General features: G+C 45.9%; 1 protein-coding gene, 2 long non-coding RNA genes and 1 other non-coding gene across 5 annotated transcripts; 2 read left to right on the top strand and 2 right to left on the bottom strand.

Moving 5' to 3' along the window:
- Nucleotides 1-20,819: 20,819 nt before the first annotated feature.
- Nucleotides 20,820-172,032, bottom strand: LIPC (lipase C, hepatic type). 2 transcript variants are annotated; one of them, XM_047738415.1, is made up of 10 exons: nt 172,014-172,032; nt 151,362-151,487; nt 50,655-50,842; nt 46,388-46,570; nt 45,681-45,798; nt 42,247-42,480; nt 38,994-39,239; nt 28,342-28,459; nt 26,603-26,821; nt 20,820-21,560 (listed from the first exon to the last, which is right to left on the bottom strand). In XM_047738415.1, exons 2-10 carry the CDS (start codon nt 151,444-151,446, stop codon nt 21,449-21,451), a joined length of 1,503 nt encoding a protein of 500 aa, XP_047594371.1. In that variant the 5' UTR covers nt 151,447-151,487; nt 172,014-172,032; the 3' UTR covers nt 20,820-21,448. The 2 variants fall into 2 exon arrangements, with proteins under 2 accessions (XP_047594371.1, XP_047594372.1); XM_047738416.1 differs by lacking the exon at nt 172,014-172,032 and having other exon boundaries at nt 151,362-151,555.
- Nucleotides 142,378-180,322, top strand: LOC125105203 (uncharacterized). Its single transcript, XR_007128837.1, has 4 exons — nt 142,378-142,508; nt 146,364-146,617; nt 147,651-147,752; nt 180,220-180,322. It is a non-coding gene; the product is annotated as an uncharacterized LOC125105203 (long non-coding RNA).
- LOC125105761 (U6 spliceosomal RNA) lies at nt 174,048-174,154 on the bottom strand. Its single transcript, XR_007129028.1, has one exon. It is a non-coding gene; the product is annotated as a U6 spliceosomal RNA (small nuclear RNA).
- A 2,011-nt stretch (nt 180,323-182,333) lies between the features above and the next one.
- LOC125105400 (uncharacterized) lies at nt 182,334-221,788 on the top strand. The gene is made up of 4 exons (XR_007128890.1): nt 182,334-182,397; nt 204,640-204,811; nt 221,285-221,540; nt 221,662-221,788. It is a non-coding gene; the product is annotated as an uncharacterized LOC125105400 (long non-coding RNA).
- The last annotated feature ends 22,699 nt before the right edge of the window (nt 221,789-244,487 follow it).

The following is a 244,487-nucleotide window of genomic DNA, read 5'->3' as shown; positions in this document are numbered from 1 at the left end:
AAAGAAGTACAACCCCAGACTAGTACCCTGCATAGAATAATCTGCCCCAAAATTTAAATCAAGACCAGTTGTAAATAAGTAGTATTTGTTAGAGTAAATATGCAGTAGTAACTTTGATTTATAAACATCAGAGTGTATATCTTGTTTAATTTTGTTTGTGAAGCCATTAATATTAATTAATTCAGATGATTGCAAATTTGTTGTTTTAAGAGTTGAATGCTTAAATTTGTTTAGAATATTTTCTCCACTCAGTTTTATAAATTCCAACAACAACTCACAAACAAAATCAATAAAATAAATTATTACGGTTTTTGGCATTAGTGTTCCCCATAGCTTCAGGCAAGAGCATACAGTTTTGGGAAGGACTTTTTAAAAGGCAGGACGACTTTATCTGGTCAGTCTTGTTTTCTGAGGCGTCTTCAGCACTTTGTGCTTTGGGTACTTCATTTTTGTCATATTCACAGGCTAGTGAAAACCAAAGGTTTCTTCAAACCGAGCAAACTACTTTTAAGTTCTTTCTCTCTCTGTGCGGCCGGTAAGTTTTAAGATGAATAATGATTATTATTTCTCCCAAGATGGGATTAGTATCCTTGGCAGTGGTGCGGTTGTGGGTGCTTGTGCTTGAGAAGGCTCTTAATTTCTGGTTAAGGATTTCTAATGGAAACTGTAAGAGGGTTGGTGTAGTGGATGCATTACAAAACTGGACAGCCCATCCTCAGAGGTACAAGAGGAGGTGATGTTCATTATCCAGAATTAAAAGGTCAGTGTCTCCCCAGACTGGAGAGCAAGCTGGATACAGTTTCAAAGCAGCTGCCAGGGACAGTTCATCCTTAAAGAAGTCTAACTTTGCAATAAATTGTTTCTTGAAAAAACAGTTTTGACTTCTAAGTAATAAATATGGTCAGTTTACCCCACAGAGCTCAGCTTCAGTTTCGGCATTTCTGGTTTTATGTTCTTGATTAAAAACAACTCCTATTTAAGTCTCTTGCTCCATTTATTACCAGTTTAGGTTTTCTGTTATTGTTCCTGTATCCAGCCCTTCATATTGTTAGGATACTAAATGTATCCTAACAAATGTATCCTTGTGTCCTATATTGTGATGTTATTTGTATGTTTAAGAAGTATACATATGTGCACTATTTTCAGTAGCTATTCATGTATTTTATATTTGATAAGCTCTTCAGAGTGTGTTTTCTCCCATAAAAAACAATGGGATGAGGCAAAATGAAGGGTTGAACAAAATATTTATAGTCTCTGCTCTTTCCTAAAATCTCCGCTACAGTCACAGTGACTGGGGAAAGCAAAGAGCATAATCCAGCAAGGATAAGGAATACTGAAGCAAAGACAACAAGAACACGGTATTTGAAGCTGGAAAGCAGGTGGAGTAGTATCTGACGTGGCAGGCCCAGGGAAGCCAAGTCCTAAGCCAGCCGTAGAAACGTGAGAATGACCCAGTGTACCCTGTTCAGATTTTGAGATATAGCCTCCAAGACATTTTTCTGTGCATGTAGTGAAAGGCATGATAGGAACACTTCTGTACCCACCTTTCTTATTTAATAATGTATTGATATAGTATCTACATCATTTTAATGACTACAGATGTTTCATTCTATGGATATACTTACTGTACATTTGTAAAATTTTCTTAAAATTAACCCACTCCCTTTTTAGATCATTTATTAAACAGCCCTACAAGAAAAATTCCTAAGACTAATAAAATAAATACCTAGAAGTGGAATTGTTGGGCTATAGGTTTTTTAGAGGTCATGGATAAAAATTATGATACTGTCTTTCAGAGAGATTGTACTAAGTTATACTCCTACCATTATCATATAAGAATACTTCCACCATTAGCATATTGTATGCTTTTTTCAAAGGAATCTCTATAGCCAGCACAGGCCTCTGAGATCAAGAATTGAATTCTTTACTGACTGAGCCAGCCAGGCACCCCAGTGTGTTATATATATGTATATATTTTTAAAGCTGAGAGCCCCATGCTTAAAAATTCACATATATGCAATCATATGAATTTATTAGAAACAGTAGAAAACTCTTGCTTAATTGACTTTATTAGCTTTGAACACAATTCAAGTGAAAGTCAAACATAGTGCCCCAGTTGTGGTCTCTAAATGCCATTTTTTTTTTAAGATTTTATTTATTTATTTAACAGACAGAGATAACAAGTAGGCAGAGAGGCAGAGAAAGAGGGAGGAGGAAGCAGGCTCCCTGCTGAGCAAAGAGCCCGATGTGGGACTCAATCCCAGGACCCTGGGATCATGACCCAAGCCGAAGGCAGTGGCTTTAACCCACTGAGCCACCCAGGCGCCCCTCTAAATGCCATTTTCTTGAAAGAAACCGGACTTCCTTGATTTAGATGGCTGATTCCAGATCCAGAGAGAGAAATATACAAGAAGAGCCTAAAAACCTCTCTGTCATACCAGAAAGCAAAAAGCCATTAGAAGTCTGTCAAAAAAAGATTGAGGAGGCACCTTGAAGAAGTTCCTACTGACCAAACTTGAGATAATTTTAGCATCAGTAAGGATAATATCTGCAAGAAATTGAAACTCATGTTTTGTTTTACTCTACAAGTTTACAAAATCATAGTTACCTTTGGAATATGCTCTAAAAGAAATATACCAGCTAAGATGTTAAAGAGGAAGGACAGGATATCACCATTTTAGCCCACAATAGTTAATGGATCTAGGCAAAGATCACCAGTATCTGCTGACCCCACAAAGAGACAGCAAACATTTTGTGCCTCTTAAAGGAAATACATGTACTACTTATGAAGCAGTTCTGCCAAAAGCCGAAGCTGATGCTGATTGAGCCTCCATAACTGATTGCCTCTTTACTAGAAATACAGAAAAGAAAGGAACATGTTAATTGACACCACAAGAGATTCAATCAGCAAAATCCAGACTCTGGAAAACTATAGGACCAATAGCCCTATTTGTTCAATAACCGAATTGCAAGAAAAAAAATTGGACTAAAAGAAACTGACGAGCTATATCTACCAATACAATTTATGGGCTTATTTGGATCTTGACTTGAATAAACATAAAAAAAAATGAGACCATTGGGGAAATCTAGAAATAACTGGACATTTGATGACTTCAAGGAGTTTACTGATTATTTTTAGGTGTGCTAATGGTGTTGTGGCTACATTTTTACAAGGACCCCTACTAGATACAAATTGAAATACTTAAAAATGAAATAATACAGCATTTAGGATCTGCTTAAAAATAATGGAGGGACTGGAGCTGGGTAGTGTGTGGGAATACAGATGAAACAAGGTTGACCATGAGCTGAGAGTTACTGAATCTGGGTGATGGGTACTTGGGAATTCATTATACAGGTACTATTTTTCTTTGTGTTTATATTAGAAATCTCCCATAATTTTTTAAAAGTATGAATCAAATTCATATAGAAACTCCTTGTTTTTATTTTAACAACCATTCATTATAATAGCCTATATTTACAATGATTTTTTTATAATGAGTTTTTTTTACTGGAATTCAACTTGAATCAGTCAAGCTAACATAATTAATTATATTCTGCTCCAGTTGCAATGAATGATTAATTGATTTCAACTGCTAGGGTAAATGCTTGAAGCTGTCAGTCATTCAGCAGTCAGCAAGCGGGCCATTCCATCCCTCTTTGTTCACTAGTTCTTGTTGGTCTTATTTATTCACATTTAACCTGTGTGTCCTGTAGCAGAAGAAACAGAATAAATAACTAGACTCTGCTCTTTCTTGTTGAAATGATAATGATCTCCAGAGGTAGAAATATATCTTTAAAAAGACACCCTGGAGTTGTTTGTTCTGAGTATAAAGAAATTAGAATAATTTGAGTGTAGGTTGTCTTATATAAAAAGTGATTGTGGTACATAAGTTTTTGAAATAATTTTGGGAAAGCAAATAATGAATTAAGCAATTCTTCATTCATTCTAAATGTATATTTTATTTTTTTCCTTTTGTCTTTTGGGCATGGGAGTTTTAGGCTTTGTATTTCTACCAAAAAAGTCCAGTCTTTATAAATAGAGGTGTCTATATGTTGTGATTAATTTTCACTTTGGTTTTGTGATTATAGTTAATTCTTATTTTCTGTAAGTCTCTATTAGCATCTCTGAATAAGTGAATAAGTGAATTGACCTTTTAACCATTCTTCCTGCCCCCCTCGTCCCCGCTTTCCTGAAGTCTTATCAGAGGATGCTTGGAATTCTTTGGCTCGGATGGTATGCGTAGACCAGCTTGCACACCCCAGTAACCTCAGTTACTCATTGGATGGATCATTAAGCACTTGGTTGTGCCAGCACATCTGCTGGATGAATAGGAATATCGTGGTGAACGTCACAATGTCCCTGCCCTCATGAAGCTTATGGTCTGATAGATTAGACAGATGTTAATCAAATAATCCTGTGGGTACATGTACCATTTCAAGCCCGATAAATGCTGGGAAGCAGACACTGCCAGTGATCAGGCTGATCAGGCAGGGGTGGGACCTGGTCCGGAAGGTCAGGAAGACTTCCCCAAGAAAGTGAGGCTTGAGCCCAAATCTGAAGGCTGAAGAAAGGGGTAAGTGGCTCAAATAGGGTTTTTAATAATGTTGAATGGTTCTATACTGGGTACGGATAGCTGATTTTTCTTCGGGGAAAGGTAATATTTTTTGCTCTTGATTTTATTATATGTAAACCTAGCCATTCAGATTCCCCTGTGTAGTTTTTAAGGATGGTTTTCATTTTGGTTTAGCACTGTATTCATTTACTGAAGAGCTGGCTTTCCCTTTGGCAGATGTGTCCTACTTGGTGGTGGTTCTTGGGGATGTTGGCTGGCCTAACAGTTTGGAGGTTGTGAAAGTCTCTTGGCTTTTCAGACCTTTTCCTCTGAACTGTGGCTGCCCATCAACTCAGGATCAGGACATCTAAGCTCGTAGCGTGCTTGGTGAGGTGACCCTCTGATGTGCTCTCTGGCACTCTGTACATGCTTCTGTCATAGTTCAGACCGCACTGCGGTGCTAACCCTGCTTCATCTAAGTCAAGCCCTGGAAAGGATCATTGATCCTCAATGGCTGCCTCAAATTCCCATCCACTTCCCAACCTCCTGCATGCTGTCCTCCCAGGCCCCTCTCTGTCCTCTCAGGGAGCTCACAGTCTAGTAGGAAAGAAGAACCCAGCAATGACAATGCTGAGCAATTTGTGCTATAAAATGTACAGATACAGGGTGCCTAGAGGCTCAGAGGACATGCAAATGCGAACTGCCGAGACTCCCCAGAGGAGACAGGCTTGAGCTGAGTTTCCGAGTTTTAGTAAAAGTTTACTCCAGCCTCCAGCTTGTCCAAACTTCTTGTCACAAGCTTTGAGCAGTGATGTAATTTCCTGGTGGTTCCTTGACTCTTCTCCTGCCCTGTCATACTTTCATGCCTGTGGGTATGTTTTTCCCTCTACCCGGATTGCTCCTTGACTCTTGGTTCTACTTTATTAGTCTCTGTGTCCTTGAACTTGATCTAGTAAGTGTTCCATAAACACTTAATATTTTGATAAAGGGTGTGTGCTTTGTAAATAGGCAATGAAGCTAATTTCACAAGATACGCACAAAAGTTAGTCTCATTACAACATATTACAGATAGCCATACTTCTTTTAACATCTCCGATTCTAAAATCCCCTGGCTGCATGACCTCCTCCCTTTACACCCAGGGAAAAATTTTCTTTCAAAATCTAACATGCATTTGTATTTATGGAGATTAAAATCTACCCACCACGTTTTGTGCAAATGGAAAAAACACAGCTTAGCTTTGGAGTATGTAAGCAACAAATTGTAGCTCCTGGCAGAGGGAGAGCTGGATTCAGAAAAGCTCGAATTAGAAATTAAATAGGGAGGCCCTTGCTTCTTCATGTGCGAACAAGTGTTTTCTTTAGCTGAATCATGGCATTTTTTATTTGACTATTTCATAACGAAAAGTGAAAGTTAAACATTCTGTAGGTGGTATTTTCCTGCCACAAACCTCCTGATCAACATTTTTCTATAAAGTTTTCCCACAAAATTCTAGTTATGTGGGTTTTTAGACAAATATTCAGGAAAAAAAACGTTGGGAGGGGGTATGGATCCCAGGGTCAAATGGAAATGCTGAGTTAAAATCAACCACGTTTTTGTTTGTTTTTATTTTCATTTACTGTTTTATTTTAAATGAGGTACCTTTTAGAACCTCCTCTGATCACTAAAAGGGTCTTAGAGCATGAGTGCTCCCAACTAGTTAACTCTTCTCCTTTTTCTCCCCTTGAAGAGTCTGTGCTCCACAGAAGCATTTTGGGGATGGCTGCCTTTGTAGGGTCTCCAGCCAGGGACATGTTCCACTCACATAAGGAGTTCTCACTGGGCTGGAGTTTCATGAATGCTACAAAGCACAATGCCGAGGGCCGTGGCGGGGATGACAGGTTGCAGAGACTCAGAAGACCTGTCCCCTCCTTTGCCCTAGAAGCCCCTCTGGCTTTCCACAGCATTCATTACAACAGCTGCCCGGGACCGTGGTCTCCAGCTTTGTTGCTTTTATACCCCATACTTAAAGGTCTTGAGTGCGTACTCCTGATAAGGACATATAAATGTATTGTTGCCCTATTAGGTATGTTGGAAAATATGCACAACTTTAAAGGACAAGGTTAAAAGTTAATGGACATTTTTCCACATTCCGATGAGTCATTTTGCACAGACCTGGGTGTATGAACAACCCACTTTGTAAACCTCTGGCTTTAGAGACAGAATCTACATATCTTTCAAATTACCTGTTACCCTCCCTGCATTCCTGGGTTAAGTATGCTATCCAGTGGAACACTGTAGCTGTTGAAGAATGCCGGTCATCTCTCCATATTTACTCGTAGAGATGTCTAAGAGAGTAAGTGGAAAAAACGAGTATTAATAAATACGTGTGGCCTGATTTCTTGTATGTAAACATTTTTAAGTTTGTAAAAATGTATAATTTATGTATAAAATGTTTAAATTGATACATTAAAAATGGTTTTTTCTGAGCACTGGAATTAAGGGTCTTGGGAAAGAAAGATTATATCTTTCCATATTGTTTGAATTTTTTATGAACTTGGATTCTTTTTATAATAAATAATTTTTAAAGCCACTAAATCCACTGTGATGTCGAATATGTTACTTTTTTTTTAAAAGTTTTATTATATAAGTCATTTCTACACCCTCCATGGGGCTCAAACTCATGACCCTGAGATCAAAAGTTGCTAGCTCTTCCGACTGAGCCAGCCAGGCACCCCCAATGCATTGTTAATGTTGCTTGTTGAAGTTGAGTGGTGGGAACATTGGGCTTTATTATACAATTTTAATTGTATGTATATTTGAATATTTCCATAATAAAAAATTAAAAAGAAATGAAAAGCAATGCATTGCAAAAAAAGAAAGTCTATGACAATAAACCACATAGTTAACAGGATTATCTTGGGGGTGGGAAAGAGAGTTGGGGAGTAGAGCTTCAGGTGCATTTTCCCGGATACATTCTATAAGCATGGATTGCTTTTATAATGGGAAAACACATAATTAAACACACACACACACACACACACACACACACATGGCAGAGCCCCCAATGGGAAGAGTTTCGGGTGTAGACAGGAGTTGAAGATACTTGTTTGGCTTCCCAGACACTTGCTAGTTTCTAAGGGAAAAGGCACAATGAATGTGCAAGCCAAGAGTGTTCAACGTATAGGGCTCAGCTGTTCCATGTTAAGATCTGGAGGCTTGTTTTATAATGGAATTTCTAATTCTTGAGCTTGTTATGTAATAATACAAAGGGGAAACTCCAAAGCACAGCCAAACACGCCTGCACAGTCCCAGCAGCAACACGGAGAGCACAGCTAGTGGTCTGCCATGAATGAATAGCACTGTTAGCTAGTTACCAGCCTCCAGGATATGAAAGACAGTAGCTATAAGTAGAGTACCTAATTATAGCTCTCCCATGGGGCTCAAGGGAATTAATATGTAAAGGACAATCTGTGTTGCTTACTGCCATGGTAGGTTGCATTCATTCCGTAAGGAAGGAAATGATGGTTCATTAACTGTGTGACCTTGTAAAAGTTAGTTAAGCTCTAGGTACCTCATCTGTGAAACAAGGATAACACTAGCCACCTCAGGGTACTTGATGAAGATTAAATGAGCATGTTTCTAAGGCACCTTGCATATGGTGAGTACTCAAATGCCAACTATTCTTGTTGTCATGTGAAAAAGTGCTTATTGGACTGAGAACATTTAGCTTGCAAGCAGGTGTTCCCTGATTTTAAGTATCTTCTCAAACAGCCTTGTGGTTAGGGCTGATTGGTCTTTGGTTAATCCCATTACCCTTGCCAAGTTTAGGAATGGGCGTGTAACCCAATCTGGCCAGTGAGATAGGAGGGGATTTCCACTTTTCTTTCTCTGGAAGTTGTCTACGTGTGCTGCCTGGAACTGGAGTAGCCAACCTGCTATCAGCCTGAGCAGGAAGCCAACATTGGGGATGAAGCCAACATCAAGGATGGTAGAGGAGAAGAAAGAGAAAAAAATGACTTCATCTTAATGACATTACTGAGCTGCTGAATCAGCCCTCCCTGAAGCCCACTCTACCTTGGGACTGAACTTTTTTGTAAGACTGAAAAAGAATTTTTTTTTTTTAAATTTAAACTTGTTCCGGTTAGCTTCCTAAAACATCCTAATTAATAGAAGCTGCACCAAAGGAGATGTGAGGTTAGAGTGGTGGCATTTGTTCAGTCATATTTATTGAGTACCTTGGAATGTAAAAATAAACAAGAAAAGAAGTTTCAAGCACGAGGAATGGGGGCTCTGGAAAGATAGCAGCTTGAACACATCCTGCCTCTTTTCTACTTGCAATCCAACCCATCTGGCTCTCCTGAGAAGAGCAGCTGCTGGGGCCTCCAGGAGGCAGACAAGGCCCCGAGTGTGGGTGAGGCTCTAGGCTCTGGCAGAATCCTGACAGAGAGAGAGAGGACTGGAACAGGGAGCCACAAGGAGGGGAGCAGGAGGAAGGTCCTTCTGAGTGTACCTGGTCTCCCTGGTTCCTGAAGAGCTGAACAGATGGACTGAGTTGCTTCCACCCCTGAGCTGGAGAGGTGAGAAGAGGAGGAAGGGCTTCCTCCTAATGCCTCACCAGATGACTGGCAGTCCATCTGCCGCTAAGCTTGGACCAGGGAGGCTGAGACTCCTTCTGGATCCTTCTACTGCTGTGGGAGTGCTGCCATTTAAGATATCCCAGGACACGGAGCAGAGCCCCAGGTTCTAAGGGAAAGGTTCCTAATGTGGCCCAGCAGCCTCAGGGAGAAGAATTACAAGCAGAATCCTCAGTACAGAAATAGCTGCTGGCATAGATAACTTGAACCAATAGAATAAGAAAAGTTGAGATTTAAGCGAGACACACACACACACACACACTCTCTCTCTCTCTCACACACACACACACACACACTGATTTTCTAAGACCAAAAATCATTTTGATGTAAAAATTTCAAGAGATGAACTGAAGGAGAAAGGTCACTGTTGATGTCTGAATTAGTCTCCTGGAAGATAAGAGAAAGACACAGCTAAAGGCACAGAGCAAAAATACACAGATATTAATTAAAAGATAGATAGAAATCCAGAAGGAGGGTGGGGGATGCGATAGAAGAGGCGATCGATAATATAAGAGAAGTTTCTTAGCTGAAGAGAAGCTCGTGTCTCACAGAATTCCAGGAAGGACTGATGATGAAAAGACTCCTAAGCATATTCTATCTTTGAGCTAAAAGAAAGAGAATAGTCTTATACATTCTCTAACAGAGAACAAGTTAGCCCTAAAGGGGAAAGAATCATCCTAGCACTGGACCGCTTAGACAACACTGGAAGCTACAGGGCGGAAAACTGCTGAGCAACCAAGGGGATTGTGTGGAAATCCACCAAGACAAACCTCTGTACCCTCAGTTCACTCAGCCCTGCAGATTAACCCGAGAATACGTACCACTTGCTTCTACCTAGCAAATAAATTCAGAGTCAAAGTCTCCAGAAGACTGGGGGAAGGGCAAGGAGAATATACAGTGGTAAAAGGGATCATCACCCAGATCTGGGTGTATCATCAACACCTGGGTACTCAGGGCACAGAGAAGCTCCTTCCTCAGATTGTTGAGAGTGTGGCTGGGCTCTCCACTCTGTAAGAGTATATTCTTTTTCCGGATTGATCACATCACCATCTGCCTTGACAACTCCTCTAAAAACAGTCTGGAACTAAAAATAATAAGCAAATCTCAGCAAATCTGGGCATCGGGGGTGGGTGGAAAGGAGGGAAGTGTTCCAAAGGTCTTATCTGGGGAGTGGCTGTGGAACTGGTGGGATAAGTGAAGGTATTCTAAAGTTTGGAGTGGAAGTAGTGGGGGAATAGAGTATTTTGGGGAGGGAAATATATGTCTGGTTTTCATATTGTGGTTAAAAAATACATATCTGATTATGAGCAATAGGAAGGATAGAGTAGCTGGAAAGAGAATGGAAATTCACAGGAGAAGTCTACTAACACGATGAGAAGGGGAAAATAAGATCAATTTGATCAAACTGCAAAAATAAATATAAGTAAAAGGAGGAAATAAAAAGTAAAATCAGACACCAAATAAATAAGATACCAGGAGTCGTCTAATCATTACGCTAAATGTGAATGGACTGGATTTTCCTGTTAGAAGTCAGAGACACTGATTGAGCTAAAAATATAAATAAGTCTGCTGTACACTATCTGAAAGGAAAATATCTGAAACAAAATTTTAAAGAAATAAAATGTAAAGAGAAGTTGAAAATGAAAGGATGGACAAAGATACCACACAAACATAATGACAAAGAAAATAGGAATGGGGAAATTAATAGCAGACAAGGAAGAATGTAAAGCAAAAGGCACTCTAAGAGGGATATTATGTAACAATATAAGGCACATAGGCAGAATTAACATTAGTAAACCTATGTATACTAAACAATGTAGAGGCAAAGACAGCTTGATGAAAGTTTTGTAGATTTCAAAACATGTTTTCAGAATCAGAATATACAAAATTCAGAATCAGAATACACAAATTCAGAATCAGAATACACAAAAAATAAAGATATAGAAGAACTGCCTAATACAATCATACATATACATATAAATATTCAGATAACCTTATGTCCCTTAAATTAAAAAAACCCGAATTTTTATATATTCATAGAACATTATAAAAATTGCTTGTGTGCTTGATCACAAAGAAAACCTTACCAAATTTAGAAGTGAGAAATTTTTGTAGCCACATTTAATAAAATTAGAAATAAATAATTTAGGTGTTCAGAATAGCCTATTTATAAATGAAGGAATACTTCCTGGCTAACTTTTGGAGCATAGAGGAAAATAGAGCTAAAACAGCAAACTAAGAAAGCATTTGGAAAGGGGAATGCTTTCTAGCAAAATCTGTACTCAGAGAAAAATTTATAAACTCATATACCATTACTATTAAAGAAGAATAAAAGTCCTTGTTTCTCTACACAACGAGTTCATGGAAAGAAGAAGATTAAGCAAAAGAAAATATGAAGGATGACTACAAACAGAGTTGGGACTTGGATCCATAAGTGAGGTGCCTAGGGCACAAAATTCCAGAAGACAAGGTCGTGCAAGGGCCAAGCCAGGCACTGGAGGCACCTCACTTTGAAGGAAGCACTCCCTCTCAAGGTCACGGAGCCAGGGGGGCTAGCACCTGAAGTCTTGCCTCTTAGGATTTCGTGTTGCAGATGCCTTTCCTGCCTCACTCCCGGCCTGGCCCTGACCATGAAGGTAAATAAATCTTCCTTCTTAGGGGGAAGAAAAAAGCACTGTCCTGTATTTCTTCTCCTTTCTTGTTTAAGTTAAATAAACTCGTAATAACCCACATACAATTTGTATTTGTTGTTGTCACCTTTTTTTTTTTTTTTAAAGATTTTATTTATTTATTTGACAGAGAGAGATCACAAGTAGACGGAGAGGCAGGCAGAGAGAGAGAGAGAGGGAAGCAGGCTTCTTGCTGAGCAGAGAGCCCGATGTGGGACTCGATCCCAGGACCCTGAGATCATGACCTGAGCGGAAGGCAGCAGCTTAACCCACTGAGCCACCCAGGTGCCCCTGTTGTTGTCACCTTTTAATTTTACTGATTTTATTCCAGCTTGGAAGAGAGTAGAGTCAGAGAGGTCTTTTTTTTTTTTTTCCAAGATTTAAAAAATTTATTTGAGAGAGAGAGAGAGAGCACGCATATGTGCTTGCTGGTGAGAGCAGGTTGAGAGGTGGAGGGAGAGGGAGAGAATCTGAGCAGACTCTGAGCTGAGGGTGGAAAACGGGGAGGGGGGGAGGCGTGGCTGCATCCCACTACCCCATGATCATGACCTGAGCTGAAACCAAAGGTTGGAGGCTTAACTGACTGAGTTAGAAGAGATCTTACAGACATAACTTATGTAGTCCTTTAGATGTTTTTTTTTCCCCCTAGAAACTTTTTTTTTTCTTTAGTACATTAGGTGTCTTACTTTACTTTATATTCCTACATTGATGGGCCTGTTTAATGGGTTTACCCAAGGCACTGTATGTCATTGCTAAAAAAGTAAGACTCATTATACCTCTTTCTCCATGAGAATTTCAGGATATAAGGTAGAAAACAAACAAGAAGGCTGTTCAGAGAGCATCAGCCATGGAATGAATGAACCTGCCAATCACCCAGGAATTGCAAGAACTTAGAATTACTCCAAATGATCTTCCTAAAAAGATAGTATTTAAACATAGTTCTTAAGAAGAGTACCTCTAGATCTTGGGAGAAATATTATCATTGTCCAGCACAGTTTCTCTTTATAGTAAACTAATTTAACTTTATAGTCTATTGGTTTCCCTTTTTTCTTTCCTTTGGTGGATTATATCTAAATTTAACGTTGGACAGAGCACTACATAGTGTTCCTGTGACTTAATCTTATTTTCCATGAAAAATGTGTGCATTTGCTCACTTAACCTCAGGCAGAATCATTTGAATTTCAGAGTTTAGTTTGGGATTTTTTCCTTTGCTTTAATGTTACGCTTTCATTTACTCCTGATTGTGATCATATATAACTTTGTACTTCTCTTGCTTGAAGGCATTTCACAAAAATAATTTTAATAAATGTTATATGCAGTAAACAAGTAAAAACTGAAAACCTAAGAATATTACATGCAAAAGCACAAGGACCAGATGGTTTGACAGCTGAGTTTTTCTCTAATTAAAAAAATAAAAAGATCATCACAATCTTATCTAAACCATTCAAGGCCATATATTAAAGATGTTGAATATCAAAGCATGAAAATGATAACAACCCCCCCCAAAAAAAGTAGATCAGTCTCACTCATGGAAACAAAGGCAAAATTCTTTTTTTTTTAAAAGATTTTTACTTTTTTATTTTATAGAGAGAGAGATGGGGGCATTGGGGCAGAGGGAGAGACACTCTTAAGCAGACTCCATGCTGAGCACAGAGCCTGACAGGGGGCTTGATCCCTGGATGCTGCAATCATGACCTGAGCTAAAACCCAGAGTTGGATGCCTAGCCGACTATGCCATCCAGGGGTCCCAAAAAAGACAAAATTCTAAATAAAATTTTAGCAAGTCAGGCCCAGCAGTGTTATAAAAAATGCATTGTAATCAAGGAGGGGTTAAGCCAAGAATGCACGTGTGGGCTGGTGTCAGGAAATTTGGGAGCATAATTTATTTTACAAATAAACTAAAGAAGAAAATCTTTATATTATTAAGGCATTTCCTAAATTTCTAATAAAAATAGAAAAAACCCACCTAAATACAATAAAATTTACTTGCCAAAACAAAATAAAAGATGTATTATAAAGGCAGAACATCAAACCTGTTAATTAATACCAATAATGAAACAACGGTCTCTGCTACTAGCATTTTTGGTTAACACTGTCTTGGAACTTCTGGCAAACCCAGTAAAGTGAGAAAAGATAAAACACTCACTCACTATATATTGTCTTTTGGGGGAGGAAGGGATTGTAAGTCGTGGCACGCTGAAATAAAGTTCTCAGACACCAATCTGAGTGGCCGGGCAGGGCTCCCTGTGCAAGGGAGAGTAGCAGCCGCTGAATCCTGCACAGAGCTGTTAGTTAGTTAGGGTTGGTTTCTTTCTTTCTTTTTTTTTTTTTCCATCAGAAAAGCAAAGACACATGCCTTCCACTTTGTGGGAAAGGAGTACAAAGGGATGGCAAGTATCTTGAAGCAGGCTTGCAAGTTTCCCTACTTGTAGGCACGCAGGGAGTCAGTCACGGGATAAGGGAGGGGCAGGATGTTTGGGCTGGCAGTTGCCAGGTGCCGAAAGGGGAGACTGAGGGTTACATTCTTTTTTGGCTCCCCACTGATGCTCTGACCCTGGGAATCATGGGCTCCTGCTCCTACTAGGCCCCTTAGGGCTTACAATGTACTTTCTAGGAGTAACTCCACAATTATACCATGAGATTCTGGTATAAAAAAAACCGAATGGAGTTAGTAAGATAGTTTGATAACGTGGACAAATACAGAATATATAAACAAAACCCAAAAGCCATTCTATATAGTAATGTATAATTCTATTCTCAATAATGACAAAAAATTAAAATTCTTAGGAATAAATAAAAGCTGTAAAAGCTTATTGAAGGACACAAAATAAGATTTGAGGGGCGCCTGTGTGACAGTTAGCTGAGCGACTGACTCTTGGTTTTGGCTCAGGTTGTGATCTCAAGGGTGTGGGACCAAGCCCCGCATCAGGCTCCCGACTAAGCATGGTGTCTGCTTGGGATTCTCTCTCCCGCCTCCTCTGCCCACCACCCCCCTCAAATAAATAAATAAATAGATCTTAAAAAAAAAAAAAGACTTGAACAAATGGTAAACACACAATGTTCCTGAACGAGAAGACCTCATATAACAGTTCAATTTTCCTTGTGTTAATTTCTGTATTTCATATGATTCTCAGAACATTACCAGTGATTTGGGGGGAACTGGATGAAATTACCATGAAATCCATGTTATAAAAAGAAATGTTAGGGGCGCCTGGGTGGCTCAGTGGGTTAAAGCCTCTGCCTTCGGCTCAGGTCATGATCCCAGGGTCCTGGGATTGAGCCCTGCATCGGGCTCTCTGCTCAGCGGGGAGCCTGCTTCCCTCTCTCTTTCTGCCTGCCTCTCTGCCTGCCTCTCTGCCTACTTGTGATCCATCTGTCAAATAAAGAAATAAAATCTTAAAAAAAAAAAAAAAAGAAATGTTAGACTTTTTTTTTACCTAAACAAAAAAATTCAACGACTGTATAACAAAGAATATGGTTATTCAAATCAATAGAGGATTAGGTTTGGAGAAATGTTTGCAAGGAAGCGGAAAGATAAAGGCTTAACATACTGCATAAAACATGTAGTTTCGACAAACTGATAAGAAGACCAGCATTCTAACAGCAAATGATATTTGAACATTTAACTCACAGAAAAGCAAATCCAGCAAACATCTGGAAAAATTCGCAAACTCAGTAGTAGGTAGGGAAATGTAGAGTAAAGTAACAATGAGGTCATCCCTCGTACTCACCAGACTGGCAAAAATGAAAATAAGCGATAGCTATGTCTGCCTGGAAGGAGGTGGGAAGAGAAATCCTGCATTGCCGGTGGAGCTGCAAATTATTTCAGTGTTTTGGGAAAGCAACAGGGCAACATCTATTCATTAAAAAAAAAAAAAATCATTTGCTCTAGCAATTCTACTGCTAGAAATACTTCCCTTAAATAGGATATGATGTTAAATGCAGCATTTTTCAGGGAGGGCAAAAGTTGAAAACAAAGTGAAGACCCTTTGGTATAAGATTAATTGAATGCATTAAAACAGCTCTATGCTTTAGAAAGAATATGCAGGGGTCAAAATAATGAAAGCTGTATCAACTGACCTAGGAAGATTTCAGGAGGTACTGTTGAGTCTGAAAATCAATTTGTTGAAAAGAATGTATAATATCGCATCCTTGTAAAACAGGGACATCTCCCTTCTGCATGAGAATCTGCATATATGTTTGCGTATATGACTACAGGCAAATTTCAGTTCACCTCTAGTTGTCAGCATGGGTCACAAGGCACAATCAAGAAGAGTCAGAAAATATGGTACTAATTTCTCTAGGGTGTATAATTCTACTTATATGGCAATGAGGAGAAGATCTGGATCTCCTGCCTTATAGGGATACTCATGATATATCATTACCTAAAAAATAAAAGCAAGTTGCAGAGTGATCGATAGACTATGATTCTATTTTGGTGAAAACAACAAACGGTCAAAATCCCGGGGGTGTATAAATGCTTCTGGATGTTCCTCCTCTGTACCCCAGCTCACTGGGGTAGGGCAGGAGGGGGACGCAGGGATGGGATTGTATACATCTCTGCCTTGTTTCACCTGTTGCTTTCATGCTTCTGTAAAACATCTTAAAAATGAGAAATTTAAAACAACCACATAAATAAAACCCAAGAACACATGAAGACTTCTGCCCCGAAGGGCTCCCAGTGTCCTGCAGCCTGTCCTCAGCTATGGGAGGCATGAATTTGGTCTCTGTGGCTTCCAGGAAAGAAACCGAGGAGGGAGAGGGGACCCCTGGGTGGCTCAGTCAGTTAAGTGGTTGCCTTGGACTCAGGTCATGATTCTAGTATCCTGGGATCGAGCCCTGCATCGGGCTCTCTGCTCAGTGGGAAGCCTGCTTCTCCCTCTGACTCTGCCTGCCACTCTGCCTATTTGTGCTCTCTGATGAATAAATAAATAAAATCTTTAAAAAAAAAAAAAGGAAAAGAAAAAAGAAACGGAGGAGGGGAAGTTACTGGCAGCCCTATTTTATCTCTGCAAAGGTAGGGCCCTCCCTTTTCACCACAGGCGCTCAGCCACAGGGCTGATGTTCTCCCCAGAGGAAGGTTTTGGATGAGGTTAGTGTTGTCCAAATGTTCGGAGGAGAAGAATTACCCAGAAAACTTGTAAAAATAAGCATCTCTGGGATCCCTCCTCATCCTGCTGAATTAAAATTTCCCCAGGAGGGGGTCTGGGAAGTTGTGTTTTCATTAGTGTGCAGGCGCTGCCTATCATCAGAGCAGGGGGGGCACCCTGGCCTGCATTCACGCTAGTCCTAGGGTGGCCTGGGGACCAGTGGCCGTGGCACCTGCAATGGCATCACTTGGGAGCTTGCCGGAAGTGCCAGATCTCAGGCTCCATGGCGGACTGAGTCAGAACTGGCCCTGGACAAGGTCCCCAGGCACAGGACAGTTTGAGAACCATTGTGCTAGATGACCTGTAGGGTCACTCCCAACACTAACTTATTTATCATGAAGAGAGCTCTCGGGTGTCTAGAAAATCCTTTTTGTGACAGACCTATATGAAAAGTAAAAATGTACTCAAGTAACACATAATGAACTGACTGAGGCAGAGGCTGAGCCTGGCTGGGAGGAGGCTAGCGGGCGGGAAGAGAGGGTGGTGTCCTTGGGTTGGGAAGGGAAGCCACCTCAACCCCAACCTGACTGTGTTTTTGAACCGGATGAGGAAGCGGTGAACTCTGTAGTGAATGGGTACAGTATTTGGAGTTTACAACGTATTCAGAAAGACTAGACATACCTCTAGAAAAGATGACCGACACTTGTTGGTTCAACACATATTTGCAAGATGGCAGCGCTGTGTCACAGTGGGCTGGCCATTCAGAATAAAGCAGCCAACAGCCAGAGTCTCTCCCTGACTTCACAGAGCTTCACATCCAGTGTGGGAGACAGACATGGGATAACTGGTCCCACAAATCACCGGGACGAGGCTGAGGTGGCAGAGGCACTAGCGCTGGGTGCCGAGTAAAAGAGGGGCTTCTGAAACACAGTTATTAAAATAAATAATATTTTAAGGCACTATTTTTAAAAGATCAAAATTAATGAAAAAACCTATGGTGAATAAAATATCACAATTTTATATAAAGACAGGATCAATGTTACTGATCTCTCCTTTTGTTCATGGCTCCGCAGGGCCTGGCCACAGACAATCCTACCAGAAGAATGAAAAGATGTGAAGAGTTATGGAGACCAGGGTGAGCTGATAGAAGCTTGTGGAAGGTGGGATCATCTTCCTTAAATTATCCCCAAGGCAGTCACACCAGGACTGGGAGGGAAGGCTATGAGGAAGTTGGGAGAAGTGCAGGGGGTGTGAGCCACAGAAAGAGAGGAGAAGGCCCAGAGGTGGGAGAGCTTTGCACTTTTGAGGGAGCTGAAAGGCGACCCATGTGTCTAGACCAACCATTCTCAAACTTTGGTTCTCAAACTCACTACATGTTAGAATCATCTGGAAAGCTTTTAAGTCTCCATGCCTAGGCCTTGCTCATACCAAGAAAATAAAAAATTTCTAGGATGGACACAGGGGTGGCTTTTGAAGTTTCCAAAGCAGTTCCTGTGTGTAGGCTGGGTTGAGACCTGGAGGACGGTGATGGGGGATCCGGGGCCAGAGGAGACTGACTGGAGGGAAGAATAGGGCTTGACTGGAGGCTTTGGAGGTCAGGGCAATAATCTGGGACTTTTTCCTTTGAAGGGATTTACACAGGACACTGATAGGATCTGACCTCTGCTCCCCTCCTTTCTTAAAGCTCACCCTGCTACTGTGATGAGAAGAGTAGATGCAACAGGAAGAGTAAGGAAGTTGTTATAAATGTCCAGCGGGGAGAGCAGCAGCAGCGGCTGGACTGATGGCAGCCTTGGTGCAGAAATGAGGACATGCTGAAGGATTTGGTGACTTTTTGATCGTGGGGCCCAGGGGAGAGGACACATTACAAACGACCCCACCCCCAGAGTCCAGCATCAGCAGTTGAGGGGTGGTGAGGACATTCAGGAATCACAGAGCAGGGGGTATGGAGACCCATGGGTTTGGGAGGGCAGGGGGGAGGTTCAGTGTGGAACATTCTGGGCTTATGAGATGTGGGGCAACTGCACAGTTGTATCACAGGGGAGAGCTCCACACTGAAGCGGACGTGCAGAGTCAATGAGAAAGCCAGCTGGGGTCGCCTAGGGAGAGAGAAGTGATGGAGCAGAGGAGGCCCAGCCTCCTGGAGAGCCGACCAGAAAGAGTGGAGAAGAGGACTAGGAGACCGAGGAAGACAGAGAGGAGAGAGCGGGAATGACTGACGACCAAGGGAGCGGCAGAGGGCTGCTGATCCCTGAGGGCTGGTCTGAGCTGGAAACAACTGGTGAGAATAATGGCCTGGATAGAGAAATGAGATGCAGTTCGGCAGGGAGGAGGGAATTGAGTGGAGAGGGGAAGAGGGAGGAGGTATAAGAAAAGGCAGACATGGGGAAAGGCTGGTGTATCCGGGGGCCATTCCTCACATTGTGGGATTGGAGCAGAAGTCTGTAGTATCCTATAAGGTTGGAAGGTAGATGGTGACTCCTGGGATTGCCTTCTTGTTTCTCACTCTTGCCTTTCTCTGTCTCCCCTCCATCTGACTTTCCTCCAATCAGGCTCTGTGTGTGGGTGTTTGTTGGGGAGGGTGACGGGGGCGGGGAGTGGCATTGCCCCAGGGCAGCTTGGCTGCTCGCTTTGCCCCCCCCTCCCCCAACTCCCCATGTACAACTTCGGTCAAAGCTTTCACAATATTTGCGGCAGCGTGATCAAGGTGAACGCTGAGGTCAGTCAGCTTTGCTGTGGAGGAGAGTGCATTCATTTCGGATGAATGGAGAGATTGTTTCCTTCTCCCTGACTTCAGGCACCTCAAAGAGCCCAGCTGCAGTGTAATCGGGGCTCCTCTGTCTCTTTCCTTGTGCTCTCTTAGAAGTAAAAGCACAAACAGGCTTTTGCCTGAAAGGCAGCATGCCAGTATTATCTTTCCTGAGTGGGCTCATAAATACAGATTCTTTGGAGAGAGGTGCGTACAATCAGTGCACGAGCCAGCATTTTGCATGTGCAATGAACAGATGTGGCTGCATTATTCAGTTTCCCTATTTGACTTCCCTCCCAAGATGTACTTCAGAAAATGGGATGTCGATGAACACATCTTCCCGAGTGAAAATAACCTATGCCAAGAGGAGTTTCAAATGTTCCAGTTAACCATTTGTCATGTGGTTGCTTATTGAGTTCTCTGCCCAAAATGTTATGACGCACTGTGTCACTTCAAGCTTTCCTCCTAGAGATGAAATAATTATTTTTTAAGATTTTGTTTGTTTATTTATTTCACACACACACACACACACACACACACACACACACACACACACACACACAGTATGAGCAGGGGGAGCAACAGAGGGAGAGGGTGAAGCAGGGAGCCGGATGCGGGGCTTGATCCCAGGACCCTGAGGTCATGACCTGAGCTGAGCCAAAGGCAGATGCTTAGCCCACTGAGCCACCCAGGGGACCCGAGCTGAAATAATTTCTAATTGTATTTTGTGTGAAATGACATTAATACGGAAACGCATCACACTATAGTAGAGAAATGTTGGTTTTAACTCTGCCCTTTATCTTCTTGGTGTTTTTTTTTTCTTTCCTATTGCAAAATGTGACATTCATACCCCAGCTGAATGTATAGCATTCGTGTGTACAGTTTAAGAAACAGTTATAGAAATGAACACCTGTGCTTGTGCCCACCCCCCCACCCCCCATGTAGGGCTTGGGTCATGGTCTCGGGTCATGGGATCGAGCCCCACATAGCCAAAGGCAGAGGCTTCAATCCACTGAGCCACCCAGGCACCTCTTTATTTTTTTTATTTTTTTTTATTTGAGAGACAGCCTGAGAGGGGAGAAGGTCAGAGGGAGAAGCAGACTCCCTGCAGAGCTGGGAGCCTAATGTGGGACCTGATCCGAGGACTCTGGAATTATGACCTGAGCTGAAGGCAGTTGCTCAACCAACTGAGCCACCCAGGAGCCCACCATTAGTAGTTTTAGGAGGATTCTACTTTTATTGGTTTGAAAATAATTGTATAATCTGTATGATGTCAGCTATTAGCTTAATTAGAATTTTTCTTCTTTTAGCGAGCTGAACTGTCTTAAAGCACGTGTATGTGGGGACATACGACCAGTGTGTAATTGGAATTTCATTTTATTGAAGCATGAGTTCTGTCATAAAGAAGTACCTTTCCAGCATGGTTCAAAAAACGGCTCAGAATAAACTAGGAATTTGACTTAACAGTAAAAGACATTGTAAATTGGAACAATGGATCTAAAATGGCTCTTATTTGTACTTATATTTGCATACATTACCATTTAATCAGAGATACACTGGGGAAAATTTTAGTTACACAAATATTTGAATACAGTTACATAATATAGTTTCTAAAAGCTGAGTTTAGCATAGTGAAACACACTCCCCTTTTAAACCTAAGCTTTGTTTAAACTTTATGCAAGATTGTTTATATAACTTGGGTTTCCAAATAAAGTAACCATTCCAGATGAGAAATAAGATCATTTATTCTTCACACTGGGTCTTCATTAAAGCTCATCTGATCTTTCTTTTCAACTTTGTAGAGTTTACGTCACATCTCACAAAGGTTTTCTCCTGGCTTGGGTGGAGCTGTAGGCCATCCGTGTTTTCTGAACAAAATGTCATTCTGAATAGAAAACAGAGCAAACACAGCATTAACTTTAAGATGGAGCTTACTGAAGTGTTTCATCCTTTGTAAATAAAAACTCAATTTATGTAATGCATGCTATTTTTAAAGAAATTGGATTCTTATGTGCACAAATATTTTCATAACTTCAGAGAAAAATAAAACCCAAGTCAGTGAAAGCAATCAGGGAAAGGCTGCTTCCCGGAGCTCTGCACTGGGGTGATTTCAGCTCTCGTAAGAACAGAAAGTCCTCGGGGCAGTTCCCCTTTTTTTTTCTCCCCAACCACGGCTCATCAAAGATTTGAGGGAAACTATTGTTCCTTTCACAGCATTGCCCCCACTCCAGGGTAAACATTCCCAGTTCCTTCAACCGTTCCTCACAAGGCAGGCCTCTCTCCCTAGCCTTCCTTCTTTGGACACGTTCCAGTTTGTCAGTGCTGCTCTTAAAGTCTCTGGGCACAAGGCCACTGTCACCAGCCTCTCTGCTGGACTCAGCCCGGCAAGCCCAGCCCTTTTCTTCTTATTGGTGCAGGCACTGTCCAGCTAAAGGGGACCTTGCTCTGTGTTCTGGTCTCTCTTGGAGACCAAGCCTTAGACTGCTTTGATGGTTTGTTAGCTTGGCCTGAGATGATGGTTTGTGTTGTTAACTTGCATCTTCTAGGAGAAAAATTATCAAAAGTCACGAAGAATTCTAGTTAATGGCTTCTTCTTCTTCTTTTTCCTTCTGGTATTACATCTAGGGTCACATCTTCACGAAATCAGACTTTAAAAAAAAAAATCAGACTTTTTAAACTAAAATAGTGTATAAGCCAGATGGAGAAAGACAAATACTGCAGGGTATCACTTACATGTGGAATCTGCCCCCCTACCAAAGTAAAATCCACAGGAACAGAGTAGAAAAGTGGTTCCTAGGAGCCAGGGGAGGGGAAGATAGGAAGACATTGCTAAAAGGATATGACCTTTCAGCTATAAGATGAATAAGGTCTGAAGATCTAATGTAAAACAGGGAGACTACAGTTGACAACACTGTGTTACATATCAGAGAGGTGATGGATGTGTTAGCTAACCGGGTGGTGGGATCCATTCACGTGTATACAGATACCAAATCACTACAATTGTACACTTTAAATATCTTAATCTTATTTCTCACTTATACCTCAGTAAAGTTAAAATTTAAAAAAGTGTTAACAAATAATTTGTGAATGCAATTTTGAAAAATTCAAATGGTAAAGAAATAAATGAAGTCAAATATTAAAGATCCTCTCTGCCCTCACCCTTTACCAATATCATTCCTCTCCACTTTCCTGGTTTAGTTTATGTCTCTCCAAACCTATTTCCTTTTTCCTTTCTTTCTTTCTTCCTCCCTCCCATTTTCCCTCCCTCCCTCCCTCCCTTCCTTCCTTCCTCTCTCTCTCCTTCCTCCCTGCCTCCCTCCCTCCTTCTCTCCATTTTTTCCTTTCCTTTTTTTTTTTTTTTTAAGATTTATTATTTATTTGAGGTAGGGAGGGGCAGAGGGAGAAAAGAGCAAGAGAATCTCAAGCAGACTCAATCTTAAGAGCTCCACACGGGGCTTGATCTCACAACCAGAGATCATGACCTGAGCTGAGATCAAGAGTCAGACACTGAACTGATTGAGCCATCCAGGCGCCCCACTCCAGACCTATTTCTGTGCATTTACACATACATCACTGTTCATATGTAAACAGAATCTTTAACAAAAGTGGGGTTATAATGTATGTCTTTTTCTGACATTTTTCATTGTCATCAAGTAATGGAATTGGAGACCTATTTGTCTCACTTCTTATGAATTTGTCTCATTCTTTTTTACCTCGTGCATCACATTCCGTTGTGTGGGTGTATCTCAATGCATTAGGGCCATTTTCCTACTGATGGACATTGAGGTTTCCCCTAATGGTTTGTTATTTATAGATGGTACCGCAACAAACATTTTTGTACCTCTTGTGGATATTTTGAGTATTTCTCCAGGATAGACACATAAAGTTAAAATTCTGGGTATTATGTATATTTAAAATTTTGATAGTGTAAGCTCATGAGACTGACGGCTTTGCCTATTCTGTTCCCTGCTGTATACCTGGGACCTACAACAGTGCCTGGTATAAGGTAGGTGCTCACGAAATATTAGTTGTTGAATGAAATTCTCCTGCAGAAACTCCATAATTTGCACTCCCACAAATAGTGTCCTGTCTATTCCACCACAATAGGTCCTCTCATCCCTGACCTTGTGCCCCTGGAAGAGAACAGCACCTCTCATCGAATTCCTTCGGTGGAGGCACAGAGTGAGTTACTTATAACCACTTTTGTGCCCTGGAGTTAGTGGAGAGATTAAGACTGTGAGGTTGCATATTTGCATCCTGGCTCTGGGATTGTGGTTTGTAGTGGGACTCCAAAATTGGTAGTTTGCTATTGGTCTCATAAGATACATATTATAAATTACATTTGTCCCTACAGAACCAGGTCTCTGCGAGGTGCCGTTAGTGTCCAAGGCTTCACAGGTGGTGAGCAGAAAGTGGAATTTGAGCTTAGGGTCAGCAGAGGCAGGCCATTGGATTCTGCCTGCCATATTGCTTTGCTCGCTGCCTTCTCTCTGGGCATACCGCCTGGCCTCCCCCTAGCCTGTTGTGGTGCAACACCCATGAACTGCTATCTTCCTTCTAGACCGTGCAATGCTAGTTCTTCACTTAGACGAAGCGTGGTCCATGTACCAGCAGCAGCCGTACTTGGGAGCCTGTTAGAGGCGTAGGATGTCAGGACCCACCCCACCTATGTTTTAATCGCATTTAAACACAATTCCCAGATGATTCCTGGGTACATGAAAGTTTGAGAAGTGCTGGGAGGGAGCATGTTATTAGTAAAATTAATGCATCTTATTTTCCCAATTATTAGGTCCTGGAATTTCTTTCTGCCAAGGGCCACACTCAGGTGTTTTTTTTTTTTTTTTTGTATCCCCCAATGGTACTTCATGCTGTGAAGGCACACAAGAGCCACTGAGCACTTATAACTTAAAAAGCTATAGGTCGGGTGCCTGGGTGGCTCAGTGGGTTAAAGCCTCTGCCTTCAGCTTGGGTCATGATCCTAGGGTCCTGGGATCGAGCCCCACGTCGGGCTCTCTGCTTAGCAGGGAGCCTGCTTCTTCCTCTCTCTCTGCCTGCCTCTCTGCCTGCTTGTGATCTCTGTCTGTCAAATAAATTAAAAAAAAAAAAAAAAAGCTATAGGTCCCACCACCCCTCCTCCTTTTTCAGCCTGTACCCCCTACAGCTCCAAGGAAGGGTCTGAAGCGCAGGTATGCAAATACCCAGGTCTGCAACTCTGGTGCTTTGGGCCAAGCAAAGTCAGATTCTTGGGGCCAAGATGAATGGAGGAAGGGACTGTTGGGAACAGTGCCTGGGCAGCAAAGAGGCAAGGCATCGGACAAACCCCGAGTCAGATCTGGGCATGGACAGTTACCAGCAATGCTCCCAAGCTGTGTCAGGTCTATGAGCCCCAGCTTCCGGATCTGCACCGCCAATAATACCTGTTTCCGAGCGTCACTGGGAAGGTTCCATGAGACTAACCCTCTCGACCTGCTTTGGTGGCCTCCCCGCGGTGGGAATTCTGGAAGCATCATTCCCTTCCCTCTGCTCTTTCCGTCCTCAGAACCATGTGGGTAAGCACCCGTGAGAAGGCTTTGGTGTGTTTTATATAGCCTTTCAGATCGACCCACAGAGAACTGTCACCGGGAACAGCCGCTAGGCCTGAGGAATGACCCTCGAGCTGAGGGAGTGCGGGGAGGGCTGGCTGTCAGAAGCAGAGCTCTTCGAATGGGCCAGAAAGTCATGCTAAGTGTCTAAGAGGAGAGAAGCAGTTTAATTTTCTCAAATTGATCGTGTGGAGAAATCTGTTGGCAAGTGGCAGAGTGTGCTCTTAGTAATTGCCAGGATTTTGTATCCCAGGGAGATAAAAACTCAGAGCGCTGTTGTATAAGGGACTCGGGGGCATAAATCTGCCACGGGCCGCTCCTGGCCATGAGGCCCGTGGGATGAGCTGGGGAGCGTAGTTCAGAGGTGAGAGGCCTGCTGTTTTCCATCTCTAGTGGGGGCAAGCCCCAGAGAGAAATGGGCTTCCCAACAAAGGAAGGTGGGAGAGGAGAGACGAGTTCCCTGGACATGAAGGGAGGCGGTGGGGGGGCGGGTCTGGGGAAGGGCAGAATTCTCCTCTCATGGAGAAGTGCAGAACTCTAGAGAAGCAGAGCTGCCATGGCAAAATGTGTCGGGCATCCCTTTGCTGACAGGACTTAAGGGGCAGCTGGACCACCCTTTCTTTCTTTTGTGTCTTACTCTGTCCCCAACCACTTATTGTCCCCGGGGACTTTGGGGCCAAGGGAGACCATTAAATCATTAAATTGCACAGAGCAGAGCTTCTTAAGTCTACTCCCTTGGTCCACGTCACAAGTTCTTAGGGCTTTTACTTATTAGCAAATGTGTGTCCTGGGTTCCTTCACAAACCACGGTGCATCAGAAGGTCTGCAGGTGTCTTTGGGAAACCCGCATATTTAATAAGCTCCCCAGGGGCTCTTTGGCACTCCAAGATTTGAAAGGTGCCCTCACAGAATGGGATTTCGAGACTGTGATCTGTTGAAAGCATTTCTCTGGGTGAGCAACAAAATGGAAATGTCTGTCTTGGTCCTTGCCACTCAAAGTACAGTCCTTGGACTGCGGTACCCACAGGCAACTCCTGATGATTCAGCTGAAGTCTGAAAAAGACTGGGCCAGTGAGGCCGTTCTCGAACTCCGAGGCAGGTAGCTCTGGACCACAGGCAGTGGAAAGAGGCTAGACCGGAAGTCAGAAGACCTGGGTGCAAAACCTGGTCCTTCCCCCTGTGGCTGTGTGAACTTGGAATGGCCATCTCACCTTTCTGACCATCCACGTGCCATCATGGGACGTGATTGTGGCTACTTTATGATATCAATGCAAGTGTTAACTGTGGAGGGGCTGAGACAAGGAGATGCCTGCTAGATGTTAGGGGAGGCTGCGTCAGTACTCACCGTTGCTGGGTTTCTCCCGCTTTGACTTTGATGGTCTTGACAACAAGGCCCGAGTAGAGAGGCCCTTGGCTCCATGGGATGATGGTTTGGACCGTGTTCCAGACATTGGTCCATACTGCGCCATTTTCCCACTTGAACTTGATCATGATGAGCTCACCGATATCCACATCCAAAGTGATGAGAAAGGAATAGGTTTTATTACTAGTAACTTCTTTATCCCTTGAAGATACAAAGGAAATCAGACTTAGTTTATTTGGAAGAGCCAAGTCATGTTGGGCACACTCAGGCTGTGTAGGGTTTGCCCGAATGACTTGGGAAGGTCTTTTCGGCTGCATTTTCCAAACTGGTATGGGACAGACTATCAGTAGGAACAGTAGCGGGTGAGCCAGACCATTAATACTGGGGAAACCATGTATTTTTTAGGTTAGCATAATTAAGAGGCTCTGACAGTTCTGCCATAATGAATCTGGTAACTCTCTTGAGCTCATGCTTCCGAGCTTCTGCTTTAACAAATTAGGAAAACTGCCCCTGAGAAGACAGTGGGGCTTTGGCAATGACCTCTGGGTAGTTCAGCTCCCTTGAGGTTTGATTAACACAGTAGAGCCACCCCACACTCTTATCTCCCCACTCATGCTTTTTTTCCTCCCCATAAAAATAGAAACAATGAAGTTTAACAGTAATAGAAAACCACATGGTAAAGGGAAGCACCAATTTGGAGCAAAATTTAAATGCAAATTCTTGGTTATCATTAGAAGCTTTAACTAGTCTGTAGGACATTAGCATGTCCCAACACTGACTGAGCAGGAGATGCCCTTCCCACCTTGGAACTATTCCCCAGGGGAGAACTGGGACAGTGCAGAGGTAACAGTGGATTTGGGGAAAGACAGGTGGGTGGAGGGTTCCTCCACAGCTTGTCATAGCTCTTCCTGTAGAATGTTGTAAGGAATTGCTTAGGAATCCCTCCACCCCGCTAGGGATGGAGCATCCTCGGGCTAGGGTCCCCTCTGCCTTTGGGGCCGAGCCCGGACTAATACTTGCTGAACGACGGAATCAATGTGATGACCGGAGACCCAAGGCTGGAGGAGGTCTTCTGGAAGCTGAGAACTGTCCCTGGGGCAGGTGGAAGGCTAGTGTCTCTTCCAAGGAAGAGGCCACAGTGAGGGTCGAGATGTGGAGAAAAAGCCTTATTTCTGGTCGTTGAGGCTGGGGAGTCTCTGAGGGAGGCATGAGGCCACTGTTCACATTGTGAGCAGGTGTGTAACGGGGCAGAGGACAGATGGGCAGGGCTGGCAGTGCAGGCTGACTGAGAAGGAAAATTTGTGCCAAGTTAAAAACCATTTGGTTTCTGGGTTATGGCTTTCAGAACTCACGGGAAAGGAGCTCAGGGCTGTCCTATGGACACCTGCTCCCGCCCTCCCTGCTCCTCCTGCCTGGTTCTTCTGCCCGCACAGTAGATGATGGACCTCGCCATCTCTGGCTTCCCTCTCTGCTCAGCTCATCTCACAACGAACCCATTGTAAACACAGGTCATTTCTCCATAATGCAGTCTGCGGGACCGGTTGAGGCTGAGGAGGGAAGACAAGGCGATGGGGTGGGGGGTGTCATCCCATCGGACAGGTGTTTGGGGCAGTCACGTGGGCTGTGTCTGGCCTGGCTCTTGAAAATTATGGGGTCCGCCTAGACCCTGTGAGAAAAAGTAGCACACCATCAGCATAGACGGCGCTGCACCTCATACTCACAGAGTGATGGTGATTTTCTGGTTTTCCTCTTTTGTTCCGAGAAGTGTCATAGTAAAAGTTGGTTCTACGGGTTTCTTAAGTTGGTTGCTGAACTGGATCTTGAACTGGTAATGATACACTAAAGAGAGAAGGTGGAGGGGGAGAGAGTGAGGGAAAGAGAATTTAAATAGGAAAAACAGGAATTTTTATAAATTAAAAATATCATATTTTTAAAATTTAAGAATGCAGAGGGAGAAGTCTGGATGGATAGACACCAACCCCCACCCCCCCCCCGGTGGAGGGATTATGAATACTTTAAAATTTTTTTCTTTTTCCTTCTCTGTATTTATTAAACATTTACAGAGGACATATGGTGTGTGTATAATATAATAATAAGTATTATCTAACAGAAGCAGGCAGAGTGGGAATATGGTATACCTAACATTCTCACCTGTTTCTGGGTGCAATCCTGTTGGACTGTTCCATGTGTTTGGCAAGAGTCCCCTTTCATAAATTGAAGGATATTATCGCTTTGAGGCACCGGACACAGGTAAGAGGACGCATTGCCATTTTCAATGTTTGCCTCTGTTTGATGGGGTCCATTTTGGGATGGACAGAGCTCTAGTTAAGAAGCATATGCTCTAGTGACCACATCTCTATATTCTGGAGCAGTTGCTGGGCACTAGCTCCGTGGGGTTCCACAAGGACATTTTCTGATGGAAATAAGACAACTCTAGTTCTAGCACTTGGATCTAAAATGTTTCTGTCTTATCATATGTTCAGAATGTCCTTTCACTGGGTTGCATAGGAGACGGTAATGTATTTTACTCTTCTTTACCTAAATACAGTCTATATTTAATTAATAAAAGCAAATTGCTTACTATCACACGGGTATGGTTAAACACTTCGTACTACCTCATCTCATTCACTCATCAGAAGAACCCTCGGAGGTCGGTATTGTCATCATCTCCATTTTATGAATAAGAAAATCGGGGCCCGAGAACAGAAGGGACTCGTTCAAGGTCACATAGCAGAGTCTGTCTCTTAGCCTGGGCCTATTGCTAAGCTTCCTAAGATGGCCTTGACTAACCTTGTGTTGTTACACCAACTGCCTATGGGGCTGTTGTTGGCAGTTACCCCACTTCATTCCAAAATGAACGGACTGCTTGTACTTCTGTCTCTTGCTGTCTCCATATTCTCTACATGCTTGTACTGTTTTAGCTCCAAGAGGGCCAAGAGGCTTCATATGGCATGCCAGTTCCACCCGATTGACCGGACTGCCCAGAGCCCCATGTGTAGATGGGTACTGAGGCTACACCCAGGCTCTTGGGGAGATTGGTGTCTTGGGCAGAGGGATTTTGGGGCTGCTTGCTGTGGATTTGCCTTTCCTGTTCTAGGTAATGATTCATCCACTAATTCTGATACAGTGACTTCCACCATGTAGGTGTCTAACCAGCTTGGTGGGATGAACGAACGGACAGTTGGCTTGGGAGTAACGTGATGTGTATTACTATGTAGCAAGATGGAAGCCACCTCTGAGTCCCCAAGACCTGAGTTTCAAGCTGTGTTGCAGGAGAATTCCCACCAGAAAGCACAGATCATGACACTAGCCACTTGTTCATCTATCCCATACCCCCGGCACGTGGAAATTCATCATCTTCGTGAGTCAGTCTCCTACCTACCAAATGCCGCACGGCCCTGGGAGGTTGGGAGCCTCACACGGACCCGGCAACAGCTGTTGTGGTGGCGTGTTGCCAGCACCCCAGCTGCAGTGTCCCAGGCTGCCTGGTTCTCTGGGATTCTAGGTTGTTTGCACTACCCTCCCCTTTGGCATAAACTGACCTTCTCATCTCGGTTTTGTGGTGGCCTTGCTTATGAGCCTAGGGTTATCTCTTGGGTTGACTCTGAAGCACCAGAGTTTCTTTTTGTATATTTATGTTCATGGCAAGAGCCAAACACGAACTGAGGACTTTTATAGGCCAGGAGTTTTCTGCTTTAGGTGGAAGCTAGCTTGGGCCTCACCTGGCCCTGAGCACAGTGCCCTGTGCCCAACAGGTGCTCAGATCCTTATAAATGGAATAAAGCAATTTGAGATGCTCAGGACTGTGAGGCTGAGGGTGAGAAACAAGAGAAGTGTAGTGGGCCCAGGTTCCAGAAAGGGTCCCTCCACCCTGGCTGGTAGTGATGGAGACAGGGACTCTGGCCTAACATCCCAGAAGCCTCTGAGAGGCTGTATACGCTTTGGGGGTGTATCAAGAGAACCCTGTCGCAGGCAGACAGTGTTGTAAGTTGAACAGAGGCAAAAGGAAAGGTCCTTCTGAAGACAAGGCTATAGGTGTGTGGGGTGGGGGTCAGATGTGGACAGGAGGGGGCGGGAGGACTGGCCTCGGGTAACCTCCTAACAAGGACACAGGCATCTTGCAGAGCACTCAAGGATCCCCCATAGCAACCAATTTTAATCCAATTTCATATGTATGAAGTGGAAGTCTACTGTGCTCAGGCCAGTGCTAAGAGCTGTTGGGGATAGAGGAGTTAAAGAGGATTATTAGCAGTACACATGATACCAACACTGGCTAATACTTATTTTGTTTACCTGTGCCAGGCACTTTGCACCTATTATCTCATTTAATCCTCACAACAGGTGATATAATCATCATCTCCTTTTAGAGAGGAGGAAACTGAAGCACAGAGAAGTTAGGTGACTTTCCCAGTATCACACAGCTTGGAAGTAGTGTAGCTGGGATATAAGTCCGGGCCACCAGGCTCTAGAACTTGAACTTTTAAGTGTTTGTACCTGGGACCATAGCTTTATATATCCTAAGGAAAAGGTTGAAATATGGACAGAGATTTAAGTCCAAGAGTGTCATAACAGAACTGTTTAACTGTATAACTAAAAATAAATCAGCAACACCTGAGATACTCACCTGTTGAAGAATGACTATGGACTGACTAATCAGGACAATAATGAGAACTACCACTTAGCTTTTTATCGTGTCCCCAACACTGAGCCAGTCACGTCACATAATTACCTCTTTTCTCTTTACAACAACTGCATAAGATGCCCGCTTTATCTTCCCTTCGCATCATTTTACAAATGCAGAAGCTGATGCTTGGGGAAAGTTAAGTAACTTGTCCATTGTTGTGCAGCTCAGAACGGGGGAAGCTGCAATTAGACTTGAGACTGCTGATTCCGAGTTCATATTCCCAACCATGTGATTTACTCTTATGAAGTCATTAAAAGATATTTTTGGAGCAATTTCAATCCTTCTGAAAAAAGTGCGGGGAAAAAAAGCCCCAAACAACAACCAGGATACAAAATTGCATTGCTAACATGAGACCAACTTTATAAAACAGAATACCCAGGAAGGGATTCATAAAATGTAACAGTGCTTATCCCTGGAGAGGAGAGAGGGGTCGTTTTTATCTTTCTTCACGCTTTCCTGCAAGTTCTGGGTTTTCTACAATATGCTTGTATTCTAATTGACTCTTGCTGGAAAAAGAAAAAGCTTTTAAAAGTATTAGAATAGAGAACAAGAGGGCCAAAAGCCACGGTGCTCCACTTAGAGGAGCTTGTAGCTGGGAAGCTAAGTCACTTCTGTGACTCTTGTCCCCTCTGTCTTCTTGTCTCGTGGGCTGGGCATCCATGTCCATGTCTTCTCTCCCCAGGGCAGTCTTGGTGTCATGCGAATGCTCCTGTCAGCACAAGTCCCAGCATGCAGCGGGCACCTAAGGGGTCTTTAGCGGTTCTTTTGTGTGAAGATAAGGCAGGACATGTGCTGCATTAAAGAACCTAACTGTGAATGGGGGTCGGCACTTGTGGAGATCCTAGGAGACACCAGCCTATACACGAAGTGTTCTGCCTCCATCATTTTTCGTCCTGGTAAGGAGACTAGATAAGGTGCAGGCCCTGTCGGTTTCCTTAGTTTCCTTAGTACTGCCCACCAACTGGAAGGAGTCCCACCCACGCTCTTGAGCTGGCCCTGGCCAGCAGAGTCCTGTTTTCTCCAGAGACCTAGGATGTCAGTTACTCTGCTGGACATCAGACAAGGAAGCAGAGATTTGGACACAGATCCAAGGTCACCCAGAGTGTTACAGGCAGAGCCAAATTTGAACCCAGGTGTCTGTCTGATTCTAAAATCCCCTTTCCACTGTCTCCTGAGGTCCTGGTTCTGCAAGCCGCATCTGCTCTTTGGAAGCAAATGGCAAACCCCCAGTCCCTGAGGAAAGGCAGCCGTCAAAACCTTCCTGGAAGGAAGCCACTGAGACGAAGTGCCTCGAGGGTCTCATCCTCTGACATCCATCCTGGGCTATGGCTGATGCAGATTCTTTCTGCCTGTCCCCTGAAGGCCTAGCCCCCGGGTGGGGATAAATGGCTCAGGTCCCTGCTCCAGAGATGGGTTTTTGTCTTCCTTTGTTCTCCACTCATGAGTAGGAGATGGATTCCCACGTCCGAGATGCCACAGTTGCACAATTCTGGGGGAAGGTGTAAAATCCAACGGTCGGCTTGCCAGCACCCCTTTAGCTTCCATCCTTTGAGTGAGAATTACCTGACCTCCTGCAGTATCTTCCTAGGGTGGAGTCTGTGCAGGAATTTGGAACCCCAAAGGTGAAGGAATGGCCAGGAGTCCGAGTCCACTGGCCTCCCAAGCACTCCTGAAGGATATGTGGGCTGTGGAGGGGCACAGGGGTGAGGGGATGAGGGCACCCTTGTGTCTGCGAGAGCCCAGCTGTAGAACTCGGCAGGTTGATGGCACTGGTGGTCCCAAATGACCTGCACTAGGGAAGTCACTTTTTTGGGGAGAAATCTTGAAATGGCATTATTTTTATAAATATAAAAGAGGCTTTCATACGGAGAACTAACTAGATGTTCCTATTTTGGATTTTTGTGTTTTTCTTTAAAAGAAAAAGAGACAATTTGCCTGTCATCCCCCACTCCCTGGCTCCTCCCCTTCCCCCCCAGACAATGATGCTGTTACAAAGATTAAGGAAAAAAGCAGGAGTCATTTTGTTCACTTTCCCTTATGACATGTTTAGTAAGGATTTTAAAAAATGATTTAGGAAAAATGCTTTTGATCCTGTGACTGTGGAGGGGATAGCCCAGTGCATTCCTCGGTTCGGGCAGGAGAAATTATTTTAGTTCTTAAAGATAGAGAGCGCGAAACAGTCCATTAACCCTGAATGAGATCAGGCAAATGCCACCTAGAGCAGAGATGGGGGGCCTCTGGAGATTCTCCTCAAATAGAGTCTTCCTGAGGTTCAGTACCCTAAAAGCCCCGGATTCTGATCTTATGTAAACCCCACTGGTGCCACTTAAGTTCTTTTTATAAGGCAGCCACAGTAGACATTGGCTTAGTGAAATTTATGAAAAGAGAAATTTTGTTTCTCCTTCTTTTTCTTCTCCTCTTCCTCCTCCTTCTTTTTGTTTCATGGGAAAAAAAAATGATTCCAGATCATTAGATATTGGCTCTGGGAGATATTGTGATTTTCTTTGCAAACATCAAAGAGGCCTTTTTCTTTCAGTGTATCGATTTTCTTTCATGAAGATGGGAGAAATGAGATCTCTTGTGTTGTCTTGCCACACCGAGGGCTGGTTCCTAGACATGAGATGCCTCTAACTCGAGAGGGAGGCTTCGGACCTGACACTGAGCCTGAAGATGGCCCCGTGAGGGCTTACCCCACCAGGGGACCAGCACCCAGGGAGGCTGGAGGAGGGAGGGCAGGCGCAGGTGTATTGGAAGCAGGTGTGTTGTGCAGCTCTGGGCTCATGTTGGTGGCTGCAGTTGGGTTTCACAGTACCATGAGACACCTCATAAAGTGCTTCAGAGTGAGTGTCTCCCAAATGCATGTGGGGTATTTTCAGTGGAAGACAGTCAAGGCCTCGAAGACTTGGGAAGAGTTTTTTGCCTCCCACTTACCTGCCTCTAAGAATTTAGATAGGGGCCTAGTCCAGGGAGACAGCTCCTGCCACAGAGAGCTGCAGAGTCTGGGTGATGAGGGTGGGAAGTGGCGGGGGGGGGGGGGGGGGGGGCTGGAGAGGGGGAGGGGCTTCAGGCCTGTGTGTTGATTCTGTTCTGTGTCGCATTGTCTCTGCATGGTGTGATGAACATTTGTTTCCCAAACCTTGGCTCTTCTCATCTTCCTGTGAATTAACTTCCTTCTCTCTGAAGCCCCATCCCCTTCTCTTTAGCTCAGGATGGCAGGTAGGCTTCAACTGCCTGACTTCTTTGAACCTCTCATGGCTCTGTGAGGCTCTAATACACATGAAATTAACATTTTCTCCTGTTGAGCTGTTTTATGTCAACTTAATTAATAGGCCAGCCAAAAGAAAGGGTAGAGGAAAAAATTTTCCTCCCCTACACCCTGATGTCGGGGGATTGGACTCCTGCCGCTTCTGTGAGCAGTTGCCTTTTCTGCTGGGGGTGAGATTGGGGGAGTGTGTGTGTATGTGTGTGTGTGGTAAGGAGTGTTGTGCTGACTGGCATCACGCTGCCTGCTGTTTGTGCCCATAGGTGCTTCATGTGGGAGGACAACAGGAGCCCTCAGCTCTACCACCTACCACCGTATGGTCGTGAGCCCTCATAGCCTCTTTGAAGCTCCATTTCCTCATGTGTAAAACGGGCATCAAGAGGACTCTAACAGGGGGGTCGTGAGAATGTGATGCGATGGGACAGCGTATATTAAAGTGCCCAGCTTCTAGAAGGTGTTAACCCAGGGACACCTTTTCCCTATGTGCTGAACTGACCAGGCACGGTTCTGAGCTGCACCCCCAGGGGTTGGTTTTAGCGGTTCGCGCCCATAGTCATCCACACACCATCACTCTGTGGCTGAAGAAACTGAGACCCGCATGGGTTTTGTCACTAGGTCAAGGTCAAATATGAGGTTGGCCCCAAAGCCAAATTCTGGACATGCCCTATTCCCAATCTCAAGCCTGTGCTGTCTCTACTACACCCAGTGCTTTTTCTGGACCTCTCCCTGGAAATTAGGGAAACCTTTCCTAAAGAAGTAGTGGAGAAAAGCCAAAGACAAACAGATTCCCCCAAGTTACAGTTTGGTTGGTTGCCTACCAACCAAAAGGAAAGAGTACTCAAGCAAGTTCCCCTAGGTGGGATGAGGCCCAGAGTGCAGAGGGAGAGAGAGGGAGAGGGAAGGAGGGGGGGAGGACCTGGTGTTGGTGATACAGTCAGGAGACCGCATGGAGTGGAAGAACAAGGGCCGTGAACCAGGGCAACCTGGGGTCAAACATTACATTTGCTGCTCACAGACTGTGAGACTTAGGGAAGTTGTAAACTCTCCAAGTCTCAATTTATTTATTGGAAAATCCACCAGCATCAGTCTCCACCCTGACGCATCTCAGTCTCTGTCCCTCTGTCTCTTGTTGCGAGGATTATACAATAAAGGAGCTAGTTTGTAACAATACACTCAGTGGGGAGCCTGGACAGAATAGGTCCCCATAAGTGTCACTTCCTTCCGCTCTGAGTGGCCTCATCCCACTGCTGGAGGATTAATTAGATAAGGTGTTCACTAAGCAGGTTTCTCTCAGGATGGATACGTTCCCTCTCTTCTCTTTTAAAAAACAGGCTCCCAGACTGGTGAAGGCTCTTCCTGGGACAGTGAAAATAGAAGTGGGCAATAACTGCCTTGTGCTACCGGCCCAGTGGGCACAGACTCTTTGATGGTTTCGTTGAAATATCTCTGGAGCCAGAGGAATGAGGACTAAGTTAGTCACCCTTTGTGGAGCTACAATTGGGAGGCCATGTTTAGCTTGCCCAGCCAGACCCGGCACTAAAATATATCATGCAATTAGATGTTCTTAAAAAATATGAATTATAGGTTCTCTGAAACCAGAGCTGGGCAAGTCTCTTCTTTTAAGAAACTGCAAGTATTCATCAAATGCCAGTGAAATGGGCTTGGAGGGCCCAAGTCAGAGATGATCATGATAGTGATGGGTGGAGAAAGGTGTAGTTATGGGGACCTAGATTAAAGGCCTTGTGCCAGTACCATCAACAGAACTTTCTGTGATGATGGAAGAGATCCATTTCTGTGCTCTCCAATATGGTAGCCACATATCTGAGCACTTGAAAGGTGGCTAGTTTGACTGGGGAAGCCAATGTTTGATTGCATGTAATTCCCAGTAATGTAACTAGCCACAGCCACCATACTGGGCGACGCAGCGTTATCCAGATTGCAACAACCCCCAAGCAGCTGTTCCCAAATGGGCAGAGTCTCACCCAGGGATAATTTCCAGCCATACCCAGGACAGCTTGACGTGACTCCTGGGGTGCTACTCCCCACTGGTGAGCAGATTAGGGTTTTGCTCACTGGAAGGACTGAAGCAGAATGGGGGAGAATTTGGAAGGCCCAGAGAAGAGGAGGGGGCAATGTGGGTCACAGCTCAGCCAGGGAACCTCTGTTAGGGGCTGAGATGGGTTCTGACCAGTTTCAGGCGGTCCTGACTCATAGGGCCAGGCTCATCAGAAGTATCTGGAACGAGATGAGTCATTGACAATAAAGACACCTGAGTGTTGTCTCCAAGGGTCTCCCTGCCTGTCTTCCTGGGATGGCGCTGAGCATTTACATGGGGGGCGGGCGCTGGTCTTCAGTGAGCCCCATGAAGTAGGGACTCTGACTACTCTGGCTCAATTTATGTTTGAAAAATAAATGACTGGATGGACACACTGTTTTTTTTGTAGCTGTTGGGGTGGACGGCGCTGGCCAAATGCAGTTCTCTGGTCCTCCTTCATAGGAAAGAGACCCCTATGAGTTCATACCAGTGGCTTGTGGTATTTGGGCATCTGGGTCGTTGACAAAAGGGAGGAACTCAGACTGTACCTCAGAGTGTACCTGTTGGTCTTTTTTTCCCCCTCTTCCTTCCCGACATGCTTGCCTGCCCCTTCTCCTCATCTCCAAGCCCCCAGCAGATGTCCTCCAGCTCTACCAAGCTCCTCAGTTCAGAATACTCCCAAGCCATGGAAGGTGAAAAGTAGTCTCCTTTCTTCCCAGCTGATCTCAAAACCTCCCCCTTCTTCTCTCCTCCCTCCCTCACCTCCACCAATAGACAAAGGGCAGGTTCCTGAAGTGGGGAGGAAATCAATCCCTCAACTAGTTTGGAGGTCTGGGTCTAAATGCTGACTCTGCCAAGAATTCACTCTGTGTCCCTGGGCAAATGATTTTCCCCAGCTGGGCCTGGGTGTCTGCGTCTGTGAAATGGCAGGGTAGAACAGCGTCTAGAAATGCTAACATTCCACGATTTAAAGCAGAGCCAGTGAAATGTGCTTTTCGGAGGGGCTTAATCACTCCAGGCAGCTTTGCCATTTAAAAGAGGAGCTGGTTAACCCAAATGAGTGTCTAATTGGCAGGCTGCCCGTGGGGGAGCTCCCTGAGCCGGGAGCCCTTCCAAATTCCCTCAGCTGATTTTGGACGGTACCTTCTCCTCCACCCCAAAGGGGCAGACGGCAGAGGGGACCCACTGGCCCCTCAGGCAGGAAGGATCCACCTTCACTGTGATGCTCTCAGAAGCGATTAGCCGCCCACAGCAGATTTCTGTCATTCCTGGGCTTTCAGGGAAGAGAAATCTGGCCAGGGAGCGCAAGTTCAAATAAACAGGAATCCTGTGCTTAAAAAACAAGTCGCCTGGGAACTTGAATTTGTGAGTGTGATAATAAAAGGAGCACAGACGGGAGTCGGATGCACCTGGTTGCTGGCCTCCTTCCAGACTGTGTGGCCGTGGGCGCGTCACTCTACCCAAGCCGCCCTTCCCTCCTCTTGAACATGAGATCATTACCCCCTGCCGACCTTGCTTGCCTGTTGTGGGGGCCGCAAAGAGGTGATGGCCGAGTCTGATGTTTTGTATAAAACGCTGTGCAAATGCAAAGCGAGGGTGACGACATGACCACCTTCTGCGGCTACAAATATTCCGGGCGGTAAGAATCGAACAGCGCAGCTCCCTCCGGCGCCCTGAGCATGCGCCGTGAGACAGCGAGCCGCTAAATCACCCGGGGCCGCTGAAAGGATTAGACAGAAATGTTAACGGCAGCAGATGCCAGCTTGTTCGCTCCTGGAGGACTCCGGCTTTGGGGGAGAAATCCTCCGCTGGCTTCGGCCCCCGAAGAGGCACAGCCCTGACCTCTGGTTCAACCCAGAGAGGGTCCGGGGCTCGGTTTCTGCCCGGAGGTTAAGGATCTGAGGAGGAAAGTTGGAAGCCAAACTTCATCTTTGGAGGGTCTCAATTAGACAGTGATACCCTGTTCGAGCAGTGGATCCAGATTTTAGAGGAAACGAGGAACCCCAAACGTAGCCCAGAGGCTCCTTTTTTCATGCAGGCTGTGAGCAGAGCTGGAAAGCCGTGGGTTCCAGCTGGGGTTTGAAGACGCCTCCAGGTCCCTGCTCAGTGAGAGACTTGGGTGATGGAGGGAACTGCTGCTCTGGGCCTTCCTGATCTAACATGCTAGGGGACCGTGAAAGTGGATGAAGAGAGGCTCACGCAAGGATCATTCCAGAAAGTATCAAGGTTTCCTCCCACCTGGTGCTTGGCAGCCAGGTGGACACACTCTTGGGAAAGGACAGAGAGAGAGGCTGCGCCGACGTCGCTGTCCAGAATCTGTGGTTTCAGGACCCCTGAGAAAGCAGAGGGAAGCCTGGGCGGAGCGGCTGCCCTGGGGGCCACCCGCACTCACCTTTGAAGGGGGACTGGGCGCGTGTGACGAGGAAGAGCCTCTTGTGCTTCTTGCCCTGCCGCTCCTGGCGGATGTGGTAGCCCATCGTGTTGCAGCGACCCTTCTGGCAGCTCAGGCACAGGCCCTGGCTGAAGCTGCCCATGTCGCTGCACTGGTAGGCCGTGCTCTGCCGGCTGGGGTGCAGCAGGGAGTCGATGAAGAGATGCACGGACCGCTCGTGGGAGCATTTTATGGTCTGAGTGATGGCTGGAACACAGGGCAAGAAGGACGTTATCACCCCTCCGTTTTCCAGAGAACCCTCCACTCCAAGGATCGTCCTGTGTGCAGGGCAGATGAGCGGCACGTTGGGAAGGAGGGGTGGGATTGTTGAGGCTGACCCCCCCCAGGGCCCCAGTGGGAAGGAATCGGAGAGTGGAAACTCCAAGAGTAGACCCCTCTCAGTCACGTGGTGTAGAGGCATCTCCCCAGGCGCCGTGGGTGTTTTAACTGGAAGCCTAAGTTCCTAAGAAAATACTGAATTATTTAAGAACACAGGGTAGTGTGATTTATTTAAAAAATATTTACGTCTTAAATGGCTAAAAATGTGCAAGTGCTGATGTCTTGAGTTGAATTAGCTGGAACAGGCTTGTGTGGGATGCCTCTTTGCTTAATCACGCTAGGTAAATGAGAGCCAAGGTACTCTTGGGGCTCAGTTAATGGTCTAGAGAAAGCTCAGGCCTCTCCTACAATGTCTGCCCTCTGTCCTTTTTTTTTTTTTTTTTTTTAAAGATTTTATTTATTTATCAGAGAGAGAGAGAGGGAGAGAGAGCGAGCACAGGCAGACAGAATGGCAGGCAGAGGCAGAGGGAGAAGCAGGCTCCCTGCCAAGCAAGGAGCCCGATGTGGGACTCGATCCCAGGATGCTGGGATCATGACCTGAGCCGAAGGCAGCTGCTTAACCAACTGAGCCACCCAGGCGTCCCTCTGCCCTCTGTCCTAAAGCTGCCATTGCCTCTGTCGGGTAACTGGCCTGTAAAACCAGCAAGGGGATTGGCTTCTAGAAGGATAATTCTAGTGACCAGGTCTACCTGGGCCTAACTCCAAACAGCAGGGTTAGGAAGTTTATCTATTGTGAATTTTTGACCTTTTTTTTTTTAAAACTTTCCAAATCTTAATCTAATCTTTAATAAATTATTCTCAAGGACATTGAAGAACCACCATAAGGTATGTAAATTACCTAACGTGAAGGTACAGCACAGGTAACTTTGCCAAAAGCTATTTCTCCCAGAGTCTGAAGCCTAAATGCCGAGATCCAACAGCTCGCTCTTGGTCTAGGGCTGCGCTTGTCGAGCACCGACTATAAGGCAGGTCCTATGCTGAGTGCTTTCATGCACGCGCTTCCTGAATCTCACCGCGGCCCCCTCAGGCAGCTGTTGTTAGGTGAGAAAGCTGAGCTTCAGAAGCGTTCACTGGGGGCACCTGGGTGGCTCAGTGGGTTAAAGCCTCTGCTTTTGGCTCAGGTCATGATCCCAGGGTCCTGGGATCGAGCCCCACATCGGGCTCTCTGCTCAGCGGGGAGCCTGCTTCCCCTTCTCCCCCTCTCTGCCTGCTTGTGATCTCTGCCAAATAAATAAATAAAATCTTTAAAAAAAAAAAAAAAGCGTTCACTAACTCATTCCAGCTCACCTAGGAGGGGTTGGGCTGGCAAAGCAGTCACCAGATTACATTCTGGGCAGATGCTTTGAGAGTACCACCCCAGAATGGGATTGCTTTTATTTTTTAAAAAGATTTTATTTATTTGTTTATTTATTTATTTGACGGAGAGAGAAATCACAAGTAGGCAGAGAGGCAGGCAGAGAGAGGGGAAGCAGGCTCCCCGCTGAGCAGAGAGCCCGATGCGGGACTCGATCCCAGGACCCTGAGACCACGACCTGAGCTGAAGGCAGAGGCTTAACCCACTGAGCCACCCAGGCACCCCTGGGATCGCTTTTTAAACTTAAAAGTGAAGAAAAGTGGGAAAAACCACACTAGAACTGGGCGAGCAAAATAAACGTACTCAGTTCCACCACTTGGAAGGTTAGCACAAAAAAGCAAATGGCACTAACAGAGATGTGTTTGTCAGGCAACTAGTTACTCAATACCAGGCCTGTGTGGAGCTCTGGGAGGGAGTGAATCTGGGAGGAGGGCTGGTTGGTTAGCCGGGATGGAACAGGCCTCCGTGGATGACTGGAGGGGCAATGACGTGAGGGGCATGTGAGGAATGAGGAGAGGAAGTTTGCAGAAGTTTCTCTCAGGCGTAGGTGGGTGGAAGGCTGGAAGTCCAGCCAAAATGAGATGATATTGAGTTTGAAGGTCATTCTGATACTGGAGAGGTGAAGGTGGTGATGTAATCACAGGAGAGCGTGTTCTCAGCTCGGTTTTGGATGATGGAGGTGAGAAGGAGGTACATGGGACGGGGCGGGGTGGGGGGCAGGGTCTCCGGTTGGCTTAGCATGAGTTGACATGTTTTCATCAGTATGATATTTTATAATAATGAGAGATTTAGAACACCCATGGAACGTATGATTTTTTGCTGAAAGGCATGTCCTTTAATCTTGTGCATGTGGTCAACATGCGTGTCAATATTTTAGTCTAGGATGTGGGAGAGAAGTGGGATCACAGCCCAAATAATGCCAAAATCCAGTTCCTGCCCCAAGATAAAGGAAACGACAAAGACATGTTTAGAACTGAACTTTGAATTGGAAGAATTTCAGTAAGGTCCTGCAGGACCAGCTGATTAAAGCTCCCAGGAGTGGAAGAGCTATTCCCACTCTGGGCAAACGAAGGATAAGAAGCTAAAGATCAGGATCTGTTAAGTGCATCCTTGTGTGGCCCAGAACAGAGGAAGCCTCCTGGGAGAGGAAGCTTCTGGAGAAGGAGAAATAACCGCAGGCATCAGGACTCCACTTTTAGAAGGGCCAGTACCCCTGGACAGACTTTGTTGGGAGGGGCTAAGAAGTAGGGATTCCTGGTGGTGCCCCCAGCTCATTGTCAGAGCGTGAGCTCCGAGGACCACTGCCAGTTAAGAGGAGGGCCTGCTGGAGGGACCCCAGCCCTTACCCACTCTCTCACAAGCTCTCCCTCTGAGTGGGCTTGGTGAGCATACACCCCGGATTCCGAACCCTTCCCAGAGTCCTACAGAGTTGGCGGTTCACTGGGTCTTGGGGGCCATATGTATGTAAGGGGGATGGGAGCCAGTGCAGGTTGGCTCTGTCCCCTGGGCCATCATACTCACCATTTAAGCCGTGCTTGGTAATATGTTTGTAGAGCTCTAGGAAGTGGCAGCCAGGCTGGAAGTAGCCCCCATTGGGGTAGAAGTCATAGTGTGCTATGGGCTGTTTGATGCCCACACTCAGGCCCATATGCTCCCGGGTGAAGGTGTGAATGGCGTCCACGAAATTGGCATCATCTGGTGAAAGACGGTCGCTGGGCGAAGATCCCTCAAACAAAGGGCCCGCGGCATCCAGTCCTAACAGGGAAAGCAAGGATAAGGGTTAGGTGGGAGCAAGGGGAAGAAAGCAGAAAGCTCCTTTTAGCTTTCTGATGTTATTACACATTCATGAGCTAGCAGGAAGAAAAAAATCCTCAGGGATAATCTTTCTCTAGAAAATCTTGCTATAACCTTTTCACAGTAAAATCACAGTAATTCATGGTGCCGAAAATTAGACACGGGCTGCACATTGTCTATGAGGAAAGAGGTCTGCAGGAACTATCCAGTGGTAGAAATAAGGTTATGAGGGAATGCTTGATTTATTTAAGCAAATCAATTTTAAGTACCTCTCAAGCTACTTTCAAGAGCATCTGTTTGCATACAAAAAGCCACTGTGCTTATTCTAAGTAGTTTTAACCTACCCATCAGAGAAGGAATTTATTTGCCTGTATGTTGTCCGTAAGTTCCCTAAACAAGCTGGCTCCTCTCCCACACCAATGTCCTCTCATTGGAATGTCCAAAACAGCCTTGGGACATGACTGTTTCCTGGTGAAAATGTTCTGAGCGAATAGGACTGCTCCGAGCTCTGGTGGAGTGACAGATGTGTGTGCGTGAGACTAGAGGCAGAGGCGAGACTAGAGCCTGGCTGGCTGGCGTCTACAAATACAAGGAGTATTTCTGCTCTCAAGGGTTTTCCTCTGTCTTTCGTCCTTCACCCTCTCTGGAAGACTCTTTGATGTCCCACATCAGCCCTGGCTTCCATCCCTGATAGGGGTGAAAGCATTGACAGGGGCGGCGAGCGCCTGTCTCCAGCTCTCATCTGTAGTTACAAATGAAAGATGTCTTGGTGTGATTTATATTCCATTCTTCATGGGGCTGAGGAGGAGATGACAGGAGTAATTAGCTGTCCCGCTGCTTCTGTCATGAGTGGGCCTGGCTAATAATGCCTGATGTGGCCCATGACACAAGACAGAGCGGAGAGGGTGCTGGGTCTGGTGCCGTCCCTTTGGGATTCTGACTCAGCCTTCTAGGAAGTTCCTCGGGGGTGGGCCTTCTGTGAAGGTCTGCTCACCCCCAGCCTATTGAGGGTTAAATCACAGAGTGATCACCCTTATAACCATAGTGATAACCATATAACCTTAATTGGATATCCATTCCTGGGGGGTGCACATACTGGCCCATGAACCAAGTCTCCCCAGTTCCCGGCAAGGTTAAAAAAAAAAAAAAAGAATGAGGAAGTGATGTCTCATAATGACGAATTTATTTCTTTCGTATAAATGTCTGCCATTATTTCTTATCTTTTTTTTTTTTTTAACATTAAAACCAACCTCTTCTTTGGTGAAGTAATGGTAATTGTAGATATTAACTGTCCAAAATGTTCTTACTTGATAAAATGGGGGTCATGGGACACCTGGGTGGTTCAGGTGGTTGAGCATCCAACTCTTGGTTTTGCCTCAGGTCATGATTTCATGGGTTGTGGGATGGAGCCCCTAGTTGGGCTCCATGTCCAGCGGGGAATCTGCTTGAGATTCTCTCTGTCCCTCTCCCCCTCTCCCCTCTCTCTATCTCTAATATAAATAAATAAATAAATAAATAAACAAATAAATCTTCTTTATAAAATGAAAAGTCACAACAACGTTATTCATCTTAAATTTCCTTTGAACTGTTTTAGCTTGTGAAGTGATGTTTAACTCATCTTGAAGGATGAGTAGGAGTTTGTTAGGTAGAGTGGGGCTGGGGGCATAAGTTGTGGTAAGATATTCCAGGCAAGGGGCATTGGGGTGCCTCAGTTGTTGAGTGTCCAACTTTGGCTTAGGTAATGATTTCGGGGTCCTGGGATTGAGCTTTGCATCAGGCTCCCCACTCAGCAAGGAGCCTGCCTCTCCCTCTCCCCCATCTCGTCCTCTCTTTCTGTCTCAAATAGATGGATAAAGTCTTTAAAAAAAAAAAAGATATTTCTGGTAAAGGGAAAAGGACATGTAAGGCCCAGAAGAACAGGAGTTCAAGAACAGGAAGTTCAGGGACGCCTGGGTGGCTCAGTGGGTTAAGCCGCTGCCTTCGGCTCAGGTCATGATCCCAGGTCCTGGGTTCGAGCCCCACATCGGGCTTTCTGCTCAGCAGGGAGCCTGCTTCCTCCTCTCTCTCTGCCTGCCTCTCTGCCTACTTGTGATTTCTCTCTGTCAAATAAATAAAAAAAAACAAAAAAATTAAAATTAAAAAAAAAGATCAGGAAGTTCATGAAGTAAAGAAAGACCTAGTGTCATAGAAGCTTGAGACTACAGGAAGACAGCCTTGAGAGGAGAGTCCCAGAACTCTGGAACACTACACTGAGAAGGGCTTTGGCTGGCTGGCTGGTTCCCTCCCTCCCTCCCTATCTCTTCCTTCTTTTCTTTCTCTCTTAAAAATATATTTATTTATTTTTAGAGAGAGAGAGAAAGAGGGAGAGCATGTGTGCAAGTCCCAGGGGGAGGGGCAGAGGGAAAAGGAGAGAAAATCTTAAGCAGACACTGCAGTGAGCACAGAGCCTGATGTGGGGCTTGATCTCATGACCCTGAGATCACAACCTGAGCCAAAACCAAGAGATGGATGCTTAACCAACTGCACCACCCAGATGTCCCTGGGCTTTCTGAGTTTTACACTGTGGCTATCTGTGCACCTTGGGGACTTGGCTGGGGAATAGCCCCCTCAGGTGTGATCTTCCAAACACAACTGTGAGGTAGCATCGGGGGATGAGGTTGGTGTCAAGGAAGCGTGGGAGGAAAGGCCTTCTTGCACATCTCCAGCTCTTACTGGGTATCTGGAGCCATTTCCAAGTCAGTGTGGAGCCCCCTCCTTCAAACCAAATGGGTCCCAGAGTAAGACCCATGTGTTCCACAAATGTGGAAACTGAGGCACAGACGTGGCTGATGTTACCACAAATTTTGGGCGTGATCCTTTAACTTGCTCATATTGGGCTTTTAAAACTATAAGTTGAAAATAAACTCTTTCCTGGTAAAAAGTGTTTAGAAAGTCTACTTTTCAGGTCCTCTTTCGCATGACTATGAGAGGCACCCATTGGAGGAAAGGCAATAGGAGTTGGGGCTGTGATTTACTCTGAATTCTTGAGGGACAGCAGTCTAGGACAGCAGTCATGCTTGCAGCAGTGTGAAGGAGGCTGGGTGCATTGTAATTCCAGGATTGTTAGGGAAGCGGGTCCTGCCCCACACCCCCATGCTGTCATTGGTTATGGGCACGGTTACCTGTAATTCTCCCAATCTTGTGCTTTCTGCCCATGTAACTGCCAGCAAATCCTGAGACATGGGCACCCAGGCTGTACCCAATTAGATGAACATTGCTCCGAGAAAACTGAGCAGATTCCTGGAAGACAGAGGCAAGATGGTTAGTGGGAGAGCTGCTGGACAGAAACCTTGTATGGGTCCAGCTCGTTCTCGGGGTCCCCCTTGTTCTTGGCCCCCGGTGGCAGAGGAGATGCTTAATTTAGCCTCCTGAGCCAGACTGGTTTCTCACCTTGCTGGCACCCACCTTTCAGACTCAGCTACCTGGGGCCCCGCCTGGTGATGTTGGTCCCCATCCCCACCCTGCCTGTCTTTACTAGGATATGAATGCCCTACATGGTGCTCCGGTTCATTTCTTAGGGTTTGATGGTACATGGGTGTGTTCAGATCCGCTAGCACATCCAAGGGAGTGAGGATGAAAGAGGTGGTGGATGGAGGAGGGGGAGGGAAGACAGTTCTGCAAAATAGGGGTTCAAGCATGACGTCTGAGGGAGCCCCAATGTCCCATCTCCACCTGTGCCATCCCATTCCTCCAAGCTTCGTGGAATGGTTCTCCTGTCTGGGATGCTTACGAGACTGGCTTAAGTCTCTCAGTCCCGGTGGGGAGAAAGGTGAGGAGGGGAGGGGAGGGGAGAGGGGAGGAGAGGAAGGGAGGTCAGGGTAGGCCTTGCCTCCAGCCACTGGATGAGAGCTGCCACCTCCTGGCCCACGAGGCGGGTATTGCGGACAGCCACGGTGTAGTGGTGGTAGGCCAGGGTGAGCCAGTCGGCCAGCCCCACGTTCACAGTCTGGGCCAGTTGAGACTTCAGGGCGGCGACCATCTGCCAGATCCAGTTTTCCAGGAAGCCGTCCAGCTGTGGGGGTGGGACACAAAGTCATCAGCTTAACCAGAAGGGGACCCAGGGTGGGGGGCACTGTACTAGTCTCATCTTTCTCTCTTTTTTTTCTTCCCCAACTCTTGGCTAATGAAGGCTGGGTCCTTCTTTCCAAAAGAAAGGGCTTAATGTGGGGTTTCTCGACCTTGGCACTATGGACATTTTAGGCCAGATACTTTCTGTCACGGGGCTGTTCGTGCACCATAGGCTATCTAGCGGCATGTCTGGTCTCCATGAAGCGGGTGTCAGCAGCACTCTCCCCCACAAGTTGTGAAAACCAAAAATGTCTCTGCGCTTTGCCACATGTCCCCTGGGGGCCACCCCTGGCCTCCAACCGAGAACCATTCTCGTAACATGCCCCTATTTTAAGAGTTTCTGAACCTTAAAATAATGGAAAAGTCTATGTAATCAGGAGCTGAAAGCTGACCTACCCTTTGAGGCTCAGCTCTAACCCCTCCCCGCTCCAGGAGGCCAGCTAGGCCACAGCTCCGAATCCCAGCTCCTTTGCTCTCCTCCTGCCCACTGCATCTGCTCGCTTTTGAGGGAACAAAGCCCCATGAGTTGGAACATAGCAGGAGCTCAATCCATGTGTATGGAGAATCTTTCTGTGTATGCCCTTTGTTCGAGAACCGACTTGCAGGGCACGCCTGATTCATGGAACGATGACATTGGTGTCTGCAGGGATGAATAGGAGCTCACTTACGGAAATAAGGACGGGCTGGTGACTGTGGGGCAGGGAGTCTAGGGGGGGTCCAGGCAGAAGGAAGCGCATGTGCAGAGGCCCCTCAAGAGAGGGCCCTAAGGGATGTCCGGCGGGGAGAAGAGTCTGGTGTGCCTCAAGACTGCTCTCCAGGCTGGAGAGCAATGCAGATGACATGGCAGGTCACTTGGGGTCAGAGGCACTGGCCACTGACCACTGACCACTTATGAACATGCACCCAGTGCCTTCCAGGTGGATAGAGCCCCTTGGATTCAAGTCTCGACTCTCCCAATTAGTTAGCTTTCATTAACCTTTCTGTGCACCACTTTCCCCATCTGGAAAGTGGGGCTAGCAGTAGTGGCCTTTCTCCAGGACTGCTGTGAAGAGATCATTCAGTCGCTAGGAAGCATTTAGAACAGCGCCCGGCATGCAACAAGCACTCAGTAAATGTTAGTGATGTGCAGTTACCTTCAGAGTTAGTGACCCAGTGAGGCAGCTGCTGCTGTTCCTCTCACTGGTGAGAGTAGTTCTAGGCCCTTCTGCATTTTCAGAATGAAGCGTTCATTCTGGAAAAGGACCCTGGTAATGGTCCTGTCTTCGTGGTCCATTTGTGAACAAGATACTGATTTAGTCATGAATTCAGCTCACAAATATTTTTGGAGCACCTACTGTGTAATGGCTACTGTTCAGCAGAAGAGGGAGAAGAACACTCCAGGCAGAAGGCACAGGCTGAGCCAAGGCCAAGAGGAGAGAAAGCACAGGGGAGTGGAAGGAGCTACCAACAGCTGGGGGTTGCTGGAGTTGAAGTGGGGGGCAGAGAGAGGTAAGGGGGAGACAGGGAGAGTCAGAGGAGGCAGGGAAGGTGAGGACAAAGTAGGGAAAGGTGAAGTGGGGAGTGGAGGAAGGTAGGGAGGGTGAGGAGGGGCAGAGAGGGTGAGGAGACAGGGAAAGGTGAGGGGAGCACAAGGTGTGAGTAGAGGCAAGGGGTGTCAGTGGAGGCAGGGAGGGTGAAGGGGTCAGGGTCTGAGGGGAGAGCATGGCGGGGGGGTGGTGGTGAGAGGGTGGGGAGAGCTAACTCCGTTGTGTGCAGACATCGGACTTGGTGCCTCTGCCTTCTAACTCTGCCGGTCCCCAAACCTGTCCTCTTGATACATTCCCTCCTTCCTGCCTTCTTTCTTTTTTCTTGTAAGGAAAGTCCATTTGGCTAAAGCAGTTGAGAAATGGGATACTCTTCTCTACCGTGACTGGCCTCCTTCTAACCCCTATCCTCCCCCAGGGTTCCCACAGGAGAGCTTTCCATGGCTGATCTTTAGTTTCCTTTAAAAGAGGTTTCATCTTCTTAGCGTTCTGCGCTCTGTGTCCTATTCTGTTTGTCTTAGAGAAACACGGATTGAGCTCCTAGGCCAGCGGGAGAGAGCCGCAGTGAGGATTGCAGGCCGAAGCCTGCTAGGAACGGGGCCCAATTGGACCCCTCTGACAAAGGGAGTCTTCGAGAGTGTGAGCTTGGAGTGTGAGGGTTCTGGGTTTGAATCTTTGTCCACTTTTGGCTGTGTGACTATGGTAGTTGCTCGACCTTTCTGAGCACACTTTCTTCTTCTAGGAGATACTAGCCCACCTTGGAGGAAGGCGTGGGGATTAAACGGGTTGACGTATAATGAAAAGGGCCTAACCTGTAGCAGGGCATCAGTCCATGTTAGGTCCCTTCTTTAGGGGCAGGAAAGACACCACCACCTTCACTGCTGACCCTGGGGTGTGTGGAATCCCCAACTTCCCTAGCTTGGGAGCCCTTTAAGTCCTAGGCGGAAGCTGCTAGCAGGCTACAGGTGTCTCTGTTTTCCCCCCAGCAGTGGCAAGCACCCCATCTCGTGGCTCTACCCCTGTGACATCATGTGGCTCCCCATTACAACATAAGACCAGGTGCGGGGCCTGTATTGTACATGGGAAGGCTATGAGCTGCACATAGCAGGCTTTCAGTGAATCAATGTTGAAAGAGTGGCAGGTAGGTAGATGGGCTTATTTAGCTTTCTACAGTAGGATAGATGAGGGTTTCAAGAGTGTTTTTCAAGTAGATGGCAGGGAAAGGTTTCCAAGTCATGAAATAGATCACCAAATCTCTGGAGGTTTCAAGTCGTGAACCAAGCTTCAAATTGTGGGTTGGTTGGGAGCCAGGGAGGCAGAATTTCCTCTTGGAGAAAAGTCCTTGCTTAGTTTCATTTCAATCATTGCCCACAATATTCTTTCTCCCCTTCGTCCAGGGTTTTTAGCATCCCTAAAAGGCTACACTTTCTCTAAGAGGCTACATGTCTCAGTCATCTTTCTATCTAGGTATGGCTCATGGATATAACTGGAAGCATTTTACAGATGCTTCTGGGTGGCTAACCTAAAAAACTATCTTTTATACCAAAAGACGTTGAACTGTACACTTTAAATGGATGGATGAGTTTAAATGGTATGTGAATTACATATCAATATAGCTGTTTTTAAAAAAACCATGTTCTGGGGCGCCTGGGTGGCTCAGTGGGTTAAGCCGCTGCCTTCGGCTCAGGTCATGATCCCAGGTCCTGGGTTCGAGCCCCACATCGGGCTTTCTGCTCAGCAGGGAGCCTGCTTCCTCCTCTCTCTCTGCCTGCCTCTCTGCTTACTTGTGATTTCTCTCTGTCAAATAAATAAATAAAATCTTTAAAAAAAATAAAATAAAATAACCATGTTCTTTGACTGTTGTGTATACCTTTTATTCATAGTGCTACCTGGAATAAAGATACGATGGCTGATGCTCTGGCTGCCATCTTGGACTATAAGGATAAAGGCGGTACTCAAAGAATGGCAGCGTAGTGGGAAATGAGCTGCGTCCCTGAGGACATCATTGACCAAAGTCATTTATCCAGTTTTGGATTACATATCTCTAGGCTATTGTGTGAAATGGAAACAAATTTGTTTCATTTGAACTATTGTCAATTAAGTTTCTGTTATTTGGAGCTGCATTTAAAGCTTATAGTTACAATATTTCATTGGGAGACTATGTCTTCTGGCTTCCTATCTCCTCTCGTGAAACAGGCAGATTTACCTGCATGGTCTGCAATCACTTTCGGCCCCTCATGTGCTGTGTGACCTCCTTGAGCCACATTTTATTATCTGAATAGTGGAGATAATTATACTTTCCCTATCCTGCTTATTCATGGGATTGAGATAATCAATGAGATCCTGTGTGGGGAAGTACTTGGAAAATTAGAATGTGCTTTACAAATATTATGCATGAAGCTGTTATCACTGGCTCTCTATCTTTTTATTAAAATTGGACACACGAGGGAGAAAAGCCGAAAATGTAAATGCAGAGAGAAAAAAAGGCATGTCAGCATTTCCTACCGACCACCCGTGGATTATCATCACCAGGGGCAGAGAGGAGTTGAAGCCGCACTGCTCTAATGTGTCCGGGTGATTCAGCCGAATCTGACAGCCTTTATCTGTTTCTTCTTTAAAAAGCAGGAATCTGGTCTCTGTCTCCTGCAGTGCTTCCTTTGTTTCAACCACTCTCGATCTTCTTCCAACTGGCTCTGGAATGTAAGATTGGAGACAATGCTTAGCCTGGCATCTGTTCCACCTCTGGCAGCTCTGGGATAGCCCAAGCTCCAGCTAGCGAGGTTACTGGGAGGTGCTGGAGGCAGGCACGAACCGTAGCTTTGGGGAACCTCAGAGGGCATGTGCAGCAGAATGGCCATTTCTCCCCTGGGAGATGATGAAGACTGACCTACGAGAACCCAGCACAGAGGCAGAGGGGGCTCAGGCCAAGAGCTGGGGACGATGCCCTCATCCTCCCTTCCAGCCCAGAGGCGGGCTCTCTGGGGGCAGAGGGACATACCAGCATTTTTGGGCAGTGAACTCAAGTGAGCCTAATTACTAAGGATCCCGATCATTCCTTCCTTCTGAGCATAAAGTCACTCAGGCTTCTCAAACAATAAGTCTTGGGCTTTTGGCTTCAGGGGACAGCAGGATAGAGAGATGACGAACCTACAAAGTGCAAGGGGAGGTATTAATGAAACCAATTTTCCTACCGAAAGGTTATTAATTTGAAAGGTTATTAATTTCCAGCAAAGGGCAATGATTTTTCACTATGATGACAGAATGAAATGCATCATATTTTATTAAAAGAAGATGTGAATGAGGATCTGAATAACTGCTCTGTGATTATTAAGAAAATGTCTTCTGCCTAGTTTGGCTTTCCCAAGCTTAGAGGCTGCCCAAGATTGTCCTCATCCCTGCCATGGGGCTCCCAGCTTATGCTCCCCGTTTTGCTGGCTGCACTCCTGGTCTTCTAAGTAAAAGCTGGGTGTCACCTTGCTCTCCTATACCAGCCTTCCCACCAGCCTTCCCAAGCTTCGGGTTCCTGATTATCCTAGAATATTGCTCAGGTGCACATTGTTTCTTGCTTGGTTGATTGCAACAGCCCCCTAAAATGTCTCTCTCTCTCTGTCTGGTCTTGACATCCTCCCTCATGCTGCAGCTCAAAGAAGCTTCCTAGAATGGGAATGACCATCAGATCCTTTAGTGACTTTGAGCTTCGTGATGTCGCAGCCAAAGCCACCACCCCAGTGATAACCCCTTATTCCTCAGCTCTTCCCCTCCTGCTCCCCACGGTCAACAGTTCCCCTACCTCGGCCTTCTCTTTCCCCTTCTTCTGTCTCTGTTGCTTCCTGGTGAGCCCTGGGCCATCCATTAAAATGGAACTCAGACATTACACCCTAGAGGAAGCCTTCTCATCTAGCCAGAGATCATTACTTCCTTTTGCCGCCAGTGCTATATTGGGTCCTTGCTTCTAATGTGCTTGTCATGGGGCCTGGTAATTAATTTGTTTAGGTGTGCACTGTTTTCTCCAGACTGTGAGCTCGTGGAGGGCAGTGCTGGTGGCGGGGGTGGGGGGGTGGTCAATAAATGCTTAGTCAGTGATGTATTTTTTGGCATCCAGGTCTCACATCAAAGGCAAAGATTTGATTTGTCAACCATTCATGCACTGGCATGAAGTAAATATAACTAATTTTCTTTTATTTAGTGACGGAATTAGCTATATCTTCCTTCGTTGTAGGATAGCTGACGCCAGTGTTGAGAAGATTATATATGAAAATGAAATGGGGATAGAAATAGTACCTGTCTCATGAAGTTGTTACAAAGATTAAATAAGATATTTGTAAAGAGCTCAGAACAATTCCCGACACGTAATTAGCACCTATGTAAGGCTCTGTTGTTAAAATAAGTGCTAGTTGGAGCATGTGGCATTTTGCATTTTTGATCTGTGAAATCCTTTCTTTCTGCGAAAATTTATCCCAGTTGCCCTCACAGGACCAATTCTGTCTTATGTGTATTTACTCTGGATTTAGCTGGGAGAGTAAGTTCTCACACTGGTGCCTAGGGCCTCAAGGCTGTTAGGGAGAGTGCTGTGGAAAAGCAGTTGTCATGTAGAAAGGCCCACAGAGAGCAGAAAGGAACTGGGCTCTCCCTGTTCTCCCTGGGGGCTTAGCTTTCTTTTAGCATGTAGAGGAGAGAGGAAGTTATGTTTCTATGTACATACATTCATTCATTCATTTCCTCCACAGAAACTTATGAAGCATATATTATTATATTATGTCTCTGGCTGGCTAGGTACTGTTTGGAGGTGCAGAGCACAACCATGGTCCAGTGGGAGAGGCAGATATGAGAACCAGTGTGGTTGCTGTGGGTGCTGCTGTGGAGGGAACGCCTAAATAGGGCCTAGAGAAGACACCAAGGGAAGATGGGGCATCAACTGAGTCTAGAAGGATGAAAGATTCTTGAGGAGCTCATGTCTAGGACAAACTTTTGAAGAAAGTGAGGCTCTGGTACCTCAAAAGAATCAGATTTAGTGGAGGACATGGGCCTCAAAGGGGCTGCTATGGGGAAGGGGGCCTAGAATTCTCTTGTGCAACTCCAGGAGCTAGAGACAGAATCAATGGGTGAGTGTGACATGGGAGAAAATCTTAGACTTTAAGAAGTTCACAAAGATTCATAGTGGAAGAAATTGGGACAAAGAGAAAATAAGGGCAGTAAAACAAAGACCGAAATGCTAACAGATGAGCGCCCCAGAGTCCACACGATGTGATCCTCCAATGTTGCTGAAGATGGGCCACAGCTTTTATTCTGAGCTCCTTATTGGCCAAGCCAGAGAGGGAAACAGGAGCTGTTGTAGGGTTCGTGGTGTCCAGTTGCTCACAGTTTCCTGGTCCGGAAGCCTGAGACGGTTTCCCTATGCGTTATTGTGAAAAGAGGCCACTGGGTGAAGCCTGGTCTTGAACACTATTCATACAAAGTATGTGGTAGCAAGTTTTATGTTGACTGTGAGTGCTCATGGAAGCGGCAGCCACAGTGCCAAACAGCATGTAAGTCACGGTGAGTGTGTGTGAGGCTCTTCACTACCATCTAGCAGTGGTCTCTGTGATGGACAAAGGGAGGCAGGGGTCACTTCAGGTCCCATGTTGGGTGGCAGGAAGGAATTGGGCTCCAGAGCCCAAGTGTCAGAGCCTCTGTGGGAGCAGTCTGGTTGCCCTTCACAGAACGCGGAGAATGGAGCATTCTCAGCCAAGCCATGGCGCCAGGGACACATGGCTGTTGCCCATACCCACATGTATACCAAAATCTTTCTTTCCCAGGCTTTAGCCCCACATGTAGCCAACTCTCTGAGCCCCTCTACCAGGGGATCCTTTTGGTACTGCAAACCCAGTGAGGCCAAATGGAATGGATTTTCTTTTTTCCCAACCCATTCTTCTTCCTTTCTCTCTACATTTCCTATTGTGATGCAAAACACCATCATTTGTCCATGCTGTTGCTCAAGCTAGAAAGTTTCCAGTAGTTCTGGAATAGTCTCTCTGTCCCCTTGGTGACCTTCAAGAGTCACCACATACTGAGGGATCAACCTCAGGATTATCTTTTCTGTTCCCTGCCACTGGCCTGGTCTAGAATCTCATGCACCTTTTTTTTTTTTTTTTTAAATAGCTTTTTAACTGTTTTATATTTTACTTGCAGAATTAATACACACTCTTGTATATGTATCTAGAATTTGAAAAATGCTGGAAATGAATAAAGAATCTCACTACTGAGACAGAAACACAAGTAATATTTGGAGTATTTCCTTCTAATCTCTTATTATGACATTCCATAGATATTTATTTGGAGTATCTAAAATTGAAATCATATTATGTGAATGGTTTCATATCCCTCTTTACCTGTCATGATAATTTTCTTACAGCATTACAAATTCTTCAAAAGCATGCTTTTGAAAAGTGGTATCATTTTTGTACTTACTCTGTTATTGTTGGACATGTGGTTGTTTTGGGTTTCTTTTTTTTCTATTACAACAACGCCCTGATGACCATCTTTATACATAAATCTTCATCTGGAAAATCTATGAGCATTTTCTTAGTACAGATTTTCGAAAGTAGAAACATTAGCTCCGTAGGTGTGATCTTGTGCGTATCTCTTTATGTATGCATATATGTCCAAATTGATTTTCTGCACTTTTTAAGCGAATATTTATTGAGCATTTTCTCTGTGCCAGGCACTTTTCCAATAGTCTTCTTTTTACTGACTCATTGAAACCTCACAGCAACTCTGTGAGCAAGTTGTGAGAAAACCCAATGATTCTGTTATGAGCGGTGCAGGCGTGGGGGTAGGGGTGGGGGAGGGTGGGATGTGTTCCAATCGTATTCCCGAGGAGTAGCTCCTTCTCTAGGGGTGTCTTCTACAATTGTTATTTTCTCAAGTCTTTAGAAGAGGTAAGGACCCACCAGCGATAAGAATCTGGGGATGAGGCTGTGGTTTTGAAAGGGGGACTATCAAAGGTAAAAGGTCGGTTCCTTGGAGGGAGACACCCCCTGTAACCTGGAAAGTGGCTTGACGTTTGAAGGAGGTTTGAGGTTGCCCTCTGCGTGACAGCAAGTTCCTGGGGCAACGAAACTTCCTCGAAATCAGTTGGAAGCAGAGGCTGGGTGCAGCCACTGCATTTCTGATATGAGATTCCTTGTGGCAAGTGATTTCTCCATTCCTAAGTCAGCCCCCAGGTTTGAGGATTCCTAATGTTTCATACAGGGACAAATTATTTCATTTTCTTTTGGGTAAGGACATCATTAGGTGGTGACTGCAGGGAGCTGAGCTGGCACAGGAGGGAACCAGGGATTCTGCTGTAGAAGGCCTCGATGGGAGTCAGTCATTCTGTCTTCTGCCTGTAATGCCTGGGTTGGGTGCTTCTGCTCTGTTCCTGTTTGTTGAACCCCTCCTGAGGCCGGTGCTGAGGACACGAGTGTGTAACACGGAAGCCACAGGTATTAATATGCCCCTCACATAGTGGTTTGTGAAATATCTTCATATTCATTATTTAAATTGCTAACCTGTGTGTGAGTGTGTGTGTGTGTGTGTGATTTGTTAACTTTGGAACGTCGCTAACAGGCACTCCTGAAAATAGTCCCAGACCTGAGACTGCTGAGAGGAGTCCTCTGGAAGATCACAATGTCATGATTACTCTGAACAGCCCCCCATTCCTCAGTCATGTAATGGAAGGAACCTATGAAATAAATGTAGCCACAGCTCTTCCCTGGCTCTTGTGGTCAGGCCTGCAATTTGTACATGCACAGCACTGACTTCAGAATTTCTAGGATGATGGCAGGATGGAAAAACTTAAATAAGAATGTAGTCATTGCTGGGCCTTTAGAAATTCAGCTCTTAGCTCTTGCTGATCTTTGGTGATAAGCAGATTCTGTCCAAGGCTGTAGTGAAGAATGCTTCTCTTGAATCTTGAATCTTTTTTTTTTTTTAAAGATTTTATTTATTTGTTTGACAGAGATCACAAGTAGAGAGGCAGGCAGAGAGAGAGAGGGAAGCAGGCTCCCCACTGAGCAGAGAGCCCGACGCGGGACTCGATCCCAGGACCCTGAGATCATGACCTGAGCCGAAGGCAGCGGCTTAACCCACTGAGCCACCTAGGCGCCCCTTGAATCTTGAATCTTGAATGAATCTTGAATTTTGCCTGTCACCATTTTGTTGTGAAATAAGATGATGAGGTAAGAATTGGAAGGACAGCTATTTTCACAAGTCATATTTATTCTGTTTTCTTTATCTACTTTGGCCTGATTTTGCTAGCCATCTTATAGCCTGAAACTACAATCATTTTCTCCTTGGAGATTCAGGGAAGTAATTAAAGGCTATGTTCTCTTGTTGGAGAGTTTTTTTTCTTCCAAGCTTTCTTTCTTTCTTTCTGTCTTTGCCCCAGTGTGGGGCCTGAACTCATGACCCTGAGATCAAGATCTGAGCTGAGATCAAGAGGCAGACACTTAACCAACTGAAGAACCCAGGCACCCTCCACCCCAAACTTTCCTCTTAGGCTGTGCTCCCCTGCAACTCTGGTAAGAATCAGAGTGAATTTTTTTTTTCTTTCAGAAAATCTGATTATGAAAGAGTGTGCCATTCAGAAAAGTTTTCCATGTGTACTGGAATCCTCTGGGGATAATGGTGCTTGCTTCCCTAAAGTGGTTCCAAGGTCATGCACACATTCTGCACTGAACAGGTTCAAGATAGGGTGACCAACTGTCTTGTCACACCAAGATGAGTTGGCTACTCTAGTTCAAGGGCAATGGGGTAAGTAAGTGGAGAGAGATAAGATGATAAAAATTGCCATCCCTGTTGGTGATTATGCTGAGAGTTTTTAATCCGACACCCAGTGTACGATATACCTTCCTGCCTGGTCTTTCCCCTGTAGCCCCCTGGCCTGACATGCTCTGCTGTTGTGTTTTATCTGCCTGGCTACCATCACTCTTTCTCCAAATCTAAATTTAGTCTTCATTTCCTCTGTGGAAATTTCTCCCAGTTTCCTCACTTGGTCACATCTCCCTATTATTTGTTCTCCTAGGTGATTTCACAGTTGTAATTTTTTATTCGAATAGACATGACATAAATATCTAGCTCCCCTATTTGGTGGTAAGCTCCACACAAGCAGAACCTAGGTCTGGTATTGCATTTATTAAAACTTCAATCAGTACAGCAGGGAGCTGTGGAGTGTGCTGGTCAGGTACCCAGACCAGGAGCCATGTGGCTGGCGTTCCAGGTTCATTTCTAGCTCTAACTACTCATGCGATCTTGGGCAAATTAACCTCTGTGTCTACATTTTCTATCATATCATCTGTAAGATGGAGATAGTAATAGTACTTACTACCTTAGAGAATTATGGTGAAGGTTTGATGCGTTAGTATTGATAAATTCTGTAATAGTGCCAGGCATGTAGTGTGTGCTATGTAAATGCTCACTACCATGACAGTTTGCCATAAAAAATTTGATGGAGGGATGACCATTATCCTGAAGTGGATCACCACCCTAAATTTAGAAACAAAAGTCATAAAAAGGTCTAGAAGAAAACAGGAGAAAATCTTAATGACATCAAGGATAGCAAGGATTTTTTTTTTTTTTTAGGACACTGAGAGCACCAATCATGAAGGAGAAATTAGAAAAATTAAATGCATCTGATCTTTGAAAGATTCTACTGAGTAAATGAAAAGCCAAGCCAGACTGGGAGAAAATATTCAAAATACGTATAACCGGCAAAGGACTTTTATCCAGAATATATAAATATATACTTACACCTCAAGTATAAAAAGACAACCCAATTATAAAATAGGCAAGAGATTTAAACAGCTACATCATATAAAAAGATATACAAATAGAACATAAGAACATGAAAAGATGCTCAACATCATTATTCAGGAAGGAAATGCAAATTTAAACCTCAACGAGATACCACCTCCCCCCCTCTGAAATGTCTAAAATGAAAAAGACTGCCAGCACCCAGGGCAGGTGAGGGTGTGGAAGAGCTAGAACTTTCCATGCACGGCTGGCAGGATTGCAAAACGCTGCAACCACTTTGCAGAATTATCTGGCAATTTCTTACAGAGGTTAATGTTCCACAGGCTCAGCAAGTCCACGCCTCGGAGGTTGCCCAAGAGGAATTCAAACATATGTCCACACAATGATGCAAGTGTTCACAGCAGCTTTATTCACAGTAGCCACAAACTATTAACAACCCAAATACCCATCAACTGGTAAATGAATAAAGACATACAGGAGATAGGCCACGGAATGCCACTCCACAGTAAAAGGGAACAAATTTCCAATACATGCAAACACGGAGCAGGCGTGCATCTAAAATGCATTACACTAAGTTCAAGGGGCCCAACTTAGAAGGTTGCATCCCAGGGATGCCTGGGTGGCTCAGTGGGTTAAAGCCTCTGCCTTCAGCTCAGGTCATGATCCCAGGGTCCTAGGATCAAGCCCTGCATCATCAGGCACTCTGCTCAACAGGGAGCCTGCTTCCCCTCTCGGCATACCTGGAAGGCCCTTCCAAGGTCCTCCAGGCCAGGCATGAGCAGTGGTGCGTGGGGAGGCCCTCCTTGGGAAAGCAAATCATCTGGCCAGGGGGTTAGGGATGAAAGGGACCCGGAGACTGTGCAGGGTCTTCGCATCCAGCCTGGTGACTGCCTGCTTTTCATTCTCTTTCTATGCATCATCAACAACTTGCATTTAGTGAGGAATAATTCATTTTCTTGCTCTTATTAAGTAAGGATCCGGATAACACCGGCAGTCTACTCTTCTAAGCCCTGGAGAGAATCAGTGCTACCACACCAAGCAGATAGAATTCCAGCGAAAAGTATAGAAACTTGACCTTTAGTTGTGTTGTGTGATACAATCTTCCTTTACAAGTTGATTGAATATAGCTCAGGGATGCCCTTTGCCCACCCCCCAACCATGACCAGGGACCTCTTATTGGTAATAATAATCGAGTCCATCTTCCTTATTTTACAAGTGAAACTGGGACCCAGACAGGCCAACTGATATGTACCAAACCAGTATCTAGTTAATGGCAGAATCAGAAAAACTCAGCTCCCCCAACATTTAAGCCAGTGTCTTCCTACTCTGCTGCAGGAGAGGAGTCCCAACCCGTATCCCTGCCAGGTTTTGGGGACTCTGTTCCTGTCCCTGGTGTAAAGCTCAGAGGGCTCACGTCCTGTTCCTCACAAAGGCTGATCCCTCCAAGTAAGGCCCCTGGATGTCAAGGAGGACGTGTGGCTTGAGTCAGGGAAAAGAGTTGCTGCGGCATCCTCTTGTCTATGGGAAGTTGTCCCAAACAACTGAGGTGACCAGAGTAAGAAAACTACAAGTCCCATGACCCCCCCTCCCCCCACCAACAAACACCTGTCATAGCTGTTGTTTGCCAGTCTCATCTTCAGACTAGAGGTCTTTGGGTTTTTCTGTTGTTGTTGTTCTTCTTCTTTTTTTTTTTTTTAAAGTAATATTTATGCCCAGTGTGGGACTTGAACCACAATCCCAAGAAGAAGAGTCACATTGTGCTCCAACTGAGCGGGCCAGGCACCCCTGGACTAGATGTCTTTTCCTTCTGCCACAGAGGTAGCACTGGAATTCTTACACAGCCCAGGGGCTGCGATGTTGGTGTCTGACTAAAGTCAGGCCAGGGGAAGCTACCCAGGAACTGGACAGTCACAGGTCTTTCCACAGCCCTTGGAATGGTGGGTCTTGGTTTAAAATCAGGTTGCCGTGCTATTTTAATAGGTTAACCGAATCATGTTCTTGTTGCAAAGTTTTATTTGGATGGATGATGACTGCCTAGCTCCCGACTTTGGTCTTCATTTCCCCTTATCCCTCTGTCTTTGACGTGACCTACACAATGGCCAAGTGATGGGAACAGAAGGAGGGGTAGGGGCAGAGGACCTTAACTCTAATTGTGGGGCTTAGGGCATTGTTGGATGGTATCCCAGTCAAGGGCTCTAGGAGTACTTGAGTCTTACCCCAGCCCAGAGCCCCCCACCTCACAGAGACAAGCACACTGGGACTGTCAGTGGGCGGGGATCCCGCATCTCTTCAGTGGAGACTCAGGCCGTCGGTCTCTTCGTCGGGCTCTGCCTCTGTGCACTACTAATGGCCATACAGGTGGTCTACTTCTGTGTTTACTCTGTGCATATCCTCTGCTAAGCCTTCTAATACCTTATCTTACTTTGTGCCTGCTGAGATCCGTCTTCTTCTCAGCTCCATGGAAAGGGCAGACTCACGATGGATTTTCCAAACAGACCTCTGGCCAGGAGTTTGAATGGAAAAAGAGAACACCAATCCTTCTGGTCTGCTTTGGCTTCCCAGTGGCACGGCGTCGGTGCTGCTGTTGAGGTGGGGGGGTACCCTGTTAACTCTAGTTTATTCATTCACTCTTCTCTTTATCATTTCCCAAGTGCCTACTCTGGGCCAGGCATTGTTCCACCAAGGAAAGTTGCTCTCAGCTCAGTTGTTGCTGGAGTATCAGGTGTTCTTCCCTATTCTTTCTTTCTTTCTTTTCTTTTTTTAAAAATTTGACAGAGAGAGAGAGAATGAGATCACAAGTAGGCAGAGCAGCAGGCAGAGAGAGAGGGGGAAGCAGGCTCTCCACCGAGCAGAGAGCCCAATGCGGGACTTGATCCCAAGACCCCGAGATCATGACCTGAGCCAAAGGCAGAGGCTTAACCCACTGAGCCACCCAGGCGCCCTAAATTTTTTTTATCTCTTTTTTTTTTTTTAAAGATTTTTATTTATTCATTTGACAGATAGAGATAACAAGTAGGCAGAGAGGCAGGCAGAGACAGAGAGGGGGGGAAGCAGACTCTCCGCCAAGCAGAGAGCCCGATGCGGGGCTCGATCCCAGGACCCTGGGATCATGACCTGAGCCAAAGGCAGAGGCTTAACCCACTGAGCCACCCAGGTGCCCCTTCTTCCCTATTCTTTATAAAAGGTATTTCTTGCTCAAAAGCAGGGCAAGAGCAGAAAACAAAATTCCAAAAAATATACTCACATTCTCATCATCCTAGTGGATTGACTTTTTATTTTCCCATGCTTCTATTCTGTATCCAGAAGCAAATACATTTTCCATGCAACCACACGGATATGATTGCTTTCTGCTTCTTTCATTTCACATTATGTAATAAACCTCTCTCCATATTCCTACAGTGTTCACACTCCTCATTTTTAAAGGCTGAGTAATATTCCATGGGGGGGATGTTTCATAATTTATATATCCATTCCCCTATCTGGGACAAGCAGTATGTTTCCAATTTTTTAACCTTTGTAAGCAGAGCTGCAGTGAACTCCATGCAGTGAGCTTTTCCTTTCAGAGAATTATTTCCACTAGGATGAACGACCTGGCGTGGGGTCACTTGTTTAAATGGTGAGATCATTTTTCTGACACGGGAGTTGAAGCAATTTTACAAGTAAGTCCCTCACAGGGTGTCAGCTGCAATTATTACCAACCCAGAGAACCCCATAAGACCTGGAATGTTCTCATTAAAGGCAATGATGGGGGAACTGGGGAGTGGGTGGAATCAGCGAGGCAGGGTGAGAGGCTGCTTATGTGGCTATCATTAACTTTTTGCTAGTAACTCAGAACACCTTATTTCATCCAGGCCTCATGACACCCCTATGAGTAGGTGCTATTCCAAAAGGAAACGTAGGTCTTGGAGTGGTAAGTGTCTTGACTAAGGTCACACAGGAGGTAGCTGAGAGAGGCCTCGTGCCGAGGGAATCTCCCTGGTGCTTCTGGAAGTTCGGCACCGGCTCAGACCCACCAGCCCCCTTTGCAAGGCCTTCAGTTCCACAGGACAGTTGCTGGCCATGAGGTTGTTCGAATCAGCCTTCGACTTGTGCTCTGTGGTCGAGAGAATGGTGGGGTTGAATTGCATTTACATGTCAACTTTGAAGAGGGTCCAGAGCCTAAAGTGGAGGCATTTCACATGAGGCAAACAACTGAACATGTTCTCGTTTGGGTCCATGGTATCTGTTTTTATAGACAACGTGGCGTTAGATGCTCAGAATTGTGTCCCTCATATCTGGCTCTTGGGTGTAACTTGTTGGCAGATGTCTACGAGGTCCTAGTTTCCTGTTCACTTATCCTTGTTGACCTTGAGCGAGTCATCAAACTTTCTGGGCCTCAGTTTCCTCATCTGGAAAATGAGGAGTTTGGAGCAGCCAGCTCTGAGGTCTCCATAGTAGTACAGTGAGACGTCCTTGGCTCTTTTAGTCAGTTGGACTGAGACTCTAGACCTGGCTTTTCTCCCTTTCCACATCTGGAAAACTGAGGGATTGGGAGAAGATCCTAGGGTCCTTCTGGGTCTAGGATGTGTGAGTCCAAAGACTGTCCCATCTCTGAGTTGCAACAAGTAAAAGATGGCAGAGAGAAAAGTATTTGTGAAGCCAGGTTTCAGAAGGAGAAGAGTCGGAGTAGTGCAACCTGGGGTTCCTGTCTCTGTTTCTCCCAGAGAGTCTCTCCTGTGCTGAAAGCTGACGCTTTGCCAAGGTAAATGGTTGCAGCACAAAGAAAGCACTAAGCATTAACTTGGCCAAACAACCCCAAGATTACTCTTTAAGGTAAAAATAAGCCATGGGTGGGGAATGTGAGCTGGAGAACGTGCAGGCGCTTGGGGGCCACCTACCTGATGACAAAATGAGCTGGACCCCAACCCTGAGCCTCCTTGGGGCTTCCCTGTGTTGTGGCTCAGGGCTGAGAGAGCCAGTCATTGGGTATGATCTTAGAGACTGACGAACTACCATTCTTTCATTTTACCGCACATCGAGTGAGCACTTACTATGTAGCAGGGCTGGCTTAACAGTGTAGATACAATCGTGAATAAGACAGCTATGTTTTCAAGAAACTCGTGGACTTCTGGTGGAAGTATGTAAGTAGACAGTGGTCGTACGGCTTGGTCAACATTTTGATGGTAGAAGAATAGAGGAGCTCTCTGCTCAGCTGTAGGGTGGCTGGCGTGAAGCAGGCAGAGGAATCCCGTGGGTAGGGAGTGTCACCCGTTCCCCAGCGCATCTTGGGGATTCTGATCAAAAGCTCGTTCCGTGGGGAAGAGAAGGACTAGGGAGTGTGGAAGGAGGACGGGCCCGTGTGTGGCCAGTGTGGTCACCTCTATGCTTATAGAACTTGAGGTTATGGCTGTGGCACGCACTTCAGGCCCTTCAGATTTTCTGAGACTGTCTCTCCTCTGAGACTCCCCAGGCCCTGGGGTCAGCATCACAGCTGTTCCCATCATCTGTGGGTTCACTTCCCGAGGAAGAAATAAGGAGTGGTTCAGAGACTGGCCCAAGGGGCTAAAAAAAAACCAAACCAGGCCCAGAATCCCATTTCTCTTCCTCTCCTCTGTACGTCTAGGTTCTGAGACTGCAAGACCATTTTGACCATTTTACCCTTGTTTCACTTTCTGTAAAATACTCTTCTGCACCCCAGTCTTCCCTTCACTGTGTGTGTCCGGGGGCACTGGTAACTGCTGCATATCAGACCCTGTCAGACCACTGACATGCACTCCAGCCATTGCTGGGGCACCACGGGAAACAAGGGTGGAGGCCGAGTAGCGCAGAGGGAGGGGCACAGTCTTTGGAGGCAGTTGGCCCTGTATTTGATTCTCTATCAGTTACTAGTTTGTGTCATCTTGAAAAGTCCGCTTCACCTGTGGGAGCTTCCCTTTCCTTCTCTTCAGTTGCCCCCCCTGAACCTCTGTGTCCTAGGGCTGTTGTGAGAATCAGATGAGACTTGCCGAAATGTTTACTATCGACATTCAATACACAGCTTCTCTTTCCTTTCAAAGCTTACCTCAGATCTCTTCTGTCTCATGACTTGACCCAACAGAGTTCCTTCCAGAAACTTGTTGGTATGTATTTGCGAGGATTTTTGCCAGCCTGTTTAGCACCTTTCTGTGAGTTCTGTTTACATCTTTTAGGCAGCACGTCACATGTGTTGGCAAGGATGCCGTGCTTTTGTGCCAAAAGGAGGCCCTTTTTTGGAGTGAGATAAGTGTGTAAAGGGCCTCCCACATGTTGGAATATGGCAAGTTCTCAATGAATAGAGGTGGTTATTGTGGTCCTGAACAGAAGTAGTAACTGGTGTTTGCTGTTACATTTTTCTCTTTGAAGGGTCCTTCCCCGCCCTGTGGGTAACACATCATGAACACACAGAATACCAGATAGGATAACTCTTCATGTCTAAGTGATATGGGATCACTTTCATTTCAAAAGGTTGAATGGACCTAAAGATCAGTGTTGGGAATCTGCAGGGTACGGTCCCTAGGAAAGCCCTAGGAGGACAGAGGTCTCACACTTGGCTTTTCTCTAACACACCTGCCTCAAATAGGTGCAATGGACATGCCCTACTGAGACTCTCCCACGAGGAGACTGTCCCTGTTTTGTTTGGGGAGTTAGCTGTGCTTGGTATTTTCTTTGGCTGGAAGCCTGTAGGTATAGGCTGGCCTCCTTGCAGGAGAGAGAATACAATACAGCAATAAAGCAAGGGAAGAGCCCCAGGAACAGAGAGCGGCTTGTCAATAATGGCCAAGGAGAAACCAGGAAAGAAAAAATAAAGAACTATGAGGGAAGGCTCTCCTTACTAGATAATAAAACCTACCATAAAAATTCAATAATGCCAACTGTGTGTACTGGTGCATGGACAGATAGACCAAAGAAGCAGAGCAGAGATCCAGAACACCTAAATATATAGAGGAATTCAATATTTGATAGCAGTTGCCTCTCAAATCAGTGTGGTAAAGATGGACTTTGAAATAAATAGTTTTGGGAGAATTGGCAAAAGATAGAAAGATAGAAAAGTTGGAATCATACCTCACACCATAGATCAGAAAAATTCCAAATGGATCAAATTTTTTTAAAAAACATTTTATTTATCCATTTGAGAGAGAGAGAGAGAGAGAGAGTGAGAAAGCATGAGAGGGGAGAAGGTCAGAGGGAGAAGCAGACTCCCCATGGAGTTGGGAGCCTGATGTGGGACTCGATCCCAGGACTCTGGGATCATGACCTGAACCAAAGGCAGTTGCTTAACCAACTGAGCCACCCAGGTGCCCAAATGGATCAAAAATTTTTTTTGTAGATTTTATTTATTTACTTGACAGACAGAGATTTCAAGTAGGCAGAGAGGCAGGCAGAGAGAGAGAGGAGGAAGCAGGTTCCCCGCTAAGCAGAGAGCCCGATGTGGGGCTCGATCCTAGGACCCTGTGGCTCATGACCACTGAGCCACCCAGGTGCCCAAATGGATCAAATTTTTAAATGAAATTATGGAAACCATAAAATGGCTAGGAGGAAATTTGGGCAAATGCCCTTATATAACCTTGTGAGCAAGGATCCTCTGTGACTCAAAGTTCAGAACCTGTAAAAAATTATGAAATTAGACTGCATTGTGTTAAACAAACAAAAACCTGAGCACAGCCAATTCAGTAAATAAAATAAGATAAAAATGCCACTAGCAAAGTGAAAATATGAATAACAAAAGGAGAATATAATTACAACTCATAACACAAAGGGCTTATCTCCCTGATAAATAAAGAGTGCCTAGAAATCAAGAAGAAAAAGACCAGAAAAATGGGCTGAGACCAGAAAGGAGCATTTCATAAAAAAAAAATATATATATATATATAACTTATTCTCAGTCTTAGTAAGAAGAAGAAAAATAGAAATTAAAATCATACTGAGGCACAGGTCTTTGCCGTTGGCTTGGTAAACGTTAAAGAACTTGATCACACACCTCAACGGCAAGGCTAGCAGGAATGCAAAACAGCGTAAGGATAGAGGGGCATTTGGTAACAACCGTGAAAGTTAAAAAGGCACTTGCTCTTTACCCAGCATTCCCTTCCTGGAAGTTTACCCTGTGGTTGTATGAACCCACAAATGGAATTAAGTTAATACAAGGTTGCTGTAGTATTGTCTATAGTTGTGAGATGCTAGAAACATCCCATACGTCCATCTGGAGACCAGATAACCAAACTGGGACACGGCCCTCACTGGAATACCATGCAGCTGTACTGAAGAAATACATGTACTGAGTGAGAAGATTATCTAGAATAGATTGCAACGTGACAAAAGTCAGGTAAAGAATGGCATCTAGAGTGATGATATCTTTTGTGGGAAAGTGGGAGATAGATAGATAAATTCACATTTGCTTTTATCTGCGTAAAGACACATTGGAAAGGCCCAGGAGCAATAAATAAAGAGGTGGTTACCCATAGTGGGAGGCAGGGAGAAGAAATGGATGAAGACATGAGGAGGGAGTCAAGACTTTGCAAATCTGTCCATTTTATATTCTTTTCATCCAAGCCATATGAATGTCTTACTTCTTCAAAAATCATCTTGAAATCACACAAGGAGCACAACTTCTTGTTTTCTATTTGCACCTGTATGAGGTACATTCATCTGGATGTTGTGCCTGTATCGCTGGACCCCTCCTAGGCCCCAGAAGGTTCTGGAAGCTGACCTCTCACTGCCTGATGGTGGCCCAAAGTTTCCGTTAGCCTCATCTATCTTCCTTGGCCTACCTCTCCACCAGGCTAGGCATGTGCCTCTCAGGCCTCTAACCATACCTTCGCTGACCTTGGCCCCAGGGGCCCTTGGCTCTAGCTATTGAATAGATAGGAAGGGAGGTCAGGCTCCCTTCCACGTGAGCTAAAAGAATGAAAGTGACCCCATGGGGAACTTCCCAAGTAGCCAGTTTCCTCTCTGGGAGAATGGAGTCTGGTGAATGGCAAAGTGCTAGGAGCCATGGGGAGCCAAGGTATGAGGAATTCTACAGAAGGAAGCCGGGCAGCCAGGGCTGGGTCGGGGCCCAGTGGCGCCCACTCACCAGATCAGCTTCAGAAGGGGTGGAGGGAGGGAGAGGAGAGCACACGGTTCTCCATCAGGAATCTTCTGCCCAGGGCCTCTCGGAGACTGGCACTTACTCAGCGGGCAGTTCATCTGGGCTGGTGCTCACGGAGCGCTGGGAGGGAGGATATTTTAGATGTGTCGAAAGTGATGAATGTTGGAGAGTGCCTTCGCCATCACTGGGAACTCACAGTTCATACTGGCAGCTGAGATGTGCCAGGCCCTTTGGAAGGAGTTGAACTCCAGAGGAAACTGGCAAGTCTTTAAAACGGCCGCCCCTACTCACCGTCCCAGGTGGCGGTGGCCATGAGGAGCACTCTCCACGTGGTCGGAGCATCATGAGGCCAGGGAAGGTGTGGCAGGATGTGGCAGGGCCCGAGGTCTTGGCACTGGGAAGTGGCATTCATTCAGGAGCAGGGGGCTATCAAACACGAGTGGGCACTGGGGGGCCTGTGGTAGGAGTCAGCACCGGGGCTGGGAGGCTGGTTGGTTAAGTGCTGCTGGCCAGGCCATAGTGGGGGCCGCAGCCCGAGCCAGTTGCCGGCTGGAGGCGAGCCCAGGCCTTGGCCCAGAGTGAGGCTGGAACAAGGCTCCAGTGTGTCTAGATTTGAAAACACCCCAGGGAATGTGTTAGTGGAATTCAGCATCTACCCCAGAGATAATGCATCCTAAGAGGAGGCTGCCTCCGTGTTCTGTTTCCAGTGTGGCCTTGTTTGGCACGTGGGGTCCCTCGTTCTCTGCTTCTGCAGGGAGGTGGCACACCCCAGGTCCATGGGAGCCAGGGGCAGGGGAGGCTGAAGTGGTGGCTGCTCTGGAGGAAGGAAGGTGGAATCACTCCCTGGGGGGCTGGGGTAGGGTGAGGAGGCTGCCGCAGGCCTGCGACAGGAGTGGAGAGGCGTGAGAAGTCTGGGTGGGAGCCCTGGGGTTCCAGCAGAGGCCACGGTGCAGGACCCAGCCCAGCCAGGATTCTGCAGAAGGACAGAAGGGGGCAGGGGGTAGGGGCTGGATGGAGAAGCTGGCCTCAGCTCCTCCTGCCCCTGGTGTTCTCACAACACCTCTCTTTCTGACCAAGTCCTTCGCTGTTTCCCCCAACCACTCCCGCCTGCCGCCAGGAGAGAAAGAGGAGAGTGCGGTCACAGTGGCCTTTGTCTTAGTCATCTGCAAGCCTTGAACTTCTTTCTGACCCGCTCAACTTGAGGGCCGCACTGGTCTCTCTGCCCTTCTCTGGTCCACATCCTCACACTCTGACACTCTGCCCCAGCCAGAGCCACTAGGGAGGTCCCCGCCTGCCTGCCCTCTCTTGCCTCTGTGACTTCACTCTTCCGGCTCCCTCCACCAGTTCTCTTTCCCCTTCCTACACCTCAGCCTTCAGCTTGAAGGAACAAGAATGCACCCTTCAGGAACCTTCCGTCAACTGGTTGGGCAAAGGGCGCCTTCTGTGTGCTCCCTGGGTCCCTGCGCAGATCCTGAGAAAGGGATTTTTTGTCTCTTTGCTGGCTTTGCAACTAGGCTTGATGGTGTGTCTTAGGCACCCATGGGGTCCCAGCCCCTGCATGAGGCTGGCACAGAGGTGGATTATTGGCTGGATGGAATTAACAGGGTCATTTCTTTTTCCTGCTCTTCCGAGGGAGAGATTTGTCACCATATGGAGAGGGAATGGAAGGGTAGAGGCAGGGACACTGCGTTGAGTCACTTCTAATAGCCACAGTCCCCTTCAGTGTTATGAGCTGGTGGACCACTAACACACTGATCCCTGCCTCTGTCTACTCTCTAGAATGAGCTGGAAAAAAGGTACTAGTAGATAAGAAGAAAGTTCCAGACATTCTTTGGAATCATGGGTGGTCCTTTGTCCTCATCTCCATGTCCTTCAGACCCTGATCCCATCTCCTTCCTCCCCCTTCCCTTCTTCTGTAATTCCTCATTTTCTTTCAAGCCTTATATTCAGTTCTTAAAAACTGCTTTTATGTAGGCTTTTGTGATCTGAAGCTGTTTGTTGAGACATTAATAGGGTGATGGGGAAAAATAATTTTGTGGTCAAATAAATTTGAGAAATTATATTAAGGAACATTAATCAGGATTCCTGTTGGCCAGACAGAGACATTAAGCCACTCCTTACTGTGCATTTAATCTGTAGCAGGAGGAAATGATATGCAGTGGTTCTCAAACACAATTACTTTGGAGCAGAGGGCCCCTGCCCCCCACATTCCTTTGTGTGGCCCTGCGTTTCTGGGACTAATATCCCATGGGGCACACTTGAGGAAATCCTGTTGGAGGACAGAGAGTTTTCCCATCATGTGTGCATCCTGGTAGCGCTGCGTTCTCTTGCCAGCCCTCTAGCAAGAGCTGCATTCACACTCGTGTGCGTGCGTGCGTGTGTGTGTGTGTGTGTGTGTCTTGAAGGCTAGCTGGACCCAGCTGCTCTAATGGAAGCAAGACCTTATGTGTGGGACACAAGCCTGGGCACTTAGAGACAGGCAAGATGTTGTAGGTGGTGACGCAGGAACGCGAGGAATGTGTGAAACCTGCTGCGATCATTGTTGTCATATCCTTGTTAGCCAGAGATGACCATTCTCTTGACTTTTTTGGTGTATTTCCTTACAGTCTTTTCCTATGCATATCTGTGGCATGCAGGGTTTTATTTATGGGTGTTCTTGAAGTGCAGAGAGTCTGTTGATTAAAATTTGTGGGATGAAGTGATCCGAAGGGGCACGTGCACCCGAATGTTTATAGCAGCAATGTCTACAATAGCCAAACTGTGGAAAGAACCTAGATGTCCATCAACAGACGAATGGATAAAGAAGAAGTGGTATATATACACAATGGAATACTATGCAGCCATCAAAAGAAATGAAATCTTGCCATTTGCGACGACGTGGATGGAACTAGAGGGTATCATGCTTAGCGAAATAAGTCAATCGGAGAAAGACAACTATCATATGATCTCCCTGATATGAGGGAGAGGAGATGCAACATGGGGGGTTAAGGGGGTAGGAGAAGAGTAAATGAAACAAGATGGGATTGGGAGGGAGACAAACCATAAGTGACTCTTAATCTCACAAAACAAACTGAGGGTTGATGGGGGGAGGGGGGTTGGGGGGGGTGGGGTTATGGACATTGGGGAGGGTATGTGCTATGGTGAGTGCTGTGAAGTATGTAAACCTGGCGATTCACAGACTTGTACCCCTGGGGATAAAAATATATTATATGTTTATAAAAAATAAAATTAAAAAAAATTTGTGGGATGAATAGAAATGGGGCCACCTTAGAACAGTATTTTAGCTGGCTGGGAAACGATCTTTAAAAAAAAAAACCCATAAGTTGAATGGTTTTCAAATTGTTCTCCTGGGATCCCAAGCCCATGGGATCTGGGGGCTGTTGTAGGGGTGGGGTAGGGAGGGATGCAGAAGTCAAGAGGGAAGGTTCCTGACTGCCCACCTCTGTTTCTATCCAAACAGCATTGCCTTCAGATTTCAACATTTTATCTTTTTTAAAGATTTTATTTATGTATTTGAGAGAGAGAGAGAGAGCGTGAGAGGGCAGAAGTTCAGAGGGAGAAATAGACTCCCTGTGGAGCTGGGAGCCTGATGTGGGACTCGATCCTGGGACTCTGGGATCATGACCTGAGCCGAAGGCAGTGGCGTAACCAACTGAGCCACCCAGGCGCCCCAGGTTTCAACATTTACTGCTTGAGATTTTGTTTGTAGGAGGGTTTCCATGGATGACATAGGTTTAATACCCACGGATCTAGACCAGTCACTTAACGGATTAAAACAAAACAAGAACTGTGGGGGCAGAAAACACGTGGAAATCCATTCCACATCTGGATACTGGATCTAGACCTCAGGTTTCCCAATACACCCCCGAACCCTCTTTCTACACGTTTTGCATGTGCTTGTTTCCTCCTGGCGTAGCTTCCAAAGGGAAGAATGAGAGGCGGCAAGGAGCATGTAGCAGCGAAGATACCGTGCTAACTCCACGGAGAAGCAGCTGGGGGAAAGGTTCAGAGCAATCCCATCTGCTTCTCGTTTCAGCCATCTCACCGTGGTCCTTCTTAGGCTGGGCCTTGAAATGTAAAGAAATGCATGCTCAGAGCAAGGGCTGCTTCTGCCAAGAATAACTCATAAGCAGACACAGTACAATACCCCAGTCTCCAGCGAAATGAACTGTTTAATCAAAACTGCTGTGTTCTGTAAATATGCAGTCTATTGATGAAGAGCTCTGCAAACAGGGGCAGCTCCTGAGCAAGCCTCCTGAGAGAATGCGGGACGAACTAAAGAAGACAGGGAATAATGGCAGACGTGCCTGTCTTGATCACTGGTGTGTGTGTGTGGCGGGGTTCCTGCAGAGGAGGGGGCCAGGTCGAGTTATCATATATGTACCATATGCAACATTCTGCGGTGGGCGGGGACAAAGGGGACAACAGAGGTATTCAGAAACACCTCTCTCAAATCTCAATTCCTTCTCAATTCTCAAATCCTTCACTTTGCCTGGCTGGTTGCAACTGTGGTCCTTTTTTTTTCTTTTTAAGATTTTATTTACTTTTTTGACAGAAAGAGAGAACACGAGCAAGGGGAGTGGCAGGCAGAAGGAGAAGGAGAATGGAGAAGCAGGCTCCCCACAGAGTTGGGGGGAGCCAGATGTGGGACTCAATCCCAGGACCCTGGGATCATCACCTGGGCCGAAGGCAGAGACTTAACCGACTGAGCCACCCAGGTGCCCAACTGTGGTCCTTTTGATTACGATGATGTTAATACTCATTGTGCGCTTCCTGGGCCCCACTCGATTCACTAATCCTCTCACAAGACACTGAGGCAGCCAAAGTCATCCTCAGGCACAGGCAGTTTGGTTCCAGAGTTGACCTTTTTTTTTTTTTTTAAGGTGATGAAGCTTATTTATTTATCTGAAGTATAACTTAGGCACGGTAAGTTGCGCAAACCCTGAATGTACGGCTTTGCGAGCTTCTACGCGTATTTATGACCAGTGTAGGCGCCGCCCAGAGCAAGTCAGGGAACACTTCTGTTCCCGGAAGTGTCCCCTAAACCTGTGTCCAGGGAGTACCACAAAGATGTAATTGCTCTCCTGGTTTCCCTCAGCAGACATTATTAGTATGGGCTCTTCTTCAACATCCGGTAGGTGGGTTCGTGCAGCGCGGGCTCTTTTGTGGGCAGCCCCTCTCCCTCAGTAGTCCGTGAGTTTCTTTCGTGTTGTTGCCTGTACAGAGCCTGCATCTTAGCCGCTGTGCTATACTGCCTTTTGTCAAGGGAACGAACTCTGTGTTGTCTTCTGGAAATGTCTCCTTGGAAAGTGGTTTGGGGTATGCAGCGTCGGCTGAGCCTGAAGGGTTCACCCGAAAAGGTTAGGTTCAGGACAGGGTCAAGAAGAGAAGCTTCTCTGAGCTGAGCAGTTGCAGTCCCTCACTGTTGAGTTCCCTGGTCCTAGGCTCACTGGCAGAAGCACAGGCTTGTCTTTTGCTTTCATGTTTCTCTTTTCACAGAATGACCTTCATCCTTGCCACCTCCTCAAACATGCTAGCAGCCTCCTCTGGCATTTAGGGCAGTGGTTTTCAATGGAGGGGCCATCTTGTCCCCCGCCCCCTGCCCCACTGGGGCTGTTTGAAAATATGGTAGCCAATTAGAGATATTTTTGCTCGGCAAGACTGGGGCAGAGGTTGTAACTGGCATCTAGTAGGTGGAGGCCAGGGATACCTCGAAATATCCCACAATGCTCAGGACAGCAACACCCCCCGCCCCCTTCCAAATCATACAGCTCAAAATGTAAATGGAGTTACTGTTGAGAAGCCTTGGTCTAAGGTCAACACTGAATCTGGAGGTGGTTCCCTTTTCTGATACGGGAAGAGAAGAAATAGGGCATAATGGAAAGAGCTCTTGACGCAGAGAAGAAAACCCCTAAAAGTTCAAGGCCCTCCTCTGCCAACCAACTAGCCATTTGACCTTGTTCAAATCACTTAACTTCTGCGAGGCTCACTTCCCTCGTCTTTTGCTGGGAAGCATGCTGCCCGCCTCTCCCACTTACAGACTTGTCAGGATCAAGTGAGAATGTCAATGAAATTGCCTTGAAATGCTTACATGTTATTATTTTATTTGACTGTGACAGCAAAGCAAGCATCTTACGGGTGTTTTTGTGTCTAATGTCAGTGCAAGAACATTTCCAGTGGGATTCCTGTTTCCCTGCGTTCAGTTTCCAGGGCCATAGCCTCATTCTCACACTTGGGTAGGGAAGGAGCTCCTCTACAAGGGTGCTTCCTGGAGCTGTGGGCAGGGCTTCAGACGTCCCTGCAGTCCTCTGAGGCGGTAGTTCTCGGCGCAGGTGCAGTCCTGAAATTCCTTTTCGAATTCTTGTGAGACCCCCGCAAAGGGGTTCATTTCAGAAAAACAAGGTATCTGTAGTGCTGGATCTTGGGTTCGATGTTGTCACACGAGAGGCGGAGGGCTACGGGCCATCGTAGGTGAGGATATGGAGTGTTATGACAATGTTTGATGGCGTATTGTTCGGCTTCAGTGTGTCATGGCATGGAGAGTAGACAGGGGTACAACACCCTGTGAGAAAGGGGTAGAGGTCCCATGCTGTGCAAAGCTCGTGCAAAAAAAGTTAGCTTTTATTAGAAACTTGTAGAATTTTACTGTGTGAGTCAATAAGAAAATGAAATGAGGCAGTAAAGAGTTCTATTCAGGGGCGCCTGGGTGGCTCAGTGGGTTAAAGCCTCTGCCTTTGGCTCAGGTCACGGTCTCAGGGTCCTGGGATCAAGCCCTACATCAGGCTCTCTGCTCAGCAGGGACCCTGCTTCCCCCTCTTTCTCTCTCTGCCTGCCTCTCTGCCTACTTGTGATCTCTGTCCCTCAAATAAATAAAATCTAAAAAAAAAATTAGAAAGAGTTCTATTCAAACACAACGTTGAAGGGAGACTCAGTGTGGTAAAGAATAGTGTGGAACGTGAGTAGCAGGCCGTCATATTGTAATTATTAATAATATAAGCAGTGGTTGTTTGGAATCTTGATGCCGAGTAAGGGACAGTCAGGGCTAGGTAGGGAGAGATAGGTAGGGGCTATGGGATCAGGCTCACAGAAATTCCAAAAATGCTGAGATGCCAGGAAACCAGAGATAAGGAACAAACCAGACCACCTTGCCCTAGGCATGTGTGGGGGGAGGTCTCTTTTCATGACAGTCACCTGTGACCAACACGGAATAACCAGACCCTAAAAAGAAGTAAGCCATTAGAGATGTTATTACCAGTTCTTACTCAAGCCAAGACATCACAAGAATGATAAGACCACAAGCTCCGTGGTCAGTTCTAAATTAGAAGACTGCCAGTAGAAGCCCACACTGGCAACCCCATAGGGATCCCTCTCACTCCTGAGAGCTTTTTCTGTATCTGCATTTTACTAGAACTCTACACTTTCCTCACTCTTTGTCTGTGAGATTTATCCTTCAACTCTGTGACACAAGGACCTCGCTCTCCTGCTTCAATACGAAGGTTGTGATGGGCTGAATCTTTTTAAGCAAGCCACCTCAAATTCTAGTTTTCAAAAGTTTGTAGCAAAGGACTTTTGCTTCCAGCCAAGACGGGAGAAGAATATTCAGATTTATCTTCTCACGTTAAACAACTGGGCAAAATATGTGAAACAACAGTTACCACACATTTGGTAATGATAAGCATAGGACAGTGAACTTGAGAAAGGGGAAGCAAAAGAGCAGGGCTCTCCCGTTGTCCCGGTTTGCCACCTGGGGAGCATTTCTAGCAGATAGGCCCCTCCTCGGGGTTTGGGAGACAGAGCTGGGCGTCTCACTCCGGGCAGCCTGAGCTTACAGAGAAGAGTGCGGGAGAGGAGAAAGCCCCAGAGGTCCGCAGAGGGGTCGCCTTGTGTTTTCAGCTGATGGAGATGAGCACAGACATGTGAAGTTGGGGAAAGGATGACCAGAAAGGAGAAAGGGAACAATCCGCAGGTACTCATGGGGCTGGGAAGAGTTTGTGCTCCCACCAGCAGAGTGAAAAAAAATCTTGTTAACATAGGACATTGGCTAGAATACTGAAAAAGTTACCACTCAGGGGATGCCTGGGTGGCTCAGTTAGTTAAGTGGCTCAGGTCATCATCCCAGGGTCCTGGGGTTGCATCCCGCATCTTCTCCCTCTGCCTGCTGCTCTCTCTCTGACCAAACAAACAAACAAACAAAGTGATAATTCAGGAACAGGGCAAATTACCCCTAGACTAGAGGTTGCTCTGGTTCCATTTTTTTTTTTTAAAGATTTTATTTATTTATTTGACAGAGATCACAAGTAGGCAGAGAGGCAGGCAGAGAGAGAGAGGAGGAAGCAGGCTCCCTGCGGAGCAGAGAGCCCGATGCGGGGCTCGATCCCAGGACCCTGGGATCATGACCTGAGCTGAAGGCAGAGGCTTTAACCCACTGAGCCACCAGCCCCTCTGGTTCCATTTTGTAAAAGCTTAAAAGCAAGCCTCAAAAGGATCAAATGATTCTCGAATAATTTAACCGCATCCCAGAACAACGCTGAAGAATATTTAAGAGATACAAGAACCAACCTATCCAGCACCAACAAGGTAAGATTCATGCTGTCTTGTATGTAATAGAAAATTACCAGGCATGCAAAGAAGCAGGAAAATATAACCTATAATGAAGAGAAAAATCAATGAACTGAAACCAACCTGGATATGACAGAGATGATAAAATCAGTAGACAAGAACATTAAAACAGTTGTCCTAACTGTATTCCATATGTTCAAGAAGGTAGAAGGAGATGTAAGCATGGTGGGAAGAAATATGGGAAATATAAAAAAAAAATCAAAATTGAACTTCCAGGTTGACAAATGATGTCTGAGACAAATGATACACTGGCCGGGCATTGCAGAAGAAAAGATTAGTGGACTTGAAGGCATAGCAATAGAAACTATCCAACACGAAACAGAGAAGAAAGACCGGAAATTAAACAACAGCGCATTGGGGAGCTGTGGGGTAATTTTTGACCGCCTTCTATTTGTGTAATTAGAGATTCCAAAGGGGACGAAAGAGAGGGGGACAGAAAAAAGTGTTTGAAGGAATAATGGCAGAAAAATGTATAAATTGAATGAAAACGATAAACATTTCCATCCAATAGCTCCAAGAAACTGGATGAACCCAAGCCGCAGGAAATATGATAAAGAGTTGGGACGCTTGGGTGGCTCGGTGGGTTAAGCATCTGCCCTTGGCTCAGGTCATGATCCCAGGGTGCTGGGTCTCACATCGGGCTCCTTGCTCAGCAGGGAGCCTGCTTCTCCCTCGGCTTGCTCTGCCTGTACTGCCTGCTGCTCTCCGTGCCTCTGTTCTCGCTCTCTGACAAAAAAATAAATAAATAATCTTAAAAAAAAAAAAAAAAGACCCCAAGGCAAAGCATTATCAGATTGCTTAAAACCAGTGGTAAAGAGGAAGTCTTAAAAGCTGCCAGAGTAAAAAGTCACATTGCAAAAAAAATTAAAAAAAAAACCAGTTAATAAAAACTCACTGTGCTGGAGGAAAAAAAAAAAAGTCACATCGCATACAAAGGAACAGAAGAATGTAACAGACCTCTCCTGCGGAAGCCAGAAGACAGTGGAGCAACATCGCTAAAAATCAAAGAGAGGTGTGTCTGCAACTCCACTGCCTCAGGGCAAATGTAAATAGGCAGATACTGGGAGGGAGTCTCCTCCCCAAGGCCAAGGTCAGTCTGAGTAGGAAAGTGAAGGCACTGAGGCAACACTAGGGAGGCAATAAAAGGAGCCGTGGTCACCGGGAGCTGGTGGGGATGGGGAAAGATGAAGTCATGAAACACAGGATTTTTAGGGCAGTGAATTACTCTGCAGGATACTATCATGGTGGATGCCTGTGTTATACACGTGTCAAAACCCAGAGAACGTTCAATGCCAAGAGCGGACCCTGATATAAACGATGGGCTTTGGGTGACGCTGCTGTTTTGTGTAGGTTCATTGATTGTAAGAAACATACCAGTTTGGAGGGGGATGTTGCTAGTGGAAGACATTATGCATATGTAGGGCCGGGGGGGGGGCATACGAGAACTCTCTTCCTCCTTCCCAACTCTGCTGTACCCTCAAAGTGCTCTAAAACATACTGTTTGTAGGGGCGCCCTGGTAGCTCAGTCGGTTAGGCATCCGACTCTTGATTTTGGCTCAGGTTGTGATCTCAGGGTGTGTGAGTTGGAGCCCCACATCTGGCTCTGGGTTGGGGATGGAGTCTGCTTAAAATTCTCTCTCTCTTTCCCTCCTCGCACCCGCTCTCTTTCAGAAAACAAAATAAAGTAAAAAGTTTATTAATTAAAAAAAAGTACTTCGACGGTCGGATGAAGATTACAGCCCCTCGCCCACACTTTTGAGAGCATATGGAGAAGAGAAAGTGTACTGAAAGTTTCATGATGATGCTAAGCTAGTCCAACAAAAAGAGGCCCAAATTCCAGAACACATTGAGTATAGGATTTTCCCTACAAAACGTGTTCCTTTTGCTCTGTATCCCCAGCTCAGAGAATGAATGAATTCCAGGCACCCTTGATTCTTACGTCTCTTGAACCCCACATCTAGCCGGTTCCGAAATCCCAGTGATTTTGTCTCCGAAATGCCTCTCAGTTTGCTTCTCTTGCTCCAGTTCTAATCCCGGCCCTCGGAACCTCTCACAAACTCGCTCTTCGACATTAGAGATGTCCTGCCATCCCTCTGGGTCCGGGTGTGGCTTTCTATAAGATAAGAAGATTGCCTAATGGCCTCCCGAGGTCCTTTCACTTCTAAAGTCTGGGTTTCAGTGATGTTTTAGGAGATGTGTATAGAGAGACCTCTTTTATTTCACACTAATGAAGCTAGGTTCTGATGTCGTTATATCTAGAGAGGAGCAAGTCATAAGTTATAAATGTGCCCTGCACAAAGTGTTTGCTGAATAAATAAAGGAGAGTTTAAAGCAAAATGAAAGCAAAACCAGGCAAACCCCCAGCCCAACTCAAATAATAAGACTGTACAGAACAGGCTTCCAGTTTGTGGTAGGTTGAATGATGACTCTTCCCCAAATAGGGCCATGCCCTAATCCCCAGAGGCTGTGAATCTTATCTTATATGGCAAAAAGGATTTTGCAGAAGTGATTAAGTCAAGGATTTGGAGATGGGGAGATTATCCTGGATTATCACACTGGATCCTTGTAAGAGAGAGGCTGCAGACTTGGAAGATGAGGGGCCACGAACGAAGGAACGTAGGCAGCCTTCAGAAACAGAAGGAGACAGGGAAATAGACAGCCCTGTCAATATCATGATTTTAGGACTTCCGACTTCTAGAACTGGAAGGTAATAACCTGAATTACTTGAAGCCGCTAAATTGGTAGTGATTGGTTACAGAAGCAAAAGGAAAGTAATGCACAGGCCTTGTTTCCCTATGAACTTCTTATATTTACTGGAAAGCCATTTAACCTTTTTGGGCCTCTGTTTTCCTTTCAGCCCAATGAGGTTAAAACTATCTCTCCTCCATGAGGCAAACGAGAAGTGAAATTGTACAATACTAGTTGAAATAACAGAAATTCTACTCATAATGCCAAGCCCACGGGTACTGATATTACTTCTAATATTGTGCAGATGCTTTCCCGACATCATTTCCTTCAAACTCCTCAACAATCTTAGGAAGGAGAGAAAGCAGAGATCATTCTCCACTTTAATAGATGGAAAACCAAGGCTGGGAAAGGTCGAGAAAACCTGCTCAGGCTCATACCACTAAAAGTGGGTGGGAATGTGGTCTCAGGTTTGTCTGTAGACAAACAAGGGCTCTAGCTCCTGTTGTTATCCTGGCGATTATACATTTTATGTAAATGGGGGCCATGATGATGAGGATGACGATAACTGTATCACTCTGTTACTCTTCTCTCCTCATTCCCCTTTCCTGTAATGACATCTGATTGCTCTGCTCATCTATCCCAGCTTGTCACCGGCTTGTCACAGAAGTGATTGAGAGGCTACTAATTCAGCATTACGACTTTCCGGCTGGGCGAGGTTGGCAAAGGCCTGGGAGATGTTTGTTTCTCTGAGAGCGAATGGCTCTGAGGTTTGGAAACGGGGACGACACTCCCACCATGCCCAAGAGAGACGCAGTTGCATATGGTGAGTACAGCGCTCAGCCATTCGGGTGAGGAGACAGGGCACAGATGGGGGCTGCCTCGGAGTGGCACAAAAGTGAACCATGGGGCCTTCCTGGAGGGGGCGGTGCGGTTTGAGCCCCTCACATTTTTCTTTTTATGAAACTGCTCATCACAGCCATCCTCTTTCCTCCTCATTCATTTACCTGCTTCCTCTTCCTTTTTCTTTTCCTCACCTTTGATTTTTTTTTAAACACTTCCCCCCATTGTTCTGAGATCTGTTTATTTTTAAGGGGTTGGCTTGGCTAATAGGAATCAGGGCCACAGGGGCTGACTCTGCGGGAGCTGTGCGGTTTGCTTTGAAGGTTGTTGAGAATATTTGGATTAATCACATTCATTCTAATATTTTCCCTCGTTTCTGATCATCAAAGAGCTCAGAAAGGTTTGAGCTGGTGCAGAATTTCTCCTAGTTTGTCCTTGGGAGCAAGTGTCTGGAACGGGGTCGATCTAAAAATGTTTTCTGAGTGAAGCCCTGTTAATGGGGCAGGCTGCAAATTCACATCAAGGGAGTGTCATCTTTCAAAACAGCTTCTTGGCAGAACGGAATGTGGAATTTTAGAAAAATCTGAATCGGCTGTGCTTCCATTAAATGAACTCCTTGATTCCAGGCTGTGCCAAGTGGAATCTGGGGGTTGCGGGCTGTGAAAAATTGACATCTTCAGTGGCATGATACCTCGCAAAGGTCAGACGTCCTTTGGGATGAAGCAGTCATCAGTTTGGAGTCCCACTCACCCCCCTCCACTTTTCTGTGCTTCTCTGTGTTTCCTTTTCTATGGACTTTTTTTTTTTTTCCTTTTTCCTTTTTTGAACTTTTGGTTGGTGTTTTTTTGCTTTGCTTAGTTGGATGGAGGTCCAAGATGGAATTTTGCAGTGGGGTCTGGAGACAGCTTGTGGACTGAGCCTCATTGCGATGGGCTCTCGTTTACGGCCGTGTCTCATCCCCACATTGACTGTAAGCTCTCTGAGGATGGGGACCACGATTTCATCTTCCAGCCCCTAGCCCGAGCCTGGTACTCTGCGCAGCTGACCCTCAGTCCATGTTTGGTAACTTACTTTGGGACATGTGCCTCTACTACAGCTCCAGCTACAAGACCAGGCGGCTCGAAGATACAATGGGACAGGTCCCAGACTCTATCTGCCTTCTTAACAGACTGTTGGATCTAGAGAAGTCACCCCCCTGGCCTTCGATCCTTGTGGCTTTTCCAGGCTGTGTGGCTCCTGATCCTTCATTCATCTTCCTTCCTGGCTTTTCCCCTGGCTCCAAGGCCCTGTCCTCATGTCCTCATTTTTCACATCATTCCCTGCTACTCCCTTAGATGGCCTTTTCGCCCTTAAAAAGCAAAATGAAAGTAATCAAAAAAGCCTAACCCAAGCATTCTTTTTTAAAAAATTATTTTTTAAAAGATTTATTTATTTTTAAAGATTGTATTTATTTATTTGACATACAGAGATCACAAGTAGGCAGAGAGGCAGACAAAGAGAGAGAGAGGAGGAAGCAGGCAGAGAGCCCAATGCGGGGCTCGATCTCAGGACCCTGAGATCATGACCCGAGCCTAAGGCAGAGGCTTTAACCCACTGAGCCACCCAGGCACCCCAAAGATTTATTTTTTTAAAGATTTTATTTATTTGACAGAGAGAGACACAGCGAGAGAGGAAACACAAGCAGGAGGACTAGGAGAGGGAAAGCAGGATTCCCGCCAACGAGGGAGCCCGATACGGGGCTCGATACCCGGACACTGGGACCATGACCCGAGGTGAAGGCAGATGCTTAACGACTGAGCCACCTAGGCGCCCCCAAACCTTCTTTAATTCATAAGGGAATTCACTGTAGGAAACTTAAAAAATAGAAAAAGATACCAGAAGTATAAAGAAAAGTAACTGAAATGACTTGTAATCCCATCATCAGAGATCACCACTGTGGTATGGTTTCATTCTAGTTTTTTATTTTATTTATTTATTTAAAGATTTTTATTTATTTTTTTGACAGAGATCACAAGTAGGCAGAGAGGCAGGCAGAGAGAGAGAGAGAGAGAAGTAGGCTCCCCGCTGAGCAGAGAGTCCGATGCGGGGCTTGATCCCTGGACCCTGAGATCATGACCTGAGCTGAAGGCAGAGGCTTAACCCACTGAGCTACCCAGGCGCCCCAAAGCTACTATTTCTTGAGTGCCAATGATGTCCCAGGGGTTTTAGTGATATCCTCTCATTCATTCTATTCATCTATTCATATATATAATATGTATATATATAATATATATAATATGAATATGAATTCATCTATTCATATATTTAATAGAACAAAAAGAATATACATGTATTAAGAAGTTATGTGCTAAGCTAGATACTAGGAATGAAACAGGAACTAAAATAGACAAGGTTAAGCCTTATGACCTTCTAACAGTGCTTTATATGAAGTAAGAATTCTATAAACTCTCGAGCATAGTGCCTGGCACATGGAGGGTTCCATTTTCTATTAGTCTACATGCCCGTGGATTAAAGAAGCATGTGTAAGTTTTTCTGTGGTCGGGACAGTGAGGAGACTCATGGCAACCTGTGGGACATCATCTCTCTCCATGGGAGTGATGCTGGGAAAGAGACAGTCTTCCCTACGAAAGCTGTTCTCTTTGCCACCGATGAGTTTGGGCTGGGGCCACAGAAGGTTCACAACCACGGTTCAGAGGGCGGCTCTTGCTCTGCTGTCTCTCTGCTTGGCTCGGTCCTCCCATTCTGTGGGCACATCTTTGTGCCTCTCTGCTGACTGGTGAATCAAAGGTGCCAGCAAGGACCCTGCTTAGGAAGCTGCAGGAGGTTCAGTGAGGAAGGCTGAGAGCCAGGCCCTTTGCAAAGTGATTTCCTTCTATCTCCCAGCGGCCTCTCACAGGAGGCTTTAGAACCCCACGTTAGAGGATGGAGGGTGCAAGCTCAGTGACTTGCTCATGTCCCCCAGCCAGTCAGTGGGAAAACATGGGTTTGAAATCAGGCCTGTCTGTCTCCCAGGGAATCCTAATGGTGAGCCTTCACAGCAGGGTACCCTATGGCTGGGGTAGGTGCTACCCAGCTCAATCTGTTTGGGATTGAGCACGGAAGTTGCCTGAGTTAGCCGGGAACTTCCTAGCTCCTTATTTCTCTTCTGATGCTCTTTGGGCCATTTTGCTACTTCTGTTCTCGGCCACAGAGGCCGAGTCCCCTTACATAAAACGTGCTATAAGAATAGTACACAGAGGGGCGCCTGGGTGGCTCAGGGGGTTAAGCCTCTGCCTTCGGCTCACGTCATGATCTCAGGGTCCTGGGATCGAGCCCCGCATCGGGCTCTCTGCTCTGCAGGAGACTGCTTCCTCCTCTCTCTCTCTCTGCCTGCCTTTCTGCTTACTTGTGATCCCCCTCTGCCAAATAAATAAATAAAATCTTAAAAAAAAAAAAGAATAGTACACAGAGTGGAGGGCCCGGCTTCGAGTACAAACTCTGCAGGGATATAAACAGCCCACATGCTATTCCACGCTAACGCTTGGGGAGGGTACACTAGTGTGTAGACTGAGAAGAGGTATGGAGAGACCTTATGATGAGATATGATGGACTGTAAGAGAAGGAGAGATCGAGTAACCACACAGACTGGTACAAAGGTAGAGAATGGTGGGAAAGAACAGTCCAGGCCCATTTAACTAGGAAGGCTTAGCAAATCAAAGTACAGGACAGCCAGCTATATATGAATTGCAGAAAAATAATGCACACTTTTTTCATATATGTATGTCCCATACAATATTTGGGACACACTTATATCTAATGTATTCACTATTTATCTGAAATTCCCATTTAATTGGCTGTCTTATATTTTATCTGGCAACCCCCAGTTTAACACTTCTCCTGGCTTTACTTTTGAGGTTGCATGACCTACTTAAGAACATGAAAGAGCCCCAAGTTGGGCTGTAGTCTTTGCTCTGACCAGTTGGGTGGTCTGGAGAAAGTCATTTGTCCTGCCCAAGCTTTCCTTTCTTTGCCTGTCAGTGGAGCTTAGTTTGTGCATCGTAGATGCTGTAAAAAGAATAGCATCACAAATAAAAGGATTAGCTATTGAAAGCAAGTCCTGGAAGGGCAATTGAGGTGTTTTAGAATGTAAGCAAACTAATATGGTGGCATGTTGGCAATGGGGAATTAACTAGTTTACTTAACGGTAGACTGGTGAATTTGAGGTTAACATGCTTCTAAACTCCTGGAAATCTCTTGACCCAAACTATCCACTGGTTTGAAGCGATTTATAGTATTTCTGAAAAATATATGGTTGTGAATAATGCCAAGATGAGGCATAGGACAATGTCAGAGAATAACACACTGAAGGTAAAGAGGGCAGAAAAGTGAGATTTATCTTATCTGAATTGGGTATTCATTCTCCTCCCTTCGTAATTATTTACTATTGAATTTTTTTGTGGGTGGCGAAGCCAATGAGTATTGCCTTTACTGGAATAATCAGACTATATTAGACCCTACATATTTATCAGGATGAAGTATTTTTATAATTTCCATAATATTTCTAAATTTTTCTATAATTTACTTGTATAAATATTTCTATAAATTTTAAACTTATCACAAATCTTTCTAAAAATATTTCATAAATATTTCTATAATTTTCCAATTACTTTTATTATGATGCTTGCTATATGTCAGGTTAGCTATGTGTAGGACTTGATTGTGGCATCATGATGTTGTTACAAGCTCCTAAGCATACCAGCACCTACAACCAGTGATAAAATCCTCCCAGAACACAGAACATTTTCCCACCTCAGGGCCTTTGCACTAGCCATACCCTTTGCGTGGAATGCTCTGTTGGCTCTTTGCAGGTCTGGCTTCTCCTCAGCTTCACCTTCACCTCAGGGAGGCCTTTCTTGACCTCTCTGTGTAAATCAAGTTGTTCTGTTATTCCCTATTAGAATTTCACCAATTGTTTCATAACATTTTTCAAGACCTGGAATAATTTTGTTTTGCTTACTCATTTATAACAGTATTTCATTGAGCCTAACATGCCATGGTTAGTATGATACACCACTGCTTTATATACTACAAAAAAGGAACAAAGAAGGCTACAAATTAAGCTCTGACACGAGGCCTTAATGATAGCCCTGTGTCATGCAAGGAATGGTCACAGTAGCCTCTCAATGCTTGAGACTTCTTTCATCTATTTTGCGGGTTTGGCAGTTTCCTTGGTTGGAGCCTAATGGACAATCCTTTTGCACATGGATCAGTAAAGCACTGTTCCAGATACTGTGATTTTCTTCCCATAAACCATTTGTTTGTTACTTTGTAAAAAATTATGGGATAGCTGTCATATCTCCAAGAATAAATGTCACATATATGCTTTCCCATTATCTCCATGCCTTTTTGCATGCAAATCATAGGTTAGTCTTTTCAAAAACATTTGAATTGGCAATAAAGCTTGACCCATGAAGTCCCAACGATACACAAAACTCAGTTGAATTGATGATAATATGAGCATTTCTGATCAATCTCACAGCCATGGCTTAGCCTCAGCATTTGTAAGGTATCCTCTAATTTCAAACACATTTTAAATAGGAAGAAATGCGTGCTTTAGAATTGATGAAATAAAGTATCTGTTTCCTCTACTGGGGAGCTGAGTTCTCCTCCATTGTGTCTGTCACTCTGTCCCCAGCACCAGCACAGTGTCGGTATACAGAAAGTACTAAATAAATGTGTCACCTGAATGGAGGAATTAATATAATCCCTGTATTTGTACATTTTTATTAACTGTGGGATCGATTGAAGTCTTATGGAAATAAAATAGTATATAAATAGCTTTTGCTGTTTTTAAAAACTCCTCTGTTCTGAATTCATGTAATTGGTCATACCAAGTGCAAGACTAAATTTTGACTGGCAAAGGTATGGTTGATTCCCATTGACAGAATTCTCATGATTGTAGTAGGAAGTACTTGCATATAGTGCTTTTCAAAAGCTTCCCAACACAGACGTGCTATCAGGTAGTAATGGGAGAGATTCCTGATCGCCAGGCCATACAGGCTGGGGCTGGATCCAGAAGACAAGGGCCCTGTGAATGACATGGCAAAGCAGAGCCCATGGAGGGCCCAGGCTTGCTGAAGAGCTGGTGGGCCATATTCTCGCTGTTATTCTTTAGAAAGGCATGAAAGAACTAGGGCTATGCCAGTGGTGATAAGAAGTGAATTTTGAAGGAGAATTAAAGATTTTATTTATTTATTTGACAGATCACAAGTAGGCAGAGAGACAGGCAGAAAGAGAGAGAGAGAGGAGGAAGCAGGCTCCTCGCTGAGCAGAGAGCCCGATGTGGGGCTGGATCCCAGAACCCTGGGATCAAGACCTGAGCTGAAGGCAGAGGCTTACCCCACTGAGCCACCCAGGCACCCCGAATTTTGAAGGAGATTATATGTATTTACTGAACACCTGCTAGGCTAGCATGTGCTCGTGTAATTCTCACTCAGGCCCTTGGGTTGTATGGCATCGCTTCCCTCTGCAGCTAGGGAAACTGACACTCAGAACAAATCACCTTCCTGTAGCTAGTGGGTGGCTTCTCTAGGATTCCAGTCTGAATCTTCCTGATTCTACAGTCGTGGCTTTCTCAATCACCCTTGGCTGACTCAGAAAACCCGAGATTTGTGGAATGTCCAGCAGGAGTTAGGGACATTCAGGAAGACTTGGGCTGGAATTAGAATGACAAGTGCGGCTCATCATTTGGCTGGAAGGCAAGGTGTTGAGTTCGATGGATTCTATGCTCTCTGAACCATTGGCTATAGACTGATGTATTTCCAGACAACACTGAGAACTTGCAGATTTGAGTAAATAGTGAAGAGAGGATTCTGACCATGTGCTCCCCCTCGCCCCCATTCCCCACATATCTTCTATATTGTACTTCATTTGGCTTGGTTTTGTTCATTATTCCTTTTGGCAGTTACCAAAAGAGTTATGGCCCGCGGTCTGCCTTGATTTAGGATGGGACACGAGTGCTCTGGGGGGTTGTAAAGGGAGGAGGACTGGCTGCCACTCGTACCCCAGAGAGAGTAGGGCTGAGAAGCCAGGCAGGAAGAAAGGAAGATGCGTAGAATGGTGAGAAAAAGTAGCAAGAGGGAAGAGTGAAAACCTCACAGTCCTTTCACCAAGGTAGGACACGTTGGTTGGTTCTTCACCCTAGACAAGATGCAAGAAGTAATGGGGAGAAAAAGGCATTGAAGAAGCCAGGACTGATGAGAACCTTTACAGAAACAACTTCAGTCTTAAAGTAGCTCCCTCAGCTGCCGGCACTGCATTTGGGAAAGAAAACAGCTTCATTTCAGAGCAAAGGGGATGCATGCAAACGTTCCCATATTAACACATTTACTTAGCTCAACACTAATAAAGAGGGTGGGGAGGCGCCCACAGGAAAGCAGGGAGCTAGGAAAGGCATTTTCTGTTTTATCAACGTGTGAGTGTTAAGATTCTTTCCACCCCCACAGGAACCACTGAGCCCTAGTAAAACTCCCAGCACGTGTGCTCAGGTCACTTGTCACGAAAGGAACCGGCGGGACTCACTACTGCTCTGGGGATGACGGGTCTCATGGACGTGAGGGTGGCAGTCTAGGTCTAGGTTTTAAAGTTACTGGTAAACTGCCCTTTCTGCATTCCAGAATTCCAGAAGCTGAAATTCATCCCAGGGACCACTACTTTCTCCTTATTTTAGGAGGGGTCGCTTTGGTGATCCTCTTTGGTTATCAAAGTGGAACAACTACCTGTACTTTCCTGGGAGGACGGGGAAGGCATAATTCAAAGAAGTAATTCAACCACAGATATGTCATGTGACTTGCAGACAGATGACAGACAGATCATACTCCAAGAACAGGGGTGATCCCATTTGTGTGTTTAGTAGTGAATTAAGTCAAGTCAAGGTAGTTTGGCTTACATTAGTTTCATTTTTTTTTTTTCAGAGACAAAAAAGAGAACATAGTTTTTGCTTTTGGTTAAGAAGGCACTTGAGGGGCACCTGGGTGGCTCAGTGGGTTAAAGCCTCCACCTTCAGCTCAGGTCATGATCCCAGGATTCTGGGATCGAGCCCTGCATCCGGCTCTCTGCTCAGCGGGGATCCTGCTTCCCTTCCTCTCTCTCTGCCTGCCTCTCTGCCTACTTGTGATCTCTGTCAAATAAATAAATAAAAATCTTAAAAAAAAAAAAAAGGCGGTACTTGAGAAGGTAAGAGAAAGGAGGAACTCCAAATAGTTTCACCATTATGAAAACCAGTTGTTTCTGAGTGGATCAATACAGGTAAATGTGTTGGTATTTGTCTGGTGGGCCCAACACACCCAGTGGTGTCTGCCTTCAGCAGGGGTCGGGGGTGGGGGAAGCCAGCAGGGCTTGGAGTCTAGCACAATTTGAGCCTGTGTCTCCAGGAAGAACACTACTGTTTTATCAGAGGGGGCCTCTTGACAGCTGGTAGCACCCGGAGAAAGAATATTGCCACCCGCATGGGTTTCTTAGAAGCTAAGAGTCTGGGTTTGGAACTGTGGGCAGTTGACTGGGAATGAAGGGTGAGTGGAGGGTGCCTGGGGCCCCTTTGCTGGGCCTTCTCCTCAGCCCCTGAGCTCGCAAGCAGGGCCCCTCCCCCCACCAGTGGCCATCCTGGAACAGCTGGCCGAGTGTCTTTTGTGGAAACGTGCCCTTTCAGTTGTGGCAGAGTTGAGCCAGTGTGCCACCCCCACGCAGGCCGGCTGTGGCTTCTATTTCTGGGTTCTGGCACTGCCGTGGTTTTAAAGATCAACGAAGGCAACAAAACAACGCCCTTGTCCCTAGCTACGCCGTGGGCGGTGTGGCCATCTCTTTGCTAAATGGTCTTTCCTGTCCTGGGCTAAGGAGGCCCAGGTGTAAGGCACAGGTTGTGGGGGAAGGAGTCCCACACAGGGGTTTGTGTGAGACAGAGCAGGGCAGACAGGGGCTGTAGAGGGGGCCAAGCGCAGCCGAGGCAGGGCGCATTCCGTGAGGACAGGAGTGCAGCCGAGGTGACTGCCATCCCCTCTAAGGAATTCCTTCCAGATTGGCTGCCTAAGGAGACTCCAAGCAGTTGGATTCCTCTCTCAGAGGCCCAGGGTGGTGGGGGTGGGGGCGGACCAAGGAGGAGCAGCCACCTCCGGCGAACGGGCCCTTGTGGGGCTGCATGGCGCTGGCTCCCGCAGAGCTGACCGGCGGCCCACAGCCCCAGGAATGCGATCTGAAGTCCCGGGAATGGAAGTGGATGCTCTGTGACGGGGGTGATGGTTTTGGCCTTGGACCGTTGGTTTGGGTGGGAACTGGCTGGAGAGCTGGAGAGTTAGCAACTTGAGCTCGTTCCTTGAAGACGGATGTAAGGGTGAGGGGACTGGCAACCACGTCACCTGAGGACCCGTTGAAGGGATATTTAGCCAAAGAAGAGAAAGGCTGGTATGAGCCTGGTGGAGTATGAAGGAAACACATTCGGTACCATAAGGGGAGGAACATTCTAGCAGCAGTGGATTGGGTCATGCAAACAGTCTACTGTTAGACTCATGGAATGCTTGTGCCGCCTCAGAGAGATCCCGGCCCACCAGGCTGCTGGCCCTACAACGGCTACTGAGCACTCCCTGTGCACCGAGCCCTGTTCTAAATGCCTTTTTTGGTACATTACATCACTTGGTCCTCTCAGCAGCCCTATGAAGTAGACCAGGCTTTTATTATCCCACTTTGAAAGAGGAAGACGTTGAGACTCAGGGATTGGATGAACCGCCTAAGGCCACCTGGCTGGTCAGGGGCAGGGTGGGAGGGGAGCGCATGGAGCAGAGGCTCCCGTCAGATTGGCACGTGGGTCTGTGTCTGCCCCCACCGGCCCCAGCCTGGCCTAGCACCCCAACAGCCTTCTTGTGGCTGCCCTGCCCGTTAGGACATTTCTCATGTGAGGACAGGTCTTCTCTTCCAGCATGGCACGTCAGGCTTCAGGTGCTGCAGAACGTTGGGGACCCTCTGATGCCTGGCGCCTGAACAATTCCCATTCTCTTTGCCTGAGTGGTTACTCCGGCTTCTATGGGGCTCAGGTTTTGAAGCCTCATGTGAGTGAAAATGTCTGACCACGTGAGCTCTGTTCTTCTGTGCTCGTGTCTCCGGTACCACTCAAGAACTGGGAGATCGTTTCTTTGCCACCAGAAGCATGACAGGCCTTATTATCTATCTATCTATCTATCTATCTATCTATCATCTACCATCTATCTATTTATTTATTTTCTGGGGTAGGAGAGGGGCAGAGGAGAGAATCTTCAAGCAGATTCCCTGCTGAGCGCAGAGCTCAACGTGGAGCTGGATCCCAGGTACTCTGAGATCACGACCTGAACCTAAATTAAGAGCCAGACGCTTCACTGACTGAGCCCCCTGGGCACCCTGCATGATAGGCCTTATCATACGGGGGCAGCTGGCCCCACTCTCTCCTGGTGTTGAGCTAACGAGGCCATGTGGTTCACAGGCACCTGGTAGTACTTAGAGAGCTGTTCCTCCCGCTGGGCTGCTTTCTGGTGATGAGGACACTGGTGTTTAATGGTGCCATGTTATTTCGGTCTTATTTCTGACAATGGCAGATATTTCCTTTCTTTTGATACATTTGAAATTACCAGGAGAAGGAGAAGAAGAGGAAGACAACCGAAATCTGTTCTTAACAACCAAAAAATTAGAAAATGAGTTGTTGAGAGCAGCGAGGAGAGATCAAGCAGGGGCCTCAAGGTTGACAGACATCGCAGTGGAGTCCCCAGACCTCACTTTGCTCTGCCTCACCTGGCTGCTCCCAAAAGCCCCCTTTGACATTGGGACGGGGTGTGGGGGCTTGCTCTCCTGAGATAGAACTGGAGTTAAGGGGAATTTCTTTGTAGCTTTGGCTTGAAGTCTTGCCTGCCTGAAACTCTGACACCATCTCTTTTCTGAGAGGTCCAAGGCTGGTCACAGGTATAAAAAAGAAAAAGTTAGAAGAGGCAGCTGTCATCGCTTTAGCCCTGCGGTTTCTGACACCAGCATATTTATTTTCCTCTGCCGTGAGAGTTTATTGCCCTAGATGGGGCTGGAATAACTTCACTATAAAGGAGACACTTAAGCCGGGGAGCCGGGGTTCCTGAGAAGCCCGGATGGAGCTCATTTTACTCTAAGATGCCATGGGGGCCGTACTCTGTGAGACAAGGATTTCAAATGGGGGTACGCAGTTCTGCGGTAAATGGGGTTTTCTAAGAAATCTTTTCCTTTTTTCCCCTTGAAAATTATGTACTGTCATATCTTCAAAGAGATCATGGGTTTGGTAGTGGGACTCTTTGGTTTTCTTATGAAAATGCCCACCCGAGGGAACAGGACTAGGGAGGGTGTGTGTGTGTAAAGTCTACCCTGGGTTCTGAGGGCTGTGTGTCCCCACAGAGTGGGTCTCCCCCGAGGAGAGTCACAGACGGGGCCTGATATGTGATCTCTCCATGGCTTCTGCATCTGCTGTCTGCTCTCAGAATCTTGTTCTGCGCTTGGATCCTAGCAGGTGCTGGGCCTCACAAAGGCAGGTGTCAGTGCCCTGTGCTCTTGGTGGGCAATGGGGGAGCTGAGCCCTGTCCTCACCCTGCTCTGGAATGAGCAGGTGGATGGGAAGTCTGACCTCCTGGTGACAAGAAACTCAGGGGTGGTGTTTGTTTGTATGGCAGGTAAGGAAGGTGGGCCCTGGGACCACAGCTGGGGCCCTTCCCATGCAGACAGAGCCCTCTTGGGGTTCTTCCAAAGATGCGTTGGTGTCCCCAGGGTCTCAGTTACCCTAGGGCCTGTGCTGCCCCTCAAGTCATATCACAAATGACCTCTCCTGACCGTCTGCCCTCCTCCTCCAGCCTCTGAATCACTAGCAGGCCAATCCCGTGACAGATTCTGACCAGAATTTAAGGAACACACCAAGTTCTCTTATTCCAGAAGGAAAATAAATTCCTGGTTCTACCACTTAATAGGCTGTGTGACTCTGGGCAAATTGGTTAACTTCTCTGAGCCTCAGTTCCTTCATTTTTGTTCCAGGATTAGCAACGTTGTCCTCATTCAACTGTGAGGATTAAAAGAGATTACCTCTCTGTAGTCATCGCTGATTAATTGTCTTCACCTCATAGAGTTGTTATAAAGATAAAAGTTGATGTTCACAAAGTAGCTATATAAATTATTGACGTTTGTAACTATCTTTAGTGCTGCCTGGCACGTATGATGGGGGTGTTTGTTCTAAAAAAATGAAAGACCAAGTAAAGTGTTGCATTACATCATGGGCTCATTGAATCTTTGCTGAATGATTAGAAAAGATTTACAGGCTGAGAGCTGCTCGGGGTCGTGGTAACTAGGTCTTACTCATCTTTCTGCACCCCCAAATCCAATATGCTGTCCGTGCATAGGAACAGCTCCAGACTTGCCTACTGAATACATCTAAGTGGTTGGATAAACATGTCTCACTTGTGTTGTACTTCTCTTCAGCACGGAAAGTCCGGTTTTAGAAAATTTCCTTCTGCTTTTGGAACGTTATACCCTAATGACCACACGTGAGTGACCTGGAACTGACTGCTTTGACATTTGTCACCACAAAGCAAGAGTGGTGGCAAGCTGAATGATAATGCTTTTGCAAAGGAGGGAGACATTTACATGGAGGTGAGCACAACATTTACAAATACAAGTATAGGAGATGTCCCGCAGCTTCTCTCTTTTGTTCCGCACTCGCTTCTCTCTTTTCATGGAATATATACTTGGCCCCTGTTACGTGCTTCTCTAGACGAGAAGGAGAACCCCCTGAGGAGACTCAGGGGAGCAGGTCTCAGGAAGTCGGAGACCTGGAGCCAGAAAGAGGCCTGCCTGGTAGTGCTCAGGTAATACGGGAGGGTAAGTCACTGCCTGCTGTCCAGGCATGTACGGCCAGGTGGGGAGGTGGGTACTGTGCATAAAGAGTGCCATGGGGCACAGCAATGTGCGGGACAGGTGTGGAGAGTTCTAAGGAACTTCAGGGGAGAGAAAGGGCCCAGGGGTTTCAGAATCAGGCTGGGACATCAGAGCAACAGCAGAGAAAAAGAATGAGAATGACATCGTGGTAAGTGAGCTCCTTCTTGCCACATTCCAGGAGCTGTCACTGACAAGGTCACTGTCACCATGACCCATGCGAGGCTCCAACTTACAGGCCTTGCCCTTCAGTTAAGGAGCCAGGCCTTAGGTCCAGACCTGCAGCGATGCCTCCCTCTCGGCCCACTCAGCTCCAGGATTTCATTAAATTCTAGCCTACCCAGGCATGGGGCTGAGCTGTGGTTTTACTCCCACCCTCTAACCCCAAGGTACATAAAAGCTACCAGGTTAATCTTGTCGTCCTCGGGTTTCCCTACCCAAGTTCAGGCTGCGGAAAATTCCAGAAGGATGGGAGAGCCAGCTGCCCCAAGATTGCCCTGATGTCTGTTCTCAGAATCACCGTGTTAGAGCCTGATGAACGGACTTCCGCTAAGAAAGAAAACTGGGGTTTGCTTATTCTGAAAAATCTCCGCACAGTCATTTCCTCATGAGGAAATTGGCTTCTGCAGAGAATTTTAAAAATGGCGTTGTAAAAACTGGTAAATATATTTGTGGCAATTTATTGTACCTTTCCTTCTTGGGATTAGACCCAATCAGATGCCACATTCCAGTTCAGCCCGTACCGATGGAAGTCCCAGTAAAAGCTGAGCTAATTAAGTTCCTTTCCTCCTTCCTCCCCATCCTGTCACCAACTATGATTTCTTTGTTCATTGACGCAGACGTTAAAAATAAGTTGAAAATGTTTCTAAATTCCTTGTCATTCTGGAAGAAGATCTGTCATCGCCAAAGAATTACTAGAGCATAGAATTTAAAAAAGAAACAAAAAACTTAAAGCATTAAAAAATAGTAAGAGCGCCCTTCAGGTGGTTATTTACTCTGGGACAGGATGGAGGCATTTGAATATGCTCATTCCGAACTGCCTCAAATCTTTTCCAGAACGTAGGTGTAAAGGGGGAAGCTGCTCCAGTGCTCTGGGGGAGATAGGAAAGAACCCGAGGAGGTGTGTGGCTCCAGAGATGCAGAAAAGGGCTACAGGAGGCATCTTGAGGTGGGATCCACACTGGCCCAGAGCTGGGGCCTAGACGAGAAGGAGAACCCCCTGAGGAGACTCAGGGGAGCAGGTCTCAGGAAGTCGGAGACCTGGAGCCAGAAAGAGGCCTGCCTGGGTGAATGCCAGGGTTTGGCGGCTCCCCAGCTTGGGGCCTGGAAGACCGGGCCAGTCGTAGCAGAGATAAGAAGTGTAACACCGGGGCGTGACAGTCCCGCATGTGAATCTGTGTTTGAGCCCACACATTAATGAAGACTTGACCCCTCTTGACTGTACCCCCAAAGAACCCCCTAGTTCCGTGAGCATTAGTTAGACAAGGAACTCGGTGTGGAATTCGAAGGGGCGAGGAAGAAAGACTTCATACAGCTGCCACTCAGTAGACTGCCCAAAGCGGGACCGGGTGTGTGTTTTTGTGGCATTTCTTTCTGTCCTGGGCTGCCACCAGCACCCTGGGTCTCTGTCCTTCTCTGAGCCAGCCTGGCCTCTCTTGTGCTGAGTTATTGTATCCTGCCCTCAAAAGGAGCATTCTCATGCTCCCGTTGCTCAGCAAAGCAAGGCGGCCATGAGGCCCACCCTCAGCGGGAGACAGTTAACGTGCAGCTCTCATCACCACGCTCTCTGGGGGCTCACCCTTCTCCTTGCGACAGCTTCCTTAAGTATCTCCCCCAACCACATATAGCTCTCCCTCTGAGGGTAGTTTTGGTCAGCACGTCTTTCTCTATTTCGGTATAGAAATGAACGTGGGTTTGGGTGGAAGGAACACAGCAACTGCTGGGCAGAGACAGCGTTTGAACCTGGGTGTTTGGACTCCCTGTCCAGTGCTCCGTCCACAGTATCAGATGCCGGGTGGAGGGAAGGGTCCTGGCTCAGGCTGCCAGGGGCTCCGTACCAAGCAGAAAGTTGGACCAGATCAGTGTTCTTAACTCTCTTTCCATTATTCCCCCCTAAGGAGTCTTTTTAGACATCTTTTCCCTGATTGCCCATCCATGAAGTTTTAACATCACCAGATCTGTTCCTGCACTGCGCTGTATATCTGGTTTGTAATAAAAAGAATAAGATTTCTGTGCCCCACTTCCCTAAGAACCACTTTTCACCCCGCTTTGAGAAGCATCACCCTTGTTGAGATCGCCTGGACTCTTCAGCGGTCCTCAGAGTGCGGTCCTCTGGCCAGCAGCAACTCCTGGGAATTTTTGGAAATGCCTGCCCTAGACTTAACTGAACCAGACACTCTGGGGGTGGGCCCAGCAGGTGGTGTTTTAATAAGTCGTCCACAGGATTCTGCCACACGCTGGAGTTTGAGAACCACTGGGCTGGCTGATCGAGGGCACCGCTGTTTTTTTTTTTTTTTTTTTTTCCCCTCGGTCCAGCACTAGAGGAAGCATGAATAGAGCCTGCCCAAGGGAAACGGAAATATTCACTGTCTTGTTAAACACTGATTCTTAATTAATTGTGATCGTGGTCAGGATCCATTTTTTTTTCATCCTCCAATCCTTTTTAAGATTTTGTGCAACGTGTGCAGGGCAGTGCGGGCAGGGAAGAGCCAGATCCTGCAGGACTTGAGCTTAGGGGTCCTGTTTAGGAAAAGGAATACAAAATCACCAATACCGGGTAGAGTTGAGGGCTTAGGGAGCCGCATGGGCATGTAAGGGGTCTTCACACCTAAGCTCCACGGGCTCCGTGCAGGTGGGCCCAGGGGAGGGCCAGGGGGTGGTGGCGGTATTGCGGGTCACACAGATGGCAGCCAAGGGCAGGCTGATCTACACAGCCCATGGGGTGATGGGGTGAGGCGTGCCAGGCACCTGCCGGGGAGGCATATAGGCGGGCGGGGCATGGAGTCGGGAGAGCGTCACCGTGGTGTGGGGTCTGGGAAGAACTCTGCGGGAGGCGTCGTTTGGCTTCTGGGAGAGGCACACGAGCAGAGAGGGGAGGGCTCCCTGGTCGAGTGCACTGGGGAGAATGATGGAGGGAGCCGGGGAGGAATGCACAAGCGTGTTTCTATCTGATGGTTCCACGGCATTCCCTAGGGGCTCACCCTGCCCTCCTGAAAACACAGAGAAACCACGTTCTCCTCTAGTTGCCAGCGGAGCCTTATTTGCCACAAGGGGCTGCAGCTGCATTTCCCGAGAAGGTCTCTGGGCGCAGAGACCCCGTCTCCTTGCCCACTAGCCACAGGCTGACTTCTCCGCCTTCTTCATCCATTCCTGAGAATGAGTGGCTGACAGATGGTCCCACCGTGGTTGGGGGTGGGGAGAGTGCATCACCCGCCAGGTCTGACAGGGGCGCCATTTGTCATTCGGCTGGGGGCAGAGGCATGAACTGTACTTGGATATTCGGATTTACGGCCCACTGGCCAGCCCTCCTCCGCAGCTCGGCGGCCTGGGAGCCAGAGCTGTCTATTATGTCTTCCTCAGTGGCAGCTGTAACTACTGCAATTTTCCCAGCGGACGCCTCTGAGGAACTAGTTATTTTTAAAAAGGGTAGTGCATTTGTCCCTCAGCAGCTCCATCACACCTATCAATCAGGACTTACTTTAATAGGGGGAAAATTTCTGTAGCAGAGCTGGGTTCTCTCCTTAATTCACTTTGTTAGAATTGGCCTAAATGATGCGGAGGCGTGATCAAGGTGTTCAGAGTTAGCCTTCTCTCTGGAAAAACATGCAAGAAGTCAATCGCCTTCTGTTTTATGAACAGAGGTCTTGATGTGTAGTGTTGGGCTTTCTTTGTGCACCAGAAAAGCCTGATATCTTTTCCCGTCATTCTCTCTTCTTTCTTTGACCCTTTCTTCCCCTCTCCCTTCTTCCCTCCCCTGTCCTTCCCTCCTTCTCATTCACGGAGCTTTCACTCCATGCCCCATACTTTGCTGGGCACTGGAACCAAGGATGAATGAGACAAGGTGTCCGACGGTAGGTGACTACACGTAAGCAAGCAGGAACAGAGCTCCTCAGAGGGAATTGGGGAGTCCCATAGGTTGGGATGGGTTTCTCCATCTCAGCACTACTGGCATTGGGGGCCGGGTGACTCTTTGCTAGGGAGCTGTGTTGTGTACTGTAGGGTGCTGAGCAGCACCCCAGGTCTCTACTCCGGGTGCCAGTAGCACCCTCTTCCCCGTGGTGACAATGAAAAATGTCTCCAGACAATGTGATGTGTCCCGGGGTGGGGGCAGTGAGGGGGAAAATCACTCCAGTTGAGGACCAGTGAGAACCACTGCCCTAGACCGGACTCCCAACAGGACAGAGCTCCTTTCCTGGTTCTGCTGAGCTATGTGATCAGAAGCAACCCGCTTACTCTCTTTGGGCTGCCCTTTTCTTACTTGCAAAATGAGAGTTGGCAGGGGCACCTGGGGGGCTCAGTTGGTTCTGCCTTGAGCTCTGGTCATGATCCCAGGGTACCAGGATCGTACTCCCTGCTCTGTGGGGACTCTGCTTCTCCCTCTGGTCCCCCACCCTGCTCTCATCCTTTCTCTCTCTCACTGTCTCTCTCTCTCTTTCTCTCAAAAAAAAAAATGATATTAAACAAGAGTTGGGAAAATACTCCTTCCAAATCCTACGAGTCTATGGAAGTCTGGGTTTATCTGTTATAACGTATTATATCACTTGCTCTGGAAAGGTAGGGATAAAGTTTATGTTTCACTATATACTTCAGTGCCAAGGACAGAAGCCTAATCCTTCCACTAATATTAAAGCTAATGAGCAAATACTTACAGATGCTCACTGTGTACAAAAGAAATAGGGCCTGTGATCAAGAAGTTTATATTCCTTGTGGAAAAAGATGTCAGTCCCAAGAGAGCCCACCCTGGGCTCAGCCTGCCTGTGTTTGATTCTGGTTCTGCTCACACAGGTCCTGGAGACCCTGAGCCTCAGTTTCCTCATCTGTTACAATGGAGATGGTGATAGTTATGATGTCAGTGCTACTGTGAAGATTTTTTTTTTAAAGATTTTATTTATTTATTTGACAGAAAGAGAGCACAGGTAGGCAGAGTGGCAGGCAGAGGGAGAGGGAGAAGCAGGCTCTCCTCTGAGCAGGGAGCCTGATGCGGGGTTCGATCCCAGGACCATGGGATCATGACCTGAGCCGAAGGCAGACACTTAATGGACTGAGCCACCCAGGCGCCCCAACTGCTGTGAAGATTTAAAGAGATAGAACAGTACCCAGCACATTGTGCTTAGAGAGCAGAAGGATGTCACTGCTGGGATTAGACTGTAAAAGACGGGGCCTTCTGTATCAGAGTCTCTCTCCTTCCCTCCAATCTCTGCTTTTGGCAGAAACCAGCTGCCACATCCTAGGCAGTTCTATGGTGAGGCCCCCACGGCAAGGAACTGAAACTTCTGCCCAACAGCTAGCCAGGAACTGAGCCTTGCCAATAACCTCCCTCCTCCCCCTTCCCAGAATGAGCTTGTAAGTGATTCTCCGGCCCCAGTTGAGTCTGGAGGTGACCGCAGCCCTTGTTGACTTGCAACCTTGTGAGAGGTCCTGAGCTCGGGTACAACCTCAGAAAGGACCACCCCACTCAGTCAGCCCCACACCAGCTGCTCCCAGATGTCTGGTTCTTAGTAACAGTGGCATTGTAAATGTTTGTTGTTTTCAGCTGCAAGATTTGGAGGTGATTTGTTATGTGGCAATTGATAACTAACATACCTCTGACAGAGAGAAGTAGGAGGACCTCGGCCAGAGCCCCTTTCCTCACTCTCAAAACCTCTTCTCCCCTGAGTTGTTCCAGTGAACAAAGTCCCATCACAGCTGATACATCTTTTTGGGTTAACCATGACCATATTCACAGGACTTTGGCCAGGAAAATGTCCTTTGGAGATGAAGTCACTACTTAAGGAGTATTATATATATATATATATATATATATATATATATATATATATAATTTTTATAGAGAGCCATTTATATGTGGCCCTATATTTTAAAAAAACAGAGACCCCTAGGGTCTAATGTATGCAAATTGGGCAAGACTGAAATACAGGTCAAGCATTTTGGAGTCTTTATTGCTTCTGTTTTTCTTAGTTCCGCACGTTGCCCCAATTTTGTGACATAAGTTTAATGGAATTAAATTTGAGCAGCTCAAAATAAGCCTACAATTATAGTGCCAAGTGGCATAGGACTGAGGCTGGATTCCCCGAGTGGGACTTTGGGCTCGTAGGGACTGTTTGGTTTGGGACAAGTAACTTAGCCTCTCTGGATTGTCCTCATCTGAAAAATAGAGCGATTGGTCCTACCTCACACCCTTGCAGGAGGTTTAGATTGAGATAATGCTTAGGACAGACCTGCTATATACGAAGGATAAAGTTTAGTTATTCAAGCTACAGTATATGTTTTTAGTCTAGCTCCCTCTATATTAAAGTAATATTAATCCCAGCAAGATGAGTTAATTGAAGGACTATTATTCGATTACAGTGATACACTATAAAGCTTCCATGGCCGCAGACAGAGAACATGGTTTAGGTCCCTCCCCCTTGTCTGACCTCCCCTACAGGCCCTTCACAACCAGCCGAGCAGACAGAGCCGAGGGTCTAGCGGGAGTTGGGGGCCAAGTGGAGCCCCGGCCATGCTATGAGAGTGGTTGTGCTTCAGGGTGGAGGGCTGGGGAGCGTCTTTCTGTGGATGGAATCTAGGCGGTACCTCTGTACTTGGCAGGCATGGTCCCTTTCTGGGCCGGGAAGGCTGAACAACAGGCGCTCTGTGGCTTGCTGGGACTGTGTTGCGCTATCTGTCTGGGTCAGAAATGCAGCTCAGTTGAGTGGGCCCCCAGCTCCGGGGCGTGTGTGACAGTGCAGGCTGAGAGGCTGCCCACTCTCTAGGTCTGTTGGCACCCCGGGAAGGGTCCCCCTGTGATCATGAGCCAGGCAGCGCTCCCAGCACTGTGAACCTCTCCCCGGAGCCAGAGCCCTCCTGTGTGACAGCCTGTGGTTAGTACTAGGAGGAAGGGGAGGGACCATGCTGGGCGCCCCTGGTCATGCAATCGCAGGTGCCCACCAGAGCCAGAACCTAATGCTTGTCCCTAGAGTGGTACCCCTCGCTGAACAACGGGGCCAGACCATGGAGTTGTTGGTGCCCGATGGCTGGCTACAGCCCTGTAACTGGTATTTCGCAGAGACATGGCTTGGGAATCCATCAGGACTTTGCTCTCTGGTGCAGGGGGGTGGGGCCAGAGGGACAGATTAAACTGACCTCGGCACCTCTTATGTTTCAGGTAGCCTGCTGGCGCTTCACATTCCTGTTGTCTCTTAAACCTCACAATAGAAGTGAGAGTGAAACTCCTCCCACTTTACAGGCCGGGAAACTGAGGTGTAAAGTGACTCGTCCCAGGTGACGCAGCTAGTAAGCAGTAGAGTTAGCATGAGACCCCAAGCCTGGCTCCGACCCACACCCCTGACCGCTCTCCGGCATTGCCTTGCTGCACTGGCCCCTGTTATTTCTCCCTTGCGTTTGTGGGGGTGGAGAGTCCTGTCATTTCTTGAAATGCCAGCTTCCGAGCTGCGGGTTTTGGACCTTTTCTGGGCTCTCGGGGCAGGGTTGGGTAGACAGGATGTGTGCCCTCCTGAAGCTGTGGCTGTCAGGAGCTAAGGACTGCGTCGCCCACCCTTCTGACAGGGCTCCTTTGACCTGATCTCAGGGGGTGCTTTTGTTTCTTCATGTGCAGATTTTAGGGAATAAATCTGAGAATGACTTTGAGGCTATAGGCTAGATATCCGTGAACTCCACTCCATCCAGCTGATTTAATGGGGCCCTCTTTTCTTTGCAGGTGAGCTGCGGGCAGGTTTCCACCTGGGTGTAATTAAACTCCTCTATGCTCCCTGCCTCTGGGCTCTCTGAGACCTGAAGGTTTTGTCAGTACTTCTCTCCTCCCTAATAACTGGTTGGCTGTCATTCATCAGAGCTGGAAGCCACCCGGGAACGCCTCTCCTTGCTCGCTCCTGCTCCCTGGTTGCTTTGGAAAGACAGATCAGGGCTCCACCCACTCCTGGACGTGGGTTCTGAGAGCCAGAGATGATGACGGGAGAAACTCTGTCTCCGTACTTCACTATGGTGTTTTAATTTATATTCGTTGGGAGAGTGGCCGATTGGAGGTTGTGAAGCTATCAGGGAAAAAACAGCTTCTAAAAATACAAGTGTTTCTAGTGTGATGGGCCTGATTTGGAAAGAGGGCGTCTTGCGTTGGCCCCTGCCCCAAGGTGAGAAGACAAGAGGGTAATGATCCCAGTGAGCGGCGCTGGCTCGCAGAGGAGCGGCAGGGCCAGACACTTGTGGTGCCTGTCCGCCCACTCCGTGACAAAGGGCCATTCGAGAGCCCTGTACGTAATAGTTCCGGATTAGCTGGAACGAGGGATGCTTTTTCAGAAAGTCAGCAGCCTCAATATGCTCTGTTTCTTTCCTGGGAGAAACTCTAGTTGTCTTCGTGGAGCTGGCCCAGCAGTGAGGTCTCTGCACTAGAAGCCGTGAGGTGGCCTCAGTGTCACTGGCACCTGTGCCCATCTCCTCCAGACCCCTCTCCCTGGCAGTGGTCCTGTGTTCCCCGCTGCCCCCCCCCCCCCGGGCCTGCCACCTTCCCGACCCTACCCATAGGTCAGTCCCGACCCCACCACTCATTTGGGCCTCTAGCAAGTTTCCCTAAACTTTTTCTGGCCCAAGTTCCCAGTTTTTAAAATGTATTGAATAATAATCCCTATCTCACATTCATTGGGGGTTTTAAAAAAAAAAGAGTGAAGTATTACCAAGGTCCTGGAAAATGACAAGGTGCCAGTGCATCTCATTTTTCTTTCTAATATAAGCAGGGAGGTCCCAGGCAGCACACCTGTTTAAGAGGGTGCTGGAATGGAGCACCAGGAGTTGAATTTCAGGCCATGGGGCAGATATTTTTGGACAGGTAAAACTTCCTGGTGCCATTCAGATTCTATGTCAATGTCCATCTCTTTGGCTTCTTTGTGGGTCAGCTCTATATTATCATAAAGTGGAGGAAGGCCAAGAGGGATCACAGGTGTTGCTTTTATAGTTTATAATGCTCCTTGGGAAGCACACTCAACGTTATAAAGTAGCTCTCAATGCTGCATTTGTAGGTGATGAAACCAGAGGTCAAGATTAAGCCCCTTTTCCAAGCTGTAGGTCTGGACTCCCCAGTCTTGGTTTCTCCTGCCAGCAAGATGTAGTAAGGGAGTTCATCCCTAGGTTGTCAGAAGATGCCAGGGTATGGCCCATATTAGACAGGGTCCCAGGTATTGCCAAAAGGAGGAATGAGGGGGAAGAAGTTTGCTCATCTCTAGAATTATTTTATTACAAGCCTGGATAATGAGAGGTCAAAAATCCTAGGATTTCTTCTGTCCTGGAACCTTGCTCTCTCCCCAGACCTGGCGCCTTTGTGCTAAAGCCTGGGCTTTACTCCTCTGACATATTTCAGAGGATGGGACAGGTCAGAGAGGCAGCTTCCAAAGCTTCCAGGCAGAGACAGGAAGGAAATGGAACTTGGGATTGTTTTCTTTCCAAGATGCCTACCTCTGAAAGCAAGGCATTCCCACAAGTTGCTGAGACAGAACGGATATGACCGGGACTACTCTAAGCAGCCAGGACTGTGCCCAGCATCTAACAGGGACTTAATAGTGGTTGGATGAGTGGCACAGATAAGGAAACTGGGGCTTTTGGTGGCCCCGTGTAAATTCAGTGGCCAACTGGCGTGTAGGCCCTGGTCTCAGAGAACCACCCAATTCTTGAGCTGGAAGGGGACTTGGGGATTGAGTAAGCCCAATTCCTTACTTTACTGATGAGGCAACTGAGACCTGGAGCTGCAAAGCAGCCTGCCCGGGGCCACACAGCTTCTCGGGGGCAGAGTTTGGTTTTCCTGACCTCCAGCCTCCTGGCCACATGCTCACAGTGTCCCTGACAGCAGGGTTTTATGATATGTCCATGGTGGACACAAGCTTACCTCAAACCCCACAAACACATCAGCTGAATTTCCTTAAAATAACTGTTATGATCGACTTAAGGTGTGAGAGGTACCGGGGTGTGGGGGTGTAGCGGAAAGAAAATCTTGCTAAACCCGCTAATTGCCGAGAAAAGTGCTTCTGAATGATGGTATGTGTTCTGGAAATGTGTACTGATCAGTCAGCCTGTTTGGGCTGTATTGTTTCTGGAGCAAGAACCATCAGATAGGAAATAACGTGACGGATAACCGAGAAACCAAAATGCAGTCAGTTTTAAGTGACAAATCTTCTGGAAGCTATTTATTAAGGGACTATCTGGAAATGCCCAGATTGATACTATGTAGTTTTCTCATTTTTAGAGGTTCCAAGTGCCCAACAAAAGCAATGCTGTTTGGGCACCTGGGTGGCTCAGTTGGTTGAGCAACTGCCTTCGGTTCAGGCTGTGATCCTAGAGTCCCGGGTTCGATTTCCTCATCAGGCTTCTACCTCCATGGGGAGTCTGCTTCTCCCTCTGACCTTCTCCCCTCTCACGTTCTCTCTCTCTCTCTCTCTCAAATAAATAAATAAATAAATAAATCTTAAAAAAAAAAAAAGCAGTGCTGTTCCCACTGCTAAGGAACGATGGCAAGTGTTTAGTGAGTACTTACTATGTCCTAGGCACTCTGTTATGCGTTGTGCAATCACCACCTTTACTCCTCACAACAACCCTAGAAAGTAGAGTCAACACCTGTAGCCCCATTGGCATGAGAGCAAACTGAGTTTCTGCAAGCCCAGCTGGGACTCGGACCCCAGGGTATTTGACTGGAAGGCCCCAAGTCTCACTCACGAGGGTTCTAAAGTCAGCATGTTATGTGTGGTTAGAACCGCCCTTGAAACTCTCGTAATCACTCAAACAGGATGGAGTTCAGCCAAAACAGGCGTATCTCATGCAGGAGATAGTGTGGGCTATTTCCAGACCACCACAAGAAAACCAGTATCACAATAAAGTGAGTCCAATGCATTTTTTTGTTTCCCAGAGCAAATAAAGTTACGTTTATATTATACTGTGGTCTGTTAAGCATGCGATAGAATTAAGTCTAAGAGGTACATACTTTAATTAAAAAATACTTTATGGCTAAAAAAGCCTAACCATCATCTGAGCCTTCAGGAAGCCATAATCCCTGACTACAGATCACCATAACAAATAGGATAATAATGAAAAATTTGAAATATTGCTAGAATTACACAAAGTGAACAAATGCTGTTGGAAAGATGGTGCGGACAGATTCATTCAATGCAGGGTTCCCACAAACATTTAGATTGTCAGAAACATAATCTCTGTGGAGTGCAATACAGTAAGTGCAATAAAACAGGGTATGTGTTTTTCCCAGCGGATCATCTGATGAAGGCCAGGTTGAATGAAAAATAAGTGACAGGGCGCCTGGGTGGCTCGTGGGTTAAAGCCTCTGCCTTTGGCTCAGGTCATGATCCCAGGGTCCTGGGATGGAGCCCCGCATCGGGCTCTCTGCTCCATGGAGAGCCTGCTTCCTCCTCTCTCTGCCTGCCTCCCTGCCTACTTGTGATCTCTCCCTGTCAAATAAATAAAATAAAATCTTTAAAAAAAAAAGAGAAGAAAAATAAGTGTCTTTGTACACTAGAATCACACTCCGGGCAACAAGATGCTCACACAAAGTGGGACACGCGGGAGGAAAGCACACCCCACCTTCCACCTCACACCCATGGCGGGTTCGTGCTCACCAAGAGGCCTGGTGAGGGGAACCCTCCCTGTGCTTATGATTCTTGTTGTTCTTTGTCTCCTGTGCTAGCTCGCTGTCTGGTTGTTTGCTTGCCAAGCACCTGTCGTTGATTCTTTCAAGTTCAATGCATCTAGGAAGGATTCCTCTCCATTATCCCCCAAGCTTCCAGCTGGCAAATGACACAAACAAACAAACAAACAAACACCAAGCAAAACCAGTTCTTTGGCTCTCGTGGGCCAGCCTTCAGTCTTCTGCAGGCCACACATTTTGCTCCTGTCCTTCTTTAGTGAGGTACCCTCTGGCTGCCGTGCTGCCCCCCTCTGACTGCTGGGTAGTGGGAGCGATCCGTTACCATGGGCACCCTGGCTCCGTGCTCCTCTCATCCACTCATCCCACTCATGCCCTGACTGCACTCAATGCCCAGATCTCCAGGGTCCGGGATCTCAAGGAGGCGTAGTAGCTACTGTGGAGGGGAGCACACAGGAGAGAACCAACGAGTACAACACAGTTGGACACTTGGGCTTGCAGCAGGCGGAGGCAATCCAGGCATCTAACTAGGGCAACCAGCTGTCTTGGTTTACATGGGACTGCCTGATTGAGTGCCACAAGTCCCATGAACCAGGAGATTCCTTAGGGCAAGCAAACTGGGACGGCGGTTCACCCTCACCCACCCTAAGGAGATGTGCAAGGGATGCTCCAGGTGAGACCAAGCCAATGTTTAGCACCTCTCTGGGCACATTAAAGAGAGAGGGGGAGCCAGGCTGGGGGACAGACACAAGCAAAGGGACAGTGGCACACAAGAGCGGCACAGTTAGAGTGGAGGGTCTGTGTCAAAGAGCGGCTGGAGAGGAAGCTGGGGGCTATCTGTTCCCTGGAACCTGTTTCTAGGAAGCACAGAGACACCCTGGCTGCCTGATGCTCGGGTGGTCCTCCCTGGGACAAAGTCTGGAGACATAAGGAGAAGCATGCTATATGGGGCACACCGGCTTTGGGTCCGGCAGTCCTCAGCCATGCTTCTTACTGAGGTCCCCCTACCTCCCACAGGACGGACTGCTCCTTGAGTCACATCTCTATTCTGCATGGGGAGTGACCTGAATGCCTCTGAGGAGAAGGGGCCCAGGCCAAGCTCACCTTTCCCTCAGGGTCACTGGGAAGGAGGCCTTGGGCATCTGTGGGCCCTCCCACCTACCCCCTGGGAGACTGGCTGACTCTGGACCTTCTCTGATCCGTCATCTGTCAACAGGGATGGCAATATCTCCTTCACAGGGATGTCGTGAGGCCCAGACAAGAGCATGTCTGCCCGGGTTCCTGGTCCAGGGCCCAGCACGTCATGTGTGTACAGAGGAACGACGTCTAAGCCGAATCTCTGAGGAGGACCGCTCAGAGGGAGAGGGTAAAGATACTCACAGGCCCAAAGACATGGAGCCCTGAGGGAATCTGTGAGCTGGGGGAGTGGTGAACGGTGTGGGGGGTGCACCCCGCCACCCCGCCCCACCTCCAGTGCTCCCTGACACCATGGATGTTCAGAATATTTAAAGCCATCACAGACACCTCCCTCCCCCCACCCTCATGATCGGTCACCATCTCCTGTCACAGCTACCTCCTCTTGAATCCCCTTTTACCGGTCCCCACACTTCCAAGGGACTGTCAGCTCTCTCCCGGCTGCTGCCTCCCCACGGGTCTCTTCCGCTCTGGCTCCTTCCAGCCCACTCCATGTGCCAGAGGCCAGCGTCATTGCTGGAGAACACAGAGCTGACACTCTCAGCCCCCTACTGACACCCTTTGCTAGACACCTACTGTTCTTGGGGAACCCCGCTACAAGACTATCCTTGGTGCTGAAACTTATGGTCTAGGACCACTTTTCAGCTGCTCCTTGAGCGACTTTCCTCCTCCATCTCCCCCCTCCTGCCACGTGGCTTTGCTCAATTCCTAGAACATATCTCACTTTTTTTCCACCCAGAACCTTGACTTGCAGCCCACTTCCTGTCCATTAGCCTCGTTAACTCCTAGTCATCATCTAGGTTTCAGGGTAAATGCCACTTCCTCACCGAGTCCTGTCGCACTCTCAGCTAGCGTGTTGCATCTGTGGCTGGTTTCGTTTAAGCACCTTTGAATTTGGGGGAGAAGAGGTTTTGAGAGGCCTCGTTCCCGATAGGAGCATGAACTTGGGAGCCAGTGTGCCTGGGCTCATAACTTGGCGCTGACATTGGCTGTGGGACCCGAGCAAGCTATTTACCCACATGGTGCCTCAGTTTCCCCACCAGAGCAAAGGGATAGTGATAGTATCCATCTTGTGAGTTGTTGTGAGGATTAAATAAGTTAATACTGCTAATGGCCTGCACGTCCTGTCCATAGTAAGTGCTCTACCAGCATTTGTTACATAGATAAAAGAACTGCCCCTGAGCGTTTTGCTCACACCCCAGGCGTGGCATATAGAACATTGTGTTTAGTCAGACATGCTCATCCCCTCTTCCTATCAAGCATAAAGTCTTTTTTTTTTAAGATTTTATTTATTTATTTGACAGACAGAGATCACTAGTAGGCAGAGAGGCAGGCAGAGAGAGGAGGAAGCAGGCTCCCCACTGAGCAGAGAGCCCGATGCGGGACTCGATCCCAGGACCCTGAGACCATGACCTGAGCCGAAGGCAGAGGCTTTAGCCCACTGAGCCACCCAGGTGCCCCAAGCATAAAGTCCTTTTGAAGGCAGGGAATATGGCCTAGGCCTCTCTCTGCATGCTGGTGCCCAGAAAAGTGCCCTGAGCACAGGGAATTATTGACAGATAGAGTTGGAAAGGGATAATGTGATGAAGAAGGGTTGAGATGTCAAGGATAGAACAGAATACCAAAGGCAGACCTACATACTTAACTCTACTTGTACCCATTAGAACAACAGGCCAACAAACAGGATCGCAGGGGATGATTCTCCCAGGTTCTAAGTGCCCTGCCCTCTCGGGTAGACCAACACCGCTGGTGGTTTCCCACAAAATTTCCATAGAAATTTTCTCAAACAGCTTGGCCTCAAGAAGAGAGTCCACATTGGGTACACATTTAAAAAACAGATAATAAAAACTTGAGGAATGATCCAGGGTGGCTGGGAAAGTCACTTTGAAAATGCCCTTTTTAAGTATGGAGAGAATTAAGATATTTGATTAATAGATAAATCTCCCAGAGAAGAAATTAGAAAACACTCACTTTTCTTGCTTCAATAGCACTTTTCACAGAGCTATTAAATTACCAATACTTAGTAGGAAAAAAAGAGTACTAATTAAAAAAATGATTTAGGACAACTTGCTAAAAGGTATTTTTACTCAATGAACATGGTATCGTTGGAGGCAGCTGGACTCTTGAACTCCCCAAATTTACCTAAAAAATAGATGGAGAACCATCTTTCTACTTTTTATCTGTGGTTTATTTTTGGGAATGACGTCTGTATGTTGAACAGTGATGTGGCAATGAGAGAGACTTGGTGAAGTGACACAGGTGATCCCTTTCTATCCTGACAACACTCTCCCCTCTGACCCTACTCATGTCTCTAGGGGTACGTGTGTGCATGCTCCTGGAAGCTTCTGCCAGGGGCAAAATCCCCTTCTCTCTTCAGGATCGTGGGTGTGATTCTAAATCATAGCACAAGGTGTCAATTGCTTATTTGCCAAATGTCAGAACAGAGCCTCCTGGAGGGGGACTGAGTCTTTGAAAAGCTCCCCTCCATGGCCACTTGACTGGTCTGTTCAACTTTTGTAACCAGTGGTCCCATCTTAATCTTTAGTAACCTGGCATTTGACAGAGGGAGAATTGTATCTGATACTCTCTATTGTTCGTGTGGTTTGCATTTCATTTCAGGAATGATAAAAGTGAATTAAAGATAATTAAATTATCGATTCCCTTCTCGAAGAATTTAGTGATTTGGTTGGTTAACTTTGAAGAATATAGGAAATACTTGTTCTATACCCACATCCTTTTATTTTATACCCACATCACTAGGGAGATAGTAGTTTAGGCTGGAAATCATACTATTACCCAGAAACACACCTCTACCCTCTCACTGAGAAAGGGCGCCCCTTTCTCCTGATGGGAGGTTATAAGGCTGGCCAGGTCTGAGAAATCATCCAGTGATCTGTGTGAGGCTCTGGGTGAGATTTAGTTGCTCAAGGAGGCCCAGTTAGTGATAGAGGCAGGTCTCAAGCATAGATTTCCTGACTTCTAATCCTGAGCTCCTGCAAAACTCCCCAAACCCAGGGTGAGGGACTGGTATTGATCTTTGGGATAATTTCATACCATGAAGTTTTTTGAGTTGCTATAGATGTTTGCCATGAATGTTGCCTCAGAAACATTAGATGTCTCCATCAGAGGGCTGGAGGGCACATTCCAGGGGTCCTGTGGTCTCCTGTTGTCCCCAGGAGCATGCGTGGGGCAGATAGGCCAGGCGAGGAGGGAAGCAATGCCCAGAGCTCGAGTGGCCCCAGCGGCTCCACACACCTGCTTAGGGACCTTCTTCTTCTTCTTTTTTTTTTTTTTAAGATTTTATTTATTTATTTGACAGAGATCACAAGTAGGCAGAGAGGCAGGCAGAGAGAGAGAGAGAGAGGGAAGCGGGCTCCCTGCTGAGCAGAGAGCCTGATGTGGGGCTCGATCCCAGGACCCTGAGATCATGACCGGAGCTGAAGGCAGAGGCTTTAACCCACTGAACCACCCAGGCGCCCCAAGGAACCTTCTTCTTTTCATGAGCTGTTTCTACCTATATGACCTAAGAGGTATATATGTATTCCTTGCCCAATCAATTATATGCCATGCTCTTTACCAAGAGCTGTAGGGATCATCAGGAATCAAAGACTTTGGACCTGCCCTTAAGAAGCTGGTAATCTAACTGGGTACCTAACAAATCCTTTATGAGAAGAGAAGCAATTCCACAGGGCCAGGAGCCAACATTCTGAATGAGGCTCATGGACAACAAATGTCTTGCAAGTTAGACCACTTCTAGCTGGGGTGCTCTTGGGAAGACTTCTCAGAGGGAGCAGATTTTGTTGCTAACTTTGGAGATCAAGTAAGATTTTTCTGGGCCAAAAGGAAGAAGGTGGGTGTTAGAGGTGAGGGATGGATTTTTAATTTCTAAACCGTAATTAGTTTGTGCTGATCACATGCCAGATATGGTGTGAGACACACAGTCATTCATTTGCTCAAGCAATATGTACTGCATGCCTGTTGTAGGCCGGGCAATGTCCTAGTAGTCTGGAGAACTTAGATTCCTGGCACTTTCCTATTTGTATGCCTCATTTTACAGACAAGCAAACTGAGGCTCTGGGGCTGGGAGGTAACTCGACCTGAGTCGGCGGGCTAGCGTGTGGGCAAACTGGGGGTTTGATGTCAGCGTTCTGATCCTCACTGTGGTGCTTTCCCTTGCTAACTGCTTCAGAGCCGAAGTACAAAAGGAGAAATACACAAGACACGTTTGAGAGACAAAATATAGGTCAGTCTATGAAAGACAAATTGGGCACCAGACCTGAGGTCTATTCAAGCCATCCAAACTGCATATCCTTGTAACGAAACAATTCTGTAAGAAAAGATGACATTTCTGTGGCCTGAAATTTCACGCCTTATGCAAGTGGTATTTATTTTTCCCTGCAAATTACAATCTGCATTGACATTATTAAGGAAATCACATGGACCCAGCAGAAAATGAAGAATCCAATTGATTATTTTTATTGCTATAGAAGTCCTTTGTAGGCAGGCTGGGAAGAGACCCAATTTCATTTGCTTGTAATATTGCAAACGCCGCTAATTGCCTGTCTTTGGTAAAGGATAGAGACAAAGGAACAATCAAAGGTATTTATTAGAATTTCTGTTTGGACAAATTAACTTTGCATTTCAGTGGCCTGCATCTCGGTGCAGAACACCAAAACTCCATGTGTTACTGAATGATAGTTGTGACATCACCTTTCCTGCTGTTTATACGGTTGTTTCTAGCAATGTCTATAAAGTACTATCGAATTGACTATTTTCAGATTGGATTTTTTTTTTTCCTGCAGAGGTTGAACTATCAGTCTATTGCCATTCAATTCAATTTAGTAGTTTTGACAGTTGGAATAACTACGTTGCATCTTAATATGTGTGTCTCATGCATAAATTACATTGTTCGCCAAGCAATAATGAACAGAGAAGCTGCCAGGAGACTGAAAATCAGTGCTCAAGAGAGATCTGGGTCTAGCAGGTTGGAAAATGTCCATCGAACATTTGAGAGTCCAATGGACTTCAACCCTGGGGCCATCAGAATGTGGGCCACATGGTTGGTACTTAATGGATCTTTATGGACACTACAGTCCATTAATGCTTATAAAACTTGGCCTGCCTCTCTAGTCTAATGTACATTTTCTCATCATCCATTCATTCATTTATTCATTCCTTCATTCCTGAGAACTCAGTGTTCCTGGAGGTATGAAATATTATGAGTGATATTTGTCCACTGAATTACAACTCTGTAAAGGTTACAAAGCAAATTCTCAGAACTTCTAGTACAGCAAGGTGGGAGGTGGTCTGTGGCACAAATGCCCCTGGGGAGATGGTGTGTTATAGGCTTAGAACTAGACTCTGATTTCAATTCTTGGCTCCCATGCTTACTAACTCTATGACGTTGGGCAATTTGAATGACGTCCCTAAGTCCTAGACTTCTCATCTGTGAGATTGGCAGAAATCACAGTAATACCTACATGGTAGGGTTCTGAGAGGAGTCAATGAAAGAGAGCTTGTAAAGTGCCAGGCACTCAGCTCAAGAGATGCAAGCTATGGGGCACCCAGGTGGCTCAGTTGGCTAAGCGTCTGCCTTCAGCTCAGGTCATGATGCCAGGGTCCTGGAATCGAGTCCCACATCAGGCTTCTTGCTCGGCGGGAAGCCTGTTTCTCCCTCTCCCTCTGCTACTCCCCTTGCTTGTGTGATCTCTCTCTCTCTCTCTCTCTGATAAAAAAAGAAAAGAAAAGAAAAGAAATGCAAGATATAATAATAATAATAATAATAATTACTATTCTTAGAGTTGAGTCATTACTTCTGGCTTGGAGGCAAGGTGGGTGGTGGAGGCTTTGGTGTGGGTCAGGCTTGGGAATGCTGAACTGTGGGCAGGAGGTGGGCCTTTTGGGGGCAGGAGCTGAAAGCTTGAGCCTGGGAAGGTGTGTGCGGGGTGGTTAGAGGTCCCCCTGAGAGGAGCCAAGGAAGATGAGATAGGGCTGGAGAATTAGGTGGACCAGGCCATGAAAGGACTTGTAGATCCCTGCACACTGGCATATGTTTAAATTTTTCTCCAAGAATCAGGCCAGTCCTCAGAGGTCAAGGAGAAGTGACCTGGTAAAAATCAGTTGCTTGAGGCCTGGCTCCCCTGGAGATCAAGTATTTTATCCTAAAAATGAAATTCATTTACTGCTCAGTCAGGCAATTTCCCAAATTAAAGCAAGCAGAAAACAGGCATTTTCTAACTTCTACCTCATCCGGCTCTGAAACTGAGTAGAAGGAGCTGGCGTGGCAGCCACGTGTTTTAGCTGACAACGAGGCATGAACAAACGATGGCGAATTTCCTTTTAACAAGATCTGCTATGATGCAAGACGAAATAAAGGATGTGAAACATCCATAATCCACCAGGGAAATGGGAGTGACTAGCCCCCACTTGGGTAGGCTGAGGATGGTCAGGATCCTTGGTCTTATCAGAGGCTGCTTGGCAGACTGGAAACGAGGGAGAGACTTGGGGTCAGGGAACCGGGGAGAAAGCCCCGTCTCAGTCCCCTGACAGCTATCTGACCTTGGACAGATCACCTAACCTCTAAGGCACATGCTTCTCCTCCTTAGTGTGTGGCCTGAAGGATTACAGAAGATGATGCCTGCAAAGCCCCTCACTGTGCCTGGTATACAGGAAGTATACGGGAAATTTTAGCCAAATCTATAGCAGAACCAGCTGATTCGAGAACAGTATTAAGTGGAATGGTTTCCTCTCCTCCTACCTCCCGGCTGCATCTTGGGGTGCTGTCCCCAGACATTCCCCCTAGAGCTCTGTCTGTGGGTTGTCATTTTGTCTGCGTGCCTTTCTTCCTCCTGAAATCTCACTAATCACGCAGGAAGTGGGTGGGTAATGGGCTTCTCTGTTGTTCCACTGGCCTCCCAGTGAGTCTCACTGTTTTGCTTTCCTCGCCACGGGGGCTTCTCACACCCTCTAATGACTGTTTTCCTTTCAGAAATGGCATATTTTTAGACGAAAGCATTTCCTGTGGCTCATCTCCCGACTCTGGCAGATCTCTGATTTCTCATCAGTTTTCCCTGCCTCTCTCTGGTCTCATAAAACCCACCCCAGCAGCTTGTGCGCAGCAAATGCAGGAACCACTTGCTCCCAGTAGCCTGAGCTACTGTGTTCAGGGGGTGGGGCAGGGGGCTGGGAGCAGGGGCCCGGGGTGGGGCAAGTCTGGGTTGAAATGTTGGGTCTCGGTAGCTGGGATGGCAGTGGACACTTTTGGCTGCTATCCAGCTCTCCTCTGACAATGCTGGAGGGTGGGGGTCATGACGGTGGTTTCAATGTGTCCCAAACCACTCACCCTTCTTAGTCAAACCCAAATTGAAATGATTCCCTTCACCTTTTATTAACAACAGACCCGGGTTTGAATTTTGGCTTCTCCATTGACTATTTCGGTGAGTGACTTAAATTCTCTAAGCCTCAGTTTCTTTATTTGGAAATGGGGATAATATCAGTTAGCCTCAAAAGGACCATTGTGAAGATTATAGTAAATACAGTATATAGGCAAAATGCTTAGCATCCATACCTGGCACTTAGTTTCTCTTATTTTTAATTTAAATAAATATAATAATTTAATTAAAATCGCATTTTGAATTGATAACATTTATAGTACTGTAATTTATTATTTAATTATAATGATTTGTGTTTGTGCTTTACTCCCCTCATTGACTGTAAGCGTCTTGAGGGAAGGGTCTAAATCATCTTCATCTTTGAATACAAAGGTCAGAGTGAGTATTTGGTACATGGTTGAGGGCCTCAGGAGTGTGACCCAACACTTTCTGGAGCCAAAGGGCTTCATTACATCTGTCAAGTGTGGGAAGCGCAGATCCTGTTGGGAAGGGGGGGTGGTTCTGTGTGGGGCCTGGAGGAAGGTAATGGGAGGAAGTACATGACCAGCCGCTGCCCCTGGGCACTCCAATGGGGAGATAGCAAGATCCAGCAGGAGAGGAGCTCAAGGGGCATTAGGGGAGGGAAAGGGCATGTGCTTGTGCTGGCTGGGGGAGTATTGCCCACAAGGACAGCTATCACTGGGTGAGGGGGAAAGATGGGTGGAGTACCTTCAGGTACCTGCCCTCTGTAGGGCTCTTTATACAATGAAGTTTGGATCGCCATATATTTCTGTTTGCTTTAGTTAATTTACTCAGTTGATTCTCATTTTTTGAAGCTCTGACTCTTGGTGTTTCTTTGAGCCAAACCTCCGCTTACGCCTAGACCACTGTGACTTGTGTGTGGCACTCAGATCGTCCCCTCCCCGCCCCCCACTGCTCCATGAGCATGACAGACATGGCTAATGGATCACAGCATTCTTCACACTGAGCCTGGTATCATGGCGGTCATCCCTGATGGAATGGAATTGCTCCTTGAGCTGAAAGCTACTTACCATCTTTGGTACAGACTCTTAGATCACTGCGTAAGGCCTGATGCCGCCATACATTTCAATAGCTTATAATTTTCCCCACAAAATGCTACTATGCTCCAATTCTTTCCACCTTTCTCTATGGAAGCCTCTTTCTTACTCATTACTAGAAAGATTGGAAAGTCTGAGCTGTTAGGAGGACGAAAGGCAGACAGAAAAAAGAACAAGTCTCCACCTTTAGCTACTCATATTTGGCAGGTGTTTGGAAAAATCTTAAACTTTGACTTTGGATAATGGGTTAAAATGAATTCTTTCTGTATTTTTGTTTTTAAAAATTTTGTATTAAGCAAGTATTTCTTTTTTTTTCTTTTTTCTTTTTTTAAAGATTTTATTTATTTGTCAGAGAGAGAGCACAAGGAGAGGGAGAAGCTGGCTCCCCATTGAGCAAGGAGCCCAATATGGGACTCAATTCCAGAACACGGAGATCATGACCTCAGCTGATGGCAGACACTTAACTGACTGAGCCACCCAGGCATCCCGCAAGTATTACTTTCTTAATAGAAAAAAATGCATTTTATAATAATGAATTTTGTAAGGATTTATTTTTAGTTATTTGAGAGAGAGAGGAGAGCGTGTGCGTGCATGTGAGTGACAGTGGGGGGGAGGGGCAGAGGAAGAGAATCCTCAAGCAGACTCCCTGCTGACTGGGGAGCCTAAGGTGGGGCTTGATTCCATGGCACATGAGACCATGACCTGAGCCAAAATCAATAGTCAGACATTCAACCGACTGAGCCACCCAGGTGCTATTATAATGCATTTTATTATTTTTAAAAAAATTTTTAAAGATTTTATTTATTTATTTGACACAGAGAGAAAGATCACAAGTAGGCAGAGAGGCAGGCAGAGAGAGAGGGGGAAACAGGCTCCCTGCTGAGCAGAGAGCCCCACGCGGGGCTCGATCACAGGACCCTGAGATCATGACCTGAGCTGAAGGCAGAGGCTTGACCCACTGACCCACCCAGGCGCCCCTATAATGCATTTTATTTTGAAGTTTACAAAACTTGCTCAGAACTTACCACTTTATATCCTTTTATACCTTTTGAACAATGGACCCTGTGAATACACTACGTCGTAAAAAATGAAGTCAATAAATTAAATGCTGGTCTTTGTGTTTGTACTTGTGAACACCCACTTTTATGAACAAATTTCCCATTTACAGAGTCTTCTGAAATTCAAAGAATATATTCCGTGAAGATAATGAGGATGAGGGAAAGTCGTCTAGCATTGTGAAGGATATACACACCTGGGGGTGATCGATTTAAAAAAAAAAAAAAAAAAATCCAGAACAGTTTTTAAAAGAATCTACGTGGAGGGGAAAGTACTTTGGGACAAAAGGAATTTGAACTTAGGCCCTAGTGTGCAAGGACCTTTTGAAATTTCATGCCTATTGTATTTACAATTTTGTATTATTTTTCTTAAAGTGAGCCTCCCCTTCTTATTCAAAGCTCTATGGGGCTTTGGGCCCCATGAAATCTGGCTGTGCCCATGTACAGAGGAACGTTTTTCTTGGTCTCTCCAGGGTTCAGTGTCCATCAGCCCTACAGCCTTGGGGAAGTGCTGGTGTGGGAGCACCTGCCTTTGTCTCTCTTCTTCTCTTGTCTCTTCCCCAGGAGATGTATTTATTAAAGGGAATACACAAGCCACATTTTTACTATCCATTTCTATGGATGGAGTCCTGCAAAGGTCAAGGTCTTCCTCTGCTCTTGGCTGTGAACGCAGTGGCCAGGACTTCTGGGCTAGCTAAGGCAACCCCAAGATTCTCAGCGTCCTTATCTAAGCCAGTTGGTCAGGCCCTTTTTTGGAGGCTGCTGACCTTCAGTTTCAGAAGGGCTGCAGCAGAAGGCCTCACTAGGGCCTCAGGCCCAAGCCACATCTTCCTGTCCCTTGTGAGGGTGAGAAATGTTGACACTGTGTTCTTTGTTAGGTCCCTAGTACCCTGTGTATGATGATTGTGACCCTGGAGGACCAGGGATCTTAGGATCCTTAATAGTCCAACATGCTCATAAAACTATTTGCCTTTATTCTAACTTCTAAGCTAGAAGAAAAATGAGAATTATAGTGAGTCAGTGTTGAGTGCTTATCATATCTTGTCACTATCTTTAGATAAAGCAGAATAACTCTGGGTGTGGACAGGGCAGCAAAGCTGAGGATAAGTAAATAACTCTGTGCAAATGCTAGCAGCTGTGCAAATAAGTGGGCAGAGGATCCAAGGTGTGCAGGAAGGGAAGAAACAATTTACTGGAAGTGGATTGTAAAGCACACAAACCTTAGTGAGGTAAACATATTTCCAGATTAGCCGAGTTCCATTGGGTGTGCAGAGGGTAGTTCCTAGCTGTCTTTATGACTCAACGCTTTATGACTGGGGTGGGCCTTTGTGTGTTTAAAAAACTCCCAGAAGATTCTAATGTGAGTCTGGGGTGAGAACCACTCCATAATTCAATGGTATCAGCGGGAATCAGTCAAAAAGAGGATACTGTCAGAGGGTTGGAAGGGTGAACTCGTGTTAGGGATCACACCAGGATATGTGGGCTTTTCTCCATCTCAGGAGTTAGATCAAGAGATGAATCATTATTCTGTAGAGCAGTGGTTCTCAAACTTGAAATTGCATCAGAGTCCAAGAGGGCCTGCTGAAACTCAGATTGCTGGGCCTCTGATTCATTAGGTCTGGGACTCAAAAGTAGACATGTCTGACAGGTTCCCAGGTGATGCTGATGCTGGGAGTCTGGGGACCACACTTTGGGAACCACTGTTGTGGAGAATGTAGGTCTTGGTTCTGAGAGGCATTGCTGGGGAAAAGGATAGAGTGTGAGCCTAGGGGTCCATGACTGCCACGGTTCATGTGCCTGCTGTGTGACATGGGGTAAGCCATGTGACCTTTATGGGCCCAATGTGTTCATCCATAATCTGGGGCTAAGATGAGCTGCTTTGCCTATTCCCCAGGGTTGAATGGGATAATCAAGAATAACTCTCATTGGGCCCTTACCAGGTGCTGAGCATTCTCCGTGCATCATTTCAGTTTACTTTCTCAACATTTCTATGAAGTAGGTCCTATCATTCTTATTTTACTGGTTCAGAGACTGGAGTTCAGGAAGCTTCATTACCTTGTCAAGGGCACTGTGTCAGAGGCAATTCCAGCTGACCCCAGAATCCACGCTCTCAACCATGGAGCCAACCCTGACCCTCGGTGGGAAACCCTGTGAACACTGAGACTTGCCAAACAATCTTTTTTCTAAGTGGTGAGCAGGATTTGATGTAAGGGATATCTAGTGGGTGAATCAGTCTAAATCACAGTGAGCAAACCCCAATTAAATCAAGTCTGGGCAGATAGGGAGGGCTCCAAAAGAAAACACGACAAAACACATCAATCACTCAGTTGCAATGTTTGAGAACAGGCCACTCAGATAAGACGAAGGCATTAATTAGGAGGAAAAAGGAGCAGAGCAAACAACAGGCAGCAAGACCAGAGGGCTCTTTCAAAGCCTGGTGGAAGCCCAGGAAAGCTGCCTCCCAGAAAACCTGGCAGCGGATCACAAATGCTGCAGCTGATTCATTAAGTCAAAGCGGCCATCTTGGGAAAAGGGTGGCTTTGAAAAGCAACAACAAGAAAAGAGGCTCGCGACAGGGGACCGGGAAAAGCCACCAAGTGGGACCCGATACGGGCAAATTAGAAATCGTGACCTCAGGAGCAAGTCGGGGTGCTCACAGAGATGAGCCCATAAGCAAAGGTTCTGTACCCCAACATAGGGGAGCCCCAGAGGCAAGCACCTTTTGGTCCCTGGCAATGAGAGAGCCCATGTTCAGGGATGGGTGAGACCGATGATCCCTGAATGCCACTCCCAACTCTCCATTCCAATGACCCTCTGTGAGTTGGGTTCAGGTTTCTTTGGTCTACCAGATTTCTTTCCCCAGGTAAGCAAGTCTTTGGGGGAAGAGTGCAATGAATGAAAAACATTTTGACTGTCAGAAAAAAAAACAAACAAAAAAACCCACAAAAAACTGAGGAAATTTCATGCCAAAGTTTACCAGGGAAAGGAGTTGTTATAACTATCACACATGGGTAGGAATGTTGTGAAACAAATACTTTTATTAAAAAACAAACAAACCGGGATTGTTGTGAGGGGTCAGGTAAGTCAGTGGGTGTCTGAAAAGCACTTTGAAAGTTGGAATTGTTATTCATTAGAATAAAGGCATCATAAAAAATTGGGATAATTTTCTGAATGAAGAGGTGTAAAAAGTGACTTTACTTAGTAATCGCAATAACATATAAGAGTTTCATATTATACAGAAAGAGAAAGAAGAAGGTCTGTGCATCCCAGGAGGTAAAATACTCAGCTGAAGATCATAATGAAATAGGGCCACGTGAATGGGCAGAAAAATAGATGACCTTCAGTGTGGAGAAGGTCACGACATGTTTGGCAATGAGTAACCTGACAACCTATAAATTGGTCGTCTGTGACCTAATGGGTATCAACCCAGACGAATTTCTATCTTTGTGGTCTGTTTCTCACCTATAATGCTAGTTTTGTCAAGATCACTAACAACGTATTTAACACTAGATCCTTAGAACTCAAGGAAGCTGTGGAAATAAGGTAGTCTGTTCATTAATTTTGTAGGTGAGAAAACTGAGACTTGTTAGGCAAGGTAGCTGGTCCAAGATCCTATAAGCGATGAGGGAATGCACTGTATGCAAGATGGAAGCCATTAATCTACCTTTCATGGAACTGAGGTGTCTGATAAAGGACATCTTGAAGAGCATGGGGGATTTCTAAAACCCTCTAGATTGATGAGGTGGAACGTTCACCAAGTGCTCCTTCAGAATGCCCCACTGCATTACTGTACAGGACAAGTCACTGAGATGGAGAGATAGCTCATGACTAGGAAGATTTTCCAAATAATCTTATATAAGTGATTCCTATTAATCACACAGATGGGACTTTACAGTGAAATCACAAATGAGTTTAGAACAAGCAAAATGATGATAGCCAAGCATCTGTTGATTTTGGGACAAAGTCTTCTTATCTTAGAACTGGAATTTCATCATCAGTGATGGGGCTTGATAGGACTTCCGAGGATATTTAGATTTCCATCAGAAGATCTCCCTCCTCTGTTCTTGTGTTAATTAGAAGTGGTGGCGGGGGGCACCCGGGGGACTTAGTCCGTTAAACTTCTGCCTTTGGCTCAGGTCATGAACCCAGGGCCCTGGGATTGAGCTTCACATTGGGCTTCCTGCTCAGTGGGGAGTGTGCTTCTCTCTCTGCCTGCCGCTCTCCCTGCTTGTGCTCTCTCACTCTATCTCCCTCTCACTGACAAAAAAATAAATAAAATCTTAAAAAAAACAAGTGATAGACACTGGGGTCTATGATTCTCTCTCTACTTTCCTGGGCACTATACCTAGATTGAACACACACCCGAGAGAATAGAAACGATGACAGAGGACAGAGAGCACTCTTCAGATGTGTTATTTGTGATGACTGACCTTTCAGACTAACCTGCTGGTCCCTGGACCCCCAGGACTTGTCTGAGCCTTCCCATGATAGCTGATTTCCAGGAGTGAGGATGCCTGGTCTAAGTTCTTTGCTCTCTCACTCCCTCTGACAGACAGATCACAAGTAGGCAGAGAGGCAGGCAGAGAGAGAGGGGAAAGCAGGCTCCCTGCTGAGCAGAGAGCCCGACGTGGGGCTCAATCCCAGGACCCTGAGGCCATGACCCGAGCCGAAGGCAGAGTCTTAACCCACTGAGCCACCCAGGCACCCCTAATGGATCACTTTAATTTCCCATTTAAAATCTTTTCCATTGTTCCCTTGGAATTTCATGGACTTCTCTCTAAATGTGATCTTTTAAATCTTAAGTCTTCATTAGGACAATGTAAGAGCACAGTCTGTGTCGGAAACCAAGTTTAAAAACTGTTGCAAATCCTAAGTACCAGTTGTAAGTAAAAATCAATCAATAAACACATCCTGCTCCAAAGAGCAAAGAGCTGAGGGTAGGGAGGCAGTAAACAACTTCTTCTGATTGGAAGGACAAGAGTGACACGGGCAAATGTAAGGTATATGCGACAGAGAATCTTTTTCTTTCTCTGGTCGCTGGAGGAGCCCCAAAGTCAAGTGATAGGCCTTCAATAATGGGGTTTTTCTTTACTCCGCTGCAAACCAGTACTAATATTGTTTATTTGACCTTCAAAGGTAAAGTAGAAGAAGGACCCTACCTGTTTTGATGCCTGATGAAGCCACAGAAAGTTCTAGAAAAACAAGAAACCTGGAAGGGTCTGACCCCAGGAAGCTTGCCTTCTTAGAAAAGTTGCCTTCTGCAGAAATGTGAGAGGACTCAAGGACGGGCTTAGTTTGAGGTGAATAACAGCTAAAACACAGCATTTCAGATGCTTAATGCTCACGTATCTTTAAATCTTGCTCTAAACAAAATGCTTTGTTTGTACTAGTTGTTTGTCATTATGTGCTCTTTTAGTGAGAAGTTCTGCGGGTGTCTCGTGATGTGGGAGAGCAGGCTGGGATCTGGTTCGGTTCACCATGTGGCTGGGGAGCTAGGCTCTCTCTCTCTCAGAGGCCGTTCGTTCACTCGGGCAGCGTCCGTGGCAGTACATGACGGGCGTCACCGGCCTGCGCAACAGCCACAACGAAGGCCACACCACTTCAAGGTGGAAAGTGACACACATACGGACAGGGATGAAAACTCAGGCAGCAAGTGTGTGCTCCTTGTGTCATGAGCTCTTTAACACAAAACTGTGCTTTTGGCAATTTCTCCCCCTCAAGTGAAAGCTTTGGATTTCAAATGGGGTTATTTGCCTTTCATCTGTGCCTTCTCTACAGTTCTATTTTCTGATCCATTACTTTCATCTCTGAAACCTGTCATTGTGACTCTCGTATCAATGGAACGATCGCTCCAAAAGCTTTTCACTCTTTGGGTCAGAAGCATTTAATATCAGGCCATTTAAATGATTGTGTTTGTATTGACCTCATATTTTGAGAGTCATGCGCGATGTCCTGGGAAATCAAATGTTCAGAGATGAATGAGTGCCTTTCTTTGATGTTTGTTCCCAGAGGAGCAAAGCAGGTGAGGGTCCCCGAGAGAGAGTGATGGGAAGCTGGAGAAGCTGGTGGGTAGGATAGGTACCCAGCGCCGGGTCCCTGAGGGAGAGGGCAAGGGGAGGGCTTGGAGAGAAGGGAGTGGAGGAGATGAGATGAATGCGGGTCAGCCTCCAGGAGGAGGAGGGAAGCTCTCCTGATGAGAGGAGGAGAGTGGCTGACCCTGGGTTGCTTGCAGGGGCTCTGAGCAGGGAAATGTAGCAGGTGCCGTAGCTTGAAGGTGAGCCGTGGGCAAGAAGTTGGGGTTGTTTGGGATGTCGCCTTATGGACACCCCACAGCAAGAGAGTGGGAAAGGAAAGAGAAGAGTGGATTCCGAAAGCTTGATTTGGTCTAGGACATAGACTCCTAGAGTGGCAAAAGCATTTTGGGGGAGGCTCCCATTTGAGGACTTCAACCAGCCAGTTGGAAGACTGATGGCACTTGCCCTGGGAGTGGCTCTCCAGGTTGTAGGAAGGCAGCCTCCCCTCAAAGGTACTGACCTCCTCATGGGTACAGACAGCTGCCTGCGAGGACAGGACAAAGTGCTAGATAGGTGGTAAAGTGACAGCGGGGCCGACCAGGAGAGCGGCATGTGCTCTAAGGGAGTGTCTCTTCATCCCCCCTCCATAGCGGAGTGGTTAGAAGCGGACACTGATGCACGGAGCTCAGGCCTCCCCAAGGCGGTCGGTGCCGGAGCTCCAAGTCCCACTCCCGTCTGTACCTCACCATCCTCTTTGCAAAGTCTAGTTTCCTCATCGGATGAATGCGGGCCCTGGGGTCATCGAGATGAAAGACAGATGGGGTTAGCACCTGTCCCGCCTGGTTAGTGCTCAGTAGGGGTTAGCCACAAGTAACAGTGTCAGAGAAGGGGGTCGATCAGAAGTCTCCTTGGGAAGGGGAGACCCGAGTCAGATCTCAGCAAATGGATGGAGCCTCAGACAAGGAAGCCCAGAGGAGTGAAGTGGGGGTGTCCACATTTTGAAGCAAGTGTTGTGAAGGAGTAAGAGGAAGATGGTTGGAGAGATGAATAATAAGGCAGAAAGGGGTTATTATTTGTTGGTTTAAACTCATCCTCAGGGGATGCCTGGGTGGCTCAGTCACTTAAGTGTCTGCCTTGGACTCAGGTCATGATCCTGGGGTCCTGGGATCGAGCCCCATGTCCGACTCCCAGCTCAGCAGGGAGTCTGGTTCTCACTCCCCCTACTCTTGTTCTCGCTCTCTCCCCCCACCTCAAATAAATAAATAAAATCTTAAAAAAAAAAGCTCATCCTCAGGTGAAGTAGTGTAATGAGGCTGGGGGTGGGCGTGGGGAATCTGAGTGCCCCTACTCCCACCCCCTGTGGACACTGGGATGAGCCACTGCAGGCCCTGAGGCAACATGGCCCCTAGGCATCCTGGAGAGAAAAGGTAAAGGATGTTGGGAAGGTGGTCAGGGCTGGGGCATTGCCTCTGTGTATGTGTGTGTGTGTGTGTGTGTGTGTGATGGTAGTGAGCGAAGATGGAGAGGGCTGTGGTAGGGCTGAGGGCGGATGTTTCTGGGCGAGTTCCTACCATGCTTCCACTGGGTGAGAAATGGATGACTTTCTTCTTGTCTCTCAGACACACAGGACGGCCTGGCACAGGGCCCGGCCAGATGTAGTACAAGGACAAGGAGTCTCCGGTTTGCTGGCCTCCGGGCTGCCACAGCCATCCCCTGCCCCTCAGCAGCCAGCTCTGTCTGTTTTGCTTGTGAGGAGGTGCTAGCCCAAGACACTTGGAAGCCCTCTTTCGTACCCTCGGTTCCCCCAGCGTCTGTGTGAGATGAGCCGGTGGTGGCTCCTGCTCAGGGCCCAGGAGGAACGGGTGCAGCCTGAGAGCCCGCCCTTTGCTCTTCAATGGTTAAAGCAACCTTCAGGCAGCAGAGGAAACAGCTCTTTGGCACCTATCAGCTGTGATGGGTAAGGGCCTTCTGTCCCTCCCTCCAACTACCCGCTGGAGTGTAGTGACAGCGCAGAGAGTTTTCTGTGGCCCAGAGAGTCACGGTGACGTGCCTTTTTACTCATCAGAGTCCACTCCCCTAGGAGATCAGTTTTTATCCTTTGAGGGGGCAGGACAGGTGCTAGCAACAAGTCTTGGGGGGCTGAGCCCCTTTCCGGAGGTCATGGAGTGCACTGAGACTGGAGACACTGCGGGGCCCTGGCAGCGCTCTGCTCAGAGCCAGTGGCTGTCGTCAGGACCCTGGGACAAATGACGCAGGTCGGTCCCCTCATCCCAGCGGTCCACAGGGACATGAGCATGGTAGTCTGGCAGGGGGGCTCCTGCAGCAGCATGTCCTCCGCCCCTGGGGAACTGGCCCCAGGCTTCCATTGTCTACAGCACTGTGGCCCTGGTGGGTCCCTGCAGGGAGGAAGGAGGGGGGGGGGGCCTCCCTGGACTCTGGCACAATGACTTCAAAAGCAGGGCTGAGGCAGCAGCATTCTGGGGTCACTTAGCAATACAGGATTAATTCCAGAACTTGTGCAAGTGCTAATGGGGACCAAGAATAACTCCACTGACCTGTCTTGGCAGGCAGGGCCCCGTGGGGGAGCAGGGCTGGGGTGGCCTCGAGGGGGTTCCGCGGGCCTGCTCCCTCTGTCTAAGCCTGCAGAGGCCAGGGCTCAGTGCGCAGCTTCCCTTCAGCGCTGCCTGGGGCAGGGTGGGGGTGGGGGGAGAATGATCTGGAGCCACCCCAGAGGCAGGGCCGGGCCCCTCCCACATAGGACCGGGAAGCCAAGAGCTGCTGCTTTGGAGAGAAAGCCAACTTGGTGGTTAGCCTGCCCGCCGAGCCTTACTTCCCAGGTGCTCGCCTGCCCGGGGAGGGTCCCGTCTCTCGTGCTAGAACTGATCTGTCTGGAGGTCTAGGACAGGGCAGGGAGGGGGCATTCATTTCTCTGGATTTCGTCTGGGGGGCAGTTAGGGAAGAAAGGTGTGTATGTATGTGTACGGGTGTGTGTGTGCGCACATTCAGCTGTAAGAGCGTGTGTGTCTAAACTGATGGATCGTAGACAAGGCAAAAAGGGGACCCCTGGTGCCCACTTTTCAGGGAGGATGCAGAAAGCCTTTATGGTAAATACTAAATGTCACCCTTTTTAGTGAGATAGGGTGGGGTCGGAGCCAGAGGACCCCTGTCCTGGACCCAGATGTCAATTAATGAATTAAACCAGTTAACCCATCAGTCATGTTAAGTCACTTATCATTTCCCTTGTACCCACTATAGGCCACGCACCATGCATAGGCTGGGCCTTAGTCCCAAGGGCTACAGTCTGATAGGGGAGGTGGAAATATGAACAAGCAGACCAGAGATGCGACTACAGTGTGATACATGCCAGAAGCAGGTGGAAATGATGGAAGCAAAGAGGAAGGGAGCCTAACTCCAGGGGCAGAGGGATGACACTCGGCTTTGGGCTCAGATGATGAGGTGTGGACGCTGGATGGGTAGGAGAGGGGACAAGGGAGCAGAACCCAGTCCAGAACTTCCAGGAGCAGGGAAACAGTGGGAGGCAGGTGTAGAGGGGTGGGAATGTTAAGATGGAGCTGAAATCTGGAATTTGAAGGGAATTTTAACCAGGGAAGGGAGGAGGCATCCCAAGAAAGTCACTGCAAATAGAAGGCTCTGGAACGTTCAAGCCCCTTCTCTCCAGCTGGATGGGTGGTTCCTGGCCCCAAGAGCCCACCAGGACTGTTTGCACATGCTGCCTCCTCTCTGAGCCTTTTTTCCCTTTCCTCGTTCCAGGCCCCTGTCACCCTGATAGCTCCGCACCACCCCCTGCCCCACGAGCTCTTCTTGTCAAGTGCAGCCAGCTGTCCTCACGTCTCACTCTTGCTCTGATATCACGGGAACCCAAGGGCCTTGCCCAGGGCCTCCCGGGGACTTCGTGCCAAGGAGGAAGCCGTGCTGCGTGCATAGGGCCATGAGGCTCTAAGATAACTTGGCCCCTCCCTGAAGAGTAAACGGAGCCAGTATCTGGTCTATTCAGGTGCCGCTAGGAAGGGGGCGTGCGCTCCCAGTTCCTTCCTGCAGCGCGGCAAAGGCGGCCAGAACGTGGCACAGAGCCCAGGGCTGCTTTCTACTTCCTTATGGGCCAAGCCCAGTTCGGGGAGATGTTTATTTGTTTTCCCATAAATGTGAAAATCTCCTTAAAGGGAATACAAAACACCTGTTTGATGGTGGGCTGTCATCTCATTTATTTTCTCTGTTTTTAGGAGTGGGAGCAACTTCCTCTGGAAGCTGCGGCTTTCCAGAAAACCTGGACCAACCCTGGGACTAGTTATGTCATTTTGGCTTTGCTTTATGTACACAGGTATTTATTGTTAACTTTCTAAAAGGGATCCCAGAAGGAAAAAAAACAAAAAAAGCACAAACAAAAAAACAATGAAGCCAGTTCTTCAAAGGCTGTGAAAAGATGGTCCCACTCAAATAAAGGCCTAAAGTCCAACCTCACCAGCGACTGTTTGCCCCTCAGGGAGCACTAACCAAAACAGGATCTCTAAGGAGAAGCTTCCTGTGCACACCCTGCTTGCTGGGAGAGGTCAAAGTTGGCCACTAGATTTCTGACTAGAATTCAATGTGGTTTTCTTGGGCTGAGAGAGGTCAGCCCTGCCTAATGTCTACTAGACCGCTGGCTTTCAATGACTAAAAGCTGGTGTTGTCCCAGCAGAGCTCAAAGATACCGATGTCATCTAAAACATCTGAAGGGAGTCCTCCACCCCTCCCTCCTAGACCATATTACATCCATTGCCAAAGGGAGATTTATGGCCCCTTCTGACCATTTTACGATCTAGTAAATTTTCCTCTTAAATATTCATTAGAAAAATAATAAAGCCATACGGGCACCTGAGGGGCTCTTGTGAGCTAAGCATCTGCCTTCAGCTCAGGCAATGATCCCAGGATCCTGGAATCGAGTCCCTCATCGGGCTCCCTGCTCAGTGGGGAGTCTGCTTCTCCCTCTCCCTGCTCCCCCCTACCTCTGCTTGTGTGCACATGAGCGCTCTCTCTCTCTGTCAAATATATAAAATCTTTTTAAAAAGCTTAAAAAAAAAGAAAAATAATAAAGCCATGGATGTAAGGACCTCAGTGGTGTTATTGGGGTCGATCTAATGCACATCTAAACCATCTCTTAAAGACCAGAGAGATAGTTGGCACGGGGCCTCCTCAGAAGGTTCTATAACCCCCATAGTCCCCATTCTGTTGGAACATGGGAGTCAAGGACAAGCAACAGAGATAGGTGGAACTGGGTGTGTAATTCCCAGAGCATAAGGATGACCCAGATTCTACTGGAAAGAGCATCAGAATGGAGTTCTTGGTGTCTGAGCTTTCCTCACGGGGAAAGGAACCAAGAGTAGTAGGACTTGGCTCTGGCAGAAATCTGGTCTAAGAGCTGAACGTAGCCAAGACAGAGGGCTGGGAGATGGGAAAGCCTCAAAAGACACTGGTCTTTAGAAGGTTTTGTTGTAGGTGTTTTGACTTGGCAGAAAGACCAGGGTTGGGGATGAGGTTCCTGTTGGAAATGGCAACAAGAGCATGCGCATGGGTACGAAGAACAAACTGAATTGTTCATGTTGTTGGCTTTAATCTGTCTGGGTTATGCTTTCACTGCACGAGGTAGAGGGTCACGGTGGGGAGACTCAGCGATTCCAGCCAGAGCAGAAGCCAACCTTGCTGGGGGAAGTCCATGCCCCGATGCCCAAGGTCAGTTTGGAAGCTTCACATTTAGTAAGCTCTTCCCGATGACCCTATTTAAAATTTTACTCTCCTTTGAAGAGGCATGGCACAAGAGAGATGGGCACAAATTTTTCTTCGGAATTTTCCCTGTCTCTGTAGGAGTAAAAAACTAAAATAAGTACTTTTTTTTTTTTTTAAAGCTCTCCAGCTACTGGGGACAGCAAGGACTTTTGCCATTTAATTTTTGTTATTATCCAGCTCATGAAAATGTATTTCTTAATCCTCCAGCTACAGATGCTCCTGATCAGAAAACGCATCAACCGATATGTCCCCTGCAGTCCAGGAGCATATCATTTCAGACTAACAACATGGCGTACACAGCACAGAAGGATGTGCGCAACATACCCAAGGAGCCAGCAGCCATGGCAGGATGAAGACACGGGCTTTGGTCCAGGAGGAAGAGGAAAAGGAACTGTGTGGACGGCAAAAGCTGCCAGGTATGGAAGCACAAGGTGAAAATCCATACCTTATATCCACTTTGGTCAATTTTATATGGAGAAAATGACCAAGCTGGTGTTTTTCACCCTTTTAATTACCAGATGGGTTTACCTGGCTGGCTTGGCCAATAAAGATATTAACCATGAAGGGGACTGAACCCAAAATGACATGACCTTCATCATTGAAAGGAAGACTTTGGGGAGAAGACAGCTTTGAGGATCTCATCCATCATGGGTGGGGAGGCTGATGCACTGAGGGAGGTATTCTGGGTGTGTGGTCTACAATGGGGGAGAGAGTTCAGCTGCTGTGGCCCTACCCTGGAGAAGCAAGTGGCGTCTAATAAGCTAGGGACTTTGTGGACAAACTTGCTTTCCATGGGTAAGCTTAAAGAAGAATTAGGATCTTCCATGCTCTGAAGCCCAGGGCTGCTCAGCTCACACTACCTGGCCATGAGCCCCTGGGGCTCATTTGATAGTGCTTGGATGATGAGAAAAAAGGTGCCAGGCCCTGGATGTCATCTCTGCTGGAGACTAGTTTCCACCTTGCTCTGGACCCTTGATTATACCATTTGACCTTCTTGGTTTCTATTTCCTTATTAGCAAAAGAAATGAGTTGGACTAGATGTTCTCTAGGAGCCCTTCCAATTTTCCAAGTCCGTGAATCAGGTACACTTTAAAAAAATACATACTTCTTCAGTTGGGAAAACAGCAATGAGAAAGCCCTGAAAAGACAGAGAATCTCTTGTTCCCAATTTGTTCTGCTTTGTGAATGGGGAGGGGACACCTTTGCAAACTAGTACTTGGGGAGAAAAGAGAGACAGAAGATATCTCCAGGAGGCTAAGGGTGGGGCAGAGGCCCTGTTGGACAGGGCTACTGTGGGCCCACAGGGGTGGGGGCATCAGTGGTGGTCGTCCAGGTGCTCCTGTGATCCTCCCGGTGGGGGGGACCCCCCACCCCCGCCGGTCTCCACTATACCTCTCATCTGCACCTGCCCTCGGGGGTCTCTGTCCCTGACTGTGGCTTCAGACATGGTCTTGTGCTCTAGGGCTGCCTGCTTTTTACCACCCATACGAGAAAACTTCTTTTTTCATGATTATCAAAGCAATACACACCACTTCGGAATAAGAGGAAGGTACCAAAACGTATTAAGCACTAAAACCAAATTCAGTTATAATCTGATCACCCAGAGCTATTCACATTTAAGTGTGTTTTCTTCTTCTTCTTCTTCTTCTTCTTTTTTTTTTTTTAAAGATTTATTTATTTGACAGACAGAGATCACAAGTAGGCAGAGAGGCAGGCGGGGAGAGAGGAGGAAGCAGGCTCCCTGCTGAGCAGAGAGCCCGATGCAGGGTCTGATCTCAGGACCCTGAGATCTTGACCTGAGCCATAGGGAGGCTTTAACGCACTGAGCCACCCAGGGGCCCCAAGTGTATTTTCTTCTAATGTATTTTTTTTTTTTAATTCTTAACATGAAGGTACCCATTTTGTCTCAATCTCATAGCATGTTCCCACATCATGAAATGTCTCCAGCCCCCACGTCATTCCCACTGCTTCCCAGGGCTGACGCCCCTCTTTGGTAGCCCCATTCAAATCAAGGCATTCTAGAACTTCCACTCCTCACTCAGACTATTTACTGGCTCCAAGTGCAGATACTCACCGTTGGTTTTTAGTCTTATGGTTCTTTAGGGCCCTAGGTCCTCCACAAAGCCTTCCATGCCACTTTTAAGGGCTCTCCTGATCATCCCTCCATCCCTAATATCACTCCCCTTCCCTGGGCTCTGGACTGTGCCTTTGGTCTTCAATGTGGGCTGCTCTGGACAGTTAGGTCTCTATGTACATGTCTCTCAGGCAATAGTGTGATGTGAATATTTAACAACCAGCTCCCTGGGAGAGATATGTGTGTGTGTATGTGTGTTTATTGTATCTGTGATTGATATTAAGGATGTGTATTTTAAATTTATAAATAATGATAATCCCATACACTTTATTGTAAACTCCACATAGCCAGTTGATTCTCACAGAAAGCTCTCAGTGATTTCTGTTGAACTTTTTATCGTTAGCCAACCCATGGCTGGTATTTTCATTTACATTCACGAGGAAGACAAAAATGAGACAGTGAAGATGTGTACTGGAACTTCAGTCATTCAGCAGTAACATGAACTACTTCTTTTCTGTGTCAGGTAATTGTTTTTGAATTCTGGAACAATGTTGCCTCCATTTTGGTCTTATTTACAATTGGAATAACTGGAGACACAATATACTTTTACGTTTAATCTCCATTACTAACATTTTCTCCATAGTTTTCTTAAGTCCAAACCGGGGGCTGGCAATTTATGGCCTGCCATGTCTGGTCTACCACCTAGTTTTGTAAGTACAATTTTATTGGAAACTGGTCATGTCCATTCATTTATCTACTGTCTGTAGCTGCTTTTGTGTTACAATGGCAAATTTGTGTTATTGACGATATGACCTACAAAGGGAAAAATATTTACTACTAGTGATGTTGCTAACTAGCAATTGGAAAGACATGCCCTTGAGCACATCTTTATATAGTATTTCCATCAAAGATGTCAATAAATGTCAATAACCTTAAGAACAGAAGTAATAGTAAAATGGAGTAAAATAAATGGAAACAGAGGAGCTGCGAGTATTTAATACTGTTGTTTTTTTTTAAGATGTATTTATTTGAGAGGGGAGGAAGGACAGAGGCAGAGGGAGAGAGAGTATCTCAAGCAGACACCCCACTGAGCGTGGAGGCTGATGCAGGGCTCCATCTCACGACCCCGAGATCACGACCTGAGCCGAAATTAAGAGTTAGATGCCTAACTGACTGAGCCACCCAGACGCCCCACCACTGTTGTTTCTAAACATCATTTATTTAATTGTAAGTTTTTATAGTTTAATTTTAAAATAATGGCTATGCTTAACAGTTAGCTCACAAGATTCTTGAAAATGTAACCACTGCCTCTGTCAAGGGTAAGGGATTTGATCTTCGGTGGGGAAATATGATCCCAGCCCATCTGGGAGGCGCCTCACTGCCTCCCAGCCCTGGGGGAACTTCTGCTCTGAGTGAGGGCCTAGGAGTGTCTCATGCTCATCATTAAGTCTTTACTTAAACTTGAAGAAAGGAGCCTTTTGTGTATAACAGAGGCTCCAACTCCATCTGTTAATTAGAAAATTAGTGGCCATGTACTCTGGCCACTATAGGGAGTATAACCATGAACCTCTACCCACCATGTGGAAAATGAGTCATTCCAGACGGAGCCTTCCAGAAGGCACAGATGGTGCCCTGACCCTGTGTGACCTGGGTGGATATTCTTTGGGAATAGAGCACAGGGTCTGGCCAGTCAACACTTCCAGCTTATGCCCAGTTCTCTGCTTTGGAAATGCCAATTCATAAGCCTTCCTTGTCCCCTCTCCTACCCAAGGAAGGCAGGAGCAGCTGGGTGACTGAAGCCAGCTCAAGGTTACCTGGAGTCATGTGGAGTCATGTGGCTTTGGCCTTGGAACACAACAGTCAGGACCCACGATCTGAACCAACTGGTCTTTTCTCTAAGGTTACCCCTTGTCTCAAACCTTCCACTGCCAGCTGCTGTGTGGCCTTGGGAAGCAAGCTGTTTTTCTGGCTAGTTGTTTTAAGTTTGCTAGAGTCACAAGACAAGTGATGCTGAGCCATCTGCATGGAATAGCAGGGAGAGGACAGGGGCCCAGGGGCTGCAGCGCTGAGCTCCTATCCCACCATCACCATTACACAATGTGACCTTGGACTTGAGCCTTTTTCCCTGTGGATTAGATGTCTCACGGGATACCTGCGAGGTCAACTGAGACAATATATGTGAAAACATGCTGCAAATAGTAAGTGTAAGTGGACAGTGAGCAGAACTGGCAGCAGAGCCTCTGCTGGAAACACTGGGTGTTCCATAACCCATATTCTCTAAAGAGGCTTATCAGCCACTGGGGCCAGACTCCCAAGGAAGCAGACCCAGTTACCATTCCCCACCCTCCTCTGGCCACATGGAGGGGCTAAGTAGGAAAAGGGAGGTCGGAGAAAGTGGGAAAGTAAGTCACATCCGCCCCTCCCATTGTGACTCTTCATCTTGAGGTCACATTACAGGGGCATTTTTCGGAATCCCTTCCCACAGGGGCTGCAGGTGAGGGTGCCTGTAGGAGGCAATACTCATCTCATTGCTCCAGGCTGGGTGCTTGCTGAGATGTGAGACCCTTGACCTTGGTGGTGGGGGGGATAGAGTTTTGAGGAGAGTCTGACCTGTGTCTACAGGAGTTTGTGGGGCTCTGTGGGAACATGGAAGCTGTGCCCTCTGAAGATAGGAGGCTCAGGCAAGGTGGGGGAAGAGACTCAGGGCAAGGGACTCCCTCATGTCAGTTCCCTTCAGCCCTAAGATGGCAGCAGGAAGAAGACCCCAGTGGTTTCTGAGGCTCTGTAAAGGAGTACAGAATGGGAGGGCATGGACCGCTGGAGAAACCAAAGAGAGCCACAGCTGTCCTTCTCCATGACAGATGGGATGGGTTCGCACTGATAGGACCCTCCGAAAGCACATCCTCATGGGACCATCCTGGAGCTAAGGTCACCTGCAGCAGATGGGCCTAGAGTAAGCAGAGACCAGACAGACTACAAACAATTAGAATAGTGTCCCCCACACCTGTGCCCCCCACCTGTACTCCATGGACAGCTCCCCCAGAGAGTAATTCTAGACCCAGCCCTGCTCTCCCATCACATCCCATAGTGCCCCATTGGGAAGAGGAATCAAAGAGTAGAAATGTCTCCTCCCCACTTCAGATCACACCTTCTCCTCGAATCTAGCTCATGAGCAGAAAAGCAAGAATGTCAAACAGATGTGAGACTGAGGCTTTAGAATTAAGTCATAGCAAATTAGACTAAATTGGAATAATAGAATTGACCAGAAGTTAAGAAATCTGCCCAAGATGCTATTAAGGGATGGGAAAGTATGGCTTGACAGTATGTGGCCAATGTCAGGGATGAGAGAACTTGTAAAACAGTTTCAGGCTCATCCCCTCCTAAGTTCAGACTGATCAATAACCCTGTATTGTCTCTGTTTTTCTAGTAGCTGGTGCCTTTGAACTTAAATTGAATCAAATATATATATGGAGCAGCAGTTCTCAAACTTGAGAAAAAAAATGTATTGATCGATTTTTTTTTAAGATTTTATTTATTTATTTGACAGAGATCAGAAGTAGGCAGAGAGGCAGGCAGAGAGAGAGAGAGAGAGGAGGAAGCAGGCTCCCCACCAGGGCAGAGGCTTTAACCCACTGAGCCACCCAGGCGCCCCTATTCATTGATTTTATTTATTTCACTACTTTCCCTGGAGGGAATGATGCTTGAAACTCTCATTGGCGCTTCTCTGTGTTAAAGAACCAACTGCAAGTCCATTGCCTTACAAACAATGGAGTTTGCAAGGTAACCAGGAGTCCCCCCCATGCCCTTGAGGCCAGCTCTGCCTGGGTGAATTAGCTACAAAGGTATGCTACAGCACACCTTTGGGGAGGGGACTAGTGTGCATAGTGAGGGTGTGTAAGCAGAGACCAGTCCTCTCTGGTCTGGCTGTAATCTCCCCTTCAGAGGAAGGGCTCTTTCCTTGTGGATTGGGCTCAGTCAGGTTTGGGTACAGCTGATTCTACCCAAGGAGTAGTCCCATCCTTTTGGCCGTAGTCATTTCTTTAAGGGTGAACACCTGGCCAAGCAGAGTTCTTTCTGGAATGTTTCCCAGAGTTATATGATAAGATATTATCTCTTTCTGGAATTTTAAGCTTTTAGGACCAAAGAAACATGGGACTCCCAAGTGCCATCAGAGAGGGAGGGAAATAGAGGGAGAAAGAGAGAGCAGGGGAAGAAGAGGAGGGGGAAGAGAGAGAACTGAGACACATGGTGACTTTATCAGAGGCATGAATCCAGCTGTACTGGAAGCCTATATTTTAGACATCTTGTTTTATGAATAAGTAAATCTCCTTTCTCCTTAAGTTAATTGGAGTTGGATTTCTGTCCTTGTGCCCCAAAGTCCCAACTAATACAATCATGGGATATTCTTCCTTGCCTTTTCCACATCTTGAAATAACATTGGTTTTCTTCCATCCCCACTGCACCCTCTGCTTTAGTGCCAGCCTCGCAATCCTGTGAGAGTTAGGTCTCTGGCTGCTCTGGGGACGCCCACCTCCAAGTAATGAATCCCAAGTGATGATCTGCCCCAGTCCACTGGCCTTCGATGGAGAGGGCTTGGTTCAGCCCAGCGTTAGTACACAATGACTCTTCTTAGCACATTTCCTGGAGGCACTCGTAGCCTTATGACTTACAAGGTAAGACCCCTGATTCACAGCAAAAGCTATCACATGCCTCCAACAACCTTCTAGTGTTCAACACCGAACTCTCAGAGTCTTTAGATTGTGCACCTTCGTGGCCCGGGCCCACTTTCACCAGCAAATCCTGATTATTGCAGGGAAATTCTCTTAGGGACCATTTTGTGGGAACCGGCACCGAGGGCCGTGTTATTAACACCAGGGATCGCCTCACAAATGTCACCCAATAAAGTTATCAGAACATTCCAGTAGGCAGACCATGACCTTCTTAGTAATCTAGGTAGAGCAGACCACCCATGGGTGGCCTGGGTGATCCCAGACTCATTAGCACTTCAGTGCATTTCCAGAATAGACTGAAATTTACAGCTTATTAATGGAAATTGACCTTTAACTGAAGATTTCATAGAAAGGGATTTAAATCACACATTGCCCAGCAAAACGATAAAAATTCTCTTTAGATGTTGCTATTCTTTACCCAGAGTGCCAAACACTGCCAGCAGCCTCCTCTCTCCCACTCACGGCCTGAAATACTTCTCACTCTTGTTCTAAGGCAGTTCTGCAGGGGAACCAGGACCAGCCTCAGGATTAACATCACCTGGGACCTCATTAGAAATGCAGATTCCCAGGCTCCACCCTAGGCCTACTGAATCAGGAGGTCTGGAAAGAAGCCCAGAAATCTGCTTTAACAAACTCTCTGGCAATTCGGATGCAGACTTGAGTTTGAGAATCACTGTCAGAACCACGACCTAAGTGAGTCAGCCCCTGCCTCAGTTTCCACAGGCCACCCACCAAAACAGAAGGCCACAAGTGTTCAAGAAGGGCCCATCTATGGCTCCTCAAGCAAGCTCCTTGTTGGTCTCAACTCTGGCCCCAGATCACGTATTTGTGGTGTCAGCCCATAAGACAGGCAATCTCGCTACAAAGGCGCTAGGTCTCTGTGTGTTGTCACACTGGCGCCTAGGCTGAGGACAGACTGGTTTCTCGTGTCTGTTCCAGACCCTCAGATACATCAAGACCACCCAAGGGGTGGGGGCAGGGTGGGGCTTACACAGAAGGAAGGAGGTGGAATGAAAAACTCTCCGAAGGAAGAAACAAATGTACTTTCAAGCCTATCCTTCCCAGCAACCTTTGTGGGTTATAAAGCCACATTTATCTTTCAGAGTAAATAGCAATCAGTCCCAAGGAGCAAGGAGACATACAAATAATGGCCAACATGTGTTGATATTGACAATGACCCATCAATCTCCATTTCTTTGGGAGAAGATGTCGGGCAGCATTTTAATTCCAAGCCGTTGAACGAGAAGGAGCAAGATTTACCTCTGCCGTGGCTCTGAGTGGAGCAGCCTTGGAAACACAACTCAGTGAACATGCAGTTAAGCACTAATTGATGGCCTCCAACATGCTTCATAACGCTCCGTTACCCAGACGGGGAGTGTGGCGGCCGAAACATGGAGCGGCTGAGCCGGGGGGGTTGGGGGAAAGCAGCCATCTAGGAAGGACGAAGGGCCCTGGGGCTGCCTCCCCCAGCGTGACTAATGGTCGCCACCTCTGCAGAACAGCCCCTCTTCCTCCACAGTGTGGGCTTTGGAGCCTACATGCCCTTTCTCAAGGATTCTTTTGCTTCTCTCCTCAGCAGTTTTCTCCTCATGCATGGCCAGTCCCAAGCCTGGTCTTTGTCCTCAAGGGGAGCCTTTTCTCTATAACGTGTCTGTTTTTTGTATCTGAGAATGACGGTAACTGGCTCCCACTCTCTGCCATTTAAATAAGGTGTTGGAGTTACCATTCATCTACTACTTGCCCAATGCTCTGCTAAGTGTTTTTGTGCACGTTAACTCACTTAATCCCTACTAACTGTGTGACTTTGGGCTGGTCTCTTGACTACTATAAGCCTCTGTTTCCTCATTTTTAAAATGCGGACATAATAGCACTCCCCTCATAGGGGTGCTGGGGGATAAAGTGGACTATTCTGGGGAAGCCCTGTGTCGGGGACAGCTGCCTGCCCCTGCCTGTGCTGAGTTAGGTGCTCTGTGCCTCCTTCCTGGGGCCTGAGCTGGGGCCCTTCTGCTCTATACCTACGGTCTCATTTGGGTCTTCTCCTTGGGGGAGGGAATGCATCCCCCCCCTCCAAAGATTTTATTTATTTATTTGAGAGAGAGCATGAGGATGGGGAGGGACAGAGAGAGAGAGGAAGAAGCAGACTCCCTGCTGAGCAGGGAGCCCAGCATGGGACTCGATCCCAGGACCCTGGGATCATGACCTAGGTCGAAGGCAGACACCTAACTGACTGAGCCACCCAGGCACCCTAAGGGAGTGCATCTTACTGTTTTTGCAGTAAGATGGGGGCAGGGTATGAGCTCAGTGACACTCGTGAAGTTAAGAAGGAAAAGAGGAAAAACTCCAGAAAAGTTCCAGAAACTCCTGGTTCTGAGCTAACAAGTTTGGGCTGGTGGACCCCAAGTGGGGACATAACAAAAAGGGAACTTGGAAGACCTTTTGTCAGAGAGTAGAGAAGGTATAGAGCACCCAACTCTGAGTCCAGGTGAGGGCAGTGGTTTATCCAAAGTCACACGGCCGTTTGATGTCAAAGTTCAGGCCATAATCGTGGCGGAGGTCTGCCAGTGAGAGCAGTGTTTGATCTACCACATTGGGACCACATATTACCTGAAATATGTAGAAGGCCCCATGAGCAGGCTGCTAGGTTCTAGAATCTGCTCCCTCCCCCTTCCCTGCCACCGCCCCATTTGTGGTCATTGAAGACTTGATGAGATGTTCAAGACCAGTTGTAAGAGAGGTGCATGGGGGAAAGACACAGGCCTTGGAGTCAAGTAGACCACAGTTCAAATCTCCTTGCCTCCTTTTCCTCCTTTAGACAAAACAATTAGCTGTATGCGCCCCAGCCTCCTTACCCGTGACATGAGAATAACAATATGCACTTCATAGGGTTGTAGGTTGTTGTAAGAATAAAGAATAAGCCAACTTAGACAGAATGTTAGACCTAGTAATTAGGTGTATCTGGCTGATCTGAGGCAAAGAATTATGTCTTCTTTATCTTCATATTTCTCTCCATTTTCCCGTTCCTCCAGGGCTAGCACGTTGCCTTCTACCTCGTGGTAGGTGCTAAATACGAAATCACTGAGTAAAAGGAGGAGCTATTTTGTGTTCTTTAAAATTTGGCTTCTCAAAGTGCGGCTTGGGGACCAGCTGCACTGGCATGACCTGGACGCTTATTAGAAATGCAAGATCTTGGAGTCCATCCCAGATGCACCGAAACAGAACATTCATTTTAGTAAGCTCCCCAGATGATTCGTGTGCACATTAAAGTTTGAGAAGCTTTGCTTTAGAGAGCAACCTCTGAAGCTGGGGGAAGCCTAAGAACTCCTATGAAGGGAGTGAGTATTGTGGGAAATTCACGGGCAACAGGACCACACACACACACACACACACACACACACACACACCTGCCATGCACACCCTCTTCCCACTCTCACTAGTCTGGAAGTGGTTTCTTGGTTCCATGGAAATCCAAAGGATGTTGAATCACTTCTGTAAGATCCATAATGGGAGCAGAGCCAGCGTCCATGGGGCCCTGTGTGTGTGCTTTCCAGAGCAGGCTGTGGTCTGGGGATCATTCCTTCCTTGCCAGTCGATAGCTCTGTGACAGAGGTAGACGGCAGCCTCTAACAAAGAGCCCCAAGGGACTTCAGAGTCCCTGTGTTCTCAGATGGGGAAGGAAGCAGGACCTGAGGTGGGTTTCCTGGACCTCTGGGATGTTCTCCAGGATCGTCAGCAGGGGTATGGAACTTGCTAAATGAAATGACTTAAAACTCATTTACTGAAAACAAACGTGTGGTACCCAGCCTTTGATGTGGAGTCATATACTCAGTGATCATTTGCCGTAAGCCTCCTCCATGTCAGGCCTGTGTGGGTCCTGGGGATACAGTGGGGATGAAGACTCACTCCTGCCCTTGACACGCTCATAGTCTAGTGGAAAGAGAGATGTGGTGGCAGGTAGTCAAAGAGCCATGAGCCAAGGTCCAGGGATGAGAGGTCCATAAATAACATGGGACAGTGGGCTCATATATATGAGAGAATGAGAGAGAGGAGTGAAATACATATATTCATAGGTGAGAGAGGAAGCGAGGGAATTGAGTGGTTCTGCAGTGCACACACACATATAAATATGCATATATATAGAGAGAAAGCAAATAAGCTAAAATGTTAATTATTGAATCTATCTGGACAGAATGCAGTAACTCATTGTACTGTCCTTTCAACTTTTTCTTACTCGAACACTTTTGTAATAAAAAGTAGGAAGGACGCTGGGCATAGTGCAAGCATCAGGCTAGCATTACCCATGGTTGGATGACTTAGTCCAGGGTAGATGCTCAAAAGTGTTTGTTTAGAATCGCAGTATGCAGTTGCAAAGCGCTTCCCCTCTGGGATCGCAGTCCGTCCGTCCAGCAGCACTGTGGGGTCTGTAACCCTCACCCTTGCTCTCCAGCAGAGGCCTGGAGACCACAGTGACGTGCCCAAGCCTCCCGCTGGTAAGTGATCTGGCCGGGGCTGAGACCCAGGCTTTTAGATTCCAAATCCAGTTCTCTTTTGTCACCCACAGTCTCTCTCAGGAGCGGATGGTTTATTTTGTGCCCGTGTCAGGGGCCAAGTGCCCAGACGTGAGGAGGAGGCCTCACTGTTTACCTTCCCAGGCCTGCCTCGTCCCGGTGATGGGTGACCATCCCCTTTTTCTTTTGGGTCTTCAGGGGATGAAGACAAGGGAGGCAGGCACCCCGGACAAAATGGCAGCTGACCTTGGGCCCTTTCCCCTTGGCTGAGGCGCAGGCGAGTCGAGGAAACAGCCTGGCTGAAGACAGCTTGTGTGGGAAAATGGCCTCTCAAAGCTAGAGAGAGCCATTGTATGGGCTCACACTGAGCACACTCCAGCAAAGATGATTGGTCTTTCAGGCACCCCGCCAGAGGGTAAGTTTTATCACTTACCCGCAATATGAGCCAGATAAATGGCTCCTTCTTGGTTTCCTGCCAGTTATTGCTCGTGCTGCCAGAAAGTCTTAATCATGCTGTTGAAAGAGGCTGCGCCCCCTCCCCCCACCAGCTGCCAGCTGGCTCCAGGGCCTCTCAGCTGGGCCATGACTTCCTGTACCCCCACAGCAAAGGCTCCCCTGTTTGGGCCTGATTAAGAGCATGCCGACTTACTACTCACTTCTCAGTCTCATGTATATTTATAAACCTTTTTTTCTAACCCCAAAACCCCTGGGGGGTTTTTCCGAAGCTCAAACAGAACAATGATATATGTACAGTGTCCCCAGTACCCGGGCGCAGGACCCCAGTCAGAGCAAAGTCTTGAAAGTGTTTGCCAGATGTTCTAGGCTCAGTTGTGTTCCCCACCCCTCCCCACATTCATATGTTGAAGTCCTAATCCTCCAAATGTACAGATGTGACTGTCTTTGGAGATAGAGTCTTCAAAGAGGTAATTAGGGTTAAATGAGGTCAACAGCCTGTGCCCTAATCCTGTGTGATCTATAAAAAAGGACATGAGGACAGACAGGCACTGAGGGAGTCCATGTGAAGATTAAGAGGAGACAATGGCCAACTACAACCAAGGAGGGAAGCCTCAGAAGAAACCAACTCTACGAACACCTTGATCACAGACTTTTAACCTCCAGAACTGTAAGAAACGAAATTTCTGTTGTTTAGGCCCTTCATTAGGGCAGCCCCAGCCACTTGTGGGCTGGAGGAGTATTGAGTTTGCTTTGCTGGAGTCCCGGCACAGGCCTGGCACAGAGCTGGTGTGTGGCTGAAGCCATGAGTAAATCTGTGTCCCAGGAGCCATCCATCAGTGTAGACTTCCCTGCTGGAGTCAGTCATTTGGGTGTCTCCCTGGGGCCACCGGTGGTGGGGAGGCGATAGACTGGTGGCCATCCTCCCTTTGAGTCTTCTTCTAGCTCTTTATTCTTTTTCTTTTTCTTTCTTTCTTTCTTTTTTTTTTTTTTTTAAAGATTATATTTATTCACTTGAAAGAGAGAGAGAGCACAAGTAGGGGGAGAGGTAGAGGCAGAGGGAGAAGCAGACTTCTCACTGAGCCAGGAGCCCAACATGGGGCTTGATCCCAGGACCTGGAGATCAAGACCCAAGCGAAAGGCAGAAGCTTAACTATCTGGGCCACCCATGCACCCCACCTCCAGCTCTTTCTGATTTGATATCACCCATCCTTATCATGAATCGTGGGGTGGGAGCCCCTCCCTCTGTGTGGCCTGAAGGTGGTGGCCAGGGCATGGACATGGACATGCCAAGGGCACCCAGTCATGGAATCACAGCAAGATGCCTGTTATTGGCTTCGGGGGGAGTCTCACGAGAGGAGATTTCTCAGGTGTTCTCTTGGCATCAGTAAGCCTCAGCGAAGCCTTGGAGAGTCCAGCTCTGTTAGTAAAAGCAACCCTGTCCCTAGAGGATTCTTGAGTGAATAAAAACATTTTAGGTTTTTAAAAGTATCCTTGATTATCTTCAGTTGGCCCAGAATTTTCAGTCTTGGCATCATGGGGCCTCTCCTTTCTTCAGGCTGCCTGGGTCTGTATGTGTACCTCGTTTGTGAACTTGACTTTGGGGAACCTGGGACTGTGAAGGGAGGTGAGATACGAGGGACCAGAACTTTGTCCACACACAGGTTTGCTGCTGGGTGTGTCCCACACTCATAGTGGGTGTGGAGAGAGTAAGCCTTTGGTTAGAAGTGGTCAGGCCCAAAGAGGCTCAGAGTATGTCCCAGGATCCCCTGACCCTGACACTGAGTAGGATACTCTGAAGGCCAAGATATCTGTGTGGGCTCTGAGCATCACCAAAAATACGCATCAGAGAGAATCCTGGGGACATTGGGAGGGTTTTCCTGCCCCTGGCCCTTCAGGCAAGCCCACGTGCATGTCTGGCCCCGGAGCAAACCACATGGGGAAATAAATGGTGGGGTGGTCATTTACTGCTTGAATTGTTCCTATAGAATTGTGCCTTTGTCCTCCTGGTGTTTGGGAATCTCTGAATAGCTCAAGGCAATTGAGTCACCCTAGGGTTAAGGCAGGGGGCAATGTCTCATGTTTAAAGTGGATAGAACTTGGCTTTCATATTTTTCTCACCCGTGAACATTTAAACAGCTGACTTCAGATGAGGCAGCCAGTGATGGCCTCTGGGCGCTATGGTGACCTTGCAATGAGTCCCTTTGACACCCAGGGTCTCAATGCTAGAAGGGACCCTGTATACCACTCAGAGGTACCAGAGTTGAAGGCAACCCCCTCCCCCCAGTCTGTGCAGCTGGCACGGAGAAACTGAGAGCCCTCAAAGACACTCCCCAAAGTGCTTGGGGTGTGAGAAAATGGAAACAAAACACAGCAGCACCAAAAACCAGCCCCGTGGGCAGCTGCACCAGGATGTTCCCAACTGAACACAGACAATGGCCACAGACCAGAAACAGTGTGCTACCAGGACCTTCTATGCCTATGTTTGCAACAGACGAGGAACCGCGAAGGTGACTAACCATTCCCCTCTCCCGACCAACAGCCCTGAATGCTGCCTCTGTACCAAGCCAGCAGGAGCCGTGCCTCCCCTTCCTGCCTGCTACATCCTTATTGACTAAGTCATGTGATCGTGAGTTAACAGTAACTGATTATTAAATTATGAAGACCCAGTCACTGAGTTGTTCACCCTCCCCTTGACAGACTCCGAGCCAGAAAGGCCCCACTTTCCCCCCTTCTCCGTCTCAGCCCGCAAAACCCAATCTACTGAGAAGCCCCCCAAAACATCTCACACTGTGATGCCCCAGGGTTTCTCTGGGGTGGATTCTTTCTTGCTGCAGTAAGGTCAGTAAGCCTTGATCTTGAGTGGGATGAGTGTGCCCTTGGTGATCTTTGGTTGGTGAACTTTTCCATCTGTCAGTTGGGCACACTGATAACTGCCCAATAAACCTTTACAGGGATGTTGTAAGAATCAAGTGGTATCATATGGGTGGGAAGGAGTTTTTCAAGTTGAAGTTGCTCTGGGTCTCTAAGCTAGTGCGATGTGGAATTTCCAACCGGTTCTCTTTCCAGACTTAGAATACAGTACTTTTTAAATGGAAGATTCCTATTCAAGTTTCTATTATGTGGGCCTGCCTCACTTCCTCAGCTAAACCCCTCCTCCAATTTAGTGCAAGGAATAGCAATTAACACAAAAACTTCAAAGACACTTGCCTAAGGCTGGGGCCTGCCTGGGAGGAAGATCTGAGTGTTCCTGGGCAGGCCAGTGAATTTGTGGAGCTGGTGACTTCTGAGCACCACCCCTCTCTTTTCCTGCTGATACCATTGCTTCCACGAGGGAGTGGCTGCGGTTTCAGCAAGGCTGAGAGATAAAGCCTTCCACCCCACAAAAAAGGCAGCCAGCAGCCTCATTCCTCCTCCTTTTTTTTTTTTTTTTTCTTTCTTTCTTTCTTTTTTTTTAAACACTCAGTGGTTGGCCCTGTTGCTCCAGGGTAAGGGCCAAACTCCATAGCCTGGCTTCGGAGGCTCTCTCCCCTCCAGCCATTTCTTTTTAGGGGGTCCACGCTGGGCCACAGCAAATATCTCAGGGATTCCCAATTTCATGATCCTTTTTCAACTCTCCAAGACTGGTTTCCGCTTTTCCTTCTGCTTGCCACATCCTTCCACATCTTTTCCTGCAAAACTCAACCCAAATATCACTTCCTGTATCTCCTCGGCTGACCTCTTCTGCCGCAGGGCCTTATGGTATTTTGTACGTGATGTTACTTGTGCACCTATCACGTTGTATTGAAATTGAAATCGTGGTTCTCCTAATTGCTAGTCTACGCAGGCATGCATGCACCTAGGTACACACGCCCGCACCCACGCACGCACGCATGCGCAGCTGTAGGGAGCCAGAGACACCCCCCCACCCCCACCCCCCGGGGGCTGGGAAGCTCCTTGATGGAATGAAATGTACTTTTTCATTTTTGTATCTACAAGGATGGGGTTTTTTTGTACTGACCATGGGGCCTGGTACACAGTAGGTGGTTAATGAGTGCTGTAATTCGTTGCTGTTGATCTTGTTATATTTCAGTATCAAGCAGTATGTTGTTTTCACTGGGATTCTCTTGGGACTAGGAAGCGGGGAACATTTGGTCACTGGAAAGTTTTTCGCAATCAGAAAGGCCAGTCCTAGTCAACTGAGAATCCATGGCTCTGCCCAGCTTTTGGAAGTGCCCAGCTCATCTGAAAAGAATTTTCTTGATCCTGTTTTCAAGCCTGCCAAGGAGGGGTTCATGTATGGTTCATTAGCTGTTGCAGCTAGTGTTTTCCCACTAATTGCAAGTAAGTCTCAGCTTGGGGATTTTTCTTCATTTTAAGAATCACTTTCTTTTTGGCACGCCCATATTTTATTTTGGAGGAATAGATTATCATGAATATCATGGGTTTTTTGTATTATTTGGGCTGCGGTTATCCCTGAGGGAGGTCAAAATGCAGTATCAGTGAATATTAATTCCGCCCCCTTCCCTACCAGGAAACTAAAAAATGAAGCCAGGTTTGCTCCGAAGGCCTGTGTAATTTCTGTTGGAAGAGCCCACAGCCCGGAAGGCAGGACACCTGGGTTCAAGTCTTGTTTTGCCGTTGACTAGCTATTTCGTTTTTCTTCCCCTTTAAAAAAAAAAATTTTTTTTTTATTTGACAGAGAGAAATCACAACTAGGCAGAGAGGCAGGCGAGAGAGAGAGGAAGCAGGCTCCCCACAGAGCAGAGAGCCCCATGCGGGACTCAATCCCAATACCCTGGGATCATGACCTGAGCCGAAGGCAGAGGCTTAACCCACTGAGCCACCCAGGTGCCCCTATTTTGTTTTTCTAATGGTTCTCCATGTGTTGTCCCTGACCAGCAGCAGTACTTGGAACTGTTCTAGAAATGCAAATTCCCGGGCCCTACTGAGTGAGAAAACTCTGCAGCGGGGGTCCAGAAATCTTATTTTATTTTATTTATTTATTTTTAAATTTTTATTTATTTATTCGACAGAGAGCGATCACAAGGAGGCAGAGAGGCAGGCAGAGGAAGAGGAGGAAGCAGAGATCATGACCTGAACCGAAGGCAGAGGCTTAACCCATTGAGCCACCCAAGCACCCCCAGAAATCTTATTTTAATAAGATTTTTTATTTAATAAATTTAATGATTATTTATGTTATGAATAAGGTTTAAGATGACCTTATTTTAATAAGATTCTGATGTACACTGAAGACTGAGAATCACTGATTGGGTCAAGGCAATTTTATCATTTTGATATAAAATTATGTTTAAAATTATTCAGATCATTAGATTATATTGCTACACAGACACGCACACACAAAATGACATTATAAAAATTTTGGAAGAGACAAAAATTTAGATGTAAATTCAACTAAAGTATAAGCATTCTTGTACATTTTCTTCTAGTATTTTTTGTCCTCCACGTATTTTCACAGGGTTGTGATCACAGGACATGCACAAACAGGTAGACTGCTTTTTTCCTGCTTAACACAAATACTGTAACTACTATTCAGAGCTGCCGCGTCCACATTTTCATCAGAACTATTCTGAATGACCACACAGGACTTTACGGAATAGCTGTGTCTTGGGTACGTCACCAGGCTCGGGTGAACTTGGTCTGTGGAGTTGAAAATGCTCTTAGACAGACAAGGGGGCCTCCCCTTTGAGGCATTTGATTTTCTCTTCACTTCGTCCCGCCCCTCCCCACCAAGACCATTGTGGAAAAAATCAAAACTATGAGTGTTCCCGGAAATAGAGTCATAAACGGAAAGGAAAGGGAGGTTAGCCAACAGCCCTGAGTTTTCCAGAGTCATCCAGAAACTGGGATTCTCCCAGGTCTGAAATCCCCTCTTGAAACCCTGAAGCAGTTGGGTCCTCACTGCGCTACCTTGTGGCTGCGTCTGTGAATTGCACCTTCTCTCGACAAGCATGGCTGGCACCGTGGAGGAGTTGGTTGGAGTTTGTCTCCTTGCCCCAGGCTGATGCCTGCATGCGAGCTCCCCTCCCTGCAGGTCTGGCTGTGCTCCCTCCCATTGTCCTGGTTTCCACACTGAGCCTGAAGTCCAGCCATGACCCCCAGCCTGCTTGGCAGGGATCCAGATGTCCACTTGGCCCTGGCCAGTCCCTTTCCCTAGTGGGGGACCTCAGCGCCCAGCTGAGAGGGCCACTCTGTCAAATGGACACCCTCCTGGGAGCCTGCATATAATCACCCTCCTGGCTGTGAGAATAGCTGTGCCCTCTGCCCTGTGTGGATCTGTGGATGTCAGGGACACCAGGCTGATGTCAGCGTGGTCCATTCCTGTGGGGACTGCTCAGCCCTGCCTGTGGACAGCCCCCACCCTCCTTTCCCCTCCCTGATGACTTGCCTACGAGGACCCAGCATGCCTTTCGACACAGTGGCAGCTGGTGCGGGAAACAGGACAGGGAGGACGTGACCATGGGCATCTCCGTACAGGCCAGTTGGCTTTTGGCTGGATTACTCACTTGGTGATTCACAGCCTACGGTCAGTTCCCAGCCCCAATTAGTTCCTTCCTCAATCAGCCACTCCGTATCTTTTTGAAAAATGTACTATTCACCTGACCCAGCATGAAAGAATATGGGTGCAAGTCCTGGGTCCCGTGCAAGGCAAGCAGGGTGGGCTGCTGTCCTCTTACTCCAGGGGCTGCTGTCCTCTTACTCCAGGTTTGTCCTCTCTGGGTATGTTACCCAGGAGGGCTCGAGGGGTTGGGCCAGGAAGTCTGGCAGTGGATGGACTCTGGCCTTTAGCAGAGAGAAGATAGCATGTCACTAGTATGCTGGACTCCAGTTCCCCATGCATTCCTGATGAGCGAGCTCCATCTCCAGACGTCACCTGCAACATTACTCACAAATGACCTTCCCTGAAATTGTAGAGGCCTACCAGGAATTCGTAGGCCCCATGGGATGGATGATTCTGGGCCTAAGCCTATGATTGCGGAGGCCTGAAGTCACAGTGTTAGGTATAACCCTTTCCCAGAGTGGCCCTCTTAGGACAACAAATCCAAGACCAATCTAACTGCAGCTAATCAGAATTTTCTTTTTAAGATTTTTATTTACTTAACACACAGAGAGAGATTGCAAGTAGTTAGATAGGCAGGCAGAGAAGGGGAAGCAGGATCCCTGCTGAGCAGAGAGTCTGATGCGGGGCCCAATCCCAGGTCCCTGAGACCATGATCTGAGCTGAAGGCAGAGGCTCAACCCTCTGAGCTACCCAGGCGCCCCAGGTTTTTTTTTTTTTTTCCTCTTACAAAAAGCCTATACTCTACGACCTTAAAAACTCTTTATATGTATCTTTAAATATACTTCTAATCCCTAGCCATATACATGTATTTAGTTTTTCATAGTTGTGATTCCATAGGTGGATTATTTAGTCCTGTTTTTTCCCCCACTTTATTGTGTGTGGAATTTCCTTATACTTATTTAAAAAAAATTTTTTTTTAAAGATTTTTTTTTTAATTTATTTATCTGACAGAGAGAAATCACAAGTAGGCAGAGAGGCAGGCAGAGAGCGAGGCGGAAGCAGGCTCCCCGCTGAGCAGAGAGCCCAACATGGGGCTCGATCCGAGGACCCTGAGATCATGACCCGAGCCGAAGGCAGCGGCTTAACCCACTGAGCCACCCAGGCGCCCCTATACTTATTTTTAAAAGCTACAAGACCAGTTGTTATTTAACTTTTTGGAGGTCACAGTTCCCTTCGGTAATCTGCCAAACTCATGACCTCTGTCCCCCACTCAAAGTGCACAGACGCATGGCCTTGGGTGCCATCCAAGGAGACAGTTGGACTCTCTGATGACACCCACCCTTGGGGCAGGTCAACATCGCTGGTGTTACACTGTGAGCGCCTGAGGGCCAGCACTAAGCCTTGTATTTGTGAATTCTGTCTTGATCACCCCCAGAAATTTCTGAAACTTTTAGTACTTGAGTAGGCATCTGAAACAATACTTGTTTACAGATGGACTTCATGCTAGCTGGACGGTTAATTGTTAGGCATTCCAGTTGTTTCCAGTTGTGGGCACTTGTGACCCAGGGCAGCTGTCAATCTACACACCTACGGTTTGCTTTGCTTTTCTTCTTCCCAGACAGCCTGTTTGGGGGAACGTGGAAAACGTGTACTATACAGGCTCTGTACCTTTGCAGATGCACAAGGAATGCCTCCATCTCTTTTGTTCCAATTCCACCCTATGAAGCTGTTCTCAAATGCCACCGGCCTCCCCGGAGCCCTCCCTGTGCCCCACACTCGGAAGTCAACTCTTCTGCCTCTCCCCCTGCTCCTTGTTCTACAGCCACACAAAGTGCCGCAGACTGGGCAGCTCATAACCCACGGAAATTCATCTCTCGCCCTGCTGGAGGCAGGAAGTCTGAGACCCGGCTGCCAGCATGGTTAGGTTCGGGTAAGAGTCTGCTTTCTGGTTTCCTCAGAGGTTGGAAAAAGAGCAAACTCTCCGGAGTCCTTTTTATAAGGCTACTAATCCCATTCAGAGGACCCCACCCTTATGACCCAACCATTGCCCAGAGGCCACACCTAATGTTCCCGTCATGTTGAGGTTAGCATGTCAATATGAATCTGCAGGAAACACAAACATTCAACGCACTGTACTCTTAGTGGTACCCATCGCACTCCATGCCCTAGTCGAGAAAATTTTATGTACACATCTCACGTCCTATATTAGACTCAGTGATATGCTTCATGTATATGACACCCAGAATAGATCATTTGAATATGCCCCTGCTCTGTAAGACAAAGTTATTTTCAGTAATATGGCAAAAATTAGGGATTGCTATTTTCTTAATTTATTCTTTAGTCTTAGAGCAATGAACAATTTGAGAGGAAGAACACACTGCTACTTTGAAGATATTCAAATGCAGTAAAAGTATTTCCTGTAAGAACTAAAATTTTTACTTAACAAACAAAATATAGTTGACTCTTGGAACAACACAGATTTGAATTCTGTGGGTGCAAATATGTGTGGATGATTTTCTCCACCCCATAAATACAGCACAGTACTGGAAGTTAATTTTCTCTTCCTTATGACTTTCTTAATAACATATTCTTTTCTCTAGTTTAGTTTCTTGTAAAAATACAGCATATAATACATATACATATATGTGTTAATTGACTGTTTATGTTATCAGTATGACTTCTGGCCAATAGTAGGCTGTTAGTAGTTAAGTTCAGGGGGAGTCAAAAATTATATGTGGATGTTTGACTCTTTGGGGGGTCAGCACCCCAATCCGCATGTTGGTCAAGGGCCAACTGTATTACACCTCCCAGGTCACTGTCATATCTGTCTCACTGTTTTACACTGCAAACTTAAAAACTCTTAAGTGGTTAGGGTTAGGGTTAGCAGAACTCAGGTTTTGCTTCTTTGTCTTCACAATCACTATGGTATCATCTTTGATTCTGAATTTGCTGTTTAAATTTAGGAGAATGCAGTAAGTACCATAGGGGTTGGAGACATGAGATGGTCAAAGCCAGTTGGGAGGATTTGAAACCATGACGCCTGCAGTGAGCTCATCACCGAACAGGTGACTGTCAGGGACTAACCACATAACTTGGAATTCTCAAAATTAACATTGACAGAGAACATCGTATTTATTAAAGGATAAGTAATAAAAATGCGATCATTTGAAGATTACATAGATATTAATGAAACTCAGAAGTAACCGTTAGCAGTTGTTTGCCACTTGGGCCAAATAATTATTTTGAGGAGGTAGGAGGCTTATTTTTATCACTGACATTATTTAGAATTGCGATAATGAAAAAAAGACCAACTTTTAGTAGATTCTGTATTGTATTTACATTCCCTCTGGAAGATGGCCCTCTTATTATTGACTTCTGGGGTAGATAGCTCCCACCTCCCCGCCCCTAGTCCTGGGTGGGAGTTGGGGCCAGGGGCTGGCTGGCTGCATAGTTGTACACTGTCTACGCTCAAAAGCCATCGTTCTGTGGGTGGCCTGAGGCCCTGGAAGGTGGCCTCTATGTGAGACCGATTTTCTTCATGTACTCCCAACAAAGCAAAACAACAATCCACTGAATACAGAAATGGAAGAATCTAGCCCTCTCCCATGAAGTCAGACATTAAAGAAATTTGCAGCACTTCTTTGTAAAACAGTGTCACCCTTCAGACTCCCTTTTCATTGTTGATGTTTGGAAATACAAGGCATTTCTCATGGTATTCTAAGTATTGGCACGCAGTGGGTTTGCTGGTATTTTTAAAGGCATTAACCTTTACACAACTTTCTCAGCTTTGGTCTCTAATATGGTAAATATTGATAGATGTATTCCATACAAAAAAAGCTTTTTGGGGTCCTAAAAAATGTTTCAGAATGTAATGGTGTCCTGAGACCAGGAAGTGTGAGAGCCGCTGTGTTTGTGCACTGCCTTATACACATGGCGCGTGCTGGTGCACAGTGGTTGAATGAGGCACTGGGTGAGTGTCAGCTGCTCCCAGGATTTGGAAGCTGTGGAGGATAGGAGGGAGGGTGGGCAGGCTCCCCTCCTCCTACCCCAGGCTGTGGTGATGGACACCTGGAGGCTGGGGTTGCTGGGGGCTGAGAACAGCAGCTTCTAGTGTTGGCTGTCATGGCAACAGCAGTGAGGGGGTGGGTCTGGGTCTCAAGCAATGAGGTCCAGGGATGAGGGTGACGGTAGCTCTGTGTCCTGGGGGTTTCAGGAGGCTCCCCATATCCTGTACCCCTTGGTACTGGCAGATTGGAACAACCGCCCCAATCTGTCTTTCCTGATGGGAACTGAGCAGGATTGTTTTCTAGTGGCCTCTGGCTGTTCACTCACTGGCAGTGAGCACAGTGGAAAGAGAGGCCCGGAGCCTCAGTCAGACAGATCGAGCTCTCCGAGCTTCTCCGTGCTCTGCTCTGAACAGCCATGGGATCCCCGCAGATCACCTAAATGCTGGCTGACTCTGCCATGGCGAGGAGGGGATAATATCGGGCTGATACTGGGTGCATGGTACCTTAGCGGGTCCATGAGTCATGTCATTCATAAACACCCCAGAAGAGGTAGGCTGGGGGCGGTTAAAGAAGAAGGGTCCTTGAGGGAGTTCTTCCCGCCCCATGGCTAGTGTCTCCCAACCCTAGACTCACTGTGGACACTTAGCCTGGGATCACTCATTGTGGGGACTGCCATGTGCGTTGTAGAATGTTTGGCAGAATCTCTGGCCTCTGCCCACCACAGGCCATAGCACTCTCTCGCCGACTGTGACAATTAAACATTTCCCTGGACATTGCCAAAAGTCCACAGGGTGGGGGGCTGGGGCAGTTCTGTCCCTGGTTGAGAACTGTCAGCCTAGATACCCCTCTGACATGGCCCCACTGTGGGTGCTTGCTTGTAGCCAGCCTTGGGAGATGACCACCAGCATCATACACACAGATCTGGGTCACTCCTTGAGGAAGAATTCTGCCAAGAGATTCTGCTCTCAAGGGAACAAGAGACCTTCCGACTCTGATCCTTTTCTGAAGAATCCATCTGCTAATTGTGGCTGCTTGCCTTGGCTTTTGGACAAACCAAGCCCTGGGACAGCAGTAGCTGACCAACACGAGATCTGTTGAAGGAAGTCTGGACAATGTCCAGCAGCCTGGGGGAGGCCATCCTGCCCTTCAGCCTCCTCCTTGGCACTCACGGCTCCCAACCTCCGTGTCTCCACAAAATACTCCAGGCTGTCGAGAGCACCATAGATAAAGGAGGGAGGTATTGTGACATGACGGAATGCTTCTGCCACCAGAATGAATGAGTCACCACCACAGACACGTGCCCTGGGTGAAGCTCCCTGGTGTAATGTTGAGTGCAAGAAGCCAGAAGCAAAAAAGCACATGCTGTATGCTTTCATTAATGGAAAGTTCCCCGAAAGGCAAAGTAATTGACGTGAAGGTTCAAGGGGTACACAAAGGAAGCTTCTCCAATGCAGGTTCCTACTATGAAAATTCATCGGGCAATTATGACACAGGCACTTGATGTATGTTACGCTGTGATAGAAAATAAGCACACAAAAACAACATTCTGGACTGAAGGTCAGGACAGGCCCTTCAGCAAAATCCTTGTCCACCCAGGGAATAATGATGATTAGCAATTTTGCCTGCTTGGCTCTAACTTCTTATTGTCATTTTTGGATCTGGCTTCCTACAGCAGATGATATACGCACAATAGTGAGCCCATGCTCGGCACAGACAATGTTCAGTACGTGGCAAATAGTCAATACTACCCATCAGTTATTAACCGGCCTAGGATACAAAATAAAAATAAAATAATAAACAACCCTTTATTTTTAAAGGGGAAACAAGAGTCTGGAATTTGCAGTGATACTGGTTACCAAATTCCTCATTCTCCAGGTTTTTGGATCTCCTTCCAAAGCGTAGTCTTTGAGGGAAGAAAAAAATCTAAAGCTTCTAACCTTAGAGCTACTAGCTCCAGACCAGTAACAGCCACACACAGAAAAGCCTCCAATACCTGTCTATTTGGTCAAATTGCTCAGTTTACTTCATATCTGTCACTTACTGACCCAATGCACTATTTAGCCAGGAACTTGGAATCCACCTATCAGATCAAGTGTTTGGATCTGTTTTTGGCCATTCATTTCTTTTATGAATTTACAGATCAAACAGGTATAACCGCTGTTGGAGTCCTCAGTCTCAGAGCAAATCTTTGGCTGAAAAAGAATGAAGTCTAGAAAATGTGCAATGCTCTCTCTCCTTCAGACCTGACTGGAAACAGGACCCTACAAATCCCTCTCTCCTCCGAGAGAGCCAACAATCAGACAACCTTAGCAAGATGGAGCGTTTCATTGGAAGCTGTACTGCCCAGCCACAAGTCAGATGCCAAGTTAGCACTCTGGAAGATCCAGAACTCCTTCAGACCCTTCTCCATCCTAGTCTTAGCATGACTAGATCTGATCAGACATGGCAGAGACTTCAGTGCAAGAGGCGAGTGCTTTTAGACTTTTGTCCCCAGAAAGATCTCCTAAAATTTCAATCCCATACAAATGGCAGCTCATCCTGTGACCCATGACACCATTAATAGGACCAAGCTCTGTCCCACACCGTCAAGAACCACTTAGATTCATCACAACAGACATTTAAAAAAGAAAATCCATGCCCATCTCCGCAGAAAAGGCAGGCTCTTACCTAGTCCCAGGCTTTGTCCATTGGCACTTGATTGGATAAAGACGCACAAAACCAAGAAAATAGAGACACACGGGGGCCTTTCCATTTCTCCTGTCTCACCGGGGTCCGAGGTCTTCTTGCTAATTTCTGAAGTTAAAGAGACCAGATTGTCTATTGATACTGTGTGAGGGAGGCCTGCTCATTAATAATTAACTTTTAACCAGGGTATCCATTTTTCACTTCTCTGACTACCCCCCAATTCCAGGCCTAACTATATCTAATACAACAAAGGATGATGTACAAAAGCTTTTTAAAAAAAAATCCTGATACATTTTGAAAATCAAATATCTTGTTATGTATTCTTACCTTCTTGGACCAAGGTCATAGTTCCAAATTAATCAGTTTAAAGTTAGTATGTTTGGGAATGCTGTCAAAGGTCAGGGGTCAGTGGCTCTCACCTGGTTGCCTAGCTTTCCCTCTGTCATCACCGTGACGGGGATGCTGGCTTATGGCAGGGATGTTTCAAATTGCAAGCTAAGCACAAAGAAAAAGAGAAGGGCTCTGGCAGGCGGAGAGCTGCTGGAGGGTCTTTTTCTCTTCAGTTCAGCAAAATTGCTGGTGCCTGAAGTTAAAGAGTTGTGGAGAGATGTTTCTATGAGCTGAAAGGGGCAGAAACCCTCTAACGTCAGTGTAGGAAGGAGCAAAGATGGAGGACCCTTAGCCTTTGCTGGGCTCCCCACTGGGAGATGACCCTATAATAAACTCTCCTCCTTTGTGTTAATTAATACTCCCACTGTGTAGAGGACTGAGAAGTCAGGCCACTCAGCAAAACCAGGCAGGGGAAATGTTACTCTGTAAGACTCTTATGATATACCTTGGGTCCCTAGTTTTATTTAAACTTTATTTGTTCAATTTTTTTTATACCTACTATCTACCAGGCACTGTTTTAGGCATGAGGGACATTCAAGCATATAAAACAGATGAACATTCCTGTCTTTGTGAAACTTATGTACCATTAGGGGTGGGAGGACTCAGATGATAGACAATAGATGTAATAAATCAGAGATTTATGAAGATTGTAGAATGCAGTGACAGCTATGGAAGCTATGGAAATAAGGGAAAGTATAGCAGAATTAAGGGGATGGGACGGTAGTGATTTTTAAAACATTTTTAAAAGATTATTTATTTGAGAGAGAGAGAGAGAGAGAGCACAAGTGGGGTAAGGGGCAGAGTGAGAAGCAGACTCCCTGCTGAGCAGGGAGCTGAACACAGGGATCAATCTTGGAACTCTGGAATCATGACCTGAACCTAAGGCAGATGCTTAACCAACAGAGCCACCGTGGTGCCCTGAGGTAGTGATTTTTAAATAGAATAGTCAGGGAGAGCCTTGTTGGGAAGTTGAACTTTAAATGACTGTTTCAGTGAGTAGCCTCTGTGGACATATTAGGAAAGAGTAGCCAGTGCAAAGGCCCTGAGGTTAGAGTGCACGTGGTATGTTCCAGGACCAACAAGGAGGCCAATGTTCAAGGAGACACCCTTATAAAGACTTTGACTTTTATGATCTGAGACACGGGGAAGCATTCTGAGCCGAAGAGGGGCATGATTTGTATTATTATTATTTTTTAAGTCATTCTGGTTTTCAAGGATGGGAATAGATTATAAATGAGTAAGGGTGTAAGTGGGGAGAATGTGAGGAGGTCATGGTGACGATCCAGTGAGAAGTGAGGGCTTGCTTCAGCATGATAATAGTGGAACTGGGGAATGGTGGATATGTTGGATATATTTGGAAGGTGGGTGCCACAGGATTTCCTGAATACTGGAATGTGAGATGTAAGGCAAAGAGAGACATTGAGGATGACTTCAAGGACTTTGGCTCAAAGAAGTGGACAATGAGCTGTCAGCTGAGGTGGGGAAGGCTGTGAGTGGAGCAGTTTTGGTGGGGGAAGATGATGCAATCAGCTTTGGCCCTGGGGCCTTTGAGATGCCTCTTGGACAGTAAGTGGAACTGTTGACTAGGCAGTTAGATAACTTGGGGGTTCTGCTCTGCTGATTAACTCAGCAAGATACCGGTGAATCCAAGCAGCTCCGGAATACCAAAACCTCTCCCTGCCAAATTTCTGCAGAGTACATTCTCTTACCAGTTTCTGCATGGGACGAGGTCTTCAGAGTTCTAGCTCTCATAAGTCTCTGCTTCATCAAGAATTTCTCTAGTATAATCTCATGCCAGCTTGTTTTGTGAGGCTCTCCTGGGGCAGGAGAGGAGGAGAGACATCTGTCCCCTTTTAGTGGTGCTATCCGCTCCCATCTATCCAAGCTCTGCCTGCCTGTCCCATCGGGTGACAGTTTTAATGCACCAGCTCTGTAGTCTTTCCATGAAGCTGGCCAAGGAGACTCCTGGCAGGGAAGAGAGGAGGACTTCACAGAGAATAAGGTTTCCAGAGCCTGAGGATGCTGGGTCTACTAGCTGAGCAAAATATAACTTAACCTTAATGAGTTCCATCTCCTCACCTCTAAAATGGGATAACGTGAGCCAGAGATAAGGTTTAGAAATGCCAGCTTAATACCATTTTTCTCCAAACATTTTTCTCCCTTTTAAGAAGGGCAAAGTGGAGATAATTCTGCAAATCTTTTGTCTTCCTAAAACTTAGGACCTAGGACAAATGAATTGTAACCAACAAAGACAAGCAGAAAGCTGAACATGTTTTAAAGGGATGTGAAGGGAGCAGGAGGACCCACCCCTACCTTCTCATCACTAGAAGAGAGTCTCTTGGGCTTTGTATGTGGGTGGGGGAGGAGAGATTTGTCTCTAGGTCTCTAGGGCAGGCAAGACAGTCCTGGCTTCCCAGAAACCCTGTTGGAAGGTGGTAAGAACCCGAAGATGACAGGCCTGTGTGGTGCTGGCGGATAGGTAAAAGATGGCCCAGTGCCTGGCATGAAGTAGGAACAGCAATGAGCCTTCTGTGCCGACAGCTCATGTAAGATAGGGAGCACAGGCCCCTTGGTGGCCACCTGTGTGGATGGGGGACAGAGGACCTGGTGCCACCCCCACCCCCAGGCCCGGGGTTTGTGTCTGATCCAGAACTATGGCATAATGGGGTGGAAGTGGAAAGAAGAAATCCAGGGGACCTGAAAAATATGAATTTGGAGTCAGTAATTCTGATGGCTTACAGAAAATAGAGACATTTCTTGTACATCAGCATTTTCGGACAGAGCTCCATCCCTGTGCAAAAGCAGGCATGTCATGAGATGTGCATGTGAAGTAGCCAGCCAAGGGCCTGGTTCACACTAGAGGTCCAGTACATGTAGTGACTTATTTTGGAGGTAACACAGTCCGTGGTCGAAAGTCCAGGCTTTGGAGTAAGATGGGTCTAGGTTCAAATCCCTGCTCTATCACTTTCTAATTGGGTGACCCAAGACAAGACGTGAGTGGCCAAAGCTTTAACTGTTTTCCTTCGTTTGGCTAGGGACTGCTGATGCCTTCCTGATCGGGTTAGAGGGGGTCATGGAAAGAGGTGAAGCAGCCTTGGCCAGGAGGAAATAATAAACGACAGCTATTATTATTGCTGAATTGTTTTTAATTTACCTATAGGGGGTTGAGAGGGTGTCCAGGAGGTAGGCAACAGCAGGACCACAGTGATGAAATGAAAATGGTAAGAAAGCAGAAGGGTCTGGACCACTGGCTCCAAAAGCTATTTGAGCACTGGAATCAGAGTCAGCCTGAGAGCTCAGGGAGAGGACAGGTTTGAGGCCCATCCCAGGAACAATCCAGTTTAAGCTTCTGGGACTGAGGTCTGGAGAACCTTCATTCTAAAGTTCTCCAGGCTGTTCTTTGCCCCTCACAGCTGGAACAGGTGCCTCCAACTGGTGCTTGGTCTATCAGGGCACAAGAAGGAAGTAATATGCCTTTCAGATGTTTTGGTGCCCCTCTAAAATTCGTATGTTAAAGCAGAACTCCCAAGGTGATGGTATTAGAGGTGTGGACTTTAGGAGGTGATTAGGTCACAAGGGCAAGCCCTCATGAGTTGGGGGAACATCCCTGTAAAAGAGACCCCACACAGATCCCTTGCTGCTTTGCCCCTGCGAGGTTACAATGTGGCCCTCTATGAAGACCTCATCAGACACTGCATCTGCCAATCCCTTGATCTTGGATGTCCAGCCTTCTGTTGTTTATAAATTTCTGTTGTTTACCCAGTCTGTGATAATCTATTACAGCAGCCCAGAAGGACTAAGGTATCACCCGAGAAAATTTTGTGTGTATGTATATATACATATATACATACATATATACATATATATATATATATATATATATATATATATATTCTTCACTATACAATTAGAATATAGCACTATGGAATATATTGGTGATACATAATTTACAAGCACATAAATACCCATATATTTGGAGGGGGTAGTCCTCAAAGCTTTGTTTTGTTTATTTTTAAGAGAGAGAGAGTACACATCCAGGGGTGAAGAACAGAGGCAGAAGGAGAGAGAGAATCTCAAGCAGGCTCCACGCTCAGCATGGAACCTGACGTGGGGCTCGATCTTACAACCCTGAGATCACGACCTGAGCTGAAATCAAGAGTCAGATGCTTCACCTACTGAGCCACCCAAGAGCCCCCAAGATTTTTTTTTTAAACTGATAAAGGTGCTCGCCTGAAGAGATGTGAAGACTGTGGTAGAGGGATAGAGTGGCTCCCAGGTCTTACTGACCTAACAGAAATGTGGTTGATTCCATCAATACATTGGAAGAATCAATAGTTCCATTCATGGTATCTGTAGTCATTCCCATGCCGAAGAAAGCCCAGCAGTTTATGGGGGACTCTTCATTTCCCATGAACTGAAAGGGGTAGGGCCTGAGCCCCATGGAGACTAGAAACTCCAGAGTTATAAGCACTGTCTGTAATCTTTGGTCTAAAATAATAATGGTTTTATAATTAGATTCTTACAAATTTCCCAATTCTTGCTCTCTTTTAATTTAAAAATCTTCTTGAAGAAATGGAAATTTCAAGAGACTGGCATTTGATGACCTGCCTGTCACCTTCTCCTTTAGTGAAATGGTGATAAGAAAGTTAATCAGAAGAAAAGAAATAAATATTTTACAGAGATAAAGAGAGCAAGTCCCTGGTGGGGAGAAGCCAGGGGGTCATGGTGAATTTCACGTATGAAAGCAATGGAGTTTTATATTCAAAATCAGCCATTCTTGTTTCGTCTTCGAAACTGGGGATACTCAAGAGTGGCAGCCCTGGGTTGGAGTTCTCAGACAAGAGTAATGGAAACAATACCTTTTGGATTGGTACTATTATTTCCCTCACTGTGCGGTTGAGATTTAAGAGATTAAGAACTGGGACACACTGTATCTTCCCAGGAAAAGGCAGAGAGAGGGGAAATCAGGACCGTCTGAACCCGGGGTCAGATTCCTTAACAACCACTAGCCCTTGGTCCCTCTGTGTCTGATTTTCTTCAGGACTTCACGGGGCTTTCTTTCCTATGCCTTCACCGCATTCCATTTCCAGAGATGAAATTTATGACACTTTCAGGATCATGCCACTGGGAAATGATACTTTCTCTTACTGCTGCTGGGGGCCAGGCTGCCACCAGGAGAATGACCAAGCTTTTATTGGGTCACCAATCAGTGTGTGGACATTTTTGTACCATGCGGGAGTATGGCAAAAACAAGAAGGCTCCAAATATGTCCTCGTTTGGAGAGGGGTTGGCCTGGAGTTTAACCTTTCCTTATCTCTTTTTTTTTTTTTTTTGTTTAAGATCAGTAAACAAATGAAAGGTGAAAACAAATTTGCAGGGAATGTTTTAGACTATTTGAAAGGATGAAATGTTTCCAGCAGTAAGAGCTGGTATTTATTCAGTGAGATCATCATGCCTTTACCGATAAGACTTGCAGATTAAAAATTGCATCGGCTCTGCCTCTGGCTGGTTTTACAAGCCGTGGGCAGATTCTGTTACCTCCCTCTGGCTCTGTTTTCCCATCTGTAAAATGGAATGGTGAGAGCAAATGCTATCATGTGAAAGGCCTCTTCAACAGCTCTTGGTACAGTCAGAGCTCATTTGGTTTTTTAAACAAATGAGCTAGGAATTATTTCCCCCCATGGTACAGGTGAGAAAATGGAGGCTCCCAGATTCCTTGTCCAAGGTCAATGTCTAACTCATGCAGATCAGGTGGGAGGATTTCTAGGTCCCTGGAGGCTCTGTGGCTCTCTTGTCCCCAGTCTAAAGTGAAGACCCAAGCAGCTAGTGAGCAAAGAGTTGAGCTCTTTCTGAACTTATTTTTGTTTCCTGCTCTGTGCTGGCCAATTACTCTCCTTGCCAGAATTTCAGCTTCTGGTTTGTGGAACAGTGAAAAAAAAAAAGAACAAAGCAAAACCCCAACCAAAGCAGTTTTTTCCCCCCTGTGGCTGGATACTCTGGAACCAATAATGCATCTTATGATGTTGTTGCAGTAGACTGTCAAATCTTTTTTTTTTTTTTTTCCTCCTCTGTTTGCCTCATGCTTGAAGCAAAAATAAGCCAAGATTTAAGCTGATTTAGAACATCCAGATAGACATGGAACACATTTGCCAAGGGTCTTCTCCTCTGTGGGAAAGAGGGGAGATATAGCCGAGACTGCCTGCTTCCTCCAGCTGCTTGGGCTGTTGGGTGATGATGCTGGGTTACCCGGTGAGACCAACTAAGCCATGAACTGGATGGCTGTTTGCAGCGGAGCAAAGAAATGGTTTGGGAGGGTGAGATCTCTTTCTCTGGGTCCCATGCTTCTGTCTCTGGGATACCCAGGGGCACTGACCCATCCTGGGCATCAGGCAGCCTCTCGGATGGAAGTGCCCAGACCTCTCTGTGGCAGGGGTCTTTGTGCCACATCGCACACGCGTCTGGGATTAGCAAGTGAAGTTCTTGGCTGCGAAAAATCAAGAGCAGTTCCCAAGGTGCTGCCTCAAGTGCTACCGATGGCTCATCATTCTTCCAGCATCCCTGGTGTCTTGATGACACAGTCATTGATTGCTAGGCTCAGGGGTTAACAATTCAGGGGCCAGCTCCCAGAGATGCCATACCTGCTGTGGGACTCATTGAAGCCTCAGAAACAATCCTAGGACACAGGGTGATTCTTCCCCTTTGTACAGAGAAGACGGCAGAGGATTCAGGAAGTTACTGACTTGCCCAAACCCATGTTCTAGTAAGCGGTGGAATGGGGTTTAAATGATAGGTGTCTAACTCCAAAGCCCGCACAGCAAAAAAGCACGTTTGCCAGGCGTGCCCTCCTCATGTAAGTCAGGTGAAAGGAAAATGAGACTGTGCTGTGTGCTCTTGAATGGCAAAGACGCAGATCCTGTACTTACTATATTACTATGTTCCAAAGAAATGTTCTCAAGCCCTTTGTCAGCTGTTTCGTGCAGAGAGCCCTGAAACAGCCCACGAAGACTCACTGAAGAGAGAAGCCACGGAGACAGTATGGTGAGATGGAACTGTATACTTTACAAACAGAGGGGTTTCCCAAATCAGCAGTAAGAAAAGTCCAGCAAACATGAAGGGAGTTCTTGCTCACGGAGCTTTGTCATGACAGAACAGAGTGTTTGACAGGAATTGTTGGGGCGAGTCTACGCTGCGAAAGACCTTGTTTACACAGTGTTACCAGTTACCCACACGGTCTTGAAACCATTTGGGTTAGTTAATGCCCAGGGTCCTCCAGAAAGCCATGGGGTGCTTTGACAGGCTTGGATGATTCTGCTGAGGCCTGGGATCACGACCTGAGCTGAAGGCAGACGCTTAACTGACTGAGCCACCCAGGTGCCCCAAGACATAATTTTTTTTTTTTAAGATTTTATTTATTTATTTGACAGAGACACAGTGAGAGAGGGAACACAAGTAGGGGGAGGGGGAGAGGGAGAAGCAGGCTCCCCACTGAGCAGGGAGCCCCATGCAAGACCTTGGGATCATGCCTTGAGTCGAAAGCGGACACTTAACAACTGAGCCACCCAGGTGTCCCAAGATATATTTTTTTAAAGATAAGATCATGTCTCTCATCCAGATATTAAAAATGAACATATGGTATGTATTTTATTTAGTTCATTAATGAGGAAGCTGGTAAAGGTGTTGGCATAACTAGTTCAAGGGAGAAGCAACCCCCCCCCCACTGGCCCCAGCAAATGTATATGGATAAAGGCATGTTGAAAAGAATGTACAAGTAAAAGCACGGGCTAGCTTCTCCCAGTGTGGGAGGAAAGTCAGTCGAACTTGCACACAGGACGGGGCAGGATTTGCATATTGCTTTGCTCCTAGTTATCTGCGGTGTGCAGAGTTGTAAAATGCCTCAAGGGCAATGAATGCCAGAATCAGATGGCCCCGGAAGGCAGCAGTGCACAGTGCGTGGACAATGCGCCGTTTTCCACTGAAGCACAGAATCTCCCCTGTAATTCCTATTGTTAAGAAATGATAAAGGGAAGTACTTAGCTACAGAATTTTAAAGATAGCAGAAGTTTCCTTCGGGAGGAAAGGCTGTCTCTCCGTATCTTTGTCTCTTGAACAGAGGCTTTGGGATAATGGAACTGAATCTACATGCCGCCCTCTCCCTTCTTGGCTCATTGAGTGGGCAAATTATTTAAAATCTTTGTGCCTCAGTTTCCCTACTATTATTAACCTCAAGCATGCCCAGCACAATACATGTCCACTATGATTACTATGATTATTTTTATTAATAATTATTTAATATAATAATTATTTTATTAATAATTTTATTAGTTATAATTACTCACTGTGCTTTTTTAAAAAAAGATTTTATTTATTACTTTAGAGAGAGAGAGAGCATGTGAGTGGAGGGAGGGGAAAGGGAATGGCGAGAGAGAATCCCAAGCAAACTTTGCACTGAACGTGGAGCCTGACATGGGGCTTGATCTCACCACCCTGAAATCATGACCTGCGCTGAAACCAAGAGTCAGATGCTTAACTGACTGAGCTACCCAGGACCCCCTTCACTGTTTTTTATTTCTCCTACCCTTTCATATTCCTTCCCTTTCTCTTTTTGCCCGTCTGTCTATAATAAAGAATAGGAGAACTAGTTATAGTGTTTTTGAAAAAAAGTAAAGATGGCGTCTCTATCCTGTTCTTGAAATTAACTATGTAAGTTGTGATGTATTCCTTTCTATTTAGAAAAATAAAGCCCCCTCTGTCTGATATTTGCTTTCTTGGGTTTTGAGAAATTCCCATCGCCTTTTTTTTTTTTTTTAAGATTTTATTTATTTATTTGACAGAGATCACAAGTAGGCAGAGAGAGAGAGAGAGAGGAGGAAGCAGAGAGCCCGATGCGGGGCTCGATCCCAGGACCCTGGGATCATGACCTGAGCCGAAGGCAGAGGCTTTAACCCACTGAGCCACCCAGGCGCCCCTCCCATCGCCTGTCTTGAACAAGCTACCCTGAATTTAAATTTGAAGACATGGTTCCTTTTCTCAAATTAGTGGTAGATAAAATAGGCTCTCAAGTGGGAAGGGCCCTCCTCACAGCAGATTGTATCTCACAGCTCACCTGGAAAGGTGATTTTCTGGAGTCAGGTCTAGGAGCTTGGTGGTGAATCTGTCCCTGGTCAGACTTCTCAGACCTCAGGGGCCATGTCCACAGGTCAGACAATCCATGTACCCCTGGGGGAAGCTCGTACTGGACACCAGAGAGAATTATCCATATGGTCCTGCCCAAGCCAGTTGGTGCAAATCTGCCTCCGGGGAGTTTGTTTTTTTCCCTTTGGGTCTAGTGGAGGGGTGATCTCTTCAACCCCAAATGGGAATCCTTGAATGTCTCAGGGTTCCATCAGCCCCAATTCTTAGGACTTGAGAAACAGATCATTTAGGGGAATCCCACGGCTACACCTGTCCTTAATAGCCCGCACTCTGCAGGGGGTAGAGCAAGTGCTTGCCATGAGGGAGCCAGGCTGGGGAAGGAGCTCTACCTCTAGGCAAAGTTCAAGGATAGGAGGAGGAAAATATGGCTGTGTCTCGGCTTCCTTTAAATTTATGGGCCTGGAGCACTACCCTGGAGAGAGCCATTTTTCACTCCACGATTTCACTCCCAATCTGATGGTCCCAAGAACTCCTGGGCTGGCAAATTGTCCTCCTGATGCCTTAGGAAACAGCTGAGATTAGATCTCAGAGGTCAGCTGGTGTGTAATTGGGATCTTGGAGCTGGGAGGACAACACAGTCAGATTTACACAGCGCTCCCAGCCTCTGGGGACTCTTTCTTTTTGCTGTCATATCATCTCCAGAGCAAACCGGCTTGTTTTAGCTCTTGGTTGAAAAGTAACTCTCCTTACCCATTTTTCCCAGGCAATGTATGAACAAAAAAGGAAATGGTAGGCTGTTCATGGGAGTAGCAAGACCCAGTCTTGGCCAAACTTGGTGCCATGGAGAGAGGCCTGGACCGACAGCAAAAGATCTGGGTTTGAGCTCAGCTCTGTCTTGTGGCAGTCGTGACTTATAAATAATGATGGGGATAATGGAACTGGTGACCACACAGGTCATGAGAATGACCAAACACCCTTATGTGACCAATGTCCAAACACCCTTAAGCCATGAAAGGACCCACATGAGGTAGAGACCCCAATCTGGGACACCAAGTGGATGAGTGTTTCTGGGGAACCAAGAGACTGTGTGAGAACATGGGGTTGAAGCAGTTGTTTCCTGACCTGTGTGCAGGGTCTACCTTGTTGACAACAGTGTCCCTGGTGGCCTCAAGCAGAGGGAAAGTTCTGGCTTCTAATGTGGTAGGGCTCTGGAGGGAGTGTGGAGCTGCCCATTTTAAGTGATTTATAGACTGCCTCACAAAAATAATTCCCTCAGACTTTGGAGGTGGGGGTGAAGGGCAGCTGAGATTTGGTGGCCTACAGTGAGCTGAGCTACTGCAATTAGGGAATTCCTGACGACCACAATGGTACTTCTTAGTGGATAAAGCCTGGAACATTCAGTTATTAAACTTAACGATTAATATTATGATGAAACTTGCTTTAGGTATCTCTTTGCTGGTCCCTCTTGTGGCTCTGGTTTCCTTTCTCACTGTGAGGAGAGAGGTTTGGGTGTATGTATAGATGAGCTCCTCCAGACCGTGCACATGGATGGAAGAGAGAAGATGTCAGAGGGCTGGTTTCTGGGAGTGCCAACATCTAGAAGCCAGGTAACTGAGGAGGAAGCGTCTGCTTCTGCCAAAGTATTTCTTAAGAATAAATTCTTAGTGGTAGCATTTCTACCTAAAGGATGGGTGTAGTATGGTTGTAAATGAATGTATGAGTCAATTTCTGGGCAGCTTCACCACCACTGGTTATTAGCATTCAACTTTTTTTTTTTTTTTTTTTTTGGTTCTTTTAGAATATGTAAACTGTCATCTTCAGAAGGCTTTCATTTACATTTCTTTGATTTCTGGAGAGAATTAACATTTTCCCAGTTTGTCTACTAATTGTATTTCCCTTATGGGAATGGTCCTATCTTTTACCTATTTATCTTTTAGAAATTGACATTGATTTTACAAATTTGAATTAGCTATTTGTGATAGATCTTAATTCTTTGTAATGTTTGATAGAAATATTTTCCCTCTTAAAAAAATCTTCAGTAATGCTAATTTTTATAGTGCTATCATTAAAATTGCTTCCAAGCTGAGAAAGTTAAAATTCCCCCAGAGAGGTGATACTTTTTTTTCAATTTTTTGCAAGTTCCTCCGTATTTAGATTTTATATTTAAATCGTGCACCAACCAAAGCTTATTTTGGTAAATATTTTATTTTGAATAACTTTTCTTTTATAAAATAAATAAATATTTATTATTGAAAAATAAAAAAAATGAAGAGCAAAAAGAAAAATATGGTGAAGAAGACCCATAATTTCACCATCCAAAGACAACCAACCACTGTTGTCATTTTGACTTGGATACCTCCAAATTATTTTTCCTGCCTATTTATTTGTTAAAAATACAGCTGCAAATAAACACATGGTGCAAATGCTTTTATAACTTGTCTTAACAACATAGTAATGAAATATTTCAGTTACATTAAATATTCTTTTAAAATATTATTTGAAATAGTTTTTGAGCATTACATTCTATAGATGTATAATAATTGCCTTAATTCCTTATTTTTTAAAATCAATTTAGTGTATCTAAGCATCACTATGATGAATAATGCTGCTATAAAGATACTTAAGCATAAATCTTGGCATAATTTCTGATCACTTCCTTTGTTCTTAAATTCTTTAAAGGAGGATTTCTGAGGCAAAGGCTATAAACACACACACACACACACACACATACACACACACACACACACACACATACACATACGTACATATGTATTTTTTTGCTCTTTCACATATACTGCCAAATTAAGTAAATTTCTATCATTTTAAGTTTTTGTCAGCAGGGAATGGATGTGATCTCTCCTGCCACCTGCCCTTTCCCCCCTTGTTAACATTAGGCATTCACATTTTTGCAATTTCATGTTCAATTGATAAGCAGAAATGGTGTATGTATATTTTAATTTTTTTAAACTAGTGAGTTAATGTTGGCTTTCCTACCATTCTCATGTTTTTTAAAAGATTTATTTATTTCTTTGTTTGTTTGTTTATTTGACAGAGAGAGACAGAAAGAGAGAGCACACACAAGCAGGGGGAGCGGCAGAGGCATAGGGAAAAGCAGATTCCCCACAGAGCAGGGAGCCTGATGGGGGACTTGATCCCAGGACCCTGGGATCATGACTTGCAAAGGCAGACACTTAATGATTGAGTCACCCAGGCGCCCCACCATTCCCATTTTTATTAGGTATTTTCTTTTTTTATGAATTACCCATTAATGATTTTTATATATTTTACATACTAGTTTATCTATTTTTGCATTTTTTATGTATTTTAAAAATTGGGGTGCTCATTTAAAAAATGATTTCAAACACAGCAGAGTGAATACATATGAATACCACCCTGCTACTCAGATCCACCAAATCCTAACATTTTGTCATATATCCTTTTTTTTTTTTTAAAGATTTTATTTATTTATTTGACAGACAGATCACAAGTAGGCAGAGAAGCATGCAGAGAGGGACAGGGGAGCAGGCTCCCTGCTGAGCAGAGAGCCCGATGTGGGGCTCAATCCCAGGACCCCGAGACCATGACCTGAGCTGAAGGCAGAAGCTTTAACCCACTGAGCCACCCAGGCGCCCCTATGCTTCTTATTTTTGTTATGAATTGAATACCTGTGTACCCCTTTCCAAACCTAATCTCATTTTCCCCTGCTCAGAGGCAACCATACCCTGAGTTTGGTACCTGTGGTTCTCCTCTGCATATATGTTTGCAACATATATATGTAGCCACAAAACATATAGCATTCTTTTGTATGTCTACAAATCTTTACACTCTACTTATTTACCTGCAACTTGGTTTTTCATTCAACATTGTATTTTTGAGACTGTTGGCTGCTGTTGATAGAACTGCTCTACGTGGTCTTGTCGTAGGAGTCCATCACAATTAGGTGGTTCTGTTGGTGGATATTTGTGTGATTTACTGTTTTGTTTGTGCTGTTTTGCTGTTACAAGCAATGTTGCACTGGACTTGCATTGTCCACAAGTGGGAGCTCCTAGAGTTTACTCCTAGAAGTGAAACGTCTGGGTTCCAAGATATGGGTCTCTTCAGTGTTGCTGCAAGTTGAGCGTTTATTCTCCAAAATGGTTATGACACTGAACACATCGTCATCAAAATGTGAACGTTTCTCTGATTTTCCCACATCATCAGTAGCACCTGATAGTGTCAGACTATTTCATTTTTACCTGTTTGACAGATGTAAAATAGTACCTTGTTGTTTTAATTTGTATCTTTCTGATTACCGGTGAAGTAACCTTGAGCATCCTTTTATGCATGTCATTGGTCATTTAGGTTTCTTATGTTATCATTTGCTTGTTCAGATCTTCTGCCCCTCTTTTGATTAGTTCATTAATGTTTTTCCTACCGATGTGGCTTCTTTGTGGTTACACGCATTGCCAATATCTCCTCGCAATCTGCACTGTGTCTTTTCAGGTTGCCTGTGGTGGGTTTTGTTGAACAGTTTTAAACTTTCGTGTAGTCAGATACAGCAGACTTTTCCTTCAGGAACATTCTGTAGCAGAGAGAAAATTACCTTTACCCTCTGAGGGTGTTTTGGCTGGGCCTGATGATTAAACCCACATAAGACTGATGGACGAACAACGTACAAATGTGTTAGTTTTACAGAATACAGGAGCCTCGTGAGGAGATGAAGACCTAAAGAAACGGCGAAGTCTACACGCTTTTCTATGGGGCTGAACACAGAGAGGCGATTTGAGGAGTGACTGAATTATTCAAGGAAGCTAAAGGGAGATAAAGAAGTATATTAACAAGGTCTGCTGGTATAGATTTCTTTTAGCTCTTACTCTCTATTGAAGTACAGTTTTTACCCCTTGGTACGGGAAGGGCATCTTTCATGTGGGAATTCTTATCTCCCATTTTAGGAAGAAAGGGAAGATTAGAATGTCCTTCTCAAATCTGCTGTTTTTCCAAGCGCCTTTAGCTCAAAATGATCCTAATGCCAACGCGGCATGTTGGGGGATGGTGTGTTCGGCTAACTCTTCAGTCCTCAGTATCTTCATTTCTTCATATTTTAAGTCTCACAAAAAAAAAAAAAAGAAAAAAGAAAAAAAAAACAGTTCTTTTATGAAAGTTGTCCTTGATTTGTTGTGATCTCTTGGCATTCCTAGAATTTCCCTTTATTGATTATCACACTGTCTTGTCACAGCTGCATTCTCAAAGCTCAGTGAAAAATGATTTTTCTGCCTGTGCTCATTGGGCCTGATGTGGATGAGGTGATTTGGAAGTTAGCAAATGCGTGGCCTGCACAAGGCGCTCCTGCCTTCCGTGCCCTCAGTGGACTCTGCTAAATTGACCGCCATTACTTTCTTCATTCATATACTCGTATATTTATTGATTCACTTAGCCAACAATTATTTTTGGAAAATCTACTGTATGACTGAACCTGGTTGTAATCTTTCCAAACCAGTTTTGTTGGAATTTGCTTCTCTGTATATCTGCCGTCCAAAGAGTGTGTTTGTGTGTGTATGTGCATGTGTGGTCGTTTTCACAGATTTGTGGATGAGTACGATACTTATCTCTTAGGATGAAGTGGGTATCATGTCTTGTTTCTCCATGATTTAGAACTGATTACGTCATACGGCAAGGTCTGTTTTCTTGAATATATAGAAATACTGTTCACTATTTGTTTAAGTTATATATCTTTGATTAGGTGAGGGACCGCTTTAATATGTTTCTCAAGTTCCGGGATGCCTGGGTGGCTCAGTGGGTTAAAGCCTCTGCCTTCGGCTCAGGTCATGATCCCAGGTTCCTGGATCAAGCCCCGCATCGGGCTCTCTACCCAGCAAGGAGCCTGCTTCCTCCTCTCTCTCTGCCTGCCTCTCTGCCTACTTGTGATTTCTGTCTATCGAATAAATAAATAAAAATCTTTAAAAAAATGTTTCTCAAGTTCCTCCTCCTTCTTCATCATTTTCATGTTTTCTCCATCTGGTTTTGTGGATTTTATATTTGGTATTGTCCATTTGGTTGAACATTTTGAATTCTCATAAATTGTGCACTACCATTATTTGCATTTTAAAATCAATTGTGTGTTTTTAATTTTCTTGACTCATACACTTTTATTTATTATCTTCCCATGGGTCTTAATATATCTTATAATCTTTTCAAAGAATGAACAGTTAAATTTGCTTCTTATTTCCACTGATTCCTTGTTTTTCAACTTGTTTATTCTCTCTTTTTAAAGATTTTTATTTATTTATTTGACAGAGAGAGATCACAAGTAGACAGAGAGGCAGGCAGAGAGAGAGGGGGAAGCAGGCTCCCTGCTGAGCAGAGAGTCCAATGCGGGACTCGATCCCAGGACCCTGAGATCATGACCTGAGCCGAAGGCAGCAGCTTAAACCACTGAGCCACCCAGGCGCCCCAAACTTGTTTATTCTTGTTCTTCATCTTTATTATTTTCTTCCTATTTTCCCTGATATTGACTCTCTTCTTTTTGTAAGGTTTTAAATTAGATGCCTACTCCACTTATTTCATATTCCTAAAATGCATCTCTGTTTTTATTTCTGTGCCCTGATTGTTCATACTCCCCTTACTTTTGACAGGTGGTATTTTCAATTTTACAATATTCTGAATGTTATTTTCATGGTCTTAATTTCTTTCTTCACCTTGTTGTTAAGGAGAGCTTTTGCTGCTGCTCCTCATTTTAGAATGTTACTCATTTATTTGTTTTTTAGTTGCTGTAAATTTTTATTTTTATATTATTTTAAACTTACAGAAATGTTAGAAGATTAGTATGAAGGACTCCTGTGTAACTTTTACGCAGATTCACCATTTGTTTATATTTTATTTGTTTATATTTAACCTGATCGTTTTATCACTCATTTTCTCTCTATATATGAATTTTCCCCCAATCATTTGAGAATGAGATGCAGATGTACATACACACAAACCTAAATGTTTCTGTGTATATTTCCCATGACAGACATTTTCTCTTTTAAAAATTAGGGAATTTAACATTTAAGGAAATTCGCAAGTTTCATATTGATACAATATGATTATCCAAGTCTGTAGCCCATATTCAAATTGTTATTTATCCTAATATTGTGTTTTTATAAATGTAATGCTATGTACAGCATATAATGTTATATAGTATATAATATAGTAATATGTACTATATGACCTCTAGTATTATACATGGCATATAAATGCTGTATACTATATGTGTGTATATATACTCTGCACATACAGTATATACAATACACTATATATACATATATACACATGATGTGTATTAAATATACTATATATGTGCTATATACATGTATAATGTACATATAATATGCTGTATACATATAGTACATATATAAAATACATATAGCTTTATGTATACATATACTTTACAGCATATATGCTGTATACAATATGTATAGCATATGTATACATATAATATGTATATGCTATATACTATATGTATAGTATATAATATACTTATAAATATGCTAACTATACATATGTATAGTATAGTATGTATAGTATATACATATAGTATATTTACTAAATTACAGTCTACATATAGTATACAACATGCATTTATGGTATAGTATACATATGTATATACTCCATATATACTGTATGAACATATATACTGTACATACATACACACATATATACATATATACTGTATATACATATGTATATACATATATATTATGTATAATACATATACATATACTACTGCATAGTATACTATATGTTATATAGTGTAGTACTAATGTACTTTAGCACTATATATAATACTAAATATATATTATAGAACATATATTTATATCTATATACTAGCATATACTGTATACTACTATACTGTGCGCACAGTATACTTCTATTATAGTATCCTATATACTATATAGTATATATATACACTATATAATATACTATATATACTATATACTATATACTACTATATACTATAAGATATATATAGTGTATATATATATATTCTGTAATATATACCATAGTATTATATATAGTGCTAAAGTACTTTAGTGCAACATATAGTATATAGTATACAGTATAAAATACATAGTATTAAAGTATATAGTATACTGTGTATATATATATATATACTGTATATAGTATATAGTATACATATACATTACTGTGTATAGTATACCACAGAATAGTATACCACACAATATGTTATATAGTATTTTATATATATATATATATATATATACACTATAAATACATATAAACAAATAAAATATAAACAAATGGTGAATCTGGGTAAAAGGTACACAGGAGTTCTTCATACTAATCTTCATATATATATATAAAAAAATATATACACTATATAATATATTGTGTGGTATACTATACTGCGATATACTATACTGTGTATACTTACACAGTAATGTATATGTGTACTATATACACATATATATGTACTATATACTGTATATATATATATACTATATACAGTATACTATATACTTTAATACTATGTATTTTATACTGTATACTATATACTATAGTATACTACATGTTGCACTAAAGTACTTTAGTGCTATATATAATACTATGGTATATATTACAGAATATATATATTTATTATAGAATATATATTTATACCTATGTTTATTTATATCTAGATAAATAAATTTATATAATCCAAATTTAAAATTAATTTATATTTAAATTTAAAAATAATTTAAATTGGTGTTTATTTTATTATACAATATAAATACTTGTATATATATGTGTGTGTGTGTATGTATATATATATGTATATATGTATATACAGAGAGAGAGAAAGAAAGCATTTTAGAATTTATAATAATGATGATGACTGTGGCAACAACTGATATGACTGTATGTTCACAGCAATCCCCACCTATAGGACTCTCAATATATTAATATTTATTTTCTTCTTATACTATGTTCTAAAGAAAGGTATATTTATTTTCATATTATTGTTTTATTGTGCTTTAACTATATATTTAGAGTAAAAAAATAACGCAAAATAACAAAAATCATCAGAGTCCCCAGGGCATATTTATGAGCACTGTTAATATTTAGAGATATATTTTCTAGACTTTGGCTTTCTTTTTTTTTTTTTTTAAGATTTTAAAAATTTATTTGGCAGACAGAGAGAGGAAGGCAGAGGGAGAGGGAGAAGCAGGCTCTCCACTGAGCAGGGAGCCTAATGCAGGTCTCGATCCCAGGACCCTGAGATCATGACCTGAACTGAAGGCAGATGCTCAACTGACTGAGGTACCAAGGTGCCCCTGGACTTTGGATTTCAATCAACAAAAACTCTGGGCTTTTCCTAGTTAAATAAAATATGTGTAGGTTGAAAATATGGGATCATAATTGTATGATGTATGGGTTTTAGCCTTCCTTTAAGTCTTAATACTATAATATTGTTTTGTTTTAAGCATTTTTTATTTCCAGCTTAGAGCCCAACAGAGGGCATAAACTCATGACCCTAAGATTGAGACCTGGACTGAGACCAGGAGTTGGCTGCTTAACTGAAGGAACCACCCAGGCACCCCTCTTGTATGTACTTTGTAGATAAAATTCATAACATCTTTGCAAATTAGAGTCACATTTTTAGATGGAGAATCCAAGGTTCAGAGAGGTTCACTAAAGTGCCTAGGTCACACAGCAGTAAGGAATGGAGTTATAGTCTAAACCCTAGACTGTCTGCTTCCAAGGCTGAAGGTTCAATCATTATTTTGCCCAAGGTCCCTTTCCTTGTATTTTTACTTATATCATTAGCATTTAGCTTTATTGCATTGTGGTGAGAAAATACATCTATTACTTTCCTCTGGATTCATTTTTGGACTCTTATTTAAGAGCATATACATACCGATGCCCTATACCTTGAGAAAAATGAATCATTCGTGTTGTTTCTGAGTTCAATGTATGTCCACTGGTTCTTCCATTCTAAGTGTAGAGTACTCCTAACTTATATTTTATTTTTCAAATTTATATCTACTTTTGTCACATGACTTCTAAAATTTTGTCTGTTGAAATTTATCTTTCTGGGGTACCTGAGTGCCTTCGTCATTAAGTGACTGCCTTTGGCTCAGGTCATGATCCCAGGGTCCTGGGATCGAGCCCTGCATCAGGCTCTCTGCTCAGCGGGAAGCCTGCTTCTCCCTCTCACACTCCCCCTGCTTGTGTTCCCTCTCTCTCCGTCTCTCTCTGTAAAATAAATAAATAAAATCTTTAAAAAAAAATTTATCTAATTTTTAAATATTGTCTCATTTTTGTCTTAGGCTGGTCATGAATTCACAACTCCCATTACAGTAGTTTGTTTTATTATTATTTCTTTCATTTTTTTCATTTGTAACTTGGGTAATCCATGTCTTCACTGCTGTTTTTGTATTTTTCATTATAATCAGGAGCCTCTTTCACCATCCCTCCACTATTTTGGTTTCAGAATCTTTTTTATATGATTCTACCTTTACCAGCGGTTTCCTTCTTGTTGCATGAATTTCCTCAATAAAACTTAAAAAAATTTTTTTTAGCATTTCTGCATCATTTTATTACAGATATCCATTTTTAAGCAACAAACGTGTTGTGGGGTCTTATTTTAACCCCATGTAGGAATTTGTTTTTGGAGAAACAAACAGCCTTTATATATGGGCTCCCTTGGAAAGAAGTTGGTACAATGACATGAGATGGGCTTTCAGCTAAGAGCTATGGACTTGTTGCAAATTACTTAAGGACTCTATGAGAAGGAAGCTACTAGTTTCCTTATCTGTACAATCATGTTAATTAAGAGTATAAACTTTATCTAGTTGTCTTGAAGATTAAAGGAGAACATTCTGGAATAGAAGCATAGTAAAGCATATTAAACTATTAATATTATATTAAACTATTAATATTATATTAAACTATTGTTTGTAAAATAAAACTGTCATTTTTTGCTATTATAGATAGCAGGCCTGGAAATTCCATTCAAAGCAAGTTTTCTGGCAATAGCATATAAAACAAATTCTTGAAACAGCGATCTGTGCTCAACATGGGGGAAATGAGCTCCAGACTTTTCTCTAAACCCGTCTCAAATTTCTCTCTGAGATAATGGGAATAACTTACAGTAAATTTGCTGAGAGGCAGTGGTCAGGTTTCAGTTCAACTCGTCCGTCTCTACTTCTGGCTGCGCTGTGGAGTTTCACAGCCTGACTCAAATTCAGCCCTGTCAGGAATCACTGTTTTGCTTCCCATCTAACTCATTAAGGATTTAGGTGGTATAAATACGTCTCTCGCTTCCATGGTGGGGGTTGAAGCTGTAACCTTCTTCGGCCTCTCCTCTTGTCGTCGGGTGAGGAAACACTGGCACTCAGAAAAGCAAACCAACCAGTGATGGATTTTCTACTTTCCGGATCATGGAATTTGCTCATCCAATGACAGCCATCTGGTGGGCAATGGGACAGGAGGATTGATTCTCAGCCTGGGGCTCTCCTTCCAGCGGCCCTACAGCCCCTGCACAGCCGGGAAACTCTGTGTCCGTTCAAGCTACTGGGAGCTGAAGCTGCATTCTTAACTTCTGCCCTGAAGGACCAAAGAGGGACAGGGGAAAACTAAAAAATCTGAGAAGTCCACTGGAGTCCGTTTTTAACTTTCCAGAATTGTCTATGCCCCTCAGGATCCAGATGACCTTTGACAATGCTATAGCACCCAAGTGGGGAATAAATATCCTATAATATTAGAATCTGATAAACTCCAGAACGATGCAATTGAATTTTGTTGTGTGAGCTTCAAATCTCTGGTGGCTTCTATTTGATCAGTGAGAGGAGGAGATGGATACGTTTCCCATCTGAGGCAACAGGGCTGTTTTCTTAAACTTCTCTGATGATAGAATCATCTTGTCTCTTGTTAAACATATGCTTCTAAGTCCCTCCCCAGAGACCAATTCAGTGCCTCTGGAATGGGGCCTCAGATGTGCGTTCTGGACAGAAGAAGAGCTTGGGGAATGATGGGGAAGATGGAGGAAATAGTCTGTTTTGAGAATCAGATGGCTCTGGGCTTAAATCCTACCTATTGGTTATGGGGTCTTGCACAAATTAGTTAATCTTCCTTAACCTCATTGAAAAGCAGTAGAGATAAAAAAACATCTACCTCAAAGTGTTGTCGAGAAGATTCAAAGGACTAAGGCCGCGTGCTGCATCTGCTTTTCTGGGTGCTGTTAAATCATTTCTGCCCAAGTTCATTTGAAGGTTATCTGTGAACTTAGCACCTAGGCATAATGTTTTTTGTTGTTTGTCTGCTTTTGCTGTTGTGGGTTTTTAAAATTTTTTTTATTTTTTTAAGATTTTATTTATTTATTTGACAGACGAAGACCACAAGTAGGCAGAGAAGCAGGCAGAGAGAGAGGAGGAAGCAGGCTCCCTGGTGAGCAGAGCCTGATGTGGGGCTCGATCCCAGAATCTTGGGATCATGACCTGAGCCGAAGGCAGAGACTCTAACCAACTGAGCCACCCAGGCACCCCTGTTGTGGGTTTTTTACTTCATTTTGTTTTACTTATCTTTTCCATCTATTCAGCAGATACTTGTGAAGTTTTTACTGTGGGCAAGGAACCGGGATTCCCAGAACCCCCTACGCACCTCCCTGCTGGTGTGGCCTGTCCACACAGCCCGCCCCAGTCTTCTAAAGGGACTGACCAAAATCTCCAGTGAGTGACTTGACGTAACAGCTCCTTAATTGTTTAGGGAGCTTCCTGAGATTAGGAGTGTCATGTCTTTATGCCTCCTCTGTACCAGAAATTCCAGTTTTTTTAAAAACTCAGTTGTGTATGTGTATGTGGTTTTCTCTGTAGTTGTAGTTTTCCCCTCCTTTGCTTTACTGAGATATTATTGACATACAACACATACGAGTTTAAACAACATGATGATTAGATACACGTATATATTGCAAAAGGATGACCACAATACAGTTAGTTAATATCTCCAACCCTTCACGTAATTATGGAGTGTGTGTGTGTGTGTGTTGATAACATTTAAGATCTACCCTGTTAACAACTTTCAAGTACATAAAGCAGTATTGTTAGCTCTAGTCACCATCCTGTGTGTTAGGTCCCCGGATCTTATTTATCTTATAGCTGGGAGTTTGTTACCCTTTGGCCAATGTCTAAAAATATGGAATGCTTTGTGAATTTGCACGCCATCCTTGAGCAGGGACCATGCTAATGTTCTCTGTACCATTACAGTTTTAGCATATGCGCTGCCAAAGCGAGCACCATGGGTATGTTTTTTTCTTCAACAGAAAATATGCATTTAAACGATCCCATTTGGTTTTTACACAGAATATGTTCTAGGTGCTTTGCACTCTGCAGTCTTCCTTTCCTGGCCAGAAAAACCTTTGCACTTTTTTTTTTCTTTCATTGGATTTCTGAAGAATAGACTTACACTTTTTAAAAATATATATTTAGCCTTGCTTCAAAAGAATTTAAGGCACTTTTTAAAGATGCAAATAATGCATGACTTATTAAAAAGAAAAATTCAGGCATGGAAGATAAGGATGGGAAAAATAAGGTGAACTCATGAATGAGGTTTCACGTCAAATACATGTTGTACCGTTCTTTTCGCTTCCTGGCTGTGGGCCAGATATTCGCTCTGAACTTCCAAGCAGTCATGGCAAAGCCTCTGCAATCAAGAGAGGAAGGCGATGATCCTCATATAGATGCTCATCTATATGAGCCCTGAATATTGTTTTAACTTTTCCACTAGCCCAAGACTTTAGGTCCAAATCAACATTAGGGTCATTGAGGCTCTATGGAAGGGTCATGAAGTGCCATGGAAAACTGTGCTCTCTAACCCCCCAGCCAAATACAAGATGGATCAGGGAATAAGGAGGTCTCTCGTTGCAGGGGAGATGACAGCTGGATGGAAGAGTCGGGCTAAGGATCAGCCAATCCCCTGGTCCAGAAGTCATAACCATGGCAACAGCGGTGCCCGCAGCTCTACTACCAACAGTGACGGCCTTAAGAGGCACCAGGCAAGAGAGGAGCCTGTCGTACTTCTGGGCTAGGCTCTTAGTGAAGGAAATTTATGTATTTTTTTATCCATAATCCCTGGGGGAAAGTAAACAGCCTCTTTCACTTTAACCTTGCAAACCGAAATCTACAAAGGAAAGGCAAATGTCCAGTGGCACAGCCTGGCTGAGGCCAGGTGTGAGTCTCTCCCATCTAGGAAACCTGGAGCTTGCCTCCGATTTTCCTTTTATTCTCTTGACTTTCTTATAACAGTGCTGCTCAGGACTTTTCAACAAGAAAAGCCCAGAGGAGCATAGCTGCTTTTGAAGCTACCACTCTCGTCTGCCTCATTCATTTCAAACGTACTTCTCAAAGAGACAAAGGCCTGTGTACAAGCAATAATGCTCGCTGCATTCTTTTGCCGTCAGCTGTGATGTGGTGGCTTTTGATTCTGCACAGAACCTGCCTTGTTTCAGAAACTGATTGATGGAGGCCTCTGAGTGAAGGAGGCAACAAGACAAACGAGCAGGGCTCCTGGTAAGGCAAGGTGCTTCAAGAGAATGGGCTTGGAAGCACTTAAAATAAAAGGTAAACACAACATCCATGAATGTAGAGAATTCTCAAAGGCATCGAGCTGTTCCTGGTGTATAATCTATAGTTCTGAAGGATCTTCACGTGTTTGTGCAAACATATGTCAGCTCCTTGGAGACATCTGACTTGGGATTTTAGACTTTTTGGTGGGGGTGGGGGCGAAGGTGAAGTCCACATGGATGTCATAAAGCAGGGAAAACGAAGTGAGAAAACACAGGAGGTCTGAGTCAAGTTTAAGGCAGGGAAACAGTGCATTCAAAGAGCTGGTCATGAGGCATCTCTGTAGCGAAGAGGGCGTGGGATTTCTCTTTAGAAGGATGTGGAGGGGCGCCTGGGTGGCTCAGTGGGTTAAGCCTCTGCCTTCGGCTCAGGTCATGATCTCAGGGTCCTGGGATCGAGCCCCACATTGGGCTCTCTGCTCCGTGGGGAGCCTGCTTCCTCCTCTCTCTCTCTCTGCCTGCCTCTCTGCCTACTTGTGATCTCTGTCTGTCAAATAAATAAATAAAATCTTAAAAAAAAAAAAGAAGGACGTGGAAAAGAACATGGAAAAGCCCTCCCATTCTCAACACTATGGGCAGTGTGAGGGCTGCTCTGCGGGAGCTCTGAGAGGGGCCTCATCTTCTTATAAACCCTTGTCCTTCCTTTTGCCCAATAGATAGATGCAAACCAGTGAGAAATCAGGATGAGAAATTGAACCACACCAAATATGTTATATGAAAACCCCATCAAACTCCCTGTTGGTCAGCATTCTTCATGAGTCTGTGTGGGGAACACATGGAAGGCTGAGGAGGGGAGTGGTGGGGGGGGGTAGTTAATTGAAACAGGAATCCATGTCCCCATCAGTGGGGACACTGGCACCATGTTCTCATTTAAAAAAGATGTCCGCCAGCAAGGTGGGACTCCACTGTGTAACTAAGTTAGGCTTAATATCTCAGTTTCACAGGAGAAAGGTGGATGGAATCAGACACTCTTGGTTTTCCACCCAGCAGCCATTCTCTTCTTTAATATTTTGCTTGCAGAGTCTCTGTTTTGATTGGGAGTCCTCCTGTCCTTATTGTGAATTGGGGAAGGGTGACCCTATCTTGACCTTGAAGAATAAATCCTGATTTTTTTTCTTTTTTAATGGTGACTGAAGTAGATGGAATTGTAAGAATTTTAAGAGTTTTAAGATCCCATGATTGTCACGCTCTGGTGTTAACTCCTGTGATTATGGCAAAAGGCAGATGATCTGGGTGGGTTTGCTCTAATACTTAATAAGGCTCTTAAAGGCAGAGCGTTTTCTTCAGCTGGTGGCAGAAGGGACTTTGAAGTATGAGAAGGAGTCAGTGCACCGTTGCTGGCATTAAAGATGGAAGGGGCCTTTTTCGAGGATGGAGAATGGTCTTTGGACTTGAGAGTGATCCTGGTGGATGGCCAGCAAGGTCATGGGACCTCAGTCCCACAGCTGCAAGGAGCTTAATTCTACTAATGATCTGAATGAGCTTGGAAGTGAATTCTTCCCTAGAGGTCCAGAGGAGAGCTCAGATTAGCTAACATCTTGATTTCAGCTTTGCAAGTACTTAAGCAGAGAACCTACTCAACTTCCGGGACTTCTGACCTATAGAACTGTGAGAAAATAAATGCATATTGTGTTAAGCTGTCCAGACTTAAGCTGCATTAAGCTATAACACAGCAATAGAAAACTAATAAAGCAACTTACAGGTAGTGTCAAGAAATCCATATTCCAGCTCAGGAAAAATTAGTTTTCAGCTCTGACCCTAATTAGGAATCAGAAAGTTACCAGCAGTGGAGAATGTTGATTAGGTATCCAGTAGCCGTTTCCAGCTTCCCCCTCATGTACCTTTCCCTCCCTATGAAAGACACAAATACCAGATTCTTGCTGTTGGGTAGTCACGTGACCTGGGTCTGCCTTTGGATAAAATCCTGCGAGAACACGAAATTACAGAGTCAAAGCAGCCATTGTATGGATGCAAGGTGACGAGCCTAAACATGGTAGAGTGGAACGAAGGAAAGATCTTGGTTCTTTCAATGCATTATTTTTTTCTTTTATGACAATTGTGAGCTAATTCCAAATCTGGAATTGCCTACTTTCGTGTCTCCCGTTATGTAAAATTTTTTTTTTAGAGAGATTTTATTTATTTATTTAGCAGAGATCACAAGTAGGCAGAGAGGCGGGGGGGAAGCAGGCTCTCTGCTGAGCAGAGAGCCTGATGTGGGACTCGATCCCAGGACCCTGAGACCATGACCTGAGCCGAAGGCAGAGGCTTAACCCACTGAGCCACCTAGGTGCCCCGTAAAATTGTTTTTATTGTTAATGGCACTCTTAGTTGGTTTTTCTGTTACTTAAAGCTGATACATTACCCTTCCTATAGAAGAAGACTTACAGGTGGAGTCATCTGAGGGACAGTGAGTGTAGAGGTTGAAGACCAGGGTTTTGGCACAGGTAGGAAAGTGTCCATAGGCATCCAGGGGCTTGAAGGACAGTATTCCCTGGGATTCTTTTCCCATGCATAGAAGTTTACATGGCCATGTGTCTAAACTATATATTAAGTACTAGTCCTATGACCTCGGGCCATTCATCTAAACTTGGTGAGCCTCAGTTTACTCATCTGCAAAGTGGGGATAACAACACCTTTATCACTTGGTTTTATGAGGATCAGACTTGACCGTATATTTTTACATGCTTTGGAAACTTCAGAGGGCAGCTGTGGTACAGTGACAGAGCCTAGCTTGGTGCCTGGTATGTAGTAGGTGTGCTCAGTAAGTATCTGTGGGGTCAACGTGCTGGGCCTTTTTGTCCATATCAAGGTTATTCTCATTGCACCATGAACTTGGGGGTGAGGCTGCTTGCCATCTGCCTAGTTGCTCCATAGAGCTCCTACTCCAGATATAACTTAAAGAAGAATTTTATTAAACTCTTTCTTCTTGGCAGTGATGTATTAGGCTCTGCAGCTGAGATAGAGAATTCAACTTTTGTTTTCCACGTATTTTCCACTAAATATGCTGTGATGAGGTGTCTGTTTTGATCGGGGACACTGTCAATCTTCTCCCATCCTGACTTTCTCTGTAATTTAGGGTGTGAATATCTGTGGGCTTGGACCTATCACTCTTGTGTGAGGTGCTTTGGCTCCAATCAACAGGGTTGTGTCCAAGGCAGGAGGGCCCCCTGTGAACTCCCAGGCTGCCGAATCCTTCATCCGGCAGGTGACAGGTGGTGCCTAAGACATTGTGGAACAAAAGGAGACAGCCACACCTGGCCCTTTGAAAGCGTCCCTATTTCAAACAAACCAGGACGCTATTTGCTTCCTCAGTTTTGCCACCATCACATCGTTCGCATTTCCGACTCCTCATCCGTGGTTCCAACTTCCTGTATCCACTCCTGGGTCTCATCGACTTCCCAGCTGGCCCCTCCCAGCTGGGCTCGACTGCTGTTTGCTGCTGATTCTTTGAGGCGAAGCAATCCTGGGTTTCGGTCTGGCCGTGCCCTGTACCATGCTGGCTGCAGAACGGCCAGAAACACCACTGAGAGCTGACAGGTTGGCATTTAAGAAAGACTTGTTTCAGGTTCCTCTCCAAAAGGAGACTGGAGTGAGACAGAGGAGAAGAGCAGGTGCTTGGGGCTAACGAGCGTCAGGCGGGTGAGACGGGAGGCAACATAGTAGTCTGGGCAACATAGCGAGCCCCAGAGCGGCTGAGCATCACCTGGAGGTACCAAGAGGGCGACAGTGTAATGTCGATGAAATGGGATGAGGGTGTGTGGGGGTCAACGGTGAGAGAGTGAAGTCAAGATCAGAAGAGGTAGAGAAGTACATCTTGACACAGAAAAGGCAAAACCCTAGGCTGGGAGCAGTGGGGTGGGGTGTAAAGAAGTGCCCTGGAGTCAGAAGCTGGGGGTATGGGACCTACTCGGTCTCAGACTTTGACTCTTTCTGTGAGAGGCCGGCACTTCTGGCCTCACGGGGTTATTGTGCATTTTCGAGGATCTGAGATGAATGTGCCCATGGTGTAGACACTACTGTAAAATGTGATGGATGTTGAATTCCCTGGGCATTTAGGTTTACCCCTGTATGTTCGACAGAAAACCTGGTGAGGGCTTGCCTAGGCTGTCGCTGCCATGGGAGATACGGGCATGGCCAGGAGGAGGATGTCCTTTAGATGGCAGCAGACATGGTGACAGCTCCTGAGAGTGGGTCACAAGAGCATTCCCACCCCACCCGACGCTCAGAAGTTTCAGTGGTGGAACGTCCTCGGCTTCTGAAGAGCCGGCTGAGAGACACAGATGGCCTTATTTACAGTCACAATTCGGTCAGAACCCAAAATGAGCCAGTGAGGAAAACTGGTTTTGAAAATAGGTCAGCATCTCATACATTTCGAGAGCCGGGATAAACCTAGAAGGGGCCTTCCAGATGGCCACCCAGGGTCTGCCGGAGCCCTGCCAGGAAAGGGGGTCCCTGCCCCGGGACACAGCTCCCCTGCCCAGCACCGCTGCTGTCTCCCCTCCTTCTTCTCCTCCCCCGGGAGGTCATGGCCTCTGCCCTGACGTCCCTTCCCCGTCCCATGTGTGCCCTCGTCACACGTGTATGCCCTTTTCCACCTGATGGTCTGTCCAGGGCTTGTCTCTGGCTCGTCTTCCTCTCCCAGCAGTCCTGGAGCTCGTCACTTGTTTCTGCTGATCTGCTCCATGTCAGACATATTCAAGGTTTTCTAATTTAATTTTTAATTACACTTTTCCTTTTGAGGTCATTGGAGATTCATGTGTTGTTGGAAGAAACCATACAGAGAGATTCCGGGAGCCTGTTAGCCAGTGTCTGCCAGTGCCGAGCAGCCAGGAAGCACCTGCTGGTAAGTGCATGGACGCCCACGGCCAGGGATGGTCGGATGATGTGGGCAGTGCCTGGGTTGGCACTTTGGGGGCACCAGGGGAGCCCCGAGGGACAGGAATCATGATAAGGAATGCCGCGACCTCCACATGGCTGCCAGGGCCTGGCTGGCTTCACCAGCTTTTCTTTCTGAGCCTTCCTCTCTGGTTGCAACCAGTGGGACCAGCTGGAGCTTCTCCTCCACAAGCTTGTTCCAGAGGCGAGCCAGTGGGTGCGAACCCTCCCCTCAGCTCCTCTCCCCACCGCCCCCAGACACACACACACACACACACACACACACACACCTTTTCCTAAAGGAAAGCCATTTTCGCTGTCAGAGTTGGACTAGAACTGTCAAAGCATTCAAATCCACCTCTAGTCACAGTTCCATTTTTCCCTGCATTGGTGTAAAAATATCATACTTTTTCATCAAAGTGGAGAATAACAACACAGAAAAGCTGAGAAATGGGCAACTCCCAGAACCAGGCAGGAGTCAGCAATGTTTTAATGATGGAAGCAAAATATTTGAATCCTTTGGACAGCAGGCACATGGGCACGCACCCCACTTCCTGCCCCTCCCACCCCCACCTCTTCCCGGTCCCTGCTGCACGAAACTGTCGGTTTTTTCCCAGGGCCCCTGTGCACAGGGCTGTCCCGCATGAGCCCAGATGTCTGCTTTTATGATGGCTCTGTGATGCCTCATTACCCATATTATGTACTAGTATGTGCATCACATGTTAAAGTAACGGTACGGGCTGTGTGAGGCTCGTGGATTGGCTGGTGACCCTCTTTCTGAGCAGTTACTCAGGCTTGCCATCTGGCAAATCTAATAACCAGGTGGTGAACCTAAATAATGTCACTTTGGTAGGGTAGAAGGGACCCCAGTTGGCCCTGTTCCTGCCATCTGCAGCCTCCTTTAGGGGAGACATGTCCAGAGATTCAGAGTCACGCTATTTCTTAATCGAGTAGCTCTTAGTTATTAGAAACACTCCCACTTCATTTATGTGCAACTCTGGTCTCCAGCATGTTTGCCAATTTAGAAAACATGCCGGTGCCAAGAGGCAGGCCAACAGAGGCTGTGTATGGCCAAATGGCATAGGCTTCCTCCCACCAAAGCTCTTGGACCTCTCCCATGAGAAAGCTTTTTTGAAGTTTCACTCAGAAAATATTTACTCCTACTTTACACTCAGTGGTAACTGTGAAGATCTTTGGATTTCTTCTTTTTTTTTAAGATTTTATTTATTTATTTGACAGAGATCACAAATGGGCAGAGAGGCAGGCAGAGAAAGAGGGGGAAGCAGGCTCCCTGCTGAGCAGAGAGCCCGATGTGGGGCTCGATCCCAGGACCCTGGGACATGACCTGAGCCAAAGACAGAGGCTCAACCTACTGAGCCACTCAGGTGCCCCTCTTTGGATTTCTAAAAATTCAATATATCATAGGGTACAGAATAGATGCGAGTAGAGGGTGTGTAATGGGCAGACACTGGGACAAATAATGAGGAAGTCCTAACGATACAAATTATTCAAAGCACAGGAAACTGGGGGCATTTAGCGAGGGGCATTTGAATTATTACACAAGGTTTTAAAAAGAACTTTATTTTCAATATCAGAAATTAGGTTCATCGAAGAAAATTTAGAAAAATATAGATGAAGAAGTATAAAATAGGGGCATCTTGGTGTCTCAGTCAGTTAAGCATCTGCCTTCAGCTCAGGTCATGATCCCAGGGTCCTGGGATCGAGTCCTGCATAGGACTCTCTGCTCAGCAGGAAGCCTGCTTCTCCCTCTACCCTTCTCCCCTGCTTGTGCTCTCTCTCTCTCTCCCAAACAAATAAATAAAATCTTTTTTTTAAGGAATAAAATAAGACATCGTTATAATCTCCAACTCCAAGATATAACCAGTGTAAATATTTTGTTTGCTTTCTTGTTTTCTCTTCACATGTATTTGTGTATTTATATCCATTCATCCATCAGTCATCTGCCTGCCTGCTTCTAACTCGTACAGAAGAAATGGAATCCTACCACTCTGTAACTTGCATTTACCCCCACTTCATGCACACGTAAGATGCTTTTCATATTAATAAGTCACCCCCTTTGCCATCATTTTAATGGCTGCCTCGCATTTCGTGATACGAGAGCCATCCAAGCAGTTAGTGTAATTTAGTGATTACTTATAAAAACATCTATTGCACAGCAAAATCCGGGAAGTAAAAAAGGAAAAAATTATGAGCAAGTAGGACATGGGTACTGTCTCTGTATAATCACCACCAGCAAGTTCACTGCGGTGGCAACGGAGTTAAAAGCTTCAAAGTCAGGCCTTTTTTTTTTTTTTTAAAGATTTTATTTATTTATTTGACAGCGAGAGATCACAAGTAGATGGAGAGGCAGGCAGAGAGAGAGAGAGAGGGAAGCAGGCTTCTTGCTGAGCAGAGAGCCCGACGTGGGACTCGATCCCAGGACCCTGAGATCACGACCCGAGCCGAAGGCAGCGGCTTAACCCACTGAGCCACCCAGGTGCCCCAGAGTCAGGCCTTTTCATCTTCCTGAGCCGTATTGGCGACTTGCCTCTTGTTGGGCACTTAGAACCCTGTATCTGTAAAGATGCTTTTGGCCGTAAGTGACACAACACTCAAAGTGGCTTCAGTAATTAAAAATATTTTACATTATAGGAATCCTGGAGATAAGGCTGATCCGGGGCCTTGTTAATGCGGTGACTTAAAGGCTTCACCAAAGATTTTATTTTTCTCATCTCTTTTTTTCTTTCTCCAGAGGGTCCCAAAATTTTGGCAGCTCTTCCAGCCACTGCGGGAAGACAAGATAATATCCAGAGGCAGAAAAGGAGATGTTTTCTTCTTTGTGCCTTGTTTTTTAAAAAAGTATTTTTAATTTTGGTAGAACGTACATCACGTCACATAGAGTTTGTCATCTCGACCATTTTTAAGCGTACGGTTTGGTAGGTGACGTCTGTTCCCATTGTTGTGCAACGGGTCTCCCGAACTCTTTCCGTCTTGCAAAACTGAAACTCTGTGTCTGTTAACCAGTAACTCTGCATTCTGCCTTCATCCCAGTGTCCGGCACCAATCCTTCCACTTTCTGTCTCCAAGAATTGGGCTCCTGTAGGTACCTTATGCAAATGAAATCATCTGGTATTTATTTTTTGGTGACTGGGCTTCTTTCACTTAACTGTGATGTCCTAAACTTTCACCCATGTTGTAGCGTGTGTTAGACTCTCCTTCCTTTTCAAGGCTTAATAAGAGCCCATTCGGCATATACGCCACATTTCATTTCTCTGTTCATCTGTTGGCTACTTGGGCTGCTTCTGCCTTTTAGCCATTGTGAACAATGCTGCTATGAGCATGGGTGTGCAAAGATCTCTTTGAGACCTTGCTTTAGTTCTTTTGTCTCTGCATTCAGAAGTGGAATGACTGGATCATATGGTAATTCTACTTTTCATTTTCTGATGAGCTGCCAGACTGTTTTCCATGGTGCCATGCTGCATTCCCCCCAGCAGTGCCACGTGTTCCAATTTCTCTACATCCTTTCCAGTATTTGTTTCCCTTCCTTCCTCTTACCTTCCTTCCTTCTTGATAGTACCCAGCTTAATGACTGTGAGGTGTTTCTCTTTAATACCAAGGAACCATTATGTTCATTTCTCCTGTCTCATTGGTTAGAATTATGCTCACGTGTCTATTTTTAAGCCAATCACTGGTAAGAAAATGGAGCTCTGCTTTGTTCACTCCTAGACCAAGCAGCATGTGCCCTGGAATTGAGAGCTCTTATCCTATATTAAGGGACAACTGTTTGCTTCTCATAGGGAAGAGCAGTGCTTTTTAATTCTTAAACTCTAATGGGTGAACAAATCACTGGAAGATGTTAAAATGCAGATTGTGACTCACTGGGGCAGGGCCTGAGAGCCTGCATTTCCAATCAGCTTCCAAGGGATGCTGATGCAGCTGGACTCAGACCCCCATTGAGTCTTGAGGGTCTAGCACATGCATCAGAGTACGCAGGAGGGCTTGTAAACACCCAGATTGCTGACACCAAAGTATGTGATTTAGTCAGTCTGGATGGGGGCCCAAGATCTTGCATTTCTAACCAGTTCCTCCTAAGTGAGGCTGCCACTGCTGGTTCCTGGGACACATCCTGAGGACCACTGGCTTAGAAGACAGCCACTGGAGCCCGGCCACTAGCTTTGTACCTGGAGGCCCACTGTGTCCCTGTGACAACCTCAGCAAGTTGCTCACCCAGTTTCCTTGTCTGTTAACGAGGGATGCGGACACCACCTGGGTTCGATGACTTCTGTGAGCTTCTGCGTTATGCATGACATAATGTTAAGTCATTACTGATCATTCCTTTCAAAAGGTAGGAAAAAAGCTGTGCACATTTGCTGCTTTCTGGAAAATCTTCTGGCAGGCGAGGTGTCCCTCTCCCCAGGCATGTTTGGAGAAGCTCTGTTCTTTCACTGGTGCCTGTAGCTCACAAAGCTCCCCAGACTGACTTTATTCACATGCTGTTGATTCCTCATTAAGTGCTGGGATGCTGGGTACAGCCAGCCTTTAACCTGGATGCCCGGACCTTATAAATAAAGAATGCAGCAAAATCAAATGAGAAGAGCCACATCTCAGGCAGCAGCGGTGAGTCTCCCTTAGCTTCCCTGGGAGGGCCTGCTCTCCGAAGGCTCAGAGTCTGTTCTGGCTGGCAGGGAGTAGAAAGAGCAGTTCCTGGCATCCTAGGCGGCACTCTGTCTGAGTGCTTTAATCATATGCAAGGCTGAAGTAGAGGGAGGAAGCAAGCAGACCCCTGTAGCTGGGCTTTTTACCTACCTACGCCTTTGGGCTGGGGAGGGCACTCAGCAGGCTGGTGAACATTTCAGGCAGAATAGCAGCAGAGCCCGGTGAGACCCAGTGTGTGGCACTAGCAGCTGAGGCCCGGTGTGGTGGGGATTCTAGTGCGTGACCAGGTGGGACTCCACGCAGGGCCAGGTCACACAAGCACTTGTATGGCATGCTGGGAAGCTCCCATAGATAAACTGTATTGGCAAATTAAAGAAAGAAAAAAAAAAGATTTATTGGGGCACCTGGGTGGCTCAGTGGGTTAAGCCTCTGCCTTCGGCTCAGGTCATGATCTCAGGGTCCTGGGATTGAGCCCCGCATGGGGCTCTCTGCTCAGCGGGGAGCCTGCTTCCCCCTCTTTCTCTGCACCTGCCTCTCTGCCTACTTGTGATCTCTCTGTCATAAATAAATAAAATCTTAAATTAAAAAAAGATTTATTTATTTGAGAGAGAGAGAGAGAAAGAGAGAGAGGACACATGAGCACTTGCAAGCCTGTGTCTGAGTGGGGGAGGGGCAGAGGGAGAGAATCTTCAAGCAGACTCTCCACTGAGCACAAAACCTGACTTGGGGCTCCATCCCAGGGCCCTGAGGTCATGACCTGAGCTGAAACCAAGACTCAGATGCTTGACCCACTGAGCCACCCATGTCCGCTGTATTAGGACATTTTTTATTGCAAGTAACAGACACCAGCTTCCCTTAGCCTCGGTGGAAAGGGGTCTTTACTTAAGAATCAGGCGGTTTCAGGGCACCTGGGTGGCTCCGTTGTTGAGCGTCTGCCTTTGGCTCAGGTCATGATCCCAGGGTCTTGGGATCCCGCCCCGCATCAGGCTCCCTGCTCAGCAGGGAGCCTGCTCCTCCCTCTCCCTCTCCCCATGCTTCTGTTCCCTCTCTCGCTGTCTCTCTCTCTCTATCAAATAAATAAATAAAATCTTTAAAAAAAAAAAAAGGTATCAGGCTGTTTCACAGAACCAGGGCAGCCTGCAGCATGCCATAGGGAGGGGCTGCAGCAGGGAGCACAGTTATCGCACCCAATGCACCCAATACGGGCTTTCTCTACTCTTACAGTCTCCGTGCATGATCAGAAATGTCTATCCCATAGCATCCATGCGTACATGTTTTAGATTTAACCATCTCAGCAGACGGACTCTTTCTTAGTTCCAGAGTCGAATTTCTGGCAGAGAGGCTCTGCTTGGCCATCTTGGGTCAGGGGCTGGCTGGTCCAATCGGATGTTGCCATGGGAGGGAGCAGAGGCATCTTGTCCAACATGACTGCTGGGGCCCTGTTGTGGATTAAGGGCGGGCTATGAAAGGCTTCTTCGTGAAACAGGCAGATACTGCAAGCGGATGACCTCAGAGGAAGGACAGAGCAAACTCAGAGCTCCCTTCCCACTCGAGGTGATCAGATTGGACCTTTATGTTCCATTCCTGTTTCCTCCCAGCCAGTAGTGGAGGGAAACACAAGCGCTGAGTTTGTGACTGCAGGTTTGGGCTGGGAGGATGGGGGCCTAGCTCCTGGGCACAGGCATGTGACCACTTTGGAAACAATATCGAGCCCTCCTGACACAGTCAGTGACTAGCAGAGGGCTCAGCGTGGCCACCGTCAACTTGGAAGCTAAGAAAACGTGACAGCAAAACACCAGGCAAACGGTTCTTCCATAGAACATCAAGATATGCTTCCTTAAAAGTATGATTGTGTTTTTAAGCAGCAAATTAATGGAAATCAAACTACAAGAAAACTTCACCCACCCATGATCTCACTCTGTTTTTCTTTGTCCCCTCTTTCCTTCCAGCGTCTGTCCAAATGCGCACAGAATCTTCCATAGTTTTAGAAAGTATAAACAACATTTTGTACTCCATGTTATGTAATGAGTACTTTCCAGGCTGCCTTGTCATCTTCTTAACTGTCTTTGTCAGTATGCCATCCTTCAAATGAAATACAGTATACTTTACTTAGCACATAATTAAGGTCTGACTTAAAATTTGAGACTGCAGAGCTAGAAGGAATCTTAGGAAATCATTGAGGCCAGGGAAAATGAACCTGGAGAGCAGAACGAACTCCCTAAGGTCAAAGAGCTGGGGAGTTCCAGACTAGATCTCATTCATGTCTTCAAACATCTTTTTGTAATTACCCTGGGGATGTCAGGTAGCATGGGCTTCCTCTCACCTCTCGTTGCTTTTCACCACATTGCATGACCTCATTAACATTTGTTAGGTGGGAGCTGTTTCTTATTTTTCTGAACAGAGGAGGGAGTGCCTCTTCGACTCACTGTCAGGAAAATAGAGGTTGTGGAACTGAAATGAGTAACAGCAGTTTTGATTCGGACTGGTTTCGTGACTGACTGGTAGATAAGTCAGCATGCAAAGACATTTTTGTGTTTCCCAGGTTTGGCTTGCTGTCTCGATGCCCTTTGCAAACTCCACAGGGATTTGAAGCTTTAAGTCTGGTTATAAGCTTATGCAAGCTGTTAGTCACCTTTTTAGATGAAAAGCACCGCAGGATTATGCTTGAAAATGTTCCATGCTTCGCTACGGATTCCTTTGGAGTAACTCAGCTGTAGTATGATTTTGAGGGAGAAGTGATTGAACTGTTATATTCCAAAACACATTTGCATTTGAAAATGGGGGTTTATCAGCTAAAATAGCTATTCTTGAAAGGTACACATACAGGGCAAATTTAGAACAAGCAGAACGATTTAGACATGATAGCTATGAATTGCCCAAAAGCTTAAAATACTGGGGGCCCTTGGTCATGCAGAAACCCGGACATGGATTGAATCATGAATATCTACTGTTTTCCTTTGGAAAACATACTGGAAAAGGAAATCTTGTCACTGCTGTATGTCCACAGATTATTCTAAACATTCTAGGCATGCATCAGTGCAACTGTAAACACACATTTGACCAGAAACCAATCAGGGGAGGAGTCGAAGCTTTTGGTGTAGTCAAGAGGGTGGGCTCCAGAGTCAGACTGCTTGTGTCGGTATCTTGGTTCTACCACTTACTGGATATGTGAACTCGGCTGGGTCTCAGTTTGCTCATTTGTGAAATGGGGAGAAGATTCTTTAATTCCCAGAATTGTTGTGTTGAATTGATTATGTTAAATCATGTAACGTAATACGTCTCAAACTGCAATGTGTCCACACATCTCCTGAGTTCATAAGAAGATCAGCAGAAGCAAAGAAAGACAAATATTGCAGGATCTGACTTAAATGTGTAATCTAAAAAAGCTGAGCTCACAGAAGCAGAAAGGAGATGCTGGTTGCTAGGGGTTGGGGGACAGCGGAGATGGGGAGATGTTAGGTAAACAGTAAAAATTTCCAGTTATAAGAGGGATAAGTTTGGGGACATAATGTACAACTTGGTGACTGTGGTTAATAATACTGTATTGTATACTTGGAATTTGCTAGGAGGGCAAATCTTAAATGTTCTCATCATAACAACAACAGCAAAATGGCAATTATGGGAAGTGAAGAATGCTTACTAACTTACTGTGATGCACACGTGGACACACATACGTATGTATATGTATGTGATAAATAACACATATGTATATGAAATCATCACACTGTAGACCTTAAACTTCCACAATATTGTATCAATTATATCTCAATAAAACTGGAAAAAAGGAAAAGACAAAAATAACGATGCTATAGGTCTAGGGTGTAGACTGCTATTCGGGATTTCTTCTTTTTTTAATTTTATTTTACTTTATTTATTTATTTATTTAAAAGAGAGAGAGAGAGAGAGAGAGATAAGATAAGCAGGGGGAGCAGGAGGGAGAGGGAGAAGCAGGCTCCCCGCCAAGCAGAGAGCCCAACACAGGGCTTGATTCCAGGACCCTGGGATCATGACCCAAGGAGAAGGCAGCCGCTCAACCAACCCAGGTGCCCCCTATTCTGGGTTTCTAAGAAGTTCTGGGTGATGCCTGCCCTGCAGGTCTCCAGGTCATGCTAGGAGCAGTGGGGATGCAGAGTGCCTGTCCCACGAGCAACATTCAATAGTGCTAGTCATTGTCATCCTTCAGATGGATTTCTCCTTCTCTTTCCTTCCTACCACGCTGCCATGGCTTCTGCACAGCTCATCCTTTAGATTTCTTTCCTCTTGTTCCAGACCTTTTGCACTAGCTGCTCCTATCGGGTTCTTGTGGTTGCCTGCATATGTATGGATGGTGTGTGCTTGTCGGGGAGATGGCGCAGATGCTGAGATGGTCCCATTCAGATTTGGAGAACGCGGCTCCGTCTCAGCCATGCCTTACACCACGGCTCAGCCTTTGCTGGGTTTAAAGGGCCGTCGGAGCCATTAGTCAATTTAAAGTTCAGGGCCATTGTCAGAGTTCTCAGAGGGTGTCCCCTGCCTTCCCCATTCCCCAGTGCCTTTGAACAAGGGAAGTTTCTCCATCCTCGTGTCTGGGAGAGAGAGGTTCCTGGTGTTAGTGCTGTGTTTCTGTATCTCTTCCTCTGACCTCCACCTGGAGTCTTTCTAGCCTGGTGTCTGCCCTTGTGCGTGTCCACTACTGACACATCACAGTGGTATAACTCCGGGGTTGCTGTCTTGCACCTTCAGGGCTTGGTCATTCCCCTTTATTGACTCAACCCTGCGTCAGACCTCATTGGCCATATAGATGCCCTGAGCATTAGCCACCCCGTCTGTCGGGTCACTTGGCCTCTCACAATGGCCACCCAAGTTGGGTCCCTTGCTCTCAACTCCACATCCTTCTCTGCCCCTTGCCAGGGGCTGGTGGGAACTTGCGGCACACATGTGTAAGCAGAGCCATTCAGGGGCATAAAGTCCTCTCCCTGAATATCCCACATTGTCATTTTACTTCTGTGGCCCCCCTAGGGTGGCACTGGTGCAGTGTGGGTGGTCTTTCCTGGAATTCCAAATGGAAACGCAGTGGGTCTTGCTCTGGGTTCGGCATTTCCTTTTTCCCCTCAGAGTTTCCATCTGCTCGGAAACCCTGCCCTGAGCTAAGGCTCAGAGTTGGCAGGGTGGGGTCTCAGGCAGCAACTTCTTCCCATGTTCATCTTTTCCAGAACTTCACTTCTGCCTGGGTAGAGCTCTACTTTCTCTTCTGTCTTTTGGAAATGGCTTTCTGTCCTGTCCTATCTTCTTTGCTACCTACCCATGGACACTTTGTTCTAGGTGGATCCATCCTGCTGCCCCTTCCCTGAGGCAATAAACCTCATGCTCCAGCCACCGTGATGGTGGAAGAGAAAACTTTTGCTTACTGAGAGAGGAAGTTAGATTTTTCAATATTTTAAAAATATTATCCATATTATATAGTATAGACGCTGAATATACAACAGTGGTAAAATATGAGTTTTTTTTGTTCCTTTTCTTTGTCTTTAGCAGATATTAACAATCATTATGTTACACAGCCTTGGAAACCTGTTATAGCAGTGTTCTAGGCAGGCATGGACAATTAACAAGAGCTAGCCTTGGGAGGATGGACACTTTTCAATCACCAGGACAGGGTTAAGCTCGAGGAAGGTAAAGGAAACATGTAGTCTAGATCTCACATCCAAATAGGCAATGCAAGTTTTACATTTGAGAACTATATCATTGGAAGTCACTTTCAGGTATGAAATCATTCCCGCATCCCCACAAAAATGAGCATTCAGCCTCTGCTTGTATAACTCTAATGATGGGGAGCTCACTGCCTCTTAACAGTGAGCTGCATTTTTAGACTAATCTAAGTAGTAGAAAGGCACTCAGTATGTTGTTCTGGAACCTGACTCCTACACATAACGTGTTTCATTCCCAGCCACACTGTTGGCCCTTCACCTACTCAAAGGCAGCCACCACGGCCCCCCTTAGTATCTCCTCCCCCAGTCCTTTTCATTGGCACAGCCACCAGCCTCCTCACCAGCTTGCTGGCTCTGCTCTGAGTCCTTCCCCATTTGATGAGCCATTAAAAACTAGGGAGGTAACGTTGATGGGAAATTCCCCGTCCTCCCACAATTTTTTTTTGGTTTGTTTTTTTGATGTGGAAATTCCAAGCAGAGGTGCTGACTACTGGTCTCAGGTAAGGGTCCCTCCCCACTGCAGTCTGATGCTGTGTTCTCAGAAACCCCAGCTTGTCCTAGTGCAATCTCCTTTTTTCTTCCCTTCCCACCCCTTCCCCTCCTCCCCCCACACACCTTCCTGGGGGCATCATTCTTCAGCAGGCTACTCAAAGCAGCAGACTGCATAGGCTGGTTTTATTGTTTGCTTGTCCAAACTACAGGTTTAATAAGGAGGCCCCAGGAGAAAATGTTTTCAGTGCAAACAGTGCCACAGGAATCACTTAGTTTCGAGGTCTCTATGAGAGTATCCTGTGGGAAAAGGTTGGGAAAGTCCTGAAAGGGGAGTGCTCACGCCCCTCAGTTTTGCCACCACCAGATGCTCTGATTCTGTCCGTTGGAGTGGGAATCCACTGGAACCCCACAGGCTGGAGTAAGGAACCGTCGCTGAAAAGAATGATGATAATCCAAACAGCCAACCCGATTGAGCGTTTTCTTTTTTTTTTTAAGATTTTATTTATTTGGCAGAGAGCGGGATCACAGGTAGTCAGAGAGACAGGTGGAGAGAGAGAGAGGAGGAAGCAGGCTCCCTGCTGAGCAGAGAGCCTGATGCGGGGCTCAATCTCGGGACCCTGGGATCACGACCTGAGCCGAAGGCAGAGGCTTTAACCCACTGAGCCACCCAGGCGCCCCCCGATTGAGCATTTTCTATGTGTTTGAGCCTGTGCTGCCTGCTTTACATTTATGAACTAATCTGATATTCACACGTTTGGCCCCTTGCCCAAGGTCATGAGCTACTAAGTGGTGGAGCCAGTCTCAGCCCACAAGGTCTGGCTCCGGAGCCTATGCTAGAAACACCACCGATACGGTGTGTTAATAAGCCCGTCCCTTGTAATACCCACCTCATGTCAAAAGATAGAAGGGAGCAAATATACCATATTATAAAGCAAAAACTCCCAAACTTCATGGCTGATGGCTCTGTGTCTCAGTTCCTTCATCTGTAAAATGTGCCAAGAGAAGTTTGTGGTGCTGTTTATGTGAATGGTTCTAAAGATGAATTTTTCCCTCTCTCCTTCTTCAAAACACTTAATTTAAGTTGTTTAACAAACAAAACCACATCATTCATTCAGATTTGATATTGGGTTCTGTTCTGCTAAGGGTCTCATGGTCTCAAGTGTTTAGAGTTTTAACCAATGGCGTCTCGTCCTCTGAGACCTCTTGTATGTGCCATGCTTATGCAACTTCTCCCATTCTGAAATGTCTTCTGTTCTACCTGCTCACCCAAGTTCCACCCACACTTCCAAGTTTCTACCTAGCCTATCTCTTCCATGATCCCCCTGACCATCTCACCTCACTTTGACCTCTCCTTTGTCTCAAGTGAACATGAGCCAGTTGTATTCCATCAATTAACATTTGTGAACATTTATTATGTGGCTAGAATGATTCTGATCAGGATTTTTCAACTATAGCAGTACGGACATTTGGGGTATTGTGATGGTTCATTTTATGTGTTAACCTGACTGGGCCATGGAATGCCCAGATATTTGGTCAGACATTATTCTGGGTGTTTCTGTGAGGGTTTTTTGGGATGAGATGAACATTTAAACTGGTGAACTTTGAGTAAAGCTGATTACTCTCCTTAAATTGGGTGGGCCTCATCCAATCAGTTGAAGAACTGAATAGCAGAAAAATCATACCTGTCCCTGAGTAAGAGAGAATTATCCTGCATTATGGTCTTTGAAGTGGGACATCAATTAGATTTTCCAAGTTGTGTAGCAGCCTGCTGGCGCTTTTAGACTTGAACTGGGACATCAGCTCTGCAGATTTTGGACTTGCCATCCTCTGTAAGACTATGAGCCAATCCTTTATAATAAGCCAATTCTATACAATAAGTCTCTTCATATAGATAGATAGATATATGGATATAGACTTATAGATATATAAATATAAGTATTGTATAATAATAAAATAAAATAATATAAATAAATAATATACTTATTTATAAATAAATAAGATAAAATAATAAAAATATTAAAATAAAAAATAATAAAATAAAATAATAATAAATAATAAAATAAAGTATAAATGCATAAAAATTATAGTATGAAGAAATATAAATTATATATTTATTGATTCTGTTTCTCTGGAGAACACTGACTAATTCAGGCAGGACAATTCTTTGTTGTGTGCCAGTGCCCTGTGCTTGGATGTTTGGCAACATCCTGGTCTCTACCCATTTGAGGCCAGTAGCACCTGCCACAGCCCAGTCGTGTTAATCAAAAAGTGCCCAGACACTACCAAAAGTCCTGTGGGGGGACAAAATTGATCTAGTTGAGAGCCACCATTCTAGGCCTGTGGGAGAAGTCAGGGAAAGCTACCGCTGGGGTTTCGGCTGCTAAGGACCTCTCCGTCTACTGCGGAGTCAGCCCTGACGGTCAGGAACCAATGTGGGGACCACTGACTACTAACTTGTGCAATGGCGATTTAATTTTTCACTAAACTTGTGATTTTCTTTTTGGGGAGGAGGAGAAAAGAGAAATTGAAGCAACCTCTTTTAGAAAAAGTGGAAGATTTCTTTCACTGGAGAAGGAGAATTATGTGGAATATGAAGAAAAACCATTGTGCTCTACCGTTGGTCCCAGACAAGTGCAATTCTTAATGAGTTATCACTTTTCCAGTATTGGAAGATTCCTTAATGAGAGAAAAATTGCCCCTATGTCTCAGCTCTACTGACTAGCTCTAGAGAGCAACAAATCTTCCAATTCCACTTGTAAATTCCACTTGAGTCCTGAGAGTTTTGAGGAATTAGGTGATTCCTCAAATGAATCCATAACCCATTGTTGCCCTGGACACATTTAATAACAGAATCCTGGAAGTGTAAGATTAAGAGACACAACCCTTCCGTCTTTGCCCAAACAGTTTTATTACTGGAATGATTCATGCACTGGGAGTCATTGAAATTGATCATTAGTAATTTACATTCTTTTCAGACAGAGCTTTTGAGGTTCTTTTCCTTGGTTGTTCAGTGTCAGGTGTCCAGTGAAAGCTGCCAGTCGTTCAATGAAAATTTTGTTCAATTCTCTAAGAAATCTACAGTCCTGAAAACATTCTAAGGCCTGCGGGGAGTGGAGATGTGACTGTGTGCTGGTTTTAGCAACTGTGCGTGACTGAATATCTATGATGCATGAGAGCCAGTCGGAGACACAATGTGACAACCAATAGCAACACAGGGTGTGCTGAACAGTGAGAGTTAATATTCCCTCAGCTTTGTAACAAGGAGCAAGACACAAGTCACACTGGGGAGGGGGTGCCTGGGGAGGGCAGGCTTTCCGCCAGGTCTAGGGCCAGCCTGGTCCTAAAAGTGGGTGCTGGAGCTGACCCGGATTCTTGGAGCAGAATTCAAAGTTGGCCTCCAGCACCTCTGCTCTCCTTATCCATTGTCATGTGTGGAATTGATGTCAGAAGAGCTGATTTCTGCCCTACTAAGTAAGTCACATGACTATTAGAGTTGAAGAGACATGAGGGTCATGTGGTTTAACCCTTCATTTGATAGGTGGGAAACTGCGGGTCAGAAGCAATGCTAGGATCATTATCAAGGTAACATGAACATACATGGAGTGCTAATTGTCTGCCGGACAGTGTGCTTAGCACTCTATAGACAGCTCACTCTATCGCTATGAGATGCTCTTAGGATCCCACTGTCACAGACGAGGACAAGTCAGAAAGGTATAGTCACTTGCCCAGAGGCATGCAAAAAGTGAAGAGCTGTGGTGTTCAAATCCAGGACTCCTCCCCCAACAGGCTAGCCCTTTTTTCACTTTGCCACTAGATTTTCTCGTATGTAATATCTCAGTCCTTGTCCCTTCTTCCCTCCTTCCCTTCAACCTGAGGCTCTGAGCAGTGAGTCTGGACCAGGTGCTGGCCTCATGCTCTGGAAAGCAGTTTCCTATATTCCAGAGCTATGAGCCTGTGGGGGAGGCCAGTCTAATGTGGGGTGGGGTGGGGGGTGGATGTAGGAGTTAATATTTCTTAGTCTGGTCTTTATCAGAGCCGCATGTGAGGGAGGGGGCTCTGGACCCAGAGGCCTGGGGCAGCCAGTGGTGACTATGAGAACTGCCTGAGCTCCGCTGATGGTGGAAGGCTATCACCAGGGTGGCCCTTGTCCCTGTGAGTTCTCCTCCAGTGATCAAGAGCCATGAACTTGGGCTCCTGAGATAACCCTGGGCTGCGGAGAGATGAGTTTAGCTTGGACATGGCAGACAGCCTTTGTTGACTTTAAAAAGGGATGAAATGGCACAGAAGGGGGCTCTCTTATGGGGGCTTCTGGGGTGGGGTGGTGCAGCCTCGGGCGGAGGGAGTACCCAGGATTTGGCTTTGTCAGGGCTCTTGTTTTAAGACAAGACACCCCCTTACTTGTCCATCTGTCCCAGCAGTGAGCTACTAGTGAGCATTTACATCTTCTGTCTTTTATCTGAAATGCCAAGATGGTGTCTGGTCTGTTATGTATTCAGTGGATATTTGTTGAATAATTGGATCTCCTCAGTCTTGCAGTGCCAGAAGTTGGGCTCTGTGGGGGGGTATATTTAGCATTTATCTGAATAGGGGGACTGGTGAGGCAAACCTGTATGATACGTAAATACATCAATGGTATGTCCCAGATTTTTGGGAACAGACCCAGTTTCAAATAGTCTCTCCAATTTTCCCTATAAGTACACTTGTATCTGTCAGGCCATGGGCTCTGATATTTTGGTTTAGAAAATATGGACAGTATGGCAAAGATGCTAATTTATTGTGGACTCTTGAGGTCTAGGATCTGCCCAGTATCAAGAGAACTGAGGCCCCGAAAAAGCAAAGGCATGACTGTGTGGTGAGCAAGGATGCAGGAAAGCTATAGGTTTACTTAATTACTATCCTTTTCTGACCTATATCTGAGATGCGAGGATATCAGGGTTCTCCAGGGAAACACACCAAATAGGATATATTTCAAGGAATTTGCTCACATAATTGTGGAGACTCCAGGTCCAAAACTTGTAAGGCAGACCAGCAGGCTGGCAACTCTGGGCAAAGGTAATGTTGGAGACTTGAGAGAAAACTTCTTCCTCAGGGAAATTTCAGTTTTGTTCTCAAGGTCTTTCAACTGATTAGATGAGGCCCACCCACATTATTATGGGGGTCAGGGGGACAGTTGCTTTCACTGAAACTCAACTGATTGAGGATGTTAACCACACTTGTAAATATCTTCGCAGCAACACCTACATAGTGTTTGATTAAATAACTGGGTCATATAGCCTAACCCAGTTGACATAAAGCAAACCATCATAGTGGCAACATCTGAGCCACCCATAATTTGTCCCAAAAGATTAATATAAAACTATAGTAGTAGATTTGGACATATCCTAGTAAATGTGGGAGCGGTATATCTGATAAATGGCTGTTTTCTTCCCCAAAGAGGGGCAGCCACAAAGTCTGTTGACCTTGTTAAACCCAGTAAATTTAGTTAAGCAAAAGCTAGGAAGTGCCCCCATAAGGGGGCTGCATCTCCATTTCTCAGGAGAGAGAAGTATTGGAATAACACTCCTCTCTTCTCCTCACCCTCCTCTCTGCTCCTGTGGGAAGGGGGACCTGGTTTGGTGTTGGGAGAGGCAGTCGGCTCTGCGCCCTGACCATCTCTGCCTGTGTGCGCCGTGAATGCGAGAGTCTGGCTGCTCTTCATCCCGGCCCTTGCTCACGGCTGCATGTGCAGTGAGCAACCTTGAGAAAGGAGGTCACTCTCCCTGACAAAAAACACAAATGAACAGGTTTGCCTCCACTTGCTATAAAAGCAGCGAATCACCCAAGCTCCAAGTTCCTCTCCTGTAACACAATTCTGCATGCTCAGTTGCATCTCGGGGCCACCTGCATTGTCCCCTTGGAGTCTGGGGGAGGGCATGGGATGCTGATATGAATATCATACTGGCACTCTGGTTATTACATTTCCTGTAATAAAGTCCTTTGTCTCAGGCCCAGGAGTCTCATAGCTTCTTACCTGCATACTTGAAACAGTTATAGGCCAGCTTGTTAGCTTGCAAGTAGGATAAAATCCCAGACTCTCCACGATTTTGATAGTAAGAGGCCTTGAGTCCCTGTAGCCAATAGCGTATGTTTCATACTCCCAGTCTTACTGCCTCTTCTGTGCGATAGCGTCTGTCCTGGAGACCACACTCTCCCTTCTCCAGGATCTTATTGCAGTAAGAACTATTTTGGCTTTCCAGCTCTCTTATTAATAAGAAAGCTGGTATCTTGATGACTGAGTAGGCTTTTTCCAAGTGCTTTAGAGTCTAGAAAGGAACATGTAGGCTTTTCTAGAAATCCCAGTATGCATTCTGTGCCAGGATCTATGACAGGAACTGGGGAGTTTTTATAGTGAGAAAGAAAGCGCTTGCTCTTGGAGCCTACAGTTTCACGGGGGAGGATGTACGCGTGGATAAAAGAAGATAACACAGTGTTGGGAGCTACATAAGAAATGGATTGCTGGGGCGCCTGGGTGGCTCAGTGGGTTAAGCCCTGCCTTCGGCTCAGGTCATGATCTCAGGGTCCTGGGATAGAGTCCCACATCGGGCTCTCTGCTCAGCAAGAAGCCTGCTTCCCTCTCTCTCTCTCTGCCTGCCTCTCCGTCTACTTGTGATCTCTCTCTGTCAAATAAATAAATAAAATCTTAAAAAAAAAAAAAAAGAAATGGATTGCTGACCACATCTCTTCATCTAACATTTTCTGTCTCTCTAATTAAGTCTCTAAAGTCACATTTTTAGAAAAGATTTTATTTATTTATTTGACAGACACACAGTGAGAGAGGGAGCACAAGCAGGGGGAGTGAGAGAGAGAGAAGCAGACTTCCCACTGAGCAGGGAGCTGGATGCAGGGTTTGATCCCAGGACTCTGAGATCATGACCTGAGCCAAAGGCAGACACTTAATGACGGAGCCACCCAGGTGCTCCTTTAAAGTCACATTTTAAGCACTTATCTGTATTTAGGTTATTCTTAAGCTGGTAACAGCAACACATTTACAAATGATCTCTTGGGAAGAGTAATTTCTGCAGTGGTTAAGCTCGTTATTTGTTGATTTATACCAAATTCATTCCCTGAGAGTGACTTATCTCTATGATTTTGGAGTAACTTACATTCGGACCGTACTTTATATAATAACTCAATGAACTAGACAGACTACAGAATTAAAACTTAAATTACAATGTGAATATTTAAGTTAAGTAAATAATGCATATACTAGACCTTTAAGTATAATCCTAAATTCTAATTTTCTTATGTTTTTCAGCAAATATACTGAAAGTAGAAACTCAGGAACCCAATCTGTCCATCTGTCTGTCTACCCATGAAATATTGTCAGGCATTGTACTAGGCACTAGGAATATAGGAGTATTTCGGAATAAACTTTTCAAATATTTCAGTTTGCTAAAAAAAAAAAAAGAAATGTAATTCTGTTAAGCATATAATGAAAATAGCTAAATTTTACATAAGTTTGATTAGTAATTAATGCCTAGTTATTAAGGCAGTAGTCCCCAGGAGCAGATATTCCCCTAAATGACAGACATCCAAATATTACTTATATTTTGCACTGATCTATATAAACTTCTGAAATAAAATTTATAAAAAATACAACAAGGTTCAACTTAGAAACATTTACTGAGAGTCTACGACACACAAAGACCTGCACCAGATTCTATGGGGGGGTATTACACAGATCCATGCCCTTGAATAATTCATAATCAAATGAGGACATTAATTATCATCATGAATTTATGAATCCACTTGCTGGGCAAGGGTCTACCTTTTCAATGTAATGGCTCCTTTATGGCTTTTTGTGATGCTTTTATCAATGGTATGTTGGCTATAGTATTTCCATATTAATCTAAATCATCAGTCAAGATATCTGTATTGTAGGAAATGAACGGAAGGATAAAAGGGAAGGTCATGAGGAAATGGGAGAGGAACTAACACTAACCGACACCTACTCTCTTCTGGGCCCTTTTTTATCTAATACATTCATGGAAGAATCCAGGAAGTAGGCATTATTGTCCTTCCCTCTTCTTAGCGGATGACAGCATTAAAGCTCAAAAATGTTCAAACATTTCTCTAAAACCAGAAAGAAAATGGCAAAGCTGGGATTTTGAGGTCTGTTTAACACCAAAGCCCAGGCTTTGTCTGCTACACTATACTTACAACCTGCCAAAAATCTGCACATATTTTCAGAAGCAAAAGCAAGCAAATAAGTAAGCAAGCAAGAAGATACCTAGAGAGCAGTGAGTTCTCTGACACTGGAGTTCTCTCTGATCAGCTGGGTAACCACTGGCACAGACATTAGAGGGAATTAAAATGTGGAGTGGGGGTTGGAGAGAGTGATATCAGTCCCTCTTTTTTTTTTTTTTTAAGACTTAAAAAATGTATTTATTTGAGAGAGAGAGAGAGAGAGAGACAGTCAGCATGAGCACAGGGAGGGGAGAGGGAGAAACAGTTCCCCACTGAGCAGGGAGCCCAGTGTGGGACTCAATCCCAGGACCCCCCGGATCATGACCTGAGCAGAAGGCAGACGCTTAACAGACTGAGCCACACAGGCGCCCCCTCAAAATCCTTTCCAATGCTGGGATTCACTCTACTAGGAAAACATTAGTAGAGGTCATGTGTATTTCCCTCTTCACAGGATTCTGCACTACATACACTCTACCATGAATGGAGAGAGTCATCTGTGTAGGTGATGGGAAAACTGACACCCATGAGCCTTATCACTATACAGCTTACCAAGATGTGCAGCAGCTCATCCAGCTGAAAATTTAACTTGTGTTACATGTATGTTTCCCATGTAACTTGTGTTACATGTATGTTTTCCCTTCTTGTTCCACAGAAGGAGGTCCCTGCAAATCAGTCATGTAGCTTTGGAGGAAAACAAACCTCCTTTTAGCTTTGAAGGAGCTCCCTCCCTAAGGGGAAGGAGGCAACCACACTTTCTTGATTTCAGATCCTGTTGTGGATTGACTATTTGTGTCTCTACCAAAATCTACAGGTCAAAGCCCTACCCTTGCTTGTGGTGGTACTTGGAGGTGGGGCCAGTTGGGAGGTAATTGTGTTTAGATGAGGTCATGGAGGTGGGGCCCCATGATGGCGTTTAGTGCCTTTATAAGAAGTGGAAGAGAGAACAGAGCTCCCTCCCTCTATGAGAACACACAGCAAGAAGGTGGCTCTCTGCAAGCCAGGAGGCGGGGCCTCACCTAGAAGTGACTCTGCCAGCACTTTGGTCCTGGACTGTCCAGCTTCCAGAACTCTGAGCAATGAATGTGCGTTATTTACGCCACCTGGTCTATGGTATTTTGTTATGGCAGCCCAAGCTAAGACAAACCCCTTGACACTATTGTTATAATCCTTGTTTAAGAGTTGGCTTGGTGGTTCTTTTTGGAGAAAACGTCTTTGGGGAAAGGGAATGATGAAGCCCTTCGAAAGATTGGAAAGAAGTGTGATTCTTTGGGCACAGAAAGCAGAAAGTGAAGGCAAGAGAGCAATGAGAATCTGCTCTAGTGGGCTGGGAAACTGACTCCTTGGAACACAGGTATGCATGGGGCAGAGGTCACTGAGTATCGAGGTGGCTGAGGTCAGCTCTGGGGGAGTGTGGACTTGTCCTTAAGTTCGAGGACCACGTTTGTTCAAAACCATCACCAAATAGCAGGGAGAAACAACAGCGAGCTGGACTGATGGTTCAGTGGGGCTCCGCTTTGGACTAGGAGATTAGATGTCCCCATCCCCTCTTTGGACTGTATACATTTCTAGAGTTTTGGTTTTTTGTTATTTGTTTCAGTTTGTTTTTAAAACATTCATAGGAAGGAGAGGACCCAGAAGATAGGGCTGAAGCATGGTAAATTTGAGAAAAGAACAGTTGCTGAGGTTTGTAGCAGGAAACGGAACAGTTGATTCCGCGGGAGCGGCCAGGGTCCCCCCGCTCTCCCGAGTGCGACCAGACAGTCCCAGACCAGCCACTGCCAGTCACATCCTGATTCTTTACAGTGGCTGAGCCGTCACAGTCTTTACAGAAAACACCGTATCTTTATTTCTCCTGGTCTCAGAACTCTCAGACTTGGCATCTCAAGTCTGAAAATTCTAGATGGAAAAACAGAAACAGAACAAAAGAAAATTCTAGATGGAAACCTCATTTGAATTCTGTAGTTATACTTGGAGGAGCAATGTTCAGATGTTTGGGATTTGGGTACTGGGCAATGACAAACAGCAGCAGGGACGACAACAGGGGAATGTAGATCTGAAGGTTTCATGTTTAATATTTGGGGTTTTGTTGTTACCTGGATTTACAAAACCAACAAGAACAACGCCCTGTCATGCATAATGCGACTGAGTGATGGGCAAATTCTCTTCCAGTTTTAGAGTCGGCGGGATGGCTTAGACTAGGAAGAAGCACTGTGGGTAAAGCCTGACTCCAGGTGCCGTGATTATTTGTGTTCCGCTGTCCTGCGTGTTGAGGAGCTAAGAGCAAACGTCAAGGGATAGGGCTAGGGGTTATCGGCCTTTTGTTCTTACAACTTACTAGTTGCTTCCTTTCTCTGGGCCAGGACTGAGTTTCATTCATGTCTGACAAATGCTCACTAGCCTGAGCAAGTGTTCAAAGACAGACCCTGGATCTTATGTCAGGGCACCTTGAGGTGCCCTCTTTGCTTCCAGAACCTCCCGTCACCTTCTCCCTGTGTTTGGGCAGGTTTAGTTTTCTCTCTTGGCTCCAGGACTCACTTCCAGAGACCTTGAATGAATCTGCCCGTTTGCTCTGGAAGTCCCTTCTCTTAGGGGAGATTTAATGTCACATTTTACCAGCTGAGGGGCTGGTTAGACTTGGGGAAGAAGGGCTGAAAGGAGACCTGAAGGTTCTAAAGATGAACATTTCCTTTCTGTCCTGGCCCTCCCCTTCCCTTCCCCTTGAATGTCAGCCATTCTACCTCTGAAGCAATTCCTTGCCTTCCTTCTGACTCCTTCCAGGCCTCTGTCATTTCCACCCTGAGCGACTGACAGCATCATACCTCCCCTCCCAGCCTTCAGACTCTCACTGTTCCAATCCATTCTCTTCTGAAGCACGTATCTGTTCAAGTCCTCCTCTTGCTTGGAAACATTCATTGGTTCCCTGTCACCCTCAGGGGACCTGGCTATTCACTCTCTCTCTGTGGAATGCCTATCCCCTCTTTCCTTCCTGGAAGAGGATTCACCTCACAGCCCTCCTCTGAGAAGCCGTCCCAGACTCCTTTGGGTGGAGTCAGTCCCTTTCCGTCACTTTCTTCTTCATGCTTCCACTGCGCCATAACTGAGAGAACTGAAGAGCTAGTGAGCTTTCCATGGGCTGAGTGCTATTCAAGCGCCTTCCACGCATTGTCTCATTCTTTTCTCACAAGAGCTCTGTAGAGTCTGCACTTTCTTAGCTCCAGCTTCGCGGAGGACATGGCGCACATCAGTGTGTGCGAGGTTACGTGGCTAGGGAGAGGTAGAAGCAGATTTGAACCTGAGCGGCCCAGACTGGAAGTCTTGTTCTTAATCACCACACCATTGGTGTGAGCTCAGATGTGAGCTCTTCTCACATCTGACTGTTGTTTCTTTATATCTCTCCCATTAGATGGAGCAGCGTGAGGGCAGGAATACTCTCATTTATCCCGGAGACTTGGCTTGGAAGGACCCTGGGACCATAAAGCCTAGATACTCCAGGATAATTTGCCTCAGGGTGAGTTGATTAGCAACCTCTCTTAGCTGGCGAAGGCTGCCGTAACTAGGAACCACAGAAGGAGTGACTGAAATGGCAGAATTTTGTTTTCTCCCAGTTCTGAAGTCTAGAAATTTGAAATCGAGGTGTTAGAGGGGTGATTTCCTCTAATGCTTCTTTCCTTCTTTTGGAGATGCTATCTTCTTCCTATGTCTTCACAGGGACTTCTCTTTACCAGTCATGGGGGGTTACAGCCTACCCACCAGTTACCTCATTTTACCTCTTTAAAGATACCATCTCCAAATACAGTCACATTCTGAGGCACTGGTGGTCAGGGCTCCAATATAGGGAATTTTGGGGTAATGCAGTTCAATCCCTAGCATAAACTCCATCTGTTGCCTTCTTTTCCCATTTGCCATGTATCCAGCATATTCATAGGTTTTGAGAATTAGGACATGGATGTTGGGGGGGGGGTGCAGTTATTCTGCCTAGCCCAGAGGAACCCATGGTGACATCTAGGGAAGAGTCTTCAGGGCATAGAAACAGCTACAGGCAAGGCCCAGAGTGAACCAAGCTGGAGCTGGGTGAGTAAGAGAAGCCTCTGGTGAGGTGTGGTCACAGGGGAAAGGCAACACATTTGTGCCGGCCCTGTGGACCACCAGGAAGACCCTGGCTTTCACTCTCAGGTTTTGAGTGGAGGAGCAACATGACTTGACTTTGTTTTTAGAGGATCTCCCTGGCTGCTGAGTTGAGAATAGATTAGAGGGGGCGAGGTGGCTGGTGAGAGGTGATGGTAGTAACCAGGGACAGAGAGGACGATGGCTTGAACCATGGTGTAGCACAGAGGTCCTAAGAAATGGTTGTATTCTGCCTTTTGAAGGTAAAGACATTAGGATTTTCCCTTGGATTGAAGTGAGTGAAAGAGAAGAGTCAAGGAAGACTTGGTTGCTGGCATAACCAGAAGAATAGAGTTGGCGTTGATAGAGATGGGGACACCTGTGGGGAGCTGAGCCACTGAACTTGGGACATGTGTGAGATGCCCAGTTAGACAGCCAAGTTCAGAAATGAAAGGCTAATTTTCTTTATGCATTTAAAGCCAATACTTTTTTTTTTTTTTAAAGATCCCATTTATCTATTTGACAGACAGAGATCACAACTAGGCAGAGAGAAAGAGGAGGAAGCAGGCTCCCCGCTGAGCAGAGAGCCCAATGCCGGGCTCGATCCCAGGACCCTGAGATCATGACCTGAGCGGAAGGCAGAGGCTTAACCCACTGAGCCACCGAGGCACCCCATTAAAGCCAACTCTTAAATAATTTTGTTGATCCATCTAATGATTCTTGTTACAAATCGAGAACAAATAACTTTGAGTTGTTTGCTGATTTTCAAGTAACTCATGGGTAAAGATTAAAATTAGTCCCATTTACAAACTTAATTAATTACATTCCCTTGGACATCTTCAACCACATGTATATATTTAATATGTTTATTTTTTAGACACTTCGAATGTCTGGCAGGGTATATTTACAATATTAATAAGCAAAACTCTCTTAAGCATTTAAATTACTCTTGTATCCAATAAACGTATAATTCTAGTAAATGAAGTTCTCTAAAACATGCCACAACTATTTATAAACTTAAACTTCTCTTCTACTTTCCAGCTAAAAATAAAAATAAAAAGTATCAGATTCTTTTAAACATGATAAAGACTATAAGGGTTTTTGTTTTGTTTTGTCTTTTTAGTTGTCAAGCAGAGAAATGGGGCTTGTTTCCCTGCTTAACTTATAAGACTGTCGTGAGGACAGCACAAGGAACCGTGCTTGCACAACATAAGCCATGAGAAGTTAAGATGCTGTTTTCTTTCTGGGAGAAAACTAACCTCTGTCGAGGACACACTTGACCCATGTTTTGAAAGGTGAGGAAGAGTTTTCTTGCTTTCTTTTCCTTTGCAAATGAAAATGGACTCTGGAAAAGAGCTGATAATTTAAATGAGGTGAAAATGTTAAGTAGAGACCTCCCCCCTGCCAACCCACCCCCAGTGCCTTCTCGTCCAGAGATAGAATATTGACATCATAACAAGGGCTCTCTACTAATTCTGAAATTCCTAAATCCTCATTTTGGGACCGGGGTCAGCGGGCGTTCTAGGCATGGAGGCAGGCACGGCCCATGACACTTGGTGTTTGCTGGACCATTTGATGAAATTACAGCAAACAGGTTGCCCCCTCCTCTGCCAGTCCTGGTGTCTGCTCTCCTCCCTTGGTCCACAGGAAGGGTAGACAGATCGGAAGGGAGGATGGCTGGAGCAGCAGCACTTAGCATCGTGCTCGTCCAGAAGGGCTGTGGGGTTTGGATGCTTGGTGGAGCCTGCATGTGCTCACCTGTTTGATCCTGGGGAGGATGGGCAGGGCTGTCCTCCCAGGGACCCCGACAAGGTCCTGGTAGGGACCTGTCGGGGAGCTTCCCTCAGACGGCCCTGCGTCCTGAGAGAGGAGTGTCACCGTCTGTGTGCCGTTTGGGCAGGGCTGGCTCATCTCGGAGCATCTGCTCCTAGTGTCTGTTAGACAGCGGTTTCCGCTGAGCTCCCAGCTGCAGCCTCTTCTCCTGGAAGCAGGTGACTCCTTCCCACCTTGTAGGATGTGGAGAAAGACCTCAGCGCCCCTGGGGTCCTGAGGCCTGGAGGCAGGGCTGCACCATTCGCTTCTTAGGATCTGGCAGTCGGTTGACCTGGGCAGAGGGGTGGAGGATGACGAGGGTACCTCAAGCAACATTGTGCTGGACAGAGGGCCAATAGGTCACGGATTTGGTGACAGTAACTCCTCGGCATGGCCGAGATTTTCTGAGGGTGACTGGCTCTTGATCTCATCCCTTATGGACAGATTGCTGGCTGAAGTGAGGCGTTCTGCCTCTTCCCCTCCTGCCTCTCCCTTCTGCAAGGTCTGGGGGCGCTTACACCGCCCCATGGGACAGCGCCACGGTGGCTAGGCTGTGCGCTTACTCATGGCGCGTCTGCACCTGTGGCCTCAGGGGGCTCTGAGACCGTTCCTCACCCTGTCTAACTTACCTGCCTCACCGGAGGAGTTACCAATAAGGAGACCAAGGACCATAGTCGTTAATGAGTGAGCTTGGGATTACGCAGCGAAGTCTCTGCGGGCATCTGGGTCTTCTGTATAACTGAGTCCTCTCTTCAGTACTGTCCGTGTCGCCACCAGTTAGCCATCTGCAGGTTGCATCAGGGACCTGCGAGATGCCACGCACAGTGCTCCATGCTTGGGGGATACAACCAGATGGCGGGGGCAAGAAGGAGCCACACACAGCAGTAGGAGGGCGTTCTTGTAAGCGCTCTGGGCCAGTACTGAGAATTCAGGTGCGCAGTGAGAGACCCTGCCCACACAGGAAGACAGAGACAGGGTTGAGGTCACGCAGGGCCTTGACGGGGTTCAGTTTGTCCTTCAGGCAGGTAACAGGGGTGTGGTGAGCCAGGAGCTGGGCAGGGGGCAGGAAGCAAGGCACACTCTCCCTGTGTTCGTGGCCAAGCTGGGGAGAGAGACTTGTGAAGAGCCATTAACAGAGAGCCTAGCCAGTGCTACCGTGGAGGGGCACACGGGGGGTGGTGGGGTCCCAGGGAGAGGTGACTGACCTGATGAGGGCTGGGGAGCAGGAGGCAAGCCAAGGGGCCGTGCAGTGGTGATGTCAGGGACAGGCCAACCTGGGATAGCTTACCAGAGGGTCCCTGTGGCCTGGACAGGGAGCAGAGGGCTTGCTATAAGGGAGGGGCCCCCAAGAGGCAGAGGAAGGGGTGTGGGAATATTGTCTTGTTCTGTAACAAGGTCTTTCCAAACCCAGCTGTTCTTCACCATCTCCTCTGAGTTCATTAAAAATGCAGATTCTCTCTTCTTACTACTAAAATTCTGATTTTTAATAGGCCGGAGGTATGGGGTGGGCTCCAGGGGTCCGTATTTCAAATCTCAAGTTCACTCAGGCTCACTCACTGGCATTCAGAAAACACTTAATCTTTTATAATTGGTGACTGGTCTTCTATGTGGGCATTTCTGGAAGTTTTGTGAGGAGGCTTGTTATCAGTGGCTGGTGCCTCTGTTTTTTCAGATCAAGAGGTATTTTTTCAAAGGGGACAAACCAGAACCAACAACGTCATCCTCTGAGGCCTGAAACAAGGAGAACTGAGCCCATCCGTCCGTTAACAGCTGGAGGTAGATCCTGGGGGCGGGGGTATGCTTTGTAATTTCAGATTCTAAAAATGAACGGTATTACGGATTAACTATTAAGAAATGCTGCAAGATGTTTATGATTCCCTGGGGCCAAATAAGTAAACATTCTTCCAACTTAAGCTGCAGGAGATAGACAGTTTCACAAAGAGATGTTTCTTCCATTTATATGCGATGACTCCTTGCAAAAGCAGAACCATCCGTGCTATGTACAGCATGTTAACCTTCCACCGAGGCCTCCGGTAAGGGTGCTGGTGTCAGATGCTATGCCTGTTGGGCAAGTGGCCCGAGTCAGAGACCCAGGGAAGGGAGCTGGCGCTATGACCTGAGCCCCAGCTATCCCATCCTTTGGTATCTCATCTAAGTCAGAGGAAGGTCCATGTCCAAGTCTTTCACCTTCTTGAGATCAGAGAGGAGACAGAGATGGGTCTCAGAGAAAGCCTTTAAGAGCACTGAACATGCTAGGTACACCCAATTCCAGATTAAACTGGATTGGAAGGAGGCCTGGGCACAATCAGTTCAATTCAGCCCTCAAATGAGGCTGAGTGAGTACATGGAAAAGGCCACTGTTATGGGTGGGAGTGCATCTCCCCCGCTCCCTGAAAGACACATTGAAGTCCTAACCCCCAATACCTCAGAATATGACCTTACTTGGAAGTAAGAGTCTTTACAGAAGTAATCAAGTCAAAATTAGGTCATTAGGGTCGACTCTATTCTAAAATGACTGGCATCCTTATAAAAAGGAGAAATTTGGACACGGAGACAGAACACACACACGCACACGCACACGCACACACAGGGATAGCCCTGTGTGAAGATAGAGGGAGAGATCAGGCCAACCCCAAGGCAAGGAGGATCAACCCTTGCCAGCAGAAAGCCAGAAGCTGGGGGAGAGGTGGCGTGGAGCAGCCCTCAGGAGGAACCAGCCCTGCTGATACCTTGATCTTGGACTTCTAGCCTTCAGAAATGTGCAGTAATAAATTGCTGTTATTTAGGAACCCAGTTGGTGGGTCCTTGTCCCAGCAGCCCTAGCAAACAAATACAGGCCCTTCCTCTCTTTTATTATGGATCGAAGTTCCATGAGGACACAGATTTTGTCCTTTCCATAGTATGTTTCCAGTGTCTGGCACAGGGTAGGGGCTCAACAAGTATTTGGTTGAGTGACTGGGTCCTTGGGGGCACATAGGTTATTTGTCCAAGGGCACACAGAGAGTGACAGCGAAGCACCTGTACTAGGCACCTGCTATGGAGATGTGCTTGGTGTTCATCAAGGTAATCCTTAGTCCACAGGGCAACCTAAGAGGGAGGTCTTATTTTTCTCATGTTACTGATGCGGAAATTGAGGCTTAGAGAGGTTATGAATATCATTTAAGGTAACACAGTGAGGAAGTGGTGGGCTCAGCATTGTAGGTGAGGCCACTAGCCAGGGCCTCAGTGGGAACCAGGCAGTCCGCTGGGGCCAGAGTCCCCTTGGCAGCAGGCCCCAATCAGCAGCCTAAGGTTAGGACTCCAGACCCAAGAGAAGGGAACTGACAGAGGCCACTCACTAGGCACACCATCAGAACAGTCACTCTGGGGAGAAACCTAACTAACCCACGTGGGCTGGGGGAGGAGGAAGACTGGAGGGCTGGAGGACTCTGCAAGAGCTCTTGGTCAGCACAGCTGCAGCGGGCTCTGGTTCATTCGGTGTGTGTGTGTGTGTGTGTGTGTGTGTGTGTGTGTGTGTATGTGTGTGTGTGTATGTTGCTGTGAGATTGCCTAAGGCTTAGGGCTTGACGCTGGTGCACAGTCGGGGTGGACCCACCCTCAACTCTGGGGAAGACGTCTGATAAGAGATTGTAACAAGTTGGCTCCTCGATGACTGCCAAGTTCAGGAAAGTGGTCACAGTTGAGCTTCCAAACTGGAAGTTCCGATGCGAGGTTGACGAGACACAGAAGGTCAAGAGGCACATTTAGGGGGCCTGTCACCTGGTGTCCCCCTTCAGAGCCACCCTGGGGAAAAGCTCTTTCCTTTACTGTCTCCTATCTGGAAGGAAGGAAGTCTTCTACCCAAATCTGAAGGCGTTTCCCACCTAATCTCTAATCTGCAGGATAGAGGAACAATGCTCAGCCTCTTCTCTGTGGAGCCCCACATTTGGGTGCCAGATTCATCATTTTTGACCATCACATTGCTGGTACCTAGCTCAGTGTGTGGCACAGAATTCCTTCAATAGACGTTTATGGAATCAATAAAATGAGAGACATGTTTGGGTTGGACCTGGAGAGACTCTTCATACCATGGAAAGAGCTCCAGAAGAGTGACCTTGCCTCACTATAGGGACAGAAGAGTAGGGGACACCTGCAGATCAGTGGGCTTCCTGGTTGAGGAAATAGACAACCTTGGGAGCTCTGTGGCTGGGGACAGAGTTCTCCCTTGGGTTATGCAGACCTACCGAGCGAGCTCTTGCTAAGCTCCAGATAGGGGAGGAGAGGAGTCTCTAAGGCTATCCTGATGTGTCACCCAATGTGTCATTGCTATTATTTGTTGTCATGATGGTCTGAGCTGTACTAACCAGCTGTACTTCTAGAACATTCTCAGGTATATGATTTCCTAAAGAGTCTGCTTAAAATGCAGCTTCCTAGGCCTTTTCACTGGAAATCTTGATTTGGCAAGATCTGGGGATCTGCCCCCAGATGATTCTGGCACAGCTGGTCAGAGGATCACACTTGGGTAGATAGATCCCTAAATGTCCTCATCTGTGCAATGATGAAGTTAGATGAGCTCTCTATTATCTTTCAGTTGGAATGGTCTAGAGTTCTTTCCAGTGGTGAGAGATAAAAGTACAAGAAGCTTGCATTTTGGATATTAAAGGTTTAACTCTGGTGCCTGACCTTGACTGTCAGTATGCTTCTGGAAGTTGTACGATTCACCAGCCCAGACATTTACCTGTTTTCCAGGCACATGTGAGACTTACTGCCCCCAAAGCAGGAAGGAAGATGATGAACAGAAAAGGATGCAGCCCCTATGGTCTAGTTGAGTGTGCCTCCCTCTGCTGTTCTTATAGATCAAAGGGATGCTAGTGTAAGAGAATGTGCATATTTTTCAGACTCTAGCTCTTCGGGTGGGTGCTTTCTTTTATGTCATGAAATAGCATGATAAGAGGAAACCCATGGCTTTGTATTGGCCTCCTGTGGTGGAAAGTCCCAAAGATGTGCCATCTCATACTGTGTCCTCCCACAGCAGGATGTGAGATGAAGGAAGGATTGGACGTGGGGTGTTGGCCTTTGCTGCAAGGACATTTGAGATAGAAGGTGACTGAGGCCTGTTCCCCACAAAAGCTTGTGTATCTCAGGGTGTGACGAGAGGCTGAATGCTACCAGAAAGAGCAGGCCTGTTGATACTTTGGTTTCCGGGCACAAAGAAGTGCTGAGGTGGTATAGACTCTCTATGACTAAAAGAGCTATCACCAGTCATCCTGGGGCTGACATCTGTGGAACAAGCCTCAAACTCACTCTGGCTAAGGTAACAAGCTTGACTCTACCCTGTGAGGGTTCTCAAAGCAACCAAGCCACATATGGGCATAAATAACTGTCAGAAGCTCTCTGGGGTGTGTGTGTGTGTGTGTGTGTGTGTGTGTGTGTGTGTGTGATATGTATTTGTGATGTTTATGGTATGTGTGTGTGTGTGTGTGTGGTGTGTATGATACCTGTATCATACAGGTATGTGGTGTATCTTTGTGGGTGAGTATGTGAAGTGTGTATGGAGGGTACATGTAATGTGTGTATGAGTATGTGGGCGTGTGTGTGGGGGTATGTGATATGTGTGAGTGTGTGTGTGTGTGTGTGTGTATGGTGTGGTGTGTGGGTAGAGGTGACTATGTGGGGTATGGGGGGCACTGCATGTGTGTGTATGTGTGTGTAGGGGTTGTGTGTGATGTGTTGGATGAGGGAAAGCATTCCAAGCCTGGGTCCTGGGACTTGAGAGAGCCTTCTGCCTCTCAGTGGTGCCTCATCTTTACAACAGGACAAGTCCCTTATCATAACCCATGAAGTCATTCATAATGTCAGAATTTGCCTTCCTGTCCTCATTCCAGCATAATCTCCCACCACCTTGCTGTAGCTCTGACCTCATGCTTAAAACTTATGTAATTTCTCTCAGAGCTCCAAGAGGACCACCATCACTCCATTCCTGTCCAGAGTTAAGGAGAATTCTAGAGCCTTTATACCTGTCATTACTGCCAGAGGGCATCTCTAGTGTTTACAGAGAACAGAAGGCAACCTATGACACCACTGGGCTTTCCAGCTGTTCGTGTATCCAACATTCCCCCTCATAAAGTACTGATACTGATACTGGTACCAGTATGGGCACCACTAGGAACGTGAATGATAGTAAGAATATAAATATGGATGCAAGTACTAATGTGAATGTGAGTACAGATTCTAATATAAATACAGATGCTAATATGAAGAGTAGTAGCGGCAGGAATACGAATAGAGATACTAACGATGTAGGAAGGACATGAGGGTTTGAAGCCAATTGCCAAGAAAGAATTCTTGAGACAGCTTTGGTGCAAAAAGGTGGTTTTATTAAAACACAGGGACAGGACCCATGGGCAGAAAGTGCTGCACCGGGGTCATGAGGAGTGGCCCATTATATACCATTATATACTTTCAAGTTGGGAGGGGGTTAAGGATAGTGTAAGTCTCTAAGGAATTTTGGAAGCGAGGTTTCCAGGACCTTGAGGGGGCAAGCTGTTGTTGAGAAAAGGTCATTTATTACCATCTAATAAAACCTTAATCTTGAGATGCTTCAGGTGTATATCAGTGGGCCATATGCTTGGGGGATGACTGCCCACATGTATCTTGGGGGTTAGAGATAAAGGAAGTTTCCAAAGGAATATTTATTTATTTATTTATTTAAGATTTTATTTATTTATTTGACCGAGAGAGAGATCACAAGTAGGCAGAGGCAGGCAGAGAGAGAGGGGGAAGCAGGCTTCCTGCTGAGCAGAGAGCCCGATGCAGGGCTCGATCCCAAGACTCTGGGGTCATGACCTGAGCCAAAGGCAGAATCTTAACCCACTGAGCCAGCCAGGCACCCCCAGAGGAATTTTTATATGTTAAAGCAGACTTACAGGATCCTGGAAAGTCTGGCTAAGATTGCCTTTTGCCCTTAGCAATTAACATTGAGACAGTTGAGTCCCTATAGGAATGTCACTCTGCCAGTTTCAAGGACTTGTCAATGGGCTGTAGGTAGTAAGGAAATTTAATAATTTTTCTTCTGCCTTTGTTTCCCACATCACTAACACTAATATCCATACTACTACTAGCTTTTCCATTTATTCCTCGGGGCTCTTCGAGGCTTAGATGAGCCAATGTTTGTGAGAGCACTGTAGTATTTGCCTGTCCTTAACATCTCAGGGACCTTCTTCTTTGATGCGGACCCTGTGCAAATCTTTAGGAGTGCCCGCCGTTTTCTTCCTGGTAGGAGCACCGAGTTCTTAAGGGAAGGAACAGAGCTTTGGAGCTAGAAAGAGCAGAGAAAACAGCAAGATGACTGAAAACTGGATTCCTATATTCTGGCTCATGTGGGGTAGAGAGGAAATCTCCTTTGTGCCCACAGGAGGCCGTTTGTCTGGGTGGGGAAGGTGCTGGAAGCCTGCTGTGCCTGAGGTAGGGAGTGGAAGGGGCCCTCCCTAGCTCCCCCAGCTTCTACAGAGGAGCCAGCTCAGCCCAGGGGTCAGGGCCTAGGCTCCTGCTGCTGGCTGGCAGAGGAGGGGTGTGGCCAGGCAGGGCAGCTGGCTGCATAGCCAGAGACCATGGCAGGGCTGGGGGCACAGAGCCGGCCTCTCTGCTCCCCAGTGCTTGCTCTCCATTACCAGAAGCTGGAGAGACCTCAAGTATCAACAAGTCCCCAGTCTGGGGTTCTGCTGTAGCCACTTACTTACTGGCTCTTGGTAAGCTTACACTCCTGCTTGTAAAGCAGAACCAGGACACCTGGGTCTCTTCTTCACGGGGTGATGCTCAGGACTCGAGGAGATGATGGCTATGAGCACGCGTGTGAACAGGGAAGGGTCTCAGGAAATTACAGCTCTTACTCTTAAGATGATTATTTTCCATCTAAGCAAAGTTTCCATTCAGCAGACCTGTTCTTTCACTTGGGCTGACCCTCCCCACTCAGCAATGCCTCTAAAAATACCACTTCTCCATGGTGGGGAGCCAAGGCAAGGCTCTGCATGTTTCCAACTGGGGCTGAGAATTCACAGAGCAGGAACTGAGTTATATTTAGAGTGACCTGGGAGTTCTCCGGACCCTCTTTCAAGCACGGGAAGGTGTGGGGATCTTAGAGCAGAGGGTAGAAAGAGGATCCTTAGGAAACAGTGATGAGATGGAAGACTGAAGGAGAGCAAAGGTGGGGGTGCCCCCGCCCGGTGGCTGGGGAGGGGCCGTGGGAGACATCGGGTATGAGGGGCTGGCCTTCCCCTGGAGAGGCAGGTGCCTTGGGATGTTGCCAGGGACGGGGGAGGGTCCTTGAAGGCAGGCAGGGAAAGCAGAAGGGTGACCAGCCGGGGAAGCAACTCTCCTTGTGAGCCTGGCATAGGGACCATCTCTCCATGTTGGGGTGCCAAAGAGGATGGAAAGTGGGGTATGAGTGGAGAGGGATGCCTCAGTCCTGCTCTGCAGGGGCTGTTTGATGGCTGGCTGGTGAGGAGGTAGGTAGATGTATTGGAGAGTGTGGTCCAGTCACTTCTGTCTCTCCCCTGAGCATCTCTGGTGTAGCCCCTCTGAGTTGACCTCGCCATGTATCTAACTATGTCACTCAGGGTAATGGCTTCCTTCACCTCGTGGGTAGGCTCTTAAAGAAGCCATATATGTTTTCCACCCAACAAAAGTGGGTTAAACAGCAGTTCTGCAGGTTTTCTCATAGGCTCACAAAGTGGAGGTGCCTCTCTGAAAATCCCTTTGAGGTGAAATATTCTCTGAATATCCTTTGAGCTTCACTTGTCCGGGAACCTGGCTACATCTCCCTGGTCCTGTTAGAGTCTGCTTCTCAAGAGCCCCCTTTGTACATGATGGAGTGGAAGGCAAATCCCGAGGGCTCAGGGTGTGCATGGTTGTGGGGTAGAGCCTGGACTCCCCTTCTAAAGCCTAAGGAAACTTTCTCACTTAGCCAAGAGTCCCCTCTTCACTTTAAAAAAATCTAGGCACACACGAGAATGCATTCTCAGCTGGCCAGAGTCTGCCTGTCTCATGTTGCAGCAAAGCCCATAAAAGAGCTCTTCTGTCACATGGCTTTAAGGCATGCTTTTTAAAAATTAACAAAGAATAAATCAATGCACTACCACCCCTGGCTCCCCACCCCCATGGGCGTCAAAGTTTGTTCAGAGAGCAGGGACTAGAAAATCTTTTGTTTAGATTTTCCACAACATAATAAATGCTGATATTTCAAAGTCAGTTTCCTTTTTTTAAGTGCTTTCATATCCATTATCTTTCTGTATTTTCAGGACCCCTCTCAGCTCTGTTTTATGGTTGAGGAAAGAAAGGTGAGGGGGTTAAATAGGTTGCCCCGGTTGGAGGGCTGCTAAGTGGGGGAAGCAAAGGTCAGATTTAGAAATTTGACTCCTTGGCCGTCCATCATACTGCCTTTAGGTGATTCAGAAGTGGTGTGTGGGGTCCTGTCAGCTTCAGAACAGGGGAGGAAGCACGCTCAGAGGGTTTCTCTCCACCCACCAGAGCCCCCTGGGGTTGAGCAGCACATAGACTGAACCATGAAGGAATACAAGTGGTCTTGGCCTTGAAGACACATTGCAGTCTTTAAGCCTGTGGTGCAGAGTGGGCTCCTGGAGGATGCAACTTTATAGGAAAAAGGTGGAGGCCGCATGTGGGGGACCCCTACTGTCAAGAAAGCGGTAGTGTTGACCCCTAGCAGATCATTAAAGCAAAGCTGTGAAAATCATTAGCTACGTCATTATGTAAAATCCTGAATCCACCTTCCAAATCCTGGACTGGGCCTTCATGTATTTCCAGTATTGAATCTGTGAAGGTCCCAGTGCCCTCTGGGGTGTTTATGAGACCATCATATAACAACTTACCGTCTCGGCTAACTGTTTCCCCACATACCCCCGCACACACTGACTTACCATTTTGTTGAAGATTTGTTTCACCCTTACTTGTGTTATGTTTAATCAGTTACTGCTCTTTTTTCTCCCATACCCTTTGCTCTTTGATGGCAGGCAGGATCCTGCTTAGCATATTGGCATCCCTCTAGGGCCTAAAAGAGTCGCCTGTAAGCAGCAGGTGTAATACACGTTTGCCTGATGGAATACGATGGGAGGTCAGTGTTTCTCTTCAGGTGTAAAACATTGGTTTGCAAATGATTCCTCAAAAATGAACTGAGATACATAACAAGAGCCCTTACATGCTTTTACTTTTAACTCATTTCTCATCTAGAGAATGTATTTAAAGAGGTAATGTGAAATACAAACAGATATTTCTGCCTAGGCTCATCACGGTATTATTTGTAGTGAGAAACTGGAGATGATCCAGACGTCTACCATTTCTGAAAAGATTACACCAAAGGATGGCATATCTATTTGACAAACTGTTGGGCAGCCATTTAAATGTTTATTAAGGCTTTTGATGGTCTAGGGAAATACTTAAATATTAAATGAAGAAACAGGAATTCAAAACTACGTAGGAAGTTTAATACATTATCTCAATTTGGAAAACTGGGCATGGAAAAATTATAAGAAAAAAATGAAAATTTTCAAAGTAATTTCTCGAAGTGGAGAAATTTTAACTATTGCTGCTGCTAGAGACTGAAGGTCTGATCCCTTCCCCCCAATTTCATGTTTTGGAACCTGTTCCCCAATGTGATGGTATTTGGATATGGGGCCTTTGGGAGGTACTTAGGTCATGAGGTGAAGCTCTTATGAATGGGATTAGTGCCCTTATGAAAGGGACCCCAGAAAGATCCCTTGCCTCTTTGGCCGTGGGATGACAGAGCAAAAACATAGTTACCCTGGAAACAGGAAATCAGGCCCTCATCAGACACTGAACCTGGGTGCCTTGATCTTGGACTTCCCTGCCTCTAGAACCGTGAGAAACACATTTCTGAGGTTTATAAGCCATCCATCCTATGGTATTTTTGTTACAGAAGCATGAATGGACTAAGACAGTTATTTTCTTCCTTATAGGCTTCTGCATATATGGATTTTTAGAACTAAAATGAAAATAACCCTCCCCGAACCAACACATAAAATGTTATCTTAAAAAGGGATGAAAGTCACCATTAAAGAAAACAACATATGTCCAACCATTTATTACCAGCTATTATGAAAAAGACAGGCAAAACCAAAAGAAAAATGGGCAAACGTGTATGAATAGATCATTTACAGGAGAGGAATTTACCTGGCTAATAAGCCCCTGCGAACATTCTCAACTGGTTGGGGCAATGCCAATTAAAAGAACAAAGTGATAACCAGTTTTTCACTTTAGGACTGACAAAAACTAAAAAGAGTTCTGGTGAATTGTCTACTTCTTTCAACTTTCTTTTATAGTAATGTTGAGCAACACCATGCCTGGGAACGTATAATTATCTTCTCATAAATATATGCCCCTCTTTATAAATATGGAGGTATTGATGAGTGGGTTCTTCCTCTGTGGGAGATGTCAGATAGGAATAATTAGCCAAAATCAAAAGAACTCTATGTCGAGAATTCTCTAAGCCAGGAACTCTGAATGAATACTGTGTGTGACTTCCTTTCCTTCGAAATGGACAGCTCATCTCTGGGTTCCCCAGGAGGCAGACTCAGAGAGCTGGGCACATGGGAAGTTGACCGGGGATGTCCTTGGGAAGGGAGTGGATTCGGCAGTGGGAGAAACCCAGCTGGAACATCAAGAGACGCTGCAACAGTGGCCCCGGGGGCAGCTCTCCAGGTGGATGACCCTTCAGAATGGTCCCGAATTGAGACAAGAGAGCTGGGTGTTTCTAACCCTGTATCCATCAGGAAAGCAACATGACCTTGGGGAAGTGACTCTCTCAGCTGAGGTAATTCCTGGGCTGCTGACCGCTGAGAGCTGGCCTCCAAGCTGCTCCCGGGAAGGGAAGAAGCCCTTCATTCCTTACTCTTTTTGGAGGAGGAAGGGAAGGGGTGGCGGGGGAGATAAATCAATGTTGTTGTCCATCACGGTGTTATACAGAAATCCAAAAATAATGGGATTTGTAGAGAAAGCATCAAAGAAATAGTAAATAAGAAGGCAACAGAAATCAATATAAATTATTTTCCCTGACATGAGGATGAAATTTAAATTATTTTCTCTGATATGAGGATGAAAACCGTTTCAAAGCACATGTGTCTGGCTTCAGAGTAGGTTTGGTTCACTGGCCAAAGCCTGCCATAAAATCAAGGTATTTGGTATTTTGTCTACTCTATTGGCTCCTGAAAAAACCTTTGAGGTCTTTGAGAAAAGCTGTGTATGTAGTTTTGGTGATCCAGGGCCATGCTGAGCTCATCCGAAAAAGTGTCATCCACCCCTTGGTCCGCTAGGAAATCCATTAGGTGGTCGCACAAAGCCCAGTGCAGGAAATCTCTGTTGAGTGTCTAATTCAAGTTCTTCCACTCTGACTCTGGGGTGGACTGAAAGCTCATTTCCCTGATGAAGAAAACAGCACCCTGTCCTCCTCTTGTCCTGTCTCATCCTCCAAATGGTAACAGTCCAGCACAAGGGTCCTTCCTGCCATCATTTTTATGACTTCAGCCAAGAAATTGAGAGTGGACATCGCTTCAGGCTTCTGTTCTCATCTGGGGCCATAACCTAGTGTCCATTACAAAAATCACCACTTGAATGGCTTTTTAAAAAATAAAAAAGACAGTTTTTTAAAAAGCAGATTTAAATGCTTTTAATGTACTCCCTATCCCGCCGACATGCACTGCCTCCCCCACTATCAACATTCCCCACCAGAGTGGTACATTTGTTACAACTGATGAACATACATCAACTCATCGTCATCACCCAAGGAAACTTTCCCAAGGTCGCAGGGCTGGAGAGTGGCAGACCTGGGATTTCAATCCACTCAGTTCGCCTCCAGGGTTCATTCTGTTCGCTACCCACCACACGTCCTCCACTGTGTCCGTGTCGCGTCTTCTACAATAACAATGCTCCTTGGTGCTCTGTCACGGATGGCAACAGCAGAGTGGGAGGGACATGCTGGGGCAGTAACTTAGGACCTGGGAGCTCAGTTTTCTAAAGGAGACCCTCAGAAAGGTGTCGTGGACGAAACTCTTAAACTTGTTTAGTGTACATGTGGAAATGGCTATGAGTCATCCCCAGTGTTCAGAACTGTTGAAAAAAAAAAGAAGACAATGGATTTAATATATTTAATGCTGTTTGCAAGTATTCATTATTTGAAATGTGGAAAAATTTTAGGGAGATTACTATGCTAGCAAGTGCAGTTTTTTTCTTGAAACGAAAGGAATAGTTGCCAAGTGGTCAATAATCAAAGACAAAATGGTGGCGTGGTTTATGTTTTCTTGCTGATATTACACTGCATATGGACGAGGTAAATTTGAAGTTCCAAGCAAAGAAAAAGCTTGTGACCTAGCAAGATATGCACAAGAACTTATGTTGAAATTGAAACTTTTCATAATCCAAATCAAAGATGATAATGTTATGTTTTTCTAATATTAATCTATTGCAGAAGATTTCAATTGTAATGTATAGGGTTATACAAATTGGCTGAAAATATACCAAGAAAAACTTGAAGGACCCTTTGTTGATTTTGATAAATTTAGAGTTGCTTTTTCATTTTATGTAATATCCCTTTGAATTTGTGTCAGTAAGACTGAGCTAACCCAGAAGTGAGTGAGCTTACCTAACTTGGACAGAAATTGTTTTGAAACTGATAACACTTTTGCTGGAAGTCAAATCAATTCTAAAAAATGAACTCTTTTGGTTAATGTATATGCAAAGATTAAAAGAAAATTATTTTTGATATTCAACTGAATTATTGGGAAGTCTTTAAGTATGTTCGGAATACCTTGGTTGTATGAATCTAATTTTTTAATGGTGAATTTTGTGACACCTAGATACAGATCTAATATTTCTGAAGAAACTTTGGTGTTCCAATTGAGATGTGCTCTAGGTGTAAAATGCACACTGGATTTTGAAAACAGTATGAAAAAAGAATACAAAATATCTTTTTTTTTTAAGATTTTATTTATTTATTTGACAGACAGAGATCACAAGTAGGCAGAGAGGCAGGCAGAGAGAGAGGGAAAGCAGGCTCCCCACTGAGCAGAGAATCCGATGCAGGGCTTGATCCCAGGACCCCCAGGATCACGACCTGAGCCAAAGGCAGAGGCTTTAACACACAGAGCTACCCAGGCATCCCAGGATACAAAATATCTTAGTTTCTTGTGTTGATTGCATGTTAGAACAATATTTTGGATATATTGAGTTAAATAAAATATATTAAGAATCATTTCTCTTGTTTCTTTTTACCTTCCTAATGTGGCTGCTAGACTACTTAAAATTATATATGTGGCCCTTATTATCCATTCTTATTTTGTACCCCTAAGGCCTTTGTTTATGAAACTTTTCCATAAAAACAGGGATCATTGCTGTCCTTTTGTTTTTTCTCCACTGCTGAATCCTTGGTATTAGACCTGTGACTGACACATGGAAGGTACCCAATAAGGGTTTGCTAAATGAATGAAGAATTTGGGGTATTTAAAAATTTTCAACTATCACAGGTTTTCTGTCATAAATAACTTTGCACAAGCTGATGTGTGAGTGCATCAATACATATTTTATTTATTACCTTAGAACAGATTCATAAATCATTATATAAAAGGGCACGGACCATCTATAACTTGTTAAACATTGCCAAGTTAATCTCAGAAAAGAGTGAACCAATTTATGATGCCGTCAGCACTGTAAATTGGTTCAGGATGTCGGTCTCCCAATGCCAACTTTAAAGGGTGTAGAATGATTAGTAATGTGGCATTAGGCAAGTTACTTAGCTTTCTGAAACTGTAAAATGGAGAGAAAAATATTAAGTTGAAAAGTTAAAAAAAAAGTGAACGCTTAAATGAATACTTGTCTTATGTGGCATAGCTTTTAAATGTATGATTCTGGTTTTTAAAAATTGGGGTATCATTATTTTCTTACAGTAGTAAAGGACATGACTGATGTTCTCCCCTGGGGGTGTATGTTGCTGGGAGGTGGGCGGGAGAGGGCTACTTTGGGGATGGGGCCAAAGAAATGGGAACTGGGAGAGCTGCTATACTCAGATATCTTTGAAAGAAGGAAACAGCCTCTTTCTTATATTTGTAGCCTGGCTTCTCCAGCTACAAAGATTTACCTAAAATGTAAGAGGGGCACCTGGGGGGTCAGTGGGTTAAGCCTCTGCCTTCGGCTCAGGTCGTTATCTCAGGGTCCTGGGATCGAGGCCCGCATCGGGCTCTCTGCTCAGCAGGGAGCCTGCTTCCCCCCCCTCCTCTCTGCCTGCTTGTAATCTCTCTTTCTGTCAAATTAAAAAAAAAAAATCCTTATGAAATAATTGTGAGAGCTGGTATCTTATAGATGCCTAAGAACTCAGTCCCTTTTACTTTGTATATTTTATTTCAAAACAATACTTTCTATTTCCTAGCTCCCCCCCCAAAAAAGTTCTGAATACAAAACCCCTTGGGTGATGATTTTGAAGTTCCTCAACCGGTGGGGAGCCATAACTGGATTAGAGGAGCCATAAGAAAAACAGCTTGTCAGTGCTCTGTACTCAAATACTATTCCTCGGACTCGAAAGTACCTGGATTTGCACCATCCAGCATGGGAACCGCCAGGCATGTTGTCTAGTGAACACTTTCAATGTGCCTCATCTAAAGACTTCGTGTGCCGGGTGCCTGGGCGACTCAGTCAGTTAAGTCTCCGACTCTTGATCTCAGCTCAGGTCTTGATCTTGGGCTTGGGGTCGGGAGTTCAAGCCCCATGTTGGGCTCCACACTACGTGTGGAGCCTACTTAAAAAAAAAAACCCAAAACTTAATGTGACAAAAATGTAAATAATCTTATCAGTAATGTTTAAATAGGATTATATGTGTGATAATAATTTAGATGACTTTGGGTTAAACAAAATATTATTAAAATTCATCTTGTTTCTTTTTCCTTTTCAAATGTGGCTACTAGAAAATTCTAAATCACAGAGGAGGCTCACATTCTGTTTCTCTTGGACTGTACCGGTTCAGAGCACGCCCAGCGACCTCCTGTAACCACCTCGACACTCTGGAATATGCATTACGAGCTCTGATTAGCTCTGAACTGACTTTCACAGCCTGGACACAACACAGTGAGGGGCTCACCTTCGACAGGATCCGTGAAAGCAGATCGGAAGCTGCTAAGATAAAAGGTTGTGGTCAGAACTCGGGCCATAGCCTCAGCTCAGGTAACACCAGGAAAATTCCAGAATCTCCCTTATGTTTTTGCTAAAATGGACCACTAATGAGGCCCAAAGTTTGACATTGGTAGCCGACAAAATACTTTTCTCTTTTCTCTTCTTTTTCAAGTCCAGAAAGACAAAGATAGAATGAACTCGTGATGTCATCCTTCTGGGTAGAAGTAAAACAAAGCTCCTGAGATTAGAAATGTCAGTGTGGATCCTGTGGGATGCAGATGCTGAGTGACGAGCTTGGACATGCAGTAGGTTTGCTGGGAGAAACGTCTGTGAGGGAAGAGAGGGGTTCTCAGGAGATGGCAGGGAGAGCCTTCAGGCCTTAATGCCGGTCTGGCAGCGTGAGAGGAAAGAGGGAAGGAAGAATTAGGTAGATTCTCAGGCTGTGGTATGTTTCTGACAGGGTCTCAGGCTGGCGGGCAGCAGTCCCAGAGCTCAAAGTTTGCCTGTGGGAGGTGGCCTGTGTCAGGCAGGTTGGATGGGCCTGCTCTGAACCTGGCTGCCAAGCCTTAACCTGGGGGAGGGGTGACCCTGACATCCCCATGTCCATAGGATGCTTGCTGGGACAGTTAGGAGCTCTGCTCCCCTCTGGCAGGTCCTCTGGCGGGAGAGCTGAGAGGTGGGGACCACAGTGCCACAGAGATACTGGTCTCCAGTATCAGTTACGGTGCTGATTTGAAGTCAAATTTACAAGCCCAGATGTTCTTGGACTTTTTTCAGTGCTGCATGTTTCAGTGAAACAGGACAACGTCCTTTAGCAACGGGACACTTCTGCAGACCGATGGCCTACGTCAGGACCAGAGACACCACTCACCCGCCTCAGTTTTCCCATCTGGAACACTGTTGTGAACTCTAAGACCTACCTGGTGGCCTTGTGGTGATTATTAAAGAAGATGGTGTGTGAAGGAGCTTTCCCCCGAGAGGAAGAGTGTTTGCTCACCTCATTCATATAGTGATGGTTCTCGCCTCCTGGATATCGCCTCCGGGTTATGATGTTAACGGCTTCTAAATGCAGGTAATGTCACGTTGAATTTTTCAGCTAGGGGCAAAACGTGCCTTGACAGTTGTTTCCATCTATGTAACGTTAGTTGAAATGCATTCTAGTTGATTCCAGGTGCACGCTGATCAGGGGCTTCTTGTGGTTCTTACATTCCTTTTGTCTTAGAACACTTCCTCCAGGTAGCCCCGAGGAGGGGTCCCTTACTCTTCTCCAGCCTCTGCTCCAGCATCCCCTCCCAGGCCCGCCCTCAGCCTCTTAATACAAAATGACAGCCGCATCGCCTCTCACCCCTTATGTTTGCTTTGTCTTCCTGGGCCCGGCAGCTCCTGTTAAAATGTTTATCATGTTGTGATATTTAACTATTACTGTATTTCTGCCTTGTCTTCTGGAATACGAAGCTTCCACGAGTCAGGAGCTTTGTTTCATTCACCAGTATATCCCCTGGAAAGCTGCCTGGCATAGAGTAATTGATTTTTTTTTTTTTTTTTTTGACTGGATGAAACTCACGTGTGGTTTCCAAATGAATGAAATGTCAAATAAGGAATTTAGCACAACAATACTACTTTTCAAGGATGTGCTGGTTGCAAGGGGAAGAGGAAGAAAGAGATTAGCGGTGGAGCACCAATGCCCTTGCAGCTCCCCTTGGGTGGGTCCAACCTCCTTCAAGAAGCAAATAAAGTTATCTTTTTTTTTAACTCAAGTTCTCTAGAGAAGGTGGGCGAACTTTTCTTTTCTTTTCCTTTCCTTTTCCCTTTCCCTTTTCCTTTCCTTTCCTTAACTTTCCTTTTCTTTTTCCTTTCTTCCTTCCTTTTAAATTCATGGAAATCAGATGGGAAAAGAAAATTGAGTGAGAGCCCTATTGGACTAGCCCACCAAACAGACACTCAATCTTTGTAGGATCAAGAACAGTTATGTCTGTCTGGGCTTGTCCCTGCAAGGCATGAGCGAAGACACAGGCCGTAGTCTGGAGAAGGGTATTCACTTGCTGGGTCTGTCTCAGCGTAAGGGGCATTACCGGGTGGCTGACTCCAGCCATCTCTGTTGCTTGGGTCTGTCCAGCAGCATAGGGGCCGGGAATGAGGGAGGAACAGTGGTTCATCCTGCAAAGTGTTCAGGCTGAGGGTAGTGTCCATCTGGGGCATCGTGGAGGGGATCCCTGGATTGTGTGGAGCAAGTACAGACCAGAGGAACTTTGTGGGCTCTTTGCATTTCCTGGTTTCATGACCTTAAATTTCCCCTGAGCTAACACACTGTGTACCCAGAAGATCAGGAGAGAGAAAAAGAGAAGTAAGGTCATTTAGCCACCTGATGAGACAGGCTCTTCTAAGGACAACTTGGTCTCAACCAAGCCAAGGAAGAGTCTGTGGGTCATCCGCTGTTGGCACGTTCCTGTGAATGAAGTATTGTTCCTGGGGGAGGGGGTGCTCAGCCTTGAGCCCCCACGGACGCTGGGGTTCCCCATAAGCCAGGAAAACACAGAGCCACGCCTAAGAAGAACAAAGGGCAAAGCCGAAGTCCAGGCTCCGGGCATTAGTGCTTCTTGCCCCATTCCTGGGGGAGAGTCGGACTCCTCTCCCTCAGGAGCACTAGTGAAATTCTCATCGTATCTTGGTTAGCAAGACACCCCCAGTCTCGAACAAGCACCCAGAGTCTAGTCCCAGCTCCACTTCTAACTCACTTCGGGACTTTGGTCAAATGGCTGGACCTCCCTGGGCTTCAAATTCTTTCTCACAGAATGAAAAAATTGAGTTCAATGATCTCTAAGGCTTTCTCCACGCACCGCCCCCCCGCCCGCCCCGCTGATGTTCTGTGATCGAAGGGATTCAAGGAGGGCTGGCTTCTATTTCTCGTTTAGAGCTCTCTCTGAAAAGCAGTTTAGCATTTGGCACTGGGGGTGGGAGACGAAACAGAGAAGCAGCCTTGAGATGTGACAGACCTGTGGGCTGCCTGTCCTGTCTCCGTCACAGGGTTCCGGGGTGTCTGTTTTCCATCCAGGAGTGGAGCTGCCTCACAAGAGGGCAGTGGAGAGTCCCGTCAGCTGCTTCCCCTGCCTCCTGCCCCCACCAGCTGACCTGGGAGCGGTGAGTCATGCTTTGTCACCATGAGTGCCTGGCAGTGGGCCCCACACAACTTCTTGAGCTTGTCAACACCCAGGATAGAATAAATCATCAGGGACCCGTTTTAGCCAAGAGTGAAAAATGAAGTCACCAGAAGATTCCAATTAGGGACGCAGAGGGGAGGTGGGGGCTTGCTGATGGGCAGGGTTTTCTTCCCAGGCCCTGACCCTGGGAAGGCCTCAGGCCCTGCCTTTGCCCTTTGCAGCCTCCTGCCATCCCAGACCTAGACCAGGCTCGAGGAGAGGGGCCTCCGCCGGAGGGAGGGACAGGGAGGCTCCTGCCTTTTCACACTTTCAAATTCCCATCCACTGGCAGGGAGATCTTAGCTGCTGCTTGCTCCAGGATGTAGGTCCTGCTTGCTATCTTGAATAATAAAATCACAGGGAGTTCGGAGGGAGATGCTGAATGCTCTGATCTAGTAACTTTCCAGTCTTTTGTTCGGTTTTATTTTAGGAGCAGAAGGAAGAGGGAGGGGAAGATTTGCAGCCTGAACGCTCAGTCTCCCTCCCTCTGTCTCCCCAACTCTGGCCTGGACTAATTCATCTCAAAGGCCTTCCACTTCTACCATTCTGTAGTTCATGGCTAGATCTGAAAATAACACATTGTAGCAGAGCTGAGCATGCGGGCAAATTGCTGGTATTTTAAAGATAAAACAGCACCACTGCAGGAAAAAGAAACAAAAAAATCCAGCTTGGTTACTTTGATAAATTGTGGGACCCCGGACAGGTTCCCTGACCTCCTGCCTCTATATTCTCATCTGTAAAGTGGAGAAAATAAAAGTACCTATCTCCAAAGGTGTTTGGGAGAATTCAACAAGATGAAAGCAATCGGGGCTTATTCCACACGGGGCCTGTCGGGGCGGGTGTGGCTAAGCCTGTGACACCCAAGTTTTTGTAGGGAGACGGCAGGAGCTGGAGTGCTGCTTCACGATTCGGGTGCCCCTTCTATCCTCTCTCAGTCTCCTGTTCCTGGACAGATCTCATAGGGACTCATATTTCCTCTCTAGACTTGGCTGCCTACTCACTTCCTCTCCAGGCCTCGTGTATCAGGAGGGACCGTGGCTCCAGAAAATGTGCTTGGACCCGGAGAGGGAAGAACCAACTTGTTCATTTGTTTGTTCGTTTGCTCATTCATTCATCCATCACAGACTCTGCACTCCTCTGTGCCTGGAATTGTGCCAGGCCTGGAGGATTCAGAGCCCACTGGGGTCTGGATTTCTCCCTCCATGGCTATGATGAGGGGTCATCCTTCTGGGGCTCAGCTTCCCTCTTTTTTTTTTTTTTTAAGATTTTATTTATTTATTTGACAGACAAAGATCACAAATAGGCAGAGAGGCAGGCAGAGAGAGAGAGGAGGATGCAGGCTCCCCCCCCCCCCCCCCACCGCCCTGAGCAGAGAGCCCGGTGGGATCTCAGGACCTCGATCCCAGGACCCTGAGATCATGACCTGAGCCCAAGGCAGTGGCTTAACTCACTGAGCCGCCCAGGTGCCCCTCAGCTTCCCTCTTGACTCTTACCCTTTTTCTTCTTCTTCCTTCCTTGACCAGCTTTGGCCCCTTGTCAATCTAATTTGAAAATGACCATCATATCCTTGGGCCTCTTCCACGTTGGGGATGCTAGCTGAAACCTTAGGAGTAGGTAAGATTGTCAAAGGACAGCAATCCAGAGAAGAAAATTTATCTTGGGTGAACTCTTAGGAAACATGTGCATTTGGGGAAGAAGGGTGCAGGAGAGAAGGCTATAGTGGGGGCAGGCACTGGTGGATGGGGTGCTGGGCAAAAGGTGGGGGCCCCACTGAGGCTGCTGGAAGGATGCCTAGCCTGGTGAGCGGCACACAGCAGCCTGTAGGCTTGTGATCCTAAGGCAAGAGTGTGTCCAAGCAGGCCATGAGCCTGAGGTCACAGGGTGGGCAGCGGGCAGGGGCCAGTGACTCACTCAGGCTCCAGTGATTCCAACAAATCCTAGCTGGGCAACGCCATCAGCTTGCTACCTCCTGCCTCTCCGCATATTCCAGTCCTGGCTCTGAGGTGGGGACCTGCCCCAAACAAGGCAGTTTCTAGTCCCAAAGTGTCAGAACAGGATATGGATTCACTCTCCTGCACTGGGCTTTCAGTCAGGGCCATCCTTCGGAGAGGGGGGCTGGCCTATAGGCAGGGAATGACGCCGGCTTGGCAGAGAACAGGTCTGGCAGACTGGGAATGGGCTGGGTGTGATGGTTCCCAGAGAAAGGTAAACACGAGGAAGTGGTTCTGAGGTTGAACTGACTGACTTGGCTATTGGTCCAGATTTGTGGGAAGACTCTGACCTCTCCCTTGAAGATGATTGTGGGCCCACTGTGCGGAGGGGCTTCCCTTGTGCAGAGACTGGAGTCCCAGGAAACAATGTTTCACAACTGACCGTTGTCTGTATCTGGGATTCACCTGGTCCTCGCCACAGCCCTGTGCCCCAGGAAAGAGAGGTCCCATTTTCCAGTTTGCAGGTGAGGAAACTGAGTCTCATTGGCAAGGGGGACTCGTGCCATGAGGCAACTATTGGCAAGGTGCCCGTTCCTGCTTAGATGGTTTCTTTGTTTCTTTCCTTTCCTTTCCTTTCCTTTTTTTTTTTTTTTAAGATTTTATTTATTTATTTGACAGAGAGAGATCACAAGTAGGCAGAGAGGCAGGCAGAGAGAGAGGAGGAAGCAGGCTCCCCGCTGAGCAGAGATCCCGATGTGGGGCTCGATCCCAGGATGCTGGGATCATGACCTGAGCCGAAGGCAGAGGCTTAACCCACTGAGCCACCTAGGCGCCCCTTCTGTTTTGTTTCTCAAGGGGAAGAGGATAGTGGCTGTAGGTGGATCATAGGTCCAGATCCGTGCCGTGCCCCTTACTGACTGATGTGATTTGGGGCAAGTCGCCCATTCTTTCAGAACCTGCTCTTCCTCATTCATGAACTGGGACAGTAGTGCCAACCTTGTCTCTTCTTGTGACTTGAACCTTCCAGGAATCCCTCAGGGCTCAGTATTCTTCTCAAAACAATTACATCTCCCCACCCCACCCCTCTGCCCCAGTTTTCCAGTCATGCCTCTTATTTTAAAAATCCACACTTCGGTGTATCTCTAGCTTGAAAGACTCTTCTTAGCTTCGGATCCCAATTTTCAACTGCTACTCCAGCTTCCGCACTTGAGTCTTGCAGGCATCTCAAGCTCCCATGTCCACAATGGAATCTCACCCTCTTCCCCAACCCACTGTTGACTATCCTGGGTACCCCATATAAGTGGAATTCTATAATATTTTCTCTTTGTGACTGGCCTATTTCACTGACCATAATGTCTTCAAGAGTCACCCATGTTGTAGCACGTGTCAAGATTTCCTTCCTTTTTTTTTTTTTTAAAGATTATTTATTTATTTATTTGATAGACAGAGATCACAAGTAGGCAGGCAGAGAGAGAGGAGGAAGCAGGCTCCCTGCCAAGCAGAGAACCCAATGTGGGGCTCGATCCCAGGACCCTGGGATCATGACCTGAGCCGAAGACAGAGGCTTAACCCACTGAACCACCCAGGCACCCCAATATTTCCTTCCTTTTTAAGGCCAAACAATATTCTAAGTATATGCCACATTTTGTTTATCCATTCTTCTGTTGATGGACACATGGAGTACTTCTGCCTCTTGGCTCTTGTGAATAATGCTGCTGTGAACACAGGTGTACAAATGACTCCTTGAGACCCTGCTTTCAGCTCTTTTGGGTATAGACCCACAAGTGGAATTGCTGAATCATATGGTAGTTCTATTTTTAATTTTTTGAGGAAATAGCATGCTGTTTCACATGGCAACTGCACCATGTTACATTGGCTTCAACAATGCACAAAGGTTTCATTTTCTCGACATCCTCACCAGCACTTAATATTTTCTGGTTTTTTGGTCTTTTTTTGTTTTTCATCTTTTTTTTTTTTTGACAGTAGCCATCTGAATAGGTGCAAAATGGTATTTCATTGTGACTTGTCGAAAAACTATTGTTTCTCTACCACATTACCTCTGAACCTTTGTCAAAAATTAGTTGTCCGTCTATGTGTGGGTGTATCTGTGAATCTTACTCTGTTTCAGTGATCAATCTGTCTTTATGTAAATACCAAATTGTTTTGATTGCTACGGCTTTGTAATAATTCTTGAAACCAGATAGCATTAGCCATTTAACTTGTTCTGTTTCATATTTGTTTCGCTTATTCTTGGTCCTTTAGAACCAGCTTATTAATTTCTTTAAAATTGCCATCCAGGATTTTTACTGGGATACCTTTGAATTGGTAGATCATTTGAGAATAACTGGCTTCTTAACAATATTGAACTTTCCTATCTATGAACCAGACATATTTCTCCATTTGTTTAGGTTTTTAGTTTATCTCAGCAATAGTTTATAGCTTCAGTATATGGGTCTTTTTTTCAGCTTAGTCTCTTTTTCATTTTTTGATACTGTTGTAAATGGTATGGTGTTTTTTTTTTTTTTTTTTTTTTATTTGACACAGAGAGAGCACAAGCAGGCAGAGCAGCAGGCAGAGGGAGAGAGAGAAGCAGACTCCCCACTGAACAGAAAGCCTGATGCGGGGCTTAATCCCAGGACACTGAGATCATGACCTGACCGAAGGCAGAGGCTTAACCTACTGAGCCACCCAGGCACCCCTGGTATGGGTTTTTAATTGCACTTTCTATCGTGGTCAGAAAAGATACTTTGTATGACTTCAGTCTTCTTAAATTTGCTAAGAGTTGCTTTTTGACATCTTCTGGAGAATGTTCCATGTATGCTTGAAAAGAATATATATTCTGTTACAGTTGGGTTGAAAGTTCTGTATATTTCTGTTTGGTCTGTTTGGTCTATGTTGTTCCTTAAGTCCACTGTTTCTTTGTTGAAACTCTGGTTGATTTCTCTGTTATGGAAAGTGGAGTACTGAAGCAACCTACTATTACTGTTTTCTAGTTCTGCCTTCACTTCTGTCAGTGTTTGTTTTATATATTTAGATGATCAGATTTGGGTACATATGTACTTATAATTAGTGTATCTTACTGGTAGATTGACCTTTTATCATTATATAACGTCCTTTTTTGTTCCTTGTGGCACTCTTTCATTTAAAATCTATTTTGTCTGATCGTTGCAATTCCTGTCTATGGCTGGTCTATAGAAACCAAAAAAATTGATTTTTGTATATTGATCTTTATCCTGCAACCATCTGTAGATTCCATTGGATTTATTACATAGATGGTTTTGTTGTTCTCTGTTACATTATCTTTGATAAAAGGATGGCCTAAACTACCTACTATTCCATTACTTGAACCTGAAGATCCAAGTAATGCTTTTTTTTTTTTTAAGATTTTATTTATTTATTTGACAGGCAGAGATCACTAGTAGGCAGAGAGGCAGGCAAAGAGAGAGAGGTGGAAGCAGGCTCCCTGCTGAGGAGAGAATCCGATCTGGGGCTTGATCCCAGGACCCTGGGATCATGACCTGAGCCGAAAGGCAGAGACTTTAACCCACTGAGCCACCCAGGCGCCCCCAAGCAATGCTTTTCTCTGTGGAGAGAAGCAGCTTCATCCTGTGGTGCCAACTGGGTTGGGTCCAACAGCTCTCATTCCATCTTGTGCCCACACACGTAGGCCATGGTGATCTTCAGGCTTCTCACCCTAGTCATCTTGGCACCTTGGTGCCTGGAGAGCTTCTCACCATTTGCAGAGGTGTGTGCCTTGCTGTGCAATGTGTTTTCCAGACTCTGTATAAATGTCAGATGTTATAAATCTTGGCACTTCTCTGCGGCCAACCTAAAACGTCGCCATCTAGAGCTGGCACAGTTTTTGTTTGCCGTGAGCTGATTCTGTAATACCACAGCGTCCTCGTCTGAAGGTGGTTGAGTTTTAGTAAACCTCTAGCGTGGGCACTCTGCCTCTTTTTCTCTCTTGTTCTCTGGTTCCTTCCAAAGCCACCTTTCAACCCTCTCCCACGGTCTTTCTCTGACTTACCAAAGCCCTTTCACACCTTTTCACTCTTGGGTGCTAAAAGGTTGAGAGCCAGCCCTTCACCAGAGTGTAGAACTTCCTGGCATGCATTTCTGAACAAGCTTCCTTCCTGGCTCTGTTTATGTTTCCACCCTCATTTTCCCTTTGGTTCATGTTGCCTGTTTGTTTCCTCACACATTTAGCCAGATGTCCTCCCTGCTCCCCAACAGAGCCCTGTTCTGCCAGCCCCATTTCCTGGCCTTATCATCTCTCTCCAGAGTCTGGGCTATCCCTCACATAGCAGCCGCTCTAGGATGCACCACCCTGAGTTACTAGGCATAGGAGCATCGATGAAGAATGGGAAGGAAATGAAACCGATTGGCATATAGGGTAAATGCAAGTTAAACACACACACACCCACACACACACACACACACACACACACACGAGAGGTACCTAGGTGGCTGAATCAGTTAAGCATGCAACTCTTGATTTTGGCTCAGGTCATGATCTCAGGGTTGTGAGATCAAGCCCCGTATCAGGCTGTGTACTGGGCATGGAGACTGCTTAAGATTCTCTCTCCTCTTCTCCCTCTGCCCCTTTGCCATCAGCAAGCTTTTGCTCTCTCTCTAAAAAAACCGAAACAAACCAAAACCAAACCAAAACAAAAAGCCATAATGCATTAAAAGCCAACTAAAACTACATATTTATCACAAAAGTGGTAGAGAAGGAGTTAATAGCCTCAGTCTTTAAAGCGTTCCTCCTTTGATAAGAAGAACATTGAAACATTAATATAGGAAAGTAGGTAGATAGTGTGAACAGACAGTTCACAGATAAGGAAATAAAAGCACCTTATAAGTATATGGGAAAACATCCAGCTTTGCCAGTAATCACAGAAATGGAAATCACAACAATAAAATATGATTTGCCCCCTGCTGCATCGTGCAAGGTTAAGACTATGGCACCGCTCGAGGCTGGTGAGGGTGTGGGGAGAAAAGCATGGCTCCCGACGTTCAGGAAAGAGATTTGGCAATGTGCTTGAAAAAGCCTTAAAATATTCATACTCTACTCAGTAATTCCTTTTCTGGGAATCTTCTTGAGAAATAATCAGAAATGTAGACAAAGACGTATGGGCACAGATGCTAATCACTGTGTTATTTATTATTGCCAAAGCAACCCAAACGCCCAATACTGTGGAAATGTATGAATTCTATCGTACACCCACACAATGGGATACAGGGCGCCTACTTAAAGACGATATTGACTAGGATGTTTTCACGGTAGGGGACATGTTTTCTCACATAAATTAAAAAAAAAAAGCCCTCAAATTGTATATTCAAGATGATCTTAACTATATAAGCGTTGCAAGAAAAGGCCATAAGAAATGAAAAAAACTTTGATAGATTCCAGTCTGGAGACTGAGACTGGCCAGGTCCACAGTCAGCCCTTGTTCCCTATTTATTCAAGATTTTTAAAAAATAAAATCACTGTACATGTCTGTAAATAAAGTATATAATCCTTTGAGAGACTGTCTGTCCTTCATCTTCGAATTCTGACTCCCCACCTCCAGTTCCTGGGGTGTTAGATGCTCAGTAAATAGAATGATGGACGCACCAGCTGAGGTTATGGGAAAAGCCCCTACCTGCATTGTTGGATGGGAATGAGAGGGGTCATTTTGGCTCATTTTGCTCAAATATTTTTCTCTTAGATTTACTTTTGGACAAATTCTCTTGTCTCTCGCCCTGACACGCCTTCACCTCTCAGGCAGTGGGCTTTGAAAGAAAGTTTTTCTTTAGGGAAGAGTGTTCAGTGACTCTACTTATATTTCCAAACGGTTGTCAAGTTTTCCCCCTGAAGCCTCTGTTTAGGCATGTCAGGGGTTGCTTTTCAAATTTTATTTGAAATCACCACTCCAAGCCAGCCTATAGAAAGGAACAGCAGGAGAGGAAGTGACAAAATGAAGCCCAACCAAATCTTCAATATGAAGGGCTAAGCCCAGTTTTCCTTACTGCAATGACGGCCGAGGCAAACATCATAAAAAATGGTGCCATTTGAAAGCGCTCATTATGCCTCTGAGAAGCCCCAAGGAAAATTTCAGGGAATCAGAGGCTTCTGGGAGATGTACGATTCAAAGTAAAAGGATCTACCATTTTCTGACTGAAGGGCAATTCTTAAAAGTCCCGATATAATCTCTAGGTCCTACTTTAGTCTGACATTTTTCAGGACCCAGAAGATACTCACGGGTACTCTTTGGGGGCCTCAATGATGCATAAAAAATCTCCAACCTTTGTTCTGAGCTTCTTCATGCTTGATCAGGACTGTGTCCAGGGAGTACCTCTCTCTTCTTTGATAGAATCTAAAGACATGGTTGGCATAAACAGCAGGGATCAACTGGACCCATCCATCTATATTATCATGGCAGACAGGGCTTCTCCAAGAGTTCTTTCTTAATCCATCAGCCAAACGAATTACCCCTTGCTCTGAGCTCCCATGCACCTTGCACCATGCACAAGCACTGGTTTCAGGTTTTCTCAGCATGCATTATAACAATTTATGTGTCTTTCTCTTGGATCGTGGCTTCCTGAGAGCCAACATCATGTCTTTCCTAGACTTACATTCCACCCTATCTCCTAGCAGAGGTCCTGTCAAATAGTAGCCACACTACTGATGTTTGTTAAATGAGTGAAGAAGGGCACACTTTCTACAGGCACTAATGCAGGGGATGCATGGAGAGATGAGGTGCCTTAGGTAAGATAAAGATCTTTATCATTACTTATATTCTTCTGCAGTTAATTATGAAAGAGATGGAATTAATAGTGAAATGTATTGTTTTCATTTTCTGTTTTTACTGTCTCTTACCATCTATCCAGTATATAGATACTGGAGGCTTCTAGTTGTTTTGCATTTGTCTGATTACCCCATTTCATGTGGTTTACTCTGGTTAATGATGGAAAGCTCTGCTCTTTGCCCCAGTGGGGACAGGAATTTCTTGCTCAAACCTCAGACTTGCCTGAACTGCTGTTTGTATTACAGGAAAGGGTAGTCAGCTGGGAAGTCTGAGATCATTTCCTGAGCCTTTTTTCTTTCTTAGTATCTCTTATTTTCTGGACAACTCAAGGAGACCTCCTGACAATGGATTTGGTACATTGGAGAACAAAACATATTTTGACTTCAAAGTCCTGAAGCTGTCTCTTGCAAGAACTGGGCAAAGGTCCCAATTTTCTGTCAGTGTTTCCAGCTAGTGTTAGTATGGTGAACAGGTGTGAGGTAGGGGTTTTCAGCTTTGTGGAACTAATGCCCAGAAAACCACCCCAAATTTTCTTTCTGACTTTGCTCACATGTACTAAGGTATTGTAAAAGGGCAAGTGAGCACAGAAACTGACAGGGGTGATCTTCAAGTTACTTGACTACCTTTTTGGCAGAGCCTTCCAAATGCAGGTATGGGGGGACCCAGGAGCCAGGGCAAGGGAAGGGAGTGATGTTGGAGGAAAGGGTCTCGAGTCGGCAGCTACATACCGACTGATACAAAACTAGTGCAAGATTTATACAGCGTGGTTGACTACATGGAGTTGTCCCACAGAATATCTGCCCTGAAGAAAGAAAGAACTGAGGCAGTTAACATCTCCGCCATCTGCTCTCTGATGGTGGTTCCTAAACTGTCCACAGCGTAGAATCCTCAGAGTATCTTTTAAGAATGCTAAAGTCAAGGCTACAACCTCTGTTCTGAAGGTCCCCAGGTGATTGCAGTCTACACACAAGTTGAGAATCCAGCTCAATGGCATTAAATTATTTTGTCTTTGGGGCACTGGCTTCCTTCTTGGTAAAGAGTGGACAACAACGTTGGGAAAATCAAATGAACACATGCAGTGCCTGATGGGTCATAGGTGCTCACTATTTATTTTCCTTCTTTTGTCCCTCTGGCATTGTTTTCCTTTGTCACTTGTTCTGGAATATCACTGTTGAGATAAACACTATCACTTTTTGAAATGGAAAGATCCCTAGGTGGGATTGGAGCTTTTAGTCATTTATATCTTAGGTGAGTTATTTAAGAGGCTACCTCTTCAAAAGCAGCTGACGTGAAGTAAACTGAGGATAGGGGCCGGGATTTCAGCTGCAGAAGTTAGATGAACCAGAGAAGGCATGATGAGACCCTGTGTTTATGACGTCGCTGGAGAATGGCGGCTGCTTCAGCCTCTTGTCGAGAACATTACCTCAAACTCAGGGCTGCCTTGTTTTTTTCCTAGAGCCCTGTGGAAAGAAAACATTTATGAAGGGTGCCCTGGAGGATGTGTTGTACCCCTGTCCTCCAAGCTAGGCATCCTCAGTTCAGGATTCAGGTCTCACAGACCCTAACATGTCTGTTACTGGGGTTCAGGGGATCTAGGAACTGGAATCATCGGCGGTATTCTGTGTGTTTGTGCAAAATGTCTGTTTTCTCCCAGGGAGACATTCCATGGCCTTTTCTTCAGGCTCGTGAAGGGAATCTCAACACCTCACCCACCCCCCAATGTAAGAATTATTCCATTAGCATTGTCCTGAATGAGGCTGCCTCTCTGGGCAGGCCCTTGGTAAGTAGACCTCTGTGGAGTTGTTTTGCTGAATTGCTCTTTGGTGTGATACGTAAACTTACATTGAAGAGCCACTGAAGAAATAACCCTTGGAACTCTAGTTGATTTGTGGATTACATTACACTGCGCATTCCTGGAGGAGCTATGAAAGAAACTTCTTCCAGTGCGCTGGGTGGTTGTTTCAGTCTTATGGATACTTCTTGTCTTTGACTTCCAGACACCTTTAGAGCATAAGAAAGTTGGAAACAATTTTTTACCGGTGAAATGAGTGGTGTTCACAATGTGTGGGTAGGCACAACGACCCACAGAGAGGCACCTCTGCCCTTGGTAAACGGGGCAGAAGAAGCCAGTGAGCGGCACACCTCTGGAGGAGCGAGTGTCTTCGTTCCAGCAGTAGAACTGCTGGTCGCCCACGCCTCAACACTGGGCATGCAGTAGGTGCTCAATCCATGTTTCACCGAATGAGTGCTGTGTTCCGCAGAGTTCCTGAAGCCTCGTTTCCTGCCAAAGCAGGAAGAGTCCCCTGCCTACCCCCACCCCCCAGAAAATGCAGGAAGAGCCCCTGGCTTACCTTTGTGTTTCACTGCTACTTCGTTCTTGAGGCTCACCATCTTGGGGTCTGCAGAGAGATGCCTGAAGAAAAAGCTCTTACATTTTTCACCTCATGACTCCTCTCCTCCACCCCTCTCTGTCCCTGGGGCTCAGGACTCATGTGTGGTCTGAGTGGCAGACTGGTGCTGAGCTGACAGCTCCCTGCCTTTAGCAGAAGCCTTGTTCCTCCATCCCACCCTTTATTTTCTTTTCCTCGAGGCCTTGTGTCTTCTCATGCAAATTGAGCTAGAGGCCTCAGTCTCTTCGTTGGGATTGGAGGGGGGTCAGAGCCTGGGTTTTGGGGTTGATTCCTCCAGCCATGCTCAGGTTTCTGCTTTGCTTCTGCCTGTGAGACTTGGGGCACATTATTTACTTTCTCTAAACCCAAGAATAGGGTCGTTATGAGAATCCCTCTAGGTGTAGGGACCAAGGCAAAACCAAACAAAATCCACCACAGAGGGGAGTCCAAATATTATTTGGACTAGGCCCTTGCTGAAGGTCTCTGAACACTGAGGAAGGAGCTCACATGGCCCTCAGCACAGTACAATGGTCTTAAATTTCTCTGTAGACATTTCTCCGTCTTACCCAGTTCCGTTCTCAGAGCAGCTTTTCTCTCTCTCCCGCGCTTCTCAGTGTGTGCCATCAGTCTCCAGGAATCACTTTTCCTCAGAGCTCCGAGCTCTTTTTTCTGTAGTAAAAGTTCTCTTTGCACCCCCAGCCTCCGTCTGCATTTCTACCAACTCTTCGGCAAATACAAGGCTCTTCCTCAAGATCATTCCCTGCAGAGAAATTACATCTACTTTTATTTTAACATATTTTTTCCTGTCATAAAACATCACCAAATCCTCAAGCAGATATGCCTTTCACAGAGTGTTTTGTTTTGGTTTATTTGCCATTCTCTGCCTGGCTTGCATGTGAGAATCACCTGGAGCACTTTAAAAACAATCCCAGGACCCAGGCTGCCCCCCCAGGTCAATCGAATCAGACTTTCCCAGACATCAGTATTTTGGGGGTGTAACCAGGGTTGAAAACCATGACTGTAGGCCCTTGCTCCTTCATGTGGTCCACAGACTGGCAGCCTGAGCATCGGGTGAGAGCTGGTTAGAAACCCAGGGTCTCAGACCCCTTCCTCAGCAGCTGTATTTTGACAGGATCTTCAGGTAATCAGGACGGGCATTGGAGAGGCACTGCTCTGGTCCTTGTGCTCTAGGGGCAGTGAGAGTGCACGGCAGTGGATGTGGTTACTTGCCTGAAGGTCTTAACACCAGGGCCAGTGACAGACCCCCTGAGATTCTCAGGCAGAAGGTCTGAGGAGGGTCTGCCCATCTCTATGCTCACCAGGCTCCCAGGGGACCTGCTTCTCAGCCAGCTGTGCGGGTCCCCTGCCCAAGAGAGGTGCTTCTCAACCTTGGCTGCCCACTAAAATCATTTGGAGGACTTAAAAAACAATCCCCATGCTCAAGCCCAAACCAATGTGCTCAGAGTCTGTGGAGGTGAGAGGGGGCATCAGTAGGTCAAAAAATCTCATCAGGTCGTTTCAATGGGTGGGCGATCCTGAGGACCTCTGCTTGGGATTTCTGACCCTTATCAAAGCTAGCTGAGAATAAACATATTATCTGCACAGTGCAGTCCCAGAAGAATTTACTTTGTATAAAAGTCAAAACCTTAAAACAAAGGAATTAATCATGAACCGCTGCTGGCAGCAGAGGATTCGGTTTGGGCAGAGTTAGTCAGCATCTTTGTCAAGACTTCCTGCCATCTTGCTAACGTCCTATCTCTTCTAAAGAGATTTTTTTTTTTTTTTAAGATTTTATTTACTTCACAGAGAGAGAGAGCGAGATCACAAGCAGGCAGGCAGAGAGAGAGAGGAGGAAGCAGGCTCCCCGCTGAGCAGAGAGCCTGATGCAGGACCGGATCCCAAGACTCTGAGATCATGACCTGAGCTGAAGGCAGAGGCTTAACCCACTGAGCCACTCAGGGGCCCTGTCCTGTCTCTTCTATTCCTGTATTCAACCTCACATGGTCTGTCTGCTTAGAAATCTCTGTGTTGGGTGAAGAGGCTTCCGGTAGAATGTGTGCTCATGTCAGGCCTCGCCTGAATGTATTCTGCAGGCAGACATGAGGGGAAGTGGAAGGAAGGATGCTGCGAGGTAGCGGTCCGCTGTCTCGAGGCTACCATACTCTCCTTGCCGGCTTTGCATTGGACTGAAACCTTAGGGCTGCCCATTCTTCCTTTCCCTCTCTCTCTCCCTCTTTCTCTCTCCTCTTCCATTTATTTCCCTGCAGAATGAGCTGATGAGCCTGCCTTTCAGTGCTGAATTCCCAGAGAAGGGTAAGGCAGACAGTTGGGTTTGGAATTCTGGGAAGTGGCCATGGCTGGTTTACCCCTACCTGTGAGCTTCAAGCTGGGCTTCTGTCAGGGACAGAGATTCTTGCAAAGTCCTGGTCTGTCTTTTCTGTATCATGACTGCAGAGGTAGCAGGAAGTCTTGAAGTTCTGACTGCAAAGAGCGCAATGCTAGGAATGTGTGCTGACTACTTTCTCCCAGAACATTTCCAGGAATGAAGGAAAACACAGGACAAAGAAGCCAGGAGAGTGAGCCAACCAGAATATAACTTTCCATGTTAAACAAGCTTTTAAAATTAATATTTTTGCAGCTTTATTAAGATGTAATTGATATATAAAAAAACTATACATATTTTCAAGTGTACATTTTGATAAGGTTTGACACATATATACCTGTAAAGCAATAACCACAATCAGGGTATTGAGAATATTTTGTTTTTCTTTATTTCTGAGTAAATGAAAACAAATTTCTAAAATGCTACTAAAGAGTGTGTGTGTGTGTGTGTGTGTGTGTGTGCATGGGTTCAGCTGTTTTGGATTTTGATAAATATAAAAAATATCAGATGGAGAGGATCTTTTGAACTTCAAACAAAATTATTAAACACAACTTACATTCTTTTTAAATCATTTCCACATTAACTCAAAGGTATCTTTAATTTTATCATTTTATAGCTTATAAAAACTTTGTCATATATTACTGTATTTTTTCTGGTGTGATTATATTCTCATCGAAGCCTTTAGTGTTACTTATTATCATTTCTCTTTTGAAGCTAAAGGAAATAAAAGGAATTCGGTAGGACCATACAACTAGTGCCACCAACAATTTTCGATCATTGATTCCTAGCCCTGTGGTTCCCTGTAGTATACCATGTAATCATTTATGGGTAAGAGAGAAAGATGTAAAAAACTCAAACGATTTTTAAGAAAATCCTCAAACAGCCTTGAAACTTATTTTTTAAATGAAGATTTATTTCACCACAGTATACCACCATTTTTGCATCCAATGTGACTAAATGAACTTTGGCATTAATGAATTCTGTTAGAACCTCGTGTTACTTTTGATCCATGGCCAATTAGCCTAGAAGGTGAAAGGCTCCCATAATATCCAGACAGTTTCAATTTGCTTTATTTTTCTTGGGGGGGGATTTAAGACTTTTGAACTGAATGCCTTCCTTCCTTTCTTTTCTTCCTTATTGTTGAAAATAGAAGTTGTGAATAATTCAGTATGACCAATGACCATTGAGAGTCTTCTTATATGCCACTGCAGTATATTCTGGATAGTTAATCTGGAGAGAAAGCCCATTCCCTTTAGGGGACATGAGAAGATGTCTGTCTTTTGAAATGAAGGCAAACTAGGAATAGAAAGAGAATCCAACCCTGAAAGTAATAGGATAGTAAGATTTCAGGATTGCAAGATAAATTAATAGATCCCAATTTATAATTCTAATGACTATTCTAATAAATTAATAATCCTAATAAATTATAGACCTAATTAGTAGAAAATGTTGCTTGCTGAAAGGGACCTTTGTGATTATCTCGTCCATCGTGCAGAGCTTACAGAGCGCTGTCAGGGTCCTGTGGGGGGACATGGTCTCTCCAAAGACGCATGGCTGGTTAGCTGCAGAGCCAGTCTTAGCCCCCCAAAGCTCCTGGACATCTTCCCACTGGACCAGTGGGCCTCTGTCTTCCTTCAGGCATAAGGAACCCTTTTGATGGTCAAAAAGATTTCACAGACGCTCGTATCACTTGTTTGGTAACGACTGGTTGAGAAAAGATATAATGAGAAAAAGCAACTATGAATTTGTGAATAATTGTAGGTTTTTTTATATGCTTCTATCTCCTCCCACAGCCAGAAGAAAGAAAAAAAAGAAAAAAAGAAAAGAAAAAAGCCAAGAGTCTCCAGGTGGAGGTAGGGGCCCACTCATGCTTATCCTAGATGATGCTTTTTTCCCACTGCAGCTGGAATCTGCTGGTCTGGAAGTTTTGCTACCCAGTGGAGAGATCCTTCCCTTGAGGATCATGAAAAAAAACCCTATTGAACCAGGTCTGCCACTGGCGGTTTGCTAATGGCTGGGGGGTCCAGGGCACTGGCAAAGGGGCTTGGTGTTGATTACCCAGAGAATTCGCTATGATAAAATGGGGTGGAGGGAACTATGAAAGCTGGTGGAGAACTGTGACTCTGTCATGTAAGCAGGTGCACATTTCCCCACCTCTTTCTTACTCATCTTGTTTGGAGGAAGGCCGTCCGCCACGACCAGTCAAGAGTCACACTTGGTGTAAGCCTGTTAGGATATTTCTCTCCCTCTTTGCTGGTTATTTGGTTTCACAGCCTCCAACACGACTAGGAGTGGTGGCGTGATGGGGTTCTGGCCAAGGAGACCGAAAGAGCAGCCTGCTGGATGCTTCTAGAAAAGCTTTGGCTTTGCTGATAAGAAGTCAGGATGCAGCCGGTGTCAATCTCTCTCTAGTCCTCCAGCCTTGAACACGGCCAGGACGCCCACAGTGGCATCTTGTGATCAGAAGGCAGAGGATGAAAGTGGAATTGAGATGTGTCCCCTAGATTCCTGACATTATTGCTAGACCAACTCCAAAAATTGCTTTCTACATCTTGGTATATGAGAAAAACAAATCCCTATTTATTTAAGCCACCGTGAGTTGGATTTTCTATTATTTGCAGCATAAAGACTTCCTGAGAGCAAAAGTTAAACTCAACTCCATTGAGCAAAAAGCAAAGGCAATGTGGAAGAAGGGAGGAAAGGAGCGACAAATGTTAGGTACAGCCTTGGGACTAACTCTCGAATTAAGGGCATGGGAGGTACCTTCCAATTTTTAAGGTTTTTTTATCCTCTCCCTGTTAAAGTATCTGAAAATTGGATAAATGTACCATATTCTCCTCCATCTTTTTTAATTTAAAGAAAGATAGATTCTATTACTTTAGTTACTGCTAGCTTCAGAATGTTGTTTTCCTTCCTTCGTATGTACTAGATGCATTGGTGGGCGTTACATTCACCATTTGCCCTTTGTTTGCAGAAGGATCAGGAATGATCTCTAGGAAAGTTTGCAGAGGGAACATGAAAGGAGTGAGTCTCATCAAGGGATTGTGGCCTTGATGCTCAGAAACAGTTTTGTAAGGGGCTGCCCCCCCCCAAGGCCCTTGCACACACTGCCTATTAGACAGGCATCTTTGGTGGTCTCCTAGCTGGGAGAGATGAGGGAGAGGTAAGTTGTGTGCTGCAGTGTGTGTGTGATTAAGATCCAGCAGGTGGAAAGGCGTGGCGGCGTTGTGCAGTCAGGGGTCTGTGGTGCTCCACATTCTCACCTAGCTGAAACTCCTTGGCCCACAGTGACATGCCCTGACACAGAGCCCTTGCTGGCCTTTGCGCAGGGGCAAACAGTGGTTGGGCCATGGGGAGATCACCTGCCTCCAGGAAAGCTGAACCTCAGTTTGACCTTAATATGGCCTAGGATGAAACAAATGACCTGAATCAATATGTTTTCTCTCTGGGAAATCTAACCTGAACATAAAAAAAGAATGGGCCATTTGGAATTAGAAGAGATTGCGAGGAAGCGGCTCAATCACATTAATGTCTGGGTACTAGAGGATCCAGAACCATTCTTTGTTCCTGGCCTCACAAGGCCATGACGGTTCCTGTTCCTGGATGTGTGTTGGTTAGTTTTATGTCACTTTGGCTAGGCTATACTACTCATTATTTGATCAAATACACATCAGAGTTTTGCTATGAAGACATTGCGTAGATGTGGTTAAGTCTACAATCAGCTGACTTTAACTTAAGAGGATTTTTTTCAATAATATGGGTGGGCCTCACCCAATCAGTGGAAGATCTTAAAAGCAAAAGCTTAAGTTTTGTAGAGAAGGTACTCAGCCCCAAGCCCGTAGCATCATCTCCTGCCTCTACTGGCTCTTTTTCTCTAGAGAACCTTGACTGATACACCAGAGAGTCTGCCTCCTTCATCATTCGATGACATTGCTACCAAGGAGTCCTTATCCCCTTCCTTAAAATCAGAAGAACCTAGGACAATTAATTCCACAATGTCTGGTATCTTCGTGAAATAGTAGTTCATGGTAGTGGGAGACATAGTCATCCAGTTTACAGAAAATGCTTGGTGCACATGTGGATTCTCAGATGCTCAAAATACCTTCCATCTCCAGAAATCAAGAATAGGTGGACCGGCTCTTGCCTTACCCATAGGATTTCATTAGCTGCCTGTGCCCTGCACACCAGAAGAGTAGGAGATGCATACAACGTCCAGGGAAGTAGTCTGTTCTTCCAGGATTCTTTAGTGAAATTTGCTTGACCTTGTATTGTTCTGTTAAGAGGATCGGCATGCCAAACTCATAGGGGAGCAGGCAGGAGGACCTCTGGTACAGTATGGGGGGGGTCCCCAAAGATACTCCCATTCTGAATTCTCCCTTTTACCTCTACCACTTAGGGAAGATGCTTCCTCCATTGGAGACATGCCTACTGCTCTTTCTCTCTAAACCTCAGACTCCTAACTTCACCATACTCTGCTCTGTCTGTAATTACCCTTGCTGCCCAGATTAGTCCTTTAGTGCACAGGACTCCTGTCTGATTTTTATGAAAGCAGCAAATATAGGAGAAAGTAATCACTGAGCGCAGGCTGGCAGGCTGAGGGAAGAGAGACAGGGAAGGGCATGGGATGTTGCCCTCCGTGAGAATCAGGCACCAGAATCCCAGAGTCCTTCCAGTAGAAGGATAGAGATAGATGCTGGGGGGTGAGGGGGTTGGGGGAGGTGTGGGAGCAAAAGCCGTCAGGAAAGGAGGGCCCAGGAAGACAAATTTCATCTGTTTAATTTCTCTCTTCTGGCTTCCGGGAGGTCAGAGCATAGTTTTATGCTCTATTACAATACCCACATTGATGAGAGTGATTGCCCTTTTCCCCCATAGCTCTTATGAATCTTTTAAAAAAAAATCTTGTCAGTTGTCTTAAGAAACAAATACATTGAGAACCTTGCCATCTTGTAGGGCAGATAAGACAGACTAGAATAGTGGAAAGAGTCCAGAGTTTGGAGTCGGACTCATTTGTATTTGGAAGACAGCTACGCTCACCACGATACCACCAATGCGGACCTCCGTTGCATTTGAAATGAGTGCTACTGGCCGTGGGACAGTGGACAAATCATGTAACCCCTCTGAACTTCTGCTTCTTCAGCTATGAAATGGTGAAAATAATAATAGCCTGAACAAAGTATATTAGGAGTTGAAGAGAATATATGCAGAGTGTTTCCAACAGTGTCTGGAAGGTCTGCCACCTGTCCCGGCCTCAAATAATAGCGGACCTTTGGTGAGCCCTTCTGTACTCCAGGTAGCACACTAAACCCATTACCTTATGTGGTATAGAACCAGGTGCTCCTGGCCTCCATTTCCACTGCCGTCCTCTCTGTCTATCCCCTGCCCAGCGGCCTTTCTAAGGAACCTCTGTGAGGGAAGCAGAATGAAGGCCTAACCCCCCTTCTCAGGAAGGGATGCCCTGTCTGAGGCCTCACCTGGCAGTTACAGAGGCAACCACAGGAGGTCAGGGGGTCTAGGAGATAGACCCAGGCTTAGGTTGTGATCCAGAGATGGACCAGGGGCTGGTGGGGAAGCCAGGTCATTTCTTAGAGGAGTCCCACTCGAGATTGATTTATGAATCAATGCCCATGGCTGTTGGGGTCCTCAGAAACCTCAGCATATCACCTTCACATTTCTAACTACACGTGGAGGGACTCCTCCCCTGCTTTGGGGGTTGGGAGGGAGCATGGATAAAGCAGAGCGGTGAAACCCTATAAAGCACAGAGTAGGGAGCACTGAGGAGGAGGACGTCCAACTCAACCCTGTGAGGGAAATGTTTGGTTACCTTTGGGGCGACAGCCAGCAGGGCTAGGAGGGCTCCGGCCGGGAGTACTGAATGGAAGGTCTAAGCTGGAGCAGCTCGAGGCCAGAACCAGCCCGGGAGGGAGAGTTGTTGCCATGCTGGTCCAGAGAAGTCAGGTGCATGGTTGCCAAGGAACATCTGTGTTGGAATTGTATATGCAGGCCCAACAAAGCCAAATTCCTTAAAAGCAGCTTCTTTCTGACCAGATGGCTTCGGCAGCCTTGACAGAAGGGGGTGTGAGAGTGGAGGTGGGTGGCATTCTCAGTCTGGGCCTCCCTATCTTTTTTAGGGCTTTGTCCCTTAGTGACTCTTCCCCAGTTAAATTGTAGTTCTTGCTTTTCTTAAGCACTGAACTAACAGGGAGAGAGCATGGGCATTCGGCACGGGTCCTCTGTGTTGGAGATTGTTCAGGATCACTTAGGTGGCAGCAGCGTGGGGTGACCCTGTCTTCCAAATATGCACACGTA

The sequence above is a fragment of the Lutra lutra genome, chromosome 7, assembly GCF_902655055.1.
Source record: "Lutra lutra chromosome 7, mLutLut1.2, whole genome shotgun sequence".
Taxonomy (NCBI): Eukaryota; Metazoa; Chordata; class Mammalia; order Carnivora; family Mustelidae; genus Lutra; species Lutra lutra.
Note: the sequence above shows the minus strand (reverse complement) of the source record. Positions and strands in the feature narration are given on the sequence as shown.

What these genes read in the sequence shown, in the direction of transcription:
- LIPC (XM_047738415.1), bottom strand. Translation starts at nt 151,446, where the DNA reads ATGGAAAGGCCCCCGTGTGTCTCTATTTTCTTGGTTTTGTGCGTCTTT. An exon ending in CAAGATTGGGAGAATTACAG is followed by an intron (nt 42,481 to 45,680) that starts GTAACCGTGCCC and finishes TTTCCCTGTTAG; the next exon opens with GACTGGATGCCGCGGGCCCT. An exon ending in CGCCCAGTCCCCCTTCAAAG is followed by an intron (nt 28,460 to 38,993) that starts GTGAGTGCGGGT and finishes TTCTCTCTTTAG; the next exon opens with TGTATCATTACCAGTTCAAG.